We start from the raw sequence: 243,793 nt of genomic DNA, 5'->3' as shown, positions 1-243,793 counted from the left end.
ATCGTTGATAAAGGGCATTGGCGATTACGTAGAACGGGCGCGGTTAAAAGAGTATCCCCATAAAAAAAACTTTTAAAAAAAGGAAAAAAATTGCGCCAAGTACATGAAATCAAATAAATCACAAAAGAATAATGATTTATTTGATTTCATGTACTTGGCGTAATTTTTTTACTTTGTTTTAAGTTTTTTTTATGAGGATCTCACGTCTTTTTACAAAGATAATTTGAATGGGGAATGACTTCAGATAATTTTTAATATTATAACTTACAAATTATCACCGGACAGAATTAAGGATAAATCCAGTCACAGCATCATTTTACTCTTCGATTATCTATATATACATAAAATCCTCAGTTTAGTTACAAATAAAAAACAGTTTGATGATATTCAAACATGTCGCAATTCTATTTTCGGCAACTTATCTTGTGTTTGAGACTGCATTTTGGTTGCAATTCAATGGTACAACGATACATATTTGTAAAAACACGTTTATAACTTGGTTATAACTGGACGGTAAGCTGTCGAAATTTGGAGTAGATTGCATAGTGAAGATAGCGATTGACGAACGAAACATGTGTTAGTTTCTTTTCGGCTGAAGGTGTGCGTGTAACGCGTATACGTATTATGTACGACGAAAAAATTTCTTGGAGAAGACAAAGAAAAATCTTAAAACTTCCGACTGATCCATGAGACGATATTATGATATCTCTGTTATGCGCGGACCGATTTTATTGAAATTGGTCTTATTCGAAAGCTTATATGCGGTTTACATAAGAAAAATACCTTTAAATTTAGGAAATATTGCAGGCGTGACGAGATATTAATGAAATAAGTTTCAGGTTAGTTACAGGGTGTCTTTTCTGTACTTTCTTTCCTGTACTTGGCGTCGAGACGCTACCGCGTCTCTAGATACAGCGCACCGTCGTCGTTTGCTCGGTCTCGAGGCTCCGCGATAATCAGGGGGAGAGGAAAACGAGATCAACGTTGAATCTGAGGAACGAGTAACGAGGCATCGATTGGAGGAACGGTCATAAATTCAAATGCACGCCGCTCAAATCCAGAGCTAGAGGCGAGGGAATAAATTCTAACAAAATGGAGAGACTAGAACAGGGGTGCGGGGGGGATAGAACGAAACGATGGTTGGTGGAAAGTTTCTCGAAGGGAAAGTTAGTTTCTCACGATTAGAGCTTCACCTCCTACCACCCCTGTACCACTACTTTCGCTTCTGGTAGCTCTAAACCGCCCCGAGGATCTAGATAGAGAAGCTCGGTCTGGCCGAATGAAATTTTAATTTTTGATAAGGCGCTCCCTTCCAAACCCATCCCTCCACCCCCATTCTCTCTCTGTCTTCTTTTCCCTCCGCCCTCTTCTCGGTCTTACTCACTGGCTGACGCCAGTTTCGAGATATTAAATATCACTTGAAGGAGCGTATAGAGGCTGGAGGGGGATGGAGAAGAGATATTTGGCAGACCAGAGACGTACATACTACCCTTTAGAATATTTAAAGGCCGCCCCGCCCCCGGTGCATCGACTTCCACAGTTATGCAGAAAGAAACGCGTATCTGCGTCTACGCGAAACGGAACAAATGGGTACGTAAGAGCTCGAATGTGCCGCGAAGTTGTGCGAAGTTAGCGGAGGAATTAATTGCCAAAGCCCTGAGAAGATAAAGTGCATTTAATTAAAGGAATGATCAACAATCCCTCGGGCGACCAGTGCCTTTAATGAACAAACTTCTCGGCGTGTACCTTCGAACCGGCGCAGCCTCTAAGATTTACTTGACATTTTTCAAAGTTAATAACGCCCCGCGCAACGATGAACTGGAACCTAAACGTTCCACGTCGAAACACGAATCTCTGTGGAATATCATTCTTCCTGTTATCCTGATTCGCCCGCGAGTCCCTGGAAATTATTCGTGGCAGACGCATCAGTGTCTTCCTTTCAGACGGAAATTTTAATCAGTACAGAAATAGGAGAACGAGTCCTAATCCGAGACACCGGGACGAGCAAGAAAATACGGGAAGACGACACGGCGGTGTAGGCGAATGAAAAGGCAGGGAGACAATGAACGACGACGGCAGATCCTTCAATTATCCTTCAAAGTAATCCTTCATCCACTTAGGCGTAATGAGCTGCTCTTAATAAAGCAAGCTTCCGCCGCAGCAGGGCGAGTGTCTACCGATAAACAGAGTTCCTAACGTCGCGCGTCTCCGCTACTCGGAGGCGATGAATCTCGCGCGTGTGCCTAATTTCGCTTGCCGCCCTCCGCACATCTCCTCAGTTATACCAGGCGACTATCAGTGTCGCGCTTTCAACCGAAAATTCTAATCAGCACGGAACCATCAGTTTGGTTGTCACTACAGGCACGGTTGCGGTTCCGACCTCGTGATGCTGGTAGCGCCGAGAAAGAGCGCGCCAAGTGCTATCTGTCCGTCAGGCGGATAGAGTAAGGAGCGCGGAGATACAGAGAGACAAAAGGGATTCGAGGCGGTGGAGACAGGGAAGCGCAGAGGCGCGGGCTTTCGCACGGTTGTGCGCGTAAGGCACACATATGCCGAACGTACAAAAGCAAAACACAACGCTGGGAGGAAGCGAAGTGGAGGGGTGGTGACGGCAGAAAACCGGGGTAGGGGGATGCGTTACGTCATGTGTGAAATTACAATCACCCACCCCTAATACGCTCGCCTTGGCTCACCCCCGTTCTGTCCACCGGCGGCCGTGTGCGCGCACACGTACACCCGCGTTACGACTATTTCTACGAGTACGTGTTATTATTACACGCGTGTATATCCGGGCACAGGGCGCCCGCGCATCGTGGTGTGCAAGCCCGCGCGTTGTTTGGCATCCCGGGTATAGGCCCTTTATACCTAGGCGCGCGATAATGAACACAGTGTCCGCGATAGAGAGAAGCGTGCGCCGCGCCGTGCGACGAGAAGGTCCGGTGCATCGGCCCTGAAGAACCTTTGGTAAACTTTGACGTGTAAACTGGCCGGCGCGACCCCGATCATCGTTGCCCGCTTGGCGCTTATACGGGGCGGCTCGAAAATATAATCGTTTAATGTCCGTGCACGCTTCCACCCTGCGAGCCGCGCGCGGGTGAACCTAATAAATTGATACACCGGACGATACAATGGCTGTTAATTTCCCGTCAGGCGCAGCGGCACGTTAATTAATTTTATACAACTTTAATGCACTCCGTGTACCGTGTTTATGTAACGGGCTTGTTTTCAACGGCTCGCGAACGTTCTTGGGCATTTCGCGCGACCACGGGTTAATAGCCTGGCAGATTGATTGCGACAAATAGGTTAATTGCGCCGCTGCAACGTTTATCGGGTATTCAAGAAAGAGCATCGCCATTTAATTTCGCGAGGAAGTTCGGAGTGTACGTCGAGAAGAAAATCAGGATAAGTAGGTAATGTTTGAATCGAAAAGTCACCCGATCGCGCGGATGTCTCCGCAGAGGTTTTGTTCTGGATCATTGGTCAATAAGACCGCCCGCAATATTGCGGCAGCCGATTCCAGACGGACGGACGCCCGATGCGGAGTGCGTGTTCGTGCCAAGAGCGGTCAGCGCGAATGAGATTAATAAATATTAGAGGGACAGGGATACTCGAGGGATGCGCGTGATTTAAAGAGGTCCGTACCACCGAGTGTTTTAATAAATAAACGGCCGACGGAGCCCGCAGTACGCAAAATTACTTGGGGAAATTGTGCTTTTTTTTCACGGGTCGACGGGTAATCGTTTCTGTCCGACCTACCGGCCCGAATAATTAACAAGCCCCGGATCGTTGAATATTTGTAAATGCCACGAGCAGGGGGCAGTATTTAATCAGAGATAAGAAGAAACGGGCACCTCTTTCATCTACTATCGCTACTCTACAAAGCGCATCGCTTGGTCGTGGCACTTTACGATTCCCCGTTTACAAATACCTACTCAGGAGTGATGAACATTTCTGATAACGTGCACACATAACGCGAAAGGTTATTTCAAGAGAACTTTTAAAGCTTCGCACAGTTTCAGCGAATATCTGCCTTGATGCTTGGCAAAAGCAACAACCCATTATTTCTATGGCATTTGAATTTAACGTCGCTTAACCCAACGCGATACGCGATATCGCGAGCAGCTTCCCAGCGTTGTTACAAAAGCAGCACGGTGCATTTATTCGCTAGCCGCAAGATAAACCATAAATTACGCGTAGACGAAGCCATTTTTATCGGTTCTCCACAGCGATTTTGTCGCAGGAGCCTGTGCCACGGCCCCGCCATTTTTACTTTTGCGACCCTACCTCTCGGCAACTACACAATTACACATACCGCTCGTGCCACGCTTCTTGAGCCCATTGTCTAATATAATCATTAACGGGACTCCGATTATACGGGAGAACGCCTCCCCACTGCACACGTAACCTTCCCAATTTTCTGATTGTTACCCGGCTCCCCTCGACAAACACTCGTTTTTCCATCGTATCGTTCGTTTACAGTTGTTACCCGTTAATGACGACATCTGGATTCGTTACGACCGGCGATGCACGCGAAGCGTGCCAAAGTGGCTGGTAATTAATACGTAATTGTATGAAATCACTCACCCATGAATGTCACAGGTTGCAGCTCTCTTCCAGAAATAATTCCTAACCATTAATCTCTGAATGACCAGGCATTGAAGGACTGCCACGATCGCCGATGCGTTCAGTTTCTTAGCTAACGTACAAACGTGTCCAATAGCCCACGCAGTATAGTCCATAGACAAAGTTTGTTCGAGGACGATAAACTTCACGTCGAAGGCCGGTCTCGTTGCACCAAATAGAAGCCCGGCGACGATATTAGAATCCCAAGGTTTATTGACGCACTCACTTTCGTTAAACAACGAATAAACGAAAGAAAACTGCAGCATAATAATCGTCCTCTCACCGCGTAACCGAAATTACTAACAACTATCGTCACTCAAGTTTCCAGGAGACTAAATATAGTCATACGTTTCGTGTGAATATAACCTATAAATCAATAAACATCAAACCGACGATCCCAATCGAAGCAGGAGTTCGTTCAATGATTTTAAATGGCACTATTATCTTGAAAAGAAATTGTTAATATAAATCTAACCGATGAAATAATACACCATATGACTAACGAACCGCGTGATTCGAACTCGCTGAAATAGTCCAGCCAATCGGCGCCAATTTCGGGGATGGCGTTCCTAAAACGAGCATTAAAAACCGTGCCGATTAACGAGTGGTCATTGTTGGGGAAAACGTGCTTCGGATCGGTAGCGGAAATTTCGGGCAAGACCCGTTTCGATAGATACGGTGATGTAGGTAATCGTGGAAATTAGGGTGCGGGACGCGGTCGAAAAACCAACATCCCTGCTCGCGAGTTCGGGTGGGGAGCATTGGAGTGGTGGCCACTAGCGTTTGCGCGGGAGAATGGCATGAAACGGGGGACAGATTTGTGGGGGTATCGTAGGAACGCGGTCGTACCGTCGCTCGGCAGCGCCGCGACGCCCTCGAGGCGAACTAGACGTTACGCTCTGCGGCTCGTCGCTCGAGCGTTTCGGCGTTTCTAACCTTGTCCTGGCGCTGTGTGTCGCTCTCCCTTCATTAGTACAGTGTAACGTAGTGTCGTGCGTCTTTTTCCCTCGCGTCTCAGTTTCTCTCATTTTATTGTTGTGTGCCGAATCGGGGCCTGAGTGAAATCAATTCAACGCTGGACGAAAGGAAAAGGAAGAAGAGACAGCTGGCGCGAGCCTCCTTAAAGAACCCGGCCAAGAAAACACCATCCGGGCGCATAGAGTGAGTACCATTCTCTTTCTTACAACACATCGAGTCTTTCAATGGACAGCAGCGTTGTTCGATGTCGGCTTTTCCGTCGCTGTCAATCATTCGTGTCCCCGGCACGTTCGAACGGTTTTCGCTTTAAACTGGCTCGCTCCATAGGTCGGCTCGCGTGCCGTGCTGCAGTTTCGCGGGAAATTTTTAAAGGCAAAAATTGCCACAGCTCTAGCGTTACGACCGCCGTTTCGACCAATGGCTTCACTCGATGACAGCATACGTCTTGTGTGAATTATTTTGCTGTTTCTGTGAAGTATTCGATCGTCCACGTCGTGGGATTCGCGCTAAAATCTGCTTCGAACGATACGACTGAGGCACTGCGTGTTAATATTTCGCATGTGTGTATGGCTCGCGAATTATGAAAAGCCGAGGTGTGTTGGAAACGGTGCTCGACTTTAACGCGCCCTAAGGTCACTTGCTATTTTTATATTGTATTCCCTGTGGGGATAAGAGCCGGGTTTTACTTTGAAAGAATAAAATGCTTTTATGCAGGACGAGTCTAAGAGGCACCGTTTAGTTTTGCATGTAAAAGCCGAGGGAAAGGTACTTAAGCATGAGTTTCGAGAAGCATTCGTTTTCTTGGAGTATGGTCAGCTTTAGCCGAGGCACTACAAAGCAGATGTTCAAACTGACCTCCATTGTTGTGTAGCCACACGCGCATCAATACAACGTAGGTACCATTAGCTGTTTCACATGTTCAAGCATTTAGTTTGCAAATTGTTTGGAGACCCAGACTCATTACAGTTGGCGGTTTAGTTTTAAGGATTTATTACAGAATACGCTTGCAGACTTTGTGACACCCTTTCGGGCTCACCCCGAACAGAGGCCAATAGTATAATTTTCCGTCTTCGTCCTTGACATAGTTAATTCGCTTCGATATTCGATAAGATAAGCTGTCTACAGCTCTAAGGAAACGCTGGGCGTGTAGTAGTCTCGAGCTCTGGGTCTCAACGGAGGGACCTAGAATTTTATATATTTTCATTGCGGCAGGTCGATACTCGGAAGTGGCTGCAGTTGTTCCCGCGTACAGTCGGCCGAGTCCTCGACACCGGGGGAATAAATTGGTGAACGTGTCGATCGGATAACGATCGATCCTCGCGAATGATATTCAAGGATCATACGACAGGATTGGGGTGGAGGTCGACCCTCTGGGCTGCCGTATTTACTCCTACTTTTCCCTCGAAACTCTCGGCTGGTGCATTTTTTGCTTTTCCGATCTATCAATTCTCACGAAACATCTGCTCGCGCAGCCTTTTACTATGGACTAAGTAAACCGTTTAGAAAACTGCTCTAATGACAATCCCGGGTGCCGACAAAGAGTAGAGGCGACAAAGGGACTACAACCGCAGTTTCGCTTGCAGGCTCGGTAGACCTCTCTCTTTTTTCCCTTTCATTCTCTCGTTTCCATTCTCTCGCAGCGTCGAACGTGTCTGTCTCGCAAACGGCGGGACCGCTCTTCGCGCATTATATTTTCTTCGGTCCCTTCGCGTTGGCTCTCCTCTTTTTCCCTTTACGCCCCGCCAAGGGCCGAGGGAGGAGGGTGGAAAAGACTGGCCACGAATGTTTTTTCTTCCCTCGTACACCCCCGATTCTGGTTCTTCGTTGCTCGCGTCCCATCTTCTTCTTTCCTCCAGGCTTTTCCTTTGTCTCCCTGGAAACCTTGCGGTAGTTATGCGACGTTCGGCCCAGCCGCTTGGCTGGTGGGGTTGGAAAAAGGGGTAGGGGGTGACTCGAGGTTGTTGGGGTGGGGTAGCACCGGGCTCAGGGTTGGGGGCGGAGAGGATACGGTCCTGAACGTGACTTGGATGCAATATTTAAAAGCGGCACAACGTCAATACTCTCCGCTCTCTCGCTCTCCCCCTTCTCTTTCTGTTCCCTTCTGTTTCCCTTGCTCTCTCCTTCGGCGACATCTTCGCGAGCTCCCCCTCTTACGATCGGTTACAAGGCAAGACGATCCTGAATCGGCCGCTTGGTCTGACCTTAACCCGGCATCGCCCCCTTGCCGGACGGACCATTCGCCCCGCCACGAAGGGAGCTCTAATGTTTCCTGAAATTCGTTACCCTATCCCTCGCAAGCGGCGGCCGGTGGCCGTCTACACAATTTCTCCGTTCAACTTTCGGCTTTCGGCGTTCGTCGAAAATCTCATCCGGCCGCCCTTCGAGAGGTAATCGAGCGGGGGTGCATCGAATTTCCCCAGCCGTGCCTATAGTCGCGCTAAGCGAGGCGGGAGGAACAGAGTACGAGGATTTTCATGAAACTTTCACAACCGGAGGTAGAAATTTAACCGGCTAATAAAACTCGTGGAAAAAATGGGGGAAAAAGTTCTACTAAACGTATGTAAATTATATTATCCAGTTAAGTCTGCGCGTACAGATCCGAAGCCGCCTCGGTAACTCACTCGCGTTGGCGTTCAGATTCTGGATCGCCGATCGAGAATTATTGCCGCAGCCGTTCGTGCTAATATCGCTTCTTGGGAAATATTTCATCAGTTTTTGACGCGTCCCAGTTATTTATGTCTAATGTCTTCCGCCGCGGCGGTCCCGCCGATGGAGGATCGTTTCTACTTTCTTTCGCGTGCAACGGGAAGAGTGGGAACGCAAAGATGGACGAGCGGCGATATAAAAGGGCGAGAAAATGCAGGAAGTTATGACAATTATGATCGGGGGGTGGAGGCAGAAGAAACGTCTAGGCGTGCGGCGGGTCGTGAAATGAAATCGGGACGAGGGGGCGATCGTTTATAAGTTCGACAGATGGAATTCCCCTTTTCATCCGTTTCTTTCTTTTTTCGTCGTATTTTTTCTGTCCCGGGGCACGCACCGTCGGTAAATGGACTTCCCATAATCCAATTAAGACATCAACTCACCCCCGGAGCGAGAACGGAGCGAATTACATTCGCGTCCTGACATCCGATTTTTCCCGAACGTCGTCGACGGAAACAAAAATCTCGTGCTTAAATCTATTACGTCCATGACTCGTTTTCCTTGCTGAACATTACGTCGTTCGATCACACGTGATCCCAGGCTCGTCGGTAAGTCCACGGGGAAATTTTCGAACGGCGTATGCGGGTCACGAAGGAGAAGATCCTTGTGCTGTACATCCGGGTACTGTGTTCTAATTAAGAGGAAACTATAAAGTTCGTGAGCCCCTTTCTAGAGTCTCTTCTTCGCTGTTCTCCGAGCTTAGCGGTTTCAACGAATCGACGGAATTTAAGGAACGATCTCGACTCGCCTCGCGTTTTTAACATCTCGAACGTTGGGGTAACAATTTCTTGTTAGCTTTTAACTTCGACTTTCTTAAGAATAGCAAGCGACCCTTTGCGCGAAGTTTCTCGGTTTCTTTATTAAAAATACGCGTGGTCCCCGCAATGTTAACTAAGTTTTCGACATTGTAATTGCTGAAGTTTCCATCGATCCTGACTCGGACAGAACATTCCTGGGCCCTGGCGAGTAGTGGACAGGCAAAGTTTCATTTTACGATTCCATCGGGCGTTTTCTTTGAGAATCTTTCCCTGCACGTATCGGAATTGTACATTCATCAGACTCAGGTGCGATTATTCGACATTTTTGTTCGTTTATAGCTAACTAGGGTTCCGAAGCTGATTATGTAACGCGGCTCTCTGGCATGGCTAGGGGTTGAAGGGGTAAATTTATGGTGACCTTTACGAGAGTCTGCTTCACGGAATTCGTAAAATTTAGAGGCTTATTTCTTTAGCGAGACGTCGGTGGAAGCCCTTTCCCCTTGGAGAAAGGGGTGGAAGCAGCAGGTAAAACGCCAACACCCTCTGCTCGACCTTACTTTACACCCTCTTGCGAGCAGGTCGACATAGTTAGTCACTCTCGAATATCGCTTTAGCCGAAATTTAATCCTAGGTTAAGTCTCTCTATTGTTCAAGAAAAACACGAGAAAGGGGATACAACGTGCAGATCTTCCAGGCGCTCCGTGTAGCTTGCAGAATTCTCCTACAATATAATTCATGGTGGCACGTGGTAGGCAATGCAATAACTGCAACGAAAGATTCATTCCTATTTCTTCGTTCTCTGGACGAGCAGCAAACCGTGTTCCAGTTCCAACCCTCGTACATCCGGGCTTTCTTACTTCGTTTTACGCCCACGCCCTTGCCCTTGACTTTCTCACCCTTACTGCCTTCAGATACCACCTCATCCCGAGCTTAATTCGCGAAAGGGACGGTCGATGAAGGGCGTGTCCAGATGTTGAAGAAGATCAGTTAGGGGGGGAAAGAAAAATGTTAAGGTTACCTAGGAAATGGTAACCCTCTTTCTGTACTGTTTAATCAAATCAGACAGTATTATTTAATGATCGTATAAATGCTACGGTTTTCTTCCATATCTTGTGTAACATTCAAGATTTTTATCGAAGGATTTATACAAATCTTTTGACCTATTCACAGGCGTTTCTGTTTGCAAAAATTGTGACGGTAAACGCTACATACTTTCCTGTCTGTCACTCATTTACATATTCCCAGCGTAATTCCGGTTTCGTTATGTTACTGGCCTGACGTACATGTCGGCAATGCATAGTCGAGTTTATTCGGGACGCTTTTGCCAAGGACTGCCTGTAATCAATATTTACGTGTCGCTCTCACGTGCGGCACTAACTGCTATTGACCAGAAAGTCACCCGCTTTGAGCGTCGCTCCCTTCGATAACGACCCCATAAGGATTCCGAAAGGGACACGAATTCTGATACTGCGGCCGCTCTAGAAATTCTCTCTGCCGCCTCTCTCGCTCAGGCAGCAACTAATCTCTGGCGCTGGATTTATGAAGTTAGCGCGCTCCTATCAAAATCAATAGCCTTAGCAATGATTTACGAAAGTCGATGAAATACGCGGGGGCGTAGACCGTGAACTCGATAGATTTAGTTTAAATATTCAAGGAGGACGAGCGGAAGGAAGCGCTTCGGCTCGCAAAGATTGCATTTATCTCCCGCCGGGGCGGGCGAGGGCTGGGAAATAAATCTGGTGCGTGGAAGGCCAAGTCGGGGCAAGTGAAATATTTGTTTTAACGCGTCTGTAATTACGTATCGCGGCCCTGGTATCGTGTAATTTACCCGTTAAATCTACCCACGTCGTGGCAAGAGTTTGCGAGCCGTTAACTACGAAGCCGTTCGCGGAAGAAAATTGCAGGGAAAAGGTGGTTTAAGGTAACGGTGCACGGTAAAGCGGCGCCAGCGCGTGTCCGCCCGTGTAATACAGAAATTTAACGTATTGCCGCCGTTGGGAAAACGGGCTCACGAAGAAAAATTAACCCGGGCATTCGCAGCTCCGCGAGAGCCGTAATGAGATTGGTCGTGTTACCAGGGCAAATTGATCTTCCTCCTACGCCGACGATACTAATTTCGACCGTTTGGAAGTCAAGACTCGCAGCACGCCTCTATCAACTGGTCGAGACTTTGTCCCGACGGCGACGTCCCGATGGTTTACAGAAACCTCTTCACGTTGCGCTACGGCGGGCCAAGTAACACAGAGGGAGTCTCCCGAGAACTTTCGACCTGGAAATTCAATTTCCATCGCGAGGTTTGCCCGGCAATGCCTCGCGACCTTTTTCCCTTTCGTCTCTCTTCGCCGCTTCCTCGCCTCTCCTTTTTTTTTTCACGGATCTTATCTCACCCGAGAGACGTGGAACACCTAGACGGACGATTCTTACCTCCTTCTACCTCGCATGTCAAGTACGTGGGTGGGACGCGAAGGAAAAGGGAGAAGTCGAGCAGGAGGCGAGACAGGAGGAAAATGCGCGTAGCTGATAAGGAGAATGAGAAAACGAACGAACGGCTCCTTTCACGGTGACATTCTGGGCGCGAACGACTCCAGCCGCGTTTCGCAAAAATTCCGGGGAAGCAATGCTGCTTTGTGGATTTTATTTTACGATTCGTTCACGGGTAACGGCGAGGGCGAAATCGATCGACAGTGTAACTTTATGGCGGCCTATAATACAAACTGGATGATAGGAGCGCTGTAACCGACAGCTGTCAGACGTATAAAACACCCCCCGACTGTTGCATTCCATGCGTGTAAAAGTTTTAAGGTCAACAAATGCCCGGTTGTAGCCAGAGGTGCGTGGGCTTTCATCCCTTAGGCCTGGTCCAGAGGAGATGCGCGGGAGCGGATGGCCGGTGGTGCGAAGCTAGCCGAAGCACCCAGTCTGGAATCACAGAGATGTCTTTCCTGAAGAGGCCGTTAGCAACAGATTATGCAACAGTGTTTGAACATCGTACATCCACGCTAATATCTCTGTTAGATTGACCGGAGAAGAGGGTCGTATCTTGCAGAGGGGAAGGAGTACACCTGTTACGCCGTTGAATGGACGGCTCCTCGTGTACGCAGGCATGCATATGCATATGCATATCGGGGCACATCGTCCGCGAACAGAAACAATTCACCCGCGCGTCATTCGGAAACGAGTGTCTGCTCGCGGAACAAAAGACGCTCATGAATTTTCACCGTGCCCCGCTAAATAATCCCTCTCCCTCCCAGAAGCTGGTAGCTCGGCGTTCCATAGATTCAACAATTTCGACACCTACATCGAGGAGGGAGGGGTCCCATTGTAGCCAGGACACCGGCTTATCCTCCTTTCTTCCGACAATATTGAGGTTTGTACCGTCCACCGGTTCAAGGGTGATGCTTAAAGGCTGATGTCCTATCGCTATCCTAGCATCTCGGCCCGAGACTAACTGGCAGAGAGGGTCGTGTCGCGTCCGTGTGACGCGGTTACACGTGTCGCTCGCCGGTGTACGGGGCTGTCACGCTCGAGCGTGTGCGTGTACCATCTTTACTAGAGAACCAGCTACAGAGGGATAACACCACTTTATGTCCCTGGGAGGTCGTAAAGATACCGGGAGACGTGCCTCCGCCTTTTCCTTCCTCTTTCACCGTCGGCCAGGGCTCCGGATCCGTCCGCTTCGCACACGCAAGGAAGCGTAGGGAACAGAAAATCAGGCGCAACAAAATTGTCCCCTCGGCTTGCGTCCCCCTTTCGCACGTACTCCGTGGATCGATCGATTCGTTTATTAGCCAGAGACACGGTAAATAAGAGAGGGGAGATAAAGCCGCGTGTATCCGCTCTCGGGTGAGATTGAACTCGAGAGGGGCTAGATCGGAGATCGAATTGAAAAGTGCAGAAGCCGGGCCGAGCCATCCGTGATTAATTGACACCATTTAAGGGGGGAGAGGATGAGAATCGCGAAGCGTTGAATGGAGTCTTGCGGCGAGTGGCCAGAGCTCTCTGTTCTCGAGGTCCTTCTCGATACCGGGAGGCTGGAAGACCAGGATGGACGGTGGCGCTTTATCGGCTAGGAAATACCAGCAAGTCGGGTATTGTGACCGGCCGAGATTAAAGCCATTGTTTTCGCGCTTGCTCGAATCGAGTAACCCAGGGGAGCACGAGAACCAGGAATAGGAAACTCGTTCCGAAGAGTAGCTTCTGCTCGCTGGCCACACGTACCCGACCTGGCAGAGCGCGTACGTGCATGGCTTTTGGTAATTTCCGGTAATAGAGCGGCCCCGTGTCTTATATCGATGAACTGCTACCTTCGTCGGAGTGTTCCCGATACCGATAGCATTTTATTGGCCGCTCTCGAACGTTATTCATTTCGTTTCGCTATTGTTCGAAAGATTCGTTTTACTTTCGCCTCGACAGCCGGCCGAGTGATCGATACTTTATAATCTGATAGCGTTTGCCAGGCTCTTTTGTTATTAGCAGCTCCATCGTGGCCATTGTTTTCCGTATAAATCGCACGAAGCGAGTGAAATAATCCGCCAGCCATTGAAAGTTACTTGGCTGAAAGCGAAAGAGCAGCCTGCACCAGCCATGCCTGGACGACGCTTCTCTACAGTCTACAGGCGCGTTGGAAGTTCTCAACTCTACCAGGCGGGGCGGCCGCAATTTGCGAGGAATCGTCACGCTGCGGATGTCGGTGTCACTAATTCGCGAATTGACAAGAGCGGAGATGACTTATTCTCTATAATCTGCCGGCAGTGATCCCCAGCCTCGCCCCCAACCCCCGGAGCTCTCGTGAAAGTTTCACCGGCTAAATGAACCCTTAAATCACTCAGACACGATTTATTATCGTTATTACGCGTCGTCGCGTGGTGGGAGGCTGCCAGAACCAGAAAAACGAATAAAAAACGAGAAACAGATAGGCAGAAAGTGGAGGGCGGGAGAGAGGGAGAGAAATAGAGTAGGGAACTGGATTGGCGTTAGTGTTTACCCTCCCGTTCCCGCGGGAATCATCCGTTGGTAGCACTGAATGGCACTATCTGCCTCACCCCATTCGCCCGTTCGCGGCAGCAATGTTTCAAACCCCTCTTTTTTGCTTTCTGTTTTCGCGCACTCCACTATTATACCCGCTCCCGTTTCGGCCGCGGATAAGCCCAATCTCAAAAATTTCTGTCATAAATCGCCTCGTCCGTGAAAATGAAATTTCCCGGAATCAACGTCCCTTTTGGACACTTGGTACTCGCGTTACGAACGAAACGATCCCAGCGTCATTTGGTTAGAAGCCTTCGTGACAAACACAATCGATCCTTTGTCGAGTGGACGCAATGGTGATTTTAGATCTTGTACTCTGTTTTCCTATTCAGACGCTGAGAGGGTGGTCCAGTTTCCGAGCCACAGCTCGTCGATATTTTCTATGGTCGTTACGCGTGCCATGTGCGTGGGTGTGCATCCAGAGACACTGGCGTGAATTATAGAAAAGCGCGGGTGGCGGGGAATCTGTGTATATGCGTGTAATCGAACGCGAACGGTTGCAGGAGAAAGATAGGGAAAGGCAGATGGAACTCGGAGCAGGGGTTGCGGGGGTTGGGGTGGAAAGAGAAAGATGATCCTAGAGCAGGAACGTTGAAAGAGAGGAAGGATCCTTTCTATGGCGATGCCTAGCTCCTAATTGCATGCCAGAGAGTGACTGCATCTCCTCCCTTTTCCCTGCTATTTTCACCCTCTCTCTATTGCGCTCTCATTCTTCCTCTCGCGCGCGGTGAGTATTTGCAAGCTGCCCACCCCCAGCAGCACGCCACTCCGGAAACGTGGCATAAGAAACGTTATTGCGCCACTCCGTGAAATTTCCTGGTACGACCCTGTCGCGCTATCCCTCCCGTTCTCCATTCCGTTAACGCCCCCACCTTTTTCTCCCTCCCTTCTTACCACCCCTCACCCTCGGCGACGTGCATTCGGAAAAGGCGGCGAGCAAGTATATTACGCTCCGGCTCGACGTTCTTCCGGTATCCTTTCAACCGGGGGATGCTAATATCGTCGAACAAGAGCAAAATAAGGGAAATACAGCTGAGCGGGGACGAGAATGAACGCAAGTGAAAGAAACCGTTTGATGATCGTTGAGGAATTTATCTACCGCGCGTAGATAGGCGAATCGTCCTCCAGAGACTTACGTTCTTTATCGGGTGTAGCCTGGAAGGAATCTGGAGTAGAGGGAATTTCAATGGTGCCTCGTTTTCTATCGGCCCTGTGAACCGTTAATACAAATTAAAGGGAAATCGGGGAGGAAATGTGGGAGGTGGTCGTGGTCGTAGCAGGTGATGTGCACGATGGGATTTATACGTCAATAGGATCAAGTTTCAAGAGTCCATTAAAGGGGATTAATTTATTCCTGTAGCTTTAGTCAAAAACAACTGAATTTGTCGCGTCCTCCCAGCGCCGCACAATGGGGAAATCTCGCGATTTTATGACCAAAACCACAGAAATAAATTTTTGAATTCGACAAAATAAATGCAAATGTCAATTGAAGAACTAATACGAGTATCAAATGCCACCCAATTTTACTGTTAAATGTTTTAATACAATGCTCGTATAGACTCGCAAATGTTTATGTTCATGTGAGGTTAGACCGATCGCAAAGAATTAATCCAGATTTTCAAGTTGCTTCAAACACTTATGTGTTATTCAAAGATCTGAAAATAATTTCAATGCATGGATTCAATTCCTGGTGGTGCGTAAGATATCTTTTTGTCCTCAAAATAATTATGCTTCGGTTTTTAATACGTAATTTATACAATTTTTAAAGTAGTGTTTTAGAAATAATCTTTTCATATAAGAATCAATTTTCAATACATAAAATAGTTATCAATCCCATAATATCCTGCAATGATTTTCATTCCTATTTTACGTTGAACTCTTTTGTTTCTATAAATGCAATTATTAATTGATTGTTTGTATTATGTATGTTTGTTTGTCGTCAGAAGCGATAACTCTTCTGCTATGCCCTGCTGCGCTGTAGCAGAGGCATGATCTAACAAAGAAAAAAGTGTATAAATGTAAATAATAAAAAAATCTTTATCGTTCGTAATTTTTGTAAGTGCTGTTTTTCGGATAATTTAGTTTCTCATATATTAGAACGTTAAAAGTGCCGAATTTTATATATTAAAAATAAGTTTTGAGGTTTTGACCACGAAAATGGATATAGCTCTTCAATTCACAATTGTATTAAATTGGTAAAATTCAAAAATTTCATTTCTGTAATTTTGGCCATAAAATCGCAAAATTTCCCCGCTGTGCGCCGTTCTCCCAGCGATATCCCATTTAAGAGGATTAGTTCACTTTGTAATTTTCAATTTACCGCGTCGCTGTTACCACTGTCCGTTTTAATTAAATGATGCCGTACATACTTCCGTCTCGCGCTTCCAACTCGAATTGGGTTGGCCGGCCATGTGTACGGTTTAACTTCTGCGGCTAATATTTTAAATGGTAAACGCGCATTGCTGATATCGTGCACGGTATTCTTATAACGCATGCACCAAGGAACAGCGGTTGTTCGATATCTTGTCTTGGTCCAGGGATACTGGCTGTCCTGTACCTGTTGATCCTTTGCTGGGGTCCTCGATCCGTTCAGTCCGTCCTTCTACATACGGAGCATGGGGGGGGGAAAGGGGGTAAATAACCGCCAGCAGCACGGGGGTGGAATTATGCTAGCTTCTCGAAAAGCAATAAAATAAATCATGCTACGCGAGGACACACGTTGCGGCTGTATCCACCTCCCTTCCTCTGTCCTTCGCCCTCCTCCTAGCTTCGATACCAACGAGCGAGCTGCCGAGGCGACTTCTCCCCCGGGAAATCAGAGAAAGATGCACTACGACGCGAAGGCCCCTATCCTCATCCTCCAAACTACCCTTCTCCTTAGTCGTGTACTCCACTGTACACCTCTCCGTGGAACGACGCCACACATTTTCGCTTTCCGCGAATACGTGTTCCCTCCGTTATCTTGCTGCTCGGTGGGCGAGCGTAGAACCGATCGGTTCAGACGAGGGATCACTCGGAAATAGGAAGAAGAACCGACGGGCAAAGAAAATGAAAAAAGAATGAAGGTACTCAGCGTGAACGCGGATGCGTTGTATATTGCTCGAGCGGCGCGGCGTCGAATCGAGTTTCTCGCGTAATTCACCGCGGAAGTCGCTCGCGAATTAGATTGCCGGATGTCCAATCGTTGCTCCATCGCTTTATGAATTGTTAAACATTATATTTATTTCGGTTCGACGGGTGGATAAGCCGGAAGTATTAATAGAAAGGATTCAGTGGCGCGAAGATGAGTTACTCATATCACAATATTTCGAATTCGATCTTGCAGTGTAGACATTGTCAGATTTACAGCAGCTGTGTTATCTTACTAACATAACGTGCTGATGTCACAATAACGTCAGTCGTTACATCCTACTACGAATTCAAGTTGCTTAACGGATACACAGGGTGGGGAGGTTATGTCAGTATACGTTACACTAATTCCATTATCACATATTTATTATTACATCGAATATTGCATAAACTTTATGGTATATCTTGTGCGGAGTTGTGGTAACAATAGTAGACAAACAACAATCGCAAATAATTATTCCTTACAATTTGGAGATATTTACCCATATGCCTCCGACCGGAACTGTTAGCGAAATTGACGGGAACATTTGCAACGGAAGCTGGGTCTTTGCCGACAGTTCTAATTTGTAATTATTCAACAAGCTAGCCAAACAAGATTTTATCTGGAGCAGAGCCATTCTCATTCCAACGCACATCCTTGGTCCCTCCCCGAAAGGAAGGAATGTCATTTTTTTAATCTCGTTCTTCCTTTCTTCGCTGAATCGATCTGGATCAAAAACTTGTGGATCAGGCCAGTATTCGGGATCCGCATGCAGCAATTTGATCGGTATAAGGATTCTCGTGCCAGGCTTCACGCGGTAACTCAGGCCATCGGATCCTTGTAGTTGACACTCTTCTGTGCACTCCTTCCTCAGAACACCCACAGTAGCGATACACCTTTGCGACTCGTTTATCACTTGATCCATGTACTTCATTCCTTTTAACGCTTCGAACATTAATTGGCCGCCGTGCTTGGCGATCATGGACTGCACTTCCCCCCTCAGTCTTTCCTGAATGTCTTTGTGCAATACCAACTGGTAGCAAATTAAGCTGAGGGAGATGCTGGATGTTTCGAACCCGTCCAAGTACAAGGAAAGCACGTGACCAGCGACAGCCTCCTTGTCCACGTTTCCTCCTTCCGTCTGTTCGAGTTCGATTATTAACTGAAGGAAGTCGTTTCTCGGTGTCGTTTCGTTCTGTCTGACCGCCAGATTTTCTGCGACCAGGTTTCTGAACAACTCGTTTATGTCGCTCGGTATGAATTTAATCCCGAGTATGTTATTGAGCTTAGGCCAGATAAATGCAACAGATTTTAGCATCGCGCCTATGGCACTCGGCTTAAAAATTCCGTCACCGATTCTGTCGAAAGCCATCGGATGCGGTTCATCCTGAAAGCAGAATCCTTCGATGCCGAACCCAACATTCGCCACAACTTCGCCCGTAAATTTTGAAAACAGATACTTCAGCTCGACCTCGTACTTGTCACTCGACTTCAGCCGTCTGTCCAAGAAAGCTTCGAATTTCTTGCACACCCCACTGATAGTGTCGAAAATGGTTGTCAGTCTCATGCTGGAGAATGCGTTGGCCAACCGATTTCTTCGTGACACCCAAACATCACCGTCACAGAAGAAAGGATTCCTGACCAACAGAGGATCCACACTCGGTTCAATTTTCCATCCATTCTTATGGAAGCTTGAAAAGTTTGTCTGCAAGATGGTCTTCACCAAATTCGGATCACGAATTAACAATGCCGGAGATGTCAGTATGTAGTATCCAATCATGCTACTGTTTTTGAATTGATTGTATGCGTGTTGGCTGAGAAACGCGTAATTCGACTCGCTAGTTACTAAGGGCAACACATGCCCGAACAAGGATATCGCTCCTTTGGCGGTCGGAATTTTGTGCCTGGTCCAATGGGTGTACTTTCTCGTCAAGTAGATGATCAGTAGGATTAACGCACCTGCGACTAGAGTCAAACATGCACAAGCCATTTTCAAAAGTTACGTATGATTCGTGAAACACTCCTTTCGGCAACGGCTAATCTTCTGAACTGAAGTCTACACTGACTGTTGTGCAATAGTCTTCGAAACACAAAGGAGGTAACTCTGTTTTGTTATTATCGCAACGATTACGATATAATGATATGGTGCTTTTAGAACGCTACATGCGCTATCAATGACTTGCAATGGTCTTCCTCTGATAGTTTTTTTTTCCATCGTGGGGTCATTGTATCAACTATGGTGGAGGTGAGATATATTGCTGATCAGGGCGAGTGGGGGGCAACTCTTGCCATGCCGCATGCCTGCCTCGGTGCTCCATCTCTTAACGTTCTCTCTCTCTCTCTCACTCGTGCTACGGCATGAACACGCGTAAGGCTAACTGGAGGGGGTCGATTTCCCCCCTCGATTGCTGTTCTCGAAACAACTTCAGCCCTGCCAATATGTACATCCGACCTCCCTTAGTAATAATGGAAATAATCAGATGTTCAAGTCAACTTGATACGTCTCCAGCGCAAATGGCAGTAAAAAGTGGAAAAGAGTAGAGGTGATCGCGAATGCATTGCGGCAGGGTGGTGGGAAATCGTGCTTTTGGGGGGGGGGGGGTCATTCGCCATGGAAACCACTCGCGGATTAGACGACTGGAAATCGGCGCTCGATCGCTTTGTAAATTGTTCAACATTGGATTCATTTCGGTTCGGTGCATTAACAAACATTGTGATTGAGATTCAGTGGCCTGTGACCGCGGTTTTGTTAGATTGCAATTGAATGTACTCGTCAGCGGAAAGCGCTGACGATACAGATACCTGACTAACAATCTCTTGGCGTTTGTAGTACCAAGGCGTTTCGAAAGAAAATTGTCACTTATGGCTAGTCGGCTTAAATTGGTCTCAATTTATAGAGAAGGGAATTTAAGTTGAAGGACTTTTTAAGGAGTTTGAGATGTGTCATTTATTGAGTAAACTGTTCACAGATGGGTGAAGGGTTGAACATTTGTAAGCTGCATAGGTAATGCAGGGTGGGTGAAAAGTAAATGAGAACAGACAGAGCGAAACGCATAATAGGCGTGCAGTTAAAATTGCAACAAGTTTTAACGATTCACTGGAGGTGGTGCGCCGTTCAAAAAGGTTCGAGGCAGTAAATTCATTATTTCACGCGATGTGGAGCAATTATTCCTGGGCGAAAATGATTTTCAACTCGAATGCTCCATTAAGGGCACCCATTCAAACATACGCGCGCGTTTTTTTTTTATCGGAACTGCTCCCCAGCTCTTCCCCTTTCCGCAAGTTTGTCGGGCCCGCGCGTTCCCGGCGTGAGATATACATATAAAATATAGAATATGTGCGCGCACACGCGTACATTTAGCGCAGTTATGTGTACATGGCGATAGTGAACACGAGAAACCACTCAAGGAGCCTGTTCGAGTCCCTACATTCTGAGACGCAGAAGACAGACTTGTGCTCGACACAAACCCGCGCAAACAGTGTGTGGTGTGTGTGTCTTTCCGACTTTTTTATTTATCTGCCTTCTTCCTTTGCGTAAAGAAGATGGACTATAGCAGTCTTACAGTTTGCGCCAGACAAAATATGTTGTTATTATATGTCTTCGTCTATTTATCTAACTATAATCGTACTTTCACATACAGTAAAAAGTAGTGGCAGCGCGATAGCGATGTTGACAAACACTTAAACAAGTGCGCATATATAAGCACCATAAGCGATGAGTCTTCAGTTTCAGGATAAGGAAGCAGGATGAATTGCTATTTTAATAACACGTTCTATTGACTCCGTACAAATTTAAATCTTAATGTGGCGACAAGGTAGACTTGTTTAACCTTTTAGCACCAAACGTATCATATACGATACATTCCGTTTTTTTTGGCGTATTGCCGTTTGCATTCGCAATTTACTGTTTGCAACAGTTTAAGTGGTACATACTTAGCGTAGTTTTATTCGCTGAAGAAAGCTGGACCTACCTGAACCCTGTATTAATTGGTTTTATGCATTTTAACCACTGAAAAAAAATAAGCAAAATATAAAAAAAATATTTTTTAATATAAATATATAAATTCAGGTCATTTTTAACGATAAAAAGATAATGGGATATTTCTCCTTCAACGGGATCTAGGTGCGGGCGCTAAAGGGTTAAGGTTGTGCAGAGTGGGGCGGTGATAACGATATCCTCGTATCATTTCTAGAGACGCGGTAGCGTTTCGACGCCAAGTACATGTTTCGACACCCTGTATACGTCGACTGTCGGTGGCGCGTATCTTTACTCGTCGCCCGGCTATTCCAACCTAACCTGAAACTAATTTCATTAGTATCTCATCTCGCATGGTAGGATTTTTCTTCTGATTCGGCAGGGATAGTTGACCATCATTGTACATATATATATATACTTATACTATTGAATTTTAACCTGCTAAGTGTCAATCAATCATAACCTGCGAAGTGTCAAATAAGGCAAGTTGTCAAAATAGTTTGAAATGTCACGAGTTTTTACACCACATAGGACACTTAATTATGGTCTCAATTAAAAACGTAAGTCGCCAACATTTTTTAATAGACTTTTTATTTAGAGCTTATATAATGAAGGGGACGCCCACGCTTGGATAGAAATGAAGGGAACGCACAGGCTTGGATAAAAATGAAGGACAAGTTTCTGGAAATTTGTCAAATAATGTAAATCGACAAAATTTGTGAAGAGACATAGCATTAAGAATTAATAAAATTATGGCGGACTGCTTGCAACGTAGAGCAAGTAACATTAGTGAAGAAAGTACGCTGAAAACACATATCCCTTGATACCTTTCAATCTTCTGTGAAAGATATTCGTAAAACTTACACAGTAGAATCTACAGTAGTCCCCACGTTATTCGTTAATTTTATTACTTTCCCATTAACAATATTTCAATTCATGTTCATATAAGATGTTGCATTACACGTGACAACGTGAACCATGAAATGAATATTACAACGGCAATAGTTTCGCTATGTTTACATGCATGAAATAAGTATACGACCGTGACAAATGTTACTCAAAGTTTGGAGATGTACACCCACCAGCCTCCTTCCACAGTTGATGTGACATATGCCGGTGACAATTTCAAAGGCAGCTGGGTCTTTGGTGATAGTTCTAGTCTGTAATTATTCAACAAGCTAGCCAAGAAAGGTTTCATCTGGATCAGAGCAAATCTCATTCCAACGCATATCCTTGGTCCCTCCCCGAAAGGAAGGAATGTCATTTTTTTAATCTCGTTCTTCCTGTCTTCGCTGAAACGATCTGGATCGAAAACTTCCGCATCAGGCCAGTACTCCGGATCACGATGCATAGCCCACACAGGTATAGCGATCTCCGTGCCAGGTTTCACGCGGCAACGCAGCCCATCCGATCCCTCCAGCTCGAACTCCGACGTGCAGTATTTGTTGAAGGTGCCAAAACTGGAGGAATACCTTTGCGACTCACTCATCACTTGATCCATGTACTTCATTTCTTTTAACGCTTCGTACGTTAATTTTCCGCCGTGCTTGGCGATCGTGGACTGCACTTCCGCTCTCAATTTTTCCTGGACGTCTTTGTGCGTTGCTAAGTGATAGCCAATCCAGGCGACGGTGACGCTGGTTGCCTCGACCGCGTCGGTGTAGAGAGACGACATGTGAGCAGCGAGGATATCTTTCCTCCCTTTCTGTTGATTTGTCTTTTCAATGTCCGCCATTACCTGAAGGAAGTCGTTCCTCGGCGTGGTGTCATTTTTCCTGGCCTCGAGGCACTGGTTGGTTAAATTACTGAAGAACTCCACCAGATACTTCGGGAAAATACCGACTCTGAGTATGTTATTGAACTTAGGCAAGTAAATTACAATAGATTGTTTGACAACGTTTATGGTACTTGGCTTAAAAATTTCGTCGCCGAACCTGTCGAAAGCCATTGGATGCGGTTCATCCTGGAAGCAGTGCCCTTCGATCCCGAGCCCAGCATTCGCCACAACTTCGTGCATAAATTTTGAGACCAGATACTTCAGCTCGACCTCGTACTTGCCACTCGACTTCAGCCGCCTGTCCACAAAATCATGGAATTTTGTGCACACTCCACTGACACCCTCGAAAAGCATTTTCAGCCTCATGCTGGAAAACGCCGAGATCAATCGCTTCCTTTCTAAGAGCCAAGCATCACCGTTACGGAAAATGGGATTCGTGGATAATAAAGGATCCACTTCTGGTATAGGTCCCCCCGCATTGTCGCGGAAGCTTGACCAGTTGGTCAGCAAGACGGTCTTCACCAACTTCGGCTCACAAATTACTAGTACCGGCTCTGTGAATTTGTAGAATCCAAACATGCTATGGTTCTTGGATTCTTCGTACATCTTGCTAACCATGCTTAAATAATTTGACCTCGCAGTCAGTAAGGGTAACACATGACCCAGAAGTGGTATTATTCCTTTGGCAGTCGGGATTCCTCGCCTCTTCCAATACGTGTACACCTTCAGCAAATATAATATCAGTATGCTTAAAGCACCCACGACTAAAGTCACAACCGTATACGCCATTGTTCTCTTTTGTTACGAAAAGCAATACGGGATGCGTCGAAGATCAGTACAATTCTGGTCGTCAACTGCCCTGCTAAACTTGAATATACGACGCATCATATGGACTTATATAATACATGGAGTAGGTAGGGGAGAGAGGGGACAAACGTAACATTGCCATGAAAGGAACACGCCTTCTCCTCCTTCGACAAACATGTCCATACGTTCGCTTTACACAGTCCCCGTTTCGCACATCCACCGAATCCGTTTATGCGCCACCAACCGTCTCTGACCCCGGGTCGGTTGTAACACTGCATGTGATCGATAGTAACACAAATTTAACTTTAGAAAATCAAAATATTTATTGATTTAAATTATAATAATAAATGAAAAAATGTAAAATTTATTACCAATTATGCGGTATCGCAATTGTGGCAAAAATAAAAATCGCTTTGGCTGGTGCATTCTTCACGTGCCCAATCCTTACATTCAGTACATTGCTCCCAGATTTAATTTGTTTTGTTTGTGCTATGATATAGGATTCCATGTATACAAATCAATAATAGTATTTATCTTCTTCGTCACTAGACTCGTTATTCCTGTTCTTAGGTATAGTTGTTAAAAGAATTCTTTCCTTTCGACTTCTGCCCTATATTTTTCTTCATTCTTTTCTCGTGCTTTTTTTATACTCTATTCTAATCTTTTATCTTTCAGAAATATCGGTGTACCTATATGGTAGACTTCCTTTTCTTTTTCCCCTATTTGAAACCTTTCGAGGAGGAACTTTACGAAATACAGATTCTCGTACAGATTCTGGCCTGAATTCTTCAGGTGGATTTATTTGTTTACTTTCCGTTGACAGAGTTTCATTGCATAAATCAGAATGAGACGTTAATGGTCAAAATTCGTTCGTCGCACTATTCGGGTCTGTTCCGGTACAACCGACCCCTACTGTCGATGTTACAATCGACCCCGACCATGCTTTGGAGCTTAAATTATAAATTTTGACTAACGAGACGCTTAAAAGTGCTAAGTAACTACCAGTATTACTTTAAAAAAAGCTTTTTATTTTTAAAAGATTAAAAAAAGGAAAAAACACATACTTGCAAAGCGAGTATTTATATCACAATTTTAAATCAGAAAGAAAAAGTTACTTTAGGCCTTAGTTAGGGTATCGAAAAGTTATTTTCTTCACTATGCATGTCTATTGCGTATCTATACTGCTAGGACATGGATGTAGGTATGTATTCTAAATGTAATTTTTCATCATATATCCAAAATTTGTCATATCTATCATATGTTTTGAGATATTTAATGTGTTACGAGGTGCTTCTATTAATTATTAATTTCTCGCAGATGTGTTCCTGCTATATTATGGCATTACTATTTTCGACGTATTATTGTCGTACGTGGTTGACGATTTGAACAATCAAATAAGAGCAACGCTGCGCCATTTCATAAGAATATTGCAGCGTCTAATTGACTCCCTCCTGTTTTTATCTCTGGCTAACCGCAACTGTGGTCTCTGTTGCAGCTCTGTACCTCTTAATGCCGTGGCCTTCTCGTAGCGCTGAACTTTATGAAAACTTTGGTAAGTACTGAGCAGATTCGTAATTCATCCTCCTTCCGCGATGATACACGCCGAGGGCCGCTGGCTCCCGGACTAATGGCTAGGCTCCGCAAACTCTGTTCGTTTTCGCACTAGGGAAACTATCGGGAAACTGTTTTGTTTCTCGAGCAACTCTTACAGTTCCGTTTTCGGATGCATACGCCGCGCGTCTATGCGCGAGAGATAAGTGACGAAACGATGCTCGAGCGTTCGCGTGCGATTTACCAAGCGGAGCAGCGCTTCCTGCTCGATATCAATGTAATCGATCAAACTCCACGTTCATTCGAGGCAAGCGAGTTTTTATACAGCTGCCCCCAGTTATGTAATAGTCAGATAGCTAAAGTCTCGTGGTCGAGTAAATTAATTTACCATGCGGGGGCGTCGATTTGTCAGCGAATTTTGGATTCTTGAGAGTCTGTTAAATGGTGCTTACGCGTAGCTTGCTACCGATAAGGCGCCCTCTCTCTCTCTAGGCTCTCTTTGCCGCCCCTGGTCTCTGCCAAAGGCAGCCTCTGGTAATTAAGTCGAGCCCACAGCAGCGTCGCCTCCATTGTGCGGAGCAAATGGGCTGTTTAGCCCGGATACATGACTCCATCCCCCTGTTATTGTGCATGTACCAACGTAATCGATCACCAACCCTCCCTTATACCTGCCCTCCTTCCCTCTCGAGCTACCCCAGACCCTCCCTCATTCGCCTCTCCAGCTTTCCACCCGTTCTCGTGGCAGCCTCCTTCTTTCCTCCGGATCAGTTCATTTCTCCCATCGCAGTGTCATCGAAATCCTGATAATAGCGGGCAGAGCAAATCGAACGGTATCAAAAAGTAACGTTTGCATTATTGGGAAATGTAACGCGATACTATCCTCGTGTCGGTGTGCCGACGCTCTATAGAAACGAAGAGATTCGTTTCCTTTGACAAAAGCCCTCGTGGCAGTCTTTGTCGTGAAACCTTAGAAACATCCGCCCGGTGGATTTGCGAGGGAACGAGTTTCAAGTTCGACTCGAATCTGGCCGAATGAAATCTGATTCGACGGTAATAATACGCGGGTGTACGTCTCCCCTTTTCGGAGTGTATCCCGCACAAACAGCCCGGGACACGGATCACGCTGGAGGGAAACGAAAATATTGTTCCAGGAAGATACATTTCGCTCGTGTCGGCCGCGTGACACTCCACGTCTCGGTACCCATCTATACGGGACTATGTGTGTGTGTGTGTGTGTCTGTGCGTGTGTGCCCGACTGGTGGATAGGAAATCCAGTTGAAACGAATTCAGGAAAATCCTCTCTGGGGAGTGGACGGCGACTCGTGCTGCTTCCTCGGCAGAGTTTTCTGCGAACTCTTTGACACGGGACACTTGAAAAACGTGCGAGGAATATCCAAGAGTACGCCACTTTAGCGGTAACGACTCGCACGGATAGAGGAGCGTCTTCTTTTCGCTTCTATCGACGCTAAATTACTTCCCGCCGAACGTCGTTCGCTTTCGCGTCTTAATTTAAATCGTGATCCCTTTCCATAAATATTTATCCCCCTCCCCCTCCGAGTTCATTAACGAAAGCTCCGAAATGTCTACTCCGCTTCTTAAACACCGTAGAATCTCCCCAGCTTCGGCTCCAAACTTTGTTTGTTAATTCGTAGTGTATCCGCGCAAACATTGGCTCAGGTTTCTGCGGGGACGTCCGTTGTCGCGCGCGCTACATACATCTTCCAGACGGTTGTACTTGCGAGAGAAACGCGAGAAAAGAGGCACATCATAACTCTGGAGGATCGAACGAATCCAGTTCCGCGGGAAACTTTCGTGGCGCGCGGTGAACTTTCGCGACATGTCGCGAATATTTCACGTACGTGAAAAGAATGCCGGATGCGGAAGACGATGTCGGTTATTCGCCGCCTGGGCGGGGGCCAGGGAAAGAAGAGGGAACGATCTACGTGACGATGACAAACGGCCGTCAATTACCATGGGCCACGTACGTTCACCCTCATGTAAGACGGATATTGGGGCGGCCATCAATGGCGGCCTAGCCATTAAACCTCGTTTCTATCGATCAGATGTGGTTTGGGAACCACCTGACGCTTCGAGAATCCGCCTCGTTCCTGAGGAATTACACGATGTTCACCGCAGTCGCGCCGATGCTCCGGTGAATAATGGCTTCCCGAACTAGGAAACCTTGTCACGAATTCTTGGCGCGATAAATCAGCCGACGAAACAACACTTCAACGTTGCAAATTTGCCGAATGCGCGACAGCCGTCGAAACTCCGTCCCCGAATTGATTGTAAATTTTCCGCGCCTCTGCGGGAACAACGCGGATAAAAATGTTTGCGTTTCCATGTTTGCATGTTTCGCCGTGAATCAGTTAGCGTACGATTCGGTCTGGAGTAAAATCGAAATGGATTATTAAGTCGCCAGTGAATCGAGGTTAAAAGGAAGATAATGAACGTGAGCGGCTGGTTTGTAATTCACGCGACAGAAATATTCGCGGTAAAGGATCATAAAACCTCTGCGCGAGTACACGATTTAGTGTGCCTAAACAATACCGTTTGTGATGAAGAACAGAATGTTCAGTTGCATCTGGAATATCAATGATTTATAACAGTATTGTTCCCATTGAATCGACTCTCCGATAAAACAACATCGATACACCGGGAACGGTAACTGTGCACTTATTCGTGCACACTGCCGAAGTAATTTCAATTCTGATGATCGACGTGAAAATATTGGAAGTTTGACGTGAACCTTGTCGTTAACTATGCTATCGCTTTTTCTGGCGATAAGTATAGCCGAAGTTTAACTTATATAGGTACATATCTAAGGTAAATATGCCAATTAGCGACCCAGTCCCAATTATTGACACTTTATCCTATATATTTAAATATGAATTTGTTTCGGTTCGAAACGGGCGTTAAAAGTATTGAATTCGATTCGTGAATATTCAAAGTAACTTGCTGATGGTTTCGCTAATGTATACCATAACATATAATTACCCTGATAACCATCTGTCTCCAGTCTGACATCAGATTGGTAGCAGGGTCTGGTTCTGGCATAAGAGAGCAGAATCTGACGTCAGAACCGTAGCAGACGGCAGAATCTGCTGCGGATCTGCTGCCGATCTGACATCAGGCTCTGCACCTCAGAACGCAGCCTTCTGGCTATCAGGGTAAGTAATTAATAAATGTTTTCACGTGTGTCAGCTACAAAGCCGTGAAAAAGTAGTTTCTTCTTACCAAAATTAAGAACGGCCAAATTTTAGGTATTAAGTATTATTTGCATGAGTATATTAATGTAAGAAAAATATATTCAAATAAGTTAAAAAATAATTGTAATTTTACTATTTCAAAAAATTACATCGAATTTTTCTATTAAATTCATAATAATTATGGGGGTCAATAATCGGTACTTTCATGTACTTGGCGCCGAAACGCTACCGCGTCCCTAAATGTGTAAATATGTTAGAACGTGCGCGTATATCTTACAGGGCCGCTAATTGGGACATTTACCTTATTTAGTAACTGTAATTATTATAAGTGGCGTGCAAACTACTCCAATCCTTTTAAAGTTATGTAAAGTAAATAAACTGAAAAGAGTGGAAATGGGGCGTTTGAAAAAAATGGGACCCAATATGGAACACCTAGGAAATTTGTAAAGAAAACTAAAAAATCTTTCCTTTCTTTTACTAAAAATGAAGATTTACTAAGTAGAAGATATCAATAAATAAATATACATCATTTTTGGAATTTATTCCTGCTTTCTGCGTCTCCTACACGTTGGGCACATGAATAATAAAGCAGCGAATACATTGGGTCTACTTTTCATTGTCATTATTTTTATAATTACCATCGCAAAATAAGCATTTCGCATCATCGTCATTATCAACTTCATCTATGTTACTCGGTATGTTTCACATTACGCACACACATATTCCGACAAGAAATTAAGAATTATACTAAGAAGAAAGTAACTTTATTGGTAAACTATTGTTGAATAATCAAGAACACACATATGTAATGATAAATTATATCAAAATAATACTTTGTAACATACCTTCGCTACAATATTTAACTGTTTGATGCACTCTTCAGAAACTTTTACACCCCACGAAAAATATAAACGTTTCTTTTTCAATGATGGATGCCCGACTGATACTCAATTGTCAGTATCATCGTCTATTGTGTCTAGGGATCTAGTATTCACGATTGCCTGAAGAGTTCGTTATTTCTTTATCGAAATGTTGCGATGTTCTATATTATCTGTCTTTACCCTACTTATTACACTAATTTACAGCCATCTTGCGCAGTAAATGTCGTTATTATTTTTTAAAGTATAATCGCCCGATAATTTCAAAAGTAAGGTCCAAAAAATTTCCTATGGATACGTTTTCGAGATATCGACTGGTGGACTTTTTACCTGTCTGTCAAAAAGGTCGTTCCACTTAATTGCGAATGACCGATATGTTCGAAAATTATATGAAATTGAAGATAATTGAATCACCAATAAGTGTACCTCACAAAATTTTCATATCAGCTGAGTAGTTCGGGTGAAATCGGTGGAAATATATGAAGAAAGTCATTTTTTTCCACCGAAATTGAGATCGACAATTCATTTAAATGGTCATGCTCAGTCAGGAGGCCGAGAAAAGGGTGGTCTTTGGAAATTTTTTATTAAAAAGCTATAACACATTTCTCAAAAAATCTTTTTTCCTTTTAAGGATTGCATCTAGTACTGCGTAATTTTTGTATTTAAAAATATTTATCAATAACTAAGTTATTGTCTATCACTCGAAGGTTCTCTAAAAAAAATGCTTCTGCGGCGACCACTACTGCTCGAAAGTCGATCATCTAAATTAAAAAATTCAAAAGAATTTACTTATTATATTATATTATCTAATATTTGAACGAAGGATTTTTCGAAATATTGATTTGGGAAAAAATGGCTGATGTTTAAAGTAAAAGTTTCAAATTTTATCATAAATCCTTCCTGATTTTCGTCAATTAAAAGAAAACTAAGCATCGGATAAAGAAATCATTCGTTCAAATACTAGATAATATAGTATAATAAGTAAATTCCTTTGAATTTTTTATTTTAGATGATCGACCTTCGAGCAGCAGTGGTCATCGCAGAAGCCATTTTTTTAGAGAACCTTCGAGTGATGGACAATAATTGTTATTGATACTTATCTGAAAGTGAACACACATTGTGTGCATTTATGATAAAGTTTCGCGAGGAAATTCGAATAATTGCGGACATTTTTAGCGCTGAAAGTATTTGAGTGCTGTCAAGTAACGGCCTTGCGGAGCGGTATTAGCGTAGGGGACTTAACATTGAAGCCGTTTATCTCAAAACTACATTTTTATACACCGAGTACATCATAACTCTTGAACGAATGAATATTCTCACTTAAATTTTTAACTGCAGATGCAGAATTCCTTTCTCCGCAGTGCGGAACTTCCACATCAACATTGGATGTTTGTAAAACATTTTATAACGCGAAGCATTTTCGGAACATAAATACTCTTAGGCTACTGTACACTGCTCCCATTAGGCCGCACGTTGAATTTGCGTCGACTATCTGGGATCCCAGGCATCGAAGATATATAAGTTTGATTGAGGGGGTGCAGCATAAATTTTTAAGATCCGCTGCTTGGATGCTCGGTAATCCCTTGTCAGCGAGAGATCACGTCTACGGCCCTCTTCTTAGTAAACTAAATTTAATGTTCTTGGAAAACAGAAGGTTAGTGGCAAATTTATTATTTTTGCACAAGGTAATGAGCAGCCAAATTGACTGCTCGGATCTGGTAGCGGAGATTAAGTTGAATGCGCCCATGGTCAATTTTATAAGTCGTCCGCTATTTGATACTAGAATGCCTTCGTACAGTAATTATACAGCAGACTCTATAAACCGTGCTATGCGTCAGTTGAACGTACAACTCGGTGCTGTGGATCCCTTCGTGATTTCCTCAAATGTTTTCGGCGAACGGATGCGTTGTCGATTGCGAAATGTTTAGTTGAGGTGTAAATGTGTCAGACTCTAATTAAGTTTTGTCATTTTTGTAATTAATGGGATTATCCCGTGAAACAAATAAAATAAAATAACTGATTAAAGGCGATTTTTTCCGTAAAAATGTCGGGAAAAATTTATTCGTGCGTAACTTTCACAATTTTTGTTTTGTTTAAATTCGCCAGTAAATTTCCACATTGTAGTTTTTAGTGTAGAAATTTTTCACCCCAGAGCATTTTGCTTTTAGATGATTGGTTCACCTGGGACTATGAACATGGACTACAGCTGCGCGCTACGCAGGACCATCTTCCGCGTTAAATAACTTTTTACATTGCTAGGAAAAGCGTCCATAAAAAACTGTGAAAAAGTACCGGTATGGTGGTTATTTAGTATCTAAGCAATCCAACCGAAAAGAAACCGTTGACTTTAGTCGTTTAATAGTTCTCTACCCCCTGTGGAATCACCTGATACGAGGTGCAAAGGTATATCGAAGATTCAGGTACAGATTCGAGGAAAACGTGGTTAGTTCGGGGGAGTTTTCGATCAGCTGAGGATTAATCTACGCATTACTATCTGCGTCGGGTACATTTGCATTCCTGGGACGAATACCTAGCAGACCCAGCGTCTTCCAATATACGCTGACGTGGTTGTGATTCCAGGCCGATTCTGGCGACGACCTTGTGGAAATCGACGCGAAACATCGCTGAGTATTATGCTGATAGTCGATTTCGCTTCAATCGGGCACTGATTCGGCGCATAGAGAAGCGAAGGTACGTCCTCATTAGCAACTTCTTTAAAATCTACCAAAAGCTTCTCCCGCGAACGGTGGTCGTGGGGTTGTTCGGAGCAGCATCCGCGAAAGTTTCGCGACAATTTCGGGTTGGCCTCTTAGCCACGCGGGAGGCACGGTACCAGCCGAGTCTTCTCTACCGAGTTCGTTCTGAGAACCGTAAACTAGAACAAGCTGCCGTGCCCTCTCTGTCTTCTCTCGAGTGTGACGAAGTGGTCTAGAGTTCACTCTCCTCTCTTTACGTTCAAAGTCTCTCTTCCTGTCCGCCCTCTCTGCTTCCGTTCCCTCTTGCCACCCCTCTGGCCATCGTTCACGGTTTTTAAAACTACACAGCTGCCAGGTTCGCCGAGGAGACTCGTTCACGCCCGTGAGTGCCTTTCCCTGAAAGTCAATTCCGTTACGACCGCATCGACTCCGTTAGTCGCCCCGTCACGGGCAAACAGAGCCTGAAAATCACGCGGCCTCGAGACGTTTCCACGCGGAAACGGTGATCGCACGGGGCTGAGAACAGTGGGAACGATTTTTGGATAGTGGCCCCGCAAAAGCGGAAGTTGACCTGAGGAATATTAACAGTGGCAGGGCGACGGTTATATCGCGCACAAAAGAGTGCCACCAGAGGGGGTCGGAGGGACGGCCGGTGCATTTTATCGGGCGCATTTTCACGGAGCGGCAACACGAGCTCGCGGCCGACAGCATGAATGTTTGATGGAGCGAGCCAGATCGCTCGGAAGTGGTGGAGTCGCCTCTCTCTCCAATATTACCCGCGATAACGTCAGTCGTCGATCAAATAAAAGGTCCGTCGGCGCGGAGGGGTGATCACAGAGGAGAAAGAGACAGAATGAATAAGTGACTGACAGGAGCAGTGGATGGAGACAGCAGGCAGGGCTGTGATTTGTACCGCCCGCGCGTTTTATGCGTCGAAAACTCGCGGCTTTCTTATCACGCCTATTCCCCTGTTCGTTCCTGCGAATTTGAAGCGGGGGGAAGAAATAAACAAAACAAAAAGAAAGCGACGCTCGAACCGTGACTTATAATCGAATGCCTCAGGGCCAAGTTGAACGAGAATTTATACGCTAAGTTCAAGGATTACTCACTAGAAAAGCCTGGATATATTTAGGTTTTTTTTTTATGGATCATTCGTGGAACGCATGAGTCAGGAAATTTATGCCCGAATGTCGTGCAGATAAGAGGCCGAGGACAGATTGTACCGAGTCGGTTATGGCTGGAAAGCACCCTGCTTGGCGCCAGGTTGAGAGACTCTGTGCTGGCGCCAGGTTGGCTGGAACCTGACACGCGATCAATCAACCCTCTGCCCTGTCCACCAAGCCGGGGCTTACCTGCTGGTTTACCTCATCGCTCGAGTTTGAATTCGTGCTCTAAACGCGCTGCATAATTTCGCTCTGCAGAACAGTGCCAAACAGAAAGTTTTAATTAAAATAGCGAACTGTTTGCCTGCTCCAGTAGGCACGGAGAATTTAAGGAACGTAATTATTCGTCTATAACGCGGGCAACACTTCCGCCCTTGCCGAGGTGCGCTGTCTCCATCCCGGGGAGACGGACCGTCCGTGGATGCGGCATATTTCGCGAGAGGGATCCTTACGCGGCGGCGCGCGGTAAATTTCTATATACAATGCCGTTGAATGATACGTCAAATATATTTGAATTTACATTGGGGACCCAACGCGTGCGTCCCCTCCGCCCCCATTCTCTCTCTCACTCTCTCTATTCATATGGCTCTAGCAAACTGTGTAAATCCTCATGTAAATTCTCCTTCCGAAGGGATAACCTCGACTCACTCGCAAATCCTATTGCCAAGCTATCGCGGTATCGAGACCCATTTCCATGTAATCTGCTGCTGTTAGTCGCCGATCGAAACGCGATACCTACGTGTACACGTTCGCGACCGCGTTATTGTTTATAGTAATTCCTCGTCACTCTCGGTTATTGTTTTCGCGCGGGATGACGCGAAATGGAAGTGGCCCACGCGACCGGGCTCTCATAAATGTTAACACTGTGTTAACAAATGTTTGCCGCGGATATGACGCGCGGCTATCGCTCTAGAACTGGCCTAATAGTACTGAACTAACGGGACTGATGAAAGAGGTTTTAAGGGTTTTCGGAGTAGGAGCGAGGGTGGCCGGTCAAAGCAAGGGTTTAGGAAGCTGTTCCCTAATGGATCAATCAATGTCTGTAACGTGAGAATTCGGATGACGGTGATGGTGCAGATAACATATTAAGTAATCTAGAGAAAGGAATAAACGACGAACAAAAGTGGGGAAACGTACGCGTTGGAAGAGCAGAGGGATGAGGAAGAAATATTCACCCCTACAACATCACAGCCAGGAAACCGAAGAAAACGCGGAGCCGTAATTGTGAATTATTCTCAGCGTTGTTCGCCCGTAAATCTATCAGTTTCTCGTTCCCTTCGACGCAGCGCCGCATCGCACAGTGGTTCCAAAGCGCTAAAAAGCGGCAAACCCCTCAAAACGTACTTCAATTTAGTCAGAAATCGGTGCTCGGGGGGTTTCGGGGTCGTTGATTACGAATCTGTAGTTAAAATTGCAAAAAACCAAATGGAGGTTCTAATATCACTGGTATAAATGTCGTTTTCAAGTTAATTTTTGTGAAAATTGTTCCGATTTTTTACTAAAACTATATAATTAGAATGTCGAATTTAATATGACGACATTAATTTCAAAACATTTTTAAAAATTATTAAAAATTTTTATTTTTTTCTGATCCTAGTGAAAAAACTCGACATTTCTGCGTTTAGTAGGTCACGTAGTTGAAGTACATTGTCGAAAATAATAAAAGAAAACTATGGATTATAAGCGTTGTTTGAAATAACGAATGCTGTTTTATTCGTATACTAAATACACTTTGCACTTTAAATTTAAATATCTTAAAAACCGCAAGTTTTCTCAATTGGATATCGTACTTGACATGTTACTTTATATCAAGAAACTTGTTACAGCGTAACACTCGGTGACACTCATCTTTGTTTTCCTTCCGTTTTATTCAAACATGACTTAGATTTATAACATATTGAGAAGGGGATTACAAGGGTAAATTCAAAGATATTTTACTTTGTTTCTGTGGAAAGTTTATGTTCATAACATCTACTTTAACGGTAAACTGTTTCACCTATGGATCTTTTCAGATAAACTTTCTCTGACACATTAAACAAGCTCCCATTTTGAAGACATTAAGGAGCATGAAATTTCGCCAACTTTAACAGCCTATATCTCAATAACCAATCAATATATTTAAGAAACTCAAACGGAATTTGATGCACTGATATATGTACAACAAATCTGCTATAATAGCAAAAAGCTGCTATATACTTCGAAAATTGAAATTTGGCATGCTTTTGGCGATTTGGGACCACTGTGCGTCGTCTTCTTCCTTGTTAACAAAAATTTCGCCACGAGGTAAGAGGATGTAACGTTAGATTACGGAAACGGCGTTTCTGTATAAGAAGAGAACGCGGATGGAAGGAAAAGCGGATCGGGAGAGGCGTTAGGTCACATAAACCGTTTCATTTCCATCGGTGTACAGTGTTGTTAAGCGCGTGTTGCAGGGAACGCGCGTAGCTAGCTGAAAGTAAAATCTCATTTGGCCAAAGGGACGAAGGCCGGCGTCGCCATGCGTCTGTGTGTATAGGCGCACCTAGACGGGATAAAATTACGTCGAGTTTGTCGTCTTTACGATGTACGCCAGGGCGACAGGGCGTCGCGCGGTCGGTGTAACAAGCAGAAACCAGTAAATTATGTCTTGCCCTACCTGGCTGGCCGCGTAGGTAGGATCCGTTTCTACTTGGCAGCGCGTGCGCGAGCCCCTCGGGCCGAGCGGATGCGTTCGAACGTACGAAAACTTAAATCGCCCGAAAAATCAGGAAATTCTCGCGAGGCGAGAGATCCCCGGTTATCATCCCGCGCGAAACTGATTACGAAAGTTCGATGCGAAACGAGATCGCGCTCGGGGCTCGCTTCACCGTCCCGCCCCGAGAAAATAAAGTCTATTTCCATTTACGGCGCAAAATATCCCAACGGGCGGATGGCACGCAGATACGGGGACCTAGCAGCCTATTTGCATTCAAATCAAAAGTCTTAATGACGGGATCCTTGTCGAGGGAGCTCGTCTTCGATTTAGAAGATTTCGCTTCTCTCCTGGAAGTTAGGGGGAGCAAATGACGTTCGCCTCTTATCGACTCTACTATAGCCGTCGTAGAAAGACGCGGCGCGGGTCGAGATAAAAAAAAAAAGCGAATTCGTTCAACTTTCTCATCAGCGGAACTCCCGTATCCACTTGCTGGGACGCCTCGTGCCCTCCTCGGAGCGCGATATTACGCGTGATTCGAATCGACACGCCCGAAGAAGAAAACCAGATGCGTCGCGGGTCTCCCCCGCCCTCGTTTAGCTGTGCAAATATTTTATCGCCGTATCTTTGATGTCTCCGATTCCACTTCGATTGATATTTCCGTGTGGGTTTGCGCGTCCCGAGGATGTGCCTCGGAGCGGTTCATGAAACGGAGTCTACCCACGGTCGAAGGGTAGACTCTGAAGGCTAGCAGGTCTGCAGGAACCGGCGGCATCGCGATATCGTGCCCGGAGTGTGCCTCGTGTATGTGATGGAGCCGCTCGGTGGCGGCGGTTCGACGGCGTCACGATTTTCCGGCAGGTGATATCGAGTCCCGTCGGATTTTCGCGGGGCCACAGCCGAGATTGGAGCCGGTAACGACGCGTCGACGATGTTTACCCAGACACGAGGGTGGAAACGATCCTCCAGGACTCGTGTGTACGTGCCCGCGCCGAGGCCGCTCACGGAGTCCTGCACCGTGAAACTTACGACTCGTTTATACATCTATCGACCTGCGCGAACTTCAGCTTACTTTGTGAATGCACCAGGAGTTCAACGGCCCTGGGGGAATCGAACGGGGTCGACGGGGGAAGATCATGAGAAATTCTTAGTTACGTAGGTAGAACGCTCCCGTGAGTTTGGAAATTTGAAATTTGCGAGCGAGCAGTGGGCGAGATTCGTCCATATCCACCGTTCGTTTCGATGATCCATCGTGTCTCGCGAGCAATTACAATTTAGTGCACGGAAAGCGGACGGTGATTAAGAGCCAACCATAGACTCGAGAAGTCTAACCGGACTGCTCTTTAATTTCGTTGGGCGGGACGTATTTCTTTCTATTACCGCGGGGTAAACGAACCGCGAGATCTTTGGTGGAAACGCGAGGATACCGTAATAAATCAACCCGTATGTAGCGGTTAAAAGCGGCATTTAAGGTTTGTTTTATGAATGGCCGCGAAGGTGGAAGGAATATCTCGTGCCCGCCGCTCGTACGTTTCGTGCTCTCTAGAGTCGTGCAACGGGGGGTTGCTCCAGTTTTGGATAAGCCGCTGAATAAAAGGAGCGCGCGGGGGTGGGTGGTCACGGCGCCCGTTCGTCTGCCGCTCTTGGTCGATGGCTTCCTTCAACCCCCCGCCCGTGCCCCCGGGTGTTATCTGCAAACTTCGTCAGTACCGGTATCGCGGTATTCCTAGCCGGTCATGATTCATCCGCACCGGTAAAACCGTGTAATTCGACGATCATGAACGTTACCTGAATCGCGTGCAATCAACGGCAAAAAGGAACTAGAGGAGCCGAACACCGTAATTTCGACTGCGTAAGTTGTTTCAACCCTGTTATCGATTCACCTCGACTTACTACCGCGCGCCTTTATCAATCTCGCACGTCTGGATCGCGCGCCCCGATTCTTCTCCCCGTTCAACCCGAAACTTTGGAAAAAATGTTAATTTCGTTCGCGACCGCGCACGGGCTCGTCATTCTTTTCCAGGGGCAATAAAAGCGTTCGATACTATTGTGACGTTCGCGTTCACTGGGGAGCAGCGCGTGCAAATATTACACTTTATGGACCGGGGGTGTGTACCGTTAATATTTGCGTAGCCGCTAACCAATTCGATACCTGTTTCCAGACCTGAAATCGGTGCGATATTTAATATGGCTGATCGAAGGTCGCAGCTTTTATGGGCGAAATATTGCGAACGTTTATTCCGCGAATAATTTACAGGCGGATACTTTTGTCGTGCCGAGGCCCGATAAATTTCGGAACGGAAAAATGGGCGCGGGCATTGTGTCGCAGGGGAGATATATCTGCATTAAATTCGTCGTATCGGGATTTATATCGAGCGGGCGCAGCGAATAAGAATATCAGAATTTGCACGTCCCATGCGGAGTGTACACTTAACGGCACATTAACGTTCAATAGCGATATCATTAAATGAATTTATCGCGCGGAATGTGTTGGTCCGCCCGATAAATCGACCTGAGGGGCGTTTGTTACATTCGGGAGCGATTTCCCGAATGTATTCGCGGGCTCGGTCACGTCAGTATCCCAAGACTTCGCGACGCTCCGCCGTCCTGATAGAATATTCCGTTCGCGTGTGCACTATGCACAGTGTGCTTTTTCGCGAAAAATGGTACACAATAAAACGTCGCCTCTCCATCTGGGACTGGGTGCCTCGCAGCGGCGTAGCTGTGCGCGTGATTCTCGAAAATGAAATCACTTTGCTGATACCTGCGCTCCCTTCTCTAGCGCAATGAACCTTCCTCCTCTCGGTTCCCGAACCGAATATAATCGTTTTCTGTCTGACGTTAACGAAAGGCGACCGAGAAATTGCGCCTGTACCTCGTGGCTGTAATATCGACTGCGTATTCTGCTCGTGTACCGTGCAAATTACGTTACATGACCGCCCTGCGCCATGTAATTTTCGGAGTAGCAGCGCTGCGGGTGGAATCTCCAGGCTTTCGTAAGTTTGTAACAAAGATTCCACGGTGATGAGCATCCTCAAACGACAGGGAAGTAAAGTTTTATGACATAGGTTTCTTGAGCGAATCGCGGTGGAGATTTTTCACCAGTCCTCTCCCGGGCGATAGCATCACGATTTCCCAGGCACTGTCCGTTTATGGAGATGAGATTAACAGGCAATTACAGCCGTACGTTATCCTTGGAAAATGTTGTGGCGAGAAGCATAATCGATCTCGGTACGCCTGTGCGGCGTTACGCCAATGCGCTCTGCACGCGCTGGAAATTCCGATCAGGAGGTTCTGGCACTCGAGTTCTGCAGCGATTTCTCGCGTTGTATGTAATCCGAATGCCCATGAAATATGTATGTCGCGGTGTCCGTGCGTCGACGATCGAATTAACGGGAGATCATTTCCCTCGGTATTTCTCGCCTCCGATCAGTGACGGTTCACCTCGCCGATCCACGAAAGAAGTGCGTGCCTGCTTTCAGGGCCGTGACGATCTGGGGCATCTTGTTTGCATGCGACGCCTCCGTTGCATCTGCCGACGAATAAATTGATCGCGTTAAACAGTTGACGATCCTACTTGACCCACCGCCAGTCATCTCTTTATTGGAACAATTTTCTGTACCTCAGCTAAACGAGCCCCAGCATTTGAAATTCCTTTGTCGGATGCAGGTTTGTGCTCCTCCTGTCTACAGTCAAAGAGATATTTACATTGGAAACAGCTGTGCGGACGGTCAGATGCACAGATCGATACTGCAAACGCTGGAAATAGGTTGCAACAAATTCTTGGTGCAGCTCGGCGAACGTGAGATCATTCGGCTTATCCACACCCACGCGAATCACCGGTGACGTCACGTCGAGCAGCACGGCGCGGCGCGGCGACGAGTGGTCGGCACCAAAGGAATGTCCCTCCTCCCATTGGGTCGCTTCTGGTTTCTCTCTTCGTCACACTCCATTTACGCCGGTCCGCTGCCGCATTACCGGCTCTCTCGATCGGCCATCTCGACTCGCTGTCCCGAAAATACCCGTAAATTTCGCGCGCAAGTGACACCGCCACTAAAGTTTCCCACCGTGTGATCGAACTAGGTCGATGGACACAGAGGAGATGACGGCTGGGTACTCGATTTCGCGAGCCTCGCCGCTGGAATTGCGCGATCGCAGCACGTGTCGCGAAGTGTCAGATTTTTCTGCTCCGTCGTGCGTTTCCCAGTGAAATCGAGTCGGGAGAGCTATTCCGCTTGGCGCGGCACGGCGATCGATCTCCGCGAGTGAATCTACAAGCGAATCAAGTATTTTCAGTATCGCGCTCCGCCGCCGAATTATGCCGTTCGTATCAGGTCCGTATATCATCGGCACGCGTGCGTGTGCGCGAACGCGTGTCACATTAATTCGCGCCTGTTTCGCGATAATTGTGCAGAAACGTGTGAGCCACGGATCGTATTGTTCCGGCCCCTCGGTGTCCAGCGTTATGCCGACTCTTTTGTTATGCAGATGACCCCGAAGTTTTCCTCTTAACGCGGCGCAGCGCCTTTCGTTGCGGCATATTATTCGGTTTCGCGGCCGGATACCGAAAGAGTAACGACCCTACCACGGGGCGGGCAATTTAACGCCGTGCACGTTTCGAATATTTCTCTCCCCGAGCGGTGTGCAACCCCCTCTTTGTCCAGCTGTGATTTAAAGAGCCCGCATAGATAGCGGCCATCGAGTGGAGGAGAATCTGAAACGATGACGAAAAGTCTCTCGTCGGCGAGCGTTGATCTCCCCGGCGATTTAAAACGATTATAATCAGCTGCCGATCCCGCGGCGCTGAATCGCGTAATCCCACGACCGACTTGGATTAATTCCATCTTTATTGGATCTGTTGCCGCAGGTAGTCGACATCGAGGCGTTGCCAAGGTCACGAGGGAGGAGCTGAGGTCATCGCTGCACCTATGTTGTGCGGCGAACTCCTGAACGGTGGCTTGGTCAGTACCGGAGCGGTGCCGGTGGTTCCCTACGGTCTCTTAGGATTCTGGTTGCCCGGTTGTCTACGTGCTACCAGCCCCACTTCTCTCAACTCGTCCTACATCACCCTGTTGGCCGAACTTCTGGCCACGGGCCACCCGGATCTTCGAACCGAGCTGATGGACCTCGCGAAGAGGAGCCATCAGGCTCCCACAAACGGCGAGGTCGACCTTGACCTCGACCTGCAAGCCGACGATATCGACGAGAGCGTCTTCCTCGGTAAGTGCTCATTTCCTCTTTGTTCCTACGGGCCTGTGATTAAACGAACTTGCCGGCATAAAACGTGGAAACACGAACTTTACTTCATTACCGTCGCTGCTTCTTCGAGAACAACTCGTACTTAACGCGGAGTCTTCGGTGGGTAATCAACGCTTCCGGGTCAAGGGGAACCGCCTCCATTACCGCGCAGCGTTTCCCAGTAAATGTATGCATTTTAACAGCACACTTCGAATATCGAGACGCGGTTACTTCCGAATTGTTAAGTTCGATCGATTTCAAATCAGAGTGGTTATTCTCTTTGCGATACTTTTAACGAGCACACTTCGACTCGCTCCAAGTAAGTAGGTATGAATAGCATTACTGGGGCCTTTTATGGGGTTATACCTATTCAGGCGGCCGAAAAGAGGCGAATGTTTGTGAATTTTCTTTTGAAGAAGCTGAAGCTTATATTTTTACAAAAAATTGCGCTTAAAAGAGCAACATTTAAAGAACATTTGGTAATTTTTTCGTAGAAAAATATTTACGTTTATAATAAAGTAACAATCGACATCCAAGAAGCATTTTTTAAAATTCGTGAGCACGGCCATTCGGAACCAGATTATATAAAATCAAAAAACTAAAAAGATTTCGTTAGTATATTAATGTATCCTCAGGTTGATGGAAAAAATTTTCCGAAATGTTAATTTAAAACAATTTTGGCTATTTAAAGTTGAAATCCTGATTTTTTGTGCAAAAATCACACGAAAAAAACAGGATTTCAGCTTTAAATAGCCGCCATGTTGTTTTAAATTAATATTTCGGAAAATTCTCTCCGTCAACCTAAGGATACATTAATATACTAAAGAAATCTTTTGTGTTTTTGGATTTTAGATAATCTGGTTCCGAATGGCCGTGCTCACGAATTTTTAAAAATGCTTCTTGGATGTCGGTTGTTACTTTATTATAAACGTAAATATTTTTCTACGAAAAAATTACCAAATATTCTTTACATGTTGCTCTTTTAAGCGCAATTTTTTGTAAAAATATACGCTTCCGCTTCTTCAAAAGAAAATTCACAAACATTCGTCTCTTTTCGGCCACCTGACTAGGTATAATCCCTTAAAGAGGGACATTTCAATGGGCCACTGCTGCGCGAATTAGTTACCATGTTATTACGACAGGGTTACGATAACAATGATTCGTCATGTGGGTGTATTGTTGTCTAATGGCTTGCTTTCGAAATTGATGACTACCATGTAACGAAACACCGCCGTTTATCATGTTAATGGGCGATACAGTGTCGTGACGACATCACGAAAGTAGCCAGCCGAGCGTTGGCAGAAGTGAGTGGCGCAGGGATCACGATTACGTCCATGGGTAAATATGTCTGTTGGCTGAAGGTCCGTAATATTCCTCGTTTCTCGTGCAGCCTTCTTGGCACGACTCGTAGACGGCTACACAAAGGCTGCACACTTGACGAATTCCTCCGTCGAATCCGCGTTTTAAGCCTCGCCAAGAAAAAAGAAGCTTCGTCGCAGGATGTCGTCTAAAATGAACAGGGCTCAGTGTCTATTCCAACTGATAAACCGCACGGCATGCTTTAGGGTCCATTTTAGCAAAGAATACCGAGACATTCGTTCCCATCGTGCTCGCGACAAAACGTTCGCGGGGCTCTCAACAGAGCCCTAAACGATCCCCCTTTTTGGCGATCGACTATTCAGCCCCCGAACCGGAGTCTGGCCGGCATCCAAACTCTTTCTTCCCTTCAACGTCTACCCTCTAATTCTTTCCTTTCCTCTGGTCTTCCGGAGCGGCGAGAACTCGGCCTCTCCACTAAATAATGGGCGAACGTTAACAATCTTCGCAGCTGTTTATCAAGATTTAGACCCCAAACGGTCGTTACGCGAACGTGCCGCGCCACCTTCTCCTTCCGCCCCGCGGACGAGAATTTAAGGGTATCCTATATTAACAGGAAGCTTTCTCCTCGCGGCAGACAGACCGTGATTCTTGCCAGGCCTTCCGCTTCATTACGCTTGTCGTCGGCGCGTGACTTTTAATTCCGTCGATCCATCCTCGCGATCCCGCCATCGTGTTCACCCTGCGAAGTTCCTTCGACGCGGGACAAGCTCCATATAACTCGGAAGCTTTCCGCTGCAAACAAGCCCAGCTGTATCCTAAATTTTTTCCATGTGCGCTTCGCGAGATTCACTGTCCTCGGGCATGGTGCTTGGAGCTGATAGCTTTCTCTAGCTGGATTCTGGTTGGAACGTTAAGCTTTCCCAAGACAAGTCGCCTCTCCACCGGTTATCCTTCTTCTTCTGGCCCCCGACCAGCCCCGAGCGCTTCGGTTTCCCTTCTGCTTCGAACTTCGCTGGATCTTAATAAATAGCTTCGTGACTCTATCCTATTTCGGTGGCGGCCACCGAGAAAAATGGAGTATCGCCGTGGATCCTGCGAGATCCCTTAGAAATTGTCGGACACCGGCGGGCGAGACACTTTTAATCCGAGGATAATTTACCCTTATCGTCGTGCCATCGGTGTAACGGCCGGCGATTACGGCAATTTTTCCACCGATGAGAGTGGAAAGGAACCGACTTTCAGAGGGAGACAATTTTATCGCCTCGCGGCGACATGAATCGACGCCGGCCCATCTACTTTCGTGGCTTCCAGCGATTAGATTATATCGTCGTACAGAATGAAAGCAGCTGTGCTCGGTAAACCAATTGCCCAACGCGTAACATTTAAATCCCTTGGCTAATTTCCTTTGCTTTTCATCGCTTTACTATTACCCGCGGGTGCTCCAAGTGCATCACCAGATTTCTATCACCACCCTGATACCAGACATCCCTCGAATTCTCCTTTCTACACAATTTACTCGCGCCGCTTAAGCAGTCCCTGGAAAACATCCACCGCCGCGTTATTACGCGGTACAGGGCTGTCGAACACGGCGTCGCATAATTCACGTGTACGAAGATCGCCGGCCATAATGGCGAGCGATCGAAGCACGCTGCGTCGGACGTCCCTAATTCGAATATTATTCCCATCCGTCTTATTCGACGGGTATGATGCATCGCTCGGTAGCGGAGCTCAAAGCTGGAAAGTGGATTTTCGCGGGTGGCCGAGCTGCAGAGCCACTTCTCCTCCCTCTCTCTCTCTGTCTCACTCTCTCGCGTCGGAAAGTGGATGCGAGTTTGATGACAGCACTTGGCGCGGCAGTGGCACACGGCGCGACGACGGAAAGTTGGCGAAATTGAATCGAACTTGGGCTGCTTGAGGGAGCTACTTTTATCGGTCATTGCTTGGCCTCTCTTTACGCTTGCTCCGTCCTAGCACAAAGAGGCGAGAGCTGGTGGCGATACCTGGGTAAAAAAAAAAAAAATTCTCCTCCGAAGTCCTCTCAGCGATATTACGTTTACTGGAACGAAATTGGCGAATGGGTATAAGAGAGAGAGAGCGCACAAAAGGAGAACGGACTCCCCTTGTCGCCGCGCTCACTTTATCCCGGATGGCGGCCGGAGAATTGGTACAGCGCTATTTCTGCTAACGAGCCGAAAAAAGTCCAGGGACCCCCACGGTTTATTACGTCCCCGCATTTCCATGCTGTTCAACGTCAGCCGGAAACGCCCGATAATGTCGGCGATAATCCACGGCAACGAAAATCTCATTAAAGTGGGGGATTGGATACGTCGAATTTTTCAATTAACCGATCGTATCCCGACGCTCCCCGGCGAGACGCGCCCGCCGAGATTGAATCGAACTTGCGGGTTTGTTGACTCTTATCGGTCACCGGTTCGCCTCGGCAGCCTGAATATGGTCTCGCTCCGCTGCTAGGGACCGTAACAATTCGCTGATAAAAATACGCCGGAGGACGCAGCATATTTCTTGATTACCCAGGGACTCGGAACGAAATGGTAAACACGCAGCAAACAATGGGAAAAGAACGCAGGAGAACAAGAGGCGGGCGGCGGTGAATCGACGTTTTCGATAGATATTGAAAATTACTCGGTAAATTAATTCGTTTTCGCGAGGGGAGAGGCAGCCGAGCGACGGATCGTTCTCTTTCCCATCGATCGAATGAACGTTTCCATCTATCTCTCCAACCCCTCGTGTTTTGTTTCCCTTGTTACGCCTAGGAAGGAAACAGCTGAATACGAGCTATTCCACGTCAAAACGGATAGGTGAAATATTTAGTTCCACCGATTCTCTGCAAAATTACAGCAATTGTCGATAACCTTGCAAAAACAAAGTATACAAAATAAAACTTACGATAGTGCACACAACTTGGAACAGCACGGATCCCATAAACAAAATATTTTATACACGGGTTGAGAAAGCATTCCTTCAGGTTTAAAATGAGCCCAGACGGTGGTATTATCTTTAAAAATGACCGAGATATTACAGTTTAAGTGATGACGCGTCAGCCGATTTTGTTTGAATTTTCGAAACTTTAACATTAAATATTTCGAAAACTATTTGATATAGGCCGTTGAAATTTAGTATACTTTGTTTTTGCAAGGTTATCGGCAAATGCTGTAATTTTGAAGAGAATCGGTGAAACTAAATTCTTCACCTATCCGTGTTGACGTGGAATAGCTCATACGCGCGCGAAAACATTGGGTGAGGAGGGGACAAAAGAGTCCGAAGCCGGTCGATTTATAAACATATCCTTTGCCGAGTTAAACAATCGCGGCGCCAAGTTGAAATTGGAAAACAACGCGGAATCACTGCCTTTGACGGGGATTGAAAGCATGGCCGTAAATGGGGTTACACATTCTACTACAGGAGACCGATCAAAGCGCGAGAGGGATACAGGGGGTGGTCGGTCTCTGATGCGGCGGAAAAACCGAGGACGCGATATCTCCCGCGACGGGAGTTAATAAAGCTGATTTGCCGCGCGCAAAGATGAAAGTACGGCCGCGCGCGTCACGTCGGATTAATTCTCGCCGCGTTACACGTTCAAGTGCGGAAATTCCATTCGGGGCGCGACGACTGCGAATGGCCGTTACGCGTCAAGGGGTGTAAACGCGTTAGAGTTGGCGAACCGAAGCACCTAGCGACGAGAGTGCGGACGAAAAGAATTGATTTATTCGGCGCGAAAGTGCCGAGACACAAGGGTGCATTATTCGTCCTTTCCCGTGCCGAATGAATGCTCCAATCTGTCGCGGATTCCTCTGTTCCTCCACCTCTCTCTATCTCTATCTCTGTGCTCCTCTTCCGAGTCGACTAAAATATGGGAATACGTGTGCCAATGGACGGGGGCGGGGTGGAAAAGGATGACGGAGGGACGCGTAGCTAGACACTGACGGGAGAATGCAGAAGAGAGAGAGGTAGGAAGGTGGAGGGAAATGATGAGGGAGGCAAAGGGACCTAGCGAAACTCGACAATGGAGGAGGGTTCCTAGAAGAGAGAGCGCCGATGTTAGTGGAGTGTGGATGAAACGGGACGGAAAAGCGAAACGGGAACAATGGCCGCGGTATTATTTTCTGTTTGCTGCGTCAGACCAACCCCCACCCCCCGCGCACTCTCCTTGGTTAGTCGGTGTTCGTCCACCCCCGCTTTTGTCCCTCTTCCTTCCGCGCTCTCGCCCTCCGTTCTCCTTTTTCTATCCGCTTCTCTGCCTGCCCGCCTTCGCTTCTTCACCGCTGCAATGGCACGCCATTCCGGACCAGGATCCAAGATTACGGGCTCGATATTTGCCAAATAAACGAATAACCTCCTCCCTTTCGGCGCTGTTTCATTTGACCGGCCGAATAAATCATCCTCCGCTTAATTCCCTGGCCGGGGCCAAGAAGAGTGTCCTTCGTTATCGAGTTTCCTCGATCGTGTCGCGGCCGGTCTCTCTTAATTAAAGGAAATATTTGTCCCGTTCGTTCCCCGGAACTTTTAAATTCTATTTCTCGCCGGCGGCGAGCAACCGAGTCAGAAGGGCCGGTACGTTTCCTCCCCGAGGAGAATTTCTCTTTGAGATTCCCATCATTAAGAACTCTTTTTCGTATCCCCGGCTTTAGTCTCCTCTCGGTCTATCAGCAGTGTCGGATCTATCAGAGTTTTCCCAGCAATTCCGGCAGCGTCGCTCTGTGTTGATTCCGATAACGTGTACGCATAACGGTTGATTAAGCTCGGCAAACGTTATCGATATTCGCGGATAAGCGGACACTGGATTTTCAGCCTCCCCTGGTGCAACGTTCGCGGTTCGCCTAGGCTTGCTGTGCCCGCGTATACTTCGGAGTCTGACTACCGTCTGGACTCTCCGCGTATAATATTCTTTATAGGCCCCATCGATCCGGTCGAGATCGTAGATAGCCAACGTGATGTTTACCAAATAAACGGACGATAAATCCCCTAGTATCCCGACCGTTCGATCCAACGGAATGAGATGACACATAAACCACTCAATTTAATCGGTGAAGTTTGTCAAAGCTTGTGTGCTTTCAAATTAGTCTCCCCTTGTAGGTACGCGCACACGTCGCGCAAGTGATCCTCATCTTTCTCCGTGTATCTTAATCGCGAGACGACGATCAGGTGTCCCGGCACCTACGTGCTTTATCGACGAAACGGTTCGATATCGTTAGACAGTACAATGCTGGGAATTAGTAAAAGAGGGTCGACCAATAATTAAACTGTTTCCCTTTCATCGTGCCCGGAGCTCGCCGATAGTTTTCGAAGCCGCGGAATAATTGCAGGGTCCTGTTCATTTTGTTCACGTTCCAGATTTATTTCTTCTTTCGCCCTGCTGTCTCGCTCTGCTCGCGGAGATCCGAGCGGAGGCACCTTTTGTCGTTAATCATTTCCGTGCTCCTCGTCAGACCGTCTGGTTCCCTCCTGGAAACGAAACTGTTCTCGCAATTAAGCGTATTCAAAGGAAAGACCCCGCTTCCTGCAGGGGTCTCGGCTACACGTGCATCCGGCATTGCTCGTTTCGTGGCTAATTCTTGCCAGTTTCCTTCCCGTTCCGTCGATGCCTCCAAGTGGCACGTCATCTTCTCCGACTCATACCTTGACATCGATATCACGCTGTTTATCTCTTGCTGGATATCCGAACGCCTCGACGAAACCCTGCAATATTCTACTTACCTCTCCTTTAACGAAAACCCTACCAATCTGCATTTCATTCCCGAGTTTCAATAGAGCCGCCCAGACGTTTACAATTTTTCTTAGCGTCTTCCTATTACTGTGGATGGTTGTCTTAATCCCCGAGGAATTATGCGCGCTAATCGCGAAGCACCCCGTATATCGATACATGCTATTAACGCCAGGAGAATCATGAGCAATGCTACGACACCGTAGGATGGCTACAACGGGACGGATCCGGGTCGAGTTTTCATTGGTATAGAAACTATGACGCCGGAAATCAGCGGTAGGCTTTAAAACGAGGACGAGCATGCAAATTGCGCCTGGTGGATAGGTATATGCCGCGTATATAGGCGTATGTACACGGTGAAGAGACTCGTTCCGTGCCAGTTTCGCCGCGGGGCTTTGGGAGCGCGGCGCAAAAGTCCTGTCGGGGGGGATCGAAGTGGCGTATAAGGTTTCCCTCAAAACTCACGGGTACGTGAATATCAAACGACCCTGACGAGAGATCCGGAAAGAGCCAAGCTGCAGTCCCTCGAACCCAGATTTTCAAAGTGTGAAAAGAGAGACGGAGAGAGGAAGCGAGGAGGAGAGTCACTGCAGTGGCATTCACCGCTCCCGGTTGCCCGTTGTCGCCGGTCGTCGCGCGGGTTCGTCCTAGGCTTCGCTCCAATTTACTTTCGGTATCGGTTTTCTTTTCGATAAATCGCCTTAATTAACGTTTCACGCGACGCGATTTCTGGCAATTCGTTAGGGGCGAGACGACGGAGGCGTTAACCCCTGCTTACCCTTGTGTCCGTCCTTATCCACCGCCCGACGATAATAAACGGTCGTGTCGTGTTTCCGCGAACGCTTTCGTTTGCCATGAAATATTTAGCGGGTGAGCTTTCGAGTTGCCTGCTATCTTTAAATTTCGCCGGCTATCGATCGCGTGGAAGATGCACGGCAACGCGGCCGCCGCCGCAGCTCACGTGAGGAGGGGGTGGCAGAATTGCGGCGCGAGTCGCAAATTGATGGCGGTGGAAAACAGAAGCTAATTAATGCCTCCGAAAGAAATTACCTCCGGTGTAATTCGCCGGGGGTACTAACTGTTAGCCGGGACAGCGGGAGAAACCTCGAAGAATCGGAATGGCTGCGCAGATAATGGGGAGGAATGGGAGATTGAAAGCCTCCGTTTCCCTTTATCCTTTTTTTCACCACCACCCCTAAGCCCGTTCGTCCCTGCAGCCTCTTCCGCCCGTTCTCTCGTCATTTACGCCGCACCGCCGGCCGACTATCTTTCTCCGTAATTAAATATTTGTCGTTCGAGGGATCGATGGGCATTTACGCTCCTCCCGCTTCGCGGTAGTTTTACGCGGTAATTTCTCTCGAATTTACCTCGCAGGAGATTGACGCGCGGCTCGTAGATTACGAAGGGCCAGGGATGCCTCTCGGCTGAAAACAGGGGGTGTGTCAGCGTTCCACGAGTTCTCTCGCGGAAAAGCGGAGATCACGTACGTTAGTTAAGACTTCGACAGGTTGTCGGGACTCGGGGGATGGCGCCGGTTAAGAAGCAATTCCCGCCGGATGAATTTATGGGTGCTCGGGATTAACACGCTCGGCCGCAATAAAAGTCACGAGCTCTCCTCTGAGCCTTCCTTCCTTTTTTTTCTCTCTCTCCACCCCGTCTCGCCTCTCCTCCTTATCTTTCTCCACTCTTTTTCGTCGCCGCCGCGGAACAGAATACGTCATCTGCCGCCTTTATCTCTTTGTTACTGCTTCACAGAAGTTTCGGTGTCCAAAACGGTGGTTTCTCTCCTCTTATTTCTCGGTTCCTTTATCCTCCCCTGATCCCCTCGATCTCGAGGAGAGTAAATGGAAGAAAGAAAGGAACAAGAGCGAGAAATGCAACCCCGCGTTGTCCTCCTACCGTGCCATCAGAGGGGAGCGAGGGCACCGTCGGCATTAAACCACCGGAATGTTCCTGTTTTCGAGACACTCTGCCTCCACTCGGAGAATCTCTTTCCTCCCGTCCACTCCCCCTTCTCGCCTCTGGAGCACTCTCTTCTTAACGCATCGGAGTAAAATGTCTCGACAAGCCGTTACAATACGCCCTTGTATGCAGATTGGTTTCGCCTGGCCGCGGAGCATTCGCCGCGACAAAAGGCAAAAGAACGAGACAAGAGAGGATGATTAACGGAACTCCGGGAGAGGGTGGAGCGGACGTATCGCGGTTTACGATCGCGTCACTCTAAAGCGGAGGCTGGTTAACTGTCGGCGCGATCCCGAGGACGCTGAAGATATTACGACGATAATTATGGGAATAAAATGCGGGCGGATCATGATCTTTGACGATGGCCGACGTAACGTTGCGCCTTTACGGCCAGGCCAGAAGACTAGAAACGATTCCGAATACGGGAGATCGTTCAACCTCTCGCTCCCAAAACTATAACTCCTTTACGAGAAGCGTGGATAACGCGATCCTTAATCCCGTAAAAACGTTCGCGGATCCTCCCCTCTGCACTTTGACTAACTCCAATCAATCTCGTCGATCGTGGACCTGCAGCCGTGGTGAATTGACCTCGAAGGTATTTGCTGCACGATTCTTCGCGGGATCTCGCGCATTTACCCCCGCAGTAGACCTGAGCCCTCGACAACGACCTCGTCAGACGAACTCTCTCTGGTCTGACCATTGTGCGACTCGTTCCACTTGCCCGTACGCTCTCGCGTGGCGTTCCGGTTCTCCGCGACCCGCCATATCGGCGCACAGTGGTCCGAATAGGGGTAGTAGGGGGACATATAACTTTTGAAATATAAAAGATATCGGAATGAAATTTATGCTAAAAAATAGGAAAAGATTATCCCTTTCTAATGATTTATTATTTAATATTTTGTAAGTTTATTTAATGTCTTTATTTTCATTTTTTCAACTTAATTGTTATTTAATAAAATTGAAAACTTTTTAGTTAAAAAACTTTTTAGTTACTAATTTTTTAGTAAACGGTGTTAATTGTTAACGCAAAAGAATGCTCTTCATTCTAGAAAAATAATGGAGAGAAAATATTAAACAGGGTCGTCAGGGCATCTCTAAGAAGGAAGCAGTTTTTTTCTGGTGAAAAATGCTATCTTTAAAATGTCCAACTTTAGGCGTTCGTCCTAATTACAATTTTTATTAAATTTAAATAATAGTTTCAGTTTCGAGACTGATGGACATTTAGGAAGTAGTATACATTCATTAGATTTCGATAGGGGAAAGTGCATTTTTCGGTCGAATGTCCTCTACTACCCCTATTCGGACCACTGTGGCGGCGTGGCCGTTAAAGCCGTTCACGTAGACGGGAACGTATACGCCGGAGACATTGGAATCAGCGATTTCCAAGCAACGAACTTGCGTTCCGGTTACCTCGTTCTCCGCCCTCACAAATCTACCCTCCAGTACAGTTTTATCGGGCGACTTCGAAAGCCGGAAATACCGAAGCTCGCTGGAGTATCCGGTCCACATTCCGTCGTATCGGTCCGTCGCTTTACAAGAACACGAAATGAAGTCCCGTGGAGCTGTTTCGGCTGGGTCTGCGACGGCCAAATAGACATGCACCACGGATAAAGACGGGGCCGGCTGTAGGAGGGATAGTCCGGAGTCCAACGGATTTAATTTGATTCTGGAAGAGTGCTGTACACGCCGGTGAAACGAGGGAGAGACAAAAGGAGCCTCGACACCGTAGCACGACAGGATTAGCGATTCGACGTTCCGTTGGTTTTCCTCGTTTCTTTCCTCTTTACGGGCACCAACCGGAGCCACAGGGAAGAACCTTCGCAGCCGCTGCTCGCTTCTTCTCTTGATTTCACTCCGGGTCCCTTCTTTCGTCCATTTCGCCGAGCACCGACTTCAAATCGTATTTGCTGGAGGACAACAGGAAGCGCGGAAATAGAAGAGAAAGGGAGAAAGAGCGGAAGGACAGGGGTATGGGGTGACCGGAACGTGTCGCTAACGTAATAACATTTCAATTCGAGGACGGAAATTGCCGGGGGGCACGGCAGCACGTCCCTCGCAGTTACGCTGCTGACCACCCTCCTCGCTTTCGTCGGCCATGCGTCCACTTTCGTCTTCTTCCTCTCCACGGAATCTTTGGGATCGCGCGCGTGCACGCTCGCGCGAATCCACTTGCATCAGCCCCCGCGATCGTTCTGGAACACTAGCAGCGACGAGCAGCTCCGGGTCGATCGGGTTAAAAGCGAATAAAAATACGGCTGCGTACGACCGTTTTTCATTCTGGAAACCACGAATCCCGGGTTCGTTCCGTTTTATTACGCCACGGATCGACGATTCGCCAGCGGGCTTGCGTTCGCTCCGCCTTACCGCCACAGTATTTTACGTCCCGTTAAGTCGAGCATTAATTACAACCCGTGTCGACTGGTGGATAATTCCCAGAGAACCGTGTCACGATTTTCCCGAAGTCGCGGCACGCCAGCCGAGAAAGCGGCGGCGCGGGTGCAAGGGCCGCGCGACGCGGGCAAGGAAACGGCGAAAATAGGAACAAAAATAAGCGAAAAACAGGTTGCTCGGTGAAAACGCGAGGCCTCGAATGAACCCGGGGCGTCGCGCAGCCCCCGTAATTGCGTTCACCGTCGGCGTCGCTTTTAATTAATGCGACATACTTTTTTTCATCGCTAAAAAGTGCCACATCCTCGTAATCCACACCTGCCCCTCGCCCTCGCCCCCGTGCTCGCCTAGTGCTCGCTGCTTGCATGGAGCACGACCGGTGGGTGATCGTTAAATGGATGAAAAAAAATATGCAAACCCTCGAGGCACCCTTCTTTTTTCCATTCCCTCTCCCGGTCCCGCTTCCTGCCTCCTTCTCTGTCTTTCGCGCCCTCTTCTACCTCTTTTCCCTTTTGTCGCTCGCGATCCACCCGCACGCCATCCCGCTCCGCCGAGTCCTTGCGGCGGGAATAAATCCAATCGAATCCACGGAGCTCCTTCTTTTTCTACTTCCCTTTGAATTTTCATTCCACTGTTCGCGTCCTCCTTCCCTCGCAGCCTACCCCCCGTGCTCTTTCGTCTTTTCCTCGCCCATCGACGCGGAACGGCCCTCTCCCTGTTTCCACGCTTCCTCTCGAGAGTATTAATCCGCGTAACCTACATGCGAGCCGGGGGTTGCGCGACCGATGAAAAGGACATCTATTCTGTATAAGCTTCCACGGGACAAGTCCACAGCTTTGGAGTACCTAGAGCAGATTTTACTGCTTATACCTCCAGGTGTTCGAAGTGGTTAGCTGACCACTCCCACGGGGAGCTTGGAAAAACTCCCTTCCTCTTCCCGACAACAGGGGTAGAAGGGATTACCGTCCTCGTTGATTTGCCGATAACCTTGCAAAAATGAAGTATACTAAATTCCAACGGCCTATGTCAAATAGTTTTCGAAATATATAATGTTAAAGTTTCGAAAATTCAAACAAAATCGGCTGACGCGGATCACTTAAACTGTAATATCTCGGTCATTTTTAAAGATAATGACACCGTCTTGGGTTCGTTTTAAAGCTGAAGGAATGCTTTCTCAAAACGTATATAGAATATTTTGTTTATTCTTAATAAACTTAACAGTAATCGATGTCAAAGTTTTAAATCGTGATTTGACGTCGTTTCCACCCACGGTCCGGCTTGAAAAAAAATACCATTCGATTCGTTAAGTCTTCAACTAATAAATGCCTTTTTCAAAAAAGTGGACAGATTTTGGGAACAGTTAATCTCAATCCCCAGTTGGCGCGAGCGAGCCTCGTGTAAAACGTTCGTTCGGCTTAAGCACATATATTTTTGACATGGGAATTAATACCCATTCCTTGGTCAATGTAAGCACCCAAGCACTTGATAGTGGGCTTGAGTGCCACATTCTTCCCATAAATCTTTATCGCAGGAGGTCTTTCTCTGTTCAGGGAACCTTTCAAGAGAATCATCTCGGTCTTAGCCGCAGACAGCGTTAATTTCTGAGTGGCGCACCACTCGGAGATCGCGAGCGCGGCTTCTTGGCCTTTTTGCTGCAGTTCCCGTCGCGAGTTGCCGTAGACAATCACGAGCAGGTCGTCCGCGTAGGCGATGGGCTCGTAGAGCCCGCTGTTCGAACGATGAAAAGGACAGCGGTAAAACGGTCGGCGCATAGGTGTATGCAAGGCTCGGCGAGGTCTGCGACGTGCCGCGCGTGTCGTAAAAATATGATGGCCGCCTTCGCCGTGATTTCTCCATTCTTCCCGCCCTGGAGGAAAATCCGAGGCCTCGCCGAGCGTCTTCTCCCGCGATCGTTCAATCCCGGAGCACGGTATTCAGAGAAGAATCTACACCGACTGCCAAAGAAGTGGCATGCTGTTGCCTCAAACGAATCGATGTCCCCGTTTAAGTTTCCGCTGTTATTTTTCCCCTCTGCCGGTTCCCTCGTGTGTTTGCTCGGTTTTCAGTGGGCGATCGCCTTTCTAAAGATTCGATCGACCTTCGTACACTTGCACCATCGCCCGTTAACGGGCACATTTTGTTCCTTAATTGCTTCACGGACGCCATTCACGGTTATTACCCAGGTGGCAGGTGGGCGAAGTGAGTTTTTTGTGATCCTGTCACTTGCAGACAGGCGCACGTTCGGTGGCTACGCGATAACGTTCCGAGAGTGATTTGTGTAGGCCATCGAGCAGCTGTTTTGGTTGCTACGGGACAAACAACGCAGTAGATGGAGCAGAGGCGGGCGCGCGCCGGGCAAACTCTGATTTACACGCAGTTACGTCGATCGCTCCGACCCTTGCCCGACAGGGTGAAATACTTGTTACATAACTGCTAGCTCCGGGTCAATCCGACCCGATTAAAAAAATACGCGTCAGCTGCCAATCCGCAATGTCCCGGCCCACTGCTCCTGGCGTCTGAACTCCCCGCAATTCGTCCGGGGTTTAAAGATAAACCGAGAGCGGTGTGTACAGAGTTTCAGAGCGACGAGTACCTGGCGATCAATCAGACACGTCCCCCCTAAAAGAACAGCAAGTCTGTTGCACCCCAGCGTACAAATTGAGGGTTAACCACCGAGCGGAGAGCATGACGTATCGCCGTGCATAACGAGGAGACTCGTAGCGCGGCCATTAAAACCGCTCTCCTTCGCTTTAACGAACGCCCATAACTTCATATTTCTCATCTAAACTGTTCAGAGGGGGACGCATCGCTGCCCCCGCGTTATGACTTCGTCTCGTTACCAAATATCAGCTTTATTACCGATGGAAACGCGATTACGCTTCTCTGTTTTTATCGCGGTACCGTCCGCCACTCCGCAGGGATCGTAAATTTATAACTGGTCCCCGTCCAACGTGCCACCCCCGCGGAAAATCGCCAACGTTCGCGTGGTACGCGTATCGCGTGTCAGTGGTGACATTGATACCGAATAAAATAAAAAAAAGGGGGTGCAACAGGGTGTGGAAACTCGAGAGAGCATTCCGCGTCAGTGATGCCTGCGAAACGGTGGTCCCTGCAACTGGCCACCCGTGTTTCGAATACGATTAGAAAAGAGGATCCATCGGGAGAAATAGATCTCGTCACCTACGCCTAAACTTTTCCTTCTACCCCTCCCTCGAATATTATAAGCGTGGAATCAAGCCGCTGGCCAAAAAAACCGATAAATTTTCCATCGGTGGAGAGTGTGCCTTGAAAGGCTGACGGGAACAGGCGCGGCAAATGGATTTGAAATTAAATTGCGGCGCACGATTATTAAATGCTGGAACACGCTTTTAATTACGCGCCTTTCCTGGCCGCTGCTCGCTTTTACCTTGTCCACGGAATCAAAGGAGTCGCCGCGGCCGACGCTATTGCCCTCGTTCCTGGCTTTTTCGACGAAAAAAAAAAACCATCCTACCCACTGACCGAGCGGCAGTCGTAAATGAAATCTTAAAACGAGGGCGCTCTGGCGTCTCGTTCGCGGACCCGCGCCAACGTTCCACGAAATGTGCTCGCAGTTTCCGCAAACGCTGATTACAGCTCCGCGAACGGCAGAATCTCATTTCGCTTATGGATTCCGTGAATCAATTCTATTAATGGGAAAATTACGAGCTGCATCGGCGTTGTATCGCGACCGGTTAATAACCAATAATTACGTTCTGCTTGTGAACGTCAACTGAACCGGGATTATTCGGGCACCGGGTGCCCCGTAGAATTCGTTGTAAAATGTAACGGGCAAACTCAAACCCAGGTTACCGCGAATTTTGAGGACCCTCAGAACCCGACGGGTACGGCAGTTCGCTCGTGTCCCGTCCGTTATTCCCAAAACGTGTCTATCTCGACCCATAAATCGAAGTGTATCCAGTGGACGTCAATATATTGTCAGATTATACAGTTTTTCCGACGCTATCGCGTCTAATGCCCTTGAAATAATCCCGATGATCTCTATTCACGCGATATCCCCTGTTAATAGAGTCATCGATCGCTGGATGACACTTTAGAGCGGGAGAGGGCGAGATAACCGATTGCCTGATTCTTTTTTCCGCGGTGTCTGTGCCTCGTTGCATCCCCGGAAGGATCTATCCATCCCGGGAGCGACCAATGGCTCCCTCCGGTCGAACATCGCCGATCGATACTTTTCACGCGGAGGGGGCGCACGGTGTTCAACGGAAATGCTCTCGTCGAGCGTTTTCGCGGCCGCGCGGCTCGTTTATTCATGAACTGTTTACGGCATGGATTAACCCGCGTTATTCTCGCGCGGGAGAGGATGAGTTACGGGCGTGTACCTACCCGCGAGTCGCCGCGGCGAATGCAAATAAAAAGCAGGAGAATGGAAAATCTTTACGACGTACAAGATTTACGGGGAAGTTTTTTGGGGCGCGTAAAAGTTTGCCAGTAAATCCACATCTGGCAGCGGTACCGATCGCAGTGACGGCTGAGTCGCGGAGGCCGCTCGGCAGTTAAGGCGATTTTTCGCGGAAATTTTTCGGAAGAAAACACCCACAGCGTTGATTTACCACCGGCTTTCGCGGCCCTCCACCATCGCCGCCCGACCTCGGCCCACCCCGGCCGGAGGCTGTGCACCGTAGAATTTCATTTCAACGGCGACGACCTCGTAACGCGACGCTGGAAAAACCTTCCTCGAGTGTGGAATACAAACAGGAAAGTTTTCGGCGCTAACCCATTTTTCGGGGATGGACGGGAAAAATGTGGCTCGGCATGCGTTGCATCGTGTCGCAATTTATGGAGGGTGACGTCGCTGTGTCACGTAACGCGATCTCTTTCAAGCGCCTCCTATCCAATCGATTGATTCACTACTCCAAGAATATCCTCCTTTGTAAACGTGTGATATACTTCGACCAGCGGACATTGGTTTTATCGCGTGTAGCTGGCAGTCCGTTCCACGATTCTCGCTTACAAATTTTTCACGCCACGGTGGCTCTTAAATATTCTGATAACGAGGGGATACGGGAAAAGGAGCATCGCGAGACATCAAAGCGCGAAGGGCTCTTTTGTTGGCCGGCAACGATACACCGGCGCTTTAATCCTTCCCCGAGGATCCCGAGGATCGACAGTCCTGCCGTTGCGTCACACATCGTTCCAAGATCGAACAGACCACATGACCGTCCATCCCTTCCACGAACGTCCCCCGAACGTCCGCAAATGCACCCTTACGCCCGTTCTTCGTACTCAAACCATGAGCACCCCTGCGGATGACGTCACCCGGCGCATGATTGGCCGAGCTAACGGTCACGTGACCACTCGCTTGGCCAGTGTCTGGGGGGTTGTTGAGTGACTAAGGGAGAGGGTGGAAGCGCGCGAGCGAGACCGAGAGAGAAAGGAGGAAAAGCTAGAGAGACAGAGAGAGAGAGAGAGAGAGCGAGATGGGGAGTCGAGTCAGGTAGAAAAAAAAGGAGAAGGACGATTCTCGTGAACATATGACAGAGAGGGAAGGATCGAGTTGGTGGATGAAAGAAGGGTGCACGAAGAGGGAGAAGAAAACGGACGAAGTTGGAAAGAAAAAGGGGAGGATGAGGAGGGCGAGAGAGGGATGATGTTCTGCGCGTGAAAACGAGGGAGAGAAGGGTATAGATGTATAGATAGGGGTTGGAGAGCGGTGGGAGAAACATGGGGATGCAAGAGGGTGAAAGAGAATTGTTGGAAGGGGGGTTGGTGCTGGAGGGGGTAGCCGCGAGTCTCGCCAGTCACTGCGACGACCGCGACGCCCCAACGTCTCGGGGTGCCATTTGTCCGCTGCTGACCTTAAAAATCGTTGTCATTTCCGTCGACGCCTCTGCCTTTCACCCAAATTCGAGCCGATAGAGAAACAATAGCGGAGAGAATATTCACGAAAATTCCCGATCGTCGTGCTTCGGCGAAAATGAGTCGGATCGAGTCGAATTAGGCGCGAATCCGGTAACAGTGTCGAGAAAGAAATAGAGACACGGTTGTTTCCCTTTCGCCGGGTTACTGCCTGCTTCGTCGTTGCACGATACACGCGGAGATGTGTTAGAAACTTTCCTCGTCACTCGTCCCTTTTTTTTTATTTCGCCCCGGCGAGCCGAGTCGAGGAATCCGAGCTGCCTTTATCATCTCGCGCAGAGTCTCTTAGCCCGCGAGAAAAATGAGCTAACCTCGTGGGAGGGTGGAAAGCACCGAATTCTTCGCGCACGAGTTTCGCTTCGGGAACCAGTGCAGCTATCGAGGACATTTTTATAGTTGTGTGAAACGACCACGATGGTCCTCCACGGAGTGAATCGTAAGTTATGTGTCCCCTATTGTCCTCCTCTCAAGCATATTCCCTGGCTCTTTTACCACACGCTGCTTTATCGAACGTACATTCCTAGCGCATTCAGAGAAGCTGCCTCAGACATACTCGTAGCACGAGGGTAGTTTAAAGGTCACGGAATATGCTTCTCGTTCCTTCCTTCCCTCCGTGTTGATGTACATATTCGTTTATCGACCGACATTAGCGAACGACCCCCTTGTCAATTAGCTAGAGACCACTAGAATAACTCCCTCGACGTGTTTACCATTCCGCGAATGTATCCAACATAGCCTAGCCAAATCATCATTGTTAATATTCAAGCTAGCCATTCGCAGCACGAGACTCCGTTGACGCGACAATGGTGCTCGATCGCCGGCCCGCTATCGAACTTAATAGATTTCCTTTTTACGCATTCACGACCCGGCGTTTCCCAAGCGTTGGGAGCTTTCCCAAGCGTGGTCACGCCGCGGGGTCTCTGGCACGTATTTCTGCATGTGTGCCGACCCTGACCAGGCGCACATACGGGCGAGCGTGCACGAAAAACGGACGTGTTTTGTCGCGTGACCGAGGAAGGCTCCGGGGCTCGTTACTCATTGCACGCGTTCGATCACGCGAGATTCGGAGCGACACGACGGTACCTACGGTCAGATACGGCTGACGGATGGCGAAACCGGCGGAACCGGCGAAATCGCGACCTGTTTGATCCGTATCGCGTCACATGACCGGCTCCTGGTCGGAGCGTACTCGTACGTGCCCCCTACGATACCCATTAAAAATGCATAGGCCAGATGACCTCCGATCGTCCACGCGGCTATCTCTCCCCGCGACAGAAATATATCTTACGGCCGAGCGTGGGATTTCCTCCCCGAGTATCTGAAAGACGGCCACCGTTAAAAATACTCAACGAGCTTCCCTTCTCAGTCCGCTCGATCGATCGGAGTCTAACTTTTATCAAGAATTTACGTGCCGCCGTTGAACCTGTCCAAGCACGCGATCCCATCGTCGCCGTCCCTCTCTTCTTTCATGACTATCGATCTCGTATCGAGGCGTACCGGTGTTCGACGTGGGCGGATGGAAACGTTGAAAGGAAGCCGAGCAAGATGGACGCGGGGAATGTAAAGTTTGCGAAAGGCTCGCCTCCGACAGGCGTTGTTGGAAATGGCGGTAGTCGCTGCGTGGAAAACACGGGTCCGCAGAGAACGAAAACCGGGCGAACGTTGGATGGTACTTTATGGCCGACAATTATCGACGGGGTTGGGCCGGGGATGTCTGGGAAAGCGATTTTCCTCGGCTCGTAAAACTCGCGGCACGGTGGCGGCGCGGCGACGCGCCACGGTGCATTAGCTAATTGTTGCATCGATATCGAATCGATTCGCGCAATTCGTTCGTCACTTCCGACCCTTCGTCATCGGAGCACCGACCTCTCCGTTCTGTTTCCGCCGCTGACTCAGAGGGTTGCAGCGGGGTGGGTGGGGATTTTTCACCGGAATAATTCAACCCGCCGAGCGTCGATATCGCAGTCGACTAGTTGCAATTCCACCGAATCGATTCGTTATTCATGCCTGAAATTGCGTATCTCGGAACCGGTTAACGGAACGTTGTTCGTGGAAATTCATTGTTAGCTAAACGCGGCCAAAGGTTTTCGCGATCTTTGATCTTCACGATGGGAACACGGGCGATTGATTTCCGGGGAAGATTGCATTTACATGCATATTGATCGAGGCTCCCGCGCATCGTCTAATTATGGCCAGTGTATCCAATCCGTTTATCATTTCCGTTCACCGAGCAACTCGCTGCTGAGAGCCGTTCTGTGACCGGAAATTGGCGCAAGTAAATTTGCCTCCGTGGATGCTTCGACTAATCGACGCGCCTATATCGAGCCCTCGCCACTTTAGATACCTACCTCTGCGCGATCCTGGAAGTGTCGAGGGATGTGATTTCCGTTCGCGAACGGATCATTAAGAAGGAGCATGAGAATGCTGATGGAGCAACGCGGAAGGTATATCCACGCGATGCTTGCATGCCAAATGAAGTTCTGTTGGGAAGGCAGTCTTGTAACGTGACTCATGGATTATCTCGCTCACCGAGCAAAAATGCTCGTTACGAAATAATGCACTCTATAGGATCAAGAGTTTCGCAACCTACATAGTGTAACAAGGTTACCTCTCGTTGCGGCCTAAACGTATTGAAATATTGATATCGCCAGGGGATACGTGACGGGTCGGAGTCGCCAAAACGTCGGCGGTTCGGCGGTTTAATGGACCCTCGTTTAAAGTTGAAGGAGAACCGCGCTGGATTTTTCCTACAAACTTCATCGGAGCGTCGAGTCACGTACGTTCAATGGTCCTCTTTGTTAAAAAGCTTCCCTCGAACGAGGCGTCTCCACGGCAAGCCATCCCGGTGGCTCCTTGTAAAACACAATTACGAGTCTTAACCAAGTTTCGACGCACTTAATTACTCGAAAGTTAGAACGGGATAGCCTGTGCTCCATGCCTCGCCTTACGCCCTTCCATTCTCTCCATCCGCCGTGACATCGCCGTTCCAACGCCAGCTCGGGGCTTTTCAGTCGCGACACAGAGTGTAATAATGAGGGCGAGAAGGTGGCTGACGTATGTACCGCGCCACGAGCTATGCCTGTCAACGCAGACAGCCCTCGACTAAAGGGCCCGCGAATATTAATAATATTTGCGAAAGTTTAGACGTCTCGAACGTATCGCCAAGAATATCCACGACAACGATGCCCGGCGGTAATTAGTTTCCGCGGTGAAGCTGAGAAAAGTCTGGTTACTAGCCTCCATGTTTATCCACTCGCCAATTTCCTCGGACGAACGTTCATTCCGGCAACCCTGTCTCCCTCAAGATTTATCCTCCGCGCGTAAAACCTTTCAATATGCATGCGCGGTTTTCGTCGCGCGGACCGGCCATTGTTTTTCCGCAAATATCATTAATCCTCGGAGAGCGGCCCCTTCTAAATCTCCCGCTGAACCAACATCCCCTGAAACCGAGACTTTGCGGTTGGCTGGGGCGTGGGCGAGCCTCGCGACTCGCTGCAGCAACGCCGACCGCCGACCGAAATTTCTCTATCTCATCGGTGGCAAGTAGATATGAACGGGCGTGTGCACGAGCTGGCCCCGAGGGTCGACTGTTTCCTTCTCGTCAGGAACGTCTTCGGATACGACCTCCGGGTCCCGACCCTAAATTTACCCCCGTTCCCGTAAATCGTGCCGCGTTACTCGGAGCATCCCCAGCCGCCATCCCTGAAATATATACGAGCATGCCCGCAGCTACATGCATGCATCAGACCCGACGTAACGCCTCGAAGGTTTGTTCAGCGTGTCGTGCGGGCGACGCATGCAAACTTGCATCCTGGTAATGGCAGGGGAACGGAGCCGTTGGGATGCATTCGCGATGAGCCGCAACGATTTTCGTTCGTTCGTTTGTTCGTTCGCCTCTCGCGATGAGAATCGATCGGGTGGCATGCCTCGTCCCTTTCGGAAAACATCGTTTGTATTGTATCGCTGTTTCCCTGTTGGCTGACAGTACGTTTACTGCGACTACTGGCGCTGCTACTCGAGCTGTCATCCGCAGCTTTCACCTTTGCGTTAGTCATCTGGGCGGTGGTCACTGGAAGAAACTTCTTGGCCCTTCTACTTGAGCCGTCAACTATCGTCATTTAGAACCTTGAACGCTTCGTATACGAGTTAGTAAATTGGTCACTCTTGAAAGTTGCAGAGAAGTCTAGGAAACGCGAAGTTATAGGTAATGGCGCCATTTCGGTCGTTTGGACATTCATCATCGGCTCTGAGTTTCGTAGCTTTCTTCCATCAATTTAGTGGAATTAAGGTAACGCCCCCGCCAGCTCCGCTCCCCAATTATTTACGCACGTGGAGATGTTCCGCGCCGTGTTTACTCGCTTTAACGATATTTACGTTGATGCGAACACGCCGGATGGATTAATTCCTATTAAATTCAGCTAAAACAGTAGGATTATCTTTCAGATAATTGCAATGTCCCTTTCATCCCACCCCTCCCCTACGTGGCGCGAATGCGAGCGGGCCTCGCGCATGATTGAACGGTACCGCGTGGCGTATTGTGCACGTCCCGGCGCGGATGTATGCGGCTTGCATCGCGTAACGCGAAACGAACGAGTTCCTTGAGGTGCATCCAGGATGAGAGCGTGGCTCCTCCTTCGCTGTTCCGAGGCAGGATTAATGTACTTCTGCTACGCAACATCGTGAAACAAACGACTCCACCTTCCCAGCGTTCTTTTGCCAACGTGTGTTACCCGCGTACACGAAGGCAATTCGTAATATCGAGATTAACGCGGGACTAAATTCAGGTTTTGCAATTTGCTGAAGTACCATGAATGCCTGTTTCTCTTCGAGCGCACGGCCGGGGAGCTTGAGACAGGGATAGAGCGCGTCATCAGTGGCCGTAAAAATAGAGAGGATGTGACACAGTTCCAGGATCGCTCGATAGACGAAGAAAAGATCGAAGCGTCGAGGGGGGTTGGAGCGTCGTATTCGGTGGGGAGGGAACGACCCCCGCCGCACAGTAAGGTATTCGCACCGAAAAGCCGGACATGACGAGTTTAAAATTTGCTCATTCTTTAAATTCCCATAACTTCGTCAAAATTCATCCAAAATGAATCAAACAAAAACCATTTTAAAGTTTGCGCTGTCTACTTTTTGACTCTTTTAATTACTTTCATCGTAATGGTATCTAAAAAGTAAAAATGGCTTTAAAGTGGAGTATATCACATTGTCAAAATTTCTCGATATCTGTTAAGATTACGGGCTGCAAACAATGGTCCTTGCAAGTTTTATCTGTACGATTGCAGAATATGATCGTTTGTCTTTAATATAAGTCAAACTTAATTGCAAAAAGATGTTTTTTAACAAAGATATAGGCATTTAAAAGAACTAATGCATAATAGTAACTAATTAAATAGATACTAACTAATCTGGACAAAAAAATAAGTAAATAAATAATTCGACAAATTGTTAAATTCTTTAGATGTAGCGCCGCATATAAAACCTTTCATGGTTGATTTTGTGCCTGTGGCAGCATTACATACCTTACCGTCAACCATCGTGAATAATAATGTATGTGAAACGGATATATTTCTGTTTCCTTCAACTTTTGTTTCTTTCAAATTATTGATCTTGGTTTGTATGTAATTTATTTCTGAATTAGTTATATCGTTTGTTCCTTTAACAAATCGTATACGCATGGGCCTACAGTATCTCGGGGATGATGGTGCTGGATTTTGCCAAATTACTGTTTTAGTTGCTAAGGAAATTAATTGCAGTGGCACAAAAGATGTCCGGAATATATTCTGGATGTATTGTCCCTCAGGCATTCATCTACCTTTAATACTAAAAATTTTACGGCTTACTAAAAATTTTTGAAATTCACTAATGTCCGGCTTTTCGGTACGAATACCCCACTGTGCGCCGTATCGTGATATACGCGACGCGATACCACCCTCTACGATCGGCCCACCCGCACCGGCATTTTCCAATATCCGCCGAGGCAAACAAAAATCTAATACATATTTGTTCGTCGCGGCTGCGACCCGCATAACTGGCTGCTACGGCCACGAGGGGTTGGCATAAAGGGGCTACGATGGGGGTGTTCGGTCCCGATGTAAAGAGGGGCCGAGGTGGCGGCTGCTTTCTCGAACCGGCAGTCGAACACTCAGACCGTACGAGCCAGCGCGACGACATTATCGGTTTCGCATCAACCCTGCTTTACTCCAGTTGCATGTGTCGGCCCTTTGCTCTTCACCCTCTATCCGCGCCGTGCCCCTCTGGTGCGTGCTTACACGTGTATCAGCGTGGGTAGCAGAGCGTATATAGCGATAAAGGTGCCTTTCGATCCTCAGCATCTTCGATGTCGACGCTAAAATCACCGCGTCGTTACGTTGGCCCGCGCGGCCATTCGACCCCCGAAAAGGGATTTTATTTTATGCAAACAGACCGTGGAGCTTACCCGGTGTAAAAAAAAAAAAAAATGGAGGAGAACAGTAATGTTTAAGCGCGAGCTCCGTGCCGGCTGGAGAGCTTCTCGCTTTTACGATTAATCCTGTCCGCTCGTAATACGACCAGCCCTTGAAAGCCAACGGGGTGCTACTTATTCGATATTGTACACTGTCGTCCGTGTTTGCGCTCGCGAATTATATCCTGCTTTTCATGGCGCGATAAAACCGGGCCAGGGGGACGAGCGCTCCTCGTCCTCGCCACGGCCAACGTGTCGCGAAGCTCGCACGCCGACAGGCGGATGAGAGGGATGTCTTTATCCGATACGTCGGCTTATCTCGGTCCCTCGTGATTCTACGTGGGCGAACGAGGCGAGGGCTACACGGCTCCAACCTCCGCTGACGTCAGACGTAACTGAAGTCGACTACCTATTTAGGTTTAAGTCGTTCCGCGACGCTGCAAGCTTATTCGTAGGACCTCGTAAATTTTCGCCATCCTTCTGCAGGTAATCTTTTGTTCCCCGAGCAATTTCTGCCCGGTCGCGATGTTTGCCTACTTTCGCATCGCCTGCTTCCCGTATCTTCTTCGTTCCTCCAACAAGATCGCCAACGAAGAGGTAATTGAGCAGCCTGCCGCGAGTCGCGTCTGTAAATCCAACGGGCCCTTGAAACGTTTCCGACATGCCCGGTGAGTGTCGTGATATTCGCCACAAAAGCGTCATAATTCGGTCGTTGCCGGGCGGAACAGCGAAGCCCTCGACTCCGGGGAAATACGGGGAGGAGGCAGAACGATAAAAAGAGGAACGTTGCATGAACGTTCGCAGACGAGCCGACGAGTAGGTATCTCGACGGTTATTTTGGAATGTGTCGAGGATACCCAGCGGTCCGCGAACGAAGCACGAACAATCTTCGAAATTGCCGGATCGTCGCGAAAACACCGTTTCATGGATAGGAGGACCGATCTCCGCTGGGAAGTTGCTCGATTAACGAGGCAAATTGGCTAAATGGAAGGGCTTTGTCCGTAACGAGTGACGGCACAATTTGCCATGCTTTATTCGATTTTCCCTGGAATTCCAACCCCGAGGGAAGCAAAGAAATTGCATGGATTCTGTGTGAATGGGAACCTATAGTCGTTAACTCCTCTTTATTAGAGTTATCGATGGAAGTAGCGGGGTCGTCGGGTCGGAGGCACAATGTTTCGAATTAATAGACTTGCCTAAAGAGAAGAATGAGTACAGAGGATGATGAGGAGGTGTAGAAGGGGGAGGGGGAGGTGAAGTAGACCGGGCCTCGGCTGTTCATGCATAATACATGCCACGCGCAGCAATATGTCGCCCTCGCTGGCTCCCTTGTTTTATGAATCCTTCTCGTCCCTTCAGACCGGCTATCTTGACTGCTTCGAAGCCTCGCCGCAGTTTTTCAGTGCCCCGAGCTAGGGGCGAGCTACCCCGTTGTTTCTTTTTCTCGAGCACGCTCCTCGAGATCCACTAACCCGAAAGATGTTCTGCTTCAGAATTATTTTGAATGGCTCGCGGATTGTTGTCCTTGCTGCTTACAATGTAGCATTCAACTAAGGATACCGGTGCATTGTGTGCACGAGAAGAATATGGAGGAGTGTATAAGTGCCGAGTGTACGAGGTGGTTAGAAGGAGGGACAAGTGGTGACCGAGGATCAGAGCGGCGGAAGAAAAGCGAAGACGGTGGGGATTCTTTCCAGAATTCTTGATCCATTTCTACTCTCTGACCCCTTCTTCGCCCGTTCGCCTCCTAGCCGGGGAAAATTTATAGCAAATTGTTTCAACCGTCGGGGTGGTAGCACCTGGTGCACGAAATATACCCGGTATACCGGGCCCGAGGAAGAAGCAGGCGTGGTCGTGTAGCAGATTTTGCGAAGCCACCAGCCCTCCGTGTCTCCTTTTTCCGCGTCTCCGAGGGAAGGCACAGCAGCCTGGAGACTTGCACGACGAGAGGAGGAGTGCCTCCCTTTATTAGCAGCACGACTTACACCTGGTATTTTCTATCTATTAAGTCTCGAAGTTATAATGGCCGATACCCCGGAGGCTTCGTGCAATTACGAAAGGGAGAGCGTAAGCCTATTAACCGACCTGCAAAATTATTATCGTCGTAAGAGGCGGGCCCTTCGAGAGCGAGAGAATCCCGGGTAGAGATGAAGGAAAGCCTGGCTGCACCGGTACAAATATTTTCTGTCTTGTCGTGGAAGAAAGGACCGTACGTTTCGCCACTTTATTACGAGGCTTACGCGGAGTTTCCTACCTATTAACTTCCGTGGACAGAGGGGCCGGGGGCGGATGAGGAGACGAAAGAGAGTCTGCATCCGGCTTGAACTTTTCTCTAGCACCGTATCTTGAAGCCAGAAGGACCGCGAGTAGTTGAAATAAAGGAAGAGAAAAAAAACGGGCCGGAAAGCAAGACAGAGAGGGAGGAAAAAAGCGTGGGAAAAATATACTCGTCGAGAGCGAGTGTTATTCCCGCGATTCTGCTTTTCATAATGTGGAACAACGGGGCCGTTGTTAACCCTCTAGTGCATAGATTTTTAATTCAGTTGGAAAAAATAGACTAGTCTAATTCGGGGATGAAAAGACCGAATCCGATGTCTGTTTTCAATTTGGATGCTTAGCTCAAATGCACTTCAAACTAGATTTCTGTCAAATCGAAACGTCAGATTGACATGTTTCTTAGGCTAATATGTGCGGTGTGGCAATACTTTTAAGGCTGGCAACTGAGAATTCTGAGAAAAAAAAATTATAGCCGCCCAACTCCTGGATTAAACAGGTGCCCGCCTTAAAGCAGTCGTATGCACTAGAGGGTTAAGCGGCAACGCCGCGAGGCAGACGTTCGACGGATTAATATCCCCTGTGAATATTTAAGAATTCTCTCATGCGTTATCGAGCGACAGGACAGGAACGGAGCCGTCGTCCCGTCGCGTCGGTCTGCCAACGGTAGGTATTTTTAATTACGTTAAAATCGCGTTTGAAAACCCGGCTGGGGAGGTGGCCGGCGCGCGTTCGCGGAGTTTATAGAAGCGCAGCCCATTATTTCTGGGACGGGGGAAACTTCATTGTCGTGGAGGACTGCCAGGCGATCCGTTCCTCCCCGCGGGTATTGTGCGGCCAACGCGGCGGCGAAAGCATCGCCCGTTTCAATTATTAAGACAAAAAGGGCCGGGATTCCTCGAGAGCGCCGCGGAATGTAAAGCTCTGCGACTGGCACGCCGAACCGAGGAAATTGAAACGCTCCGAGGTCCTCGAATGACAAAGATTCTGGAAGAAATTGGAGCAGAAAGTGGCACCGTGGATTAAGCCCCGAGCGGGGGAACAAAGCGCCGCTCGTCCTGGCGGGCGGGCGCAGAGGGTCGAAGAGGAGAAGAAAGAAAAAAGTGTTGCCCTCCGTGCCGTGCTTCGCCGCGAGTGTAAACGCGGGGGTGGGTCGTTAACGCGCGACCGATACACGCCCCCGAATATTCCTGAGAGCAACGTGTGCCGCGATAGGCGTCGTGAATTTATTCGGCCGAGTAAACCGACGTTAAAGGTTGATTTATAACGCTTAAGAGGATAAGAAAGCACGAGGAGTGCCGGCGCGCGACTACCAACAAGGATGAAAAATGGTTTCGCGTAGCTGACGGGGGAACCGGGGGTCGAAGACGAGGGGTTGGTCCATTAACGGAGCACGGAGTCGTGAACGGAACCCGTGTTTTCGGGGAACGTTGAGTGTACAAACTGTGCAATGAAAACGCGGCATTGGAACCCTTCGCGACCCCCCACACCCCAGTGCGCCTGTCGACGACAGGATTATGCGGAGAATGCAAGCTGGAGGGCGATTATGCGGTCGGGTCATGGACGAGAGGGTGATCCACCTCTGGAAAGACATCCTGCCGGCGTATTTCGAAATGCTGGGAGCACGCGTATCCTACGTACGTGTATCTATATGGGTATACATTATACATATATCGTGTACATATGTATGTACGAAGGCACGTATACGTATTACCCCGAGAATTTCGTGGATTAGAGGGAGGAAATGGAAGCCCTGCGCGAGTGTGTCGAGACTCGAAATGTACCCTTCGAGGGTTACGCCGACCGCAGAATATTAATACGTTCTCTGGCCTCCGCGCCGGCCGTCTTCGGCGTCCTGGAAGTCGCTCAAGCTTTTTCTACCGCCAGCCCGAGCCGCGTGCTCCGTAATTTATGCTCGCCTCCGCGTCGCTGTAAAGTCGCTAACGATAAAAGGAACGCGGGAGTAACGATCTGGCAAGCGGTCCCGGATCCGACATTCGCATTTCCGCGGGGAGAAAAAGAGGTGGAGGACGTTGGCGAACCGAGGAATCTGGGTTCGAAAGGAGAGTCCTGTCTTTTTATCAAACGCGAGCGTAGCACACGGAGCGTGACACAGTTTCGAGTGTATCGGCATTGTGCTCCGTTATTTGAAACGGAGCGACAATGCCAGACCGCCTATCTTCGGAGTGAAAACGAAAAGAAGTTTGCATGCGGTGCACGAATACCTACGAAGCGCATCTATCGTCTTTTTTCCCGTCCCTGGGCCTCTTCCTCTTTGCCAGCTGCGCGTTAAACGCGAGACAAGAAGCAGGAACTCGTAATATGCAATAAACTCTGCGAAACGGTAGAACGGAGAACGCCCTCGGGTCATTCCACGCGAAGTCGGACACTTTTCGGAGTAACATTTCGGATTTTTGTGCAACTTGGATATGTTGTAGTCTTTAGGGGTATATAAACATATCTCGAAGGATTTTTCGAAATGTGAAAAATTGTGGATGTTACAGCTCTTTACCGCACGGCCCGAGCGACCAGTCGAGCTTGTGTGATTTGACGCAGCGTTACATTCAATTAATTTTCATTTGGCCAATTTTAAAACGTCCACGTTTTTCAAAACATGTCCATAAAGAGGAAAAACAGGGCTTTATCCTCCTATTTTTCCAAATTTTTCAAAAGCTGCCTTCAACTATAAAATTGCATTTGTTTAGAACAATTACTAAATAAATGGTCAAATATTCGTTTTTATTAAGTGAAATAATTTTTATTAGCTACTCTTATACCTGCACTGTAAGCACCCAAAAGGTCATTTTTATCAGTTTAATAGTTCAACAGTTATAATTTTTGGAAAAATAGTAAACACTATATTTCAAAGAGCTGTAACATCCACAATTTTTGACATTTCGAAAAATCCTTCGAGATATGTTTATATACCCCTAAAGACTGCAACATATCCAAGTTGCACCAAAATCCGAAATGTTACTCCGAAAAGTGTCCGACTTCGCGTGGAATGACCCCCTCGTGACGGGAATGTCATTTCGACTCTGCATCGAACGTCCCCGTTTCTTTTTCTTCCCCTCTTTGTGTTCCGTTCCTTCTACTGTCGGGTCATAGCTCTCCGTTCGTCTCGTTGTTCTCTCGCCCCCGTTCTCGCTTCATGACCAGTTCAGGGCGCTTCGGTTTCTCTCGGTCCCGCTTCGCTTCTCTCCATTGTCTCTGCCCTGTCCCCACTCGTCGGTGTTACCCTCGCGCGGTTGGCACACGACCCCATGCAAATGAAATTACCGACCCACTTTTCCAGCGCCGCGGAGATCATCGGCCTGGTCGGTCGTCAGTATCGGCCGTTTCGTTTCGAGGGTAACTGATTGTCACGCGCGTATAAGCGTGCACACGTACACGTACCCGCGACGGGGTAGATAGGCGCGCGCACACAGTCAGACCGACAACCAGTGACGGAGAACGCACGAGAAATTCCGTGGAGATAGTCGCCCGGCGTGGCTGGCGAACTCACACACAAAGAGGTAAAAGCTTAACACATCAAATGGAAACACGTATTTGCTCTTCGCCTGTCGCGTGCAAACAGCCACGCGTGAACGTGCCTGTAATACGCGCACGAGCGATTTGCCGCGATCTCTGTGCCATCTCTCCACCATCGGTGCCGGTCCCTCTTCCTCTTGTCCGCGGCTTCCCTCGTGTTTCCCTTTTCCTGCAATCCGCGTTCCTCGAGCTCGCGCTCTCCCGCTCCCGTGCTCTCGTACGGTTTCCCGTTCGTCCGCCCGCCGTCCGTGTGTCCTTCCGACGTGATCTGATTAACCCCTGATGAAGGGCAACCTGGTGATACGCTCGTCCACGAAATCCGGGAATTACTTGGCCCCGAGATAAGACAGCTGTCGCGTCAACTTTCATCCCCCGCCCTCTTGCATGAATATATCTAAGTAGCTAGATTTCCCCAGCAGTCGTTTCGCGAAACTGCCGCCATCCCTATTTCGGCCAAGTAGATCTTCAAGTTAGTTCATCGTACATGGGCGCAGCTTACTTTGCGAAAGTATCATGGAAGTATACCTCATGATTCGAGACGACCTCCAAAGCTGCTATACATCTGCTACGGTTAATCTAGTCGCACGAATCCCTAGCTGTAGTGTATATACACCTCTCATTTTCGTTATCTGAGACAGAGCGCTCAGAGTCCGAGTGGCTGAACACCGGATCTGCCCGAAAAATCCCGCGGCTACCTCGTCTCCATTGTTATTCCGTAATTACCAGTCCGTTGTCAAAGGAGCCAACGCGCTAGTCGGGGTGGATTTCAGCCAACGAAGGCACCAGGCACCCCTCAGGCTCCCCTGGGTTTCGTCGAAGTATCGCGGAGCATTTTAGCGTTAATTCGAGACAGCTGGAACCGGGGCCATTGTTTGCTCTATCGTAGGTCTCGGAAGAAACGGGGATAGGAGGCAGCCATCTGCGTCGCGGTAAAGTCCACTCGGTCTCACCGGAATGGCGCGAGTTGCCTGAAGGGTCGCACTCTCTATTAAAGCTGGATAGTCCTTAGGACCTTGTCAGCAGATCAAAACGCCGGGATCCAAGCTCGAATAGAGGCAGACCGACCGATCCTATCCACGATTATAGCGCAACGGAAAATTGTCCGAGCTGGTTGCTCCCAGCCGCCAATAGACTTCAAAGTTGCTGGCCGAATGAACGCGTACTGCTCTTATCCGAGAAGTTCATCGTCCTCCGTTTGGAACAACGGCGTTGCTCTATAGCAGGAGGACGGAAATATTCTCTAAAGTATATTCGTTGTTATTGTGGCTGGATGCTAGGGGGGAAACTCCTTAAATGGTAGGAAACGAGGACAAGCCTCAACCTCGTTCGGAATCAAAGAATTGAAATAAGTAGGATGCGGGAACATTGATCCTTTAAGGGGGTACATGAGTTAAACAGCTAAAAATCAACGTTTGCTTCTAGGCTAGATTGTAGAGACAGTAATAACTTAAGCTGTTTGCTCTTTTAACAATTCTTTCTTAGGAATACAAGACCTATTTTCAAATAAGAATGTTTACAAAATATTAAAAATTAATTAATATACAAGACGTCAAAGTGACTGCTTGCGTAAAGCGCGCCTCAATGTGGTGAACACGATTCCGATTGACCGACTCATCTAAGAGCAAAATCGCAGAGCAAAATTCGGTTTTGCGGTGAGCACGGCTATTCGGAACCAGATTATCTAAAATCGAGAAACAAAAAAGATTTCGTTAGTATATTAATTTATCTTCAGGTGGACGGAGAGAATTTTCCGAAATATTAATTTAAAACAATTTTGGCTATTTAAAGTTGAAATTCTGATTTTTTGTACAAAAATCACGCGAAAAAAGCAGGATTTCAACTTTAAATAGCCAAAATTGTTTTAAATTACTATTTCGGAAAATTCGTTCCGTCAACCTGATGATACATTAATATACTAAAGAAATCTTTTTTGTTTTTTGATTTTAGATAATCTGGTTCCGAATGGCAGTGCTCACCGCAAAACCAAATTTTTAAAAATGCTTCTTGGATGTCGGTTGTTACTTAATTATAAACGTAAATCTTTTACTACGAAAAATTACCAAATGTTCTTTACATGTTGCTCTTTTAAGCGCAAACAGTTTTGTAAAAATATACGCTTCCGCTTCTTCAAAAGAAATTCACAAATATTCGCCTCTTTTCGGCCACCTGACTAAGTATAATCCCTTATAACCTTATACCTGCATTGGTCGGCCCGTTACTCTCGCAATTTTTCGAATTTTTCAATGAAATCTTTTTTAAAATACTTCTAAAACTTGTGTCTATCATAAACATTGGAAAAAATTCAAATTTTTGACTTCGAAATACCCATGTACCCCCTTAACGCGCAACATGCAACTGCTTCCTCGACGGCCCTTTAAGCTCTTCGCTCCTATTTGTCTGCCCTAATCGGCAATGATGAAACAGGAGTGCCCGTCTCACTTGCCCGCGCAGGGGCGCGCGGTTCGGATGGAACGAAACTTTGATAACATTCTTATCGATAATCGTTCCGCTGCTCGAGGTTAACAAGCCGCCTACTCTAGCCGCACCAATCGATCTTCCAATAACCCAGAAATCCACTTTTCATCCTCCAACTATCTGTTCCACCTACTTTGTGAATAAATTAACCGTAGTCGGTGCTCTGCGCGCGATCGATTGAATCCGTACTGCGACCGTTGCACGCCCGTCCCAACCTTCCACTCCCCTCCCACCTGTTTAATTTCGTTGGTGGCAAAGAAGACGGGTTAATGTAGGAAGCGTCCATCCTCTCGGCGTCCGTGTAGCTACGAGAACGAAGGTATTCGACTTGAACCGCGAGCAGCAGCCCGGCTAATGAAGCAGCTTTCCTCCGACATCGGAAGGTGCAGGAGCTTTCGAGAATTCGTACGTTAGAAATAGCGGGGCTGGTTCGGTGAACGATTAGGTGCTCGTTCGTAGACAAGCTCCTGCGGATTAAGAGGGTAGGTATCGCTGGTAACAAGATTATCCCGGAGAAGAAGCACGAACGGTCAGAGGGTGGCGGGGCAAGGGGGCGGTGGTGGTGCAGGGTCGAGCGTGGTGGACTGCCACGGATGGGATGTTGCCGCGAGGGTTGGAACCCGCGTGCTCTAGTTGAAGCCTTATCCGTATAGGTGTCTGCTGTAGAAACGAACGCTAATCTCGTTACCGTCTAAAAAACACACAGGAAAATCCCGGAGTCTCGGAGGGAAAGGGGGGACGGTACGGGGCACAGGAGGTAAAGCCAGCCACTTCATCCTGCCGCGCAGGATCGATCCTTGTGGAATTTATCCCGGTCTTGCGGCGCACCGTAGACATACCCCCGCCGCTTCCTAAACTGAAATCTTCCCCGTCGGATAGTTAGCAGATAGCGCACGCCGCCGCGGGGGATCCATTATAGAGGACATAAAAATGCGGATCTAAAGGGTGTAGAAATTATTTCGTGGGATTTATCGACGCCCGAATTCAATGGGCTCGAAGAAAATTACGAGGGCGGTGTTTGGGTAGACGATGGATGCTTCACTTACCGCGATTACTTCCTTCTTTACTTGGGAATCTTTGTAAAGCTAAAAATGGGAACGTACTCGGCACTTTGTAGAGTATATAGGTGCGTATATATCTAGAGACGCGGTAGCGTCTCGACGCCAAGTACAGGAAAGACACCCTGTATATGTCGACTGTCGCTACCACTATCATTTACTCGAGAAACGGCTAATCCAACCTAACCTGAATATATTTAACTCTAATATCATACGTAGCATATGCAAAACGCACCCATACACACATTCACGAACGCACGCACGCACAGCAAAGAAAGAGAAAGATTAATGCAATTTATACATATGAATTCAGTTTAGCAACACCAATTCGGTGAGCAGCGCTAAGTATTTTGAATAAAATATTTATTCGTATTAAAATATTTATTTGTATAAAAATATATCTGTTTAATATTATTTAATACATTTTTTCTTTTTATAAGTAGCCATTGTTATAATTGGCGCAATTTTTGTATATCATTCATTTTATAAAGCTATTAAGTTACGACAATGTTTTTAAATGGGATTTTTTTTGATTGGTTAATTAAAATGTCCGCAATATGAGTAATGGAATGTATGAACACAGCATTTTAGCTGTGGATATGTAGTTGTGTCATCTTAAGCGCAGTTAGAAAGCACCTTTGTGTACTTGCAGCTCATTTTGATTTCACATCTTTTTTTTATATTCTAATTATTATTATCTTCTATTCTTTTGTGATTTATTTCATTCATGTACTTGGCGTAATTTTTTTACTTTTTTGAAGTTTTTTTACGGGGATAAATTGTTAAAGAAGGGCCGAAGAAAAGTAGCCATTGCGACTGCGGTGCTTTTGTTGCCATTTTTCTTCCTGCGTTATTACGACCGTCTGTTGGCCATTTCAGGAACGATCCAAGTCATTACAAGCATCCTCCGCGAACTTTCCATCGATATGCGTTCCAAAGCATTCGTCCTCCTCACGAGAAACTTCCACCCGGAGCGAGAATACAAACTTTCCCCCCTTGGTGTCTGAGAAAGTTCATATCAGAAGGGTCGACCGCTGACCCTGAATCGCTCTTCGCCCAAAACTTCCAATCGACTCCTTCCCGTCGACAAAGAATTTGCATGTACCCCTACCATGATTCTTGGGGGAAAAAATGGTGTTCCCCTTTGAACAGGCGTCTTTATTAAGCAGTACATTTGAGAGATGGTCCCCGAGGGTCGCGCTGCTCAGACGAGACATTTCTTTAACGTCCGATTCGGAAGTGGCCGACTTCCCTTTGAGGGAAATACTTTTCCCCCCGTCAAAGGAGATCCACGGCATAACGTTAGCACACTTCTCCTGGCCTTGTTTCACTGCAACCGGTGGAATAAGTTCCCCTACCCCCGCGCCTACTTGCACCCCACACCATCCAACGAAAGTACAAGAAGAAGCGGGACGGAGGAAACTTCTTACTATCTCGAAACTTCCTTTTACACGGCCACTGACGATAAACAAGCGCGAAGTAAACGGGCACAAAGATTGCGGAAAATATTCCTCCGCGTGTTCCTCTTATTGCGTTTCAACCGCAGATAAGAACATCTCCGATCCGCGACAGCTGGAATTAAATCCTACCACGATTCAGCCCCGGAAACATTTCTCCGCGCGCTCTTCCTCCAAGGCGGATTCCCTGCTCGTGTTCCACGGCTGCTTTTAACCGTGTCGCGTTTCGTCAGATTATCATTTCATCGCAGCACGTGGTAATTCCATAGCTGCATGGCTCAAGAAGCAACGTCGGCGTTCAGGCTGTTTTATAAATAAAACGCTTACTGGAAGATCTCGATACGGGCTGCACCTGGGAAATCGAATAAACCCTGAGAATTGCCTTCCCTGTAACAGTCTGGCGCGGTATACGGACTCGGGGCGAGGACTCGACAATTGGAAGCAGAATTAATTAACGTTGGAACGGGGAGTTCCCTCCGATTTCAATCGCGAGGATTATCGAATAGGCAACAGCCCCGTCGACCGTAGCGTTTACAGTATTTCAGTAAACACTGCTCCGGGCGTCTCGCTGCCATTGTTAACAGTGCATTACGCCCGTAGGCGTTGCGGGACGGTGCACATTATGCACGCGCCCCGTGCCCGCGGTGCGTGCGTTCGACCTTCGAGCACACAAGCCGGCTGGAGAGCGTAAATACGAAGCGTAGTATCGGCCTTAGGGGCCATTTATAGGTGAGATCGAGAGTGTTGCTTCGTCTCTACTTCTTCCCTTTATGCCCCCATAACCGGGCGTAATTACGATACTGGCTTAGGCGGCCGTAAAGACAGACGCGGGGGTAAGTAACGACCGAGGGGGTGGCTGTATCCGCGCGGTGACAAATATTGACGATAAAACCTGTTACGATACGGTCCTATAATGCTCTCTGGGAAACGTGCAATTATCGCCCAGGTAGGGGCAAGCAACCCTGGTGACCCACGTTCCATAAATTCCAGCCACGGACCACACGGAGCTGGGTCTCTCTCGTCGTTTCATTATTTTCCGGTATGTTTGACCTCCCGATCGACCCCCTACCCCTCGATCAGGCTGCCAGCGTGGAAACGACTGGACTACGGCTGGATTATCGTGTTCCGAGCGAGTTCGTGAATCATACAGCGGAACGTATTATCGTAATTCGATCGGGACCGCCCCCACCCCCGAGAACCTCGCGTCACCCGCGCCACCGAAAATCGACGCTGTCGTTCCTCGCGGACGATGTCGGGAACGGCCTGGAAGAAAATCGTCCCTGGTAGACCCGACCTCCCCGGGGAGGGATCTCGCGGGAAATATTCACCGCGCAAATTACAGCCGGCTAGCTCGCCCGCGATGCATAATTGTCGGGCGCGAAACGTCAGTGATATATCATAAACTGTGTGAATTATTAGCGGAGAAACTCGACGGTAAATTAACACGCAACGCGGTTATCGTTTTATTGAATTATTCATGTCGGGGAACGATAGCCAGGCGAGGCCGAAGTGCTCCACCCTTGTCGCGGTACCGCGCGATGTTTAATGCGCCGGTATCTTTAACAAATTTATCTGAGCGCGCTGCCTCCATTAGGGCGGCTCACGCACACAACGTTCGGCGACGCTTGGACCGTTTGCGGAATTGTTGCTGCGCGATTAAACGTGGCAGGGGCGGAGCGAACCCTCGCACCTTCGAACCTGTTACTCGCGGAGGGGTGGTAAACCGGGACTATCAGACGAGATCCGAGAAACTGCTAGTAGATAGAAGGTGGATTCCTGGGACGAAGGATTAGACTATCCCCATAAAAAACTTTAAAAAAAGTAAAAAAATTATGCCAAGTACACGAAATCAAATAAATCACAACAGAATAGAAGATAATAGTAATTAGAATATAAGAAAAAGATGTGAAATCAAAATGAGATGCAAGTACATAAAGGTGCTTTCCAACTGCGCTTAAGATGACACAACTACATATACACAGCTAAAACGCTGTGAAGAAGAATCAGCAGAAAAATCTTACCGTTTCCGACTGATCCATGAGACGATATTACGATATCTTTGTTATGCGTGGACCGATTTTATTGAAATTGGTCTTATTCGAAAGCTTATATGCGGTTTACATAAGAAAAATTCCTTTAAATTTAGAAAATATTGCAGGCGCGATGAGATATTAATGAAATAAGTTTCAGGTTAGGTTGGATTAGCCGTGCAACGAGTAAATGATAGCGGTAGCGACAGTCGTCATATACAGGGTGCCGAAACATGTACTTGGCGTCGAGACGCTGCCGCGTCTCTAGATTAGACGATCGAAGGCAGGCCCGGGTAAAGAATCGAACGCAGCAAGAGGGGCGGGTAAAATAAAAGAGCACTTTCTCTTAACGATTGGAAGGCCCGTCCATTAAAATCCATGCTTACTCCCCGAGTGCTCCGCCATTGTCCTAATTAGTCACGAATTCCTCGAGAGCCTCTCGTCCTTTTCCCTGTTTTCTTTTTCCCTCCTTGTTCTTTTTTAATCTTCCCCAGGAGCTATCTGTCGTCTTGGCGGGCATCTGCGGCCAGGATATCCTGCCAATTATTTCCTTCCTCTTCATTTAATAGCCCCGGGACGAAATTACTACGAATTAAAGGTATGATAATCCAGCTGAAGTCGAATGACTTGGACCCACTCGAAGCCCCTGGTTTAAGTGGCTGGAAAGGAACTTTTCCCGTTCTGGATCGAAACAGGGGGGAGGATGAGTATCAGCAGTGAGCTGCGAATTCTGACATTCCTGTGGAATAGTTTCGAGAAATATCTGCGCTTCTCCTTCTGGTTTCGCTTTATTGGATTAGGCCAGCGACGACGTGATTTTCCACGCGACGTTTCGCCGCGCGGCTTTTACTCGCCCGAGTAACGTATACAGCTTCTCTCCCCTTAAATCCCATACGGACAGCTTTCACGAGCCCCGGTGCATTTTGCTCTCGTAAATGTTCTCTATCATCTCGGTATCACTTTACGTCCTTACACTCTTATCTCCCCCGTGACGTTACCCTTCTTTCGCACGCCGCGCGATGTTCCGCGACGCCGTTAAACCCTCCTTGTAACTGGGACTTACGAGATCCACCGGCTTATGATGGCTGTTACGCCTAAAGGGACGCCCAGGCTCTTTTAACAATTTCCGTAAATGGATTTACGCTCATAACGACGCGTTACCGTCGATATCGAAAGTGATCGCTCGCTTCCACTTACCGTGTCCCCCAACTTTCTACATTTCATTCCTTGGCACGAGCAAGTGCCCGCAACTATTATCGTCCCGTGCCTCGGGGTACTTGGCGAACGGGGTTTACAGGGAAAAACTCGGGGGATCAAGAGGAAAAGCGTGAAAAGTAATGGTGGCAAGCAAACGTAATTGCGGAGGAAATAAAAGTACAGCGTATTGAGAATTAACGCGGCGGCGCTAACGACGTCTTCGAGGAAAGGAGGGCGAAAGGAACACGCGGTGCGTGGCAGGGTATCGCCAAAATTCGCAAAGTTGCCCGCGTCTGGCGACACGCCTTGAAACGGGACGCCGAGCTGCAGCGTGACAGCTCGCGGATATTAAATTGCGGAGGAAGGAAGCACGAAAAAATGGCACGGCCGCGGAGACACGGGACTTCCGTCATATTTCAGGTGGCACGTTTCACGCATCAGAAGTTCTCGACGGGAAACGTAAATAACCTGCGCCCTGACGTCCTGCCTCGTCCTACACGTGCTCGCGTTTACGTTGGTCGTAAGTTACTGTATTTTATCGGCGTCGCGCCGAACTGCCATTATTCTGTTAGATTCGTTACATTAACAGCCCTGTCTTCTTGTACATCTTACAAGGAACACTACTCAATTGAAAATAAAATGATTTAGAATTTCGACCGTAAAGAATTTTTAAAACTTAAAAGTAAATGCTATCGGCGCACCGGTTCGATAGACCGAACATTTACTTTTAAGTTTTACCTATTCAATTGACGATGGAATGGTGCAGATTTTTTTATATAGATCGAAAGTATATGTCACAAAGGTCACAAAAATGTAAACTACCGATGCTCCCAAAAGCTGGTCTGACCTTGAAAAATCAACAAAAGGTGGAACCGAGGAAAGAAGAAAAAAGAGGGAAAAAGAATGACAAATACGTGTGTTCAAATTTAATTATCTCTATTATATGAAAATATATTATAGTAAATGAATGATAATAAATTAATGATAGATAGTAATTAGAAAAAATTATTGATAATAGGTAAATGATAATACTAATGAACTCATAAGAGTGGGTAATATTAACCATTACATTTATGATAATCTTGTCGACAAGAAGGTTTAAAAAAGTGATTGAAGCAACAATAAATTTCACAATGACTGTAACGAGCGAACACTGTTTCTTTCATAGCTAGATCAACGAGACAATCTAAACATGTCACTGACATCATTAGTATTATCATTTATTATCATTAATTTTTTCTAATTATTATCTATCATTAATGAATTATCATTCATTTGCTATAATGTATTTTCATATAATAGGGATATTTAAATTTGAACAGACAGATTTGTCATTCTCTTTCCCACATTTTTCTTCTTTCCCCTGTTCCACCTTCGTTGATTTTTCAAGGTCAGACCAGCTGTTGGGAGCATCTTTAATTTACATTTTTTTGACCCTTGTGACAAATACTTTCGATCTACATAAAGCAATCTGCGTGATTCCATCACCAATTGAATAGTGTTCCTAGTTAGGTGTACAGGCCTATCACCCTCGGGCGGTTAGTCTCAGAAAGTGCCCCCTGTTTGCACTTATTCTTCCCAGATCGCTTCGATACGCAAGATAAAGAGTCTTGACAAATTGGCTGTCCCAGACTGGGGCGTGAACCCTTAAGAACACTCCCCGAATTACAAAGGGCGTCCCTTTAACTTGTTGTCTTCTTCTTTCTCCACCCGTTTTAATTTCCCAGGTGTTATCTCGCTCGTGCAGATTTCGACTCGCACGACAGACACGTTAGCCATTACACGATAGACATCGATCACGCGTATTTCCTTAACGCTCGGGAATTGCTCGATAAATTCGCCAGGAAATCTCGAGACACCTGCGATTCCGCGGTGGGTGGCAATAAGTTATTCAAAAAAGGGGGAAGGGTTTACTGCCGGGGCACGATCCCATTTCCAATCTCGCCGCCTTGTAATCCAACTGGGATGGGGCGAAGGTTATTTCGAATTAGCCAAGAATCCTCCCAGAAAACGTTTCCACCCTTCGTTCAACCCTTCTTCGCGCTCTGGCTTCACCCTCGTCTCCCCTGTTGTCTATTTTACCCGTCCTGAATCTTGCCTTCTATTCTGCAGTCTTCCCTCTCCAAGTATTTACCGGCTCTTCTCAGGTTTCCCCGTTTCTCCTCGCCCCTCGGCGCTGATCTGGCCGATAGAAGCCGAGAGAAGTCAACGGGGGTTAATCGAGAAGAAAAAGCGGCGTCGCGGTTGAAATATCGAAATATCACCGGCGGAGCCGCGAGAACGTGGGACTACATTAATTCGCGGTAATTAATTGCCGGCTGGCAGCGGCGCAGTTCTCGGCGGCTCTTACGGCGCGTCGCTGCTGTACTTATCGGAAATAATTAATTGCCTTGCCGGCAATATCAAGCCGCGATGTAACTATTCGCGGGGGCGCGGGCCGGGCTATCACATAAAATTTTCAATAATTAATTACCAGCACCATTAATATAACTGATTGTTATTTGCCTGACCCGTAATACGCGCCGCCCTCGCACCCGCCACCAGCGACGCGTTCGCGCGAGTCTCCCCTAGTTCAATTTCGAAAATTCGTTTTTAATTGCTCGATGACCGCTCGTCGGCGACAACGACTCGTCGAAACGCGGCGACGGGAATTCTCCTGCGCGCGGTTAATTCGTCCGACTGCGTTTCAGCTGCGATTACATTTTTAATTACGCGAGCCGGGGCTTCCGTGCTCCGCCGTGAAAAACCGTGTTACCGTCGAGTTATAAGGAAATATGAGGCATAAGTATGCCCGTTGCCACGACCGGCCGGCAGTAAATTATAAAAAAAAAAATGAGGGGTGGAAGCGACCAGGTGGCAGCGACGATGGAGGGGATGAAAAAAGAAAGATCTCGAGATAAATTTACGAGGAACGCCGCAAGCTCGTAGACAAGTGGCGCGTCCACCTCGTAAAATCTATGCCTCTCTTTCCCTCCCTCTTCTCGACCCCTTTCTGTCTTCCTCCTCCCTCTACCCTGTGCATCTCCCCTCTCCCATACACGTCTTCTCCTTCTCCTCTTTGCGTTGCACCTACTTCGGAGCTCTCTCTATTTTCGACGAGCATAAAGTCCACGGTGGACTAGCGGGGCGCATTTACAACCCTTGGACTCGAAAGCCAAAGCCAGTGTGTGTGCACGTTGATTAACCCCCTTGTAATTCCACCCTCGTAGTTACGTTAACGCCACGTACCAATTCCCCCCCGCCACTGCCGTGCTTTTTCATCCTACAACCCCTGCGTGTATGCCGCAGTTACCGACCAGCTTTTTCTCTCTTCCCCTTCGGTCGCGTTAACCGTGCCGATTTTTTTTATTACCCCCATTCCTACCGTCCTTTGTATCTTTAACGCTCGTTCTTCCTCGATTCAGCCGAACGATTTTTCACCCCTTTCGACGTTCGCGCGCCAGCGGCATCCCGATGATCCTGAAACCGCTTCCCAGGACTTCCGTCCACTCTCTCAACCTGCCGTTCCACCCTGCCCATCCTTTCGTCGCGGCCGGCGCACCTCGAGATTCCAAATCGATAGGGGTTAACGCGCGAAAGCTTTCTCCGTGTTTCGTTTAATTGCGACGCGATTCCATCTCGCTCCCCCGAACACGATGAGCGATTAATAGCGTGCGAGCCTCGCGACACGGGAGCGAGAGGGGGCGGAAACAAGTTCCACGACAGACGGGCGCGATCCCGTCGCAAATTTCAGGCCAGTCTATTAATTAACGAGCACGCCGCGTATCGCATTTGCATATCGCTCATATTTTATTTATGACCGTACGCGCGCGATACACCGTAATTTTCAACGGGACCGCGCATAATTCTCCATAATGTGTGAAGTTCGTTTTTCACCGGCGTGCACCGCTTAAGGGAGACTTAGGCGTGCACGCTGATCCCCGCCTGGTATTCGTGTGTTCCGACGCTATTACAGTATCGCGACGTAATTCAGAAAAATGCTCGCGACTGTTAAGGATACGATACCGTGGCGTTCGATTCGCGAGAATGCTTTCGCGATGCATGGAATTACGAAGAAGCCACTCATCCCTATGTTTTCATTGCATCTTATTAACAAGCTAAATGTCCTCGCTAACAAGCGTTTCATAGTCGAAGTTAACAAGAGTGCCAGCTGTTTGCATGTCACGCAACATTCTGTTGTGTTCTCGCAAGGAGCTTGAACGCCGCATAACGATCGATCGATCGATACGGAAAGCCGTTTCGTGACTGGTCGCGGAAAGGTCGTGCCTTCGTTGTCCCTTATTGGGTGGCTGGCCGACAGCCAGCAAATCTTCCCCGCAATTTCTTTTCGAGCTGAGACCCGAGACACAGAGTCCGTAAGTCAATTATATGGTGGAAACTGGGGCTTGCAATAACGCGAGGACGATATAAAAGGAGTCCGCAGCTTCATGACGTGGCTACCGAAGGCTCTTGCTGCGGGGGATTTTGAAAGCAATCGTCGTTGCAACTGAAGCATTGTCTTCGACTGTCCTCTTTCGAGGCATTTCACTGGAAGGCACATCGACGACTTTATGAAATGGCGGAAGATGTCTAAAGTGACCGTCTAAGGGAATCGGACTCGGATGAAACTAATCCCGGAATCTGTAAAGTCCTCGTGAGCGCATCACTGGTCAGATTGAAGCCCATTCACGAATCTCCTCGATCTCCGCGCGGCAGAACACACAGAAACGCCCGAACGAACATAGAGAACAATCGAGGAAGTGTATAGAAACGTTCGACCCTGGGCCCCATTGATTTCAGCCTAACAAAAGCTTCCGGCGAAATATCAGAAAGCTGTTGTTGGCCCGTTACGAGTGAGCCCGTGCCACGAGCTACTTCCTCCCGCGACTGGCGTATCGCCAGCGATACGTTTCCACGATTTCCAGGTTCGTTCGAAGCCGGGCGAAAGCCTTCGCGCCGTTGAACGCGGAAGGCAGCAGCGAGGTGCAGGCGGATCAATTAAAAGACGCGAAAGGGGGATTTCACGGGGGCGAAGGGAACGCGAGAGAAATGGGCAGCCATGAAAAAGCTCGTGGAAGGGTTGCGAGCTGGAAGAACTAAACGACTAGCAGCTAATATCGCGAGAAATACTGTTATTGCCGCTAATATTTCGCGAAAACTTCCAACAGCGAACTCTGCCCGCCCCGGGAAATCTCCTTACACCTCCGCCTCTTTCCACCCCTGCGAAAGGATTGCGAGCGATACCATCCACATCGCACCTCGTTTCACCTCTAATGCCCGTTTCCTCCTTTCCCCAACGAGAACAGAGCATTCTTCCCGAATTAAACCACGGAGAAGCTGAACATTTACGCGGTGAAATTCTTCTGGGTTCTCCTTGGTTCACCATTTGAATTTTTAGCGAAAGTTCATGATCCAGTAGAGCAGGTAAACAATTAACGCGACCACAATAGGCCTCCCATCTATCAAAGCTCTTGCGAATTCCACGCAAGCAACTGTTAGCAAAGGAATGAGATAGGTTGGAGAGCATGTGTCTCATATTTCTCCTCGCTTTTTAGTCCGGGCGAGCATAACTGCACGCCGAGGGTGATATTTCCGCGAGCTCGAATTCGAGGGCCGCGTCGTCGTTACTTCGCGTCGCTTTATCACCAGGGCCCTTTTTCGGCCAACAACTAATATCGCAGGGAAATAGCGTTATTACCGCTAATATTTCGCCAGATGCTCCAGCGGCACGGTCCCTCCCACCTCCGGGAAATCTCCCCATTACTGGTTCCGTGGAGCGGAAGGGTTGCCAGCGATATCGCTACCGTTCCATCCGTTTCTACGGCGTAATTCACGTCGACTCTTGTTCCGAAAGCTACCGACGGAGAAATTCACGGAGGCCGACGGCCCCTGTGGCGCGCATATTTTTTCCTTGAATTATTACCGTCTCGCGACGGAAATTTTATAGGACGCGCGGAGGGTGGGGCGTGCCACGGTGGGCTATTTAAACGGCTGTACGCGCCGCGAGGATACGATCTTCTGGTCGGCCGGCGGGAAGCGGACGCCGCGAAGGACACCGGACCTTTGCTCGTTGAAATTTAAACCGCGACGTTTCCCGTGTTAGCGTGAAATAAACTCGAAAGGAGCTTAACAAGGCGGCGCGTTTCAATTTTCGTCGTTAGCCGCGACCGCTCCCATTTCCCGCGCGTCCTCCGTTCGTGCCCCCCTTAATCGAGAAGTTTCCTTCCCAGGGACTTGCCTGAGGCCGAACTTTCCCGCTGGTGAACTCGAGCCACGATAAACTGTACGGTTTACGTCAAATGCACGCTCCTCGGGAAGCGCTTAAAAAGCGACGGTAAACTGTACATTTTACGCCGCCTCCGAAGTTAGAAGCCATTACCAAAGGGGGGGGGCGGATACGGGGGCCGATGTTTCGTGTTTTTCCAGGTAACGTGGCGCTGCCGGGTTTCGCTTACCATCCTCGCGCACGTTACAATCAAATTACGATTCCGCTGGCTGGACTGGCCGGACGTTGCAACGATCCACCGCCACTAACAGCTGGTCGTTTAATACGCAATGGAGCGCTATTAAAGTAGCGTGTATGAGATAATCAAAGCCTCGTTTCCGCGGGTGTAATCCGCCCGGTAGTTTCTTACTCCTGGTACACCCGGATACCGCACGATTTCGCTATAATCCCGTAATCCACCGGCTCCCGTAGTCTATTACACTCTCTTTACATAATCTATACGATCGGGGGATTAGTTTCAGCGTGTCGGTATCGGTGCACGCACGTGCCCGGTCGTACAAAATGCATTATTGCTAGGTTTACGAGCGGCTCGAGGGCGGCGCGCGTCTCGAAACGACAGAAATTATTTCGCGGAACGGATCGTAACTGGCCGAGCGAGGAAAATTCTCGGGGGGATCAAACGATACGTCGTCCTTCGCCGCGGTCGTCCTGGCGGTCTACGACACCCAGGATCGGTAAAACTGGCGTGTCGTAAACGTAACGTCGCGGGGGGAAAGTCGGTGCACCGTAGTTAAAAGGATTAGTCGAGATGCCATTGCTAACCCCCGCCGACCGCAACGAGAAGCCAGGACGACGATCCTTGGTAAAAATTTCACCAGGAACCGGAGCAATATCGGTTTTACGGGTGAACGGTAAAACCGAAAGATGCTTCTAAGCCCGTCGTACGGGGCGTACGTGCTGCCCGATGGGCGTTAAGGGGTTAAGGCACGTGAGAAAGCAGACGGGACCGGGTTCCCTGAGCGTTGTATCAAGGGAGACCGGGGTCAAAAACACCTTCCCGGGGGATATATCGGCGGCGTTTCATCAAGTGCGTCGACCGAGGAAGGAAAGATAACCCGAGAGATGAGTTACCGGGGACAAACTTTACGACGAAGCAGGAACTTTAACTTCTCTTGTGTATCATGCAGTTGGAATCGTTCGTCTATACTGTAGGGATGCAATCTTAAAATTTCGAATCACGCTTCTTTATCTCGGACTATACAGCATGTGAGAGAAGATTTAACGTGCACAGCGATTCGATACGCGTCTGACCATCGACGCGCTGCTACTACTTGCATAGAAATCCAACTGCAATGTATTCTCGAGAAAAATAGTAGGAATATCTGCTCACCATATAAAAGATTAGCAATAGTAGGTAGCAGATATTCCTACTATTTCTCTCGAGAATACCGAAAATACTGAAAGAAAAATTTGTTTTAACCCATCGTATATAAATACTTTCCTACGCTAGTCTATTGTTTTGAAAGTGTGCACTATCGTAAGTTTTATTTTTTTATTAACCGTTCCCAAAATCTCTCCACTTTTTTGAAAAAGGCATTTATTAGTTGAAGACTTAACGAATCGAATGGTATTTTTTTTCAAGCCGGACCGTGGGTGGAAACGACGTCAAATCACGATTTAAAACTTTGACATCGATTACTGTTAAGTTTATTAAGAATAAACAAAATATTCTATATACGTTTTGAGAAAGCATTCCTTCAGCTTTAAAATGAGCCCAAGACGGTGTTATTATCTATAAAAATGACCGAGATATTACAGTTTAAGTGATGATGCGTCAGCCGATTTTGTTTGAATTTTCGAAAATTAAACATTAAATATTTCGAAAACTATTTGACATAGGCCGTTGAAATTTAGTATACTTTGTTTTGGCAAGGTTATCGGCAAATGCTGTAATTTTGAAGAGAATCGGTGAAACTAAATTATTCACCTATTCGTTTTGACGTGGAATAGCTCGTACGTACCTACGCAAACGATAAATTGTAATGTGCAGTGGAGCGTCAAGTATCGCACAGACAAAACGCTACACACTAAGCGCGCCTATTAGTTACGCGAATTATGGAACGGAGGAGTGGCAGGTAAAGCGGCAGACGTAGAGCTTAAAACGCGACACCGGCGAAGTACTGGGGGCTTTCGGTACACGAAAAGTTAAAGGCAACTTGATTTATGGCGCGCAAGGGTCTTAGGTGAAAAACGGCGATCGAAAGTCGGGGCCAGAAACATCCACGGGTTTCCCGTTCCTGCGAAATGGCACGGTCTCGTGCCGCTTAAGCACATGTGCCAACACGGTATGCCGCGAGCCGGGCACGATCGGGAAATGGAGGGTCCACGGCCACAAAGCACGACCAAGCTCCCGGATCGACTTGCAGACACGCGTCCTCCCTCTTTTCAATTGAAAATCGAACCAAGCATTAAAGCTGCAACTGCATCGCGTCAAGATTTATCGTCCTCCATCGTGGAAGCTCTTTCCCCGGTCGAATTTTCAGTCGTGTTCAACAAGACTCCTCTAGATGCGCGGAAAAATTTCTTGATCCCCCTCCGTTACTGCAGCCACTTTCTTGTGCAAATTTCCGTCACGCTTTCTAAACGAATTCGCACAAGTTGGCGAGCCCCGTCGGTCAAAATCGTGCCGCGCTGAATTACGAGGAGTAACCGCTCGCCGAGAGGGGTTCGCGACGGGCGAAAAAATTATGGCCAAAGTTAGGTTATTACCGCGGCACCGAGTTTAATCTAAATGCGAATCTAACGAGGACGATCCACCCTCGTGCGACGTCGGAGACACGAAGTTGTCGCCCGAACAATTTTACTTCTCCTACGCGCAAGTTCCCCGCGAGTCGTGCACCCTCGCACAATACAAGGACAGTTACTATCTCGTCGCGAACGCGTATAACCGTTCCCGATAACCGCGTGACCTTCCGAACTTTCTTGACCCGTCGCGCAATTGGTGGAATTTATCGAAACTTTTTTACGCCCCGTTTGCTTAATCGATTCGACCCTCGCGACGCTAAACGATCGTTGGAAGCCTCCGTTTTTCATGCCCATCAATGGCGAGCGTGCGGTGGAATCAAAGAATTTCGCCCCGTTACGTCGTGCTTTTTCACCGACTGACGTTTAATTGTAATTTACATTTTATCGTTCGAACTAACCTCGACTTACTACCCTCCGGAGTATAGTCTACGGTAAAAAAAGGAAAGGTACAGCTTAAATTATTCACGGAGGACTATAAACTCCGGGCGAAGGAAAGCACGAGATACAGAACGTCCGCGTAATTTCCCTCGTTTCGCAGTACCCTCCCCGCCGAGCAGCTCCCACCCTCTCGAGCCAGTTTGTCCCTGTGGCACAATCTTCGATTCGTCAGCGCCCACCATACCAGACACCGTCGTTAATTATTTTGCGTACGGCGGCACCGTCCTTGAAATATCGATTCGCATCCGCGGGTACTTCGAACAGTTCCAAGATGGCGGTGACGGACAAAGCGGGCCAGAAGACGCGGCGAAATTAGATTATCTCCGCCCTGGATTCGAGAACACCGTCGCGCCCCTCTGCTTTTCCTCTCTCTCTCTCCGTTCCTCGGGCGACAGCGAAGATTTTTGCGTTACCTTGAACGCCAGCCGAAGCCCGCCGTGTACTCCGACGCCCACCCTGCTGGAATAAATTTGCATAACTCGTTTTAATGGCATTCGGATGTTCCGCGTGATTGACGTAAGAAAGAAGAGGACGGGCGTGAGTTGACGTAACGCTGGAACCGCGGAATTGTAATCAGGGATTATACATTCGTAATTATACGGCCTCTATTAAAAGCTTCGTGCGGTACGACAAGAGCTTTTGGGATGAAGTGTGTGTGTACATGATAAAAAGGCAAAGAGACGCCACATCGTCGAAGGTCTTCATTGGCCCGACGGAAAGTCGAACGGTCGTTGTCCGTCAGTGAACGCCCCTCATCGGCTGATCTTAATTCGACGCCAGGCCGAGTCGCGGATCGGAATTATCTGGCACGCGGGCACCGCGCGGAACACGGCCGAGACAAGTGGGGAACCGTTCAGATCGATAGCTCGTGCCGCGACGCGACGGATGGCGTTGCGCCAGACTCGGTCACTTCTGTTTTGTTGCACTTTCCAAGCGTTGCCATTACGTACACGTTACAACGCGGCCCTTTCTCTCCCACCCCCTGTGAACGTCCTTTGAGCCGATATGTGTGTGCGCGCGCGCGGCTATTTTTACGGACTGCCCCCCGAATCGAACTCGATTGACGGAGCACCTGTCGCCGTCACGAAGAAACCCGTTTTGTCAGAGCCTTTCCATTGAATTCCCGCCGCCGAAATTCCTTCCCCAAGGGCCCTCCTGACCCCTGACGGCTCCGCTCCCCGAATACTCTGGTTCGATGGGTGGAAAGATATCCTCGCGTGTCTCGTTCGTCTACCGACCTCCTACGTTCAAGTTTGCCCGCTATCTTCTCTCCCAATCTTCTAAACAGACGAGATAGACGACGGCCACGGTGAATTTTCTCTGCCTCCCCAACGATACGCCGCGTAATTTCGTTTCTGTGTAGCTTAAAAGTGCGCTCTCTGTTTATGCTTCGCCGCGAGGAAGGAATAAATCGCCCGTTAAGGCGAATTCCGCGCGAGTGTCTCGGCCAGAGAGGGGCTTTTATTCTTCATTAAATCGCGCGCTAACGCATCAGCAAATAGCAATCGGGGAAAGTAGCCGGCGCGGCAAGACTCGCGAGGGAGCCGAGAGGGAAAAGAAACGAAGCAAAGGAAGCTGCCGGGGATACCTGACGCCATCTCTGTAGATAAAGCTCGCGAATCGGCCCGGCACTTATTCATATTCATTGGACGTCTCTGCTTTACACGAGCCATAAACCACTGCCGGTGCTTCGGTCGTAGAGTCGCGCGCGTAAGTGAAAACGGTCAACCCTTGGTCAGACGCGCTCTCAATTCTCCACGACCGTCTTCCCCCGATCGACGTCGCCTTGCAAACTGAATTCTATCATCCATATAGCCGTCGATACGCCCGATCCTACCCTGTTATCCAGTCTCTTCTATTAAATATTGAAGAATTGCAGAATGCTCGACTGGAATGCGTGCACTAGGATGGGTCTTATTTACACTTGGTAACATTTTTTTCAAGTTTTTCTTCGGGGCACCCTCCAGAATAGCTCCAAATAATTAAAAAAAAATCCTTGTAAAGTTTGAGCTCGATCGGATAACGGGAATGGGTGCTCCTGGGCCCTTAAACATTTAAATCATTACTTAACAGCTCGCGAAGTCGATTTTGTATAATATCCTCCAAGTTATTGATTAAATAAAAAAATATGTCGAACAAAAGTTGTAGATCCGGACAAGGAGCATCTTTTATGGTCTATTACTTTTTCTCGTGCGACAAACGGTTTTCGAAACAAGTCCGAAAAAACTAACCACCAAAAAAGAGCCACCCTAGCGTGCACGATACTTCCCCCGCTTCGTCATCGTCACGAGTTGTATCAATATTTCCCAGCCCGTGCACCAAATATGGAACCTTCAATATTTAATAATTTAAACTCGGAGTAATTCACTTGCAATATTGAATTACTGCGCATAATACAATATTTCGTTGGTGATCGGCGAACCACTCGTCGCTCCCACTCTCGCCCTACATACTAAAATTTCTCGATACATTGATTTCAGTATTTAAACTCTCATAGAACGGCCAGACAGCGAAAGGATTGAAAAGCAATTACCGCGCGTTATGTGGAAAGGCGGAAAAAGGATGATGAATCGCCCAACAATCAGTGACAGCGCGCGCAATTTCCCTTCGTGATTGTGCTCTCGTGGCGAAGCCTCGCGGCCGATAAGCCGGCAATAAGCGAGCCTGCACGCGCCGGGGCCTTCTAATCTGGCCAGAGGACTTTATTGGTCCACCCGTGGTGAGTGTTCGACGGTATCGAGAAGCCAGATAACACGTCGCGGAAGTGGTCGATGCCGGCGCGAACAAGGGGGTGGTATGACGCGGCTAATAGTGTTTAAGGGTTGCGTGCGGCGCCGTAGGTGAACGGCGCCAGGACGTCTAAGCGCCAGCGGGACGATGCTTTCCAAAGTATGCGTCATTCGATCGTCGTCGCGCGGCTGTACTCACCGAATGCAAGGGGAAAAGAGTCAAGGTATAAGCATCCTTCTGTGAAGCCAATCTACGTAACTATCGGCACTGTACCGTTCCGGGGAAACGCTATTGCGAGGGACTCGAGCGAGAAGGAGGAGAAAGGCCAATTGCCCTCGAACGAGGTTGTTCGCGAAGCTTGTTCGACGCAAATGAACGCGGGGCGCTGGGTACGCGAATCAGCAAGAAAAAAAAAAGAGAAAGCTCTCGTTCTGTGATTTTCTCTCTCCTCTGTTACCGCTCCGCGTCGTCCTGCGTCGAGCTTCCTTGTCGATCTGTCGCGTCCGACGATCGGTGAGTGACGGAATAGTAGCTGTCGAGGTGAAATTAATTTCCGGTGATGATCTTTATGGGACGTTTTGCGTGAAGCAACAAAACGTCACCGCTGTTCTTCCACTTTAACATAGTTGCACCCTTCTTATTTTTCCTTGCTATAAATTCTCCTCGTTCCAATCGATAGACTGCAGTCTCGCGCAGAGATGGACACTGGTGACTCCCTCCAGATAAATAACGCCGGATGATATAACTCCATTCTGTCGTATCACGCGTCGTTCAAATATTCGTGGGACAATGAAGGTGTTAAAATGGTGTTTAAAAGAAATGTGGACGGTTCGCTACTCCAGTTAGAAGAGCGGAGGTCCCTGTGGAATGGAAATTCAGGGTGAAACGACGTCGACAGGGAAAAAGGGCAACGTCAGACACCATTACCTGGAAAAATCTTGACCTTCTCGAAGGGGCGCCAGCATTTTCGGCTGGCCGTAAAGCTTAACGGCCGCTTTCGAAATTGCCCCGGCCTTTTTTCGCCATAACGAGACACGGTACTTGATTCTTCGCACCCCATTCTCTATGGTCCGCCGTGCGAGAGACATTTAAGACCGTAACTCCATTGTTATGGGGGTATAAGGGTGGCGGGTGTAGAGCGGGCAGCATCGACACCCGCCTCGAGCATAATCGCGAGACCGAGCTCGAATAAACGTTGAACTCGACGAAAGGGTGACCACGGGGCGAGAATCACTTTATTCCTCAACACCCATGGAAAATCTTATCGCGGTGAACCGTGAACGCCAAGGGGAGAATGGTACGCGACGAAAGATTCCCGTGGTATTATCTCGGATTATGTACCGTGAAATATAACGCCCCGACAGGAACCACCCTCTCCTCTCTTCATTGCCCGCGCGGAGTGCGCGACTCTGTATTTATTCATTTCTCCTGCGAGATGCGAGAGCTGGAAACTCCGCGCTTCGCTGAACCCGACACCCTAATCGAGCGATTCAATATTTAAATTATCGTCGAACGTTGACCCGTCCCGTGGAAGATTGGTTTGCATTGCGTCGTCCCGTTAAAAAATGACTACCCCCTCGAGCCCTCCCACGAGAATACCCCCGCGGACTCGACCAATCGCGTTCAGTACTTATGAGATACGTGACCCCCGCAATTCCGAATGGCGATGGAACGTGGGCAGAAGAGGTTGCTCCGCGCCCATGAAAGTTAATATTCCGTGGAAAGGACTTACGTAAGGACGTCGACAGAGAGACGAAAGGGAAGAGAGGGAGAAAAAAAAGAACGAGAGGTGCTCGCCGGTGGTAAAAGGCCCCTTCACCCCCTAGACTTCACCTAGACTCGGCCAAGGAATCGATAGGGTGACTCATCGAGGGGCGGTGACGGAGTTCTCTCCCTTCCCTGTTCTCCTTGTTCAGCCTTCCCACGCCCTTCTCGTTCTCCTTTTGCCTCCCTTGCTTCCAGTCCTAACGCCGAAAGCGTGTCCAAACTTTAAAACTCGCCTGCTCGGCCTCCATTCCGGCTCTTCTCCGAGACTTCTCTCACTGGCGGCAGATAACGAAATGCACTCGCCGAGAGGCCGCGGTGTCTCTTTCTTCCACTTTGCTGGCTCTGGCCCGCGACTTAATACGTTGCATCGTGGAAAGGAGAAAGATTGCATCCCCGTCCTCCCACCTTTTTCGAATCGTTTCTACCGCAATGCAGTTTTTCAAGAATATCCGGATACATACCTGGAAAAGTGCATTTAAAGTGTAAAATTCCCCATTTAAATTCCCCTCCGCGATCCTCGGCGGAACTTGCCGCGCACGAAATAACGAGATTCGTTCGAACAGCCGCCAGCAGCTGCAACTACGGCTGCGACTGCACTCCGGTTGGCCATACCTATAACGAGCATGCGGCAAGGCGACGTCGCCAGCCAATTTGTCGCGCGAGGACAATCCACCCTCTCGCTGAGTCACCCGACCAACCCCCTCCGAATTAACGGAATCTCTCGAACTTTTCTATCGGTGATACCATTCCTTCGCCGGCCTCGGCGTGTGTCCGTTGAATAATCAGACGCGCAGCAGAAGCAACGTGAAAATAATGGAACGTTAACGACAGTTCTACCATCGCCAGCGATTCTCGACTATCCTCTATGCAACTTTCCCTCGCCTTCTCTCGCCCAGAAACGGCGATGTAAACTCTATCTCAAAGTTCCAACAGTTCCTTTACGCGGAAACTTTAAACTTCTCTGTCCCTTCTCCGCCTCAAACTTCTTTCGAACGAAATAACGAGGCGCATTCGAGGGCCGAGCGACTGCAACCGAAACCAGAAGCAGACTTCACTCTTGGCTGCATATAATGAACACGCAATCCAGTCACCCCTCCGCTGATTCATCCGAATTACCCCCTGGATCGCCCAACTTTCCCGGAATTCCACGATAGTTATCAACCTCGACGGAAAGAGACAAATGAACTCGTCTCGTCGGGAGTGAGCATTGCCGAAGGGGAATTCCGATGGGAAAAATGCCGGCCTGTCGAGTCATAAAATCGTCGGCGATAGAAAGATCCTTGATCCCTCAAGTATCGAACAGAGAGCGAGCGAGAGGGAAAGAGAGAGAGAGAGAGAGAGTGAGAGAGAGAGGAGAGATGATTACCCTTTTGTTCGTAACGGCGGTATGACTGGCATCACCGCTGGTCGATGGTCGGTAAAAGTGGCTAGGGGTCGCAACAAACGTCGAATTAGCCGAAAGAGGCGGCGTCAAAGGGACGCGGAAACAAGTTTCATCCGGTCGATTCGATCGGCTAATTAACTTTCCCGTGAATGGCCTCATTGTTTCCCCGAGTCTCGCGCGTTAAAAGCTACCCTCTCTTTCGTGCGTCGAACAAAGATTCACGAACGGGCTCTCGACTTCAATCGATCTGGTCCACTCTGCGATCCAGCGTCCGTCGCTTCGGTCCGTTCGACGCTCTTCTCGATCGTTCCTCGGGCAAACTCGGTCAGTTAACGCGATTACTCGCGGTGGCATCGTGTTTTTAGTAATCAGTAGCATTGTTTCGCATTTAAATGGAGAGTCACTCAACTGTGTCGTGGCCAGCCTGGAGCTCGAGCTGTATAGGGTTTAATCTATGCAGACAGAGGGTACCGATAAGCGCGCGTTTTTCGGCGAGCGGGTCGAGTCGAGCACAGTCCCGCGTCCCTTTGACCGAAAGAAGCTCCGGTCCTCGAGGCACAGGGCTTAAAGCTCGCGGTTGAATCAATACCGGCAGCAGGAGGGAGATAGGTAGACGCAGAAGAGATAGGAGTGCGAAAGATAAAAGAAAAGGAAGGAAGGAAGGAAGGAAGGAAGGGACAAAGGAGGCCAAGGAGATTCGACTTAGGCACCCCCTCACCCCCGTACACATACACGCCCGTTCACTTCTCTATGTACACGACGAATGTACAAACACACCGATGGCTTGTCGATAAGCACACGGAGCTTCTTGGCATCGTTTCACGATTATCGGTGAAAGATTATTTAACAATATGACCGGCGTCGCGTCGGCATGGACACGGTCTGTCGGTTTCTGTACAACGCTCTCCTAGCCACTGCCGTCCTGTTCAGGAGCATCAGTGAGTAGAGCATCGCAAAGCGTCATTTAATTAAAAAAAAACAAACAAATCTCTCTGGTTGTACTGTGTCACGCGCTTTAGAGCCTCCATTCTTACGCTTCTCAACTTTCAACCTCCCGCGATCGATCGGTCAACGTTTTAATCCTCTTAAGCGTCGCCGCTGCGTCCCGAGGATTTTCGAAGCGTGTCCGGCCCGCGAGCCCACCAACGCGATTGATCCGCTGCGCCTCCTCGCCTGGTTCCGCGTTTACCGCTCCAGCGGCTACTTATTTTTGTTTCGTTGATTTATTTTCAGCCGGGCCGGCGTGCCTTGATACACCTTGAACGATCGATTCGGCGACGCTCTCGTTATCGCCCAGTCGGGCGCACACACACTTTCCAAGACTATCGATCGCTCAGGTTATCTCTCGCCAGCCTTCTGTCACTTATTCGCAATATCGTACACTTCTCTCTCTCTCTCTCTCTCTCTCTCTCTCTCTCTCTCTCTCTCTCGCTGCTCGTAAAACGATTAAAGATCCTCGGTACCGTCGTCTCACGCTTCCATCAACGTCGCCGGCTACACCTATACGTAAGCCGTTACGGACGAGAACCTTGACCCTCCCCTTTGCTTCTTGCGATCTAGTGGTACTCTATACTGACCTCTCGCAGCACGCGTGGATACCGCATGTTACACACAAGTAGCTCCACGAAGTAGACCGTGTCCTTTGCAGTACACGTTGCTCCCCCCCGTTGACGAGTCTTACCCAGCTACGTTTGATTTTAGGCACCTTCAGTTACCTAGAATGTCGCGCGACTTGCCTACGCCTACTACTATAAACCGTGGACTTCAACGATCCGCAGTATCGTCGTAAAGCTATGCGAAGCCCGCAAATCATTTTAACCAGTACGCCTGCTTCTGTGTTCCAGAGAACGGTCTGCTCTCGTTCGAGAATCCAAACTACCACTTGGATCCAGCCCGGCTGGACGACGCGCTGAACAGCAACGGGAACGGCAGTTCCCTTTACGATGAGCTCTACCAGGAATTGGTAGGCAGCGGTGGCAGAAGCGGCGATGTGACCGGCGGCGGTGGTGGCACGAGGGTGCAAGCACGCAGAACATACGCCACGCTGGATCTGGGCAGCATGGGGGTTGACGTCACTCAAGGCCCCCTAACCCAGGACTCCGTCACGGAGGACGCGCCTGACAATACGGACAACCATAACCTAGGGTGAGTACCGTCGCATTTCCACGGAGGGCGTTAAACGGATCACGTTCCCGTTGTCTCCGAGCCAGGCGAAATGGCGCGACGTGACCGTGGTCCGGTTCCCAGACCTTAATCTTCCCTGCAACTATCCGGCTCCGAGTGTTCCACGCACTCGAGAAGGTCGTAGGAATATATAGTTCGATACGTGGTAGCAATCCGCCCGAGCTGTGCCTGCAACTGTATAGAACACAATGAATTGTTGTCTTAATAGCGCTCTCGATGTGGATCTTGCAGTGTGGTGTCTAGAATAGACCTAGAAGAGCACACGGTGTTTCTCGCCTTATCCAGGATGTCCTTTCTACCCGAGAATTAAATTTCTTCGTAAAAAAGTATCCCTTTTCCAATCAAACGCTGGAAGGAAAGTAGAGGAGACACCCTGTATATGTATTAAACAAGCACGAACTTCGTATACGTTATAGCGAGTGCATGAAGGGTGAAGTATCTACATAAATCCAGTTGCAACGGAGTTACTCGTAAGTCATGAAATCATTCGATATAATCCCGGCCAACTTGAAAGAAATGTCCCGCTCGAGATTGGCCATGCCAGATCTAATATCCGACGAGCGAAGATGAAAATATCCGCGATTTATATTCGTCCCCCTGACCGGTCTCCATTTTCTCACAGAGCGGGGGCATTTTTATGCTTTCGCTTTTAAACATAAGCCTGGCTCTCGATGGCCCTTTAACCCGGAATTTCCTTTATCGCAGCGGACTGAGATATTCCCCGCCCGCCCCCTCGCAACCCCTCCTCCATCGCGGAGTCGCGGGCAAGTGGAATAAGCGAGAAATCGGCTCCGTGAAATCGAAGAATCGAGAGAACCCTGTAATATAAAGGTCCAGCCACCCCGAGCCGTTGATAAAAGTTCGGAGTTGGACCTCATCCGTGGATACCGCATAAAATTTCAATAAATCCGGAGCGGTGAAAGGGGCTCGGACAGAAGGAACGAATGGCCGATGCTACAAGCCAGTTCGAACTTATTTCCGGCTGTTACACGGGCTCCGGGGCCCTCGCTATTTGTTCGACCGGTCGAAATTCCTCCTCTTCTAGTTCCTACACTCTCATCCGACCTCTTTTGTCTCTCGGACCTGTTATCGAGCCCCGGGAAGCGCTTCGAGCTCCCCTGAAAAAGAGCCATCGTCTCCGTCTCGCCCCCCTCTTTCCCCAGCTCCACGAGATGATAAAACGGCGCCGTGAAATGGCGCGGAACTTGACGAAAGAAATGTCCTCCGACGTAGACGTTCGTTTTTCAATCTTCAAATCATATGACTCCGGCCGAGCGTTAACGTTCTCGAGCGAATTAAGAGGTTCCTGGGGGACGAAGTGTGAGCCGAGTCGAGGGAAGATGAACAACCTCGAAGAATGAGTCCGAGTTAGCAACGATTACTCACGAGCGACTGTTTGACCTCCAGCAACTCCCTTGATCCTCGATTCCACTTCGTGTTCAGTTCCTTCGTCACGTGGATCTCGCGTCAGGGATGTTTACGAATCGCCGGAGCCTCGTTGATCCTGGACACAAGATTCTTGATAGCCCGAACTGAGCCAATCGTCGCTTCCTCGGGTCCACTTCCGTTAATATCGAAATTAGTTCAGGATATCCCTCCACCTCGGGCCAGTAATTAATTGCCAGTGTCTCGCCGCGTTAATAAACGATCGAAATCATTGCACCTTTTGGGACCGCTACGAAACAACTGGTTCGAGCAATTATCGTTCGTCCTCGTTGCTGGTCGTTTTTCCTTCGGTACGATCGACGTCCGGCAGGGACGGCGGGCTCGCGGAGCCGTTGGCTCGTTCCCGATGGATAATTATACGAGACGGGGGAGGATTTAACGAGACGGAAGAAAATCGTTGCTGCGATGGAGCCGTCGATCGCACGTCTCGTTCGCCACGGCCGCGTTGAATCGAGATACGTTAATGGACACCCGTGGAACCGTGAACCTCTTCCAGCAGGATAATAAACTCCTCTCTTCCCGCCGTCCCATTTCATCCGCCTCTCCAAACCCAAGCCCCCTCTGCCCTTCTGGCTTCGTCTTTTTTCCGCGGGCCGGAAATCCGGGCGAGCATAAAAATGCAATTAAGGAAACGCCTGGCGTCTGGCAGAGGCTGCATACTTCCACCCCGTCTCCTGAAAGGTCGCTTCTTCTTCCTCGTTCTTCAACCGCCTCCCCCTCCTTTATTACCCCCCTTTCGCTTCAATTTTCCGGACTTCCTCTTGGACTTCCCTAAATTCACCGGTTCACCACAGTTCCTGGTCGGTTAAATGCCCACAGCCTCTGGCCGGAGCAGAATAGGTAAAACACGATACTCGGGCCCCTGAAGCGTTCACCTCGAGCAATTAGTAACCCGAAAGTTGCCCGGTGAAAGGGTTCAATGGGTGATCGATGAATGCCGTCTCCGTTTGCGGAGTGTACTTTCATATCCCGATGGTCCCCGCGCAGAGAGCCCTGCCCGCGATATTAATTACGAGAGCTCGATGAAAGACATCTAAAACAGAGGCACCAATCGGCCTCGTTTGTAGGGATTGACGCTGTTCGAGCGAGTTATTTATATGTATTTCAAAGGGTCCGAGGCAAAAGGATCACGAAGTCCTCCCCCAAGCTTCTGCTAGTAGCGCAATTAAACGACGACTCTACGAGACAGAATTTAAAGCGCTCGTGTTCATCCTGGCTGTCGCGTCGGGCCGGCGCGAAACAGTCGGCGACGCGTGTCTCTACCTGCACCCGCTGCCGGCGCGGTGAAGTTGGGTAATGAAGCCATCAGCGAACGACAATCCGTCGCGGCTGATCGAATTTTCCGGCGGAGCCAGGCTGGAAAAGCGAATTTCCCTGGCTGCAGGGGCGCTTTCATCGCGGTGCAACGTTAACTTCGTTTGCTCTGATGCGCCTGAAACGTACGCAGCGTTACGTTGTTAGGCACTTGACGTGCCCGAGTGATTCCATGCTTCGCGCGGCAAGAGGTAGCTGCGTCATCCCGGAAAATCGATGATCTAATAACGTACTTGATTATTCGGCAACCGGCTGCGGCAACTCTCGTTCCCCGAGTCCGTGAAATCTTTCACGGGAGCCTTGTTAGGTAACCTCGTTTGCAACAATATTCCTGCAGAAGCTTTCGCCGGAGGAATTCCACGTCTACCCGGAGGCATCCATTAGCGTAATTGGGGTAAATGTAAAATGTGAATCCCCGCTAAACGAGGGAAATTAATTGGACGAGCTTTTCCTTTTCAAGCTATTCGATCAGAGTTACCTTTCAGCGAGCAAACTATTTCGGTGTAAATTTCCATCCGAGTTAACTATCAGCGAGCAAACTATTTCGGTGTAAATTTCCATCCGAGTTACCTTTCAGCGAGGAAACTATTTCGGTGTAAATTTCAATCCAGCAAACAGATTCGATCCTTCCGTTCCCTATGCTGCGAGAAAGGTCTGTTTCTATCAGTACCCATCGTCGATCACGAGTTTGAGATACAGGGGACGCGTGTAGTCGTGACTCTCACATTAGCTGGTAAGCTAGTCGTAGATCGAAGCATCCTTCCGGGACTCGCGATTGCCAAAGTTGCCAATGAAAGTTTGTCACCGCGTCCGCCACCCCTCGCTAGAATCTGGTAACGTCCCCGGGCAAAAATGTGTCGAGGGGCAGTCCGTGCAATTCCGAGGGTCGGCCACTTTGTCAACGGCGAGAAAAGAAGGACGAGGGAGGGTGGAAGAGAGGAAGCAGGCCGGAGGATGGGTCTGGGCGCAGAATGTCCTGATATTTCGTTCCATCCCTCCGCCCCGCTTCTGGCTTGGATATTAGACGATAAGCTTCCGTGGCGAAAGGGAGTCGGGGGCGCGTCAGGGCGGAAAGTGGGGGTGCAACGATCTGAGCGTGGCTGAGAGATTGAACTCAATCTAAACTTGCGACAAACTTCTCCCGTACTTGGCTCGCTATCTCTCATACTTCTGTCGAATCTCCGCCTACAACCCTTAACCTTGTTTCGCTCTGGCAGGGGGTTAGGTGTCGGCGAGCGAACTGGTTACGCTGTTGGTAAATCGTGCGATAGCGGGGGATCGATCTGCAGCGTGAGATGTTTCTGTTACCCGTCGCGTTGCGAGGGGGAAATTCAAAGGACAGAAGCGTCGGAAGAATGTTCACCCGAGTGAAGCGAGTTCGAAGACCGTCTTGCCTCGTTGAAACGAGCTGAAGCTGGCACAGCTAAAGTCAAAGGGAGGAGGGAGGGGCTGAATCGATTAAAGTAGGAATCAAAGGTCCAGCTTGAATGGCACAACGGTATCAATTAACGGTCGCTCGCTTTTGGCATCAACTGTGATCCTCTTTAACGAGCCCGCTTTTCCATCGGAAGAGGAAAAGAGACCCGATAAATTCTAGCTGCTCGCGGACGTGCATACACATGGAACTCGGGAAAATCCGTGCCCCGACACTGACGAGCCGGGAAAAGACGGATATTTCCAACCGAAAGGGGGCAAGAGCTGATAACGCGCTGGGAATGGGGTTAGCAGGATGGACGTGCACGGCTGTGGATTAAACAGGGTGCTTTTTAAATGTGGGCACAAAGTTGAGTGGCTAAAAGAGCCGATGAAAAGGAGCGAGTACTATCTATTAAGCTAAATCTGTCAGAGTAATCGTCCTTTAAATTTGCTTCTGGTACTGATTTTATGAGTTCAATCATCTAGTAGTCTAGTTACTTGTACACTTAGCTGTGGAACACCCTGTATAGTTTGAAAAAAACGCGGGAAACGAAGGAGAGAACGAGCCAGGGAATGGTCGAGGCTTAATATATCCGCATTATTCTTCGTCCAGTGGAAACCGGCCTCGACGCAGTAGTAGTGGTAAGGACAGGCCAGACAGAGGGTAGATTAATGCAATCCGCATCAATCTCCATCGGGCTTGAAGTCCCGTCTTCCCTCCAGGAAACCATCAGCCTCACGGTTCGTATTCACTTACCGCCATTCGCCGTTATTATGCGTCATTTTGCTCTCGTTTTTAGCCAATCATCTTGTCACGATGCGCCCTCTAACTAGAGCTCATCGTGAATGGACCGATTACTTTCCAGTGGCAGCGAATGTAGAGCGTCCGCGGCGTGATCCTTTCCGGGATAATTGAATTTTTATTACTGTGGGAGAAGGATAAGAACATGTGGTGCAGGCAGAAGAAACCTAAACGTTTCGTTATCAATTCCAGTTTTCAGTATACCTGTTTCTTAAGAATCCCCCCATTTGCATAAAAGCTCGCGGGTGCTGGCATTGTTTCTGCGTTACCGCTTGTCATCCTCAGCCGACGCGTATCGCGCGCGTCGCTCGTTACCGCTACACAACCGTTTCAACACGACAATTTAAAGACTATCGGGATAATTACCGCGGCGCGGCATCAAGGCGGAGAAAAAGTTCGCCTCTTTGGCGCTTATCCTCCCGTTCCGTTCGCGGCTATCCCGGGTAGATAACCGTCGCGGCGTACGCGAGGATCCTTGGCGACGTCGGGGCGGCTTTTCATTTTTATTATCGGGTCGTTATTGTGCAGCGGCATGTACGCCCCGCGATACCCAGGCTGGCGGGTGGTTTTCAACGACAGAGCACACAGCGCAACGGAGCTGAATACGCGCATAATCGAGCGTCAGGCACAAAGCGACGCCTCGTAACGGGCATGTGCCTGTATCCTGATAAAGTCCCCTCCTGGGCCAGGCCTATTCAGGAAGCGTGAACCCATAAGGAACGACGACGGCCGCCATTCGGTGTAGGGTGCGAATTGCGGGTCATCTTGTATAATATCGGCCCGACCGGAAGAGAGAAAACGTGGCTATAAGTTTCCTCTATCTGCTTCTCGCTCTTCCACCCTCCTCGCTCCCCACGCTCCTTCCTTCTATCCACGCCGCATCGACAATGCGTTCGTCGGATATTAAAAGCCCGGGGAGATCCGGTATTATCTTCGTTATATTTTATATCGCCTTCCAAGGAGCATCGTATCTCTGTCTGCCTAATACGAAAGAACGATCGGGGGGTGTGTTCTAAAAGAAATTTTCGGACGATTCACGAGCAGGCGTTCGTAAGTCACCTAGACAACACCCAACGGGGCACTCGGACCGAAAAACCGCGCGCCCCATGAGTAGGGAGCATCTCGGAGGGTTCCGTTGGAAAAAAAGAGGGTCGGGAATTGGCGTGGATGCGGACCGTGGTGGCGGAACTCGCACCTCGCAAGGATAGGTATCTTAACGATCGTGTCTGTGGCGGGATACATTGGGCGTGAAATAAGGCGCCTTTGTTAGAGCGGCCTTTCTTTCGAGCCAGCTCTCCACCGCCGTTCCCCCGAACCTCGAAGCCTTTAGTTTCCTTCGTCACTGCCGTCGCGACCGCAACAACCCCCGTCAAGATCACCAAAGAGGGTCCCCGCCGTCTCTGGCACTCCATGCTTTTGGCACGCTCGTTTCGGGGAACAAGATGGAAGAGGACCCGTGAAAACTGCTTCCTCCAAGTGCCTGTCCACACTGGGAGACAGTCGCCCTCCACGGTCTTTCTTGGGCTTCGCAAGAGCAAAGACAGAGAGAAGACGATAGAAGAAGGAAACCGAGACGGTGGACGTTAGATTCTTACGAGTGCCAAAGGTGTCGTCGCTACCTAAAGTAAAGTTTTTGCTTATTCTAGTGTTCTTTTCGCTCGTCACTACATTCTGAAGCCTGTCACAGTGTGCTCCCCCGCGTACGACATATAAATTTATGATAGGCTGCCCCCTGTAATCTTCTTACGCCGCTACCTGCAAAGCCGGGTCCAGACCTGAATGAGTATACGCTGAGCAGGCTGAGCGCGCACGAATATTTTGATGTGGACGGGTGAAACGGTAGCCAGGACCGCATGGTTGCCGTCACCACGTTCGTGGTGACTCGGCGCATGCGACCCGACTCGCGAATGCCGCGAAGGCCACATGGTCTGAGCCGACCGTTGTCAGTTTTCTTCCATACATCAAAGGAAGTCTTGGAGTGCATTGCGTTCAGCGTGGAAGATAGAAGCAGCTGTGATACTTTTCTAAAATCCTCGATGTCTCGGATTCTCATAATATAGAAATATATGGTAGTCCATATGAAATTGGGGAGGGTTAAGTCCTCATTTTTGCAGATTCGAAATTGTTTAAAAAAATACAAATCTTCAAAGTTACCTGCTTTCGGCGATTTTTACGAAACCCGCCTACAGAAATCAATTTTAATGACCTAAATTATTGAAGGTATGGACTTGCGTCTTTTTTTTTTAATCATGAAGGATGGATCTATGTGAATGAATTTAATCCATTGCTAATATTGCCATAGACAGTTAATGAAAAATCTAAAAATGACTTTTTCAACAATATAATGCAATTAGCATATGATAGACTTAAAAACTCTACTGAATAATTTGTCTTTCTTTTCTTCACTGCACCCTGCATTGTTCTTAATTCATACAGTCTGAAGGACTCGCTGTTGTGTTAAAAAATCACACGAAACTATTCTTAACGAATTCAGCTTGAAATGATATAAATCATTTTTTCACGAAATTTCCTTCATTATAGCCCCTGTATTGGTAAACAGGATGACTCGGAGGGTTGAGCTGTATGTTTATTTAGCTAATCACACCATCTTTACGACTGCGGAGTGGGCTAAGCTAAGCAGAGAAGTTGGCGAAGAAAGACACAATGGCACTTTCGACACGCATGCGTCATTCGTGCACACTCAGCCTGCTCAGCGTATACGCATTCAGATCTGGACCCGGCTTAACGCGTCCTTTCCGCTCCCCAAGTTTCTTTATTTCTCTGCCGATCGATCTCTGGAAGTTCCGTCCCGCGACATTATCGTCGATCACGCGTCGACGGAAGCGCTCTGTCTGAATAAAGAACGCGGGAGGAACGCCGGGCGAAATAAACTCGCTTCGCCCCTCGTCGAAGATTCCCAATTGATACGCGCGAATAATCCCCCTTCTACCCGCCGGTATCGTCTGCCTCACCTTTCTTCCAACTCGAGGTCGCGCATATTTCATTCTGCCGCGCTTTCGTCCTGCTCCCGCCTGTTTACGCTCGCCCCAGTTCCGCCCCGTCATCCGTTGCAGGGGTAGCGATAAAGCTAACTCGATGAAACGGGGAAGATTTAGTCGAGCAACGTTCACTCTATCAAAGGATCGCCGCGATTCCGAAACGCACTACCTGAATATTCCCTAATGAACTGGCGGCGGTGCAAGTAGTATTGGTCAGCAAACAGTCAGACGTAATCCAGGAACAGCGGCGCAACGCGCGCGAAACTTTGAGGGCGCGAGGCAAGTTAGCAAGTGCTTTCTGCAACCGCCGAGAAATACAAGTATTATTGGTCGAGCAGATATGCAGCGGTGCCGTAAAACCAGCGGAGGGCGAAAATGGCGGGCGTTCTAGAGAGTCCACAGCCCGGGGTACATCGGAGCAAAGTTTTTGAACGCGGGCAGCGCAAGGAGCTAGACGCATCAACGTAGATTTTCGTTTCAGCCGTCTAGCAACCCGCAGTGAGTAGTGAAAAACACGTTTATCGATCTGCACCTTCGGGGGCATCGTTCTACACGCCACTTGTGTGTGTCCAAAGCATAGAGGGGCACATAACTGTTCCGCCAACTATGATAGCGCCCGCGCTGGCTAAGAGGTGCGTGTAATGCAACGTTCAAAGGACAGCCGCATGTAAACGACACATTGTTGGCGATGCTCGTCTACGGAAACGCGGCTACGTCCTCGTGGACGTTCGCGAATGGGTGATGCTTACGCCACGGCAACATCGAACTGTTAAATAATGCAACGAATGCATCTACAGGCAGCCGGCACGCGGCTGCGCCCGCAGCGGCCCCGTTCTTTCTCGCGGAATAAAAGTTTCACGAGGCTATCCGCCGATCGCGGTTTCATCGCGGCTTATCGATTATCTGCCATCGAGGGTAATTGGATGATTTCTCTGCCCGGGACGGGTTGACGTTCGTCGAGCTACGATGAAATTGAAATCGGTCACCGGTCTCTTTTTGCCACCGAGTCGACGGAGGAGCGCGGCAACTGATGCGCTTGGATCGGTGTGACGCCCCTAAATCATATCGGGCGAAATTTTCGTCGGCTGTGTGGCACCGCATCCGTGTTTCGTTGAATGGAAATCGGTCAGCGTGTACTGAACGCGGAGGGGAAGCTGTAGGTCGCGTGTCGAGATAAGTGGGTATGATTTCATAAACGAGAGGATGAAACCCTGCATCACCTTTCCATAATCGAGGCTGAAGACACTGTTCTTAAAGTAGAAAATGGACCTACTGGAATGCACCGAGGGAATAACAAGCTACACAGTTAAAGCTTTAGGGTAATTGTGGGAGAATTGTCGCACCTTACGCAAAATTGCCACCCTGTCTAAATTTTGCACCGAAAATTTTTTCCAAGGATACATATTATTTGTTGAATCTCTTACCCTACTACTAGCGTTAAAGAAAATCAAAATTTTAATATTTGTGCCCCTTAGAAAATTGAAACTAAAAACATCCTTTTTTAGGAGAGATGTTGCACATGCAGGAGTGGTGATGCATTACGAAAAACGTTTAATTTTCCGTTTAAACTTGTTGATTTTAACTATTTATTTTAAAAAAATAGTAAAAGCAAAGTGAAATGAAACATATTTTTAATTTATACAGTTATAAAATACAGTAAAATTGGAGAAATGAATAGGTACAGATATTATTTCTGCTTTTCTAAATTTAATTGTCTTGTCCTCTTTCTTTCACATTCATTACACATAAAATAAAAATAGATTATCTGATTTGTCATGAAAAAATAAATAATTTGCCTTGAGATATTGCGGTATCTATTTTGAAACACTTCTTTTTATTTTAAAATTAAAAACATCATTTAGTCGACTTAGAAATGTGCGGCATCTACCCTAAATGTCCGGCAGAGACGCCGCAGTTTCGTATTTCCAAGTACTATGTCGAATGTGACCTATTTTGACCCAGAAATATTCCCCAGAGTTCCTTTAACGTATCACAAAAGTTGTATCACGAAAAACTATGATTTTTTAACTACTACGATAGCAAGAATAAACTCGACGTATAACTATAGAGGCAAAGTACGGTAGGCTTACCTCGCAAAGTAGCAAAATCTTTAAAAGTAATAGTGGAAACACGTTCGCGCTTATTAATCTAATCTAAACTAACAGCCTGAAGCAAATAAAATCGACAGTGTTGTACTTTATTACCGATAACCCTGAAATACCGAAGATGCGGCATCTCTCCTAGCGCGGCATCTCTCCCACAATTACCCTAAGAGTTCGCGATCACTGAGTGCTTTCAGCGAAGAGTAGCCTGAGTTTCTAGTAATGTGAGAAGCACTATAATCCAGGATCGATACTAGAAAGAGCATGCCATTTGCGAAAACTTTTTGCACTGCGCTTATAACACAGCATCGCATAGTAGAGAAATCATTGCCCCGCTGTCTTTCTGCGTGCTCTAGTTGCGAAACGTTGGAGCATTGTGGCGTCGCCTGAATGCAATCTGCAGCGTAGACGGCGAGCCTCGATAGATTCCCTCCCACGCCTTTTGTTGCGCGCTTTGTGCGTCATACCTAGGCGCCGCGGTACCACGAAGTACCAATGTGTATCGATTCCACGCGCCCACGGAGATAAATACAACGTCACGGTGCGCTGAATGCATGCAGCCCTGTCGATGCGCCCCCTTCGCATGCTGCTTTCCCGATCAGACTTAATCCCGCCGTCGCATTCAGCGACTTATAAAAGGAGAGGGAAGGAACGAAAGTACGGGTATCGCGCGCAAGAATCGCTGGGAAAAAACTCCCTGGGAAATGTTCCATTCCAATGGGTATCCAACTGCTAACGCGAAACCCTCTGCGCCCGTTCCTTTGACCTCTGAATGTTCCACGGAAAAGTCGTTATCGCGCGACGCGTCGCGTATCGAATTTCGAATTACCGCGACGGAAAAAAGAAAAAAAGAATGGGTGGAAGCGGAGAGACACCGGCGACGCAGGGCAACTTTTTTTCAAGAGGACAGCCTCTGAATATGGGGCGAGGTAATGAGAGCGACGGGGAGGGGTTGCAATTGTCGCGTTTCGCCGCGTGAAATTCGCGGAACGCCCGGAGACAGCAGGTGCAAATCCGATATTCTTCGGTGTACATGGGCGAAGAATACGCGACGCGTGTTATCGATCCCCATCGTCTGGAAAAGCGAGGACTAGACGGCGTGCAGGCTCACGCACGAGGAGACGCTCGCCGGTGGAAATTTCAATTCGCGATTTCCATTCTAACGAGGAAGAGAGAGAGAAAGAGAGAGAGAGAGAGAGGGTGGGAGGGGGCCACCGGCAGCGTCGATCGCAGCGCACCGCCAAGAGCCTTTCAATTTCATGCAAATCGCCGGGCATCGCTGCAAGAGGCCGCACAAACACAGCCGCGTCGCTTCCTAGCAGACAAGCGCTGCCGCCAGGGCCGGGGGGAGGGTCGGCTGGTTGTTATTAAAATGCTTACACCGGCCGAGGGTCGCCTGGATATACCGGATATTGCGGATTTTTCTAGAACCGGGGGATGGTCGGCGTTCACGAAAATTTCTGTCTCCGAATGTTGCTCTTTTTGCTGGCCTTATGAAACCCTCAACCTTTTACCGTTCCCCCGATAAAGGGGAGCGAGTTCGAACGTCGCGATTCCTGTTGTTCCCGCGCTCGTGATTTTCCTGGCCGATGCAACGATCCAGGGGGTTGGTGGAGAGCGGGGAAGAGACAGGGCTGATCTGGATCTCACAATTTCGTCGGACACGAAGAGGAAGGAATTACTAAGGACAACGGAGTCCCGTTACACCAGCCTGGTAATAAATACTGACCTATTTTATGCAAATCACTGGTTACAGGCGCGAAACTGACTGCCAACCCTCGGGGCCGCTGTATAAACGCGCTTCCGACGACCGTTATTAAAGCGCTTATAGCGTGCCGTAGTCTCCCTCCCCCGAAAAAGGAGCATCTCGAGGGTATAGGGGCGGGACGCAAGGGGAGGAGAGGGTGGAAATCATAAGAGCCAGAAATAAGGAAGGAAAGTAGGAATTTTAAACGGACCATTCTCCATTTACATTCCATACATTTATAATCGCGCAGTAAATTGCGGTACAAAATATCGCGGGGGTTGTTCGGGGATGTTCCTCGACGTCGTTCCTCTCGCATCGTCGCGCGTTAAATATTTAACGGTGGCTCGCAATTCCCTTTTATATCCATTCCAGGCGCTGTCTAAACACCCCCGCAGTTATCTAATTACCCGACCACCCCTCCGCGCGCGCGTGTAAGAGGAACTAGTCGATACAACCCGTCAACGTTAATACAGCACGATTCCAACTTCACTGCACGCCTCGATGCACCTGATACGACTCCGTAAGACTTCCCAATACGATTGTGATCAACTCAACGACTCTGTTCTACACCGCGGCTAAATATCGTCTGCGGACCGTAGGGTAAACTCGGGTTAGTTCGTGGTACAGGTTACTCCGTGATACTTTTTCATTTATCTGTAACTCTAAATTGTCTGACTGAATTTGGATGGAACAAACACTAACAGACGGCGTTGATCTTCTAGATTATGTAGTGGTAAAATAATTAGTCAATTGAAGTTAGTGCGATAGAGTGAGAGAGCATTTTGTTCCAGCAGCGCATTCGTGAAATTTTTCGTGCTAGTTGTGGACGATCGCTTGTTTATGTATTATATGCGCTTTAAAAGATAAATGGAAAATTCAAACTTCAGGCAGGTGATGGTAAAAGGCCACTTTAACAAGTCTTACTCTTGAAATTATCATACAATAAGGCATCAGTGTTATTTTTGCTTATGAAAAGTGACTAAATTCTTATTTTTCGTGTGCCTGAAACTGCGTTTCTGATTGCGCTGTTTGAGAAATTTTGATGGTCAATACCAGAAACAATGTTTCCTTACGTCTCATCAAATAATATAAAATAATATAAAATAATATAAAATAATATAAAATAATATAAAATAATATAAAATAATATAAAATAATATAAAATAATATAAAATAATATAAAATAATATAAAGTAATATAAAATAATGTAAAATAATATAAAATAATGCAAAATAATATAAAATAATGTAAAATAATATAAAATAATGGAAAATAATGTAAAATCATTTAAAATCATTTAAAATAATGTAAAATATTGTAAAAAAAAGTAGCTGATGGCCATATCACGGGCTAGCGAGTAACCAGAGCTACCACGGAGTAACCAGAGTATGTCATGTATGACAACTTAATTTTGCATATTTCAATTAAATATACTTAGTCAATTTCTGTTAACCTATTATTTGTTTCTCTGATGTCTGACCTCTCGTTATATCCTAGACTCACTTTCAGAGTATGTAAATATTAGCAATTAATAGAGAAATTCTAAAATTATCACGGATTTACCCGAGTTTACCCTACCTACTAAAGCTTCTTCTTGGATCTACAGCTTCGCCGAGGTTTAATAGCCTTGCGACCATAATCGAACGAGATACTCCCCTTCAGGTGCATCCCGCTGATAACGTGATCGAGCGTCTCGCCGCGCCCGCCTATTCCCTCCTTCCGTATTCATCGGCGATTCTCGCTGCAGTGCGCAAAACGCCGATAAATCGCATTACCGTGAAACGGCCCACGGCCTGCAACCGGCAGCTTATTCGGCCGTGCTTAAATTCCCGTTAGAACCGCTTTTTCCACGGCGAAGGAACACGGAACGGGGGCGCTAGGGGGTGGCGTGCGAGGCCCATTATCCCGAAAGCGATATTCACGTAACGCGGCGCACGTTCCCAGCTGTTTATTAAATTTTAACGATGCGCTGTCGACGCGTCAATAAGTTGCCGCTCGGATCGTAAAGGAAAATTGCGGATCCCGAAGTAAACGGGCCCCTAAACCCCCGCGCAGTAAAAAGGAAGCCGGATGCGTTGGTAACGCGACGGACACGCTTTCACGGGCCGCCCCTGAATAATTCAATTGCAACGAGCGGATAAGTGTCAACGCTCTCCAATTCCTGGGATTTACGCAACTTTTATGCGCCACGATGCAGTTTCATTCTAGTACACAGGACGCTCGAGCGTCTTGGCGGGTCGTGGACTATTGACGATGACAAGAAGCTCCCTCGTGTTTCGCTCGTTGCAAATTCCTCTCCAAATCGCCTGAGCCATTCAGGGAAGATCGACAACTCGTAATCACGTCCTCGTCGCGAGTCCCCACACGATGTTTCTCGCGGTACACGCCCAGGAAAAAGAAAATGCTGGCGCAGTAAAACGGAATTAGGGGTTCGCCGGGAACGTGTTTTAAGGTCCGCCGCGTAAGAACCGGCGGAACTTTAGAAGCCCAGTGCGGGGTGGCTCGTGCTGCCAGCAGCCGATAGAAGATTCCGCCCTCGTCCATCGAATTACCGCGTTCCCGGCGAGCGGCGCGGTAGAAAAGGAACACATCGGTCGGGCGAGGCTGCGCCGCGTTTGGCACGAATCGCTTTTCATCGATGCACCTTAATTGCGATTGCACTCGAGAGCTCTCGTCGAATTTGGCCGAGTAACGGGCGCATCGCGAACGCTCGGCGAACCGTCGTAAATCGAACGACGTGGCTGCGAGGAGGAGAGCTTCAAAACGTTTCTATGGAGGTGGAACAGCTGAAAGCACCTTCGCCGATCGACGTTAAATACCTACCCTCGCCACTGCCCCGTTGTTCTTTTTTTTTCTGATCGAAACGTATCTCTCGATCAAACACTCTGCCCACGGGGGAGGGCGGTTGATCGAGCGACCTGCGGGGAAAAGTTGCAGGCGGAGGAAGAGCGAGAACGAGGCGGAGGATGCACTTGGCACGAATCGGTTTTCCTCCAGCATCCTTAATTGCAGTTGCACTCCGGGGCTATCGTCGAATTTGCCCGTTAATGCCGATAATGGCCACGCCAACTCTCGCACGAACTTCCGTAGGCGAGCACACTGCGCTTCTCCGCTCCGCGTCTTATCGCCGCCCCCCCCCCCCCCTGCCACGCTGTGTAAACGCCGCGAGATAACGGCCGATCCGAATAATTATTTTCCGGCCCACCGCCTAATGTCCGGCCCCGAGAAGTTTCCCTCTTGGCTCCTGTCCCTACACACTTAAACCTAACTTCGTGGCAAAGTTTTAATTGGCGGCCTGTTCATTGTTTAATTCGAACGCGGTCACGGTGACTCCACATTGCGGTGCATTGGGTGACCCTGTTCCCTTTCTTCTTGCCGGCACTCTTCCACGTTACGGGCAGTTATAGAAAGATCTGAGGTGGAAACGAATCGATTTGGCAGACTTTTCATCGTGGAAAAGCTTCCTCTTATATAATTCAGTGACGTCTGCTCCTCGACGGTGGTGTTTTCGCTGGATCAGTGTCCTTTTTGATTCTCCCCGATATTCCGTACCCGATGCCAGTCACTTGGCTCGCCACGGATTCATTCCGAAGCTGGGCGCGCGAGTTGATCGGGAAATCCGCGATTCTCGGCGAAAGAATGGGCGGGAGGAATCGGCTTTGGTCACACGTTGGCATCGTTTTCCGCGTACAATGCCCGCTGATCCTTCCAACACGGGGCGCATTTCCCCGGACACGTTATTTCGTCGACAAAACCGTGGACGGCTCATTGACATTCTGCCAGCGCCGCCGGATTGTACCATTGCTCGCGCTACTTCCTCCCGCGACCCACCGTATCGACCATCGCATTGTACCGACTCAATTAACGACGCCATAAATGATTCATACCGATATATTACACGGAAGGGAAATTACAGGAAGGCGGCGAGGGGGTTGAAATTGCCCTGTGCCGCGGAGAGTGTCTGCCGCGGAGAAATAAATTGGCAAGAAAGCGGCGACTAATGAGGCACAGCCGCGATATAATCGCACTCGTGCGTTCGCCGTTCCCTCCAACACTTGATCACCCACCAACGAACAGGAAGTGTCCTCCTAAAAGTACAACCCGAACTTTGCGAAGGAATTGATTCTGCCGCCTGTGCATCTAAGGTGAATGTCCCAATTTCTGCTGACGTCCCCATTTCTGTTCATTTCGTATTTTCCTTATTATTATGCGTTACGTTTGTACTATAGTTGCAGCAAAATAATTCTAAATTAATTAAAGATTTACGCGAGTGTTGCACGAGCTTGGAGCAATACATACATCACTGTTTTTCATGAGCAGAAATACCGATATTTAGAGCTTTATATATTTAATTACAAATTACTAATAGTTAAACGTCTTGAAATATCTTTCTTAAATAGTTTTTGAATCGGCTGATTTATTATTAAAGAATTAATCAAATACTCTGCAAATTTTGATCACATAAAATTTTTTTACACCTTCTTTACGACGAGTTATCTCGACGAGTTACCTACATCGCTGTTTTTCATGAGCAGAAATACCGATATTTAGAGCTTTATATATTTAATTACAAATTACTAACAGTTAAACATCTTGAAATATTTGTCTTAAATAGTTTTTGAATCGGCTGATTTATCATTAAAGATTTAATCAAATACTCTGCAAATTTTCATCACAAACAAATTTTGTACACCTTCTTTACGACGAGTCACCTCTTAAATGAGCAGAAATTAGGATATTCACCTTATGTACAAAGATACTTTCACTGCGATGTCACGCAAGAGGACCAGTGGGACACGCGTAGAAGAGCAAACGCTGGTCGAAAGGGTGGCGTAAATAGGAACACGTTGGGAGACTCGTCAGCCGGATCCACGGGGCACGCGTCAACCCTCGTTCTCAGCGGACAAAGAATTTCCCAAGATGTAACCATTCGGAGGCGAGGTGCGTCAGAAGCGAGGCGTTTCGAGCAGCCCGCGTATTTGCACACACGTGCACCGCTGTCGCAAGCCCAGCTCGTCCATTGGCATTCACCGGGCCACGGCGAATTTCATTTATATGCTAACGCGAAGCTACGCGGGCGTTCCTGTTTCCACCTTGAGATCCCGACGGAACGTGTCCTCCGCACCCCGGACGCGCCTCCAACGGACCACTTACCAGCGTGCGCGATGTGTCCTGGCAAAGTCCGCGGCAATAATTGATCCATCCCCGTCTCCCCTCCGCCGTGCCGTCGTTCCCGACACGCCTGCTCGACGAAAATAACCGGGGATGATGGCAGCAATGACGAAACAGCTGTCGGCGAGCATGAAGCTGCCGAGCGAAGTCGCGTAATCGTTTTAATTAACGTAATGACGCGCTCAACCTCGCGCGCACCCTCCTCGCTGCAACGTTCCGCTGATCTTTCACGCGCGTCACGCATCGCCATAAACAAAGGCCGCCAACAACGGGAATTTAACTCTCAATTAACGGGCGGTCCACTAACGAGCCGTACCTGGCCGACGTTCCTTCGTTATACGTCCCTCGTCCACGACGCCCGCCTGAGGACGACGAGTACGCCCAGGACGAATTACCGCGCTTAAGGGTCGCCCGAGAGCGGAGCAGAGGAGATCGCAACGCGTGCGTCTCTCGCCCTCGTAACGACGAGATCCTCCCGCGTGGCTGCAGCCGTGGCCGCTTAATTATCGCACGGCGTTAATTACGCCGCGATTAAGCTGGCCAACGGACCGACCGCAGAGCCGCACAGGGTCGCGGGGGAATTCAAATTTCTCGCGCCTCGGTGCGCGATCCTACACGGGTATCCAGCGTGTAAAGACTCGAACGTACCCGAACCTCCTCCGCCCGCCTCGTCTCGCATGGATGCTCGCAACGAATTTAGGGAAATTGAAGGGCGGTTCTTTGAGAGGCCGTAACACGTTCGCGGAGGCGATCGTTTCGCGTTGCGTGATTTTTGGTCGGCTGCACACCGCTCGAGGGAAACTGCGGAGCAGCGTGAATGGGGCGAGTTGCGCGTTCGGGAAGCGGATACTTCGTTCGGACCAGCAAAGTGTAAGAACACTGGAGAAAGCATCGGCGTTATTATCGTTTCCCTGTATTCGCGCTCGGATCGATCCCTGAGGCGAAGTTGCGCGCCGTTCCGCGGAATTGTGCGATGCAAGCGGACGTTCGCGAAGCATCGGGGAGGAGGCCCGCACTAAAACGGAATAAGAAACGTGAAATGAATGACGACGGTTTATCACGCGGGACACGTGTCAGGTCGTAAACTTTTCTTCTCCCTGCGCCGTCCGCCTTCGCCCGCCACCGAATCGTCCTGCTCATCTTCGCAAAGTACTCCGGGCGGATAGGTGGCGGAAAAAGTTCTCCGGCCAGCTGGCAGCGTGTCGTCGCGCGTTACGCGAGCAAATCCCTCCAGGGGCAGCGTTACGTCGTCAGCTCCGTTCCTCGGAGACGGGCAGACGAGCGGGTTTGCCGAAGAAATTTTCGCGCTCCCGAGATGAAGGACCGTGCCCTCCCCGGTGAAACGATTTCGGCACGGGAACGCGAAGGGAGGCGGTTTTCTGTATTAAAAAAATCTGATAAGGAAACGGTCATGTAACTACGTGAGGTGTATATCGAACGGCCGACGAGAAATCAAGCGATCGAAATGGGAAAAGGAGAAGTAAACAGAAGCAGGAAACGAGGCGGAGCTGAAAACGGCAGTAATCCTGGGAGAACGTTGGGATATTTTGCAGGGTATTTTCGAGCAACTGTGTCGGATTGCAAGGCCAACGTTCCGAGCGACGCGGGGCTGAAGGGAAAATTGGTAGAGCTTAAAAAAGCTGGCAATTCCTGGAGACAAAAGTCGCTCGTGCGTGGGCAACATCCGGAAAGTCTCGTGATCCGCGCACTCGCCGTGCTTCAGGCTAGCTAAAAGGTATTTCGTACTTTTCCGCGCGCAGAACTAAATGCGTTCTCCATCCAACAACGTTTCGCGAGCTCGTTTAATATCGCTTCTCATTAAAATATTCTGCGAAGCGCGCGGGAAACGCGACAAAAGCGATACGACGCACAGTGGGACGGATCAACGTTTAGGTAGGCATTCAGTTCATTTCTTATATATTTCATCATATTTTAATGATTATAATCTAAGATTACAGGTAATATATTGTATAATAAATATAATAATCATTTTTTTTCTCGTCGCTCTTTTTAATAATGGGACTCTTGAAGTTAATTTGGCAATACAATATAAGTGTTTATATTTTTCATTACAAGAAAAAGACTAACTAAAACTATTCCAATGTGTAAAAGCTGATCATTTTCTAAAAATGGAAATCTAAAATTTTTTTTAGAATATTTAACTGAGGAACTCCAGAACGCCCGAAATAATGATTTCAAAAACTACTGCGAATTATACGCACAAAGAGCAGCCGAAAAATGACAAATCAAGATGTTCTAAATAATTTATTAATAAGCCCCGATCCATATATATGGAAATCAACATGAAGGGACTCTTGAAGTCCCATTATTAAAAAGAGCGACGAGAAAATAAATGATTATTGTATTTATTATACAATATATTACCTGCAATCTTAGATTATAATCATTAAATGATGAAATATGTAAGAAATGAACTGAATGCCTACCTAAACGTCGATCCGTCCCACTGTGCGACGCTGGCGTAAGGACTCGAAGGAATGAAGCGCGCGAGCGGAACGGAAGAAACGTTTAAAGGGGTGGAATAAAGGGGGGAAAATAAAAAACTGCCACGCTAGAGGTCTAGAGCGGTCCTTCCTTTATAAAGCCACGCTGGTAGAGGGAAGAATCGTAAAGTTTACGAGGGAATTTTGCGATTTTGGAGCGACGACCGTCCAGATCGCCGGGCCGATTTCTCCGTCGCTTTACGGTGCAAAATTCTGCGATTGTAAAAAATTTCGAGAGCCACGCGTTCTTTGGGAATCCTTGGGCGAATCGTATGCATACAAAGGATGCATTTCGGGGAGCGGAGCGAGATTCGCGTGGAGAAGGGAGAGCGGGACAGGCCGGCTCGCATGCCGCGCGGGAAAACAAAGGCGAAATCCCAGGAAAATGATACTGCCTCGTTGGAATCCCGATGCAATAGCAGGTGACCGGCGTAAGCGCGGACGCCAGCGGCGAATGCAGCGGGGGCAAGAGGAAGCCGTGACTTCGGGCAGCGCCGTAATCGTCGATCGTCTGGAGCAGAAGAGGGAAGAGGGTCTGAAAATAAAGTGGCGACTGAAAGTGAAGGGGAAAGGTGGGAAGGGACGGGTTCGAACCGCAAGCAAATGCATACAGACAGCGCAGGTTGATAGTTGGTGACCTGTGCGCGCACGGGAGAGGGGGCAGGGAGTTGATCGAGGGCCAACGAACCCTTCTTACCCTTTGACCCTTTCGTACACCCCCCTAGGGGAGTCACGAGACGAGGAGGATCCTCTCGACCGGAAGTGCTTTGCAATGCAAGTCGCCGCTACGAGTGCGCCCGGGGTCTTTGTAGCAAGGTGCACCGCGATGCTCGCAGCCAAGTGCATCGGAGGATCGATCGACGGGGCGAAAATCGAGAGCCGGCTGAGCAGCTTCGACGACAACGACGCACGCAACGAAACACTCCCTCCATCTTTCTCTCTCTCTCCCTCTCTGCATGTTTAAACAAAGTCGCGCGAATGAAGTTGACGCTGACGAGGGTCTTTCCGCGGTGTATACGAAACCAAAACAGCCCTGGCTAGGGAATCACCGTCGAACTTTTCCATTACCATTACGCGAGAGAGTCTGTAAGAGCACCGAGGCGCCTCGACGCGCGTTCATCATCGAATATTTTCGCGCCCCTTCGTGCCGGCTACTATTGTCGCGGATTCTACGGTCGGCAACTCGCATAGAGAAGGAGGATCACGCGGGAAAATTATTCTAGCCGACGTCTCGCACAGCTCGTCCAATGTTTCGCCAGCCGTTATTCGAAATGGAGTGCCCTCCGTCGCCGTTACAATCCACGAAAGTCTGAGTGGAGGAATCGAGTGGACGCGGGCCCGGGCGCCGAGAGGTAGATCTATGAATAAATATTCCACCCCCGGCCAGCTTTTTTCCTCGTTTCCCTTGGAGAAGAGACCGCGTTCGAGTGGACCCTCGACAGAAGGAACGTTTCTTTTTCGTGCTCGCCAAGTCGTTCCGGGCTTCCCGCGAGAATCGTAACGCTGCCCCTGCCGCGTACCGCTCCTCCGTCTTCGTCTCCATCCCGGCCGTTCCTCCTCCCCTCAGGCAGCCTTCTTTTCTCTGATACCTGACTCGATAAACAAGGGCCGCGAGAACGGCACGAAGCACGCGGAGGGGAATTACCGACGATGGAGAGCGACGAGTACTTTCGAAACTCGCGTTATATTTCCATAGGAAAAGCTTGCGCCCGGGCGTAACGCAAATAGAATTTCGTCGATACCGCTCTTGCGCCGAAGGAAACGAATTCCCCGCCACTCTCCTCCGCTTTTTTTCTCCCTTTTATTTATCAAGGCAACGGAACGCATTACCGGGCCGAAAATGGTGGCGGGTGGAGGCGAGCTCCTGAAAATCTCGCGCTCGAGAAATATTAATCGAACGATCGATGGGACCCGATGGAGGAAACTGGGTCGTCGATGGTGGCTGGGTATATTTTTACCCTTCTGGCGGCTAACGAACCTGCGCCAGCGTGGGGACCAAACGATTCGGAAATATTTCGCTTCTCGACACGCCAGAAACGACGTTAAACCGTTTGCGTGTCATCCAGTTCGCGCCCGTCCGCCGCGTTTATCTCTCTGTTTCTCTGCCTGTCTCCCACGGACGGGCTGATAACGAAATTTCAGGAGATCCGCCGGACCGTGCCGCTTTGAGCCGCGATAACTTCCGGTTCAGCAATTTCATTGCTCACGCGAGTCTGCGCTTAGCTCCCGGGGATTTAATTTATCGTCTTCGTTGGAGCGGCACTCGGGATCGTGTTCCGTTCGACCCTGCCGGTGCCCCGTCATTTCTGTCCACCATTATGGATGTGCGCCACATTCGCCGTGTCTCCTGAAATAGTTATCCGTTCGACGTGTAGGTACGCGTGCTGCGGAACCGATAGATGCACACGAACGACTCCTGGATAGAATGGGTCACTCAAAACAGGTCGTCCAAAATTGTCTCGGCCTTTTCGATCGGAACATAAAGCTGGTGGAGTTGAAACTGTCCTGCAAGGTCGCAGAGAAATAGAGGGACTGGTGACCGGTGAAATTGAAACGACGATAAATAAAACGTAAGGGAGAAAAAGAGTGAGCGATACTGACAAAGGAAGATCACCAACCCGGAAATTAAAAAAATTATGAAACTTTGGGGATATGTAGAGGATATATAGCTACCTATGTATTACCCATTGTTTTTGCTGCCCAAATTCACTACAAAGACTGGAGCAGACACATAGAATAGTTCCAAATAATTTTTAAAAAAATCCGTGTAAAGTTTGAGCTCAAAAACATGGAATTTTTATTTTCGAGGACTATTTTTTAAACATTTCTCTATATCTTCGATATTCTTGCGATATTATAGACTCTATATCTTCGATATTGTTGCGAATTTCGGTCCCAAATGTTCAGGAAATATTCATGACATATCAAACACTGAAACTAAGAATTTTTTTTCGCATATTTCGGTATATGCGCCACCCTTAAATGTTTAAAAAATATTCCTCGAAAATAAAAATTCCATTTTTTGTTCGCCTTCATAAATAAAAAGTATTCTAGAAGCATTTAAACTTTCAAAATTTGAGGAAAAAGAGTAGTTTTTTTTAGTTTCTCGGACTTTTTTTCGAAAACCGTTTGTCTCACCAGAAAAAGTAATAGGACATAAAAGATGCTCCTTGTCCGAGTCTACAACTTTTGTGTAACACATTTTTTTATTTAATCAATAATTTAGAGAATATTATACAAAATCAACTTCGCGAGCTGTTAAATAATGATATAAATGTTCAAGGGCCCAGGGTCACCCTTTCCCGTTATCCGATCGAGCTCAAACTTTACACAGATTTTTTTTAATTATTTAGAACTATTCTGGCGGGTACCCCGAAGAAAACCTTGAAAGAAAATTTTACCAAGAGTAAATAAGAGCCACCCTATTGGACACGTTTCGGTGAGTCAGTTGCCTATTTTCGACGCGTCCTTGAAATTTCTGCGCCACCCACAAGGAGATTATGATCGCGAAACACCGTTCCCGGGGCGAAACAATTTTCACCCAAGTGCTTTCACTCGGCGACCGCAACGCTGGGAGAAATTTCGATGGCCTGTTTGAAGCGCACCACCCTCCAGCACCGCAGAACCGCGAAACTTGCGGCGCGGTGCGGGGAGGTAGTTTCAAAGGCGTCGATAATCCTGGCTGGGTGATTAGAAATTCTGTCGCTGGTTCCACGCCGAGGACCCGAGGAGTATTGGGCATCCTTATCGAGTTTACCGCGAGTTGCCGAGCCCGCGTCGTATAATTAACTCGTGCGATTGGGAATTAGGAGACGCGCGTTTAATACGCGCGATACATCGCGCTGTTGCGGCATACTGTTTACAAGCAGCCCTCTGTCAGGCTTCAGAGTTACAACGACGCGTGTCAACGGGCTGGTGAAACTTCCCCAGGAATTTGCGTTCCGGCGAGGACCACGAGAAGCAATTCCGAAGCGACAATTAGCCGCGTGGATCGTCGCCGCGCAAACGAAGGAAATTAAAGAGAGAGTGGCTACCGATTATGGAGGCGCCGGAAATCAAGGTGAATATCACGGCGGAACGCTATTATCCAGCCACGGGGGGTGGGTCGTGACGAATGAACCCATAAAACTCCGCCACCCGAGGTCGATACCACCGCGGTCGCGCCGATAGAATCTGCAATTACACTTACGAAACGTTCAGACTATTTCACGTTGGCTCTGGGGACGGTCGGGGCAGTCGTCCTCCCGAGGCTGGCTTCTTTGTTCGCGGTTTTACGCCCAGGCTAGGAGAAATACCGCCAATAAAGCGCGCGGTCGCGTCGGCCGCGCGACACGTACACCCTGACTACTCCGTAACGGCTGCTACCTACGTAATAACGTTCCAGCCAATTGCCATTCAGTTTTACATATGGACGAGCGTGTCCGTGTAATGGAGTGGGTAACGAAGTGACGTCGATCCGGCAGTAATTGCCGGCGTAACGGCGAAGAAACATTCCCCAGCCCCGATATCGTCAAAGAGAAAGGGAAACCTGGCATCGATATTTTCGCCACCCACACTCCCTGCGCCCGCATTGTTTCGACTAGAGCGTTGTTATCGTGGCAGGCGGAGGCCATTGGCGAGATTGCCCGTCGGAGGACCGGCTGCTTTATCGGCGGGTAATTTTACAACGGGCGCAATAACAATCCTCTCCCCGAAAGAATATCGGGAGAGAATGGAAGAAAACGATTTCGTGCCAGGACTACTGGCCCCGCCGCGGCGGAGTGCGGCGGGAGGTAGAGAGGAGGTGGATGGACGATCGCGTTATTATCAGTTCGTCATCTTTGTCTCAATCGTTGCCAACGACCCTCCTGTTCCCTGTCTGCTGGCGGCCGTCTTTTCAGCCATTCTGCCGGCTCGGATGGAGGGTGGAACAACCCCTCTGTCGCGGCACTTTGGTCACGTGGACGAGAATGCAGCTCGTTTCGGAGAAGCGGGAATATATCTGGCATCGGGAGAATGCACTCGATAAGGCCGAGGGAGGCCACTGTACTCTATTGATTGGGCTGCGGCATTCTGTGTCGAATTCCGTCCCCTAATCTCCGACCGTGTTCCACGCACACGTGCGTGGGTGCATTCAATAGGACACCCCCGCGTAAATTTAATAAATCGTCCCGCGTATAGGGAGCCAGGGGAAAGGAAGAGGAGGAACATGCCGGGCTCGGCCATGCGTTCCTTCTTTCAATCTCCCCGCGGCCGATACGGCGACGAATAGTGGCCGCGGGATGAAAACCACTTTTCCCTTGTGTTATTCAGCGCCGGAGGTAATAGAGAAGGATATAAATAACATTTCCGAGCGACACCATTATTTCGCGGATTTCTCTCCCCGTGCGTCCGTCACAGGCCCGTGGAAAATATTTAATCCCCTTCGTGGGCGATGGATTCGACGGCGCGATGAATAAACAACGCGATCCCGATATTTTTATTATGCCGCGTTTTTTGCTCTCCCCTGTCGTACCTCGTTCCCAGGGAGCGTGCATTCTCGACCGCTGAACTGCGTTCGATGATAGGAGGAATTACGGGGTGTTGTTTTATTGGCAGGTATAGTTTGATCGGGTATAAAAGAATTTTATCATCTCCCACTGCTGGATATAACCTTGCAACGGATCCCGTCGACTGTAGGCACTACACCTTTTGTATGAAATTACAACGAAACCTTTTTCTTCTCAGTTGAATGCCCCTTCGATCCCCCAGTTTGTCCCATTACACCGAGGAAAAGTGCATTTGTCTGCGCCATCTAGTCGTACCCGTACCCCCCAGTGATCACTGGGCGGGTACCGTAAAATGGGGGAACATTGGCAGGTTTTTGATACATTTTGTTATGTAATGTAAAAATTAAAATGTTTACGGTTGCTTTAAGTATCCTATCATAACATTGCATGTTTCGTGATTGTACTACAAGTGTTAGAATGCATAAAATTTTTGTCATTTTCTTCTTTAATACGTGTTAAATACCAGCCGGTACGGGGTAACATTGGCGCATCATATAAATAGCAGTAACAGGTTAAGTTTTAATACGCTGAAGTCAGTAAAAATTGGTTCAGACACGTCCAGTAGTTTAGTCGATTAGCAAATAATTTAATCATTGCTCGTGTGTGGATATTAAAATTTAGTCGAGTAGTTTAATAAAACAATCGTAAATTACTAAATTACTCGCTACTCGAATAGATTACTGGACCTGTCGGTTCCAACCTTAAATTTGTTTATTTTATTTTATTTTTTACATCTTAACTAAAATCTAATCGTCATCCAGACAGACTGGACATTCATAAGAAATTGTTTTGGTTCCTCGATTACAAGTTCCTTTATACTTCCTCTTCCCGGTAGTCGCTGTATAAGATCTAGGCGTTATTGCGATCTAATGTTATTAATAATATAATGTATAACGTAACAAAGTTATCTATTTGCCAGGCGATTATTGGATATCTAAACGCAAACGTTGAAACAACTGAGTACCTAAAATCTCGATCTCGAATGCGACTTTATATGTTCATGCGTATAGGTGCCAATCTAACCCCGGCATGTGCCAATGTTATCCCCTGCTGCCAATGTTCCCCCATTTTACGGTATATCAGCCCGTAGTCTCGTTTCTTGCGTAAACAAGTCGTTTCCGCTGTCGGCAAGTTCCACCTTATCTACTCAATTAGACAAACTACTTCTTCGTCGGTAAACATCGTCGCGGGAGCACCCCGGTTTCGTCCGTCTTTCCGTGCTTTTGTTCGGCCCCGTTTCGCCCCATCTCTCTCGCCCTCCCCGTTCACCGTGCAGACGCGCGTGCAGACGAAACTTTGGAATTTACTTTGCCGACTTGCGAGCCCACCTCAAGGCGGTGCAGCCTCCTACCCGCGTTTATTAAGAGGAGGGTGAAAAGTTTCGCGCTAGCGGAGCAGCGGGGAGGCCGCGAAATCGCTGCTTCCACTCTCGCGATAGTGCTCTATCTCGCGCGTCTTCCGACCCCGCGCCGCTCTCGCATCGCCCGGCGAGCTCGATCATCTTCCGAGGCTCCTCTTTTATTCTCCTCGGATATTCCGCGCCATCGCGCCGCTGCGTATCTTTACGACTTCTGCGGAACTTCTTTACCGCCCCTCGATGACGACTCGTTCCGAGGGTATCGCGATTAAAAGGTTCGACGAACGTGGCTGGGTCCCGCGGCGTTAAACAACCGGAGCCTGAAGATCGCGCGCTCTCGCCGTTCAACGATCCCCCGGGCAAAGATTACCCTATCGAGATCGGCCTGATTTAAAATTCGCGTGATCGCGGGTCGTGTCGTCGACCGACGGCCTGCACGCGAAGCGTGCTCTCGTGTGCCCCGACTGGGAAAAGATACATATTGTAAGGAAGGAAACGAAGATTGAGACCCGGTTACTGCCTCTATTCCAAATGCAACGCTTGTACTCTCCTGCATACGTGATACGCCTTCCCCGAAAAGCGAGTCGTAAAAAATCCCTTCTACTCTCCGTCGCGATGTTTCCACACAGCATTAACGGTTCTGCCTGAGAAGAAACTCGTTTGACTAGGCGAACGATAGTTCTTGGATCCGGAGCAACACTGTAGGGTAAAGTAGCCGAATATGACGACCTCTCCTAATATGAGACACCAGCTTATCTCCGCTACAGAACTCTTGAATGCCATAGCGACGCTATTTTTTTACTAACTAACCGTGTATTAGTTGCTTTGTCCGCACAGTGGCATTGTAATTAATCGAGCGTCTTGAGCAAGCACATATTTCTGAAATACGTTGCAGAAAGTTTTTGAAGTGTTTCGATTAAATTACAAATACCTCTAAAGTGGTAAGTGTATAATGATTTTCACAAATACTGTTGTATAGTGCTTGCAATTGAATTTAAGGCTTACTAGTTGTATATCATTAAATGACGAAGACTTAACTTCGAAGCTACTTAGTAGTTATCGTGTTATTGTTTCCAAATATGAGACCCGTGAAAGTTCTGCTGATCAGAGTGAAGAAGAAATTGTTCTGAATGATGAAAGTGTTTAAGAAAGAAAATTATGATACAGAATGCTTGTTTTGCACAGGTCTTTATTCTTCAGATGTGCTAGGCGAACAATGGGTTAACTTTACGTATAAAGTGTTACAATAGGCGCGGTGGGTCCATGAAGACTGCGGTAGTTAAAAAATAGATTTCACATGCCAACTTTATAAAAAAAGAAGAAAAAACAAACTGGGTCTCATGCTAGGCACCCATATTAGGCACCCATATTTTTTATCTGCTTATTTGAATGACTTTCGTTTTTATTTTATCATGAAGAAACCGAATTTTTGTTACAGTACTTTCCAGTAGGTTGCTAAAGAATACATATTCTACTTTTAAAACGTGTATAGAATTTTAATGAAACTGCTCTCAGTCAAGAGTTACGATGTTCTTAAGAAATGGGTCTCATATTCGGCTACTTCACCCTACAGTGTCGTTGACCCGCAGTAAGTCTCGAGAACTTCCCCCGCAACTATCGACTGGTAAGACATTCGTAGAACCTCGCTATCTTGATCCTCGTGCAACCATAAGTGACCTAAAAATTTGCATGGCCCCCGATTCCTGCGATCCCTGCCCCTACCTCCTGAAACCACCGCTACAGTCGAACCCTTTCGTTCGTTGCGGTCGAAGGCGCTCCATCCAGAACGGAAGCAGCTCCGTTCGGCACTCCCCCCGGTTTCCCGTTGATCTAATTCAAACGCCACTTCGTATGCGGCTTCACGTTTCGTCCGTCTAAGCAGACGCGAAAGAAACGCGGTAGGCAGGAGTCGCGGTACATTCGCAGCTAAAAAATACACACATACATCGCGATCCACCTGCGGCGACCGCGAGGCGCCAGTAGTATGGGCACGCGATGGTACGGCAGGATGACGTCATGGCCCGCTACGAATACCACCGACGGGCCACGAAGTCGCCCGAAATGTAGCGCCTCGTTTTCGAGCGGCGTTCAGTCTGTCGTCGGCCGTCGAGGGGTTGGGACGTTTCTTTCGCCTTCTTTTTGTCCCCCCGTTGTTTTCCACCCCCCTCTCGTAGATATCAATCATCCCAGCCTCGATGATTCGTTCGCGGGAACCTCGAACGGTCCCCTATCGATTCGCTGGCCCGTCGATTTCGCGCCGGTGAAACGGGGAAGCGCGTCGGTTCGCGCCGCGGCGTGTCGAATTCGGTTCACTGAAAGCCTGAATCCATCCACCGCAGTAGCGGCACCGTTCTCCCTGGCCGAATTAGGAGGGCAGGAGAGTATTGATTCCACCGTTTCTAAATGAATAACAATCCCAGCGCGGTGGAGGTCGAGCTCGTGCCGCGACTACCGTTGCACGCTGATCTTCGTGGCAGCTGACTGTAAGTGGTGTTTTCGATAGCCGTTTTCTAAAGTTCGTTGCCCCCTCCTGTATTCCGTAGCGATGAGCTACTCCGCCTCGAAACCCACCCTCCGCGCCCCCCTCACCCGCTCTCCTCCGTTCTCCCTTCGCCAGCCACCCAACTCGCTCTTCATCCGCGAAACGGTGCAACTCGGCGACGTCGAAGCGTCTGGAAACGAGTGGCGCTCGGTAATCGAAGTCTCTAAAGCCGTCGGGGAGAAATATTGATTCGCTCCACTGCCGCGAACCGCCGTTACTGGGATACCACCGAGCCGACTTGCACCTACGCGCTCTCCTCCTTCCGTTTCTCTACGCGATACTGATATCTCGCGAGGGTCGTCTCGCTGGAAATGTAGCCTACTTCGAAATTGGCGCGAGTCGTCGTCGATCGTTCGAAACGGTCCGACCAGCGGATCGATCGATCACAGCGTTGTATAACGAACCGACGGTGTCGACGAGAACGCGCCCCACGGCGCCACACACGCCTCGCTTGCCGAAGAGTGCGTGGCGCAAATTCTCGCCAGAGGCCCGTATTTTGCTCGGCATCGCGTGAAATGGATCAGATAGCGGGAAATAGTCGTACCCGCGCTGCCTCGCCAACGTTTTCACACCGAAGTTTATTTTTTCCACGATTTTTTTACTTCGCTCTGCCGCGCCAAACGTTTGCTCGCGCATGGACGAATTACAGAGGCTCGAGTGAAGCGGAATAAATATTCGTGATGGGTAACAGGGAGCAATGTATGAAACTGCAATAATTAATCAATCTCGTTATTTCAACGCTTTGTACAATTATGCGGGATATACGCATTCTCGTAGCTGCATATTCCAATAACGCTTAATTGCGTAGTTGTACGCTCTGCTCGGCCGCCTGTAGGACAGCGACCGTCTTACAGCTGTGCGCGTCAGGTGGCCCAATATCCTCGCGCAGGGGGAGGCAATTAAACAGGAATAGCTGAGTATCTCCGTTGCCGTTGAAGATAGAAGCGGAGCCCTGTGCCATGTCGCTAGCTAGCCGCGTTCTCTTCCCCGATTTCCGGCGATCCTCTCGCGCGCTATCTAATCACGGGAGCACGCGGAAAGCAATGGCTACATGGGGAATTCATAGGGAAACGCGCGGTCGTGAATAAAACTTAAGTGGGCCTCGGTTCGCCACTCGCAGCGATCTTTCGTGCGAGTTAAGCAACGAGACTCGGTGCTCGTGCTCCTCTACTTAAGGTTAGAGGGGCGGTCGTCAAAGTTGCACGGAGTTTACCGCTTGCCCCGGAAGCCTGGGCGGCTGAAAAGAGTCTGGTGGGAGGATTCTAGGGGCGGATAGAAAGGGTGAGAGTGGAGGAGGCTAGGAGTAGACGAGAACGGGGGGTGGTCGATAAAAGCCACCCTCGCGTGGCTGCGTTATTACGTATAAAGCGAGGATTGCGCGCTCCCTGACGAGCTGCACTCGATTTTTCGCGTGCACGCCGGGCGCAACATGCGCGTCTTTCGCCGTCCGCTCGATAACGACGATCGAACGATTAAGCGGCCGTTATCTGGCCGCCTCATCGCGGCCAGCGAATTTCACGCTGCGTCGTTGTTATGCGAATATCGATCGGCGACTCAGCGGGAACTACGATCCCCGTTGCTCGCGCTGCTGGCTTTCTTTTGGCGCAGTCTTCGACGCGCGCGCTCCTTGAGAGTCTCGCCATACGGATCAACTGATCTGACCGTTGCCTGCTATTAACACGTTGACTGCCGCTTTGTATAGAATGCTTTAAAGTTTTGCATTCTACATAATTTTCTTAATAAACCATTTTCGTATTACTTGTATAACAACAGTTTATACTAAAAAATATTCTATTATAAATTTAAGTTATATTAATAAATATAGTTTATCTTAATTAATATTCAATACTTTTGTTACTTCCTCTGCGAAATATCTTTTCAAACACATACGAATGTTCTGCGCAAGTAGTCAAATAAGCGTTCGGAAACTTTACTGCCACCCGCATACGGGTGACGTGGCAGTCAACGTGTTAACCACTAAATAACTTTATCCTGGCCATTCACTGAGTGGCGAGTAACCCAGCCTTTTAATAAATATCTGTACCATCCCTATAAACATCCCTTATCTATCGTGTTGGAAGGGTTAGGAGAGTGGAGAAGATCGTTCTTCGGCACAACGGAACACCGATTTATCCTTTACCCCCAAAAGGCGTCTCCATAAACGATATCGGATCTGTTTCGTCACGCTTGATTACGCGCGCCTCGACGCGGGATATCAATTCGACATACCTACCTAATTCGAAAGGGAACAGAACAATTCAGTTTGCGCGGCTGGAACGCCGTTCGTCGAGAAACCAACGATTCGTTAATCCATTTTTCGAAGGGAGTGCAAGTGGCAGGAGGGAGGGGAATTGAAGGGCACGGAGTTTTTTCAGGTGGAAACTCATCGCGATCCGGGCACACTCAGCTGGGCCACTTCGCCATTCCGCGCTCGCGACAATCGTTAATTAAAGCCGAATGTCCTCCAAGGCACTTGCACTTGCACTTGGGACCGGAGCCACCCGATCTGCCCTGCGACCGCCCCCGCCGCCATACCACGCCTCGAACCTGTTCAATGCCTCGTTAATCGCGGCTCGCCGCCAGTGAAATGGATTTTATAGCGCGGGGGGCCGCGATTCGAGTATAATCGGTTCCGAGGGGGCTCTATAAATAGAGGCTGCGTGGAGTTCCGCGCGCGTGCAAATAAATTTCACGCGTCCACCATCGGACCCGCTGGCACGTGACGTTTTGATACCCGCGGAGCCGTTTTTATCCCTCCCACGAACGCTGCGTGTTTGTCGGCGGATTAATTAATCGCCGACCTCTATTGACCACTACGTTTCCGACCGGCGAGTGTCGAATGGTACCGGGATGTAGGGTTCATGAAACGGACAGGTGGAATGTCAGTTTTTCGAGGAAACTGTGAGCAATACTGACGGGTTTTGGCAGCGGGAAATTGGGGAAACAGGTGGATTCCAGCTAACGCGAATTGATCGTCGATTCCTTCTTTGAGTTGACTGTACTGTATAGGAGTAGATTACATATCTGTCATTCTTTATACGTGTGAGCTATACTATATACAGATTTCAGTTTGCAACTTCATTGCACGTGCAGCGCGAAATTGCGAAAAAAGCGAGGCATCTGCCTCTTTTGCAGGTGCGAGAGTCATGCAATGAAATTCTGAACTCCCGGTTTTTCAAGTGTCGCACCTGCAAGAGAAGCAAAAATCTTCACGCTGCACCTGCAAGAGAAGTTACTGGTCGAAATTTTAGTTCCCGCGGGAGCGTAACAAAGTTGCAAACCAGGATTTTGCTTTGCGAACAATAACGCGCCATTAGCAACATCGTTGAAAGTTGTTATTTGCAACTTTGTTATCGTTTCGTGGGAAGCTTGAAACTTCTTTGCAATCTTATGCAACTGCGCATGCGACGTATACTGGACGAATTGTGATGTCGTAAATGTTATAGGAATAATCCCGGAATAGCGCAAGAATGATATTGGTACCGTGTAGTCTACCGGTTAGTGTGAGTGTGCTGCAAGAATGCCGTAGGAATTAAGTGGCAACAGTGCAGTACTTGAATGGAAGTGATGTAGACGTAATGAGAAAATGTTATTAGAGTCTTGCATGAATGGTGTGGCGAGTGTGTAGTGTGTACGAATAGTGTAAGAATACATTAAAAGTGGTGGAAAATTGGTCCCCGACTTTATTTACAAAAGCTATAGGGTAAAGTAGCCGAATATGACGACCTCTCCAAATATGAGACCCCAGCTTGAATATCATAGCGATGCTATTTCTTTACTAACTAACCGTGTATTAGTTGCTTTGTCCGCACAGTGGCATTGTAATCAATTGAGCGTCTTGAGCAAGCACATATTTCTGAAATACGTTGCAGAAAGTTTTTTGAAGTGGGTCGATTAAATTACAAATACCTCTAAAGTGGTAAGTGTATAATGATTTTCACGAATACTGTTGTATAGTGCTTGCAATTGAGTTTAAGGCTTACTAGTTGTATATCATTAAATGATGAAGAAGCTACTTAGTAGTTATGTTATTGTTTCCAAATATGAGACCCGTGAAAGTTCTGCTGATCAGAGTGAAGAAGAAATTGTTCTGAATGATGAAAGTGTTTAAGAAAGAAAATTATGATACAGAATGCTTGTTTTGCACAGGTCTTTATTCTTCAGATGTGCTAGGTGAAGAATGGGTTAAGTGTACGCGGTGGGTCCATGAAGACTTCGGTGGTGGGCCCTAGAAGACTGCGGTAGTTAAAAAATAGATTTCACGTGCCAACTTTATAAAAAGAGAAGAAAAAAGTTTCAAGAAAAAACAAACTGGGTCTCATACTAGGCACCCATATTAGGCACCCATATTTTTTATCTGCGTATTTGAATGACTTTCGTTTTTATTTTATTATGAAGAAACCGAATTTTTGTTACAGTACTTTCCAGTAGGTTGCTAAAGAATACATATTCTACTTTTAAAACGTGTATAGAATTTTAATTCAACTGCTCTCAGTCAAGAGTTATGATGATTTTAAGAAATGGGTCTCATATTCGGCTACTTTACCCTACATAGGAAGAAACTAATAAAAACGCCTTAAGTAAATTTTCGATAATCTTCCCGTCGGCGTCGCTTCTCCAAACAGCCGCGAAGTAGAATTTCGCCGATATTACGCGCAAGTGCAGCGATCTCCATGTGACTAGAGCAAGATCTCGCTGTTGCTGTTTGCAGAGTACTCGTGCAAGTGGCGTGCACGCTGTAATCGTATTTCATTGCCGGGCTGCACTTCAGCGCGCTTTCATATCAGTCGGCGGAGTCTGTGATCATCGAGAGACAAGCTCGATACACACGGCGCCTCTCTAAAATTAGAATCCACTTCGCCCGTCTGATCCTTCCCGCTCTTCTTCCCTTTCGGTGGCCTTTCCAGCGTACACATCCCCCTTGCTGCCTAATCATCTCCCTCGCTCCCCTTTGATCGTCCTCTTTTTCTTTCTTTCTCTTTCCCGCCGCGCGCCCATCTTCCGAGCCGGGGAATCCGTTGCATGTGTAAAAGTCACACACACGCGGCTCCTCGCCGTGCTCTTGAGGCTCTCAAAGAATCGAGCGCCCCGCGAAATTGTTTTTGCCTTTGTATCCCGATCGTGGGGAGCTTTTCCCATAGCGTGTCGCTCCAATTTCTGCTGCAAATAGCATGGACGACGACGCGGCGTAGTTTGCTACGGTTCAAGCTGCATTTGCATCGATGCTTCGTACCGATTCTCATTATCGCCAGAGCCCCTCCGCAGAACAGAATAAACATTCGTGAAAACCGGCGACAGTTACGGGCACTTTAAACCACAAGGCGGTACACGTAACCAGATACGATCAGGGTTAATCGTACGAACGTATTAATGCTACACGAAACTGAGATCCCTTTAATCGCGTTACCCTAGAACCTGGCGCTATCAGTTCTGGCAAAGAAAGCAAACAATTACCGATGCTCCGGAATAATTCTGTTTGGCCTCCTAGACTTGGAATCCACTTTGCTCGTCTAATCCCGCTCCATCCATTCCCCCACCCCTTGACTCCGCTTTCCAACCCCCATTTCCATTCACTCACCGTCCCCCGCTCGCTCCAGCATCGCCCCGGAAAACACCTCGAGCCGCCGCGTGCCTTGTACGCGCCGTCGGAATTTCAACGAACTCGTCGCGAGACACCGTTAATACACCGTCACCTTCGCCGTAAATCGCGCGGCGTGACTAAGGGAGCCCAGGGACCATTGGCGAGGAGAAAAAAAAAACGGTTCGACGATCGATCGGCTGAAATTCTGCCTGACTGCCGCTGCCTCGGCCAGGGAACCTCGTTAAACGCAGACAATCCCGCGAAGTTGTTTCGTTAATTGGACAGACGGTCGAAACATCGCCGCGTTAATCCGCGGAATCAATTATAACGCGTTATTATATCGAGTCGTTACGACGAATTCGTCGGGCCAGGATCCGTTGGACGTCGTTCGATCTCGTTAGCAGGGCCCCATCGATAGACGCGGTAAAATTGTTGCGTACCGCTCCGGAATCGGATTCATTAGTTTACGCGTTGGGCGATGCGGAGGGGCCGGGTCGCGGAAGCCGGGATCGCTTAAGGTCCTCGACTTTACGGTCTACGTAATAGCCGTGGCGACGATTTTCCCCGAGCCACTCGGGCCCGCTCCGAACGCGCCTGCTTTCCATTAACATCCGCGGGAAAGCGCTCGGTGTTCTAATGGTAATAGGGGCTCTCGCCTCGCAGATAACGGCAGATGTAGCTGTCCTCGGTTAAGGAGCCGCTTCGCAGAACATTCGTACAATTGTCCTCTCCCGGGGCGAGGATTCTGTCGGACTCTTCGGCGATTCCAACGTTGCCAGCGGGGGGACGATAGCTCGGCGATAACTGTGGGAACTTAAATGGGGACGACCCTCGCGCGACTTAAATAATTAACGGCGATGGATTTTTCCTACGATTGATAGGACGGCGTGTCTACTTCCCCTCGGCTCAGCCTTATTGATTCGAAACGGGACAGTGTTGGACGAATCTCGCACGCTCTGAGCGACATTAATTAACGTCACTTCGTCTTCCTCAACGGTAAGACGATTAACGTTAAGCCAGCGTGGATGTCACTTCTATCACGCGCCTCTCGTTATCGCGCACGAGATAAGCTTTAATTGTCACGGTCTTTTGTGCACTAGACAGTCTCGTAGTCGTTAAGTCGTTGCTTTCGGGCGTGGACTCCCTGGCCGCCACGCTGCAAGTAGAATAACACCGCTTTAGTCAGACGGCCGAGGTATGAACTGCGCGCTTTGCTGGGCGGCTTTTCATTACGGTCCGCGAGGAAAGCGGGTTCGTTACACCATCGAAACGATTCGAGGCGTCTGACTCGCTAAAAATATAACCTTTTAAGACGTATAATGGACGGTCTCTTGACTCGCGAGTACATACCAAGTATTTTCGTCTGTCCGCCGCAGACGAGCTTTTAACGACTCGTTGGAGGCCTCCGCGGCATTTGGCTCCGTCAGAAAACCCGCGAGAGCGGTTCCCAGACTCCCTCCACGCCTTAAGAATCGAAATCTTGGACGAGCGTCGGAGCAAACCACTATAGCACGATTAACGTCTGGCAAGGTGAAGGAAAGCACCCACGAAGCTCATTTACCTCCTCCTATAAATGCAGTCCGCAACCTTTGGAAAATCGCTTTGTAGCCTATTCCATGGTTTCGAGAACAATACGTTCGAAGCCCCTAGGCCACGATGGTAAACGGATCGGTAAACGGTGGATTTCAGGCGCCACGAACACGGAGCGCGTCGCACGCGCCAGGGGTGATATCGTGCATTTTACGGAGCTATTGCGCCCTGTACGTCGACAGATTACGCTGCCGTTCACCCTCTACAGTTCCAGGTATCGTTCCGTCGCGAGAAATAAATATTTCCATCGTCAAAGGACCGCAGCTGATGCATTACCCGCGGAGACAAATACTTGTCCATGTTCGTGCATCAAGGAGATATACCTAGTTAGGCAGCCCAAAGGAGGAGAATGTTTGTGAATTTTTTTTGAACAAGCGAAAGCATATATTTTTACAGAACTTTTTGTACTTAAAAGAACAACATTTTAAGAACATTTGGTAATTTTTTTGTAGAAAAATATTTACGTATAACATATTACCTAAATATTTACGATATATTAAACATAACAACCGACATCCAAGAAGCCATTTTAAAAATTTAGTTTTGCTGTGAGCATTGCTATTCGGAACCAGTTTATCTAAAATCAAAAAACAAAAAAGATTTGGTTAGCATATTAATGTATCCTCTGATTAAAGGAGGGATTTTCCGAAATATTAAGTTAACACAAAGTAGCGGCTATTTAAAGTTGAAGTCCTGATTTTTTCCTGCAAAAATCACGCGATGTCGGTTGTTACTTTATTATAAACGTAAATATCTTTGTACGAAAAAATGACCAAATTTTTCTTTAAATGCTGCTCCTTTAAGTGCAAAAAGTTCTATAGAAATATCTGCTTCCGCTTTTTCAATTAAAAATTCACAAACATTCACGCCTGATTAGGTATAACCCCTTAAGCAATGCGGAGAGCCTGCAGACGCGACGGCTAGTGGCAGCGGTGAGCGAACCTTCACAAGGCGGATGAATTATTGGCAGAACCGGTGCAGTGCAAAGAGCTCTACCGCTGTACCTCCCGTTCGTTGGGGTAAATCGTGGCAATTACCGGTAAACTGCTTCACAGAAGGAAAGGGAAACACCCTGTTCGATTAAATAAACTCTTCGGATCTAATCGAAATAATCTTCAAACCGTCACTCGGTCAACATATAAAGTAGAAACTTGAAAAAAGGGAAGGAAAAGGGAACCCCCGTTTCACTTGCATTCGCGCGATCCTCCCAAACTCCGATAGGTCGAGTCCATCGACGCGGACGCTCTCGGCTGACCGGAAGCACGCGAGACTCAGCCGTTCGTCCTCCCTGTAACGCGGTGAAATTCGCCATGCATGCACGCGTGCCACCCCCTATAAATCCTCGAGGCGGAATCCCCTGTCCCGCGGCCCGTTCCTTTCCGCGACGCCTCGGGATCCTTTTCCTCCCAGGGCGCTCCTTCCTCTCATGGTAATACCTGTAGGACGTAATCGGTGATCCAGGGGGAGAGTTGCCGCGCTTGATAAGTCCAGCCGCGTCGGGCTTTGAAAAAGCTCTCTGCTAGATTCGACGTAGCTGTGTGGAGCACGGACGTCTCCTGCCGGAGAGGACGAAAGAGTAATGTCCCGAAAGGTCCTGCCGGGATATCCAGCCGGGGCGAGATTATCTGGCTAAACTGAAATCCGAAAAGGGGACAGTCGCGAACGAACTGTCCGCCGCGAGGTGTCCCCGCTCGGTCTTCCGTTTCTCGCGCTGTTTGTCGGCCGGGCTTATCCCCGTGCAAGGACACTGGCCCATTCGTCTCTCGGGGATCCTGCCCGAGGCTGCAGTTTGTTTGCTTTCAAGTCTTTCCCGTAGCTACCGAGATTCTTGCAAATTGCTTCAACTGTCCGCGTGATGTTAGACAGCTGGGGCTTAGAAGGAGGTAGGCGAAGGAAGTTCGGGTTAATACTATTAGTACTGCTTCCTGACATTATCATCCGATCGTATGTTCTCTCGCTTCACCGTCGCACAGTGGTTCCAAAGCGCCTTTTTGTGGAGAAAGTTTTATTTACTAATAAACAATAATAAAAACGTGAAAAAATAAATCACGGTTTTGACTATCTGCAATACTTCTGAACGCTATTAGGTTGTATATTCGTACATTAAATTGATATTTCAGACGGTTCTGGTTGTTGTAAACTCGGTAGACATTTCAAATTTTCAGGCATTGTAAAGTTGTATTTCAAACATTCTGACGTGTCAACAATTCGCCTGTTTTATGTTTCCGCGATTGCCGAGTACCAATTAAAAAAAGATTTTACGTAAAAAAAAAATACTTAGATAAGCAAAGTCTTATCAAATTAGCCCCAAAGATTGTTCTACTAAAGTTTTCATCCAACTTTGTCAGAAAAAAGATAGGAAAAAAACATGTTTTGGTCGCAATTCAGGTATTTGATAATATAGCAAATTTAATCCCCCACAAAACGAGCAAAAAAAAATAAAAAATCGGTTGAGAATTGACGGAGATACGGAATTTTGTCCACAAAAAAGGCACTTTGGAACCACTGTGCGTCGCCCCCAACGCGCACTCGGTCCTTACCCTACGCCCGTTCGTTTACTAGCAGTAAAAAATTGTATACGATAAATGGATCGAGATGTAAAAGCTCTGAAATGTTGCACGGGAAAAGGGACGTTCCATCTGTGATGCGAACCGATGTGTTCACCGCAGCAGGATATGTCGGCGTAAAAATAGAGGCGCGAAGGGGCAGAGGGGTGGTCGATAAAATCGATGAAATTGTTCGCCGTCGCGCGTAGCCGTGTTCCAGCGGCGGCTGTGCGCGGTTCGTTCCTCTTTGATCGGGACTTTCGGCGCGAGTTAGATTAAAATCTCGTACAGAGCACGGCCGAAACGGCGGGGAAGGTGTTAGGGCTCGGAAGACAGAGGGTGGAGCGGCTGAGTTTCCGAGTCTCGTAAAAAAGAGCTCGTAAACCAGTACACGGGGAGAGTCACCCCCCCACAAAAGTTTATTAACCACCCCCTGCGCGTAGATGCCGTGACGAAAAAACGCCCAATTTAGTCGCTCGCCTAATAAAAGTTTACAGTCTGTGGTTCGCCAAGGGGGAAGGAGTTTCGAACTTGGACTCGCCGATTCGCGAGCCTAGATTCCGCTAACTATGACTGTCCCCCTGCTGAGCTGTCGAATGGGTCACGCGAGGCAGTTAGGGTAACGATGCTTTGTTCGTCTTTGACTTCAAGGATATCGTGGACGTTACGAGCGAGTAATGGATTCAATTCTAGCTGTCAAAGCTTCGTTGCGATCTACTGAGAACGGAAAGCAAACATTACTGTTCACTAGGGTAGTTCACGGCCTTATGGGAATTCTTTTTTGTATTCTTTGTCGCTCTCCAGTTGGCAATAAATGTTTATTTATTTATTCTTGGCATCATTTATGCTACAGCATCTCGTACAGAGCAGACCGCGAATATTTATATAATTATGACAATCATAGAATCATGGCAGGTGCCGTTACAGTTTCCTCATGAAATAGAAGTGTTCTAGACGGGCACCTGTGGCTTGGCAGTGCCCTAAACCATGCTCATGAAATACTGTAGAATGTTAGCGGCGAAAAAAGTCCACCATGGTAAGCTACCCCGCAATCGAATCTCGATCGGCTACAGTCGTACGAGCCGTGTGTACCTCCAAACCTACAAGGACGTCAGCTGGAGAGTCATTAAGTGAGAAGCAAACAGAAAACCCCCTAAAAACAAAATTCCCCCTAGGAACAATTAATCCAGCGAACTCCAAATAGGGTAGATGTACCGTTTGTTACCATTGCACTGTTTTCGGTCATGTGCATAATTATTTTATTTTTAAACTGCTTGCAGATCATTATTGTGGAGAATTTCACATTACAAATATTTTGTTTAGTATAGGTACCGCTAGAAATATACGGTTACATTTATTGCTTACACCGAAAAATATTATATTTTTTAAAAAGTGACCACAAACGGTGCATCTACCCTTCTACTATCCGATTGAGCTCAATTTCTGCACAGGTGTAAGTTAGCATGTTTAGAACAAAAGTAACCGTCTGGAAAAACTACATTTCATATTTGAAAAAAATGAACTACCCTGTTCACGCTTCGATGGTCTCACAGATGTGATTCCCATCTCTGCGCCAGCTTATCGAGGCAGCGCCGTTTATTGGAATTTACTGATTACGAAAGTGGCATAGATCAACCGTTCCTTCTACCCACAGTTGACCTTATTTCCCTGCCGCGAGCCTTGGGAAAGTCGAAGAGTCGGTTCACTGGTACTTCGCAGCCAATCGCGCGTGTCAACCTGGGCGAACTTTTTCCCCTTCGTAAATGAAAGGCTGGATCAATATCAGGAAACTTTCAAGATCGGGATATTATTTATCAACATACAGCTGGTGTCCCAGAAGTATCCTTCGAAAGTAATTAGACTTCCCTCAAATGACCTCTGTTAAGATAATTAATTCTGATACAGAGGCACGAGGGGTCGCGTCTCCCTCCCTGAATCTAAATTCAAAACGCGGCTCCTGGCACAACGCGATATTTATAGAATTTAATCTGAAAGCAGGCGGTATCTTCAGGAGAAAGCGGGATCGTGTTCCCGAACTCCGCAGAGTTCCTTCCATCGCCCCCCTAAACTTAATTACCACAGCTGACTGTGTGTACGGCCCTGAGAGCCCTCTCGAAGGGCGTAAAGGCCGCAGGGAATACGCTGTCGGTTCGACAATACCTAACTAGCCACCCTTCTTGTACAAGCTACCCGAGCTGACGATAATACTTAGAACAGTGCCGCGTCCTCATCTAAACCCTCGGCTATACCTTGCGACAATATTCCACAGTATACACCCAGCAGACCTGTTCACTTAAAAAGAAAAACATCACGCAGTACCAGTCATTTAAAAAAAATAAAAAATATCCACCCTATCGACAAACTCCTACTCTCACCTTCGTAGAAACCAAAAAGGGATCAAATCGGTAAGAATTCTATCGAGCCCTCGCAACGATTGGCCAAGCAGACGCCAGAAGGGCACGCGAACCCCATCCCTTTGACAAAACTAGAGCGTGAACTTGATCCAGTCCTACCTGCGGTCAATCGAAAACCAACGCGAATTACCCTTCGGGAAATAAAGCACGTGCGAACGCGCGCGACCCTGTGGGCGCCCGAACGTCCCGCGACAAAAGAAACAGAGAGAAATATATATTATTTAGAGAGCCGTGTGTAGGAGAGCTAATCGGTTTTTCTTTTTGCGAAAACCGCGAGAAGAGAGCGGTCGCGCGATAAGAGGCGCGCTCCACGGCCGTAGCTAAACGACAGCGGTCTCGACCGTCTAAACCGTGGCAGTAGGGGTTGTTCGAAATGGAATGGGGGAGAGGTGGCGGGAACGGGGGTGGCGGAGGAGGCGGGAGAGAGGGATGGAGGATAGGGTGTCAGGGGTGAAATGGACGAGGGACGCCGTGGGACGCAGAGGGGTTGCTGGTAGTGTGTATTGATCGAGCTAGGAGAAGAGCACCACCCCCTACCCCGGACTCTACTGTACTTCGTACGAACGCCCACGTACGCGGTGTTTCGCTCGTATACGACTCTCTTTCTTCTTATATCGCTTTTTTCCATTTTCACCCTCTCAACCGCGCTTCAGACGCGGACCCAGCCACGTCGCTTCTTCTCCACCTGCGAATGTCACCTAGAGGCGTAACAAATTACGCGCCCGACCCCACCACCCCCCCCCCCTCCCCTCGACGGCACCCGGTTAATCTTCCCTCGTGTAATTTCGTTCGATGGCTCCCCGCGCCCCTAGAAAGGTGGCCGACGGATTCTTCTGGGGAATGAATGTCGCACAGAAATCAGCGGCGGTGGCTTTGCGAGGAAGTCTTGGCTTCGTTAGCCTCCCGCGGAAGACTTTCAAATTGCCAATGGACTACCCCTTTCTCGATCGTAGTACTTAAATACAGACACACCGTTTAAATATCCACTGCGACCAATATGTCGCATTTACCTGCGATTAAAAACGGAGGCGCTACCAGTGACTGCCGTTAAGCGGACTGCTTAATTTCCATCGATATCCAACCCGGATTCGCCGGGAATTGCGAAATTGCGTATACCGTAATCATGGTTGCGGTAGACGGAGAACTCTTGCCGGTGTAATTTACGGTTCAGCCAGGTGCGTCAGAAGTTGCTCACCTTACGACCTAATTGGGTTTAATTACACCCCGCTGAAAGTTACGGCGGCGGCGTGCGTCTGTATATCGGGTGGGTTACAATTACGAGCCGCCGACAGCTGATTCCTGTTACCGCGATCGGGCTTATTACGTAGTCGCCTATGATTTCTCGTCGTTACAGCGTCCGGACCGCGCCGCTCGCCTCGCGTAATCGCTAACGAACCATCGCTGACGTTTTTCCGTCCCGACCCGCTCCGCCTGACGCGAGCCTCTCGAGCTGATGGCAAACAGTGGCAAATGGGCTGCTTAATCGATCAGCGAGGTGGTCCCTTGACGGGACCAGCGTCTCGCTTTGATCATCTCCGATCTCGATTTGCAGACACATTCGGGGCACGCGATACAAGCGAAGCTTGAACTATCCGTCCACGCACAGTGGTTCCAAAGTGCCTTTTTGTGGACGAAATTCCGTATCTCCGTCAATTCTCAACCGATTTTTGATTTTGTTTTGCTCGTTTTGTCGGGGATTAAATTTGCTATATTATCAAATACCTGAATTGCGAACAAAACATATTTTTTCTATCTTTTTTTCCTAACAAAGTTGGATGAAAACTTTAGTAGAACAATCTTTGGGGCTAATTTGATAAGATTTTGCTTATCTAAGTGTTTTTTTTTTACGTAAAATCTTTAATTGGTACTTGGCAATCGCGGAAACATAAAACAGGCGATTTGTTGACACGTCCAGAACCGTCTGAACTTGGTATAATGCATAATTTATTAATATCATCGGATCCTTTAATTTGAATTTTGGGTTTCAATGGCCAACTCCGTCTGTTGCACTTGAAAAAGACGCAAAATATCTTTTGTTTAATTATAAAGAAGATGTAGAATATATGGAAGAAGACTAACTAAATAACTGGTTAATAAACTCGTTGTTTCGGAACCAAGAGTTCAGAATTTTTTTTTTAATCCCTAAAGAAAATTTTAGAAAACTACTGTTTGACATTTTAGCAAATTTACTCCCCGACAAAACGAGCCAAAAAATCAAAAATCGATTGCGAATTGACAAGAAGGCACTTTGGAACCACTGTGCCACGGCAGGAGGAGGCAACGTATTGAATGAAATCGCTAGTCTGGCTGCTGCAGCTCGGAGTAATTTAATAATACGCTTTCTAGAATCTCCTTAAAACGTTGCCAGTGCTTCCGAAAGACTGCGCGGGGAACGCCGCTAGAAAATGCTTCCCGCGAGGCGAGCTAGCTAAATATTGACACTCGCGGCTCGCACAATGTTCGCCGGGTGCTCCTTCAACTCCGCGACCCGTATTTCCGAGGCTTAACACATTCCGTCTGGCGCGGCTCGAGAACATAATAACGGACACCGGGAACGGAATCTAAACGCGCGAAACGATCCTCGACGGGGCTGCGGTGAGTTACGTTGGAATCGCGGAAAGGTCTCGCTCATTGTGACCGAAATGCGGAGAGCGTTCCTCGCTCGCCGGCGAATGATATACGGGCCCGCGGGCGGTGGAAACCGAGGATAATCGGACAGAGGGGACAATCGGTCCACGCGAACGTTGTCGCATCGGCGATGATCAATAGAGAATTGCCGCGATGGTATTCCGGCTAATCGATCGCCATCCGCGGTCCGACCGCATTTATGCACGGCTCCTACTCCTCCCTGGCAACTTCTGGCGAATTTCCAAGCTCCCGCTCGTGCCTTCGCTAACCCACATACTTGCTGAGAACGGTGTTATTAAGCTCTGGGCACTGGACCGCGCGAAACCTCGCACCTTCCTCCTCCCACGCGCCTCTTCTCGCCTTCTTCCCTCCGTTTCCCCAAGAACCATCTCTCCTGTCTCTCTCCCCATTCCCACATTCCCCCTTGTCTCTGCCTCTCCGTTCTTCCGGCTGTCCCAGACATGCACGAAAGGAGTCTTACTTGCGAAATGAAACGCGAGATTATACGTGGCCACGCGTCGCGGAACGCCGCTCCAAAGGGGAGCTTTCAACGAGCCAAAGTGAACGCGTAATCGCGACGAGCTAACGTTTTTATACCCATCAAACAAAGACGCCCTTTCCGCGAAACGGGAAGCGTTATTAATTCGGCTGTGCCTGCCTCGGCAACGCGGAGAGTTCTCGCTAACATGAAAACGCGCGTGGATCGGGAGAGCACGGCTGCGGTTGGCAATTAGCAACGTGCACGAGGAATTATCGTCCCGGTTCCCGGCCGCAATTAACAGTTCGGTTATAAAAGTTTACGTTACGGTCCGTGGCTGCGCTGCCCGCGGTGTGCAGCGCGTTTCGCGGCCCCGTTCTGTATGCGCACAGTATCGTTGTATCATTTACGAAGATGTAACGGTCGGCGTGACGTATCGCCGTGATTCCACGCCCTGCGAAATTTAATATCGATAGGAAGACCCTGACAGTACGCGACGTCTTAAAATATGGTTGAACTCGAGGGTGAAGAGGGATAAGTGTCATTCAGGCTGGGGGCCACCGGGCTGGATAAAGGATCGGGTTTCGCGCTGTCAAAAACGATCGGGAATCTACCGAACAATCCATCTTCCCCTTCCCTCGTGCCCTTGATACACGCTGAATTAATAACCTATCGGCTTCTGATAACAACTTTCATTGCCATCGATTATCTGGCGGTGTCGGAGTGTTGACCGATCCAATCGCTGTGTTTGAGCAACGGATGTATCTTGTAACGTAGACGTAAGGAGTAGAAGCTAGAAGAGTAGCTATTATTCTCGGAAAGCACGTACCGTTGCCCCAAGTTTTGCCACGCGTTTGCGGCGAAATTACGGTTTCAGTGCTGATCGAGAATCGAGAGCTCGATGGCCGGGGTTCGAAGGAAACTCTGAAGACTGGCCTGAACGAGGCTCAGGAGAGGCGAGCGGGCGTTAGTCAGCAAACCGCTCGGCTAATCCCTTAATTACTTCGACATGGTTAGCGACCCTGTACTAACCACGTCGGTGCCTGGCTCCGTTCCCCGATCGTTAATTAAAATGGCACTTCCTTGCAGCCGCGTAATTTCTGCGCGGCAACGTGCACCGCCCGTGACGGTCAGTTAAGTTCGTCTTTAAGGGGTTATACCTAGTCAGGCGGCCGAAAAGAGGCGAATATTTGTGAATTTTTTTTTTAAGTAGCGGAAACGTATATTTTTGCAAAACTTTTTGCGCTTAAAAGAGCAACATTTAAAGAACGTTTGGTAATTTTTTTGTAGAAAAATATTTACGTTTTACATGTATTAGCTAAATATTTACGATATAATAAAAATAACAACCGACATCCAAGAAGCCTTTTTAAAAATTTGCTTTTGCGGTGAGCACTGCAATTCGGAACCAGATTATTTAAAATCAAAAACAAAAAAAGATTTCGTTAGTGTTTTCCGAAATATTAATTTAAAGCAAAATGGCGGCTATTTAAAGTTGAAATCCTGATTTTTGATTGCGAAAATCAGGATTTCAACTTTAAATAGCCAAAATTGTTTTAAATTAATATTTCGGTAAATTCTCTCCGTCAACCTGAGAATACATTAATATACTAAAGAAATCTTTTTTGTTTTTTGATTTTAGGTTCCGAATGGCAGTGCTCACCGCAAAACCAAATTTTTAAAAATGCTTCTTGGATGTCGGTTGTTAGTTTATTATAAACGTAAATATTTTTCTACGAAAAAATTACCAAATGTTCCTTAAATGTTGCTCTTCTAAGCGCAAAAAGTTTTGTAAAAATATACGCTTCCGCTTCTTCAAAAAAAATTCACAAATATTCGCCTCTTTTCAGCCGCCTGACTAGGTGTAACTCCTTAAGCGTCCGTACTCGGTCGCCGGAAAATTTATAACGCCCGATACCGTTCTCACTCGGCCAACTTCCAAAGCCCCTCGTCCGGGGCCTTTCGGTCGCGTCTTCGACGAGATTACTTTTCTTTTTCAAAATGGGGCAAACTGATGGGAGCGCGAGGAAAGCACGATTCGTTCGTGTCATCGGGGCTCGCGCTAATTTTATGATTAATATTTAAGGTTGCGACTATCTCGAGACACTTGGGACTGAGAATGACGCTATTTTCGGAGATCTTACGTGTCCGAATCTAGAAAGGGAACTATCGGGTACATACAGGAATGCGAGGAAAGTGTGTCGCTGTTACTGAGAAATTTCGTGATTCTAAAATTCCAGAGCTTCCGCGGGAAGTTTCCTCGAATTTCGGAGTTCCTATCAGGAGTGCGTTAGACTAAGGAGGAAGGGAATTTCGAGAATTCTTGGACGATATTTCCCAGGAAATTTGCAATTAGAAAGCTTGGGGGATTTTGCGGAGGAGTGTCTACGTATCTCGAGATTTGAAATAGAAGTATATAGCATTAATAGAGACGGTGGGAATACTTGAAAATTCTTGGAAGAATTACGTGATTCGAAAATCTTAGAATATGAGGCTACTTTTTCTGTATAAACCGATCTTTTAGTAAAGAGGGCGCGAGAGTACAGGGAATATCGATTCCAGGAAGATGACGTCGATTTCCAAGAATTCCTCCCAGCGAAACTTTCCCCATCCCTTCGAGGATGTTCCACGGAAATTGAATTTTTGTATCGTCGATAGTACTGCGCTGCAGTACTCCCCAATTTTCAGGAAGGGGTATTTTCTTGAAACTTTCGAAACGAGGAAAACCTCTATTCGCCGTAATGTAATACATTTGCAATACAACGACACCTTTCCCACTAGCATTGATTACCAAAAAAAAATACCCACCGACACAGCTCATACGGTAAACGCGCGTAAATCGTAATTTAATTATGCAAAACGCCGCGGGCGAACAGTTATCCGCTCGGATCATAATTACCCTGCATTCATGACTTTGTAATAGTCGCATCAATATGATAATGTAAACAACAGTCCAGCGAACAATGTGGTATCCATTCCCCACTATAAACGCCACTTATGTACGTTCCCGCAACAACAAAAAATCTATAAAAAGAACGTTCGCATAATAATGCAGTGTAATTACTCGCGCAGTGGAATTCTGTTAACGTAGCCGATTGATAGAAACTCGATCGTTACGCAGGAGACCGCGGTGATAACGACGAACCGATTCCCTTCGAGTAATGCGTTCGCGAACGTGCTGATTCAGGTACGGCAGCGAGGGTGTAGCGGAGTCCGCTCTGGTCGACGACACCCTCAACGGGAATCCTCGATCGTCGCCGTCTTCCTCCTCGATTCTGCCTACCCTTCAGTCAGGATCCGCGGGCTCGATCGACGCTGCGAATCTGTCCGATTCGATAAAGTACGTACGACCAGAGTCTCTCTCCTAGCTCGTGGCCCCCTTACACCACTAATGCACACGTTTCTCCGACGAGTTGTTGCTTCACTGTTTGTTACTGTTGATTGTTGTTGTTGTACGTTGTTGTTGTTACTGCTGCCGCTGTGTGCTGTTCCCCCGTTTGCAAGTAGCCGCCAGCGCCGTTATCGCTCGCGACCTAAGTTCGACGGCCACCGTTCGCGTTACGTCTCTAATCGCGAGCTTTCTGCGGGCGGATCGTTGCTCCTCGCTGCTCCCTAGGAAACTCGAGACCCCGAGCTCTCCTGTTGCTTATCTTTCTGCCTCCCCCCCGTGTACAGCAGTGTTACAAAGTTGTGGCTGCGAGTACGCCGAGCATTGCATGCAACGGTCACGAGGGTCGGACGAAGTTTCGCGCGGACGGAGGACCATTCGAGGGAACGTTGAACGCGAGATTAAGTCGATTACAACGACACCGCCGGCCCCGCTCGGGAGGACCGGGAAGAAATTGCAATTTAGAGTAACGAGAAGCGAGGGCAAGTTTGTATCGGAAGTTGCCAGGAAAGTTTCATTAAAGACGTTCCCTAATTAACGGAGTCAAACGCGTTCCTCCCCGCGCCCCGCTGCCTCATTTTCGCCTGTTCTTCGCCCGGGTTTCCCTGAAGCGAGCGGGTCCGTTCCGTCGAGAGGATTCGGGGTAAAAATTCTCCCACGCTGGTAGACCCTTGTCCCTCCGTGCTCCTCGCGTTAGAAAGTAAACCGATCTCAAAGCCGCGCCTTTTCGCTAGAAAGTAGGCGTAGAATCTATCGGGAGGACGAAGTCGAATCGCCCGGAGCTCATGTTGGGTAATGTTTGCTCGTCGGTGCACCGCTTTTACTGTTTTCAATTTTCAAGTAGAACTTGCTACTCATCCGCGTAGACGAACCCAACCCGTAGGTCATGCGTCTCGCAAACGCAGCGAAAGTAGAGGGACGGACTCGCTGGAGAAGCTGCTCGACGCAGAGAACGATCCCCGTCTACTTGGCTGACTTGCTAGTCTCTCGTGCAACTTCGATCCCACCTGTAGCGATTCCTATTCTCCCTCTGTCTCTTTGTCGCGCTCGGCAAGATTAATCGCGAAGGATGCGCCAGTAAGTAGCCTCGATGACGCGCTATAAGCGGCGAACGCGATTCGTCTCCGTCGATGCTCGCCGCCGTGATCGATAAAACTTTACGAGCCGTCCGATGGCCAATTACGCGGGAGCACCGATTCATCATGACGGGCGCGTCGTCAACGGCGATAAGTAAATGTTAACGACGACGATCCATCGTGTCGTTGCCTGACGGGATGGCTTCATACTGTACTCAGAGACAGCAGAGACCGCGTTACGTGTATAGAGGGGTTGCGGGCCAAGGGGGCGTCATTGATGCGCACCTTGGAAAGCTCGCATCAAGAGGAATTCAAAAGGAATCGGATGATCGCGTTTTTATCCTGGCAAGCGGGGGGGAATGTTCTGAAAAGTAGACCTAGAGGATTGCTCGAGTCCTCTTGGGGAGAGCTTTTCAGGGATGTGTATCAGCAGAATATTCTGTTCGCTAAGAAACTCGATACGTATTATTGTCGCTCGTGAAAGCGAGATTGAAGTAGAATCCTTGTTGCTTCGTAGTTACCCCGTGGCTTTTGTTGAACGATAACCGCTTCGGGCTCGCGCCGAGAATCCTTGGTGTAAACGAGAGTGCCTAGTTAGCGCGGCGAGGAGCGTAGCGGGTCCTGCGAACGCAATATCTTAATTGCGTGGCCTCGATATTACAGTTATTGCGAGAAGGCGGACAACGAGACGACAGACATGGGCGGAGTGCCGCACGTCGAGGGTGTGCTGAACAGCGAGCTGTACGCGGTTCCTGTGAAACGGAGGCAGCCCAAGGATCAAAAGAACAATGCCACTCTGCAGAATAATACCCAGGAGAAGCCGTCGGAGGTGGACAGCACAGACTCCGAGGACAAAGACGAGAATCTGCCGCCTGGTTGGCAGAAGCACGAGGGTGGGTATCCGCGCGTCTGGTTGCCGATGCGATAGATTAGACATCGATGAACCTCTGTAAACCTACCCGATAATAAGTGAAGTTTCTGGATCTTTATAGTAAATGAAAGAGAGAGAGAGAGAGAGAGAGAGAGAGAGAGAGAGAGAGCACTGATACCTCTCAAGGTGATGCACGATCGAATTTCCTTTCAGACGAAAATGGGCCTTATTATTGGCACGTGAAGAGCGGCAATATACAGAGGGAACCTCCCGAGGCACCACCGCACTCCAAGAGGGAGTCACGCAGAAGCCTCGTCAAGGACAACGACAGCGTGAGTACAATGGACGCGCGGCTTCTTAGGTGTACGATGGCACCGCTGGTAATGGCCGATGTACCTCGTTGTTACAGATAAATAATTTCCACACTCTCAGCGGCATGGTGAACACCGTGACCCGAAGCAACACTAGCTCGGCTCTGGACCAGGAGCTGGAAAGCAAAAGAAAAGTGGAGCTGGCACTCAAGTAAGATACCGTCAACCTTCACACCCGCCCCTCTACTTCGCGTCCCTGTCGAGAGTCGTTTCACCTGCCACTTGCCCTTTAGGCGAAGGAGCTACCCCGCAAGAGCAGACTCCGAGGGCAGAGACAAGCCCATCAGATTCGCGGTGCGCTCTCTTGGCTGGACAGAGATCGCTGAGGAGGATCTGACGCCGGAAAGAAGCAGCAAGGCTGTGAATAAATGCATCGTGGACCTGTCTCTTGGTAGAAACGACCTTCTGGACGTCGTTGGACGATGGGGTGACGTTAGTACCGATCTGTTGTCTAAATATACCGATGTCTGAACCAGACTTTGACTGTATCGCGTTTAACTTTGAACTTGCCAGGGCAAAGACCTGTTCATGGACCTGGACGAGGGCGCCCTGAAGCTGATAGACCCGGAGAACCTCACCGTGCTCAATACACAGCCGATTCACACGGTGAGAGTGTGGGGCGTTGGCAGAGATCACTGCCGGTAAGTGTCTTCTTGAATCCTTGAACGCCGATTGCATTGAGAATTGAACGTTCTTAATTACACGACCGTAACTCTTTTCATGACTCTTCTTCTCCGACGGCCTCCACAGTGAAAGGTAATCACATTTATCAGACACTGCATACGATAACATTTACCGAGCTGGTGTTTGCGCTGGCAGTAAATTAATTAAATACCTGTCTTCAGGGACTTCGCTTACGTGGCAAGAGACCGATCCACCCGGAAACACATGTGCCACGTGTTCCGCTGCGACATACCGGCGCGCACCATCGCGAACACGCTCCGCGACATCTGCAAGAAGATCATGATCGAGCGATCGCAGCACCAGAATCTGGCGAAACCGGTGGACATCAACGGCCGAACGAGCCTGGCCACAAGACCCACCAACCTGCCCACGGAGCACCGACGCTTCCACAGAAACGGACAAGCACTAGTCAGTGAGTATCGGAGAGGATCGAAGGCGGAAGATAAGCGATGGGATAAATTGTATCTACGGGTTGAATAATCGCACGTTGCTCTACTCGCAGCGCAATCCTTCCCAACGCCAATGGAGGAACCCAAGAAGGTGCTGCGAGCACAGTACCTCGGATCCATGCAAGTGACACAAGCAACTGGCATGGAGGTTCTGAACGACGCGATAGATCATATCGTAACTAACACACCTCTCAATCAGTGGCGAAACGTGAACGTTGCTGTCGCACCCAGCATGATCTCAATCCTCACACCGAACGTAAGTGAGCAAGCCTAGGAAGTCCACTGACTCTTAACACCTGGAAGTCAAGTAAAATCTTGGGACGGCTTTATGTTTCAGGAGGAGAAGCTAATCACCGAGTGTCGAGTACGTTACTTGTCGTTCCTCGGCATTGGCCAGAACGTGAAGCAATGCGCCTTCATAATGCACACCGCGCAAGATCTCTTCATCGCACACGTCTTCAATTGCGAGCCCAGCAGCGGAGCTCTTTGCAAAACTATCGAAGCCGCCTGCAAGGTGATTGATTTGTTCGAAATACTATCTAGCTTCGTTTAATTACCTACCTGTCCGTTTGAGCTGCGCAAGCGTTTAACCTGTTCCGTTTATTCGTGCAGCTGAGGTACCAGAAATGCTTAGACGCACACCCGCAGGGCTTCAGAAACGCGAGCAGCCTGAACACTCCGAGCGGAAGGGGCCTCGGTGCCACCCTCAAGTCTCTGGTTGGCTCTCTGACTGGACGTAGAAATAAGCAGGGTGAGTCCTGAGACGAGGCTCTCTCGCTGCAGGTAAATGATCAGGCTCAGCCGCAATAAAGTATAAGGAAAAAGAAAGGGGACGCGGCGGCAATCGGTCGCGTATTAAGCTTACGTTCCCGCGTTCCACGTGCACTTGTCGCCGATCGAGGTGAGCCGACCACGTGCGTTCTAGTCGATCTGTTCTCGGTGATTGCGCAGGAACTCTGGCCGCTGCCTGCTGAGCGAGAGGTGATCAGACACAGACATCTGCAGTCGCCCCTGACCCTGAAGTATTTCAGCGGATCGCCGCCGAGCGCGTCGCTGAGGTCGCTCCTTTCGCCCTCTCTGGACAACAGGCGTATTCAGCTCGCCCGTTGGGAGAGCAATCCCTAGAAGAGGGACAGGGGGACGATTGGTGCAGGGCGCCGTAGGGGAACGGCGATACCGAGAGGGAAGAAATCAATTCCTTGCCCGTCAAACGACTGAATCGTGAATTCTGCAGAGTGCTATACTAATTACCACAGCTATAGTGGACTACGCTTACGTGTGTCGATATGATGTTATGTATGTTAAACGCAGTGTCTGACAGAAATGAAATTGATCACGGGGTAAAATGAATGTCGAGGGGAACGGCGAGAAGCTCGTGGCTCGGCCCCACGTAATCGGAAGCAGGATTTTCTTCTGGAGGTGGAGGCGTCCCTTTAGAAAACCGGAGATCCTGTGCCTGGGCGTCAAGTCGCACACAAACACACACACACAACACACTGATCGCGCGGGCGAGAGGCGCGACGGTCCAGGGCGCAGAGTGTCCTGCGTGGATGTGTCGAGATAGTAACGATCGAATCTGTATATACGGGGGTGGTAATTATCGCGCTAAAACTTAGTAAATTCGCGGCGGATTTAAAGGGAGCCCGGGAGGAGTGAAAGGGGAACGGTGCGTGAGTGTTGCGGGATGACTGATGTAGCGTTCTAGCGTATCCACGAGGCATTCGAAGGATTATACAGGCAGGAGACAAGCTATAGAGGGAGCTTAAATGTATAACTTATAACACGTGTATTCTCGGGTGTACAGATTAGAGAGGCGAGGCGAGGATGACCAGGTCACGGCAACTTCTCGCGCGTCACGCGTATTATAGAGAACACGCGATAGGGACGTACCACACAGCAAGCCACGCGAGTACACCACACGGTACACACACACACACACAGACACACACGTACCACACACGGCCAGGTAAGAGGGAGTTTATTTTTTATGGCCAACTATAGAGGAGCTTGCACCTTGCGAAACGAGGGCGACACGACAGAGACGTTAGCGCGACCGTCCTTTAAAATCCACGGGGGAAGAAGAGACAGGGACGAGCGAAGCCACGGGGTACAGATCTTGGCACGCAATAGACGTTATTATCGCACGCACAATCACTGCGTGCAATAACGCTAACGCCTACACGAGCGACTAACTACCCTTTTAACCGTGTCTTCACGGTGCATAACGTAATCGTTGTCTTCGTAACCGCGCATCGCTGAACAGTAATTATCGCCGTCACGCAGAAGCTGCAATTGCCGTCAACATTATAACGATAGTAAAGGTTTCGCGACACAAGACGCCCAACGACTTTGTCCACAGAGCTTTATCCGCCGTGAGCTCGCAGAAATGTTACGCGCGCGTACGTTCTCCGCGGATATCTCGTCGCACGCACGTGCACCCGCCTTGCTCGCGTGAGCGCTCCCCGCGCGACCGTAGAGTTAGAGAGCAGGCAAACCCACTTCTCACCACGTGCACGCGCGTAAAATACTGGCACGGCATCGACGATCCAAAGGGGAAGTTCGTCGCCGAACGAATTCGTTGACAAGCGCTCGCCTATGCCTAATGTCAATCACTAGCTTAGATAATCAAGCCGTGAACCAGCGTGCGCCCGTTTTCCCTTCTCGATTGGTTTTCTACCGCGTAGCCTGTAGCCATTTCCCACGCAGAAGTTTCGCAGCGAATTGTACAGACGAACGAACCTAATTCGTCCCCTCCCCCTCCGATTATTTTCGTACGATAGCCTCGCGATAGACACGCGACGATTTATGTAAACCGACGTCGCGATCATGCTGCTTCGGCTGCAACGGATGGAACCACTGGCTGACGCGAACGGCTGCCGAGCTGTCCTCGGAAGTACAAGTCAACGACTCGAGTCCCCGCTCGTTGGATCGCGTTCCTCGCCTCTGGTCGAATGATCCCTATAGCAGGGCGGCAAGATTCTGACCGCTCAGGGCTACCGAAGGGTCACGCCCAAGGTAACATTTAAATACTCCATCGATTCGACGGAATGATAGAGTGGAGGCGAAGGCTGACACGATTCCTAATGGAGGGAAAGACTTTGAGCCTCCGATATATCCTGCTCTGGCTATTGCGATCACGGCAGACCTCTGGCGAGCGATTGAAATGCGTCGAACGAGCAGAAAAGAGTGGTTGCAACCACCTACAGTGGACAAAGAGAGATGAGACAATGAGCGACGACACTCACGCGCGTACTGTCAGCAAGAAAGCTCGCGCGGTAGACGAACGATAACGTCCCCAGCGACGACAATCCCTCCGGGTGGAGGGATCTCAAGGGTCCTCTTAGAGGGGAGGGAGGGTTTTCTTGCTCGCAGCGCACCCTCGTCGTCCATCGAGGACGGCCACGCCGTGGGAGCCATCGTCATTGCGAATGAATACAAAGTTGTGCGGGACCCAGAACGAAGAGATATTTCTACGTAGCGTTTAGATAGAGGAAGGGTGGCAGGAAGGGTTGGGTGAGGCTTGAATGGAGAGAGCGTGAGAGTGTGCGAGAGGGTGAAAGGGCCGTGTGCGTGAGGTTTGATGTGCTTGATGAAGAATGCTGTTGTGACAATTATGTATCTAGATTGGAGGACGTAACGGGAGATAGAATCGGCGAAGCTGGATCATTATTTGTACATATGAATACGCGTTACGAGGATCGCACCACGCCTTTTACCGTAAACGGAGGAGGAACACGTAGGGATGTGTTTCAGGAGAGAGAGAGCTGGCGATGCCGCGTATGCGAAACGCCTCGTCCCTTGGCTGAGTGTTGCCTCGAAAGGGGACGTCCTCGAGGGAGCAGTCGAGCCATCTTGGACGCTCCCTTTCGTTCCGTCGCTACGGATATCCCTTTCACCTGTATCGTTTGCGTTCCTTCCGTTACAATCTGCTCAGTCTGAATCTGTACGCGGGTAGGCTTGAGAACCGTGTCACGAACGATAGATTTAACGAAACGTCGCGCGACGAGGCCTCCCGTGCGACCCGCGCTTCAGATACTCTCCGGAAACCAGTTTTACACTAAAGTACCAGGTGACGTTTCCTCTGCTACTGAATATATCGTTGATACGACTTCTTGCTTTCATATGTATATATATATATATCTATGTATATCCATATACATATACATATATATGTATATATACACAAACCCTCACGTACATACGAATATAAATATATAGTTGTTGAATTTATATATTTAACTTAAAAGTTAGAGCGAGCGATCGGGGGTGGCATGAGACAGCCTCGACGAGCGCGGGTTAATGACGCGGTGTGAATGTAAATATTATTATACACCTGTGTAGAAAAGTAAGAGACTAAAGGGGGGAAGAAGAAGGAAGGAAGAAGAATTGTCGATGACGGGGTTGAAGGGTTAAGGACACGTCGTTTGCACACCGTAAAGTCGACACGTGCATCGGGCGTACAATTAAAAGTGCATACACACAGACACACGTACACACACTCACGAATTGCGCGTAGCTTAACTGTCTCCTTAATATAGGTGTTGACATGTCGCCAGGGGGAGGGAGGGGACACGAGAGTATCGATAAAACGAAACTACCGACCAGAGGGTTGAAAGAGGTTGAAAGAGGTTGTGAAAGGAGGTGGAGGAGGGTAACGGAGAAGGGAAGCCACTTGTAACTGACATAGAATAGTGCAAACCTAACTATATTTACTGTGACGTGTAATATCCTTAATGAAGAAGAAGAAATGCGATCTAACTGATAGAAGAGTTGTTCTGCACAAACACGATGCTTCATTGATAATTATAGTGTCTCTCTCTCTCTCTCTTTCTCTCTTTCTCTCTCTTTCTCTCCCTCTCTTTCTCTATCTCTCTGTCTTCAGAAAAAAAAACAAGAAAGAGTACGTACCTCTCTATACATTTATGGGAGTTCAATATACTGGACTCGATTCACTCGATTGTTTCGACGAATCTCAAGCAAACGAAACGCTAATTTTCAGATTCGCCCGCGACGCGAACATCCCTAGTCATCGTTTTATTCGATTTCGACCTTGTCATTATGGTACGGATCACCGATCACGCTTTCATCGATTCATTGTTAATTCTATTGTTGTATCACCGTCATTATCGGTCGCGTTGGTGAAGATGGTGAACGAAGAGGAAACGGGGAGGAAAGCGTAGAGGAAATCGCCGTCGTCGTCTTGTCGCGTATTAATATAAATATTCTAAATAAAAATATTGTTACCATCGACTAATTACCGAGGGTAAGGGGAGAAGGAGAGGAAACAATGCTCGCCAGTGACGATCGCGTTCCGAGTGACGCGCGATCGGTGACTGTTAAAGGTGAAAAAAAAGAAAAGAAATGCAGAACTGGAGACGGTCGATTCGAGTCGACGTTGCACAGAAATATATCACGCGGATATGCCGTTACCGGGAGGAGGCCAACGAGATTCTATTTGAAACGCAGAACTGTTTTTTTTTACAAATTCTTTTCTCGTCTCTTTGTAGAATAGAATCTTGCTGCGCGCATCGCGAGTCGAGAAGAAATTCTGACGAGCGGAGAGGAATATTAATCGAGCGACGCTTCGTTTCATAACTGACGTCGAGCGCCGCCGTCGTTTTAGAGTGTACGAAAGGACAAAAAAAAAACACTTTGTATGCACCCGCCCCCTCCCCCATTGTTCATGCCCATTTATATTGCGTAGTTGGACCGATCGATAATTATAAACGGACGTGAGATACTATTATATATATATACGTATATATACATATTATATATATAAATATATATATAAAAGCGACAGAATGAGAAACTACTGTAACTACACCTGCCTCTTGTGAATAAATGCCTATTTGTTTCTTTTCAACTTCGTTGTTATTCGTCTAAGAACGCTCTCCCTTACCTTCATCTCCGACCACCACCACCCACCCCTTCTGAAAGTCTATACAACTTACAGTAAGCGAAATATATACAGTTTTTTTATTGATGTCAATTGCCATCGATTGCTACAAGTTTAAGTAGGCTCTGAACTACTGTTTCGCCAACAGCACACTGTTTCTGCGTGCCACAGCTGTTGGCGAAGGCACAGTGGTTATGTAAAGGATCTTACCACTCAGTGTGGCGCTGTTATTGTCGCTGGAGAGTACAGGGCATCCGTAAAACAGACTTTTATTAAATAAATATGTTGTCACAATTGCTCAGATCAGGAATCATACAGCTATCGTACAATATCGACGGATCCTCGCCTCTCGACTACTAATTTACAGAGGACGCGCCGCCCCGCGCGTCCATGATCCGCAAGCAATCGCTTCGTTGTTATCTAACGCCGGTCCTTAATTAAAGCTAAGCGTTTCACCGACTGGAATGAAGATCGAATGCCGAGGAGCATCGTTCGCGGTTGACCAACGAGATCCGCGTGGTAATTTCCCTAGTGTTGCACTGCCGTTGCGTTTGTAAAAGTTGCGCGTAAGGGTCGCGACAGCTGGATCGATCGACTCCCACCACCGAGGCGTAACAATTTCTCACGGCTTCCAAGCAGTGACTACTCTGTGGTCCACTAAATTGGACGGACGGACGCTGATAATTACGTTTAAAATAGATGCCTATTTTACAGTTCGATTTTTTTTAAAAGAAGAGAACAGAGAAGGCGGCGGAGACACGAGTTAAAACTCCCCCGTGCGTTCCAATTCGACAGAACTGGTTCGCCGTCTCTGATCGATTTTCCTTCGTCGATAACGTCGTTACAGTTTAAAATTCGATCGACAGGTCGATCGCAACAGCGATAAAATATATCCGTATCACAATCAACGATAAAGAAACTCGATCCTGGTAAAGCTAACGTAAGACACGAGCCGTATCACAAACGACGTTCTATTTACAGCCACGTCGACGACCGTCGACTTTCATTAAGCCGCGCCGAGCCCTGCCCTGTAATATGGGATCGAGGAAGTCCGACGGTTTCTCCTCAAACGCGTTGCTCGAGCTAATAACAAGCTGGGACCCGCGGAGCCGTAGATCTATGCGAGGAGACTCCACTAGAGATCGTTCCTGCCAATGGCAACGAGCTGTGCCATTATCGAAATCACCAGACATTCCAGAAACCTTCGCAGACAAAGATAAAAGAAGGATTCCCGCCAAAGCACAGGTAACAGCTTCACACGCGTCAAGCTACTCGCAGTACTAACGCTTTCCTTCCCTCTTCGCGCTACACGAAGGAAGCCTCCCTCGTCCTTCCAACGATCCTGCAAGTACCAGTGAACTCGAACGCACAAAATCTTTCGCCAAGAAAGTTCATTCGAAAACAGTTCGGCTTCGCGTCACCATCGTCCGTGCGATCTAGCCAGTAGTACGAGATTTTTCAACGGATAGCCTCCGGCTCATTCGCATTAAAGGTACATGCACGCTCACGAACAGCGTAAAAAGTAGAACGACAAAGTTTACGACTTCTCTGCTGAAGAAACTGTCGTAGCGAGTGATACCGTTTAAATTCGAGTCAGCGGGTTGCTTCTCGGTATAGTCGATCGATGAACGGGTCGAATGGTCCCTGATACCTGAATGGCTTGACCAAGATGCTAGAAGAAACCCCTTCTGAAGCGCAGTCTTCTTTTCTCACCGTGCAAAGTCGTCCGTTGCTGTTGTGTCCGTTTCGCGTGACGCGAAAAATCACTTGCGTCAAAAGAAACCGAATATCTTCTTGGCGGAGCCGCTGCTCCTCTTCTTCCTCGCCGGGGCGACGATGTCCTGGCTGTCGAGGCTGGTAGCGGTGATGGTGTTCGCGAGTGGCATCAGTTTGCTTCGCACGTGCTCGTCCACCAGAGACTGGACGTCCATCTGCCACTGTTCCAGCTGCTGGCTGAGCTCGATCTTCTGCTGAATGGCCTCCATCAGCTGGCTGTTAGCCTGGAGGACGTCTATCCTGGTCTTGGCCAGCTCGACTTCAGCCCTGTTCTTCCTGGCCACAGCCTGGTCCCTGACTTTGTACGCCTCGGCGACGACCTCGTCCTTCGTCAACTGCGAATGCTCCATGTCGCCGCGTGCCCTGTCGCGCTCCTCTTTCACGCCTCGCAGTTCCGCCTCGCACACGGTCAGCTTGCTAGCCGTGTCGAGCAGAGCCTCCCCGCGCCTCTTCAGCTCCTCCTGGGTCTGCTTCAGCTGGTCCTTGGTATGCTCCAGCTCCTCCCGTACCCTGTGAAGCTCCACCGCCAAACCTAGCTCCCCAGGTGCACCTCTTCCAGAGAGGGCCAGGTTGTACACCTCCTCGACGAGGTCCAACAAAGCACCAGGACAATTCGTCTGAAAACAAAGGGAGAAACTCAGCTTGAGCCTCAAAACTCATAGCACTAGAATGGCATTTATACGAGGGTCCCGCGACTGCGGAGATATCAGCACTTATAAGGGCTTTCCTCGCTACGCCGTCTAGCCCACTACGGGCGACGCTACTGAAAGAGTAAAGCGGCTGCTGCTTGGCGCGCGACACCAATACTCGAATCGATATCTCCATCGCTAGCCGGGGCGCTATGGCAATCTTATCGAAGCCCACTCGACGAAAGCGGTGGCGTAAACAGACACGGCACGTGTGCACGATGAAAGCACGGATGCAGGCGGTTGTCCGCTAGAACCGCCAGTCACGCTCCATCTGCTATCAAGGATCTGCTAGCCCCGATCGGCGGATCGAGCACGTTCCTCGAGGTTTCGTGGGCGCTGGAGGTGCTCCGACCCAGGAAACCGGAAGCGGTTGAACAAAAGCAACTGGGGGAGGTGTTTACCGTGCTAAGAGGCGTCTCCTGGCCGTTGTTGGCGGCGTTCACGTTCTCCGTTTCCGCAGTGTTGTTCACGATCACCAGCATGGACTCGTCGCAGTCGCTCTGCAGCCCCGAGTCGTCCTCCCCCCGTCTCAGATAGACGCAGAGCTCCTTCAGCCGCTTCACCGCCCTCGCCACTTCGCCACGCAGGTCCTCGGGCTCCCCCAGAGAGCTCCCGCTCTCCTCGCACTCCATCTCAGCCTGCAGGGACCTCGGTGGCTTCGTCTGTATCGAGTCCGATCTGCCTCTCCTCTCCGCCTCGATGGCAGCCAGCGTCACCGCCAGCTCGTCCCTAAAGGATCAAACGAAACGTCGATAAACCATCGACCTCGTCTCTGGCTCAAAACTTTCCTCCGCGATAGACGGCCACAGCCAGCCGCGGCTACATTCGTAGACAATTAACAGATGCTCGCGGAACGCCCGTGACGCTGCCTCGAACTACTAGAATTCAGAGCGCGATAATTCCGCCGGCCAGGCAAGCGGGCGGAGCGCGGTTACTTGGTGCTCGCGTAAAGTCGATGGCGGGCTGAATACCACGCGACTGGAACACTGCTACTTTTCCCGGTTCTGCCCGATCACCTCGTCTTAGCATTGACTTGCGAACGCGCGTGGGCATGGGAATGGAGAGTGGAGCTTGGGTTCGTCGGTTACGTTGCCAGGGAAGCATTGGTTTTCGTTTCACCGATGCGGTTGAGCGTTGGGGCATGGTCTCGGACGCGAGACTACTCGGGAGTGAAGCAACAGCTTTGGCTGCTGTTGGGCGTCGACGCGTCGACCCACTTCGAGCTCTAGGTATACAGCTAGCTAATGATCGAGTAATCGATACCAGTGTTAACAAAGAAGCGAAGGATTGAGAGCAAGTCTGCCGAGTGTCCTCTCGTTTCCAGTCGAGGAACCTTCGCCTTATGCGGGCCGGCCGCGATCTAACGAGCTAGACAGTGATCCACGTTCGCCGCGGCGAAGAAACGACCGAGATCCATGTTATCACGAATCAATACCGCGTTATCCGAGAACGTTAAGCGGCTGCTGTGGTGCCGTGGCGACTCACCTCTCCTGTTCGGCCAGCTTCGCCCGGTGTTCCGCCTCGTGGCCGAGCCGCTCCAAGGCCGCTGCTCTCTCCTCGGCTTCTTCGAGGGCCGCCATCGCCCTCGCCCTCTCCTCTCGCAGCTCCAAGGACCTCCTCTCTAATTCCGTTCTTTGCGCGGACACTAGCTGCACCTGGAACGCCGAGGAGAACGACTTACAGGCTCGTGTTTTACTCCTATTTCATCTCTCTTACACTCCTCTACAAATTGGCTACGATTCTAAAGGATGACGCTCTGAATGCTACAAACGCGTCTCGTATACCTGTACCGCGCGGCGCAGAGTACTCCGTGGCCACTTGAAGATGATTGCTTCTCACTGGCAATCGCGCGTCAAAGAGGCGTCTTAATTGAGTTCTGCACCGCGAGTTACACAAGCAAGAGCGCGGTATCATCTCACGTGTGGGGGCGACCTACGAGCGCGCCGATGCGTTTCTACACTTCTCTCTTTCTACAATCGATAACACTGACGTGGCGGGCGGGTTGCAGCGTGTAACGCGCACTTAATTCATGCGTGAAGAGCGTTTCCGGAAATTCGAGACGACGTCGCCTCCTGTAAGGAGAGAACAAAGGGCGCGGAGACGAAGGACGGCGAGTTTAAGTCGATCGCCGAGGGTCACCATTCTATACTCTCCACGCTGTGCCTCGACTTCTCACGGTTACCTCGTCACTTCCTCCAACACTATCACCGAGCTATCGTTGAAAGCATAACGCGTACTCCTAACAATATCCGCGATGCAACGGTAAACGCGATTCCCAGGATAATTCGCGGAGCGAGTCTACCATAATCTACGATCGGACCAAAGAAAAACTAGGTCGATCCTTCGAGACGAACCTTGCGTGAAAGCCCCGAAGACGCGGAGGGTTGCGTAAGGAGCGGCGAGACTTGCTAAGAAAAAGATTGCGAGACCGAGACTTGGACAAAGAGAGAGAGAGTTTGAGCCGGCGCGGTAGCCGGAAACTGTTAATTTACCTCGTCCCTGAGAACCTCCAGGCTGCTGACGTGATCCTGGAGCGTGGTACTTCTGAGGGCACACTTTTCCCTCAGCACCTTGACCTCGATGAGCAGCTGCTCTTCCTGCTTGGCCGCCTCCCTCAGCTGATCGGCGAGCCTCGCGTTTTGAGCGGTGAGCTCGGTAACGAGAGTCGCCTGGTCCCGCTCCGCTCGCCTCGATCGCTCATTCTGCTCCTCCAGCTGGCTCCTCAACGTCTCCACGTCCGCCTGAAGCTCCAGCACCCTGGCTTCGCTCTCGCCCTTGACTTCCTCGAGCCTCCTCCGCAGCAGGTACCTCTCTTGCTCCAGGCTCTGTCGCAGACAAACGGGTGGCACGCGTTAACACCATTAAACGGATCGATGAAAGCCAATTTGCGGGCCACCCCGTGCGTGCGGCTCGATGCCTTTTTAACCTTCTCGCGACGGCACGCAACGGGGCTTTGATACGCGACGCATCGAAATTGGAGGGGAAACAGCTAGGTAGCTTCGCGGTGCTACGGGTCGTTTAACTGAAACGTATGTGGGGGTGGTTCGTGAGCAGTGGCGGGTACCATTATCTTTAAAGTTTAAGGGTTCGTATGGGACAAGGAACGAGGAACTCGGAGTCTAACTAGATCGCGTGGATGATCGATAGACGTCACGAGCATTACTCACCCTCTAGGCCACCCGGACTCAGTGAACACGGTATCAAATGTCCTTGCACAATGTCTGGGTATATTAAACAATCTAATTCCTGAGTAAACAAATCGCAGGAGCGGTCAGCCTGAACGCCGCTGGTCGAGTCACCGCAGGAACCGCTCCACTACCTCCGACCTCGATACATCGAGAGGCCGACCTACGAAGGCTACCAGAAACGGCCCTGAGCGGAATATAAAAAAAAAACAGGATTCCGTCGAGCGTTCCCTTTCTCGAAATTCCCCGCTCGTTTCACCGGCGCCCGCGCCGCTCCACGAATTTTAAAGAGATCCAGCGTGAGTCACGAGCAACAGCTCTCCCGCTTCAACGATTTACGACTGACGTCTGCTCAAGAGCCACGAGAATCCGGTGAAAGGACAGCCTGTGTTTGGCTATTTCGTAACGCTGCACGATCGAAACAAAAGCGCCGGGCAACTTTCGTCGTCGCTAAGAAGGTTGCAGCACGCAGGGGCGGCGGTACAGAATCCTACTTCTTTTAATGCGAGCGAACAGAACGAGCTAGCCAGCCTTTCTAGCTTTCAGATATACCTGGGATTCCGCTCTTTCTTTTGCGCTTGCACGATTCGTGGCGCGATGCAATTACCACTCGATATTCGGGCGACTTCAACGCCCTGCACTTTAATCGAGGAAGAGAAAGGAAATGGACGCGGCAATCGCGTTTAGTTACGACAGCATCACTTCGAGGATCCAGCGTATACCCCTGCCTCGATATACTTGCGCGTAACGGTGTCTGGTACCTGGCAACCGAAGCGAACGGGCAAGCAAACTTTGGAGTTTCTTACTGTAGAGAAAAACGACAGGGTTTTTATCGGATCGTATCGGTGGTTGTCTCTGGCAGGGTTTCTGCGGTAGGAATCACGATGCACGCGCGAGCAGGCAAATGAAAAGGCGGCTATAATGCGGGCGCGCACACACAACAATCGCGAGGCTCGATGTCGGCGGAGTGTTATCGAGCTAGAAGGTACGGCCTTGGTCTCCCGTGGTTACTCATCGACCGATCGCTGGCCAGCCAAAGGCTTGTTCGTCGATCCCCCAAAGTTCGCCAGAGGCTAATGAATTCCTTCGCGGAATTTCATAGAAATGGTGGGAATCAATTTTTATAATTCCACCAGAGGTACCACGGTGGGCTCTACTCCTTCCCTCTCTTTAAAGCATAAAGTAGCGCAAACTCGAATTCGCAGGTACGGAAAACAAAGTATGTACCTACTCAGAGAGGGAGGGTCCAGTTTTCTTTTTTTTCACAAAGCCCCTTCTTTGGGGGTATGTACCCCCAAAGAAGGGGCTTTGTGAAAAAAAAAGAAAACTGGATTTTATTTTTCGAATAAAGTTTTGTAATCACCTAATGAATTTTATTGAATTTGCGTTAAAAATATTTTTATCCGTTCGCTGCCACGATACTTGTTAGAAATGGATTCCTTCTCGGAGTCCTTTGTGCGCCCTGATACACCCTCTTGGAAAGGACCAAACAGGGGTCGACTGTGAATGCACATGGGAATGTTTCGGTAAAAAGGGATACGCGAGCAAAGGGTACAGGGCGAATTAGAGAAGGGTACATATGGGAGTGTGGTCACAGACTGGTAAGACACACACTCACGTGTATTGCGTAGAACACGGACAAGGAACTTGTACGCGCGCTTTTCCACAAGCCAACACGAGCCCCAGGCTACCAGCGGAGATCCATGACTCATGGATCTCCATCCCGTTCTCCAAGTCCGTCTGTTGCCCCGATCGCGTTGGTTTTACTGTCGATGACGTTACAGCAGACAGGCGTCTACATTGGATTACTTCAGGGAAACAGTGCCCGCTCCCTTTTGCGAATCTGCTTTAAAGAAGTGTACGCGCGTGGGCGGCAAGTTACTAGCGCACCTTCTCTGCAAATTAAACTACCGGCTTCGCGGCTTTCCTTTTGGATGATAACTGTGCAGCTAAACAGGCATTATCTTTTTGCGGCAGTGTTTTCTTAAATGCAAATGCGGTGTAATGCACTTCTTCCTTTCATAATTTATTCTCCGCAAGAGAGTTCCACTACTTTCACAGACTCGCCAGGCAAGATTATCGAATAGTTTACGAGATATATTATAGGTACATTTTAAATGAACCCGTAATTGCACGTTGCGCTTGCATCGTTGCACTTGAGAAAGAAGATAATATTATAGAAACACAGTCCTCGTTAAGCCGCTCGATTCTTTCCGCAAAGCAATCTTCGTTACCTTCACTTAGAGAACAACCCATATAGTTCGATTTAGTTTCTGAAATCAACCTATACTTTTACGTAACTTCTTATAGCGTTGAAGAGTTATTTCCGTAATTCCACTTTCGATTAACGATGAAGTAACGTCTCTTATACAAACCCAAGTATTCCTTCGCCGTCTCGAGAGAATTTACAAGGGGACTTATTACCTAAAAGTACTGTCCTCACCGAAAGAATACGTAATCCGAATAATCGAATAACATCGGTAACAACGCCGTTTAAGCCTGGCTAAGCCTCCCATCGTTATTAATACCCAGAAAGATGAATCACAGATACGCGACCGTTACATGCGCTCATCCTTCCCGCAAAACCCAAGCATCTGTTACTCCCAGTTAATCCGAACGTTCAATTAGAGGCTACGTGCATATCGACGAGCCGATCGAAGCAGATAATTGCCGCTTAAACTATCGGTTGCCTCGAAACAGTGTGCGTGGCAAGGTCCTAAGTGTTCGTGAGTCACGAGTCGCGTTTCACGCTCGATCCTCGTCCACCGCTGGTGCTCTTTCGACATCCCTTCTAATGCCGCCGCGAATGCTGCGAGGTGACGGATCGCTCCCATCGGAAGATAACATTAATCGCCGGGAAACGCGAAAAAGATTATTACACCTTGTATTATACCACTTGCGAGGCATTACTCTTGCGATATCCACCCCGTCTATCGAAGCACGGCCGCGAAGCGAGGGTAAGGGTGATTTAAAGGGCCACTGAGAGCGTCGTGCGGATCCCAAATTCGTTTGAAGAAGGAAACTGTCTACGACGGACAGATTATTCTAATTATACGGACAGGGAATACACCTTCCGGCACACTTTATCGGGCTTCTAATTTAATGGCCGAGCTCCTGTCGCTTTCTGCTCGAGGAGACAGACATCCGCCCCAATAGAAAGGGAAACAACCGAAACGAGGAAGCAGAGTGGGCACAGCGCGACTGGCACGAATGGGCGCGGATCTTCGATTTGTCATGCCGCGTGGCAGAAAAGATTGACATCGCCAGGATATGCTGGTTAGTCTCTTCCTCCGACATGCCGAAGTAGAAGGGACGGTTTTGATATAGAAATTTCAATTTCGTAACCGGCCTCGGATATCTGCAGCTGTTCCGAACTCGGCGCAGAAGAATTTAACGCTGAAAGGTACGGAGTTTCAATGGGGTTCCGCGAACTTCCGGCGATTTTCATTGCGAAAACGGAACGACGTGCTGCTGTTTTCAGCGTGTGGCAACGCCAGCGTCCTTCTCTTTGTTGGCGACCGAGGTTTTCGTACCGCGGCTAATTTAATTACACGCTGCGAGTAAGACCTTACTGCGGATCTGTAGCCTCCAATGAAAGATGCTTCGCTCTCTACTCGCCGAATCTTGTGTTTAGTTACATAAGAGGAAAATGCAGGATCAGGAAGCTGTAGAGAAACTCCGTAACGCTACTGCAATAAACCGACAGATTGACGTCCATGTAGTTAGGTTCTTGCGATAAACTCGAAGGCCTGCAACCGTATGGGCTGTGCAAACTTCGACACCTGTCGTTGTAGGCGCTGTTCAAAATAACAGGTGGCGCAAAAGTCATCATCCGATGTTAATAGCTCCTGATACTTTTAATTTCAGATATGTGTCAGCGATGGTCTGACATTCAATAGGAGAGACTCGCGAAATTTATTGTCTGTGAAGATGAATAAGTGCACCTCTTCAAGAACGCGGAGAAATTGTGTCGATGTTTTTACGTACTTTTGCGAGCAAATTAAGGGGTCTCCCTACTTTGACGGCCTGAAAAGGAGCGCGATATTTGGGATTTTTTTACGAAAAACCATCAAATTATATTAATGGAAAATTGTATGTCTATATTTGTACATATTTAGGCAACATTTAAAAAAAAAAAATTAAAAAGACGGTACTTTGAACGCGTTTTCTCAAAACGATGTTTTTCGAATTGGTTAGCATGATATCTCAAAAACCAATCACTCGATTTACTTCAAACTTGGTATATATCTTCTGTAGATGTCCCATTCCCGTTGTTACTAAAACTAAATCGGTTTTTGCAAAATTAGACTTTTGCGACTGAAAAAACCAGCGATTTTTTTGCAGAAATCGTTGTCTGTTTTACACGCTGCCTTTTTTTTTTACTTTTCAGTATTTCTCATTTAACCTAGTTCAGACGATAGCCACACTCGTGCAGATTACATAAATTTAAAAAATTTCTATTTCAGACAACTCCAACGGCTGATTTTATGCCAACCATGCGCATATGATTTTTGTAAGGCGCTCTATTTGAAGCACTATAACTCCGGATGTAACCACTATTTTTGCATACAATTATTTCTTCATATTCTCTAAAGATTTACAAATAAAGCCACAAAGCGGGAAGTAAATATATTTAATGGTTTTGTTTGAAAAAATTCCCAAAGTTCGCATCATTTTTCGTCCGTCAAGGTAGGGAGACCTCTTAATCTCCCGTTTTTAGCGACTTTGCAACTATTAAAGGACAATGTTCAACACGAAATCGAAAATCTAACCACGCAAATTCTTCACAATACCATGGAAAATTATCTTTGGAACTTGACGTCATAAAATTTATAAGTCTTAATAAATTGTATCACCAAAAAAAACTGCAGTGTGGTTCAGAATTCCAATACCATTTAGTATTAGAATTACATAAATACCGAACAGAAAATCACGAAACTCCCCGCGACTCTTTTGCAACGAAATCCGCGCAGAAATGGGCAGACTATCGTCGGAAGGATTGGAAAACGAATTATTTTCACCTTCGTTACCTCGTGCGCGCATACCAAAGGCGTGACTCAGGTTCTGCCGAAAACCTTCCACGTGCAGCAGGATCGCTGGTGTGGCGAACGATGTGTGTTAGAAAAAAATTCGCGATAATTGCGCTTTAATTGGCATTGCACTTCGCGCTGACGTAGGTAGGTATGCACTGCACGCTCGGCTTTCGGTGCAGGAGCGTTGGTTGCGTCGTTTCTCGTTCACTTTCCCTCGGAGGAAAACGATAATCCGTAGCGAGCCTTCTCGTCCGGAGGAGGAGGCATAGAAAGAAGGAGAAGCAGGCTTGTAATCGAGAGGCAATGGCCCGCGACGGGACCAGCAGCGATCGCCGTGGCAGCGCAACTCGGTCCATCCGTGCATTGCGCAGTGCGCAGCAATCGAGAGACCGAGTCGTGAGAAAAATTAGTTCAATTCTATACCCGATACTCTCGAAACCGCTATCGCTTCGACCTTTCCAAGCCGACTGCAATGCGTGTCGAGCGCGACGAGTTAAAATTATTCACGGGGTAGAAAAGTCACAGTCGACGTCACCCGTGCAACGTGCACGTTTGCATAACCGGTTGCACCCGATCGAACGGAAAAATTAGTAGTTTTTAGAATTCTCCACGATTCCCTTCGTTCGAGGTACCAACCCAAAATGACCCGAGTAGCTAACTAATAGTTGCAGCGAATAAGAAATCAACTTTAACTACTTCCCAGAGGAATCGTGGTGTTCTAAGCTCCAAGCTATTCCATATCGAGATCGTCATTGTCTCTGGGTCACAATGGTGGCTGGGATAACGTGGCAAAGCCGGATACGTCCGCGAGCATTACTACGGAGGAAGCCCGTGGCGATCGGCGTTAACCGTTGTGTAATTTCTCCGTGGCCTATTACGGCCAAGGAGTATCGCCTCATCAGGGAAACAGCGGCTAATTGGATCGAAGCGCGAGTCTTCTTCGATTGCATCTGAGCTCTCGCGAGAGGAGCGTTTCAGAGCTATCGCCTTGGCTGCGGAGGAGCGGGCTCGAGCGAAGCGTGCAACCGACATTTGCGCTCGCGATTCGCGGAAAAGAATGATGTTTGATCAGCTGGCAATACGTTAGTGAGCCCGTCGCGATTACCTCATCGATATTCGAGAGTCTAGCTGAGAAACAGGCGCGCGGCGGACGCAGAATTACGCGGCAAAATGCGCGGAATGAAGCGGTGCTAACCGTGGCAAGATATCGCGTTATCGTTTTACGTAACCGATAGGCCCAATTCGATTCACCGACTGGCTCGAAAGGTGCCGCGAACCAGGGCCCACTTTACGCGATCGAGTATCCAATCTGCTGTGACGAAGCGCAGTAAAATCTGCTCCCGGCTGCAGGTTGCGCAATCCCGCCGGCGTGGAAACGGCGTAGCCGGAACTTGCCGGGAACTTACTGGCCTGCAATCATCTATGCACCGCGCGTTAATGTGTACAGGTATCGCTCGAAAGTAGAAACGTCGAAGATCTCGATCGCAGCGTATGGTTCGTTTAATTGCGACGGCCAAGTTTTTCAAGAAGAAAGTGGACCACGCCGAGCACCGCCAATTTACTAACAACCATCCAGGATAAAGGAAATTCGTGGCACCTATGATTTCACCGCGAAACCACGACCGCTATTAGGTAATTAGGAGCGCGAGGCTCTGCTTAAGCTGCGTGGAAGCGTTGATAAAAAGCACCTGCGCGCGATATTGCCGCAATTGTGCTTGATAGCCGTAACTCGTCCGAGGGACACACAGCGGGGAGCAGGCTGGCAAAACACCGTTGCAGGCAGAAAACAAGGCGGCCCGATTATCCGCGCGGAATCTGCGAAAGCAGCCAAGTACGTGATTAATGAGATTGCCCGCTGATTACGGGCAACTAAAAGAGGCCCGTGTCGCAACGCAATCCTCAGCGACAGTCGCCGACCACCGTCCGTGGCTGCCATTATTGTTTACAAAACTTTTGTGACTCACTCGGCAATTAAAACTGCATTGCGTAACGAGCTTGCGGTTCTTGCACCTTTCGAAATGTATCAAGGCTGCGGGACGTCGAGTGTGTGGGTGTTCACGAGGGCTCTTATCTTATCGACACGTCCATCCGCGAGATGACAACCTGAAGCTTTATTATTTTTTTTTCTTCAAAACTTTCCGCGACATTCGTGGTACGAACGGTGTATGCCAATTTGCACGCGATACCAGCTGATAAGACATCGATGCAATCAGACTCATTCATCCGATTGCTGCTATCGTTTAGATCTGATTTCAAGTTCGAAGCGAAATCAAAGGCGGTGTGAAATATCAGCTAAAATACGGCGCGAAGCGACCCCCGACGCTCTTCTATTTCTAAGGGTATGTTAATGTTGAAGCTGCGACAAACGATCAGAGCGACGACAAGAGCGAAGCGTCGAAATACACTGTATTGTTTAATAATGGAAGTGTTCACATTGGAGTAACGAGCAGATCTACGTTTTCTAAGAGATGACCAGCGATAAATGCCGCCGGTTCGACGCTCTTATAGTTTCTTTCCTAGCTCTAACATAAACGCACCCTAACACAGCGTCCTCGCGATGTCTCCTCGCGGATAACCGTCGGGGTAGAACGAGATAATCGGGAGCTGAAGGCGAGAATTCGTTTACGACTAAACGAAGTTCCTGTAATACCTGGATTTCGATCTAACATACGATCACAAGGACTAGTTTGCCAGTCCACGCGGTACCGAGCCGTGGGAAATAAGGAAATGGCCGGGTAGGAGCGGCCAAGACGCCGAGAAAAAGTTGCTTCTTATTTTACTATGGTCCGCGAGGCGGTAAACCGCGTCTCGAGAAACGGGCATAGCCGATCTCCCGTTTCAGACCGTCATTCGACACCGGCGGGTGAGAGTGCACGCACTTTGTGCACACGCACCGTGGCCGCGCAAGCGTTACGAGAGCGGTGGAAAAACCGCTGGGGCCACCAGCGCGCGGCCACGGAATTTTCCCTGGCGCAACATTCGCGGGGACAATTGAATTAACGCGTCGCGGAAGGAAAGAACGATCCGCGACGGTTCTGACGTGATAATTAACCGCGACTTGCACGCGAGCCATTGCTGAGCCAGTTTCCAGGCAATTTGTATGGTATACACTCGGGGAGAACAGGGCGACGGATTTGTATACATCAGAATTTCAAGTGGAAGCTTCGCCGAGGCTGTCTAGCTCTCTAGGCTGATCTCTTTCACCGAAAAGGTAACATTCGCAGGTGAATTCCAGTCGTTCCGCAACCCTCTCTGACGGGTACATTTGCTGGCTGTTGATTTCCAAATTAAAACTATAGCAAACGGAGAAAATAATAAAATTAAGTTGACTAAATTTGTTGACTAAATAAAGTTGACTCCTAATATCTTCTTTTTCTTTTACCAGGTTTGACGTATTTATAACTTAAAAGATGCAAATTTGTTTTTGATATCTACATAATTAATAATAGCTGATAATAATCACAGTAGGCAATAATTTAATTACTAAAGCACCGATGACAAGTGGCACATGTGCCGGTGGCGTCCCGGGTGGGGAAAAAGTTGCAGTCAGCTTCTCCATCGCAAGTTGAATAATCTTATTCAGGTATAGCTGTCCTATTCAGTATCTGACGCCAGGTGAATGAAGTAAACCCACGAAATTATTGGCAAAATGCATCGCTGCGTACCTGCTACCAATCTTATTACGATCAAGGGCTTCCCATCCACTCGATCCCTTGTTAAAACGTCTCGGTACGTTTGAAAGTGGCCAGCACGTTCACCGTCCAACCAATCTCACCGTATCTCTGCTCGTTTGACGGGAAATTGCTCGTGCAACGGCGCGCATTCGTCGGCACGAGGACGCAGCAACGACTCCGCGGTCGAGGATCCAAGGAGACGGCGGAACAATGAGGAAAGATAACGAACGAGGTGTAACAAGATTGAAAACAAACACTCGGAGGTTTCCGTATAACGGTACGGGGCCTCCTAACTAGCCCATTTCGTGATAAACCGCGCTCAGCTTCGTCTTCTCCCATCAGCGTTACTGTTTCCGCTCCTTTAAGCCCGGCCACCCTGCGGGGTGTCTCTACGAGCGGTTTCGCTTCTTCGGCACCGTCGATCGCGCTCAATTTGTACGCGGGCCCGCCACTAACAGGCCGTAATGCCGCAGTTTTATGGCCCGGCACGTATAAACACGCCGGATCGTGTCGGTTCGTTGCCGTAAAACCAAATAGCAGAGCAAGAACCGTCCAAGGGTCGCGCTAACGGTTGTCGAACTTCCACGAGGATTATAACCGCTATCGATCGCGTGGATCCACGTGGATTTAATATCGAAACGACTCGCCTCGTTGCGGAAACGGCCACGATAGTTTTTATGCTCAGTCAGGAGGCCGAAAAAAAGGGTGGTCTTTGCAAATTTTTTACTCAAAAGCTATAAAACATTTCTCAAAAAATCTTTTTTCTTTTTAAGGATTGCACCTAGTACCGTGCATCGTAATTTTTTTATTTAAAAATATTTAGCAATGACTAAGTTATTGTCCATCACTCGAAGGTTCTCTAAAAATAAAGGCTTCTACGGTGACCACTGCTGTTCGAAAGTCGATTATCAAAAGTAAAAAATTCAAAAGAATTTACTTATTATATTATATTATCTAGTACTTGAACGAAGGATTTTTCGAAATATTGATTTGGGAAAAAATGGCTGATGTTTAAAGTAAAAGTTTCAATTTTTATCATAAATCGTGCCTGATTTTCGTTAATTAAAAGAAAACTAAGCATCGGATGAAAAAATCCTTCGTTCAAATACTAGATAATATACCTAATATAATAAGTAAATTCTTTTGAATTTTTTATTTCAGATGATCGACTTTCGAGCAGCAGTGGTCACCGCAGAAGCCTTTATTTTTAGAGAACCTTCGAGTGATGGACAATAACTTAGTCATTGCTAAATATTTTTAAATAAAAAAAATACGATGCACAGTACTAGATGCAATCCTTAAAAGGAAAAAAGATTTTTTGAGAAATGTTTTATAGCTTTTGAGTAAAAAATTTGCAAAGACCACTATTTTTTTCGGCCTCCTGACTGAGCATGACCCCTTAACAACGATGGAAAATTGTGTTGGTTTCGTTGGTAAAACGTTGCGCGGTTGGGACCAAGGGCGTTCGTTTTCTGACGCTGGAACGTGGGAAATTTATGGATTGTCGCGATAAAAGTAATGGTATTCCGAGCCTGTTCGCACCACGAGCCGCAGGTCCGACGCGTCAGGTGACTCGCGAACTCCCGACGTTCCTTTTAATGCACTTGTAAGACAAGTGGACGGAAAGAGGGTAGAACGTATCCTGCGAGATTCCTAGCTAACGGTTCGGTTTCTCGAGGACTTCCGGCCTGCTTCCCGTTGGTCTAGACGCGTCGAATCGCCGCATCGTAACCGGCTCCATTATTCTATCGCGATTAATCCGACCTGTGTCTGGGAACGGTTATTGTATTCATTTCGCTGCCGCTGGAAATCGCAATTGTTCCCCGTAGTGGCTTTTCGAATTAATTGAACGTTATCTCGAGGCTCTGTTGATAGTTCCGCAGGCTGAACGACTTCCATTGCCATTTAATACAATGATTCCTCAAAGTCACCGAGTGGTGCGCGGGCTACGCTGTGAAATACGTGCCCGCGTATTTCGTATTTGACTGCGAGAAGGGTCCCTTTGTTAGGGAGAGTCTCCTGCGGGGTGTTTCGCCGAAGAAAGGCCCCGCGGGCCCAAACAGAGGCAGGTCAGCGAGCCGTGTTAATCTACCCGAGAATGCCATTGTGAAAAGCACCGTGTTGTTTCGCGGCTGGCGCGCTCGACAAAGGCGAAGCAGCGAAGCTCTCGAAGGAAATGTGATAAATATTTAAGGGGAAAGGCGTGGAGTTCTGGATCCCCTTTTAATCGCCTAACCGCGATCTCACGAGGCACTTTCCTACGGACACGTTAAGGCGCATAATAGCGGGCCCCACGAAAGCTTCCACTCATAGGCGCAGAACCTCCTGGTTCAGCCTGGTTCAACCTGCTTCAACTGTGACTCTTCATCCCGCACTTTCTCACGGCATCCTAGATCAGTTTATAACGCACCTCTTTGGGACTTCTCATCGAATTGAATGGAACGCAACCCCCCACTAACGGGAGTATTCTCCGATTCAATCGAATTCGATAAATGTACCGCTGGCAAAAATTCTTCTACGCCGATCTGCTTCCCCGCCAGATGTTGAGAGGCCATAAGAACGATTAACTATTAATAAAGCGAAGAAACCCTATTTCATAAGGATATTTTATTCCGGAAGGTGTTTACGTAAGAAAAATTATGCGCCAGCGAACCAACACTCGCGTAACGATACAGGGGATTAATTATTTAACGGGAACACCGAGGACGAACTTGCTGGGGTATAAATAAATTTATGCAAACACCGATAGTGCGCGGTTTGGAGCGATCTCGTGCGATCTGATGCGATCTGCTCAAGAACCGTGTACCGTAACGAAGTTCCTATATCTTAATTTAGTAAAAACACCAAAAGAAGACTGTTACATTGAAGTACGGAGCATTAACGAGTCCCGAGGAAGCACTTCCTAGTTCCTACATCCAGATGTGGCCACCCTTCGCAAATTTCGCCGCGTTGCTCCTAAACATACTTGCAACGAACTACGCGTTACAAAATTATTTCGAGGATGTAGTGCGTGCGAGAAACGCGTCAGAAATATGTCAACGCGCGATCACGAGAAACAGCAGCTTGAAAATACAGTGTCCCGTCGCCTCGGGGCGTACGCCAATGCGCGTGGAGATGATTCTGCGGGTCTCGCGCCTAATTATCACGCACTGGCGCCATTAACGCACGGGTTAATGGGAGATGTTAATTTTTAATAGGCGGAATAGCGAAGCGCGGCTGGCCCCGCGATAGAAGCGAGCAGGTGGGATCGCGTAATTCGCGCGCTCGAGATTCCCAGGTCGCCGCGGCTAAGAGGAGCCCGTGGAATCTCTGGCTTTCTAGATCTCGGCTGTGCCAGCCGTGTAAGTGACCGCTTTTTATTGCCGACACGGTGCCGCGATTATTCCGCTGCCGCTTTCAGACGGCCAATTATACAATAACAAGAGGCAAACTTAGCGGCTCGATTTCATTGCTGGCCTGACCCACTTCCATTCCTTCGCCCTTTGGCGACCCGCGTGTCGAAAGGCCGACGAAATTCGTTCCACGAATTCCGGAGCCCTGACTCCGCCGAACGTTCCCTTAATATTTACTTTCCCCCCCCCCCCCCCCGATTAAAAGGGTCGCCGGGCGAAACGTTGAACGCGATATGAAATGCTGAATATTCAAAGTCTTTCTGCAGATTTTTACGGAACGTCGGGGCCGTACAGGGAAAATTATTGCCAAGTTTCGATTGCAATCCGAAACGATATGCCTGGCTTTTCCCGGCGCAATCGTTCCACGGCTAAACGCGGCAATTGCTACGCTCGTTACCGCGATTAGCTGCTTAAAATTCTCCCAATTGGATTGCCAAAGCGCCCCGCTCTTTATAATCCAGTCACGGGAGGATAAGCAGCGCGATTCGAAAGCATTGTTATTCAAATGATCGCATACCTCGCGACGCGTCGATGCCTCCCGGCCGATCGTCAAAGGAAAAGGGTTACGTGCGCGATCGACGATCATCCCGTTTACACTAATTGCACGCGGTTGAACCTGTGTGCACAAGGAGCACGTGTAAAATTCAGATCGACTGGGGGGGGGGTGGATCGATCGAGGAAACGACCGTCGCCGATCGCTGCCGACGAAATGCTTTCTAGCGGCGTTTACGTAACGAAAATTTTAACGATAGTCGGCACGTGCGATAACGCCGGATACGCCACCCGTAAAAGTAACAGACACGGGTCTAATTAAAACATCCGGAAATGCAACGGCACCGCCAGCCATACGAAAAGCGTGCCGCGGTTGCATTACCCGCGCATCTCCTTTGCGATCCGTGCACAACGGCGCACGCCTTGTAGCTACGCCTGTTCGCACGAGTCGATGCATAATCGCGCGTCGATTATGAACGGGTGCCTATCGTGAAAGTGAGATTCGTTAACGCGGCCAGAACGATCCTCGCGTCGACCCGGGACGGGGGCGCGCGCGATTCTAACACGGTAGGGCCGCGGAATACTCGTGCACGTGAGTCGCACGTGCGCGGGTAACGAGGGGAAACAGCCGGGCAAACATTATCACTTATCGGGGCGATACATCGTTCCCTCAACAGCAATGACATTCGGCCGACGCGGCAGAAATAATGCCTCGCTTAATTGGCTTTGAGAAACGACGCGTCCGCGGATGAATGATTGCCCGCGAAACGGTCCGCGGCCGTCCCGTTCGTTCCGCACGTTCGAAGGATCCGAAGCATCCTCGCGGAACATCTTCTGACGTAAACGATAATTATATCCGGACACCAGGCGGAAGACACGTAGGTCTATTTGAAAGAAAGCACGCCAGAGTTTCCGGAACGCGCGTCGCTCCACCGTAACAGGAGCGATCGCGGGGGCCGAAGGATCGTGACCGCTCGCTACGTCTGTTTTCTTCCTTTCGTGCCACCGAACTCGGCGATTACCCCGTTGCGGCTGCTAATTACGCTCGGTAATGATAACAGCCGTCTGTTCGCCACCGTCATCGCGTTTCGCTGAGTGTCTAATTTGCGCGGGGCTTCTAGCATCCTCTCAGCTACGAGTTTCCTTTACGCAGACCGATTCCGCTGGATTCTACCCGCAAGAATAAGCACGTGCTCCGCCAGACTTCAGAATCCACTTCCCCGAAGACGGAGGCTTTTAGAGTAACGATTATTTGATTAATCATTTCTCCGGGAGAAAATCGCTCGCAGTCGAATTCCACCGGCTTATTAGAGGGCGCTTTGAATATCTGCCCGGTTGCTTCTTGTAAAACAGTACTCGAGGCGTGGAAGGATCAATCATCGAGATACCAGTGGCGATTTTCTAAAGAACCCGCCTTGGGACTAGGCGAACTTTCGACGAACACTTTCCGCAGAAGAAGCTCACGCGAGAGCGCGCTACGTGGAATCGATACGCGATTAACATCGTCGGGGAGCCACGAAAGCGTAAAGCTATGGCGTTTTCGGCCACGTAACGACATGAATGTTTTTCCCCCGATGGCACGTGCCCCGCGGAGGGCTGCTCGCTGCCAGCGATCTTTCCCATTCCGTGGAACCGGTACCCACGTCGCCAGTTAGACAGGGCCCTGGAGCGTACGCGCGGTCGCGACGACCAACAAGAAAGCCACGAAAGCGTGGAAACAAGTCACTTAGGCAACGTAACGTCAAGAGACAATGCCCGGCACCACGCTCCGCGTGCCCGCCTCTCCTTCTACCTTTCCGCGTTTTGCCTGTCACCTTATTTTTGACCTCCGCTCGAACAACAGGCCTGTTGCTCCCTTTGTCTTCGATTACAATGCTGAGTGCGCGCGGCGCGGTTCCCGCTTCGAAGTTTCTATTCAGCGAATCGATGCTCTCGCGGTACGTACTTTGTCGCGCTGACTATTCGAATTTTCTTCAGATGCTCGTCTCGTCGCTCCGTTAGCTTAGCCTCGAAGCTCAGGCGGTAGACTCGGCGAGTAATAAATATAACAATTTTGAATATGCGAAGCTCGGACTACCGAAGGAGGAAAAAGAGAGTTGTCTCTGGCGAACGCAACCTGATAAGGCGCGAAATGGGAAACAGAGACGCGTCGCCAATGGATTTATCAGAGATATCGCGGTTCTTCCACGAACGAACTTAGTTCCTCCCCCGTTACTTTTGTCGCGGATAAATTTAGCAGTGCCAAGATCCGGATACCGTCGCAACGCGGTCGTAAAAGCTGCATTTGAAATTCAGAGCCCAGCACCGTGGCCCGATTCCGGCGAAATCCATGGAGAAATGTCTTCGCGAGCGCGTGCCCACTACTTCGCCGTAGACTTTCATTCTTTTTTTGTTTTCGACTCGCTCTCCAGGAGTACCAAGAAGATAGCTCCAACAGGAAGATGAGCCGCACGCAACGCGAATCGCTCGTTCTTCACGGTAATGAATAGCCCGGCGCTGGAAATGGACGCGCGAGTAACCCCAAACGTTTCACTCGGACGATGGTTCGAAGTAAAAAGAAAACAATCGCGTATGAAGTCTCGCGTTCTTGGCTTCTTTCGGTATTTCACTTGGGAACGGAATCGAGAGGCATTCCTCGCCTTTCAGGAATCCCATTGCGTCAGAAAAAAAGAGGATAAGAAGATGCTCACTTTGCGAAACTAATAAGAACTTGTTCAACGCATCCTGAACACTCAAGGACACCTAGTGCCGGAGGGAATCAGTCGAACACACCCTTAGGATAAAGTTTCTCCATAACCCACGCGTTTATACGTTACACCCGACAGTTCCACGCTATTCGCGGATTAGTTAAAAGATGCTGATGCTATTAACGCGGCTAATGTGGTACGCCCGGCGCAAGCTTTCAGCCTAATGAAACAGTACGTACCGTTCCGCGTGGGAACTGTATACGCAAACCACGCCTCTGTGATTAATCTAATAGAGCCTTCCTTTACGCAATGCGAATCGCAGTCGTTACTGTTCCAACGATTGCTTTCCGATGTCGTTGATTTCGTTGAAGGTACACGACAGTTATCTGCAAGGTCCAAACGGCACTTTATCGCTCTATATAAATTTACTTGACCGTTACGATTAAACGGACTACCTGAATCCGATCCAATTATCAGATAACGGATTGATAGCTCGAAATTAGTGCGCCACGTGAGTCATTTTACGTTCGCGTTGTTGTTTCTGTTATGAGAGAAACGAGAAGATGGTGGGAAAGGAACGAGACTGTTGGGATCGAATCGAGTACCCATAGCGAGAGTAGAGAATACAAGTAATTTATAATTATTAGGCACTCGAGTATATAGTCAAATCAGTGCCGACCTATTGATAAAATTACTAAACTACTCAAAGAATTCCATCTAAGTAGGGAAGGGGGCATGATGGGGTAGCGAGGTGAAATGGGGTATCGTAAAGAAACGGTAATAGAAAAATGCTAGACATTCGATGCAAGTACCAAAAGGAAACCATTGTATTGTAACAGTTAGGTGGTTGGTAGAAATGAGTGTTGGAGCACGGGTCTTTGGTTTAGAAATGTGAAATCGTCGACATGCTGCGTGGATCTTATTTTGTGTACTAAAAAGGCTTATAATAAGTATACATTTAAAAACGGTAAGTCAATTATTTTTGTTACATTATAATCTCCATTCTATTTACTCTAATGTACAATATTAAAAATTGCAATATTTTGTTATTTGTTGCACGAATAACATCAGTCTCTGCAAAACGATGGTTTATGGCAAGAAGGGGTCCTTGACACCCCATCATACCCCGCACCATGGTTGTTCACGTGAGGTTGAACAACGCCATCGTTCTCTATTATAATTTCAGTCAAATTTTCGTTACTTTTAATTCGGATTTGAAAATGGTAAGAATATAATATAAGAAAAAACTAGACCAGCAAAATGTTCAAAAGAAGTTATGAAGAAATCTGTAGATGAATTTTTAAGCAACAAAATGGGGTAAAATAAAAAAGGGGTGCAAGAAAGCTCGAGAATATTGCCTTCCACGAACAACATTGTAACGTTATGTCCAAAAATTGAAACCGGGAAGTGAAGTGATTACCATTAGGTCCAATTAAGAGTGTATTTTCGCAAACAAAAGTGGAAGAACTCGTCCAATACTTAAAAGATATGTTCCCACAACTGCTGCGCGAGGATAGAAAGAAAATAATTTAGAAGAAATTCATATTTGCATCGATTGTGGAAATATTTAGGGTTGATGGTTTTTTATTACTTTTTTTTTAAATTTTAATAACTTCAAATTTATATTTAAATGTTGCTCAAACTATGTACCACAGGTTAAAGTATTAACGTATAATTACATATTGATTCATAAAAATTTAAATAAAATAAATTAAATTAAATAAATTTATTTGCATGTCTGCTTAGCTACCCCCTCCCCCTTCCCTATCCCAATAATAACACGGATCGAATCACTGCGACCACCTATACACCTGTATATTTAAAGAAAAAAAACTCACCTCCAATTTTGACGAGTACTCCTCCAGAAGCGCCTCGCTCTGTTTGGTCAGCTCCTGGTTCCTCTCGAGAAGCGCTTTACCGAGCTCAGCAGCCAAAACCAGATCCCTGTCGCGTTTCTTCAACAGCTCGACCGGGTCCTCGAAGTCCTCCTGGTCCAGCGAGTTCCGCCTCGACTGCAGATCAGAGATCATGTCCTCGAGAGCGTAGGGCACCGGCTGCCCGTCCTTTTTCGGCAGCATGGTCGCCGCGCGTCCTCTCGCACTCGCGCTCGTCACTCGAATGTCGCGTGTCAGGCCGAAGCCGTGACCTTTATTGTCGTTGGCAATAACGACACACGCGGGACCAGGTGGCCGACCGATCGCACGTCACAACCATCTGTAATGTTCGAAATGTGAACAAACGCGCTCGTCAACAGTCGTCCCGCCGTCGATTCAGCGCCGCGTCCAGATCGGTGTTCACATCGCGGCCGTTCGATCGGTTGGAAGGTAAACACATTATCCGGTGTCTTGCCCGTCGAATCCACAGGCGAAACGTTCCCGCGCGATTCCGCTGCTTGTCCGATTTCGATTTCGTCTCGTTCGAATCGAGAATCGATGCGCGCGCGCGCTAGCTGTGCATATATCGATTGCGCGACAGACACTGGAGCACGTGACGCTTCATTCGCCCACCTCCGCGTCGAAGAGCGCCGATAACGTTGCTTATCTCCCCGGCTCCTACGTGTATCGCAGCGCGTGTATTGTTTGGTCGCCGAGAACGGTGACTCAAAAGTTGTTTCGTGAACGTTACGGAGTAACAGGGCGGTCGATAATCCATGCGTGATTCATAGCGCTCACCTTCAGGCGTCGTTAATAAATTGTACCGTCAGGTGCGATAGCAGAGACACCCCGCTGAACTTCACTTTTAACCGTCGGCATCCGAACAGGTTCCCTCGTCGATGACTAATGTCTCTCACTGCCGGAAACGATCAGCTGCGACGCCGCCCGTCGACGTGATCCCTCGCGAGGAGCGTTGCTTTCGAGAGGCTTCCGAAAATTCACGAGCACGCTCGAGTGCCGCCGCTGTTCGCCGTACTTCGGAGATCGGCACTGTCAGGATCACGATCGATCGATTGTCAATGCAACGTCTCTCCGGCTGAACGCGAGAAACGGGGTGAACTGTTACCCGGACTAATTCCGTTGTTATGCTCCGTTTCCTCGTGACTACACGCGAACCACCAGTCGGCAACTGTATTCCTGTTTCGCCGATAGAAAGTCAACAATGTAACCGCGCCACGAAACCGCCAACAGGCATGGGTACAGCAGCGTGCAAACGTAACCCTTCTCCCGCCCACGCGTACCCAGCCGCGACGTACAGTGCCCACGCAGAATCGCCTCGCGGTTCACTGAAATCCGTAAACAACCGTATCCATCAGCGGGCGGCACTCGAGGGTCGGCGAAATTTCCCTCGCCGGGCAAACGCAGCCGAGTGCGGTACTTATCGCGGAGCCCGATGGTGTTGTGCGTCTCGTTTCTACGGATATCGACATGACCTTCGCGGCATAGCAAGAAGTCGCGAGCGTTTCAAGTTTATCCTTAAATAAAGATGAGGGTGACGTTGATGCCAGCGAGCGTTGTACGAGACACTTCGGACGCGCTGTATTCCGACGGGAATGCTGTTTTACTCTTGTTCGATCACCATTGGTCGCCGGCGTGGTCCTGGAATTGGCCGTGATTGTAGATCCTCCGGTGCCCGGGACCCGTAGCGTCGCCGTGAACGGCGTGAACCCACTGCTCGCAGGAGACGCGCGGAGGGACGCGACACGCGAGGCGACCAGCTCGCCGCACCGTGGTCCGCCAGGTAGTGACTCACTGCCCGCCAGTGGAAAATAAATATTACGGAATCGTGCGCGGTGCTCCTCGGTCAGGTAGATTCTCCCCCACCACAGGGCCGCTCCGGCTGAAAGTAATTCGTCCTGCTCGGCCTCCGCTCTGCCACGAAAACGTTCGCTCGCGCTGCTAAATTCGATCGGGCCCGGCTATCGCGGATTCGATCGCTCGCGCTGTCGCGCACAACCGTTTATCGGGCTTAATTATCGCCGGCGGACCGAGATAGTCACGTTCACCTCGCATGCCGCTAGTACACGGCGCTGCGTCGCTGGATCTCCGTTAATTGCACAGATAAGCGCGGCGAAAATAACGAAAAGGCAGCGGGGCAAGGTACCGCATCCGCGCACGAGACGATCGACCTGTCGACCTTCCCCACCGAAGGCATACTAACCTCTCCGTTGCCTGTGCCCACCTCCAGCCGTCTGCCCCACCACTTTGACCCACCTGGTCGAACCGCCACCTGACTCGATCTCACGAAATCCATGGATCGTGTTTAATGCACGATCCACCTACGTTCCAATCTCTTATCGTCGTATCGTTTCAGCGTAAACTTCCATGTTTATTGATGCTCTCTTTGATCGTTTACGTGAAACGTCACTTTCGATGGGCTGAAAATGTAGCCGGATAAAGTGAAATGTAAAGTGCGAATGAAATTCTATCTCGGAGTTTGCAATTTGAAAATACCCGCCACCCAGATGCTTCCGAGAGTTAGAAAATGCTGGTTCGTGGGGGGGAATGACTCGGGAGATTTCACTGTAATTCTGTCATTAAACTGGATGAATGTATTAAATAAAGCGTTCTCTCATGAAAGAGAAGAACGCTGCCCTGTCATACTGTTATTTTAGAAATTACGCGAATAAAGGGTACGTAATGAAATGTGCTTATGTTCCTCTGGAGATCGTTGCTCCTGACACCATTCGTTGATCATTAGCGTAAGCAATACTGGAAGGCAGCCGTCATTAAGCGCTCTACTTAGCGGTGTAATTATACACGAGCAGTAGCATCAGTTATCATTAAGAGGCTTGCACCACCTAGTGATTCCTCGACCAACATACTTTATCAGAAGACCTCGTATAATGTACGAACAAAAGTGTCGTTAATATGTTTTAATCGCTTTGTAAGAGTCCGGAACCATGGTACTTAAAATTATTGTAAACCACCAGGCTCGGTTTCTTTGAGCGATAATAAGTCCAGCGCTCGTTTGTAATTTATAATTTATAAGTCTTCCTATTTGTGAAAGAATTTACGAAAATTCTCGAGGTTAATTATTTCCTTCGGCTCGAGGAAATCAGAACGTTTCGCTATCGCGCGAAATCGTGATCCCTGTCACCGTACACCCCTGAGAGGGTGCTTGGCAACCGGAAGCACCAACAAGAACAACGGTGCCGCACATACAGCTGGCAGAGCTATACAGGGTGGCAGATGTCTTCCTCAAATGTCGCCGTCGAACGTCATCGAGGGTTACGTCTGGAAAGCGTTTTCCTCCCCTCCGTGGACCCTCGAGATCATCGACGTGGAAGACGAGGAAGATACAGGCGAATACATTGGCAACTTCCGTCAAGATCTGTGAACAACCTGGTGTAACGAATAATTAACGAATAGCGAGTCCTAATAACCTTCCAGCTTGCGAGCCAACAAGTAGCAGGTACTTACACAATTTAACAGCTGGTAATTGCCAACCGTTCGATACGCGAAATATAAAATCGTTCCGTACTATACGGGTTCTCCTTCCCCTCAGACAGATAGAATTGCGGTATCTTCCAAACATTTTTGATAGTCGAGATCGCCGAAAGTGGCCATGGCGCGCAAACAGCAGCACACGCCAGACGAGCTGGAACTCGAGACGATGGCTCAAGCCGAGCTCTCGCGGCTGAAGAGACAGTACAGGATAATGGAGAATGATCGAGCGGTTTGCGTGGAGGATGCGAGGCTGCAGCTACGCAACCAGTTGAACATGATCAATCATTTGGAGTACGAAAAGGCGGAGCTCGTCCTTCGCATTAAAACCGCGAATTCGAAGAATTTCGTTCGCAAGGACGAGGAGACCGAGGAGAAGCTGAAGTGTCTTATGACGCTGCAATCGAAATGCGACAATATGATAAAAGCGGAGAGAGACGAGATAGCCGAGCTGGATGTACAACTTGCCAAGGTTCGGTGATCACTGGCGCTCGCCCTTGCCGCCCAGTAATCGCTGAAATACACTGTCTGTTAATTTTCTTTAGCTGTCGAAGGAAGTAACGAGGCTGAGAATGCAAGTTCGATCGGACACGCAACTGAGGGAAATAGCCGCGCAGAAAGAAAAATCGGTGGAGATACTGGAGAACCGACTCGAGGTGGCCACGAAGAAATTCAACCTTATAATCGCTCATAACGCTAAGCTCCGGGCGGAGATTGAGTCGTTGCTGAAGGACCGGGCGCGGTTTTCGGCCCTTTGGAATAAACTGGTCGGCCAGTTGAGCACTGGGAAGCAGATCATTAACGACTTGATAGAGCAAGCTACCATAGCGTTTAATCAAAGAGACGAGGAGATAAACAAGATTCAAGCTCTCCGTGAAAGGTGTATACCCGAGAGCGTAACGCGCGTTGTTGTTCCCCTTCCGATAATGCTAGAAAACGAAGTTGGAAACGTGCTGCGTCAGGACAAGTTTCGCGCACATTCTTCACCAAAGAAAGCTGAAATGATCGAATCGCTGTCCCCATAATTCTGAGAGCCGCATTAACGATCAGAAAGCTATTCGTAATTCGCGCAGGCTGGCTTATTCCTCGTTGTATTAGAAACTCGGGGCCGAGAGCAACGGTCGGGGATCAGTGGCGCGTGATAACGTCCGGTGATCGAATATTTTATTTGTCGGGCCGCACTTGCACTTTCCTCGCTTCCGGTAGCTCTGCGCGTAGCCACGTGAACAAGCGTCTTCTAACGAAATTTCTTTCTTTAAAGGGGTATAAGAGACCTGAACACCCACGTCTCCGAGATGTGCGAGCTACAACGAACGTTGGACAACGAAATGAAGCTTCAGGAGTTTCTCGGAGTGAAGGGGCAGTACCGTGAAATGACGGATTTGAATGCAAAGCGGGCAGCTGAAAAGAAGGCGAAGAAGGAGGCGAAGCAGGATAAAATCGCGTCTTATAAGCAGATTCTGCATATGATCAAGGAATTCACTGGTACTCCACGTCTTCTCGTTGATAGGAACCCCTAGGAATGATCGCGCTCTCTGTTAAATCGTTACGTTATCTAGGCGAAACTGAAATCGACAAGCTCACGGCACACTTCGTCAAGCAGGAGGAAGAGAACTTCGCTCTGTTCAGTTACGTGAACGAATTGAACGATGAGCTGGAGAGCCTTCAGTCGAGGATGGTTCAGCTGACAGCAGCCATAGGCGAGGCACGTGCCCTGACCGAGGAGCGTGGTCAACAGCAGACGGAGACATTGGAGAAGCTCAAGAACGAGCTCGAAGAGCAGACCACTCTCGCCGATGCGGCTGAAGAAAGTCTGGCACAGGTGATGCTTCGCTAATCCTATAGAATATCGAAGGCCTAGAAAATCGTATCCCGCGATTGACCAGCTAGGTTCGCTTTAACGATCGTTTAGGTACTTTTCAACCAACACGCTTGCGATGTTCGTTTCAGTGCGACGACGTAATAGAGAAGCTGCTGAAAGGGATAGACTCCCTCTTCAAAGCGATACGTTGCGACAATTCGCCCATCTTAGAATTGCTGGGCGATAATGAGCAGCTAACGCGAAGCAATGTTATGCTGTACCTGGGCATCGTCGAGAAGCGTATCACAGAAATGTTCCACAAAGTATATTGGCTGGACAAGGCTACCAAGTCGCAACAGCTGCGACTCGATGAAGGGAAAAGGCCAAAATTGAAAGTACCCCCTATTGAATACGTCGCCCCTACCCAGCCTTGCGCCCTGTAAGTCCCTCGTTCCCTACGCATTTCCTTACCCTTCTTTACTTCCCTTTAACATTTTAAATATCCTTTCCTTCGACGGTTTTTCATTGATCCTATCTGGATTTTACATCGTTCGCCTTCCTAACGAATCTGTGCTGAGAAAAACGATTAAACCGTGCAGATGCGTGGAGAAAGAAGAATTGCAGATCGTATCCGAAGGTTTGGAGCAGCCACTGACACGCGGCGTAGCCACTGAAAAGTTGAAGGAAAGGCTCGAAGAGGATTACTCGGATCTCCTGCATAACATATCTGGCTGTCACTTACCGGCCGCTAGGAAGATCATACAAAAGAGATATCAATAATAAAAAAAGAGTAGCGGAGAGTCCACGAGTTGCGGAACCATTAATATTTACAAAACACGAGCTAATTGGTCCGATCATCGGCGTGATGACAGAAATAATGACGCAACCTGCGGAACAGGTTTCGCATGAATTTTTATAGACGAAAGTGGAGTTTTCAATATTCGTACGGCGGAGTTTACTTACGAAGATGAAAGGATACCACCATCTCGTGTCATTCGTAAGATTTTAATCGTAATTTATCTTTAATCTATCTTTTAGTTTATCTTTAAACGATAGTAGGATATTTATTAGCACACATTTTATATATATGTTTACGATGAAATATATTTATTTACAAACAGTGCGGAAAAGGAATTTCGCGTGCGGTGTACCTTATTCCTTGCCCGCCCGTTTCTTCGCCACTTTGATGATTCGCTTTAGTTCAAGAATGGTTCGCTTAATGTGGTCCAGCTGCTGCTCGGCGTCGTCTTTGCCCAACGCGATGGGAATATTTTTTCTCTTGCAGATCTGCTGGTAGAGATTCCAGCAACAAGTTTTTACTTGCGTGTGCTCCAGATTTTTCTCCGCGGCGGTCACTTTTATCTTCGACACGATCGTCTCCCATTTCAGGGCCTGCGCCTCCGCTCTGTCCCGTCTAGCTTGTAGTTGCACCAGCTTATTGTTCAATCCCATGAACTTTTGTGACTTTGCCTCTGTCATATGGTACTGCAAGAAACACACAGTCGCGTTCTTCCTTTTTCGGGCAGCAAACGAAAAGTTAATAAATGTACATTACTATATCTGTTCCTGTCTCCTCCAGCGTTTGAAGGTTCTTATCCTGATGCTCGGACAACAGCGATCTCGCCTCGATTAAAGTCTCGTAGCGATTAAAGATCTCGGCGATCGATTGGAACTCCCCCGTTTCGACGATCACTCTGTCTAAATAATTCTGATACTTTTTATACTCCCTCACGTGTTCCTTCATTTTCGCTACAACGTTTTTCATGTAGCTTAACTTTCCGGTCAAATCCTCGATCTGAAAAAAAAACGGGCGTGCTGCGTTAGAGAAACGGGACCGCGTTCGACTTCATTAAACGTTGAGTAACTTTTATTAACTCTATTTTAGCATGTTACTTCTTCCTGCCGTCGCGCTTGGCGCTCGCGTTCTTCCTTGATCTTCAGCTCCGCGCGCTCGCGCTTCTCCTGATTCTCCCTCACGAATTTATTGAACCGTATGAACGACTCACGGAGTATTAATTCCTGGTGTCTCATCTCCTTCCACTGATCGTCCATGACTTTTCGTTTTCTCTCCTGTTCGTCCCATTTCGCGTGCAGTTTCCCCTCCACTTCTCCCAACTCGTAACGCGCTCTGACCAGTTCCGACGCCGGGAAAACTCTTGGCTTATCCCATTCCGGATACTTTCTAATATAAAATGCACACGCCTGGCGTTGTTATATAATTCTAGAGACGCTAGCTCCTTTCGAACGTAAAAACAAAGTAGCACAAAGGATTAAGTACTTTAGCAATGTTATCCACGGGTTTCTACATTAGTTTTTCTACTTGCTATCCTACTGAAACTAAAAGCGTCCGCAAAATGTACATGTAGGAAAGTAAAATTCGTATTTGTGTATGGTATATTACTTAATGTTACGATCTTCTTGCTTGGACAGAATGTACTCCGTGGCGGCTTCCTGTGGGTCTCTCGGAACAACAGCGCGCCGAATAAAATTCTTCGCTCCTTGTATCGAAGCCATTTCGGTTTCTCTTACGGATCTATGTTAAAGAAAATGAATATTTCAACACGATATGCAATGAATTTGTAATGGAAACGATACCACTTAACTATGTGTGATCCATTGATCAAACAATTCAAATACAGGTTCGCTCTCTTACAGCTAAAAAATTCCCTAGACTCAGGCAACCTCGAATACCCTAGACCCTAGGTTTTGGTGACGCGGGCATTTCAGGGGCGTGTAAATATACCTAGGTAAATTCTGTCTAGTGTAATTAAACAAATTTTATTTATTTTACATTTTTACAAGGCAATAACAGCAGTATGAAAAGTCAGCGTACGCCGTAAGAAAGGAGGAGATAAATATACATTCTTCTTCGGTTGTTAACTACATAATCTGTAAGAATTACGAATGAACCTCTTGTCCCAGAAGTGAAAGTTGCTTAAGTAGTTGTTTCGCATTAATAAACGTTGTTGAACCGTACGTGATTCGTTTATTAACCCCGGCCCCGCTTTTCTGTTTCACGTAGTCTACTAAATTTTGGTATTCTATGTAATTTCCGCCGCCGACAACGAAAACGATTACGTCCTGGAATGTCGGTCGATTCTTTGGCATTTGTTCGGTATGTTTCAGCTGCTTCGGATCCAGATAACAGTAATCGTCCGTTTGAGACGATTGCCTGGATTCCATTACTTCGTCGACTATTTTCGTCACGGGTAGATTATGCTTCTTAACAACTAAATTCTTCACTCCCTCCATCACGAATGACGATCCCTGATTCATAAGCTTTGAGAACATACTGACTGTCTTAGTTCCGCCGCCTTCGTAATTATTTTGTATTTCGGCTATTCTAGTATAACTCCTCAATCTTTTTATATAAATTAAGGGATTCAAGTCACATCCGGAAGCGGACAGCGCCGCCTCGAGCTTATTATAGTCGGCATCTGACATATTTGTACATAAATAATATATTACAGCAAGACGTAATTTATCCTCGGGGGTACCACAGTCTGGATCACTTATCGTTTCGAACACGCTTCTGTCCAACGTCTGTTTGCTCATAATTTTCTCCTCCAATTCGAAGAATGTATCGAGCCTCCTGGATTTTATAGAATTTAAGATACCCGTCGCAATCGACGTGTGCATGTCTATTAGCCGCTTCATTTCCAGAAGTTGTGGTAAGGAATTCACAGCATTCGTCAGACGTGCTGTATTATTGGACACCATCGATACAGCTACGTCGCTCTCGTTATCAATACCCATAGAAGATTTAAGTTTCTTAACATCCTCCTCAAACGTACGGTATTGTTCCAATTCCTCCTGTATAGCTTCGGCTACCCTAGGAAATGGACTGCCTTTATGTTGACACCAAAAGCGATCTCTATTATCTAATTCGTAGGCTCTAGTCTTCGAACGTGTCCCGCCTGCGGGAGACCTCCCTACATTCTCCTCGACGACAAGCCTGTTCAATGCCATTTCCAATACGTCGTGCGCCAGTGCTTGATACGTCCATGTATGGTGCAATGGCGTGGCCATGTCTACGTTACGATCTAATATTATTAGAAGTGGTCTTTGAAAACTATAGTGGCCAGTCGTTTCACTTTCGAACAGATTGTTCCTTGTGTCCCACACATTCTCTCTCAACTTCTTATCTATCATTTTAGCAACCATTTCCGCAGCATTTCCCCTAGGACATCTTATAATTGGAACAGTTCCCAAAGTCACAAACACGGAGAACAGACAATCGACTACGATCTCCATAACAGACTCCATTTCGGTATCTTTTACTTCTCCGCGATTAATCGCATGATACGATATGACGTCGCTGTTCTGATGTCTGAGAATGAAGAGATCATCCTCTAACGATATAAAGTTTAGATATTGGTCGAACACTTTGTGAATATTTGACACTACACCTCCGAGCAATGCTGCGGCTGCTAAATCTTCCATTTTTTGTCTAGATATCGGCGATATAAAGTTCAAGTGATATATATCGTACAAACCGTTCTGTAAATCTTGACCGATCCGGCCTAGATTCTCATCTGTCGGGGCGCAGAAGTAAATAGCCGGTACCTCGGGAATAGAATCCCTGTCGGAATGCAATTGCATATGGAGCGTGATGCCGAGCTCCCTGAGCTCCTTGACAGATATCAACGGTGAAATGATGTCTTGTCCAAGACGATCGTAAATTAATACCTTCCATACGGGTATCGCTTCTTCTAATTTGTGGTCAGGTTGATTCAAATTTAGCATCTGCTTCAAGGCATTTATTTGCCTGTCACGTAGGCTCATCATGGTTAACCCGCTTATTTCGAGTCTTTCCTTCCAAATGTATGTGGCGGTCTCGAGTGACGTGGCCGGATGTCTCCGCCAGAGGGCCAGCAAACTCGACTCCCTCTCGCAAGTCCTCGCTCGCCCTCTCGTTCGTAATTGTATAGTGTCTAAGGCAGGGTTCCGCCAGGTAGCCTTACTGATGAGTTCTCTGGCGGACCCGGGACAAAAAACACACTCCTCTCTTTTCCGATCCTCTACCTTATCCACTACCTACTACTCTCAGAGACCTTCAAACGTTTATCCCTCAATCCTTTAACAAACACTTTGATTTGATATTTATGGATATCACGAAGCTTTCAGAAGATCAATATATGTGATATCAGAACTACGTAAAGAAATAAAACGTTGGAAAACACCACCATCCTCGGAATAAACACGACGTGTCAACATCGACTCTGAATTGTCAAAGAGTAACACGCAGTACAAGACACACTACTACTGAGAAGTCTGAGAACGTGATATTTGCAATATCAGGACATGTGGCGGTCTCGATTGACGTGGCCGGATGTCTCCGCCAGAGGGCTCAGCCCCAAACTCTCGACTCCCTCTCGCAAGTCCCCTCGCTTGCCCTCTCGCCTGTATCTATATAAATTCCGTCCCAGTCCTGATACCCAGCGTGTCTAAGGCATTATTGGGCATTATTGAGCTCTATCCTAACTGGGGTGTGAGAACAGCAGTGGGAAAGTAGAGACGAACAAAAGCGGTTCGAGAGAAATCGGAAGATGATAGTGTAATTGAATTATTTTGTTATCCTTCTCTTCTTCTTCCTGTCCCTCTCTACCTCTACTATCCTGTAGTAAATTTGTGCGTAGTGGGGGGGGGGGGGTGTATGTATAGGCGCCACCACGCCCCATGAATTAGAGTTATGAATAAAATTTTAACACATTTGACTCTTTTTTTTATTTTGCGATTATTATTCATAAAAATATTTTTTTCGGATATGTTTTACATTCTTGTGCGCGCGAATAAGTTCACTGAGATGCACTATCCATCTATAGTCTAGTACAGGCCTGCCCTTTAAAGTGCAAATACTTCCTCAAATTCTGGGACCTGGGCAACAGCCGAGCGCGGAACTGTTACCTTGCTAACCGTTGCGTGGGTTTTAGGTGAGCTGCAAGAGTGTGTGTGCGCCCATCGCGTGAGGCCCAGCTGTATGGACTCGTGGTACGAGCCAGTATGGACGCACGCACAATCTTACAGTTCTTCCGCAGCCCATGCTGTGATTAGCAACGTAACAATTCCGCGCTCGGCTGTTGCCCGGATCCCAGAACTTGAGGAGGTATTTGCACTGTAAAGGACAGTCCTGGTCTAGTAAGACAGAGAAAGTAATCCCTCGTATTTGTGTTCCTTGTCTGACCGTCCGCCATTGCTCTGTTCACACTCCAGTTAGGATAAAGCTCAATGGCCTAAGACAGGCTTCCGCCAGGTAGCCTTACTGAACAGTCCTCTGGCGGACCCGGGATGAAATGCACTCCTCTCTTTTCCGATCCTCTACCTTACCTACTACATTCAGAGACCTCCAAAGACACATCAATAGTTCTGACGCAAACTCTCTAGGTTGTTAGTGTTGTTGTTACTATTAATCCTCGCACGATAGAAGTGAAAGTTTTGAGATTATAAAGTTTTAGAATGTGTAAACTTCTGCGTTACAATGCCATACAAGATGGAATTTGAAAAATTAAAAATCCACGGAATGGAACGGAATGGAACGCTACTCGAAACGACTTAAAGCTTTTCGTGGTACTTATTGGTAGCATTGGCCGGTAGCAAAATGGCGATCTCATTTTGCTGGGAAAGTAAAATCAGAGAAAAGTTTGATGTTAATAATAGGCTACCGCGCGTGACATGTAAATAATAAACGAGATTCCGTTTGTATAATATTAAAAGAATCATTCTCACGTTCGTAAGACGAGGCACCTTGAATATTCGATGAGTTTTCGGTGATACGTTTCTGACAGCGTGTCCGCAATGGCCGATGACTCTACCTCTCTGCCTAAAAGGCGTCAATTGGTAAACAAACTGAACATAACTTTGCAATTTCACCCCGGATTTGACAATTCTGTATGAAATTTTTTACAAGCCTTGATAAAAACCTTGCATTTATCGTAAATTTTATTGTAGCGAGAAAGAACTAGGAAGTTGTATACAGACGACTGGACCATAGGCGATGAAGAGATCGAGGGTCGCAGGACGTTTCAACTCGATGAAAAGATTGAATGCGAACGATACAACCTCAGTAATTTCGCCGGATTATTCCGGGAAATGAACGGTTCTGAATTAAACCTGGCATTCTTGCAGAAACATGGTCTCAGTATACCACTACTCTTCAGAGACAAGTCTGGACTGGGATTACAAGTTCCCAGTTCAAATTTTACTGTCAATGACGTGCGAACATGCGTTGGTATGTGTCGAATTATAATTCTATGGCAAAGTTAGTATAACTGCGAGTGTGTCTGAATTGATATGCGTTACGTGTGTTTATTAGGTTCTAAAAGGATATTAGATGTAATGGATGTGAACACGCAGAAGAACGAAGATATGACAATGAAAGATTGGCAAAAGTATTATGAAGATCCTAACAAGGAGCGATTATTAAATGTGATTTCCTTAGAATTCAGCCATACCAAATTAGAAAATTATGTTCAATCACCTGCGTTAGTGCGGCAAGTCGATTGGGTAGATGTTGTATGGCCAAGGCATCTAAAGGAAGCACAAGTAGAATCTACTAATCTTTTGGAAGACATGATGTATCCGAAAGTGCAAAAGTACTGTTTGATGTCTGTGAAAGGTTGTTATACAGACTTTCATGTTGACTTCGGCGGAACCAGTGTCTGGTACCATATCCTTCAAGGCGGGAAAATATTTTGGCTTATCCCTCCTACCGAGAAGAATCTGTCCCTCTACCAAGAATGGGTACTGAGCGGCAAACAATCCGACGTATTCTTTGGAGATATGGTAGACAGATGTGGTAGGATAAGTTTAACGTCCGGCATGACATTATTTATCCCGACTGGATGGATTCACGCCGTTTATACGCCCCAGGACTCTTTAGTTTTTGGTGGAAATTTTTTACACAGTTTTGGTATTGAGAAACAATTGAAAGTAGCTCAAGTAGAAGAACACACAAAGGTTCCACAAAAATTCAGATATCCATTTTTCACTGAAATGTTATGGTATGACTACGAAAACTACTAAGAAAATTGAAGGAAAAACTTCGTATATAAATATCGACCTTCTCTTGCCTGTTACAGGTACGTGTTGGAGAGGTACGTACATGTTCTCCTAGGCAGAACTCATCTGGACATTTCTGAGTCGCAGCGGCAACATTTAGTTCCGCAACACCATCAACACGCGCACTTAACCCCGTTTGAATTGCATGGTTTAAAAGCAATAGTTATGTATTTACATTCGCTACCCTCAACCAAGAAGAATGTGCCTGAGCTGATCCGCGATCCTGTTGCCTTAATTCACGATGTTCGGTGTCTAGTAGAGCAACATCGACACGATAGTCCGGAAGCGGCTGTAACGGGAAATCCTGTTTTACCACCTCCGCCTGCAATAACAATTGCCGAAAGGGTAAATAAAATACGCACGTTTATTGGAAAAGTTGATTGCTTTTTCAATTTTCACATGTACTTTGTTGCATCATGTAACAGGAGCGCTTGAGGGTAACTAAGAAAAGTTTTGCAAAGATACAGAGGCATCACTCGCAAGAAAAGTCGGAAAGAGCTTTCCCGCGACGAAGGCGTACTAGGTGTAAAAAGTGTGAAGCGTGTACAAGGACTGATTGTGGGGAATGTATGTACTGCCAGGACATGGTGAAATTCGGTGGAAGTGGTCGTGCCAAACAGACGTGCTTAATGAGACAATGCCTGAGGCCTATGCTCCCGGTCACAGCAGCTTGTAAAGTGTGCCGTTTAGACGGCTGGGGACAAACGCCTGCGCCTTTAATGGGTATTTATCAACACATCGTTAATATGTTACTGAGATAATAAATAAAAGTGCCTGCACGTTTAATACCATCTACCTACAGGCAAGCCAATACCAACAGCTTCGTCCAGTTTATTAGAATGTTCGATATGCTTCGACATTGTTCATCCCGAGTGCATAGGATTGGATCGTCAGACCATAACCGTCAGCGACGATTTACCGAACAGTTGGGAGTGTCCTCAATGTTGCGAGAGCGGTCGAAACCTAGACTGCCGACCACGTCAACCTAAGGCTCGTGCTCGAAAACTATCTGTATCTAGCGCAGCTTCTTCAGCGCCTACGACAGATTCCGAACGAGCTACCACACCAAGTAAACGTTCAAGACCCGATCCCAGCGATGTAAGTCCCCAAATGGAATCTGACACGGTCTAAGAATACGAATTATTCATGGTTTCTATACAAAAAATTCCAGGCATGGAATGACAGAGAACCGGCTGAGGGTGAACAGCGAACAGCTTTACGTACGCAATTAGCAGTACAATTAACTGGTTCAAGTAGTAAGTCATTGAAGAGGCCCCACGTGGTAGTTAGGCCTGTCCCACTTCCGCTTGTTCAAAGACCAGGGCCCGATTTTAATGGACAATCTTTAGCGTATGACAAGACAGCATTACTTGCTGTTTTTAGATTTTTAAATGCAAAGGACCTGGCGAATTGTGCCTTGGTTTGTCGTACATGGGCCAGATATAGTACCGATCCTAGTTTGTGGAGAAAATTGGACATGTCTCATTCCCATCTAACAGCTTTGCATTTGACTGGTATTATACGTCGTCAACCGGAGAATCTGTCCCTTGACTGGACGAACGTCACTAAGAGGCAGTTGGCCTGGCTGTTAAGTAGATTGCCGCAGCTGAGAACGTTGTCCGTGCAAGGTTGTACGTGGGCTGGAGTCTGTGCGCTAAGAACTTGCACATGTCCACCACTTGTTACCTTGGAACTCAGTTACGTATCTGGACTGAATGACTCGAGCTTGAGAGAAGTCCTCAGTCCACCTACTGATTCCAGACCTGGCTTGATCGATAAAACGTCGAGATTGAAGCATCTAAAAAATTTGTCTTTGGCTGGATGTGATATCACTGATGTAGCTTTAAGGTATATAGTTCAACATTTACCTTATCTCGAGACACTAGATCTCTCCTCTTGCGGCCGGGTTACCGACGCTGGCGTAGCTCAGTTAGCAACTACGCCGGCGCAGGCGGTAACGAACTTGGCGTCATTGAATTTGGCCAATTGTAGATTACTCACCGAAGCGACATTAGATCACTTGGCGAGATGTAAAGTGCTTAAACGTTTGGATCTCAGACACACCACCCAAGTTTCCACGCAGTCTGTAATTAAGTTCGCTGCGAAAAGTATTCATAATTTGCATGTAACAGATGTTAAGTTGGTGGAGGAGAAGAAGATTAAAGTGGAAGTTACATGAACGAATAAGTATCATCTGGTTGTTATGAAGATTCTCGGCAAGTGCAATTCGGTTACCGTGTTAGCAACGCGAGGAATGATAAACGGTTAGCGTAGGTAATGCCGAATTTCGATCAGCGATTTATTTATTATCACAAAAATCCATCAGTACTATATCGCATCTTCATAATGTAAGAAAGTGGACCTGACTAGTATAGGATTTCTATTTGATAATTCTTCAGTTTTATCGATATATCACTGTGCGATCTGGGCAGAGAATACTTGTACATGATTTTGTAATGACCAAGGAACGTTTTATTTTCTTTTGCTTTTATTACCGTAGATGCTGTCTTCCTTTATGCCTGGATAGCTCTGTGCATATTTCTAAGATATTTTAAGGAATACAGGATATTAAATAAGTAATGCAGACCCCGAAATATATTTCTGAATAACTAATGGCAAAAAGAGCGCTAGTTAAAATCTGAAATATGTCCAAGTATAGCATTTTTAAGGCGGTCTTGCGTTAGCATCACGAACCGAATAGAATGGAATGTTAGGTTTCATTGATCTCTAATAGAAGTCATTACTCGCTTAATATTCCGTATTCTATTAGATCGAAATGAGATGATATACATAGGTATGTCTCTGTATAGAAGTCTACTGGCATTGCCTCGAAATGCGATTGCGCAGTATCTGTTTTATAAATCTTCTATATGGATGCATAAATACGAATGCGGGTAAAAAGAATAAATGTCGACGTCGGTAGCCTCGCGAGAGACTTGGCAGATTAGCATATCGACGCTATTAATCGCCGATATATTAATGACAAGAAAGAAAGGTATATTTATTTGTATGCGTGTTTGGATAAAATTTCGAACGCTAGAAGTCATTGAACTGACCTCGAAAATCGCAAAACTAACGCAGAGCCTGTTGACCATGCAAAACTCGTTCACTATAAAATCGAAAGCGCGCAATGGAACATATTCGACTATACCATTTCATAATGTTAGATAGGCAACTAATATTATGCTGAGGAAACGTGTACATTACATGAATGTTTTAATTTTCGACCTAAGCTATGTTAAAAGTCAAACGCTCTTACGTAAACGGATGTACATACGATACTTTTTTTTATATATAAATCCTCTTTTCAATTTTATTTTGTTGATATGCATATTACATGCGTAATCTGAGAGTGATAATAAGAATAGAGAGCAATAAGAATTTAATTACGTACACTTCGACAAGCCATCGTGTTTCACGAGATTCGTTGCGTGATTAAAGTGTCTCGCATCGTTTGCTCATGGTATCTGTGAAAATGTCGTTTAGAGGGCACGGATCACTCGCACTAAAATTCAACATATTTTTTCAACTCAGCTCGCAGTGCAATGTTTTCATCAGAGATGGGCAAACAATTGTTTCTAATAAAAAAATGATTTCGAATGAAAGACAAAAATTTGATTCGAAACTCAACAAATAAAAATAGCTTAGAGTTATTTTTATTTGAAATAAAAATTACTGAAAGTTATTTGTATTTGAAATAAAAATTACTGAAAGTTATTTGTATTTGAAACGTCACAAATAATTTTGTTTGTTCGACGTGAATTTATCCGACGACCACAAATAATTTTTTTATTTGACGGGAATTCATTTTAACCTTCAAATAATTTTTTCATCTTTTCATTCATTTTTATTTGAAAATTATTTGAAGCTCAAATAACTGGGAGTAGAGAGCGCGAGAGAGCCACTGGTTGCCGCCATTTGTGACAAAAGCGGAAGTAGGCAGAGATGGAAAACGTAAAAAAGAAAGAGACAGAAATACGGATAGAAAGGGAGATAAACAAGCGGCTTGAAAAGCAGGCAGTTTAGTGAATGTTTAGGTTATGTTTATTCCGGCTTTGTCACGAATGGCTGCGGTTATACCGATCACTCCCTTGAGAATCACTATTCCAAGAAGTAAAGCATGATGCGAGGAGGTAGTTGTAGAGTGACAGGGAACGAGGATTAGAAAGAGAGAGGGATATTAGGGACGGCGGGTTTTTAAATAGTTTATCAGATGTTGCGGATAGAACACGATTTTTTGGATTAATAATTATTTTGTGTTATGTAAGTTATTCGTGAAACTTATTGCGGGATGTTACAAAGGGTTTGTGTTTTTAGAAAATACCGTGAAAATGCGTAAATTATTTACAGGTAAGTAAAAATGTAATTGGTGAGTCACAATAAGTTCCGCCATCTATCTCTATCCTGCTCGCGCACGCTCCCCCTCTCTCTCGCTCTCTACTCCAAGAGTTGAGCTTCAAATAATTTTCAAATACAAATTAATGAAAAGATGAAAAAATTATTTGAAGGTTAAAATGAATCCCCGTCAAATAAAAAAATTATTTGTGGCCGTCGGATAAATTCACGTTGAACAAACAAAATTATTTGTGACGTTTTAAATATAAAAAACTTTCAGTAATTTTTATTTCAAATAAAAATAACTCTGTACTATTATGACAAATAAAGAAGAAGCCTGTTTTATTTTATTCGTTATTTAAATAATTTTTTATTTAAATAATGGCCCATCTCTGCTTTTTATTAATACTCGTTAACGCCGAATCGTTTACCGCGAGTACATTTTTATAATTCAAGTACGTCTTAGAAACACTTAAGATACGAATAATGTTCTAAAAAAACAATGACACCATTGTATAGAGTATGTAATCCACAGAGAACAATAGCGATATTCTGATTTTCAAATATAATTTTAAATTTTAAATACACCGTTATCATCTGTACCTCTTTATCTTTGTAACTAGTCTGCTATTTCATGTTTCTTTTCTATCGCTGTACGCTCGAACGCGGTGATAGAGCAGAAGTAAAAAAGAAGTGTTTAATATACATATAATTATAGAAAACGGAAGTTTACACGCTCGTTGTAAACTACGAGTGTATAAAATAGTTACTTTCCGACGCCAATGCGTCGTTGGGAAACAGTACTAGGGACTTTTTCGCACGTCGCGCGTGCGTTTCTTTTCAAACCACTCTTACGGGCCGTAGTGGTTTTTTCCTTTAAAAGAAAGAAGTCTTAATAAACATAGTTATTTATGTTATCGTGTATGCTAAATAAGGAAAAAGATCGTCGTTGAGAAATAAAGTTTGTAAATTCTGGAAATACCGACTCCTCGATTGTCTTTCAATTACAAGCATGTGAGTGTATTGTGTTTGATTTTTTTGTTTATGATAACCTATCGGAACACTGGCCGTCGACTAACAATCGTCTTTATTAAAAAATATCTTACAACGTGATAGCAAAAGAAAGCGGTATCGATAATCTCGTATAAACGTCTGCCGAGTCTGCGGAATACGTCGAACACGTTGAACTGGTACAGAAAATTTACACGTCGTTTCTGTCTTTTGTTTTGATCGATAGACACGTTTTGATGTTTCCTCTTCGGCTCGTTGCGCATGCAGGATATTTACCATAGATACTAGAGAAAACAAATTATCGCATTTACCAATCGATACTAAAAAAAAAAAACAGCAGTAGTTTAATGCTCTGCGGATGAGTTGAACAAAAATTCTGTCTCCGTGTAAGATTACCTACGAAAACCGTTTAGGTAAGTGTGCGTGTATTAGTCTGTGTCTGATTTCTCAGACATAAGATTTTTTTATATTTCCATATGTAATACTTATATGTGTATGTATACAATTGTCCATAGCAATTCTTCACTGTTCCTTACATAAACTTAACCTAGTTCTGCTAGCACAGAATCAAGATCTTCCTGCAGACTGAGACTTTCTTCTCGTTGCTTCGCTAAATCATCTTTCAGTCTATCGACTTGTGCCTTAAGTAAATAGTTACCCTTCTTTAGCGCAGCTAAACGACCCTCGTGCTTTTTAGCTTGTTTCTGTGAAAATATTTAATATTTCAGTATAGAATGAGAAACATTTATAACGCCACTTTCGGTACTTACCTGTAAAGAATTTCTTTGTCCCTCCATTGAATCGTCCTCGTCTTCGGTCTCAGATTCTTCGTCTTCCTCCGATTCCTCAGATTCAGATTCATCTTCAGAGTCCGTTTCATCCTCTTCTTCTTCGTCCTCGTCTTTCTCTTCATCCGTCTCGGACATCAAATTTGCCATTTTGTCAACCTCCTTTTGTAGATGCTTGAATTTCTTTTTCTCCTCTTTTAATAACTTTTGTTGCTGCTTGATCTGATCTTTCAACGCGTGCCGCTCTTTTCTAGCATTCGCCGCTTTATCCCTGTTTGTCCAGAGTATCATTAATTCATATTACAATTTAATCGGTCGCGTGTATACTCACTTGAAGTTTCTAATCTTTGTCGACATCAGTTTGATCTCTCTCTGCAGTCGTTTTTCGGTTGCAGCTTCCGGATCTTTCTCGTCGTCTTCCTCCTCCGAACTCTCTTCCTCTTCTTCTTCCTCACTCTCGCTTGGCTCTCTCTTATCTATGCTTTTCTGCGAAGCAATTTTCGCTACATCTTTCGCACTTGGACAACCAGCCAGTGCCATTCCTGAAACATTGTACCAAGCTGCTTCGTCGCTATCGTATGCTAGCTCTATAACTGGCTCAGCTTCAAGTTCTTGCTCTGATCCCAAAAGCGCAAAATAAAGAAGCAGAATTAGTATAAGCATAAGCGACTCAGCAGTGTTAAGGACGGACCGAAGACAATATCAGAATAGAGAATATATATTCTTTATCAGCTTGTTAGATGCAGTGTTAATAGTTCTAACGCAACTAACACTAGACGCCTTAAGCTCGTGTATTACCTTAAACGCAACGAGTGTTAATATTTAATTCTTAGGTAACAAAACATGCGAATCGTCCCTACCAGCTTTCATGCGCCTCTCTAAAGTAGCGTACATCCTCCTCATTTCTTCCAATTCATTCTTCATTTTGTCCCTTTCATCCGCAGCAGTCATGTAGTCCTTCTCATACTTCTCAGCGTCTTTCCTGGCTTGTTGGGCTTCCCGTTTCAAAGATTCCGTAAGTTTCTCGTCGTACTTCTTGTGTTCCTGAACGCTTTTCTGCGACTTCCCCCGTTCAACTTCCGACTCGAGATTTAAGATCCTCGCCTGCAAAAGTTATTGCAGAACCAGCTAATCGTCGAAATTCCTCTAATCGGGCTTGGAAAGAATTCATAAAAGTCTGTTACTTGTAATCTCTTGTTCTCCCTTTCCAAAGCTTCCTTATTTCTAAGCTCCAAAGCAAGCATTTGCTTGGTACTTTGCAGGTCGTCCCTTACTGCGTCAATGTCGTCCATATCGTCCGAAACGGTGTCCTCCGTTGGCTCGTCAGCCTTCTGCATTTGCTCCTCTATCGTCAATTGTCGCCGGAACTTCCTCAGGCCCTGCAGCATCGGCTTCGACCGATCATTGGTCCGCACGCTCTTTAGCTTCACACCCACCTGAATCTGCTTCAGCAATTCATTATGCATGTTCGATTTCTCGGACTCGAACACGAAGTGTGCCTTCCCTAAGCAGAAACACCCAATCAGTACAACCGATAAACACCGATCACGTTCGACATAGTACAATATTCAACTCGGAGATGATTCTTGAACAAATCCCCGTGACTCGCTGCTTAATATCACAGAAACTCCAAGTTCATCCACATCGCTTCATCCGCAGAGCGGATAATCGCAGAGCTTTCCGTAATTCATTTACAATTCGGGAAAATGGGAATAGGGAGAAAGGGGGTGTGCCGATAAAAACACACTGAACACGAAGACAGCCATTCATTCAACGACGACAATATTATTTAGCAACAAACGAGGGGGTCAGAACAATAAGGGCTACTTGTACTACAAACAGCTTATATCACAGTTCAGGGACAAAAGCTGAGATTGAACCGTGTGGTAAAAGGGGGGGTTCCTTCATTAACAATTTAATTAATTACACAGGGAGGTAAATGGGGGTTGGCGAATGGGGGGAGTAACAGCACAACAAAGGGTCTAGTAGGGACTAAATCGACCGACACACGGTGAAACCGGTTCCATCTAGGAGAATCGCCCGGGGGGTATCTGAGTAGTATCGAGGTTCGATCGACGATCACCTGCTGGATCAGCCGTAACCTTGTCCACCCTCTCGATCAGGGGCGCGCTTCTGTCGTTGCACTGGACGTGCCTCAAGGTCTTTCCACTCTCGAGCTCCTTCATCATGCTGGCCCAATCGGGACGTTTCCGCGGCCTCGACTTCAGCATCTCCAGCTTCTGTTGTTGATTCTGATTGAGGGGTGCAAGATTCTTCAGGATGGTTCTGCCCGGTGGTGGTGGCGGTGGTCTCGGCGGCGGCGGTGGCGGGATCGCTGCCCTCGACGAGCTTTTCGAGAGTGTCGGTGCACCTATTTATAAGAGAATCGTCTTTTTACCGTGTCGAATCTGCGCCGGTGAATTGTTCGCCGCGTCACGTGCTTGATAGGGAGGAACACCTTGGTGAACGGAGGGTACGGAGCCAGTCACTTGGAATAGCTTAGGCAGCTGGGTCTCAGTCACCGATGCTCTGGCGAGCAATTAAATATAGTAATTACCGTACGGCTGTTAGTTGTCCCTATGTTTCCGTTACCGTGGTCGAGTCGTACGTTTCGTGGTGCAGTTGCAGTGGGCGGGGAGGCTGTGCGAATCGAAAGAGGAGGCTTTCTTTGGGGGAGAGGCAGGCTGGTGCCGTTACCTGTGGTGCTCTCGCTCTTGGAGAGAGGTACAACGTCACCGCGAGATCGAGACTTCTCGATTCGAATCTGCCGTTCGAGCTGCGGCCTCGAATTAGGCTCTTGTCGCCCATTCTCGCGGGCCTTCGTCGGCGCTGGTTTACTGCTAGTATTCTTCTCGCTACGCGGCTGCGACGGGATTATCGTGATCTTGCTCTGTTTACGCGGCTGCTCCTCTGCCACGGGCTTCGCTTCCGGCTTCGGTACACTCTGCGAACCGAGAAACATCGCCATTAGGGAAACGCCTATTCCTTTATATAATTCTTTACTGTACACACTTCACTACACTCCCCAGCTATTTACGCCGCAACGCTTGCTCTCGCTCTCGCTTCAAATCTACTATTTAACATTGGAAAACTGAGAAATTCTCTCCTTTGTACCAGCAACGTTTGCGCGCCCAGTTGTTAATCGACGCGCACTTAAATCCCCGCGCACAGCCACCTCATTGTTCACGACCTGCTATCTTAGATGGCCTCGCTATCTTAGATCTGTCCGTTACGACCGGTTGTACGACTCTTCGATGCCCTCCGCGAGGAAAAGGGAGGAAAAGAATCGCACCTCCTGGTGTATCGTGAAAGGTGGCCGCGTTGAAAAGTAGAAAACAAAGTGGAGTGCACGCTCCCACCGTCCCCCTTCCCCTATCCTAAAGAAAGAAAGCCTCGAGAATTCTCTTGGCAAGTATCGAGGTTCGTTCGGTCGTCTTTAAATAATCCGAATCGCACTTCCTTCTCGATCGCTTCCAAGCTAGAACCTTCGATCGTCGTTCCGATCGAAAACCATTCATACGCTCCATCTATTTGTAGATACTCCGCGTGAATGAAATTCTGATATGAGCACGGTTACATGCGTGCCCCTGTGGTGAATGGAACTCGGAGACGGAAGCACCATTCGTGGAAAAACCGTGAAATCGATGGAACTTATCGGTACATTTGCGCTGAGAGCGTGATATGAACTCGTTAAGAAACTGGCGGAAGACGTAGCTGGCAAGACATTTGAAATAGAAACGCGTGTTCTTTAAATAATCGTGACCCAGAGGCTTATATGCGAGGACCCGTAAGGCTAGCCTTCTATCTGATCTCTCTCCCTCGTATCAAGAAAGGGAAATTAACATATCGATGGAGACCAGCCATGTTTAAATACATTTTCATTCGTCGCACAAACTGGCGGCTTGCTTCTTCCTCACTGACAGTTCCAAATAGTGCCAGTCTCCATTTCCCATAACTTCATCAATTTTCAAGCGCATAGGAAATAATTTCGCACGTACTGCGTCCAACTGCCGCGATTAACGATGCTGACGAATAGAGTCTATTCGTGGACGACTCTGAGGAAATGAATAAACCGATATTTTTGTAGCATCCCTGGATCCCGCGTTTGTTGGAAAACTTTCAACCATAACTCCGGCGTGCACAGGGCCCGAGATTTCGAGGAGCGCCGTGGATCGCTCCTAATCCCGGTCAAACTTGTCGATGATCTAACTGCTCGCGACAGTTGTAAACAATATCGTGACGTTAATGACCACGTCCTGGCCACGTGTCTTCGAAATATCGGGCATCACGTTTCTCGCGTTTCCCTCGGATCAAGGATTCCGTTCGCGTTTGCTTGGCTCGGTGCCAGCGTATCGAAAGTGTGCGTTTCGGGATCGGTATGCAACCGAAAAAAAGAATACAAATAAACAGAACATCGAGACGTACGCGTCGATTCCGACGAGCGGGCGACGTGATTCCAGGGGAACGTGTAATAGAAAGTGGAAACAATGTTGCGAACGGTGGACAGGGTCGTAAATCAGTGTACAGTACAAAGATTCTGAAATAATAATCGCTCAGCCAGAAGCAGTTCCGAATGCAACGCCCTTGTAAATTTCGGCTTGTCGAAAGGTTTGCAACGCAAACTTGTTACTCGACACCCACGCGGGTTATTAATAGCGGGGTCCGGTGACTTTGAAACCCAATATCTGAATGGAAAAAGACTGCAGAAGGCGGCCGTCATTCTTCCCTCGTTTCTAGTAGAATAGGCGCGCGTAGAATCAGACGACACGCTTGCACCTCGGCGCGCAGAGAACAATATACAAAAAGACATGTGACATGTGCACGCTGCTCTCTTCGGTTGAAATAAGCCGCTTCCCCGAGAGCTTAATTACACGAAACGTTTAATTAACAGCGTAATTGCATCGGAGAAAAGACTCACTTTGAGGGTGACCTGAGTAAACGCTGGGGGTTCCTCGGGTTTCGATTTGGAGTCCCTCCTGGAGTTAAGGGTCCAGGGAGCGGCTGGCATAGGCAGAGGGTTCGGACCATCCTTGACCCAGGGCGGCCTGAAGGTGGTCCTCTGCGGTGGTTGGCCACCGGCACCTGGCATTCTTCTCTGCTCTGTCGCAGGCTTCCTTCCTCCTGTCGCGTTCGTCTCTCGTCTCGATTCTCTCCGACCTGTCGTCGACTGTGGTGGCGACTAACACTCGAGGGCCGCGGGAGAGGTTTTCAGTGGCGACGAGGACCCTCGGCGTGTACGATGCGCCACTGGCGAGCTTCCTTGGACGACGGAGAACGATAATAAAGGTGGTGGGGAAATCGGTTTTACGTGGGACAGCCGCGACCCGCTTTTCTCGAGATGTTTCGCACGCGAGAAATCTTCCGGATGGGTCTCGCGGGAGGGGTTCACTGATCGCGCTGGACGCAAGGGGGATGGTCTCGTGTTCGGGCAGCTGGATGTCGGTCGTTCGTTGACGGAACGGGCGGACGGTGTGCACGGAATATCGTAGAGCGTTATGGTTGAGAATTTTCGGGAGTCTGGGAAAGATCGAGACCTGGACCACACATCAGGGCCACGACTGCACCTCCCTAACCGCGCGATATTTTCGTCGGCGTGACGTCACAGGGAGACGCAAGCTCGAAATAGAAGACGGTCCTCCTCTTCTAGGATGCTTTCGGTGGTCTCTCTCGGTTGGAACGCCTGTTCTCTTGGTCCTACACCCGCCTCTGTTTACGATGCACCCGTGTGCCGATCGACACGAAGGTCGATCGATCTTCAGGGTCGTTCTCGCCGGAAGATCGACACTGTGAACCTGCTGGGTCTGTTAGCACCGTGGCGCGTTAAACGCAAACGCGATAGTTCGCTATTATCTTGCTGTAGCGTTAATAAACTATGGAAAATTGATCTGTGCGATGTGTTTGAAGCCTTTGAATCCTATTCGTCCCCACTAGACACCAAATACCTGTGAAGAAATCATCAGCGCGGCTTGTCCTGTTAAAGGGTGGGTCGATTCCGGGAGAAGCAGTACCAGCTGGCCGCTCAGAAGCACAACGAGTCGTTCCTCAAGCACGACTATTACCAGCAGACTGCCAGATACTTCGAGCGGGAGTGTCGAATCGCTAAGCACTATGATTCATGGAATTACAAGAACTTAGATCCGAAAGGAGAGCTCGAGAAGGCCAAGAAAGCGGAGAGGCTTCTAGCCAGAAGGAACAAGCTGCGGAATCTGCTTAAAGAGGAGGAGGAAACGTACAGAGGGGAATTGGAAGGGAAGAAAAAGTCTGCAGCTCGCCCGGAGGAGTCCTCGTTAGAGGTCCTGAAGCAAAAACTGAAGGAGAAAAGGGCGGAACAGGGTCTCTATTTGCCTAGAACTTGCCGGAGATACCAGTCCTACTTCGTCAGCTCCAAAGAGCCTATCGATTCGCGTTGGAACACCCTGAAGGACACCAATCTTCAGTATTCACGCGCCTGCAGGAACACGACGAACATTCTACCGCAAAGCGGACAGAATTTCTACCAGCTGGGTGGTAGAATGAGCGAGGACGATCGCAAAAGTTCCAAAGAGCAGGAGAATCTAGAAACGCAGCAGGAAGTTCCGCGACGCCCGTCGGCTCAGTACATCAACGACCTAGCGTGGCCTAATCCGAAATTCTCGGCCCGTTACGCGCGCAAGAGCTTGGAGAACACGAACGTGAGGAACGACGATCCCGAGGAATACGTGCCAAGAAGAATGTCGAGCAGATCGTCCCTGGGCTCGTCCGCTGGGAGGTATACCTCGCCTACAAACGGGATCCCCGTTCACGGGGACAATAAAGAGAACAGGAAGCAGGAGACCAGATTGAACAGCTACCAGGAAGGCGGCAGAACGACCGAAAGTCCTTCTACCTCGAGGGATGAGCGTCTGATCTCGTCGACGGACTCTGCCCGGCAGGTGAAGAGTCCCCGACAAGTGAACGGAGAGGACAGTCATCCGGAGAAGTCGTCGCTGGAGCTCTCCGGCGATGAAATCGGCAGCCATCGGACAGAGCTGTCCGCGGTGAATTCCACTCGCGGAGGAGCAGATCAGGTGGACAAAGATACCGCCAAAGAGGCGCAGCGCGTGGAGGCCGTGAAGAAGAAGGACAACCGGCAGTTCGAGGTGGAGAAAAGCCTGCCGTGGCTGCGAATGAACCCGAACGACAAAAATCTCTCGAAGCAGATGTTCATGTACTTGACTCACAAGGAGCTTAAGTGCAAGATCGAGGACCTCGTCAGGAGGGAATCGCACGCGTGCAATAAACAGTACTGGGACGAGGCGTTGCGGCTCAGGGACATGAGGAACAAATTGGAACTGATCCGCGAGAAGGAACTGTACGACATGAAGAATCTCGACCTGGACGAGGAGGTGAGGAAGCTGGGGATACTGAGTATCGGCAAGAGGGAAGTGGAGCTGGCTGAACGGGAAAACATCTGCATGGACTCGACCATGTACAGGTACGATGAAGTTAGAGAAGGGCGTAGATGTTAAGGCTAGGAAAATGCGGAGATACGCGGCTTATTTTCATCGCTTACCGATGTGTGAAAGATTGTTGAGGAAGTAAACGGAGTTTGGGCTTATTTTCCACTCGGATACATTGTATCGCGCCTGATCGCGTCGACTTTGAGATCTAATGAGCTTCGAATGCTTTTAGTCGTGAGATAACATTGCCTACGGCACATCGAGCCACCAGATAACGATCACCAACTGTACTCTTAATACGTTCTAACGTTCATTCGACAATCAGATACGTCGCAAACGCGGCACGTGACCGTGAGCGATGTGTAAGGGTCTAGGACGACGAGCGGGCACCTCCTGCTTCTCGAATTAGTCGAACTCCGGTCGATGTTGCAACCGAAAACCGTGAGTCATTCACGTCTCACGATCCACGTTACTCTCTACACTCATCGGGCATTTCGTAAACGCGTGCCAACACGCTCGTCATCCTGCACGCCCCACATTCGTTCCTTGGTAGATCGCAAATAGGGTCCTTGCTTAGAGGTTTAAGGGTCGACGATGAGAGAGATTCCTCTGGATCTCGTGGATCCCCGAAGACGTTGGCAACCTGTTCTTTTGCTTTTCAGCGAGGATGCAAAGGCCATGTGGAAGAAGTGGGTGCACGAGGACGACAGGTCCGCGATCAAGGACGCGCGAGTGCAGAGGGAGACGTTGATGAACAGCCTGGAGAAGGAGTGGCAGAATCTGGCTATTCGCGACAAAGAGAGGATCTCCCGAACCTACCAGACTGTGATGAACGACTCTGCTCTGCAGGAAGAGCACAAGTTGACAGCGACGATCAACGCCGCCAGAATGAAATCGTTCGCTAGTTCCTTCAAATAAGCCACCGACTGAATTTCGGCAAACTTATCAAGCTTGATTACCCCGGTGCCAAGCTTCGTAGCAATTAGTATTCCAACGTTTGTACTTCACGGTTTTTTCGTCGGCGGTAACGTATACCGCGCCTAGCGTGCATTCCAAGTAAATTTATCGGGGCATTTATAGTCACGACAATGTACGGGGAAGAACATATGGAAGGGGAAGGCGAGCATGCGTTAAAATATGTAGTAACGTTTCGTAAAGACTGAGTACGTTCCAAACGAATCGGTAATCCGTCTCGAACCATTTATAACATGTGATACCGGTGCCGTTCCAGGTTAATCATACAACGATTATTAATCTTGACGCTTTAAATACACGACCGTGTAATTCAATGCCGTACAAGCGTCCCGCGCTTGTAAAATTCGGATTTGATACACGATTATTTATTTGTACTTCGTCCTTTCGTTTTTCTCATTCTAGTCGACATTGTGATGGCAGTATCGCGTTATTGTCGTTACATATTGCATTTCCCTTCATTCGATTTTAAGTCTGCAAGACTTATTTAATTATATCGCAAATATTTTGTATTAATATTTTACTAAAGAGATTACTCTACGTTGTATTACTGAACTGAGAATAAAATATTCACGTTGAACATACGATTCCAATCGAATACCTACCATATTTCATCCTTTCAGTCTGTTCCAACGCCCTCTCAAAAAAATCACCGCTAAACGTGCACGTTTGAATTTGCCGCGTTAGATCGTGCGCCGATAAATCGCGGCGGTGTTTCCTCTGCAGCCCGTCAGATGGCGCGACTAGGCTGGCGTTAGTCCCTCGGAAAATGGCGCGCAGAAACCGCGTCTTCCTACGAACTCGCGTACATTTGTGAATAATTCTGCGGTAAAAAAGCGATGTAGTGAAAATCCTTGTGACGTTCGTCGAGGACTGGGATCTAATTAACTGGTAGCGATTAACGGATACCCCTGACAACCCTCGGGACTCGGTCAGTCTTCGTCACCTGGACAACCCAACGGTTCGCCACGAGGTAAGTTTGAACCAAATCTTTGCAACTTATTTCGCCGGAAAACGTGCTACCATTCGCACACGTCGCGCAATAGAGCCTGGCAACAGACAATCTCGTCATCCCTATCAGTATTTCGAAAGAAATCATTCGCTCGACCGTCGATCTCAATGCCGAGTGCTCGATGTACTCACGGGATAAGTTAGCTATAGATACAGGCTACTCGTGACGTAACTTGGCGCCATTCTCGTCATCGACAAACGATCGAATTATAACCTAAGAAATCAGCCGCAATTCATCTCACTGTCAGTAGCACAGACTGACTTTTCTTGAACTGTTTCAGAAGCTTAGAACGTCGTATTATACATATAATACGTACGCGGTCGCGACAAAGTTGATTCGAGTAGGAACATTCTTCTTTGGTATACGCACGTGGTCGCGAGTCGAAAGTAGTAAACGGAGTGTGGCGAGTCGTTGCCACTCTATTATTGTCCCTATTCGGAACTGTTAATTAAAGGGCCACCGTTCTCGTGTCGCGGGGCGCGAAAGAATTTCCAAGGAATTCGCGTGCAGGGTAGGCTAGGTGGTCGCCATTAATCCTCGGGCATACCGGGCGACAACGACCAAATTAGTCGGGCGATCCGTCAAAAAGAGCATTTCCGCGGTAGGCGTGCATTATATCCGCCGCGCTGGGCCACATGGTGCTTTGCGCGCAGACACGCCTGCGCAGTCGCTCTGAAAGCCCTGCGAGATGGCAATTGTCCCTCTGTGCATACGGTGCGATTTAAGCGTCAACACGCATACACGGTTCTTTAAAGAATTACATGAAAATTTAATAGAGATTTCGCTCGCTGAACAAGCAGAGCGAACTTCTCGCCGAGTCGAACGTTTCCTGTCAATTTTAAAGGGACGACCGTCCGTCTGGTTAGCGAGTAAAATACAAAGATCTGGAAATTTCATCCGGGGCAAGAGCGAGCGGGGTGTAAGGAAGGGAGGGAAGGAAATATAGTTTGTAATGCGTGTGTCGCGCGCGCAATGGCCCGTGAAAGCTGACTGGCTGCTCGACACCCAGAAGACGAGGGATGCAGCCGCGCCAGCTATGTTAATTAAACGCGTTTCTAGCCCCCGCATAGGAAATCAGAGAAAAAAGGAGATGAGACGAGCGGTGCTCGAGGTGGAACGGGGCAACGTGAAAGAGGGTGCCGGCTAATAACACGTCCCGTACGACGAACGCACGCCACACGCCCGTCTTCTTCTTCTTCCTCCTTCTACTCCTCCGTCTCCTCCACCTCTGCCTCCTTTTCTTCTCAATCTTCTCCCTCCGGCGTTCTTTTTTGCCCTTGCCCCCGACTTGCTTTCTCGACCACAGAAGAGTTTCGTAAGAGGCCGGGCTATCCTCTGCATTTCTCAATAACTTTCAGCTACTTTTTCCCATCGCGAAATCCCCGTTGAAATCTCCGTTTGCTTCGCGCACCTTCGCGGTCCAACAGATTTTTCAAAGCAGGGATATGCTTCTTCCAATTTCTTCCAATCTCTTGCGACGGCTTTTTAATCACCTCGCAAGGGATAATAGCGGACGACGATTTAAACGTCCCTCTTCCCTTCCGATCAACCCCTAGAATCTGCCTCTGCCTCCGAGCAGAGGTTCGTCTGAATTCCTCGGAAGACTCAGCCTCGTTCAGGTCTCTGCTTTAATAGCGACAATAAAGTCCCCGTTACACGGGAATTACGCGGTTCCGGCTTGACGCGTACACAGAAGAAAAAAAACACCCGGCCGAGGAAAGAAGGCTCTGCAAAGGGACGGCTAAAGTTACGCCAGCGACAAATTAGCCAGCCGCTGGGGAGGGTTTCGTGCGCTTCACGGAAACGCGGTCCGGCCACGTGGGCCCGCCGTAAAAGGGAAGCAATGAAGACAGCATATGTCTGACGAGCGGTTAATCATCGGGGAAAATTCTCTGTCGTCAACAGATTAGCTGCGTCCCGAGTCCGACTTCGCCGCGCTGCTTTCACACCCTTGTCTCCCTTCCCTTTCACCGCGGCCGTTTCCCAGTCCCTTCGGAACTTCCGCCAACTTCCACGCGTTCCGAGAAGCCGCCGTGTAAAACGGGGACACGGCTCCCGCGGGCCCAATCAGCCGGCGATTCGCGCGCAAAAATTGAGATGCAAATTGTGGCATAATGCCCGAGTATCAGCCAATATTTAAGTAAAATTTCAGCCGCAATTTCGGCCGTTTTAAACTCAATTTACGCGGCGATCGGTCCCAAAAGGCTCGGGAAGCGCAACGAGTTATCCTCAAAGTTGTACAACGTCGATCGTCCAAGATACCTGCTACGTGCACCCTTCTTTTTTCCACCTCGCCCCGTACGTGCGCGCACTGCCTTCGGGCAGGGAGATTGATTCAATTATTGCGGATGGAACCGGAGTAAACACCGGTATTATGTAAATTTTTGTTCATTCCGTGCCTCTGACCCGCGGCGCGTTCATTATACGCTCTATGAAGCTCCGCCGAATTGGGAGCGGTGATTCGCGATTATCGGGACGGCATTAAATAAGCGTTAAACAAAATAATGTATTATAATTAGTATTTACGGCGCGACAGTGCCTGGAAATTTTAATCGCGTTATCGCGCCGATAATTGAATGCGAGGACAGACGAGCGCGACGAAAATTAATAGCAAACGGAGCCGCGCTCTGCGTTCGTTGCGAGCGAGCGTACGGATCGCGGGCGGTCCCGCTCGTCCTCGGCCGATAGACTTGCGCATTCTTTTTCTTTTAGAACGGGCGCAACGCGGCAGTTTTGTTTTGGGAGTTTGGCAAATCGTTGCCAAGACCGAAGCGGCACGATAAATCTTCCTAGGGAAACTTCACGCGGCTGCCTCGCGGCTCCGCCGAAAATTTATTCCTTTCGTTATCGCGAGCTTCTCCCGCCGGCCTTGGACGTTAATCGCACGCTTATGTCTAAGCAACGGCATGCACAGAGGTGCGTCAGCTTTCGCAGTTGCAAAATGAGTGTTTGACCGTTCTGGGAAAATCGCTAGTAAATGTTCCCGTTTGTCGATAGGGAACCAGGGCTTATCGAGTTTCGCCTTGATTAGCCGTTAGAATAGCAAGGTGCTTCGGTTTCTTTCGTCTCTGTTCCGTTGTCCACGTTGCGGGCTAGGGAATAAGTCCGCGGTGTTTTCTCTGTGCCAGCCGGACAGCGATTTTCTCGCGGCGTTCGTGCGGTAATTAAATTAAAGCGTGTCTTTGAGGACGGAACGGAATGGAAACGCGCGTGATGCTCGCGAAACCGTTTGCGGTTGTGGAAATCGCGACCGGTCGATTTTTCTCGCTCGTTATTATTTAGAATATCGGCACCGGCGCGAATCGCGACTACTTTCCGGCCAACGAGTCCCAGGGATTGTGCCGTGACATTTAGCACGGTGGTCGCGTCCCACTCCCACGCGACGACAAGTTTCCAAGCATTTCGTTCTTTTATTCCTCAATGATACGGCTAATGGCACAAAGAGGAGCCTGGTTTTTCGAGCGATCCGCCGGGGATTGTAATTACACCTTACGAGCGTAGGGGACATTAATTGCAGGCCGTGGATTATGATTAATTACCGTGTCGATAATGATTCATTGTCGCATCTAACGATACCTCGCCGGTAACATCTTCCTCGGCGGAGGAGCCCGTAATTATGAACGGGCGAGGGCCGGTGACCCGCGATTTTCGTGGCCCTTTTCAATTTTCAGATAAAGGCCAGCGGTTTCGCGCGGTTGAGTTATTTCGTCGGGCGGAAAGGCGCGTTCCAATTAAACCGCGCGTGCCGGTTACATAATTTTCTAATCACATAAATCGAGAAGTGGCCGTGCCCGAAGCTGGCGATCGTAAAATTCAGCGGAATCTCTGGTCAACGTGGGGCCCCTTTCGAGGGGGAGTTTTCCAACCTACGATCACCCAGCGTTTTGCGCGCGGTTTAGCCAGTACCTACTTCGTATTTTTATCATCGAATGTCGTTTGTATTCATTAATTACTGAGAAATTGATGAGGTACGATTTAGGTGACCGGTGCGTAGTGACTACAATCCCAGGATTTAATATAAATAATCACGAGAATTTCGGGACTTTTTAAAAATGTGAATTACTTTATGAACACTTGAAAAATATCAAAATAAACAGAAGAAAATTAGAGATGTACCGAGTAGCCGACTAGCCGATTAATCGGCCCCTAAGAAGCCGACTAGTCGTCGATTACAAAAGTGACCGAATAGTTAAGGAGTTACGCCACCCTGAGACGCTCAAACCTAGACGAATTTCTTTTACAGCTACTATGCGCTTGAAAATTATTTCTCTATTTCTTATGCGCAGAGCATGTATTAGTGCATGTATTGTATAAATACTATACAGAAATATTAAAAAATGGCCGAGTTATTTGTTATCCCGTGAAGCTCCTCCGCGTGAACGGTGTACCAAATATCTCACAAAACTATTTGTCCGATTGATTTCAAACTTGGTACACATATTCTTAATGGTATTATCTACAATGTAGCTTATCATTTTCTTCATGCGATAACCCATTCGTATATTATAAAAGTTTTAAGTTTGTTTTGTCAGGTGAAAAACAAATAATTTTCTTCACCTTGCTCTCATTTGTGCAATAAATTTTTTTTTTCTCAAATCCATATGCTACATTGTAGGTATTTTATTAAGGAACACTAAAATCATCATGTTTTTCACTTCAGATGAACCTGGGTGTTATAATCTGGTATACCACTCACGCGTGTAACGACAGACAAGCTTCGCGGGACAACAAATAACTCGGCCATTCTTTTATATTTTTGTACAGTATTTATACAATATACGCACTAATACATGCTCTACACATAAGAAGGGAAGAAATAATTTTCAACCTCATACTATCAGTAAAAAAAATTCGTCTAAGTAGTTTAGTGCTGTTTCGAGCGCATGAGGGTGGTGTAACCCCTTAAAAGACTAGTCAGCCACTAGTCGGTACATCACTAGTAGCAAAATTATAAAACTTGTTAGAAAAAAGAGAGAGAAAAATGGGTAAGTATTCACAAAAAGGGAGCCGTTCAATCGGCGTTTTTTGCTGATTAGCCGCCGACTAGTCGCAGACTACAAAAGTAGCCGCATAGTCGGCTTAACCGACTAGTCGGCCACTAGTCGGTACATCTCTAGAATAAATAAACACAGTCATTTCATAATAATAAGAACAATAACAATAATGGTTTATTTAAATAATAATATCAAGTCGCATATAACTAACTAAGCTATATTTATTTTTACAATGATATTCTCACTGTCCGCTATTTCGAAATCGCACGAGTTGCAAATCGCAACTTGTCTGAACAGACTAAAGTCGAAACATTGTAGATGTGCACTTTAAGTGGTTTGCTGTTTCTTCGTTCGCATTTCCAAAAATCTTCATAATGGTTTACTGATATTATCTACTTATCGAGACTTTATTATTCTTCATTATTCTACTGTTTTTATTGTTAAAAATGACTTAAGCTCATGTCTCAGACTAATGATAGAAAGTAAGTTTGTTTACTTTAAATAAAGATTTAGAATTTTAACACATAATAAATCATTTTCTATTACCCAATCCCAGGATTACTCCCGGGATTCCGGGATAGACTTTAAAAAATCCCGGGATAGTAAATAATGACCGGGATTATATTCCCTACCAGTGCGACATTGGCTACCCGGTTCTGTCCAAGTTTGCCCCACTGTCTGCCCTGGGAGACCCACGCTCTCATTCTTCCAACATCCCCTTCGAACATTAGGGATCCATCTTCCAGTAGCCATTCGCCAAACTGCAATCCAATGCACATCGCAAAAGGGCGGTTGGCGCAGAACCACGGGCGATAAGGGTCGCGGCCCCGCGCCGGCTCAAAGGAAATATATTTATAAAATTCATGGCAGACGTCTGCGCTGGTTAATCGGTTTCCCGAGGACGTTGATCAATTTCGTCTAGGAAAGAGGAGAGATGCGCCCTCCGAAACTTCCCTTTCCCACCTTCACCCTCTTCATCACCGCCTCTGTCCTCCCCCATGGCCTCGTCCTTCTCCCTCTCGCTCCGCTGCCTTCTCAGCCCCGGTCCCTGGCTCCACCGTTCCACCATCCTCGTCCCTGCCTCCTGGTCCCTTCTTTTTCGAGTCGCCAAAAAAATGCCCCTTCGGGCAGGACTCTCTCTCTGGTAGCTTCCGCCGTTCCGAGATGCTCGCCGGCGTTCCCGCCTCCGCCTCCGCCTCCGCAGTTCTGCCCCTGATCCCCACGTCAATGCGGCCACCTCCGTCTTCCCTCCGGCCTGCCCTTTCCGTCAGTGACAGGCAAAGCGAGCGAGCGCGCGCCCGTCCCTGCGAAATCACGCGCTGCCCCGCTACGAGGAGAGAGCGATATCGGAGCGCGTGCATGCACATGCAACGCGACTAAGGAGGAGAGGGCCAGAGGGAGGTCCATTTCCCTCTAATTCCCTCTCTCTCTCTCTGCCCACCCCGCGCGTACTTAAATACGGATGCAACGAGCGCGAGCCGGCGCACGCACTTATGCAAGGCTTTTCTTCTCTCGCCGGAGCCTTTTTTACGCGGACGAAATAAGTGCGCCCAGCCACCTAGGCGGCCGGCGCGAACAGCAGAGGGAGAGCAGCGGATGAAAACGGAGAAAAAGGGGCACGTCGCGTCGCGCGTAGGGAACGGGAACGAGAACGAACGAGACACGGAGTCCTGCACTCTCCGGCCCCGTTCACCACCTATCTCTCCCTTTCTCTCCTCCCGCCTCTTACGCTCCTCTGCTCGCTCCTACTCGCATCTACTCACTTCTACTCTCTATCTCCGTGTCCTCTGCCGTGGCTGGTCCGCGGTCGGTGTGTGAGCGCGCGGGCGCGCTCGCGTGTACCTACGTGTTTCATGTTAGTGGCCCCGGTACACGCTCGTCTTCGTCGCCCCGGCTCGCGCCTCTGTCTGCGTGCACGTACATTAGGTACCTGCGCGTATATATAGGTACCTATCTATAGGTACCAAATGGTAAATGAGAGGGTAGACGCGAGGTCCGGACGCCCGCAGCTAGCGGCGACCCAAAGCTTCGTCTACCGCGGGGCTGTATGTGCCACCGCACGTACCGGGTGATCTCGAAACGTCCGCTCTTTTTCTCTCACCGACCGCCGTCTGCGGCGAACCGCCGATTTTGGCCCACCGATCGCAAGGGCAAACGATCTTGCGCGCCGCGCGCAATCCAGCCGAACGTGGGAAATGAATTTCGAATGAAAAACCGATCGACGTGGTCTTAGAACGGGTCGCTACTCGTGATAGATGATTCCAAGTGCTTCCTGCAACTCGAGTTTGATGCACCGGTATCGAATAACACGGGGAGGAACAGGAATGCTCCTTTAATCGTTCAGAGCTTGTCGTTTAATTTCTTTCCAGTGGGGTGTTGTACTTAATGCTGCGACGAATCGCTGCGTCGCAGAATAATCTCTCAGAAAACAGGGCCGGATATTCGTTAGCCGTTCCGAGGCTTTAATGCACCGCCGACAAAGTATTTCCCGGGGACGATTTGCGAAATCGTTCAAATCGACGGTTTATCGCCGGGCAGAGCAGGAGTGGGAGTGGTGAGCAGGACAGCGGGGGAAATGTTGTAAAGTCGTTTCTCGTTGTACACCGCGGACACAGATGAAAAATTTTCTATATCGCGGACTATTATCGTTGCTTTAACTGTATTCGGTCGCAGCGCGCTTTTTCAATCGCGCCGCCGGCTGTTGAGTGCATTTTGTTCACAAATCGGAATCGAGCGGCGGGCAGACGGGGTGGGCGGCCGCGGAGAGGGTCGGAAAAATTGCTACGTTCGCACGAAATTTCATATTTTCCCGCCGCACGGGATGGGCGATAATTCAGGAGCAAAATGAAAGGCGCGTCCCCCGATAACGCGGACGCGATAACTCGAGGAAAATGGGGCGGAGAGCGCAGCGTTTCGCGGGTGAAAAAAAGGTCACGCGCGGGGTGGACGGAGATTATTTTGCAATTGTATCGAACGCGCCAAGATTTACCGAGCCGATGTTTTTCTTTTTTCGACGTCCCCAGCTCGGCGGAGAACTTTGCCGGCTGGACGTCGCGCGATTCCTTCGGGAGCAGCTATGTTTGCGAAGTCGTACATTTTAAACGAAGCCCCGGGAAATCATTGTCTCTTTACGCACGTGCGAGGCAGCGCAGGGTTTTCTCGTGCGAATGAAAGCCGGCTCCGAGTTGTAGGATGCAATCTGGCCGACCGATCTTCGCGCTGCGGAGTCACCCTGGTGATTCGAATTGATTAAGTTTTCCTACTGTCTTTCGTCTCATTGTTACGTGCTGTTGGTTCTAATCGACTCGGCGGAGATGATTTCATGCGCTCTGATTATTTTTCAATGATCCGTCGGATCCTTCTTCCTTTTCGATACCCTTGTCGTTCGATTACGACGCAACTGATAACCAGTCGGCATCGTCGGTAGATGCGCCTCGGATCCGAGTAATATAATAAATGCGAAAAGTGTGTTTGGATGTTTGTTACTCAATCACTCGATCTTTCTGAAATTTTGCGTACACGTACCGCAAACTGAGGGAACATTGGCAGGTTTTTGAAACATTTTGTTATATACTTTAATAATTAATATGTTTACATTTGCTTTAAGTATTCTATCATAACATTGCGTCTTTTGTGATTGTACTACAAGTGTCAAAATGCATAAAATGGTTGTCCTTTTCCTTCTTTAATACATATTAAAAATGTTAGGGTACCGGGGTAATATTGACGCATCATATAGACAGCATTAACGGGTTAAGTTTTACTAATCTAAAGCCAGTAAGATACATTAACGTTCATTACTTAAATTTGTCTATTTTATTTTATTTTTTACATCTTATTAGCATTAATAGCGTTACATATAAATAGCATTAACAGGTTAAAACAATGTAATTCCAGGGTATGTCAATATTACCCCAGTTTACGGTAGTCTAGGACCAGGAATAACACCTAAGATACTTTTTATCCCGATTTTTCTAACCGATCTGGACCAAATGTTGCATAATTACTCTCCAAACCTTGTAGAACATATAGGCTACCATGAAATCCGGACATCCCTCCCTTTCCCCCTTATTTCACCCCCTTGACACTCCGTGACAATCAAAGTGATTTTACCCGGGCAACGCCGGGTACTTTAAGCTATTTAGTTCATAATAAAATCTCGGCACTGGTTCGTTCCCAAGGATATCAATTCCACGCGTTACTCTCTGACAAACAATTACTCCCTTGCACAACAATCGCCCACCCGTTGGATCCTTTTCCTTTTATCGTGAGTCAGACGCGCAGGTATCGCGGCAACGATATATCTAGCAACGCGATAGCTCGAGTCCTTCGCTTCTGATCCTGCCCACCGTGTCAGGACGTTGCTTAGAAGGATCCTTTTTCTCGTACTTGGGAACGGCCTGCCAGGTGATTAGCTGAAGCTCATCGCGGCCGCACGTGCACCTCCACTTTACATTCTCCCGGCTATGCCCGTCAGCGATGCTGACTTCACCCCTTCGACGTTCCAGAATCCGATGCAATTATCACGAGCCGGCATCGACGGAGATGAAAAGAAACGTGCCCGATACTTCACTCGGGATCGTCACTATTCCTCTCGCGATATCACCCCGCCCCCGCGGAGCCGCGTTATCTACGTTATCGAAAGTCCCACCGGCCATTAATAATCATTCCCTTCGTCGTTGATAGTCACTCGTCTATAAAACCAATACTCCGTTCGATTTCCTATCGGCGCCCTTTTTATTTCACCTCCACCGTGCCGCTATCGGCGATCGAGCGCGAATAAAGATTAAATTCGGTGGGAATAATTGTTAAAAATTTATGACGACCCCAGAGCCGGCGCCGCGCGGCCTTCAGCCGCCGTTATTATGATACGTGATTTATGCGAAATCTAATATTCCGCGGCCCGCGGTTCCGCCGACGGCCACCGGCTAAACACACCTGTTATCAGTGGTTCCGCACTGTTCAACATTACACGGGGCCGGTGTTATCAAACGGGGCGGGTGCTCGTAACCAGAGGCGACCGGAATAGCATTTTAAATCCGAAACGGAAATATGGTCCGCGCGCTGGTAATTTGAATCTCAACGGCGACGGTACAACCCGGGCAGGTGTAAAAATATTACGGGTCGGAAAGCTGCTTATTGTTCTTGAACCGCCGACGCGTTATCATCCCGGTAATTCCCGCGGCGTGGCAAACAGAGTCGCGGCGGATCCGATGGCCGAAAAAAACAAACCAGACCCGTGCTTTCGCGAACGCGTGCCAATCATTGGTACGCGTGATACGCGAGCCCGTTGCCGCCTCCCTGCGATGCTGTAAATAAAAATCCACACCGTGCATTATAGATCTCGGTAAATAATCGTCTGGCGGCATGGATTCGCGGCGAAGGAACCAATTAATCGGGTCCACAATTCTCGCGGGTTCGATCGGCGCGATTGCGCGTTAATTCGGAAGCCCCGGGAGTGCGCTCCAAAAGTTTCTGCACCTTCCTCAGCCGTTGCCGGACTTCGAGCCGCTTGGAGTATCGTAGGAATCTGAAAAATTAGGCTCCCCTCTGTAATCGAGAGTCGAAAACCACCGAATCGTAATCGAAGTACGTGCCACGACGGCTGTCGTCGTGCTATCGAGGCGATTGAAGCCGCCCCCGGATCCCATCATCGAGTCAATGATCCAGAAAGGTCAGTCTTCGTCTTCCCGCGACGTGGAGGCGCAAGTTCCCCCGATTCTCGCCAGGACACCCAGTATAGAACGACCCGTGTTCCCGTCCACGAACACAGGCGAGCCAGGCCGCGGACTATATCGGTGTAAGAACGGTCGGTCGATGGGATGAGAGAGAGAGAATCGTCGTCCGGACCTCGCGTCTACCCACCGAGTTGATAGGTTGTTCGAGGGAGAGAGAGGAGAAGCGCGAGCAGGCGCGACCGAGATGAGAAGCGGCTAGGGTGGGACGGAGAAGGGGGCTCGTGGATGCCGCGAGGTAAAGAGAGAGGGTGGACGAGCGCGAGTGAGCGTGGCTGAAGGGTGGAGAGAGAGGGAGGGAGCGAGGTGGCCGAGCAACGAGATAGAATTAGAGGAGGACGAACGAACCTTTGCCTCGCCGCTGTTTCGAGGGATGAAGAGAGAGAAAGATCGCGGCGTCGGGCGGACGGCAGGGGGAGGGAATCGTGAAGGACCAGAGCCAGAGCAAAAGAGGAGAGTCTGACGAGGGAGAGAGGCCGCGAGAAAGAGCGGCAGCCGTCGAGAGTGCGGTGTATATGGAAGAGAGGCATAGAGGAGGTGGAGCGAATAAGAGAGAATCGTGCTTCGTTTCGTTCGGCTCCGGCTTTGCCTCGGCTTTCGTTCGGCAGGAAACCCAGCGAAGGGTGGAGGAGGACGAGGCGGTGGTGTACGCGGTGGACGAAAGAGAAGAAAACGAACGGAGGGATGGGCCACGTAGAAATCGTCCTACCGTACCGTGCTACTACCTGCGATCCTTGCGGTGAATCCGCCTTCCAGGATCCCTTCCTTCCTTCCTTCCTGCCGAGCTTCTTCCTTCTTTGCCTCGCGTCTTCCCGGCGTCCTCCCTTTCCTGGTTTCTCGCGGTCCTCCGCCCGTTTCACCTTCTTCCCTCGTCAAATCGCGACCCGCACAGCTCTGCGTCTCTATTCCGACGTCGCCGAACGCCTTTTTCCTCCTCCACCTCCGCGCTGGTCATCTACTGTCCCTCGTCGCCCCCGCAAACTTTTAAACACTGGCGCTGCAATTGGAATATCCGTTCCACGAAAGCGAAATGCCCGTTCGCGAGAAAAATCTGCCGCGAGCCTCGGTCGCATCCCTCTCGAGCCGGTTTCCTTTATCCCTCTTCCTTTTCGCGCCTCCCTTCACCTTCTCTCTGTGGTCCAAGCTTCAAAGCTTTTAAATTCCGCCGGTGAAACCGGGATATCCGCTTTTTCCAGATTGAATTCGCGTTCCCAGGGCCCCGCTCCACTCCGTCCGCGTTTTCTTCTCCCGTTTTTGCCGTGCACCATGGCTCTGCGCCGCGTTTTCGCTGTCCCCACGCATTCGCGCCCTTTGAACGCCCGTTCCGCGTGAAACCCTTTGTTTGCGGAAATTTCGGCTGGAAAATAACGTCGCGAAAAATCCCGGCGCTCTCCGCAGAGGTACCGCGCCACGTTTCAGAGACTTGCTCGGCCAGCGACGAAGCGATTTTTATTCGCCAGGGCATATTTTCCTCGCGAGGAGGGTGTTTCATTCGTATGCCTACCCCGTGCCAAGCGGCGTTTTCATCGATACTCTAATCTCCTCCGTTACGATATCGAGGACAATGCGATCCGGACGCGCGAACCTTATTACAGCCTCCTTTTTTGGCTGTGCGCTGCGGTTTCATTCTACTTGCACCTGTCTGTGCAGTTTGTCCGACGTCGGACGCTCCGCTTCCACTTGCGACCGCGCGGTCGTCCGCTGTTACCCATTTACGCCTCGGACAATCTTCCTCTTTGTTCTCCGTTGTTAAGGGGGTGTTCTAGTCTAGACACTCGTTTTTGAAGGTGATATTTGGAAATTAATTCTGGAAAACCTATCGCACCTACAGGGCAGGGGTTTCGCACACATATTTAGTAGTGTTTAAACTATCAACACAAATTTTTGGAATGCATTATATTGAAATTTGTACAAGTTACACGCCGAAGCGCAGATCGTGTCATCAAAAACCGGCACCATCGGGCGCACGAATTGCGGCCGTCCTAGTCATCTGAAACGAAAGTACCAAAGATTTCTTTAATCTATATGAGTGTAGTTATCGCCTGAACTAGATGTAACCAAGTCCGGACATTATTACCGAAATCGCAGCTGTTTAAAAATTTATATTTGATTTTCTCGACTTTTCTTGAGCTAAAACAAGGTGTGGGGGAGGTTGTACTGAAACTATTGATATAATTCCAGTTCCGGCTGTAGGTACACATTCACTTTGAATGTGTGTCAAATTTTAGCTCAATCGGTCCAGTAGTTTTTGAGAAAAATGTGCGCCCGATCTAAAAGAATTGTTTCGAGAAAAACGCGTTTAAAGTTTTTCATGCAGTAGATAACAACTAATTTATGTAACTTATCCCTAATCTGGTACACCAGGACCGTAGAGGAAACCTTCCTGAGCTTCAAAAAAAATCACGTTGGGCAGTTCTCTCTTCTCTGCTGGCAGTCATAGCCTCTTTAGATAAAAGGGTCGAGGGAACGACTGCCGGCCACGCTGCGGCCTTAAACCCTTATAACTCTTGGAGTTTTTCGAATTTCGCCTTAATATTTTAGAGACATACTTTCGAAACCCTAAATTACTTGAAAATCAAACCACAAAAAATAGAATTTTTGGGTAGAATACCCCCTTAAAGCTTCGTTTCCTAATCAGACATCCCGAACACTCCACCCATTTTCCTCGTCACTGTTTATTTACATTTTATCCGCGTTTATCGGCGCGATAGCGACGCTCCCGTCTCTCCCGCCACTGCTAATGGCTAGCCTTCGCGAACTTGCCCCGTCGCCTCTTGATATTTCTTTCAATTGCCAGCGCCGCGCGGAAGTTCAACCCCCGCTTCCGCGTGGAAGCACCCTGATCCGTCCGCGTTGCCCCCAACGACCCCGTCCTCGCTCGCTTCGGACAGTACAATTTAAGTTTCGAATTAGACAGAAGCAGCCTGTCGCCATTAGCGGATCGATCTCGTAGCAAATTGAAACGGATCGTCCTGAATTGTGCAACAAAGTGGCGACGATCCGTCTGCTCTTTGGAAGTCCGCCTCTCCTCGTCTGTGCTAGAAAGAAGCTTCTACTGGGAACGAGACGTCAGTCACGAATCGATCCGAGACTCGTATACCTCCGCACGTCGATTGTCTTTCTTCATTCTTTGTCAACGCGACGCGGGTGGCAGGGAAACGGAAAAGAAAAAAGAGACGACGAAACGCGGATCGGTTGGGAATAGTTTATAGGTGGCACTTGATCGAAAGGAATCGCGTGAAATCGAATTCGTACGCACGTACGACACGCAGGAACGCGAGGAAGGGGGACGATCGGTTAAGGAGGAGGAAATAAAAACGATCCAAGTCGGGGGGAGGACTGTTCGAACGATCAAAACGCCCTCGATCCGTGCGTCGGTCCCGATCCTGTGCCTGGAGAGGCGAGATCGTCGGCTGCCGCGATGACGAAGCTGTTGTCGTCGAAGAAACCAAATAACGCCGGCCTCATCGAGCTCTGTATGGACGGGCACCTCGTTTGCGCGATGATTTGGTCGAAAACTCCAGCCCCGCGACTGAAAACTGTTTACGCTGACCGGTGGTCAAAATGCGCTTGTTTTTTTCTCACCGTCGAAGCATGGCTAATCAGAGAAGCTTCTAAGAACATGCACACCCTCCACAGAACCCTCCTTTCAACGTAGAGTTTGCGAGGAAAAGATCGCTCGGTGTTTCAAGAAATCAGAATCTTCGATCGCCGATCGCCGCTCCGTTCTCGTTGCAGCAAAGGTCGGCGAAGAAAATCGTAAAGCTCGTGCCGTAAAACATCCTGCAGCTTCTTTGCGGTGGTCCTTTGCGCTGCTCCCGCGAACTACCCAACCCTCTTTCTTCTTCCTCCGCCCGTCCCGTGTTCCTTCGGCGGCAATTTCAAGGATTGCGTAAGACGGTCGTTCGGGAGGTTAAAGGCGGCGAAGCGATAATGATAATCGTTAGCAGCAGGTCGGACCACCGAGTTCGAAAAGGTAAAAAAGCGGCGCGACTCCGAGGATGCCACACGAGATATCGCGCGGTGCCCCTTGCGATCCTCGCCGCGGATCGAATGGAATTTCGAATTGTCCGCGCGCGGCCCATCCGGTATTCGCTAATTGCCGAAAAATCGCCGGGCGTCGTCGATATCGCCGATATCGCCGATACCGGGGGGACGATCGTCAGATTCCGCGGCTGATTTGATTAGAATTAGGGACACGGCGCAACGATGTCGATTATTCGGCTACTTTCATACGGTATTTGCTTAAACCGACTATGGGCATTCCTCAGGCTTATCTACAATAGTTAACGCGTAGTCAGGCAGGGTGGTTTAAGAAAGGGGTTGCAGCAGGTACATAAATCATCGCTAAGAGGAGTAATAAGAGATTCAGTAAATCCCAATTCCTGTTTCTGGATTGTATAGTACAAACTTGTATTCCTTCCTTCGCGCAACGATTAGACTGTTAGTGATTAGCGAATGTCCCAATTTCTGCTCGTGTCCCCATTTCTGCTCATTTTTGTATTCTTCTTATTATTATAAACGTCACGTTTGCACTGTAGTTACAACAAAATAATTCTAATTTATTTGAACATTTACGCGAGTGTTCTATTAAGTTTTTGAAAACTTTTAAAATGAGAGACACATGATTTTTCGACCGTGTTTTAGCTGGTTGTGATAAGGAACAGGGTCGCTATTGGTATTCGATAATTGGGCAGAAAATAGTTTTTGCAGTAAAAGTTCTTATTTATTAACAAAAACAGATACCGTATTGTGCTCTGGATGTAGATTTTGTACTATTTTTCATTATTTTAAGTAGAAAACAGGTGATTAGGTTTAGGGTCAAGTGAATCACCGTCGTGTCCGAATTTCTACTCACCAAAACTTTAGCAACAAACCTCACAATTCAATATATGCTGTAACCTGTGTTTCTATTCGAACGCATTTTATTTTTTGTTTATCATTATTTTATGCTTTACTGTTTTGTTATGAAACATCTCCATAAAAGATGTAACTTATTTTAACCTGATAAGGCAACATATTATGTGAGCAGAAATTGGTACAAATGATTAGAAATACGTACATCGCTATTTTTCGTGAGCAGAAATACGGACATTTAAAGCATTATATTTAATTACAAATTACTAGTAATTAAACATCTTGAAATATCTTTCTCAAACAGTTTTCGACTGGTTGATTTATTATTAAAGAATTAATCAATTACCCTGCTTATTTTGATCACAAACAAATTTTTTACACCTTCTTTCCGACGAGTAACCTCTTGAATGAGCAGAAATTGGGACATTCACCTTAAGAATAAAAGGTTCGCCCGAGCCGTGACGTTTATGCAACGAGTAATCTGCACTTCCTGTTCGCGGAGGGTCGATTTCCGGCATTGCATAAACTCGAGACGGCCTGTTTGAGGCTGAAAGGCGCGGCGCGGTAATAATGTTAAATATTATCCTCGGGTCAGACCACCGTGTCGATTCGCAGCGCCGATACTGCAAGAAGGATTCGTGCTCGCTAACAGCCGATCCCTCGCCCCTCTCGCCATTTCGCCTACCCTGGCCGAGGAATATATTTGCAAAATATCCCTTTGATTGAAAGCCGCGACTGGGTTAATTTAAAATTTCGCAAAATTATAATAAGAGCCGGCGCTGGCGATTAATTCTTTCACTGAAGCGATGTTGATTTTCCTCCCCTTGGAGCCGATGGAAACCAACGTTACCGCCTCTCCCATCCCCGGCCGAGGCGCGGTATCGTTGATTTTTTAACGATGCCGAGGGAAATACATTTTCACCGCGAGATTACACGCGCGATGTATCCCGCGGATCCTCCGTGCACGGGATCGGAGGAAATTGGAAAGTCCTTGCGAAGGGGCAGAGAGAAAATCGGGAGGGAAAGGAGCGGCGGGGCGCCGGGGAAACCAATACCATCCTCGTTTACTCGGGAAACGCATAAAAATCTCACTCAGCGACGCAGCGGCTCTAATCTCTGTAATTTCGAATCCTCGTCGCCCCGGGGAATCGCGTCGTCTCGTGGCTCGCCGCTCCACCACGCAATCATCTAATCCCTTCCCGCTGACCACTATTTTTCCGTCCCGCTCAGCTTCGATTAAATTAATTACTCGCTGCAACTCGCGCGTAATTGGTCGCCCCTGCTTTAAATTCAAAATGTAATACACCGCAACAACTTGGCGGCGCGTAACTGAATTCTTAATGAATTCCCCGCGCGAAAAGAGACTCCCTCCGCAGCCGTGTCGATCGATTAAATCGATCTCCATACGCGACACCGTTCGAAAAACAGCTCCTCCAGCAGGAGGTGGGCAAGGGTGGGTTTTCTTAACGCGTCGAATCGTGTTCCTGGGGCGTAATTTCGGTTTCCAGGCGCTGAAACCTTATCCTTCGCCCGGTGTACGCACGGCATGGCCGAACTTAAAACGCGGATCGCACTCATTCTGGCGTTACACGTACGCGCGTGCGTGGCTGCGAGCCGAGCACGAGGGAAGGCCTCGGTTGCCCGGCGATCGGGAAGGGGCGATAATGATCGTGGCCAATTTGTTTTCCCCGTGAAACGCCCACCAGATACAACGTTGCCGTAATTATGATAATGACGACGTCCTGGCAAGACAAAAACCGCGGCCGACAGGATGATCTTTCGCTGGATAGCCGCGAGAAAGTCCGCTTTTCCCTGGGACCGAACCGTTCGCCGGGCCACCGAAGGGTTGCTTTTTAATTGAAACATCAGGCCCGCGCCGCGTTAATTGCGAGCTCCTGCGCGCGGAGGAGCGCTCATTACCAGCTATATAAATGAAATATTTATACGCGCCCGGGCCACATCGACGGGAGATTTCATCGATCAATCAGGATGGAGGATAATGCGTGCCCGCGGTATCAACGCGCTCGCGTCGCACTTGTCAACATCGATCATCAATGGCCGACGACTTTTTTCCGTCGCCGGTGAATAATCGCGCGGGTAACGGGCAACGAAGTCGGAGCGCGCGCGTAACACTCGATCGATCGTTAGCAACATTAATTTATTCAATAATTAGAATCTCTCCCATACGGTGCCGCGGAGGGAACGCGTCAGGCGAAACGGCGGACGCGCGCGATTCGGTCCGTTTGAACGCGGGGAGGCCCCGGTTCGATTCATTTTTCCGGGGAGAGCGAGCCGCCCGCGCGGCAGTATCGTTTTAATTATTTCAACGATATTACTGGGAACGCATTAAACGTTATTTAATACGCTCGAAACCGGAGCGCGTATGTAACCGCGGAAAACGCGGCTTTGTACCTGCCAAAAGCTCCGTTCCCGAATGTGTACGGTATGCAATTCGATGCGGGGGGCTGTTCCGAGGAGGGGGAGGGGCAGCGGGTTATTAATATTCCTGAACGATTTATACTACTTCGAAAACGTTCGTGCCTCTGCGGTTTTCAATAGTTTTGCCCCGTAACGCTCGGATACGCCCGCGTATATCGGCGGGTAAACAGCTTCGGCTTGGCGCAAATAACCAAGGCGGATGGTAAACATTAATTGGGAGAGAGAAAGGCGGCTGCTTGGCGAAAAGCTGCGCGGAGGGAGGCTCGTGTACCTACGCGCGATGTATCGCTGTATTTAAATACAGCCGCGCAGTTTTCGATAGGCACGGGGGCGCGTTCCGACGATCATCCGCTCGTTTTACCCAGGAAACGCGCCTAACCGGCGTGCACGCCGTTTTAATTATTTCGACGGCATCGCAACAAGTGCATTAAACGATATTTAATCCATCTCGAGGCAGCGTATGCTCGCCGCCACATAAAATATCGCTTTGTAACTGCCATAGGCCCGCCACTCGAAACGCGTAGGGCGTTAATGATCGTGACCAATTTGTTTTCTGCTTCATACGCTTTCCACAGACCGCTCCACCGGCTCCGACGGATATTCCTACCCCTATCCGCCGTTGCGACTCAATCTTTCTGCGATTTCGATACTTTTCCACTCGCGTTTTGTAGCAGGCGAATGCTAAACGCTTTTATCAGTCTCCACTTATCACAGTTTTCAAAGGTGCTCGGATGATAATTTCTATAATATTCAGAACTCTCACTAACATTTCGTGTAATTTTCTTCAAGATCTCACAAGGGAAGATCCCGAACCCGGATATTCAAAAATTCTGAAACTTTGTGAATATGTAAGGAATTTCATCCTGATTACAACACAATTTTTGTTTGCTGCCCAAATTCACTCTAAGGGGGTGTAATTGACCCCTGAAAATCCGGTTAGTTTCCGATTTTCTGTTATAACTCGTGAACTGTAAAATAATTTTTTATCAAGTGGTAGATTTAATTAGAAGAAGTAACTTTTGTCCCGAAACTTTTTTTCTATTTCGTACAGTTTGGGAGTTATAACACAAAGTTGGAAAATAGCCGAATTTTCAGGGGTTAATTTCACCCCCTTCGAGTGAAGTTGGGCTGCAAGCAAAAATAGCATCGTAATCAGGAGGAAATCCCCTACAAACTCACAAAGTTTCAGAATTTTTTGAATTTCCGGGTTCGGGATCTTCTCTTGTCTGTCCACCTGGGCAAGAAGACCACCGTCGAATGTACAAGTAGCACAGTTTGGGGGAGAGTTGCCAATATCGTACTTGTCACCTAAATACTACCTTATCAATTTCTCAGTAATTAATAAATATAAACGACATTTGATGACAGAAATATGACGTAAATGCGAAATGAGAAATAGAAACAAAACCTTACGAGCGTACACCCTATTTTGTCGTGCTATAAACATTTAAAACTATTAGGTAGATTGATGTAACTTTTTACCGGTGTATTTTAGCTAATAATAATCAAACAATGCAGTTTTATCCTGTATTTTTGTACTTTTCTAGAAGCGGGATTAACGTAGAATATTTTGCATTCATATTATGTACATATTACATTCATTATAAAGTATAAATTAATATCTATAAATAAATTGATCATGTTTCCTGAGTGGTATCACTACAATCGTACCAGTAGGATTTCAGAATTCATATGTTACATATATCACACTAAGTAGCTTTACTACTCGGCTTCGCCCGAAATTTAGATTCTGATTATATAAAAAAAAATTATTTTTTGTGAAAATAGTCACAGTCATCTGGATTAGCTAGGCATAATAAGCTGGGACACATCTCGCGACCCCAGAGTTTACCGTTCGAAAGTTTTTAGGCGACAGACAAACACACAAACACTTTCTGCTTTATATATTAAGATACACTATACAATAACTATATAATAATCATTACTTTATGTTGAATATTTTCTTCTTTATTTGTTATCGATGGGTACTATTTTTAGAAGAGATACGATTTTGGAAACCAAGGTTTACGATTTATAAATTCAGGAGCCCGGTTGTTTAAATCATACCTTTTACAGTATGTCACAAAAATATTGTTCTGAAGAAAAGGTTAAATATATAATAGTAGATACCTAGAAGCTCAAGCTACAGTATCCAATAGTCAGTTGCGTTGAAGTTAGTACGAAATATGAAGTATAACGTAAAATATCTTAAGTGGCAGCCCTCTCCTAACTGATCCGGAGCTTTTCTTTTAAATTAGATTGTTATCCGTGCGAGTTAATCGTCGCCCGTAAAGGAGCACCGTGCGCGACGCGGGGCATACTTTCGTTGCTCGTTACGAATGAGCATAGCTCTGCGCCGGGCATCGGAGAATAAATCGCGATACCTCATCGAGCAGTTCGCGCGCCCTCGTTCGATGTTCGCTCCCGGTTTCTGTGCCGCGATCGTTACGAGGTCGCTCCGAGCGAGCCTCGGCTCTGAAATACGTTCTTAATGATTTATGGTCTGTTTATGGTATTGCGATAAGTACATTTGACACGTGTATCGATTCCTGTTGCAACACCCGCCGCTCGCTAGCCGCGTGAATTTTTCTCCAGCCCCGTTCGCCGTGATTTTTCCACTGCCGCTTTCCCAACGCCCGAGTTACCTGTACCTACGACCTCCGGCTTCTCGATTAACTTGAAAGATCCCCGACAAAAGTCGCACTCCAGCCGCCCGAACGCGGCGACTCTGCTACTACGCTCTGCTTATCTCCTATCCGTGTCGTCTTCAATTTTCTGGTTCGGTGAGTGTAATAGTTCTTCGCGAGCAGCTTTATGAGCCGCTGTAGCACTCGACGTAATCAATGCAGATGGTGCTCTTTGGTGGTGCGCGCGGGAAACGTAAGGTGACAAGCCAGCCCCGATAAAATTGGCAATAGATTAGCCCGGATTCTCGCGTCCCGATCGCGCTTCCCGCTTTCTAACCGTGTATACGCGCGATAAACAAGGATCTTTACACGAGTAACATCGCTACGACAGAGATAGCGCCGCGATCCATGGGCGACGTCCAGCAACTTTTCCTTACAATCCCGGCGCACGTGGACACCAGCCACCACGAATTCCGTATGCGCTTCGGAACGAGTAGGGCGACACACCTAACAGCCGTTCCGATCCTAATCTCGAGACCATCCGAGCCTCTCGTCTTATTCGGGTGCTTTAAATGTATCCTGGCCCGACGATCACGTGGGCTGGATTTATGCGCGTTACCCGAGGCATCCGTTTCGCCGTGTCTTGAATTACGACACACGGTTCAACTACCAAATTACCGTTGGAACCACACCGAACGATCTCCATTATACTTTCACGGCGAAGAAGCGCGTATCGCTGCAGCTAAATAAGCAATTAAAGTAGGGCTCTTAATTACCGCGGAAATATCAAGATCGGGAAAGGACGTGGCCAGTGACATTCGTAGATCTCGCTCGATACCACTCGGTCCTCGCTTCCTGAACGACTATACAGGCTTGCCATTCATCCGAACCCCCGCAACTCTTTTTCTGCTAGTGGTAATTGCCGCGAGATTATAGGTATTCCGTGGTGCATCGAGGCTGCGCCTCGGCCACCCAGTATAGCTTTCTGACGACGAATCGGCGGTTGGCATTCCGCCTTGGCCAGAACCGCGCCGATATACCGCTGATGAGTGGCTGACTGCCGTTTCGCCAGCCGAGGCAGAAATATTTCGTTATCTTAATGAATCCGTGTGAACGGAACGGTCGCGCTGCCGCGCACGGTAGCGCTGGAAGAGCGTGGCATCGCCGATAAGATTGCGTTCTTTATTGGCGCCTTCGGTGGATGTTCGATTTAATTAATTTAACATTAAGCGGCGACAGCGCAGATAGAAGCACAGGCGACGGGCCCGTGTGCGTGGACTTCTGCTCGCCCCTAGGATTATCCTGAGGTTCCCTTGGATGTAAATAATTTCTCATTACGGTTATAGGTTGCCCCCGCGCAGATAACGCTGATACACGGGCAGCACTTTGTTTCTTATCGAGCGTTTCGAGGAAGTAACACTTGCGAAATGTATTACAAAAGCCACTCGCGCGTATATTGAAAGATACACGGGGCAGATAACGAGGCGTACAACTGGCATCAGGGGCTTTTCACGATCCCGCAAAAGTCACACTCTCGATCCTGATCCAGCGAGGCTTAACGCGATCGCCTTACGCACAAGTGACGGGCGCAGTCGGTATCTGCAATTCCGTTGCGTTTATCCGCGCCGCAAGGACTCCGTGCCGTTCCCATTGGCCGATCGAATCCAGTCTATCTGACCACGCAAAGTCGTATCCATACGACGCTGTAATAATACGATCGGACGACGGGCTTCCCCAATGGAATTCCACGAAACTTCTTCGCCTGTGATTAACAGGGAGAACGTGCTGAACTTTTTCGCAGACAAAGCTGTTAGAGCCGTGTCCCTCTGCGAGATAATTTGCATAGCAGCTTCGGGTGAAAGCGCTCCAGGCTGTAAGTGCTCCACTCGCTGATTTTGTACGAGTGTAATTATTATATTTGCCAAGGTCCCACTTGGAAACGGTACACTGATCCCATTGGTAGTTATTCTCTTCACTATTGACTATTTTTTTGTTAAATTTATTATTTTTTGTGATTTTAAGCTTGTGATTAATATATTGTAATAGGTTTTTCGTAAAAAGTAATTTACTTGTGGCTGGTCGAAGCGGAACTTCTTACCCCTTTATGGGGCAAGTTGTTATCGCATTGGGGTAAGCTGTTTCGAAGATATAAGAGTTGCCTTTTAATGAAATATTTCATTTGCTAATGAAATAAAACAGAATTTTATTAATAATGTTTATTTGTGAAGGATCGGATCAACAAAAATGTATTATCTTTAAAACAAAACCAAAACGATATAATAACCATAAACGTTTTGTTAGGTATAAAAACTCAACTCTACAAATCAGTCTTACTGTTTGTGGGTACCTACTTACAAGGGAACATCACAAACCCGGAAATTCAAAAAATTCTTAAACTTCGTGAATATGTAGGGAATTTCCCCCTGATTGCAACCCAATTTTTGTTTGCTGCCCAAATTCACTCTAAGGGAGTGTAATTGACCCCTGAAAATTCGGCTATTTTCCGATTTTCTATTATAACTCGTGAACTGTAAAATAATTCTTTTACCAAATGATAGATCTAATTAAAAGAAGTAACTTTTGTCTCGAAACTTTTTTTCTATCTCTTACATTTCGCGAGTTATAACACAAAATCGGAAAATAGCCGAATTTTCGGGGGTTAATTTCAGCCCCTTCGAGTGAATTTGGGCAGCAAACAAAAATTGCGCTGTAATCAGGAGGAAATCCCCTACATATTCACAAAGTTTTAGAATTTTTCAAATTCTCGGCTTCGGGATCTTCCCTAGTTAGTGAGATTTGTACTTGTAGCCTACAGTGGTTTCCTGTCCAGATTGTAGTTTTTTAATAACTCTCGATAGAGTCAGGTGGCAGATACTGAATTCTCTAGCGACAGTTTTTATCTTTATGCATTTATTTCGACGGAAATCGTGCCCCTTTCCGCTTTTCATTCATATGTTCGCATTTTAAAGCACAGCAGGAACAATTTATACATTTGCAGTAGAGCAAGTTGTTACGGTAACAACGTACCTCAGGTCATGGTAACAACTAGCCCCTGTCGACACATTTTACAATTTGAGAGACTATTCTGCTTAATCATATATTGAAACGATAAACACTATTACACCATGTTCTTAAATGTCATTTATCCATACGAACGAATCAATCAATAATATCGACGTTAAATAATCGAAATAGACCAAAAAATAACGATAGAAAAATATTTACTTATCTGGTGCGCGACTAATAGGTTCTTGCTTACAACCACACGAATCGCTGTGGTGCGGACGCTATTAAAACGGGCGACAGAGTGGCGTGATCAGCTCACGCGGAAAAAATAATTTAAAGTACAACGCTCTTTTCATTTTGAAGATAGAACCGTCGGAACAACTCACCCCCGGAACTTTTAGCCCCGGTCTCCCCTATATTATACCCGGCGAGCGTCGTAGGTATTCTGACTGTATTGACGGCGATTATTCGGCCCGAAACATTTATTACGTTATCAAGCCGCAAGAAGGAGTGGACAAGATCGCGAAAGGCCAAACGGTGGTTTGAAAACGGAGCAAGAGCGGGGTTCCGTTCGGCGCGCTGTTACGTCCGCGGGTCACCGGCGACGCCGGCCACGATAAAAAGTCGGTTTTCGTTCCTCTCTCCCTCTCGTCGATTTGCCTCGAGTCAAAAGTTACGAACGGGCTGACGGACAGGTGACGCAGACGGATGCCGCTCATTTGTCTCGCTTCGAGATGAGCGACGAGAAGAGCCGAGAGAGAAAAGGTGTGCTCCGCGCCCGGAGCGAAAGGGATGAAGACAGAAGGCGCTCGGAGCGTAGAATCGGGACGGAGAAGGACGGACGATTTTTTGGGCAAAGAGGACTCCCCGTCGCGTTCGGCTTCCCGCTGGCACCGGTCAATTTGCTGCTCCTTTTTTTTCTCCCTCTTTTTCTTTCATTACGCCAAACTCTCGACCGCGAGAATCTCTCTTTCCCTCCGTGCCCGTCCTTTTCTCTCTCTCTCAACGGCTGCCTCTCCCCGATCGTCCTCCCTGCTTCACGTTGCGTCTTCCTCCACCCAGCGCCCCCGTCGCCTTCAGCTTTTCGCCGGACTTTTTCGACGCCGCGCGCGATCCAGCCGCGTGCACCCACAATACGACCGACCGCGCGATTAGAAACGGATCCTCCTCTCAGCAGCGTTGGACTCTCCCGCGGCTGTTCCAGTTACCGTGGTCGATGTGTACTTAATTGAGTTTCACCGATGATCGGCACGACGCTGCCTTCGCCGAGCTCCCACGCCAGCTCCCCGTGGCCGTTGGAAATCCAAAGAAATAGGATCGACGCGCTTCCAGGACGAAACACCCTCGCGAGAGAAGGGCGAAGTAATGCTGGCTCTGCTGCTCCACGGATGGAAAAGAATCGCGAAGAGACGCTGCGAAGGAGATTCTAACGGACCGATAAGCTACGGAAACTTCTCGCTCCCTCGAAGGAGGCCCGCGGACTATAATGTCCTTAATCCAGGCACGAGGAGACGCTTCCCTACGGTTCCTTCCTCTCCGCTCCTCTTGGATTTCTTTTCTTCCGCGGGAAACGACACGCTCGAACTTGGTCCTCATTATTACAGTACGCCCGGAAGGAACGGCTCTTTTTATTATCGCCACCTTTTCAAAGGATTCCCTAATGGCGTCTCGTCTCGCCGATAACACCGTGCCGGGCGTTCTCTTGTCGCCGGAAGTTTCCCTTCTGCCAGCTTCTGTTGGCCGAGGGGTCGGAAATCTCGCGGAATTCCACGGTGGAGAAAAATCGTTTCTCCTTCGACAATGCAAGAGGGTCTCGAGCGAGCGCGACGCCGCTCGCGAGACTGGTCCCGAGCCTCCACCCCTGGGAACTCGAAGCAACGTTAATAAATTATGCAAATCGTACAGATTCACGGTGAATCACAGGCTGTTTATGCTTATTAAACGCGATCGCGATTATCCGGCCCGCGATATCGGTCGAAACGGAAGACCGGTCTCGTAGCTTCGATAGCCAACGTTTCTGCTATTACGTTCGCGCACGTTTCGCTTTCCTTTCTTTCTTTTTTTTTTTCTCGCGCCATCAACGCGACTACTCGCACGTGAAATCGCTCGCATCGCGTCCGCCGATCGCTCCGCGTGTCCGCGGGCGCAATAAAAAGAGGTGGCCGCCTCGTAGCTCGAGGGCGCGCCAGCCTCGCGGACGTTATTTCTGCTATTATGTTTACTCACACTTATATTCGCCTCCGCTCCGGCTCTGTTCACGTGGTTACACCGCGAGAAAGGAGGCGTTACGAGCAATCCCGTTTTCTCGGATACACGCTGCCTCTCCGCGACCAGGAAACTCGTCCCGATCGGGGTCCCTCCCTCTCTCCGTGAAACGGGTTCTCGATTCTCCTCGGTTCGTAAAGATCCTTCCCATCCGATGCACATCCTAGCGCGGCGCGCCGTGGACGCGGCCCTTATCGATTCCTTCGATTTCAAGCCCCCAGCCGCTCTTCTATTTGCGTAACCGGGCAAAATGGATTCCGCCATCGAGCCGTCGTTTTATTATCGCCCGAGATAATCGGCCCGATTAAAGGCCTCTCGTTACACGCTCGTTCCGCGGGTGGATCCGAAACGGTGAGCAACGATCGATCCGAACGTCGAGTCGGTTTGGGGACCGCGCGCGGTTGGAATTGAGAAATCCGGGGATACGCGGGTACCACCTCCCCCGTCTGCCTTTTCTCGTCTTACTGCCTTTTTCTCGTGTTTCACGTCCTTCGGTCCGGCAGCGGTCCGAGGTCCCAGAGAAGAAGACCGTGGCGGCGCGGCGGTCTCGTCTTTCTCTCCTCGGCCCCTCTCGCTCCCGTCCGCCGTCGGCCGGCTATCTCTCTCTTCTTCTCGCAGGCCAAAGACTTATGGATATCCATAGCAACGAAGTCAAAGCCATTAATAACTCCGGTGGGAACGCCCATCCTCATCTCGTGCCTTTTCTTTTAAAGTCGAGCGTGTGCAACAAACGCTCGTCTCACGTGAACGCGCTCCTCGCTGGAGAGCGAGTGCGAGAGGAGAGGCCCGGGCTGCGGGTGCCGTGGGGTGTGTGCGTGCGCGAGGGACAGAGAGAAGAGCGCGCGAGATCGAAGAAGGGACGGGCGCGAGACGTAAGGTAAAAGAGAAGAAGAAGAAGACCGTCAGGGGAGAGAGAGTGAGTGAGTGAGAGAGAGAGAGTGAGAGGAGGCGCGGAACAGGTAGATACGCACCGCGGAATATATTGGAATACCTGAGAAATTTAGTGGCGGGGCACTAAATTTCACCGCCGTGACTTTGCAGGAGGCGATGGCTCGCTGCAGGGCGAGAGCCACCGGGCGAAAAATCCCTCCTCCCCCCGCCCCTGCTGGCTGCGCTGTCGGCCGCCGCGGAGAGGCGACTCGGCCAACAAGGACTTGCGCATTTTTACACTAATTACATGCTTTACGGTCCACGGGCCTTGCAAACGAAAGGCGACCCGATGACATAAATCAGTGCCAGTTCGCGCAACTTTTCTAGCCCCCGACGAACAACCCCCTCTTTTCCTCGACCCGCGAAAACTGGAAGTTCTTGTAACGCGGACTCGAACGAACCTCTTGCCGAGAGGTACTAATCGTTCCACTCCTTCTAGGATGCTTAGGTACTGTCGTTTCAATTCTCGCCACGCAGTTTCGCGAGAGGTACCTGCGGGGGGTTAAAACGAGAGAATTTTTCCACTGCAATTCCGCGTCTATCGCGATACACGGGGAATATATCTCACGGGAGAATTCGGAATATCGAGGAGAAAAATATTCTTTCTCCCCTGTCGGCGTGTCACCGACATTTTTTCCCGACGTCCTCTCGTCACGGTATGATCATAGAAGTGAAGGGGAAGAAGAGGGGGGGTTTGGAGATGGAAAAGAGGAAAACGAGGAAGGAAAAAGGAACGAAGTAATCAACGCCGGAGAGTGAAAGGACAGCGTCGCGAGCGCACGGAAACGACGACTCGGCGATGTCGAGGGAACGAATTTTCCATGGAAGCGTTTTCGCTCGCTCGAAATGAAAGTGCCGAGAGGAAAACCGGAGGTGGAGGAACGTGGGCCGCGCTCGCGCTCTTGCACTCGATTACGCGTTCGATAGACGTTGATTATCGACAAAACACGTCGACTCGACAGCCCCTGACGATGACGAGCGGCCCTGTACGTGTGTTTACGTATTTACGTGGGCGGGCAACGCGTGCCGCGACTTCGCGATAGATGAAGTCGCGCCCGGGCATCCCGCCTGGACGGCTATTTCCATCGGCGACGGAAATTCTTTAGACGAGGTCGCCGGAAGGAGCACCTTAATTTCTACCTCGTCGTCGAAAAATCTAACAAAAACAATCCCCACTTCTCAGAGAAAATTGAACAAGGATGTTTACGCTTACAAGGAGAGTATTTTAGGTGCCCGCCTCCGATCATTTTGATTTTTCGATATGTTATAGAGGACCGAAAAATAAGAAATACGTGTTTTTTTTTATTTTTCCCCGTTTTCATATTTCGGGGGTGAAAACTGCGTTCAAAGTTAGGGTTGAAAAATCATTTTTGTGAAATATCTCGAGAAGTATTAGAGACAGGGAATAATGTCAATGGGCGAATTTTGTGTCTTTGAATGCGAAATATGAATGACTAACCAGATTTTCAAAAAATTCCATTTGTTTAAATAATACATAAAAAATTGTTATTTTTTGTTAATAATTCTTGTAAATCTTCATCTATTTTCATGGAAAAATTATAATTTGTATTTCCTACAAATTAACAAATGTAATTATTATTGAAGTTTACTTATAGTAAGGTGTCCTCCTACAGGGAAATGTAGTTCTCAAGTTATCTAGAAATAAAATTCTAAACAAAACATATCTAATACGCATATAATTTCCTTTTGTATACTAGATATTACTTCCAGCGTGAACAAAATTGCCATTTCGAGTGCGAGGTGTCTGTAGCTCTACGGTCTATTGCGAGCGGCGCACTGCGCCCTTAACGTGATTGGCTATCGTAATTAGTTTTAATGTATGCGAAGACCTTAAAATATAGTTAGAAAAATTTTGGTAAAAGTAAAATAGTATGTGCAAGTTCAATTCTTGTTTTTTCGTTTATAAACATACGATAGTTCTGAAAAGGAGTAATTTACTTATTAGATTTGTGCTTGCTATTATTTAGCACACTATAGGATCGCACAATTGAGAAAAATAATCAATTTAGACGACGCCAATTGTTAATGGATTGACAGTGGTTTTATACAGGGTGTCCCAGAACGTTTGCCAGCTGATGTCCTTTTTCCTTAAATCCGCCGCTGCCCAGCACTGATTGCTTGTTCCGAAAATCCAGTGTCGGATAACTTTACTGGCACATCGAGTATGCATCTACTCCACCTACACTTTTAACGTATTCGGGAAAAACAGATTTAAACAATGGTAGGTAGGTACGTAAGATTTAGGGACATCAATGAACAAAAATATTATTTTTAACACATTTACGAAGTAGATATAAATGTGATTTTTATGCAACACAAAGAAACCGTCAAGAGCTATTTGTTGGATATTGAAAACTCAAATTTCACAAAAAGTGGACGTGCATTATTTGTGCACTAATCCATCGATATCTTCATAGACTCGGACGAAATTGATTTATCCTGTGTTCTTCTTGGGAAGTCGCGTGGACGTTGGCCGCCGCAGTGTCGATGCCAGAAAGCCACGCGCAGAGGAATCCCATAAAATTCTTATTACACGGTGGACCGACATTAATCGCCGATAAAACGCGTGGAATTCGAAGGCAGCGACGATGACAAACGCGGAGGTGGGTGCCGATGCGTCGTAGGGGGTCGACGGATGCGGTGATGCGCGTCGTCCTTTTCATGGGGTGTCAAGACGTCTCGTGGTTGCAATCATTGCCCCGCATGGGACTGGGGCAGGTGCACACTGGGTCCCCCACAGTTGCAGTCGTTTCGCCCGGGGCCTTCCTTTTCTTCCTCTCGTTCTCGTTCGTTCTTAAATACCGCGCATATACTTTCCAGCGACGTGTGTAGGTAAGTACGTACGCGGGCCTGACAATTAGGAGCCTGGTTCTGGGGCAAAAAGTTGCCTCTTGAAACTCCTTGCGACACCACCGACGATCGGACTAAATTCTCAGCGCGAATGAAGAGACTCGGCAGAATCGGCCGACCAACGCGTTCACGGCGATCGAGTTGGCGCGATCATTGGTCATCGGAGTGTAAAGGAGACCACTGAGAAAATCCCGAGACCCGATTCCCAGAAATCTCTCGCGGAACGCTCCCGTTCCACCGGTTAACAGGATTCCGAGGCTTGTCGCCGCTAGTCAAGCGGGCCTCGGGACGATCGTCTCTCTCGCGCGAAAGTTGCTTGTGTCGCGAGAGAGTGGCGCAATTCCGATTTCATTAAAAAATGGAGATGGGCAGCTTCCACGTGGAGAAACATAGACGGGAACAAAGGGAGGGTAAGGTGGTCGGAGGGCGATAGAGGAGCGAACGATGAGAGGGGTGTGGGAGACCTAGGAGGCAGCGTGTGTCGTGTGGCGTGGCCTATCGTGTGTAAAGGTAGCCGGTCGTCGTCGAAAGAGCCCGCAGAAGAAGAAGAAGAGGGCTCAGAGGCCAACTGATCATCGCATGCATTTAAATTGGTTCATTAAAGCCCCGCGGTCCACCCCTCTCAGCCCCTCTTCTGGCCGACTAACCCCCTCCACGGCTGCCCCTCTCGCTCCCTCATGACGGCCAGCCTCCGACCCGCCACCGGACGACCCTATGGAAACCCACAACACACGCTCCTCTTTGCGTACCCGGCCTCTGCATCCACCCGGCTGCAACCACCGAACTGCGGCATCCTACTTATCACGCCGACACCGGACGAGATGTTCCGTCGTACGTGTTAAATCGTCCACGCAATTACAGGGCTTCCCTTCTTTCCCTCGTATCCTCGCGTTTTTAGAACTCTCCGCTGCGAGGAGCAGCAACATCCGAACGATAATCGAAGGGTGCATGCTGGATGTGCCAGTAAAGTTATCCGACGCTGGACTTTCGGAACAAGCAATCAGTGCTGGGCAGCGGCGGATTTAAGGGAAAAGGACATCAGCTGGCAAACGTTCCAGGACACCCTGTATACATACAGGATTAGAAATAAATTTACGCGCGTGTGGTGTGAAAATTATGGGAAACAAAAAAATGTATAGTAGGGTAGATGCACCATTTGTGGCCACTTTAAGGTACTGTACCAGTTTTGGCAAATTCTTATAAAATATAATATTTTTCCGGGTAAGCAATAAATGTAACCTTGTATTTCTGGCGATACACTAAACAAAATATTTATGATGTGAAATTCGCCGCATAATAATGATCTGCAAGCAATTTAAAAATAAGATAATTATGCACGTGGCAAAAAACTTTCAATGCTCCGCAGAGACTTATGCGTTCTAGGCCCCTTTTTGTTTCGAGGGTCCCCCAGTACCAGTATTACTCGGTAAACCCGCTTGATCGAGCTATGTATGCGGCGAACCAATACTTTAGTGACATTGACCCGTTTTCTGGCTCCCTAAGTTCGTTTTTGTCGTTGCTAAATAGGCATGTTACTCACTTTTGAGCAGACAATTAGTGTATAGTTTATAGTTTATAGTATTTACTCAGTTACGTGTTACCTCCAGAATCTTAACTGATCAGACTCTGTCATTCCTACTGATTATGTACAGTTTGTATGCTATGGGTATTCCCGTTTATTAAATAATAATAATAATAATAATAAAACAGTGCAATGACCACAAACGGTACATCTACCCTAGTTATTTGAATCAAATAATTTTTTTTTTGGAAGATGGGTGCCTTCTGGACAAGGGCCAGGTTCAATTGATAGATTCGCCTCGTTACTTGGGAATCCTTGTCTCTCCGTCCTGTTTTTCCTTATTGCTGATACGTCGGCGTGAAAAAAGACGTTCCACCGTACACGGTAAATCGTCGGTCCAATTACGACCTCCGCGGACATCCCCCGAATACCTAATCCCAGCGTGCCCCGTACGAAGTACAAGACAATCATATTCTTCCAGCTGAATGGACCCCGTTTCTTGCGTGGCTACGTGTGCCCAAGGGTGAGGTACGCGCTTGAATATGCAAGAAGGATCGATGTCTCGTCGCGCCCGGTTCTGTGCACAGCGGTATCGATACGCGACCGCGATGATGTAAAAATTGCACGGCCAGATTTATTTTCGCGTGTTTGTAATCTGGCGATCTGCGATCGAAAGGTTAACGCACCCCTGGCCGCACGTCTGATTACCTGCGGGAAATGTGCGTGCGTGCATGCGAGACCGGCGCGCGTGCTTTCCGCGACTGTCCGGGCACGCACACGCGCCCGCTGCTGGTAAATTTTTTAGCTGCCCATTGGTTCGGCTTCGATTCACGAGGTGCAAAGCCAAATGCCGCGTCCTGGTGAATTTCGAGAGAGAGAGAGAGAGAGAGAGAGAGAGCCCCGGCTGTTTCGAGGACGAGGTGTGTGGGATTGATTTTTGAACAGCGGTGTATAGGAGGCCGCGACGCGATTCCCCTGCACAAGTGCATGCTTAGGATTTATCAGCGGTTCCCTGGTGTCGACTGCACACGACGATGTTCGCGAACGCGTCACGGTGCACGGCGCGCGTGCAAAAACAGTACAAGACTTTAGACACATCCTCTTGTCGGTCAACGATTGCCCGGTGCAATTTGTTAAAGGTGGTTAAGGATGAGCGTTCTTGTACGTCCCTGCCTCCAGCTCCGTTCGCCGCTTCCCCATTAAGATTCCACGGGGATCGGCGGAACTTGGGCTCCGTCTTCTTATGTATACGCACTGATAGGTATATACATATAGGAGGGGAAGGTCTAGGTGCTCCTTCGAAAGCGATTACACCCGAATTGATCCCTCGATCCGGCCAAGGTCGGGCATAATTCGAGTAAATTAGCATCGACTCCACCGGCCGCTCCACCAGAACAGGATCGGTGTGTTGCGCCCGTGCATCACGTTGACATTTTATGACCTAAAAACAAGCGGATCTTTGCCCCAACGTCGACGAAAGAGTCATCGGCGTATCACGCGCAAAATTCGAGTCCATTTCGCGTCGTTAACGTTTCAATGTTTAAACTTGACTGCCGCCGGAGGTTCGCGGGCTGGGGGCTGCAGGGGGATCGAAACTCAGCTCGAAGAGATTGATCGAACGCAGGAAATTCGTTAGGAAAATGAAGATCGCAAGGAAGAAACCCGGGGAGCAATTTACCACGGTATATTGCATATTGCGAGGCAAGATTGATAGGGATAAATATCGGTGTTGGACTTCCCTTTCTCATTCACCGAACGTCGTGAAAACAAGAAGAGTCCGTTCGCCTCTTCATCCCGACTAATTCCCTTGGGGATTGCCCTCTCGATCTAGTCAAGGTCGCCCGTAATTCGCGCGCATTAGTCCCGAATTCAGCCGATCGATGACCGGGGAACGGGTTAGGGAGCGTGCCCGACATCTATTTGCTAACATCGCGCTGAATCCCTATTGACGACATCACGGACCACCGGTGAATCGAAAACAAAAGTCGAGGAGCTGGAGATACGGCCGCCGTATTTATGCGAGTTTCGCAGAGCCAGCGAGCTGGTTAACTTTATGGGATCGCTTACATTATCCCCTATAAATCACACAACGAATGCGACAGCCGGCGGTGTGTGGGTATGCCCACGGAAAAAGATCAATACGTTTATGTTAATACCCGGGCGAAATTACGTTAGCGACCCCGTTCCTCGATTAACGTGATTAATCGTGCCGTTGGTCATCCTTATGCGCGAGTAATGATAACATTATCGTATTAGATGGGAATTCAATTTATCGGATTGTCGGGCACGATAGTACGGCGGGGAAGGTGTTAAACGTACTCGACGCGAATCAACCAAGATCCATCGACGACCGATGGCGACCATCGTCGCCGTGGAGTCGTTCCACGCGAAGTCGGACACTTTTCGGAGTAACATTTCGGATTTTGGTGCAACTTGGATATGTTGTAGTCTTTAGGGGTATGTAAACATATCTCGAAGGATTTTTCGAAATGTCAAAAATTGTGGATGTTACAGCTCTTTGAAATATAGTGTTTACTATTTTTCCAAAAATTATAACTGTTGAATTAATAAACTGATAAAAATTACCTTTTGGGTGCTTACAGTGCAGATGTAATAGTACCTAAGAAAAATTAGTTCACTTAATAAAAACGAATATTTGACCATTTATTTAGTAATTGTTCTGAACAAATGCAATTTTATAGTTGAAGGCACCTTTTTAAAAATTTGGAAGAAATAGTTTCAAACAATAAGTGCCATCGACAGAGAGTGAGTTTGCAGTAACTATTAACGGTATTAAACCTTGCAGCGGTCCTCATTAATACCCTATAGAAAAGTGGCAGGTATAGCGGCTTGGCCGCTGCGACTACCGCACGGCCCGGTGTGATTTGACGCAGCGTTACATTCAATTAATTTTCATTTGGCCAATTTTAAAACGTCCACGTTTTTCAAAACATGTCCATAAAGAGGAAAAACAGGGCTTTATCCTCCTATTTTTTCCAAATTTTTATAAAGATGCCTTCAACTATAAAATTGCATTTGTTTAGAACAATTACTAAATAAATGGTTAAATATTCGTTTTTATTAAGTGAAATAATTTTTATTAGGTACTCTTATATCTGCACTGTAAGCACCGAAAAGGTCATTTTTATCAGTTTATTAGTTCAACAGTTATAATTTTTGGAAAAATAGTAAACACTATATTTCAAAGAGCTGTAACATCCACAATTTTTGACATTTCGAAAAATCCTTCGAGATATGTTTATATACCCCTAAAGACTACAACATATCCAAGTTGCACCAAAATCGGAAATGTTACTCCGAAAAGTGTCCGACTTCGCGTGGAATGACCCCGTGATGAAATCCTCGCGGGGGGTAAATCTATTATCTATCGTTCGACCGAGATCTCGCTAGAATCGTGCATCACGGTCCACGTCTATCATTATCGGGCCGTGAGGTATCTGTTTCGTAAAACGAAACGGATGGGTATCGGTCGGCGGCTCAAGGTGTAGCGTACCAACGCTGCCGATGCAGATGCGATAATTGATAATAATTGACGGTTCCATTCGTTGGTTGTAAGTACGTGCGAAGCGACGTTAACTTTAAGCACCCGTTCCTTGCGCCATACACCTGCCCAATACGTCATTCCGAAAAAGTACCATTATAACGGGAGCCAATCGTGCCGAGTGCCACTTTCTCGCGACGCTCGTACGAGTTGGGATCCTAGCCGCCGATGGATCGGAAAATCGCGGGGACCGCGTGGCGGTCGAGTAGCATCCGCGGTTCTATCCGCGGCCCACGGGCGTGGTGGTGTCCCGTGGGCGTAAAAATAAATGCGTTAATCTGCGCGGAGCACAGTGGGGAAATTTCGCGATTTTATGGCCAAAACCACAGAAATAAATTTTTGAATTCGACAAAATAAATGCAAATGTCAATTGAAGAACTAATATGAGTATCAAATGCCACCAATTTTACTGTTAAATGTTTTTTTACAAAGCTCGTATAGACTCGCGAATGTTTATGTTCATGTGAGATTAGATCAATCGCAAAGAATTAATCCAGATTTTCAAGTTGCTTCAAACACTTATATTGTGTTATCTAAAGATCTGAAAATAATTTGAAGCCATGGATTCAATTCCTGGTGGTGCGTGAGATATCTTTTTGTCCTCGAAATAATTACGTTTCGGTTTTTAATACGTAATTTATACAATTTTTAAAGTAGTGTTTTAGAAATAACCTTTTCATATAAGAATCAATTTTCAATACATAAAATAGTTATCAATCCCATAATATCCTGCAATGATTTTCATTCCTATTTTACGTTGGACTATTTTCATTCTATAAATGCAATTATTAATTGCTAATAGTTGCTAATCTTGTAATTATATGCATTTTATTAAACACGATCCACTGTGTCTTGTCTAACATACGACATAACTGTGGCCGAGACTGGTTCACATGCTATACATTACAAACCTTTTTATTCTTTTTTAAACGATTTTATTCAGCTTCGATCCTCTGTTTGATTGTTTGTATGTTTGTTTGTCGTCAGAAGCGATAACCCTTCTGCTATGCTCTGCTGCACTGTAGTAGAGGCACGCTCTAACAAAGAAAAAAGTGTATAAATGTGAATAATAAAAAAATCCATATCGTTCGTAATTTTTGTAAGTGCTGTTTCTCGGATAATTTAGTTTCTCACATATTAGAACCTAAAAATGCCGAATTTTATATATTAAAAATAAGCTTTTGACCACGAAAATGGATATAGTTCTTCAATCGACATTCGTATTAAATTTGTAAACTTCAAAACGTTCATTTCTGTAGTTTTGGCCATAAAATCGCAAAATTTCCCCACTCCGCGGCGGCTGTAAATCTGAGCCGCCTACGAGCAGATCCGCCCCGAACGACATGCAAACAAATAGCGCGGAGCGTGTAAGGTGTCACGTCACAAAACGATCGCACGACAGTAGGTGGTTATCCATGCCGTTCGCTGGAAGAAGACGGAGCGGAGCGGCAAGGAAAGTTTTCGAAAGAGACAGGCCGCGTGACCGTGGTGTGCGCAGCTCGTGTGCAGCTCGTGTGCCGTGTGCCGTCGGGGGCTGTCCGTCATGGCAAGCCCCAGTAGTTACCGTCACGCGGTCGTCCCTGCAATCATCCACGGATCCACCACCCCCGGTCGCTATCGCCCTCTTCTCTTCCTCCCTATTGTAGCCAACCCCCTGACTAATCCCATTCCCTTTTCAGAGTGACGGTTGCACGTATAGGTGAGCACGCGATGCACGACGTTTGCACCGAGCAGCACGTGGGAAACACGAAGTGTGCGCACGTCCCCTTTCTCCCGCTCTCCCTCTCTCTTTCCCTCCACCTTTTCCTCTTCATCGCTCTTCCTTTTACCACCCTATCGTGGTGCGCGCTTCTCTCTCGCCACGTTCCCCTCGTATACGCCCATCTCTTTCCGTCCACACGCTCGTACGTTCTCTCTTCTTCTTCTTCTGCTTTCCGCGGTCTCCTCGTTCGACGCTCGCGGGGGCGAAACATCAACGATCAAGCTAACCACCCTAAGCGAGCTCCGGGGCCACCCCTCGGTCGGAGGAACGAGCAGAAGCGTGTAACTGCTGCGAGCCGGCCAAGTGTCGGATCGGGGGTGGATCGGTGGTGGATGCGTGCACGGGACAGGACGCATTCCTGGTCTGCGTGGGGTTGCTTCGGGGCCGCAGGAATGGTCTTACGGTGTTTGTCGATGGCCCTTCGCCGAGTTCCACCCTCCGTAATCGCGGAGCGCGCTCTCAGGATGTTCGACACCAGGGACAGCGAAAGGAAGTGCCTGACGCCAGACGAACGGGATTTGATCGGAGCAGGATCAAGTAGGTTCTTCCTTCGTACTGTACTAATTAATTTAGCTACGTAGTTTCCACACCGAGGTTGGGAAGGAACACCAGCGTGCCTCCGCTACTGGAGGTATTCGCAGAACCTACTCCTCGCGTCACCGAGTTGCGATCGTTAATAAAGCGGTCTACACCAACAAGTGGGCGCCCCGGCTCGATCCCAAAGTAGAATTCCGCAGCCTGCTGAACGATCAATGGACACGCTCTCTTGATTCCCACCGTATCAACGAGCAACGCGCTCTCAATTAACGCAACAGCCACTTCCCAGCGAGGCACTTGCCGCCCCACGGCAACGAAAATATTAGTAAACCGGCAAAGATCGAGGCGTACGGTGGGAAAGGGAGGATATGATAGTTTGTAGGTCGATCGGCGAGCATTGGGGGATGGAGGAGGTGCGCGAGGAGGTCGGAGGGGGAGCTTCGCGCGGGACCCCTGCTGCGCAGTTTTGTACCAGAAGAGGCCCTGCGCCCGAAAGGGGAACCCCCGTAGTGATAATTAGGGGGCCAAGCGAGTGTTTCTGGCCTTCGTGAAGGTCCTTGAAGTTTCGCCGCCCTGATCTCGAAAAAACGGATCGCCAGTCATCGTGTTTCACCATCACCTTTTTCGGTGCCTCTCTTCCTCTAGCACGACCGGCCCCGCCACCCCTTCGATCGTCTCTCTCCCTCTGTTTTTCAGGGGGTGGAACCGGCGCGGGAACATCAATTTTTCAGTGCCTCGTCCGACGTATGCCCTCCTCCCTTTTCGTGGGATTTCCTAGGTCATGGCTCTGTCATCTGGTGGCCGACGCACCGCGTCTTCTTTCTTCTCTGCCTTGAACACCCTTCTCGGCGGTTTCCTCAGACGAGGCGGCACACGCCGAATAACCGGCATCCCCCTAGGCACACCCTCCATCGGCCGCACCATCTGTCTTCATTCGCGAGTATCGACAGTCTGCGGTAATTTTCTTGCTTCCTGGATGTAAAAGACTCCATATGAGGCTAACAGAGAGATCTCGCCGACGCGGCTCAGAACGGAGAGCTGTGACACAGATGACGTTCCGCCTGGAAAACTCAACAACTCTGCACCTCCGATGGGGCTACGAATTCCATAGTCCCCTTATAATTACCGCTCCGCGATTGATCCCACTCCTGGACCATCGAACAGGGCTCTAAGTCAGTGCCTAATCGTTTGCAAATCATTTCATCCGGCAGGGTTGCGATCGAGTGCTGGAGGATCGCCCGTGCAATTTGGGAAGCAAACACTCGCCCCGTAGTATTTGAAAGGGTGAGGATTTGAATCGAAATCCGTCACTTCCAGCACTCGTGAACGTGCGTCAATGGGCTGCTTTTTTTGACGTAGTTACTGAATGGACCCCGCCCGTGCAGACGGACATTTCCAACAGTGTCTTACCCGGACCCAGCGAAATAACAGGACGGGTGTAATCGCGCCACCTGCGCCGCTATCGCGTAGGTGCTCGTCCGTCGCTCAGCCAGCCTGCCCGTCTTCTGCGCCCTTTGCAATAGCCAGGCAGACAGTTCCACTTGATTAACCTGATTCATGCGTGCAACGGGGCCGGCGCACAGTGTTTCGCGTATATGGGCGATCGGGACAAAACTCATTGCTTCTGAACTAATCAGTTTTCGAC

The 243,793-nt window shown here is 48.2% G+C and overlaps 9 protein-coding genes across 15 annotated transcripts; 4 read left to right on the top strand and 5 right to left on the bottom strand.

Moving 5' to 3' along the window:
- The first annotated feature begins 5,313 nt into the window (after positions 1 to 5,313).
- On the top strand, positions 5,314 to 153,304 carry LOC143373295 (protein Fe65 homolog). The gene is made up of 16 exons (XM_076820427.1): positions 5,314 to 5,784; positions 25,252 to 25,308; positions 40,792 to 41,144; positions 96,093 to 96,393; positions 143,787 to 143,939; positions 145,727 to 145,956; positions 146,148 to 146,266; positions 146,344 to 146,456; positions 146,539 to 146,737; positions 146,819 to 146,946; positions 147,056 to 147,061; positions 147,151 to 147,401; positions 147,492 to 147,694; positions 147,776 to 147,952; positions 148,051 to 148,189; positions 148,390 to 153,304. Exons 3-16 carry the CDS (start codon positions 40,853 to 40,855, stop codon positions 148,410 to 148,412), a joined length of 2,334 nt encoding a protein of 777 aa, XP_076676542.1. The 5' UTR covers positions 5,314 to 5,784; positions 25,252 to 25,308; positions 40,792 to 40,852; the 3' UTR covers positions 148,413 to 153,304.
- Positions 17,565 to 23,821, bottom strand: LOC143372874 (putative cytochrome P450 28d1). The gene is made up of 2 exons (XM_076819492.1): positions 22,645 to 23,821; positions 17,565 to 18,092 (listed from the first exon to the last, which is right to left on the bottom strand). Exons 1-2 carry the CDS (start codon positions 23,736 to 23,738, stop codon positions 17,678 to 17,680), a joined length of 1,509 nt encoding a protein of 502 aa, XP_076675607.1. The 5' UTR covers positions 23,739 to 23,821; the 3' UTR covers positions 17,565 to 17,677.
- Positions 153,305 to 153,590: 286 nt separating the features above from the next.
- On the bottom strand, positions 153,591 to 178,482 carry LOC143373272 (bicaudal D-related protein homolog). The gene is made up of 5 exons (XM_076820380.1): positions 176,104 to 178,482; positions 158,295 to 158,627; positions 157,288 to 157,457; positions 156,204 to 156,531; positions 153,591 to 155,730 (listed from the first exon to the last, which is right to left on the bottom strand). Exons 1-5 carry the CDS (start codon positions 176,341 to 176,343, stop codon positions 155,110 to 155,112), a joined length of 1,692 nt encoding a protein of 563 aa, XP_076676495.1. The 5' UTR covers positions 176,344 to 178,482; the 3' UTR covers positions 153,591 to 155,109.
- Positions 178,483 to 178,613: 131 nt separating this feature from the next.
- On the top strand, positions 178,614 to 182,038 carry LOC143373363 (coiled-coil domain-containing protein 63). Of its 2 annotated transcripts, XM_076820557.1 has the most exons (6): positions 178,614 to 179,614; positions 179,708 to 180,118; positions 180,192 to 180,526; positions 180,908 to 181,131; positions 181,206 to 181,468; positions 181,597 to 182,038. In XM_076820557.1, the coding sequence occupies exons 2-6, from the start codon at positions 179,768 to 179,770 to the stop codon at positions 181,888 to 181,890; spliced, it is 1,467 nt and encodes a 488-aa protein (XP_076676672.1). In that variant the 5' UTR covers positions 178,614 to 179,614; positions 179,708 to 179,767; the 3' UTR covers positions 181,891 to 182,038. The 2 variants fall into 2 exon arrangements, with proteins under 2 accessions (XP_076676672.1, XP_076676671.1); XM_076820556.1 differs by having other exon boundaries at positions 178,614 to 180,118.
- A 486-nt stretch (positions 182,039 to 182,524) lies between these two features.
- LOC143373364 (coiled-coil domain-containing protein 42 like-2) lies at positions 182,525 to 193,054 on the bottom strand. Of its 2 annotated transcripts, none has more exons than XM_076820559.1 (5): positions 192,896 to 193,054; positions 183,849 to 183,980; positions 183,341 to 183,629; positions 183,003 to 183,242; positions 182,525 to 182,932 (listed from the first exon to the last, which is right to left on the bottom strand). In XM_076820559.1, exons 2-5 carry the CDS (start codon positions 183,959 to 183,961, stop codon positions 182,600 to 182,602), a joined length of 975 nt encoding a protein of 324 aa, XP_076676674.1. In that variant the 5' UTR covers positions 183,962 to 183,980; positions 192,896 to 193,054; the 3' UTR covers positions 182,525 to 182,599. The 2 variants fall into 2 exon arrangements, with proteins under 2 accessions (XP_076676674.1, XP_076676673.1); XM_076820558.1 differs by lacking the exon at positions 192,896 to 193,054 and adding an exon at positions 191,374 to 191,509.
- On the bottom strand, positions 184,210 to 186,570 carry Slh (sec1 family domain containing Slh). The gene is made up of 2 exons (XM_076820554.1): positions 186,532 to 186,570; positions 184,210 to 186,283 (listed from the first exon to the last, which is right to left on the bottom strand). The coding sequence occupies exon 2, from the start codon at positions 186,233 to 186,235 to the stop codon at positions 184,346 to 184,348; it is 1,890 nt and encodes a 629-aa protein (XP_076676669.1). The 5' UTR covers positions 186,236 to 186,283; positions 186,532 to 186,570; the 3' UTR covers positions 184,210 to 184,345.
- LOC143373359 (jmjC domain-containing histone demethylation protein 1) lies at positions 187,810 to 192,816 on the top strand. Of its 3 annotated transcripts, none has more exons than XM_076820549.1 (7): positions 187,810 to 188,284; positions 188,396 to 188,675; positions 188,760 to 189,447; positions 189,526 to 189,850; positions 189,973 to 190,228; positions 190,308 to 190,603; positions 190,677 to 192,816. In XM_076820549.1, exons 1-7 carry the CDS (start codon positions 188,243 to 188,245, stop codon positions 191,682 to 191,684), a joined length of 2,895 nt encoding a protein of 964 aa, XP_076676664.1. In that variant the 5' UTR covers positions 187,810 to 188,242; the 3' UTR covers positions 191,685 to 192,816. The 3 variants fall into 3 exon arrangements, with proteins under 3 accessions (XP_076676664.1, XP_076676663.1, XP_076676662.1); XM_076820548.1 differs by having other exon boundaries at positions 189,967 to 190,228; XM_076820547.1 differs by having other exon boundaries at positions 187,811 to 188,284; positions 189,931 to 190,228.
- Positions 193,055 to 193,081: 27 nt separating the features above from the next.
- On the top strand, positions 193,082 to 204,613 carry LOC143373362 (uncharacterized). Its single transcript, XM_076820555.1, has 3 exons — positions 193,082 to 194,854; positions 201,620 to 203,092; positions 203,720 to 204,613. Coding segments are annotated over exons 1-3 (1,731 nt in total). The 5' UTR covers positions 193,082 to 194,852; the 3' UTR covers positions 203,976 to 204,613.
- On the bottom strand, positions 194,911 to 200,872 carry LOC143373360 (uncharacterized). 3 transcript variants are annotated; one of them, XM_076820552.1, is made up of 9 exons: positions 200,558 to 200,872; positions 198,337 to 198,583; positions 197,723 to 198,010; positions 196,824 to 197,143; positions 196,500 to 196,743; positions 195,971 to 196,256; positions 195,622 to 195,910; positions 195,388 to 195,555; positions 194,911 to 195,135 (listed from the first exon to the last, which is right to left on the bottom strand). In XM_076820552.1, the coding sequence occupies exons 1-8, from the start codon at positions 200,726 to 200,728 to the stop codon at positions 195,394 to 195,396; spliced, it is 2,007 nt and encodes a 668-aa protein (XP_076676667.1). In that variant the 5' UTR covers positions 200,729 to 200,872; the 3' UTR covers positions 194,911 to 195,135; positions 195,388 to 195,393. The 3 variants fall into 3 exon arrangements, with proteins under 3 accessions (XP_076676667.1, XP_076676665.1, XP_076676668.1); XM_076820550.1 differs by having other exon boundaries at positions 194,911 to 195,555; XM_076820553.1 differs by having other exon boundaries at positions 194,911 to 195,555; positions 195,971 to 196,181.
- Positions 204,614 to 243,793: the final 39,180 nt, after the last annotated feature.

This window comes from Andrena cerasifolii, chromosome 9, assembly GCF_050908995.1.
Source record: "Andrena cerasifolii isolate SP2316 chromosome 9, iyAndCera1_principal, whole genome shotgun sequence".
In the NCBI taxonomy this organism is placed as follows: domain Eukaryota; kingdom Metazoa; phylum Arthropoda; class Insecta; order Hymenoptera; family Andrenidae; genus Andrena; species Andrena cerasifolii.
Note: the sequence above shows the minus strand (reverse complement) of the source record. Positions and strands in the feature narration are given on the sequence as shown.

What these genes read in the sequence shown, in the direction of transcription:
- LOC143372874 (XM_076819492.1), bottom strand. Translation starts at nt 23,738, where the DNA reads ATGGCGTATACGGTTGTGACTTTAGTCGTGGGTGCTTTAAGCATACTG. An exon ending in GTGATGAGTGAGTCGCAAAG is followed by an intron (nt 18,093 to 22,644) that starts GTATTCCTCCAG and finishes CGAGTCGCAAAG; the next exon opens with GTGTATCGCTACTGTGGGTG.
- LOC143373295 (XM_076820427.1), top strand. Translation starts at nt 40,853, where the DNA reads ATGTTGTGCGGCGAACTCCTGAACGGTGGCTTGGTCAGTACCGGAGCG. An exon ending in TGGTTGGCAGAAGCACGAGG is followed by an intron (nt 145,957 to 146,147) that starts GTGGGTATCCGC and finishes ATTTCCTTTCAG; the next exon opens with ACGAAAATGGGCCTTATTAT. An exon ending in TCGTCAAGGACAACGACAGC is followed by an intron (nt 146,267 to 146,343) that starts GTGAGTACAATG and finishes TCGTTGTTACAG; the next exon opens with ATAAATAATTTCCACACTCT.
- LOC143373272 (XM_076820380.1), bottom strand. Translation starts at nt 176,343, where the DNA reads ATGCTGCCGAAAAAGGACGGGCAGCCGGTGCCCTACGCTCTCGAGGAC. An exon ending in AAGCTGGCCGAACAGGAGAG is followed by an intron (nt 156,532 to 157,287) that starts GTGAGTCGCCAC and finishes TTGATCCTTTAG; the next exon opens with GGACGAGCTGGCGGTGACGC. An exon ending in AGGAGACGCCTCTTAGCACG is followed by an intron (nt 155,731 to 156,203) that starts GTAAACACCTCC and finishes CTTTGTTTTCAG; the next exon opens with ACGAATTGTCCTGGTGCTTT.
- LOC143373363 (XM_076820557.1), top strand. Translation starts at nt 179,768, where the DNA reads ATGGCGCGCAAACAGCAGCACACGCCAGACGAGCTGGAACTCGAGACG. An exon ending in TATGATCAAGGAATTCACTG is followed by an intron (nt 181,132 to 181,205) that starts GTACTCCACGTC and finishes TACGTTATCTAG; the next exon opens with GCGAAACTGAAATCGACAAG. An exon ending in CTGAAGAAAGTCTGGCACAG is followed by an intron (nt 181,469 to 181,596) that starts GTGATGCTTCGC and finishes TGTTCGTTTCAG; the next exon opens with TGCGACGACGTAATAGAGAA.
- LOC143373364 (XM_076820559.1), bottom strand. Translation starts at nt 183,961, where the DNA reads ATGGCTTCGATACAAGGAGCGAAGAATTTTATTCGGCGCGCTGTTGTT. An exon ending in CAAGAAGATCGTAACATTAA is followed by an intron (nt 183,630 to 183,848) that starts GTAATATACCAT and finishes ATTTTATATTAG; the next exon opens with AAAGTATCCGGAATGGGATA. An exon ending in AGGAGACAGGAACAGATATA is followed by an intron (nt 182,933 to 183,002) that starts GTAATGTACATT and finishes TGTTTCTTGCAG; the next exon opens with TACCATATGACAGAGGCAAA.
- Slh (XM_076820554.1), bottom strand. Translation starts at nt 186,235, where the DNA reads ATGATGAGCCTACGTGACAGGCAAATAAATGCCTTGAAGCAGATGCTA.
- LOC143373359 (XM_076820547.1), top strand. Translation starts at nt 188,243, where the DNA reads ATGGCCGATGACTCTACCTCTCTGCCTAAAAGGCGTCAATTG. An exon ending in CAATAACAATTGCCGAAAGG is followed by an intron (nt 189,851 to 189,930) that starts GTAAATAAAATA and finishes ATCATGTAACAG; the next exon opens with GAGCGCTTGAGGGTAACTAA. An exon ending in CAAGACCCGATCCCAGCGAT is followed by an intron (nt 190,604 to 190,676) that starts GTAAGTCCCCAA and finishes AAAAAATTCCAG; the next exon opens with GCATGGAATGACAGAGAACC.
- LOC143373362 (XM_076820555.1), top strand. An exon ending in ATGGACTCGACCATGTACAG is followed by an intron (nt 203,093 to 203,719) that starts GTACGATGAAGT and finishes TTTGCTTTTCAG; the next exon opens with CGAGGATGCAAAGGCCATGT.
- LOC143373360 (XM_076820550.1), bottom strand. Translation starts at nt 200,728, where the DNA reads ATGCCAGGTGCCGGTGGCCAACCACCGCAGAGGACCACCTTCAGGCCG. An exon ending in TTACTCAGGTCACCCTCAAA is followed by an intron (nt 198,584 to 200,557) that starts GTGAGTCTTTTC and finishes CTCGGTTCGCAG; the next exon opens with AGTGTACCGAAGCCGGAAGC. An exon ending in ACAAAGATTAGAAACTTCAA is followed by an intron (nt 195,911 to 195,970) that starts GTGAGTATACAC and finishes CTGGACAAACAG; the next exon opens with GGATAAAGCGGCGAATGCTA.